This window comes from Pipra filicauda, unplaced genomic scaffold (assembly GCF_003945595.2).
Source record: "Pipra filicauda isolate LSUMZ 115617 unplaced genomic scaffold, ASM394559v2 scaffold1_size10287979_pilon, whole genome shotgun sequence".
NCBI classification, from domain to species: Eukaryota; Metazoa; Chordata; class Aves; order Passeriformes; family Pipridae; genus Pipra; species Pipra filicauda.
Genome location: NW_024104310.1, coordinates 4,831,153 through 5,094,432, shown reverse-complemented (window position 1 = coordinate 5,094,432; position 263,280 = coordinate 4,831,153). Strand labels below are relative to the sequence as shown.

Sequence of the window (263,280 nt, the reverse complement as noted above, 5' to 3'; positions counted from 1 at the left end):
GTTTGGGTTGCTACTCCAGATAAGTCTGTCTATATTAAATTTGGGAGATTGAGAATTAAGCTGTATTAATAGTGATACTAATGAGAGTTGGCAAGCAGGATATTAATAAAATGCAGAGTTCCTTAGGTAAGCCCCTACTACTCAGTGAAATTCGTGACAGTTCTGAATGAAATTTTTAGACCGCAAGATTATCAGTGTTATTTTCTTTAATAACTTCGGATAAAAATAGAATTGTTTCCTGTTTTAAGTCTACAGACCCCATAAGCTACCTCAGGAATTCATATCCAACAGGCAAATGATAAATGGTAGGGTTATGATATAGTATAAGTGCCTCCATATCTCACTCTGTCCTTTTACCTTCAACACAAATGAGCTGTGATACTGCTTACTACAAAAGTGTTTTCCCCTCTTAAACAAACCGAGATCTGTCTATTTACATCTCACATTTACTAAAATTTCAATGGATGTCAGTAGTTGAAAGAAATAATCACATTAAAGTGAAATACAAAATACAAATGATTAATGGTTGTGCTCAAAATTGTCAGTTGATATGTTCACTTTACTTAGGGCCTTGTTTGTGCATATTACAGTTCATTTTACACTGATTCATTTCTCCCTTTGCCATTTCTCTTAATTCACAGTGTCATGTTTTTATGAGCTGGTGTTGTAGAAAAATCTACAAGCAGATCATGTGTTGTTGACATGACACTAGCAACCCAAGAGGTATGCAGAGATCACCTCACCCCTTTGCCATTGGTTCTGAAACAGCCCACTTTTTATTTACTGCTATGATAGACTTTGTCTTCCATAGATGACAATTGGCAATCATTTTTGTCCTTTTCTTCAGCTAGTTCAGCTACAGTCATTATGAAAAAAGAGATAAAAATAATCGAACTCAAAAAACCTTCCAGTGATTGGAGCTGATTGCAGATGCCTCAATTGCAATGCAGCTGAAATTACTCATGTATTACAGTGCTTGAAAGCAATTTTCTTGCAGTAACTCTTAAATAAATTGTAGCTATTGATCACTAGCCTTCATATTTTCTGCACAGAAAGCCTCCTCTTTGTTTACATTGTAGGCAGTCCCGCTTGCTCCCAGGCTTGTTTTTAGAGTGAACCAACTAAACCACTTCTAGAGGAAACTGGACACATTTGACAGGATAGGTCGCCACAGAGTCTGATCCAAGCAGACAGCACAGATACAGACTGCACCAAGGTTGACTTCTGCATCACACAGGACGTTGCAATTTAGAAAATACTCTTGCTCTCTCTCAGGTACACAAAAAAATACGCTGGTGTCATGCATAGAGACATTTTGCAGACTGCAGCAGAGTCTCTCAGAACTCATAGAATCATACAATCGCTTTGGTTGAAAAAGACCCTGAAGATCACTTAGTCCTACTGTTAACCTAACACTGCCAAGGTCACCACTAAACCATGACCCTAAGTGCCATATTTACACCACTGTTGACTGTGTTGTCCATCATCCTTTGCTGTATTACTACACTGAACATGAACTAACTCAAAGCTGACTCTCATGAAGGATTGCCACAGGAAGAGTAACAAACAGCAGACAAAATAGGCTGAAGATCAAGAAAGGTTCTCCTCTCTTGTTCAGTGTTTTGTCGTTGAGACGTTAAAAAATGACACTGTGAGGTCTCAGATCCAAACTCTGATTTTGTCTAATGAGATCTGAATCCACACCACCACACTGCAATAAAGTGATTGTTGGTGTGTATAGGGGCAAGAAATGCTCTCAAATCCCTTCTGTGGACATGTAGTCTGGGTGAAGCTGTGACAGGGTTGGTACAGAAGTGGTTAATAAATGTGTCCAGAGAGTTTTTTGTAGGTGGCACAGAGAATGGCTCTGCATAAGTCTGTCCCAGACTTGATTTTGTTCAACTTCTCACTAACGACTCAGACAGTGAAATACAGACTATGCCTATCAAGTGCCTAGATGGTGCGGTGCAAGGATGGGCAGAAGTCTGGGAAGAACAGGGGAAGGGCAACAGCTGAATTCAAATCAATCTTGACAACCTGGAAAAATAGTCTGAAAAAATAGGTTAAAGTTCAGTAAACGCAAGTGAAGGGTGTTACTTCAAGCAGGACTGTGGTGGGTAGACCTGGGCTGGACACTAGGTGCCCATCTATCACTGCCCTCCTCAGCAGTGCAGGGATAAGAAAATATAAAAAAGGCTCATGGGTTTAGATAAAGATGGGGACAGATCACTCACCAGTTACCTTCATGGGCAAAACAGACTCACCTTGGGGAAATTATCTTAATTTATTACCAATCAAATCAGAGCTGGATAATGACAAAATAAATCTAAATCTTAATACACCTTCTCTCACCCCTCCTTTCTTCCTGGGCTTAACTTCACCCCAGATTTTCTCTACCTACGCCCCTGCAGTAGCACAGGAGGATGGGGAACTTTGGTCAGTTCATCACACATTGTCTCTGCCATTCCTTCCTCCTCAGGGGGTTAACTTTTCACACTCTTCCACTGCTCCAGTATGGGGTTGCACCCACAGGAGACAGTTGTCCATGAACTTCTCCAGCATGAGTCCTTCCCACACACTACATTTCTTCATTAACTGCTCCGATGTGGGTCCCTTCCATGAGGTGCAGTCCTTCAGGAATAGACTGCTCCAGAGTGGGTGTCCCACAGTCACAGGTCCTGCCAGGAGCCTGATCCAGTGTAGGTTTCCCACAGGGTCAGAGCCTCCTTTGGTTGCATCCTCCTGCTCTGGAATGGAGTTCTTCAGGGGCTGCAGATGGATCTCTGCTCCACTGTGGACCTCCATGGGCTGCAAAGGCACAGCCTTCTTCACCGTGGTCTTCACCGTGGGCTGCAGGGAAATCTCTATTTGGCGCCTGGAGTTCCTCTCCCACCTCCTTCTTCACTGACTTCGGTATTGGCAGAGTTCTTGCTCTCACATATTCTCATTCCTCTCTCCACTGCTGTTTTTCCCCTTCGTAAATATGTTATCCCAGAGGCTCTACCACCATCACTGACGGACTTGGCCTTGGACAGCAGTGGGTCCATCTTAAAGCCAGCTGATATTGGCTCTGCCAGACGTGGAGGAAGCTTCTGGTTATCTTCTCACAGAAGCCACCCCTGTAGCCCCCTGCTACCAAAACCTTGCCACTAACCACAGTCACAGACTGAAGGTGCGTTATGTAACAGCCTTTCAAAGAAGGGTCTCAATTACTGCTGAAAAATGTTTTACCAGTGAGAACAATTACGTAGTCAGTTTGGAATATATGAGTGGGAAAATGGCTTACACTACAGACTGAGTCATCCCTCGGATCTAGTCACCGGAGATGATTGGTGCAGCCTCCATGAGGACATAATACTCAGTTTTAGGCATCACACTTCCAGGAAGACATTAAAAAGACAGCAATAATTATTAGCAATCTAAAAACATACAATCTTCAAGGAAATACTAAAAGTTGAACTGTCTGTGTAAAAACATGTAAAAAATTATGATGAAAGTCCAGTAATATCTAGAATTTTGCTATAGAGAGGAAGAGATTTTTTTTCCTGTGGTCATGAAGGCTCAGACAAGAAATAATGTCTTCAAACTCCAGCAGAAAAGATTCAATTCAATATTACAAATAGCTTCCAGTGATAAAGGTAATAAAACCTCAAAACAGATTACCTTGGAAGACCATGGGATGCTTGAAATCTTCAGAACAGAATGGATGAATGTTAAGCAAGAAACAGCTGATCCCACTTTGAGCAGAGGGACGGACCAGGGACCCTCCTTAAGTCCCTCTTGCTGTATTTTTCTGTGCCTCAAGGCAACAGCCCTGGGTTAATCTGTGACTACCTGTAACTGCTTTCAGTGACTCTTTTCAAGAGCATGTCAGTGCTGTGGACCAGCATGAAGTTAATTTCTAGGAAATCCAGTGCAGAAAGAAAGCTGTAGAGATCTCAGGCAATCAGTGTCATAACAGATGTAATAAACTGTACTGATTTCCCTCCTTCAGCAAAGGCCTTCTGACCTGCCAGGTCCCCAGACTGCTGCTACCCTGATTTAACCATGCAGTTGGTTGTCTCCTAAATCATTAACTATTCCAAAATGCAGATGAAAATTCCTAAAAAAAAAAAAAAAATTCTTAAATCTAAATACCATGAGATAGGCCAGAACCAGAAATCTGGATTACACTTGTGACTGAGTTTTGAAGGTTACAAGGAAGAGAGAGAGAAGGGGGTGACTTTGGTGGAGGAGCAGCCCAAGTGCTCATCTTGACTCCATAAAACAAGGACTAGGGAAACAAACTCAGTCTTCTGCATTCCTTTCAAATTTATCCTTTTTTTTTGCCTGTATATTCTCACCACATTATGCACTGGCTCATTAATCATTTTTTTATATAGATGTTACAAGATTTTAAGTAGATAAAACAGGTCATAGAGCTGGCTGTGCCTTCAGGGCATGGGGAGGGAGAAGGGAAGAATGGGTGCAAGACCAAGGTAGCTGGACAGCTGGTTACTATTTCCCTTGGGTTCAGAGAAATGGGACAGGTACTGATGCTGCATCACGGGACAGTCCTGGTCTAGTCTTGGATGAAATACAGAAGCCAAGTCTGGCTTTGGTGGCTCTTACCAGTCATCTTTCCAGCTGGGTGATTTTGGATTATCTCTCACCCTGACTTGCCTTTAAAATTAACCCCACACACTGGTGAATAAGTGATAAAATATCCCTGTAGCCTTAGTTACTGACAGATAGGTGTTGAAGGAAGGTGCCCGTAAATCTTGCTCCTCTACACCCACACAAGTTGAGTTTGATCAAGCCCTGCTCGAGTCTGTGATAAAATTCCCACAGATTGCAAATGGACTTGGACTGAGTTTATGAGTGACATAATTTAAAGGATGTCCTGGCTGCCTGAACTAATGTCCATCTGTTTCAATGCCATTTCAACACCTAAAAAATCGGCTGATCCTGTGGGCTAGGCACAGACTGACAGGCAAATGCCAGATGGAAACCTGGGCTGTCACTGCTGCTGCAAAGCAGCTCTTCAGATGTGGCCATTTCTCAGGGACCCTACCCCAGAGCAGTGCTCATGCATCCACTCTTCACCTTCCAGTCAAGTGGTTTCCCAAGCAGAGGGGTCTCTTTAGGGTCAGCTGGAGTGGGTGGAAGCAGCTGATTGCCCATCCTCATGTCATCCTGCCAGGTCCTCATGCCCCGTGGCAGGCAGTGGACAGTGTGTTTTTCTGCTTTCTAGACAGAGAAGGTGCTGCCAAGACGTTACAAATGTCTACAGGACTGAAAAAAAAAGGGTTCCTGACCTGCATATATTTTTTGAAGTAAATATTCAATTTGTATACATGAGGGAATTAAAAGATGCACCATAAACTGAGTAACGGCTACTATATTCTGGCAGTCCAAATAAGAAAGCCTATTTACCTCAAAAAATGAGGAGGAAAAAATTAAGAAATAAAAATGAAGAGACTTGGAATAGGAATAATGCTTTTTCAGTTCAAGAGACAGGTAAGAGAAAGCTTTTCTAAAAATCTATTCAAGTTGTACTGAAATGAATTTGTATTGAGGAAACAAAAACTATATATGTGTCGCTCCACAATTTAATGTCTGGTCAACCAAATTATGTCAAATCTAATGTTATGCTTTCTTTGGGAATTACTTAGTCTATTAAACTTGATATTTTTTAATACAAGTAAGGTTTTCAAAAGAAACTCTAATTCCAAAATTAATGTCACATCTTCAGCTTAGCAATGCAGAAATTACATATCTCAAACATGCCTAGACTGTAACCACACTTCTGTCCAGCATAGCTAGGAGATCGATCAAAGCTCGTTTGACCCAAGTTACAATTGGAGCCCACATGGCCCATTTCTTCTCCCATACTTCGCTTCATTTCTAGCAGAGTTCTTTTTTCCCACATATTTGCCTCCCCGGCTATGGGGAGGGATCTTGCAGTCCAGCTGCTAGATGAAACCCCAGCCTTGCAGCAGTCAGCAGTAAAACTCTCATCTACCAGATCACAGGATTTCACTGATGTCCTTGCAGTGTTCTGAACTTGATGGGTTTTTCTTCATGAAAAGGAAGATGTTCCTGGACTAGGTAGTGGGTGTTTTCTACATCACATAGAAGGTCTTCCTCTCACAAGAAGACCTCCAGAGAGTGGTAGGTTTGACTGCTTAATAGAAACCAGAATTTGACAGGGGAAGGGACAGAAAGCTGCTACAAGCATCAGGCATCAATAACACAGAGCTCCACTGTCCTAGAAGACTTGAAGGATTTACCTAACACATTGGTACCCATGCAGGAGGGGCACTAAATGTGCCATCATTTAGAAGATGGATTTCTTTGTTAGTCTTTCCTGTCATTTCTCTGTATTTCAGTCATATTTGGAAGACCTTACAGTTTTTGTGCTGGTGACTCATTTAGCAACATGAAATGTTTTGTTTTATTCTCATCTTCAATATCATCATTTTTAAAAGAGAGAAGTTGATGCAGGACTGTGCAATCAAATTGTTACATTTGTAAACAGACTAATAATACATTGGTAGCAGATGGGATATGCTCTACCCTTCATTGCTAGCTATCTGGAGAAAACTGTTGATAAAATTAAACACCATTTTATATATGATTACAGTGATTCCTATTTTTTTCCTAGTCATATACTTTCATCTAAGCATTTTAATGACCAACATTTATAAATTCATTAAGTAAAACTGTTCCTTTCGTCTTGTTTTCTTGTTTCTAATGCATAAATACGTCTCTCCTCAGTACCTCATTTTCTTGTATTTTTTCCTCTGATGTTTATACTTATATCATGCTTTGTCTTCATCCAAATTTTACTGCCATATGTCTATAAAGATAATGTTTTTATCAATGATGCACACAACAGAGGTGAATAACAACGTGGAATTAAACCTAGTAAGCTGTTAATATAAGACACTTTAGTTGCACTTTCTGCCCAGAAACATTTACTTTTCTGTAGAGGGTATTTTACATAATGTAGCTTAAAAAAGAAAAACTCAAAGCATAGGTACATGGAGTGGTTTGGGGAAAAGTGAGTCAGAGAGATTATGGCAGGGCATGAAGTCAAGCTTTCACATTTTAGGAATTAATTGGCTGCTAAGAAGGAGTGGCTGAAGCGTAGGAGGAAAGTTAATTTTAGTGGGCACCAACAAAGAGCAGAGGGATTCCTGATGCTTTTATTTCTCAATCCTGCTCCAGTAAAAATTAAGCCTGTGAAAAGGCTTTTTAGAAGTCAAGGCAAGCTGATGTGAGGATGCTGTGCTGAAAAGATGATGTCTGCTTTCAGGCTCACCACCTCCAGCCGAGACTTCTGCTGCAAGTAGCACATGAAGTGAAGTGGGGCTGGGCTGCAGCCCATCTGAGCATCCTGGCACACCAGAGAGCTGGCTGTTGGGGTAATTCTTTCTCTAGATCAAGCAAGTGTATGTCAGAAGATGATGTTAAAATAAAGAGTTGCAAGTATTGGAGATACTTCAAAGCTAACCCCAGTTACTACAACTCGTCTAATGTGGTTGGTGGCTGAAATCCTGACCACGCCGAAGTCAGAGATAGAAGTGCTGTAAACTCCAGAAGTCCCCACATCCCAGTGGCCATCTCTGCTGCTTGCTGCCACCAAAGCTGATTGGGTTTGGTGGTGGGTTTTTGCATCCTGACAAGCCGCAGAGACAGAGGGGGCTGCATTTTGGCAGTGGGTAAGACAGTATCCTCCACAGATCCTGGACTTCTCAAGAGGACAGGCTTGACACAGGTTGACAATTAGGTCTCTTTAGAACTAAACCATAAAGCCACCCTGACCACACACAGAGGAGAGAAATCACCCGAGGCTGTAAAATTAACTGCTTCCTACCTGCTGCCCCAAGGCAGAGTGATGGGCAGAAACTTGCAGGAATGAACAGATTGGAGGTCCATCCCCTAGGGCTAGGGGTAAGAGAGAACTGCCAGTCACCCTACAAAAAGATGGATGCTGATTTACTCCACAAGGAAGGCAGAGAGAAAGAAATTAAACTGTGTAAGTTTGTCCAGCTCCTGGACAGCACAGCAAGCCATTGCCCCTTATTCTGGGTGGACTGTAGTGTGGCAAAGTAATTCTTCACCAAAAATTAAACAAAGAGCTTGTGTTTCTGAATATGAGCAGAATGAATGAAAAGGCTTTAAAATACTTATAAAATGATGACTATATAATGTTTTAAAAAGCATTTGGAAAACTTAGTAAATAGAGTATACAGAAGCACTGCGCTACTATCTAAATAAATAGAAACTGGAGCATTCAAAGGAGAGTATGGGGTCCTGCCTGTATTTTTTGAAGCATTCTACAGACCCCTGTAACAGGGATTACATTCTCTGTTAATTCTGCAGGGAAATTAAGTCATTAATTCCTGCAAAATTCCATAACGCAAGGATAACAAAAGTGCTTTGAAAATATATCATGAATAGGTAACGGTTCTGCTCAGAGTCTAAGATATACATGCACAACAAATATATGGAATCAAGTATTTGTCAAAAGTAAATGAAAGTAAAGTAACTCTAGCAGGGTCAAGAGACATTGTCTTTCATTCACTATCCTAAGCTGATGTTTTCTTTTAGAAGAGCTTTAGGTGGAATGTGCCTGAGATGTTTTAAGCAGAAGGACAGGGATCAAGATAAGATTATCTAGGATGATGAAAACCTTGAAGTATACATTAGTCCATGTGCTTTTTTGTATAGAAAAAAGTGGATTATTCATGTAGGACCTATTGTTCAACAGGCATTAATGATTGTTAGCATTCACACAAACTCCATTAAGTCAGTTGCATTTCATGGCTAGTGACTGATCTGCTACTTTTCTATGTCTTTACAGAAATAACTTGAAAAATACTTAAAAGTATCCTATAGATTTCTTCCTCTTTATGAGCTGCTAAGACTACAAAGAAATCACTACATTTTTCTAAGCGTGAATTAAGAGAGAACAAGGATTTTTTGTCTAATGAAAGAGTTTTATATGTTCTTTGTCTAGCTGCTACTGTGAGAGTTGTAGTTTAAAAACAGAAATAAACACAGCTGTCTTCAGTCATAATGTTTAGTAAGCAAGTGGCATTACTACAAAGAGATGAAAAGGGGGGGGGGAAACGCCAAGACCTGTAGTTTTAACAACCTCTCAATTCTAAAATTCTGGAAAAAAGACCAAAAACATCTGGTTCAGTTTTTAAACAGTGGTTTTAAACTCATAGTTTTTTGTAAACCCAGTGAAGACAAGGATATTTGTGGAGTGATTATGAGTTAGTTTGCAGAATTCTATGAAAATTACAAGGATTTGGCTGCATATGTAGTTGTAAATGGAAACTATTTTGTTAGTATGATTCTAGTATGGGAAATTACTTTCTCAGACATATGCTTGTTATTTTTTAATAGATTTCAGTTTGTTTAATCTGCTTTGTAAACAAAACTATTGTGAAATGGTGCGAGAGAAATATTTCTTTTCAGATTCATGCCCTATTTTACAACATCCTCTACTGTATTTTTCTTCCTACATCTTATTTGGATAAAGTGCCAGAGGCAAAATCTGCTTGCTAAACTCAACACAGGAGTAATCATGTGGCCATCAGGGTATTCAGATGGACACTTATTAACCACAATTATCTAATGAGAATAAATACTCTGTGCATGTAATGGAAACCCACAGAAAATATGGTGGCACATTATGTATAGCAATTTGCTGGATAATGCTTAGTGTGTTAGGAGCACTCACCAATCCTCATTTTCTATCTGGTGCTTCGTAATCTTTAATATTCTTTTACAAATGGGAAGCAGTCTGCTTTCCTCACAGTACAAGTGGCTGTTTAAATGACATCAGTAACATACCCCAACTTACAGCAAAACACTGTTGATGCTTTTCCCAACTTTTCTTTGCCAAGCCCTAAAATGACAACACATTAAACATTAAATGAAGTGGGACATTCTAATATGCGGCATGAAATTGTCCAGCATTAACTCAGCTCACTAATTACTTCTGAGTATCCTGGAGCTTATTCTGAGTACTGCAGTATCTGTGGATGCTCTAGATGATGTTGTGGTCCAGGCTCAGGTGTGCATTTCCTCTCTCAGCCGGCACCACCACCAGCACTGTTGCCCATTTCAGGATACCACTCAGAGAAGCTATTTCTCCTCCCAAGAACAGGCTTTCCTGTTGAAACAAATGTTGATAATTTCAAAGCTATTAGGCAGTTACTGAAATCTGCCTGAAAAATGCCACATCAGCTAAAACACAGTGCAGTGACAGATGTGAAGCTCAAAACACCAGTTTGACAACTTTCTGAAAAGTCAGGCCCCACTCAGAGATGTATTGGAGGTTCAGTCCCTGGAGATCTGGGCAGAGACGTGGGTCAGTGAGCAAGAAAAGCAATATGTGAGAACAGCCAAAAGCTGGACCAAGGCCAGGCTGGACCATCTCACTCCTCCCTGGAATACAACCCTGCTGAGGTTGAAGTGCTGTGGGGTTTGAGCAGCCCTGTTGTCCCTGCCATGATGCAGCAGGGTATCACCTTGTTTTATCCTCTATGCTGAAGGTTTGGGTCCCTGTTTCCTGAGGATCACCTTGTGGAGGGATGAACTGCTACTGTGCACTTAAGAGGCCACAAGAGATTCAGCACAAAGTGAGACAGTTCTAGCGTCCATCACTTGTACCCATGGCAGGCTAGAAGGTATGTTTCCATCATATGTGCAATATAAAACCATGGGCACTCTGCCCCTGGCTCCTGAGTTACGATATTACTTCATTACAAATATTTTCCTAAGGGGCTTATCTTCTGTTTCTGCCTCTGAAATACCCCCTTTCATTACACATCTCTCTCAACCACTGTCTGACCCCTCCTTACAGTTTTACCCCTACTGTGATTCTCACTCACGTATCTTTCCTGCAAATCAATGTGACAAATTGCTGTGACTAGACATCAGCTTTTTTCCACTGAAAAAATTTACGCTTTTTTAGTTTCAATATTTTATTATTCTGTTTTAAACAATGGTCAAACCTCTACTTTCTACCCAAACCATGCAAAATTTATTTCTTGTGTTTCTTTGTTTCTTTTTTCCCTTGTATAGATCCTTAAAAGTGCTGGAGCTTGAATCCCATAGTAGTACATTTTCAGATTTTCAGTGTCTTTCCAGAAAGGTGTGATTAAAAATCGACAAAGGAATTGCTTTGCAGACTTCAGCATCTTCAGACTATTTTCTCCCACTAATTGCTGAAGCTGACCACTAAAGCCAGGTTTACTGTGTGATGGGCCATTTCAGTGTTTGAAAAAAAGACACTTAGAAAAATGCAGTGGCCGGCTTTACTGATTCATTCTGTCAGACCTATATAAAGTCACCCTAGCAATAAATTTAATGAGAATGGACTCAATATCTTTCTACTGATGTAAAAGGCTTGTATTCCCAGACAGAGAAAGAGACTTTGTTATAACACACTACTGGCAAGTGTCTGCTATTGTCTGTCATTTTCCTTCTCCAGACTCTGATTTTATTATCATATTGCTGTAATGAAAAGCACAAATCATCTGGACAGCAATGGCAAGCAGCTGTATCTCACTGCTGTGATGTCACCAAATGACTATATTTCAAGGTTTTGTCATTAAATAATTTTTGTGAAAAATACAGACTAGTTTGAAGGCTAGCATGCAAATAAACAGGAGCTGGCTACACGGGTTTCCTCTGAGTCATGTCACACAGATATTTCAGCCCTGTCTTTGCCTGTGCCCTTCAACCCTGACTGGCTGCAGCAGCTCCCTGTGCAGCAGCTCCCTATGCAGCCTTCTGTGATCCTCCACGAGGACCAGGGCCCAGGGCTTGGGATTTCCCCAAGGGAAAAATCAAACATTACAGCACAGCAGGGAAGGTTCTGTTTTCCCCGTAGCTTCACACGCTGTGAACAAGTGTTTCTTTGCTATTGCTCTATTCGTAATTCAATTACTTCGTGCATTAATCTCTCACCTGCGAGCAGGAAAATATGCTCTCTGAATTGCACACATTTATTATAACTTGTATGCAAAATTTCCACGGTAAAAATAGCCCTGTGATATTGTAGCTTTTTTTCAGGTTCGATACCCTCTTCTTGAAATTAAGAAGACACTGGACTGGAGCACTAATTCGGCATTGTTTCCACTTCCTGTTGATATTCAAATTGCATCCCAACAAACTAAGCCCACTCATGTGCTAAGAAACAGCTGTGAGAAAATCTTTTTTGGGTCTTTGTGTAAAATGTCACAGGATGGAGACCGAATCTGGAGAAACTGAGTGACCTAGCTTTAAAAGGCAGCCAAACTTATTAATGTCTTCAGATGAAACATTCCAGAAAGAGCTAGTGATTGAGCTATGTAACGTCATATCTGGAAAACTGACCCCAATTTCTGGTTACTGACCCTCATCTTACCTGCTACTGCTGCAGAAAGCTCAAGTAGCTGCGCAAAGGCAAGTGTGAACACACAGACTCTGCCAAAGGTAATGATACATTTCTACCAACAAAAAGAATTACGTGAGAAAAACCTGATGGGCTTTGTTTTGGAAAATTTTGCAAGTAATTGTTTCATTAAAAAAAATCAATCCAAAGCTATACAAAAAAGTCAAGGTGATTATTCACTGCGAATCCTTCCAAATTACACTATTATGAAAATGTTTAGGATGAGATTTTTCCTCTTCTAAGTTGTTATTGGTGCCTGTAAGAAGGACATTACTGCTTGTGTTCCTGTGCTACCTCAACAGCAAGATGGAGTCAGAGGGACACAAAGAAATTCTTTCCAGTGAAAAGAATGTAGGGCAAGAAATAATAAAAAAGGGCAATATAAAACACTCTATTTTCTCACTAGAAGGTGTATTAAGCTTATTTCAGGGTCTCTATGTGTCCACAAGGTAGGTACAAGCCTGACAGCAACAGCTGCTTGAACTATGCTTTCCTTCAAGGAGGTATCTTGGGTAATCATTGCAAAACTATATTGTTCTTATGGTTTATAATGCAAAAACCTCTCATAACCAGATACTTATGACATGGTAGGAAGTCTAAGTGGTGTTTTTTGTGAAAAAGTGACAGTTATATTTGCACATTTAATGGTTGTAAAACAATTAACAGTTGAAATCTGTGTATCTCAGAACGCCGGTATGACTCTCGATGTGTCAATAGGTAAACAGAAATACTACTTACATACTACTTACATACAAAAGTCAGACAGGATTCAGCACATACTCATGGAAACACTGCTCTGTCTTCTATTCAGGCATTCACAGTCAGAGATGGGGCAATCACATTTCATTCTCTCCTCTGCTTCAATGGATTTAACCTCATACCTCAAGGGAAAACACCTTACACTATAATATTTTTAGGTGCTTGTTGTTGGACCCTGCTTCTTTTATTTTTTTTTCCCTGAAAAAAATACGGGGGGTTTGAGTGAAAGGTGGTTAGTGGAGCTCACTCCAGAAAAGTATATTTATCCTAGGAGGAGATATGCTTTCTTCTAGCTCAGAGTGACTGCTATGACTGTGCACATTTCCTAAAAATAATTAGCAAATACTTATAAAACTAAGGCTTTGTCTTTTCATTCACATGTTATTTTAATGTATATGTATATACACACATACACCACTTGTTACATATGTACAGCTTGCACTGTATTGAATATATACATGTATTGACAGCCTCCTCACATTTGCATACCCATGTACCCATGTCACCTTTGGAGTACAACAAATAGAAATAGTAGCAGTATTGATTATAGAGCAGTACTACACACTTGATTCTAACCAATATAAACATGTTACATGTGAACAGTGTTACCTGAGAGGCAGCTGCTACACCATGATATCAGCAGCGTTCCTGCTAAATTCCAAAGCTGTTCCAGGGTTGGTGTGCTCCAAGGGGAGGCATTAAATTAAAAAAAAAAAAAATTAATTAAAAAAAAAAGTTTTGCATTAAATACAGATCATTAATGTTTAAAATTTCATTGAATATTTAAGTCATTATTTCAAAAAAACTTTGAGAAAATGCAATTAAATCTGATTCCATTTTGAGCAGAGCAAATGACATGTAATTTTTTCTTGTTGGTTCTTATCTAAGTACAAAGAGTATTGAGTTTCTGAGTTCCTGAATGTTGTACAGCTATTTTAGCAGCTATTTGTGCATCCATCATATTCACTGCAAAACTTCTTGCCTTTAGAAGACAGAAGATCAAGTATCCAATGCTAGATTCTACCCCAGTTGGGTTAGTGGGAACTTTGCCATTGGTTTAGTTGGAAGCAGAATTAAACTGTTATGTGTTGCTCTACCTTGTTCGTTAATGACTAATTATCGATTTGCTTTAGCAACTCTTTCAAAGTTTGTTGAAGACAATTAAAATCTTTTTTAATGAAAACAAATCTTTCATCATGATATTTTAAAAGTCTATGAAACTATCACCATCCTGAATATCACCAGTACTTTATAAAGATCCTCTGAGAAAGCTTTGGGAAGCAGAAAATGCAAGTGTGAAGAGAATGGCAGGCAAACACAGCTGTGTCTCTGAGATGTGTGTATCTCCTGAAGGTTTGACTGAAAAGGATCAGTTGGAAACAAAGACAGATGGAAACACAAGACTAGTCCACAATACAAGTCTTCAGACTCAAAGATTTCAATAGTTCATTTATGTATCATCTGTGCCCTAAAGCAGTTGCTTTTTAGGCGACTGAAGACTGTTGTCGCTATCTGAATTCAAGAAGAATTAGATTACAGAGTATAAGCACAAATCCATAAAACAAACAAAAAAAAGTAACTTCTGTGATTGATTAATAAATAAATAAGTAAATAAAAAGTTACAATAGTATTCTGTTTTCTGTGTATTCCTGTAGTACCACAGAATCTGAACATCTTCCAGTGGTGCACTGAGTGATACAGCTAATATTTGTTGTGCATGTTTTGCTTTCTCCCCTGTTACCACTCAAGGGCTCTGTGTGTTTACCTGTGAAATGTTGTGTTCTGTATTGGCAGGGACTCTACCTGACTCCTTACCACTCTATGCCAAATTTAGACAAATTAATTGAAGAAATACCCTAACTGAAATTCTTCATAACTGTATATTTTTAGACTTGTCCACAGGAAAGCTCAGTCTTGAGCTTTAAAGTAAGAAATGAAGATTTATGCCCCCCCCCCCCATTGAGTTTTTACGGTACCCCTTCAGAGACAGTTTCAAACAGTGCAAATACTATGAATATTTTTGGGTTTTGGCTCCGGTGAAGCATAAAGCATCATTTATGTGTTAAACACATACAGACACTGCAATTCTGCCCAAGAAAGTTCCTGTTACACTTAGTTTGTTTCAAACAAAATTTTAGTGTCCTCTCTGATGCCTGATGGTCTCAGCTCAAAAAACTAAAGTGTCTGTTTTTAATATCTTTAAAGGCAGAAAAGAACTGTCCTTTAGTGAAAGCAGATGAGAAAGCCTGGGATTCCAGGCAATTACACACACATAGTGATCCAGTAATAGAGCAGCTGATGATTTTAAGCTCTTTCAGCCTGCTGGAATGGATGAATCCTCTTTAAGGTTAGACTCAGAGGAGTAATATTTTTCAAATTGATGGACTATAACCCTTGACAGTCACTTAAAAAGAATACAAACTTCTGGAAAACATAGTATGAAGGCAATACCTCATGGTACATCATTAATTTTCTATTCACAATGTGCCTGTGATGACCCAACATTGTAATTGGGCACACTCACAGAGTACAGACCCAAACAGCCCATATCTTGCCTCCATCACACCCACTGAAATCTCTTTGATACACGAAGTGATTTGCAGCCCCACCAGCAGCAAATGACTTGTGTTACCATTGTACGATTGCGTCTATTAAAAGTAATTATAATCATTAACCACCAAGCACAGCAGGCAAGAAAGGGGAAAATACTGTGAAGCACAATAGATGTGAGATCCAAGTCTCCTTTGCAGTCTTCTAACACAAAGTTGTCATGGACTGTATAGTTTGTTTATATTACAGCAGACCAGGAGTCCTCTGAGGTGTAGAGTGCTGTGGACTGCTCGTGAGCAGCACAGAGTTCCTGTGTTCTTCATATCAAGCAGCCCATTCTGGTCCAAGGTAATGTCCATACACAGAGATCCAACCTCATGTCTTATGGCATATACCCACTATATGTGGGTTTGTACTAAGTGACTTTTGTTTTGAAGGAGGATAGAGATATTTTACTTTTGTGCTCCAGATCTGCTTGTATGGGAAGAAACTCAAGTGAGAGTGTTCCAAAGCTGATTTCAGTGTACATTTCTAGGAGCTTGGCAGAGTTGCCTGCAAAATCAGAGGTCTAGGCACTATGACTACATTCCTTAATTCTACAGAAGCATTTGAGGGCTGCCAACAAAAAGGTTGCTATTTTAGACTATTATTCAGAAGATGCTGAAATCATAGGTCAGAAGTATAAGTCAATGTATCAACAATGGAGTTGCAAGAAGGCTGTTTCCTGAAAGAAGGATCGTTGGTTTCCATACAAGATTTTAGATCTGTTTTTATGCCCCTCCTTCTCCAAACAGTTGCCAAAGTCTATCAGCAATAGGGTGAGGATGAGCTGGGATGAAATGAAACAACTTTTTAGATGTAAGGGCATTTTAAGGTTTCTGGTTCTTCTTAATTTTAAATAAATTGAAAAAAAGCCAATTCAATAAAAAGTAATCATTTCATTCAGGAATAGCCAGGAAAGAACATCCTGAGGATAAATCACATAAGGGTTTTTCCCACCAACAGCTCTAAAAGTCAAGATGAAATTCTGAAACAACAGCAGGTTGTTAGCAAATCTGTAGCTGACAGTAACGTGGTATGAACAGATGTGGTGTATATATCTGAACCTAAATCTAAGATCTGAATGTTGCTCCATTTCCTCTTTGCAGCTGTGGTCAGTAGCTGTTTACCGTATAGCTGGAAGGCAAGGGTAGACTGCGTTCTTCGTTCTTGAGTCTTCATTCTTCATGTTCTTTCATGGATTTCCATGTTTCCATGGACTTGCACTCAGCTATGACATTTACTGTGCACTTATGCAGTGGTGGCAAAGCTGTTTTCAGAAGTATCTGCCATAGAGCCCCTGGTGACTATTTTAAACATATCAGTGACCTGGTTTACAGAACGGCCTCAAAGCCAGCCATAACTTCATAACTTGGAGATGATAAACTTTAGCATTGCAACTCTTGTTCATTGCAACTCTGTTATGAAGAAAGGAGCTCCTTAAACCGGCTTTCCCACTGAAGCCAGCACATAGGCTTGACTTGATTCCCTACAGAAATGCAGTCCGTTAGGCACTGTACAATGGAGAGTCCTGGGCTTTTTATTGATTGGAAGCAATCTAGAAGTCCAGGCAATGTGAAATGTGGTGCACAGCTACAGCAAACCATAATATGAAAGAGTGTGCTTCTTTGCTTCTCACAGTTTTGCTATGACCTAAATATAACGGAGTAACTGCTTTGTACTGTGTGTAGGGTTCTGTTTCTTGTTAGAGGCAAGTCTACATTTGCTTTGTTAATCCCTTGCAGAAGTGCCTACTGAATCCAGAAGTTTATTTTCACTGAGGTCTCCGTCACACTTTAGTCTTTTCCCAGTACAGGGAATAGTTGTGTTTCCCCATATGGTTCCCATATTTCTGGAGTATATTTTTGTCTGTAGATATATAAATATATATGTTCTCTTACCCTGCCCCTCATAAAGTAAACATGTGTACCATAAATTCTCTTTGTCACGTAGCCAAAGCTTTCTCGGTACCTATGTCAAATGCAAAGAACATTCTGCTGTTCTCTGAACACTTCCTATAGTGCAGCTCTGCTGCTGTGTCCACACTCAGCTGTTTAAAATACCTGCTGGGAAAATGTTCATGTCCCTTAATAATTTTCAGAGAAATTGAACATCCTAACAGAAGTCAGTACACCTGATTGCATGAAACAGTCATTAAGAAGCAAAGAGAAGTTCCATTTCTTCCAGGAGTTTTAAGTCCAACGTGAAAGCTGCAGAAAGTGACTATTGTGCTATAATTAGACATCTGTGTCAGTGCTTTCTCACAAACACACATAAGACTTCTCCTTTTTCCCAACAGCCTACTTAGAATGTTTTAGATTTGGTTTCAGAGGGTTTCTATACCTAAGGGGAATTTCAACCCACATCTGGCCAAAAAAGCTAAATCCCCATTTTTACCCCTTCTTCATGTGTAAATACTATAGGGGAGGTGTGGGGGGTGTTTATGTTTATGTAAAAACCAAGGCACTTAATTAATTAACTTGCACAAAATACACTGGGGGAAGATCTCATTAGAATCAAGCAAATGATGTTTTGTGAGGTATTGGCAGCCTGTAAATTTGGAAGTGATTTATGTTAACATTAAAGTAAGTACATTTAATTAGCATTGATTTTAAAATGGAAAATGGTCTCCCAGGATACTGTAGGGCAATTCTTTATGTCTTAATTTGTAACAGATATTTCTCCAAGAAACAGATTTTAGAAGGGACCATCCTATTTCAGGCAAAAGGAGATGTATAAACATGAAAGAGGTAGAACATATCCTGTAAGGAGGCACTGTTAGGATAATCTTCCTAGATCTCACAGAGAAGTCTCTTTGACTTGCCTGCTTGCTGAAAATAAGCAAGGCTCTCCTTTCTTTTATATCTATTCACATTCCAGCTTTTAGATAATAGATGAAGGTCTCACTCACACTAAAGATATAATTGTGGTAATATCATGCTCGGATAAGCACTGAACGACTGGGTAGATATACAGAACAGACTATGTGGCCCACATTCCATGCTTCATTTTCCTTTTAATCTTAAAACAATTCTTAACCCAGAAATTGATTTTCATGTTCAGTTTTGCAACACCTTAACCCTTCTTTTTGGCACTTTTTTCTGGGACATCACCCGGTGGAAACGCACAGAGCTGCAAACCTCATGAACAGAGGTGTAAGAAGTGAAGTAGTGCTCAGTACAACAAACACCAGAGAAATCAAGCTGAAGAGACACAGGTGCTGGGAATAAGGAGAGCATCAGCGTTTGAACTTAGGTGCATTTACAACACTTTTTTTTTAAACGGTTATTGGGCTAGACTGACAATGAGAACTAACCTCTCGAAAACCAAAGTTTTTATTTTGAATTGGTGACAACTATTTAAACAAGACATATTTACTTTCTCCATATGTAGGATTGATCTTTGGCAACCACCAATCCTCTTAATACATGGGAGTTCAAAGGAGGGCACAGACACTGGCTGCATTAGGAAGACAAGGCTGTACAAAGTTTCCAGGCTGTGGTGAGCAGTTTGTCACGTGAGCAGTCCTTGGGCTTCCATGGGATATAAACTTGCTGGTCTAGAAACAGTGACCACATATGGCTCAGAGCTGGAGATCTCTGATATTTGTTTTATGTAAAAGCACTCATACAACCATGACACATGTCAGGATAAAGCTGTTAGATAGCATCACATATCTCTACATTGCTAAAAGGAAAAGATTTTATGGATAACAGAAGTGAAATACACACAGTTCTTTCCAAGGAAGTGAACACAAGGTTATCACATGCATCTGCTGACAGTAACAGATGGCAGCACTAATTGTTCAGAAAGTTCACGTTGTTTTGATTTCCTCAAGGGCAGTGCATGGGCATGGACATAATGTGTTTCTATATTACCACATTTGTGCACTGCTTAGGGAAGTGTTGCTGCTTCCCACCAAAGGTGGAGTGACCTCGAGGCTTCTGCTGTAAGGGAGAAGAGGGCTAAGCTGAGAAAAAGGGGGACTGCACCTCTGGGGAGACAGGGAGGAAGAGAAAGGAACAGTCCTGCACCATTCAGAGTAGTACACTGTCGGTGTAACAAAGAGAATTCTTTTAATAGCAGAATATGAATGGAGCAAAATGTGAGCAAGATTCAGTAATGATGCTTGATGGTTCCACGTCCGGTGGAGAGCAGCTACAATGGTACAGATGCAAAGGGGTTGTCAAGGAAACAGACGTGTTTTGCTTCAGATGCGCAGTGAAGCACATACTCCAGACACCCGCATAGCCTCATTACCACTGCATCTGAATACCTCACAGTCATTAGTCATGAATTTTACCTTCATAACACCCCTGTAGTGTAGTGGCCCTTTATAGACTGAGCCACCTGCCCAGTCATACCAGCACTCCATAGTCAGACCCTGAAATCTAAACAAGAACACAGCATCTGTACCCATCATCCAGCCAGTGCCGTGACTTTGACATGGGTCAACAATAAACTACTAGGGAGTCATGTAAATATAACAAAACTCCAGCTTCTGATACTGGCCACCAGACCATTGCCAGGGAATGGTTCCAAGTTCATTTCCAAGGATATGAGACACTTTCTTCCCTGAATGTAACACAGAAACATTGATGTAGTCTGGGACTCTGTACTTCAGAACTGAATAAAGGTATAGTAAATATCTCTTTTCATAAGCTGGTAATTTTATTAAAAATTCAGTGGAAAGCTGGACATAAGAAAATGAGCAGACATTACCCATAAAAATCCAACATTTTATTAAACTCTGTTCATTTCTGCCTTCAAACCAGCACAGGTCCTTGTAAGCTTGGAAGAGAAGAAAGGGGGATAGTCTTCTCAATTTAAAAAAGATGAAGGAATGGCTCAATTATAGGGAAACAGGCCATCTGATATGTCACCCACTGCTCAGGCGGTATTTTCCTTGCTCTGTATTTCAATTTTCTTTTCTAGTCTATCACATAACCAGCAAACTTTGTTCTCTTTAGAACAAAGAAAGAATTAGAACAATCATTAATTCTCATTACTCTTATAGTAGAAATTGCTATGCTGAGACATGAATTTTTAGATTCCTAGTGAAGAGGAAAGAGCACAGGGCTCTCACGGTATTCTGTGGATGACAGGAAATGCACTGAAAACACATGCCATGGTAATAGGCTTTCAGTCCTTTTTAAGAAATCTGGAAATAAGTAGAAAGAGTACCAGAAAAAGCTAAATAATCATCCACAGTGGATAGAGTAGTCCACAGTGGTTTCAGGCTGTACAATGGCTCATTCTGATCTCTGAGCATCAGAGCCTGTTCTGAAAACCTGCTCCAAAAGCTTGGTAACAGCCTTCCTTCAAAACAGGGTCATTCTCTAAGCTGTGGCTTAATTGCACAAGGTGAGCTGTGGCAAGGAGGAATGGTGTGTCCTGTCCTGCTGGTCTGTAGCTGGTTTATGCAAGGTACTGCTTCCTTTTAGACTATCTGGTCTGGGAAAATAGGTAACTGAGCATTGATTCACCTAGATGGTTGAAGATGACACTTCTGTCATTATTAATATAGACCTGGCTTCAATAGTCCTCAAAAAGGGAAATTCTGAAGATCTCTACTGCCTGCTTTTGTTTAAGGAACTTCTTCATATGCTCATGAGAAATATTTTTCTCATTTTTTTTCTCAAATTTAAAATACAAACAAGCTGCAAAAAGACAAATCAAAATAAGTAAGTGTCAAGAGTACAGAATCCTATCCAATTTGCCTTAAGAAACACTCTTAAGTATTTCTGCCAATAAAGTCGAAGCCCAAAAACATTTTCGAGGTCTATGATGTAGGAATTCCCAGATTTCTTCCCACACACCCTTTTTCTTTCTAATGAAGCAACCAGCACATCCCATTGAATCAAATAAAATTGAGGGTTTAGCTGGAATCTGCAGAAAATGAGGGGAGTGACTGTGACCTTCTCTGTTTTTGTTCTTACATCCTCTGCTCTGAGTATTTTCTTCTGTCAGATTAATTCAGCCTTTGAAGACTTCTGTGTTGACCTCAGGGCACATAAGGCATATCAACATGGATGAAATAGACTCAAGCCCCCAAAAAATGCACTTGAAACATAACACTCATGTTTACAATGATTTGTTCATTCAGAAATATGACAGGAGAAATACAAAAAATCTGTGTTGCTCAAAACATTGTACAAGGCAAGTTGCAGACTGTGTATTTCTCTCCTTTTGAAAAGCAGTGTATGGGGGTTTAACATTCAGTTACCACTTATCTAAATCTGTACAGAAATTTCTAACAAAAAGTTACAGTGAATATCAACTGATACCTATTGTGATACACTTTAGGAAATAGAAATGACAAAAATTTGTAAAAGTAAGGACTGAAATGAAAATCTATCATTAACTGATTGCAAATCAGAAGCCCATGTAACTTGTAACAAAACAATTTGTGGCAAAGATTTGTCACAAACACAGCTGTTTAATGCATAGCACCAAAATCAAAAGACATCCTTTTCTTTGTGCCCGAAGAGCTCACTCACCCCTCCCTCCCTGTTTTGTTTTTTTTTTCAAAGAAAAATGAGTTAACTATGAAGGCAAAAGATGACAACAGTAGATAAAGAGATTGTTGTACCTACCTCAACTACGCCTACAGTAATTTCTCTCATTTACCTGTGGCATGACCTGCATACAACTGATGAGCCCATCTATCTCCAAGCCAACAACGCCTCCAATCTGGTGAGAAGTCATTTGTCAAAACTTTCCCCAGGGCTGGAGACCTGCCTTTTTCCTGCCCTTATCAACTACCTATTATTACCACTTTTATGACTGCTCAGCCGAGGCAGAGATAAATAAGACCTTGCCCTGCTCAGAGTTTTTCCCAGGAAAAAAAAAAAGCCCTCTCTAGCAGACAAACCTGCTGCTGGAAGCCTTGATGGGCACAGAAACATCTCTGCAGTAACATGAACACAGTCAGCATTTAGTGGCCCTGAAAACAGAAAAGTTTTTTCCTGGCTCTATTTCTCAACAGGCTGCTGCAGCCCCACATCCACAGCCTTCCCTGACTATAGGGAACCCCACTGCCTGGCCACACGCTGTGTCAAGTGCCTGGCTTGGCTTTTCTCTCCCCTGGCAGGATGCAAGGATGAGAAGTCTGGGGGAGATGTTCCTGCACGTGAGCTGGGGCTGCTGAGGCAGAGGAAACATCCGTGTCAGGTGAGAGTTTCTGCCTTTAAATGGGAGCACCAGGTGTTTCGGTGCAGGGATTGGGGGAGAGTTAATTTTTATGGGATCCCACACCCATCCTCCTGATGTAGAGACAGTCACTGCCACTGCCCAACTCGGAAGACACTGCTGCTTGCAGGGCTAAAGTGCTGCTTTGTTGCTGGGTAAGAGTATCTTAGTTTTGAAGACTGGACTGAGAGCTTGAATACAGATTGAGTATCTGTCCTTTGAAGCAAGGATCCAGACCTCAGTGATGTGGCTTGTCAATAACAATAGCACTACTGCAGTAAGGAGTTTCGATTTACCAAAAATATTGTAATTCAAATACAAATATTTTGTATTGGTTTCAAAGTGGTTATTTATTAGAAGAGAGCAGATCCATGTGGATCTTTTAGATAGCTGGAAAGAATGACTGCAGAAGAGGTTTCACATTTCACTCCATAAATCTAAGTGCATGTGACTAAGAGCCCTCAACACTTTGCCATCAGTGTCAAGTCCAGTGAATTTGTATCTGCTGGTTTCTTGAGAGGCACTGTGGTATGCAGCACATGCTACAGATGAGGTGAACTACAGCACAGACAAAATGAAGTCTTCTTTGACTTATGTCAGTGTTACAACCTGCCCCTCAAGGCAGAAGTAACTTTTGTTTTTTGCTAATAAATCCTTTGGGATGAATTAAAGCAAATCAAAACTTAGATGATCAGTGTTTACAGATATACACATATAGGGTTTATTTTAGAACAATTTGGTTGCAAAGGAAAACAGGTATGTAGCAGTTTGGGTATTATTATCTATAGTAATATGCAGAGATATCACCCAAAAAAATGTGTAAGAGAAAAGAAAGAAAGAAAGAAAGAAAAGAATAAGTGTTAAAATGTGTAAGAAAAAAGAAAGAAAGAAAGAGAGAGAAAAAGTAAGAGTTTATAGTCACCACCCAGAGGTCTCTGACGTGCTTGGTTGTCGTCACTGTCGTTGCTGGTGTCTTGGTCCATTGGAGAGTGGTGGGGAAAAGAAGCCCATGAAACATGAAGTCCAGTGGGTTTATATACCTTCAGAAACCCTCCTGGTGCTTCCCCCGTGTGTGGGGGGAAGTGCTGTTTTTTGCACAGTCATCCTGTTTTTCAGAGGCTGGAGGTGATGTCTTTTGTATAGTCATTTAGGCTTGGAGAGGGGAGTGCTTTGGAGGCAGCCCTGCTACAAGTGAGGCCTTCTCAGGGTAGTAGTGAGTGTGTGCAGAGAGGGCCTCTTTTAACATATCCTGGCTCATAGGAGATAAGCATCACACACTCAGAGAGTTGCCACTGTTCTCCTTTAGATTAGCATCACGCACATAGAGACTCACCCCCAGGCCTCCACAAAGTTCACAGTTGTAGGTTATGGCCTCCTCCCCTTAGCCTGTATCTTCACTCTCCTGGCTTCCTTGCACAGGTCGCTATAGTAGCAATGTTTTAAGGCAATTAGAAAAGTTCAGTTCCTCACAATAGGAAACAGTTTTTATTTATCAGCCGAGGACTACACACAAGAATACCTCCATCCCTAATACAGACCTTAGCCTGGATGCTTACGTTGGCTTTAGCATGCCACGTTGAAAACACCACAGTAGTGTTTTTACAGTCAAAAATTAAGGGTATGTGTAACAGTTCCAGCCTATGTCTCTCTGCTGCCAAATGACGTCCTGTGCTCCTACTGACTTGTGAAAACTCATCCCACTTCGGGAAAATCTCCATGCTACAGAATCTGCAATTTCTAGGCATTTTGTTCAGATATGCAAACTAGTTTGGGCTCCTGAAGCAAATTTCCCTTAAATTGCTGTTAGATACAGCATGGAATACAGGCAAACTTCCAAGCAAAGCATTACTCACCCTTAGGAGTACAGCAATGAGCAAAAAAAGTCTGCAACAGCAAAATAGCCTCAACACACACCAGCCATTCCTAAAGCTAAGCATGTCCTGGGGACTGGTCAGATCCCACAAACTCCCCCTTCTGCAAGGGCCAGGCTGCAGCAGGACTCTCAGTCATGTCAACTCCTGAGCTCCAGCAAGGGTCCCTCTCACAGGGCTAGCCTGGCCTGTTCCATCAGTGTTCCCACATGCTCTCTAATCTGTTTCTTATCAAAGAATATTGTGCCCAGCTTGGACAGAAACAAAACTCCAAAGACTTTGATACCTGCATTGTGATTTAAATATGCCTGCAGAGCTGGCCAAATTCAGAGATTATCAATTCTGAAATATATTTTACTAGTAGCACACCAATAATACCGTAGGTATCTATTATCTTATATGCAGGGTAGGAAACATATGGCTTTGTGTTCTGGCCCCTGGAAACTGAGTGCCAGGAAGACTGGATGAAAACAGATCTTCCCTATATAATTGACTTTGGGAACAATTGAAAAATTAAGAAAAGAGAGGTATTCCCTCTTCTCCCAGGAAATAAGTGAATTCCCAAGTGCATGTGCATACACACAATCTGAAAGAAGTTTTCAAGAACATCAGCATTTCCAGAGCAAGGGGTGGTACCAAGAGGTGTGAAATGCTGCAGGAGCACTGTCATGGAAACAGGTCATCTATGAAAATGCCACTATTCTGGTCTCCTAAGGCTGTAGGCAGACCCAAAAAGGACAAATCACCTTTGGTTATGCACATGTCTAAGCTTTCAGAGGTATGCGATGTTTATGTGGTGCTTCACAGATGAGTATGAAGGGGAAGCTTACCGCCAGCAAACCAACAACTGAAACCCCAATCACATCCATGAGAGAGCAGAAGTAAAGGTGCACATCAAGGGTGGAGATGTGGGAACAGTGGATTTTTGGCCTCATGCCTAACCATGAAAGCAGGGTGAAAGGCAGAATGGCCAAAATCAGAAGATATAAAACATTCATGGCTGATTAAAACCAAGTATTTGCAGTTTCCCAGCCAAGACAGCTGTCACTGCACACCTTTAGCGAGGCCAAAAGGTAGAGGAAAGCTTGACCACCCTGGGACAAGGGCTTCAGGAGGCTGAAGCAGCTGAGGATAACAACTGCTACCTCAGACAGAATCACGGGGCTCTCACCTCTTGGGTGTCTTACGGTATTGGACACTATTTTCCAAGGATTGATCAAATGTGTTTGAAATGTATTATGTTTGTCTGGCATATGGTGGGAAAATCATCCCCAAAGGTTTTTGGCACGAATGAAGCCTGTGTTAAAGTTACTGATATGGTAGTAGTTTGAAGCAAAAGTTTAAACAAATCTAGGTAGATGTTCAAGAAGAAATGAAATACAGAGCATTTTCAGGCATTAAGGCATCTTAGGCAATTTTTCTTATTTACTTGGTATAAAGCACACTTTTTCATTCTCCTCTCCTAATAAAACCAACAAATGTACTTCTCCTTCAACAAACAGTGTATTTTACAGTGTATACTAAATCTCTTTTACGTTTTTGACCTTCTGAGTAAAGTATGAGGCTTTTATTTGAGTTTGGTGCAAAGCATCTCCAGCTCTTTACTTGAGACACCTGCATTTAATCTATGAATATTCTCAGAAGTTTTTTATACTCTGCAAGAGAAGGCCGTAATCATGCAACTCAGATGTGATTACCAGTCTAAATCACTTACCAGGTCAAACTTGCTTTGAAAGCTCGTATCTATCATGTGGACTCCTGAACTGAATTCAACTTCTGATTTAAAACAATGAAGCAAATCAGGAGAAAGACAACAGTGACCAGAACACTCTGTTGACATTCCATATGCACAGAGGTCCCGAAGACACTTAGTACTTGTCTACATTATTGACTGCAATATAACAGAAAAATACTCAAAGGAGAATTAAAGGTACCATTAGCAGTCAAGTGATGATAACGTGGAGCTCAGAAAAGGCTCATTTATCTAATGAGAAGCAGTTCCCAATATAAACATAGTTAAGAGGTAATGATGAAAACTAAGGTTTGCATGCCAAAACCCACAAGTATATCCAGAGGTTCCCCAGTATAAGTTGGCATTTAATTAAGCCAATTACCCAACTTAATGTTCCAGCTGAGCAAAATACTTAAGGATATTTAGGATACTCTAATGTTACTGAAGTTTACAAAAGTTGGTGGATGGAAAGTGCTTTAATGAAGAGACAGAAATGAAACCAAATGTGATCAACATAATTTTCAGTTGAACAAATTTCCAGTTACAACTGGTTGAAAAACCCAGGAATTTCTTTCACAAAGTTCTGATGAAAACTAGTTTAAATTCTTATACATGAAATTACCTAAAGACTGGAGATTGCTTTTTCCTTCTCCCACTTTTCTCCCCTTCTCTCCATTCCCCCTACCTTCACTCTCTTATTTCCCTTTCTTTCTTCTTACCTTTCCAGTGGAAAAATGCAAAGGGGAAAGTTGAAGACATTGATTTTATGAAAAGATGCAGGAACTTCTTTAAATCCTTTTTCTATAGTTCTTTTTTTAGAGAAAATGCTATTTAACCAAGGAGATTATACACACACACACATATATATATAAACATGACAGGCTTTTACTTCAAGGTTCTGCTAAAAACAGGCATTAACACCCTTCTAGCGAGGAAATTACATCCAGCCTTTTGAGGCTACTTTCAAGAGATGCCATTTAACTGGATTGCACTAGACTGTCTGGAGAGCAGTTAGTTTCCCTTTGAAGAGCCTATGAACAAAAGATGCAATCCTGCAGGTCACAATGTGCCTGCAGAGCTCCAAGGAAGGACTGAAGGAAGCTACACAAACTGCAGCTGGCCAAGAAACTCTGGTTTAGTAATAACAATTCAATTATTTAACACAAACAAGAGTTTCTTGGATCCCTCTTTTGCGGTCATTTGACTTTTATATGTCCAGACCCAGAAGTGAAAGACATGAAGATACAGAGATGATGAAGTCCAGCATATGGGAACTCAGGTATTTTGAGGCCCACTCGCTACCTATTTCTGTCACGCAGCACAGGCACTGCCACTAATACAGCTAACATCTTCTGAGCCTTATTTTAAGGCAAACCCTCCAAGCAGAGGAAGGGGCACCAGGCTTGGTCGCACAGTGTGCTTTTAGACATGTGCATAAGGATGTTTGTCCTGGGTTAAAAAGGGTTTTCCCCTGGAACTGGAAAGTGGTTAACTCCAGGGGGGTGGTGTTTCTTGGTGTTGACCCATCAGTGCCCCTGAAACATATCACACCAGACTGGAAAAGAAGAAGATGAGGTAGTTGGAAGAGAAGTAGCCACGTTGTGAAGCCACGAGGAGCTGAGGGGCCAGGGAGCCCTGCTGGGGGCTAGGCCCCCCCAGCCCCTGGCTGCGGCTGCGGAAGCCCGGAACAGTGTTAAAACTGGATTGAGTGCCATAGTCAAAGGCTGGGGGAGTTTCTCCACTGTGAGTGGGCAGCAGAAGACACTGAAAGTGGCGGCAGAGCAGCACCAAACAGAGAACTGTGGCCGAGAGCCAAAAGAGATAACAAGCAGCAGAGATGGCACGTAGCCAGCTGAGAGACGCAGAGATGTCCTGCAGGAGGGAGAGCTGGCAACAGAGCAGAGAAAACTCAGCAGAGACTGTTTTTTAGGGTAAGACTGAATTACTTTCCTAAAAACCCTTGGAGACCCCTCTTAAAAGGAGGGGGTGGCCTTCCATTTGAAGGGCGTCCTGAAATGCAGCAGCACTGGAGAGAGGAGCTGAGAAGCTCAGAGACGTCCTGGAAGCTGGATGGGGATGGCCGGCCGGCCGGAATGCGGGGCAAGTGGCCTTGCCCCTCCACCTGCTGCCACGCTGGCAGTTTGAGACAGAGCAAAGGAGCTCTGGAAGGACGCTTGGGGCAAAGACTGAACTGAGAGCTGCCCTACACGTTCTGACTCAGGGAACTCGACCCCTCGAGGAAGGGACTTTCATGGGATGTCTTGCATTCCATGATATGACCGTGGTAAAGTGAGTTTTGTCCCTGCTAGCAGTCCACAGGTGAGTGTGAAGGAGCAAGATTCAGGATGGGAACAGTTCCAGGTGTGGAGAAAAACATATAGCAATTGACAGGACTTTATTATATGGACTTTATTGTTGTTATGTGGTTTCATTGTATTCACACTACACAGCGCACAGTCTGGACATGCCTGGGCTTGCCACGAGTTTGCCTGCTCCCTGCTCCCCCCGCTCCCCTCTCTGATAGGCTGAAGAAGTTGCAGAGAGGAGACATTTACCATTTGCCCTTTCCTTCCGTGGTTCCTCCCCCTTTTTGCCTGCGCCCCTATCCTGATTTGCTCCCCCGTTTGTCTGTCTCATGCCCCATCCCATGTTCTGGCCCTTTCCCCACCTGAGCTGATAAAGAATCCCGTGCACGCTTCAATAAAGCATTCTACCTGCACCCTACCTTGGCTCCCCAACCCATGCTGTGCCACGGCCCCATTCCCCCTTCGGACCGCGGCAGGCGAGACTTCGGTTGGAGCCGAAGGGCCGAGAGGGGTGAGAGGAGACCCCCTGGTGTGTAATAGAGAGAGATTCCAGCTACAACTCCAGCTATGACTGCTGCTTTGAAGAGGAGAGACACTGCTGCCCTGAAAGTGGAAAGGCTCTTTCCTTCTTCCCTTCTGAACTTTATTGACGGGACGGGCTGGGCCTGATCTACTGACCGTATTGCTTTTGCTTCCCCTCGGAGAGCTCGTTACAATTGTGCTCTATCATGTATTCTAGTATTTATTTGTGTACTAATGGTAATATAATTCCCTTCCCCCCATATTGAGTCTTGTGTTATGTCGGGAAAACCCCTCTCACCCTGAAGTGAATTCTGGGAGGTGGGCTTGGGCTTGGAAATTGAATTTTTGGGGGTCTCAAACCACTACAATGTTGTACAAGTTAATGTTGTGCCCCTTAAGAGAAAGGTAAGTCGCATCGAGAGCGCCCTTGGGCAAAGTGGCCAAACATGGTTTGGGCTATTAGAGAAATGGCCTAAACAGTTTTGGCTGCTGAAGGCCAGAAGAGAAGGGGCAGTTTTTGATCCAGCCTGGAGGAGGGTGGTTCTATTTTCAACAGCATTTCACAAATACATCTTTTCTCCTTCCTCTTAATTTTATCCTTGGTTAATTTAGGCTACGTTAGCAATGTCTGTAATCTCCTGGTTATAGCAATTATTCCTTTCAGTCCTTCAAATCAGTACAAATGCAACTGGTGAAATGATCACATAAAATATCTCATTTTTTGCTTTTTTAATGGAAAAGGCTGAAATAAATTTTTGGTGAAGTATCTTTCAAAATTATTTCTAAACGAAGGTCATTTGACAGCACCTCTCTTTCATTCATATCTAATAAACAATACCATCTCCAAAAAGAAGAAACAGATGTACAATTTAAAGAAATTGTAAAGTTTCTGCTGAGAACACGTGAGTTTTAACTTGCCCAGACCCTGACAGAAGCATAGCTGTGCTACTGCAACACTCTGATCTGGACCCCCCACAACACATATGACAGAGAGCCTATGAAGCACCCAGGCAGGACAAATTTCTTTCTTCTCTGTATTACTAGGGTGTTAGCCATGACCAGGATAAACTGTACTGCTCTTTTGACAGTATTTATCTCCTCAGATCTACAGTTACAGTTACAACCATGGGAACACAAGGCAGGCAGACAAGATGATCTCTACTACTACTATTCCTGTTTAGTGTCACTTCAGGAAGCACTTCAGGTGACTAATTCAGATAACATCTGTGAAATACTTACCCCAAAACAGTCACTGGTAAAAAATAATGATAGCTGCAATTAATCTTCCTCAGAACAGAACAAAACCACTCATGAAGCCTTATCATTTTATTTATTTCAGTAAAGTTCTCTTAAAACATGTTACAATATAGTATTAACTGAGGCAAGTATCTAAACAGTATTTTTAAAACAAGGCAATATTTCAAAGTAGAAAATTTCATAAAAAGCACCATTTGAAACTAGTATAGTTTTCACAGTGTACTGCAATCTGCAGAGAACAGAGGAACACCCAAAATACTGAAATAGACATAACATATTCTGCCCAGTTTTGACTTCACAGAAAGAATAAAAAAATTGTACAGGTAATAAAATATATTCAGGTAAAATCTTGGAACTTGCAAAGTGTTTCACAATACAAAACAAATCAGGTTTTTGTAAGCCAAATCCTTTTTCCTCTTGAATGAGCAGCACTATACAACCTAAATTATTTTCCTCCCGTAACGGTCAAGTTTCCTATAACAATAGCTTGCCCATTATATGCATAATGCAGTGAAATAACCACCTGCCTTCCTGGATGTATTAACTTCAACTACTTCTGTACAACTAGATTCTACCAGCCTCATACTTACTCTGTTACTTTATGAATACTTCCTCTGGAAACACTCTCTAGCAGAAAGGATTGGAGAGACTGTCTGCAGCTATTTTAACCTCATTTATGAATGTGGTTGGTATCAAAAGATGCAAAAGAAAAGTTTTTTAATGTATTCTATACTTCACAGTACTATATTGTGCTATTAACAGAAAGAAACCATATGGGAAAAATTAATTAAAAAGTTCAAAAGTTGTAAATATAATTAGTAAGATATACTTGTCAATAAGACATGCAATTTATTACAGCAAATGGGATAAGTGCCATAAAAGGAGCATTCATTGTGCATTGATTCCTCTTGAACTTTATCTTATTCAGGATCATAGTGCACCACTTAACCTTGCACGGTATGAGGCAATATATATCATTTTCATAGATGCAATGGCTATATACTATGCCGTTAACTAGGCTATCCTAAATCCACACTGATTCCAACACATTCACTTCAAATTTCTGTTGCTATAACCAAGGTCAGTGAGTGGCCTGAACTACAGATTCGGGCATTTCTCTTTTTTTGAAAGGGAGAGTGCAAAAGAGGCCTTTTCTTCTTGAAATAAGGCTAAGCAAATTGCTTGAAATAAGGCTAAGCAAATAAGGCAAATTGCAAATAATAATACATATTGGATAGGGCCTTTTTTCTGTCATTTGAGGGCCTTATCACAGATAACATGAGTAAAACATTATCAGATGCATTATCAGTACCAGATGGATACAAAATACTGTGTTTCTGCCACTGTGCATCTAAAAACCTACTCTGAATTTAAGGGCAATTCTGGGTGCTGCCAACAGAATCCTCCAAGAAGATTTACTACATTGACGAATTCATACTCTGGAACCTTTCTTAGCTGTAATAATGTTCACTTGTACCTTCCTCATAGTTTCTGCATTCTTTAATAATGGTGCATTTAAATGTAAGTACCACCACATGCATAACACAGGATTGGAGCATCGTTCTCTTCCCTGTTCAAGCAATTCCACTGATCTCACAATCTCACTCAAATAAAGCATGCTCATACAAATCATGTCATTAGATGTGCTATATGCTATAAATAGGCAAATGTTTATTATATTCAAGTAACATCTGCACTTTGCTAAAGATGTACCAGATTATGTATAGCACCAGATTCTAATTTGTGCTACACAGGTTTAAATCCAGAATGACTCTTAGGTTGTCATACTGGGGAGTGACAGCCTTCAACACAACTGTGTAGCACAAAACAGCAAAGGAAAATAAGGGTTTATGTTTGTAAGAAAGTGACTTTCTTAACTTCCTCTGAAACAAAAACATAAGCACATAATTTCTAGGTTTCTCTAACATTGTCTTCCCCGAACTCTTATCTTAGAAATATCCAGGTCTGCTCTCTGCAGAGTTCCTCTTACATCATGTACACCCTTCTACAGAAGCATATGGGTATGTCAGAAAACATTAACTCCTGTGCCATTTCATCTTTGTTTAGTCTCAGTAGGCTTCCAGAGCGAAGTACCCAGAAAAAACTGCTCTGCTCCTAGGTAATGCAGCTCTTCTGCACCCAACCGATACATGTTTTCATTCCTAAAGTCTGTCTCTATCATTACAAAATATAACAGTATCATTACAAATATCATTACAAATATCATTACAAATATAACAGTATTTTGCAAATGTTGAACACTTCTAATAGTAGTTTTAATTCATCCTTCCTTATGACCTCGTGAGAACAAATGAGATCCTGGCTACACACAGGCACTGAGATCTCTGTCACAGACAGACTTTGGGGACAACAGGATGACTGGTTTGTGTACTTGTGCTGGCTGCAACACAATGCCCAGTGAGGTGTCTTGTGATGGACTGCTTAGACTTGGCAGCTGAAAACAAGAAAAACCACTGTTCTTTATTTGGAGCAGGAAAGCAGTTTGTCCAAAGCTTGCATCCTTGAGTATACTCTTGAATAAAAAAAAAAAAAAAAAAAGATGACAGAAAGATAAATTCAGGTGTTAAGGGCACAGTTATAATGTTACAAGTAAAAACAACTGCCAGAAAGAGGTCTTGCAATTAGGTTCATTCTTTTATAGAAAACTATAGGAGGAGACTATAACAGCAAAAATAGTGTGACAAGCTCAAAAACAAACGAAGAGCACAGCAATGTATATATATTTTAGATATACATTCAGGCAGACACAAAGTTATATCATGCATAATATTCCTTTTCTGTAAGGTTGATTTAAGCAGCCTGCAAGTGCATTTTTAATGTCCCTCTTCTATAATTACGTCTGTAACACAAATATCTATCCTTTTGTAGGAATGCTGAAAGAAAGCTGGAAAAAAATGTGGCAAGGCATGCCATTTACTCCTAACAAAAGGAAAGAGAAAAAAGAGTGAAGCAGCATTTGTGGAGGAGAAAGGAGAAAATGGGACAAAAGACTCTACATAGATTAGGAAAAAATAAGAATAATTTGATGGAAAAGTTGGAAGAAGATAAAAATTAGTGTCAATGAATATACATTTTCTTTGAATTAACTGAGTGATTTAACAAAAAAAACCCCACCTTTTTAAATTCAGCACCTGTTCAGCAAAATAAATAGGCTTTGTGAACAGTGTTCCTTTTTGGTCAGAAAAATATTTTGTTATTTATAAGAAATTGAATAAAAATTTGCCTAATTTTCAAAAGTCTTATTTTCAAGACATTCCTTTAGTACGTGTTTATTTTTACCTATCCACTGTTACTTTTTAGGATAGACTTCCTTCTCTTCCTACAACTTTTCATGGACAAAAGTAAAAATGGGGAAAAGCCTTCCCAATAATTTAAATGCAGATTATTTCCAAATTAAATTAGAACAGTCACTAGTTCCACTGTTTTTGTTATAAAAACAATATTCTATTTTCAACCCAGTCCATTTCTACAATACTAAGAATGTACACTCCAGTGTTGCCATATCATCATCTCTAGTTTGAGGCATGTTCTCTCCATTTATAGAAAGCACATTTTGTAAAATGTAGAGAAATTAGACTCAAAGTGCATTTAGTCTTATTATTAGCCTGTTGAGAGAAGAAACTGAAAGCAGGTTTCCATTTGCTGTGCTGCTTTCGGTTACAGTACTAAAATGTATTTACCCTCCCCTGCAATTTTTTGTGGTCCAGAAATAACCAATTTTAAGGGACCGCTTTATTAAAAATAAGAGAGTTTGATCTGAATTCAAGGTTCCCCTGCCTGAAGATGTTAACAGAATTAAAATCTTGGAACACTGAAAGCTTTCATTTTCTTTAAACACTAACGATATTTAAATATTCCTAAAATTGAGAGTATTCTGGCGGGATGATCTGCTCATGTCAACACAGCATCAAATAGATATAGAATCAGAGTACAATACAAATACAATTTAAACCCCAATTCTGTGCTAACTTCACTGCACAGAAATTAAGATGAAATCCATAAAATAGATATACTGGTTCCATGTTCATGAGTGATCTGATTGATCCTTCCACGCACACAGTCAAGGGAAACTGATATCAGTGTTCCATTATGTACTCCAAAAGATGCACGGAGGGACACACTGGTCCATATGCTTCCCTCTGGCATCTGACCTCCAATCTGCTGAGCAATTGCTGTGGGTTGCATGTGATCCATGGTCAACTGATTGAGAGTCATTTTAAGCACATTGCATGAGTGGATTAGCTTTAAGTTAAATGCAAGGCTGGCAACTCCCTTTTCAGTAAAAATGAAATACTTCTGAGCGAGCTGCCCAGAAGAAACCAGCTGTATCTGTTTCTCATTGGATGAGACCTGGGTGAAATCCAGTAATTTGTTTCTCACAGCTCCCGTAGGCAGACCTGTAACAGAAACTGTGGCTGATATGGCACTAGAAACTGCTGAAGGGATCCAGATGAGGCTAAACATACTAATTCCGGAACTATCTCCAAAGTACCGAACATTACATTGTGCAGGAGAAAGTATCTCAAAGCTAATCAGATCTCCAGCACCAACTTTCGTGGCCCCAGAGGCAGATATTGACGTGTCTCTGTAATTTACCCCAGATTTAAATACATTCATTAGTTCTCTGTTCGTACCATTCCTATTGATATAAGAAATTAAGGAGAAGCCCTCCCGGACACATGTATGCCCCATGGAATACAAGGCTTGGTGAAAAACAAATTTGACAACACCAGTTTCAGTGAACTTTATAGCTCTGCCATCATGAGATAAACTTAGCATGTAAGGATCAGAAACAGAAATTATTTTAAAGGTAGGTCGATAATTTGTTTGGTAATGCATTGCTGTTGACATCTGTGCACTGAGTGCTACAGCACCTGTGTCGTGGGACAACCAAAACAAACTGAGTGGGGTAATAAGATCATAAATATTTAAGTCTTTGCTTTGATTGCAGAATTGATTTGGGCTTCTCAAATACACAGAAAGAGTTTGGCTGGGCTCCACTTCAGCAGCGCTGCTTAAACTAGTGCTCTGGAAATACTTTCCTTCTGGCTGTTCAATCCGAACACCACTCAGTTCATAGCCTTCCTCGCTGCCGTTAAGCTTTAGGGAAAGTTGCAAAAAATTCCTGCAGCTGTGCTTTACTGCAAAATTTAGGTCAGTCCACAACAGACCGTGTTGCCTGAATACCAGGCTGCTATCTTCAACAGATAGGATTTCACAGGGAAGCTTTCCCTTTATCTTCAAGTTCAAGCCAGAGTAGACCTGAGAGATGCCAGACTTCACAGAGGGTAGAATAATATTTGCAGCCCAAGACTCTGAGAGCTTGTTTTCACTGGTTGCTGAACAAACCGTATCACTGACAGTGGAACAAGGCATGGCCACCATTCCATCTTCACATTTTAAACACGCTTGGCATTCCTGCATTTCCTTATTAAAGAAATACTCTTCGCCACACATTCCCAAAGCTGCATCTTTCTCAGCAATTCCAAGGCATCGGAAACCACCTGTTCACAGGAAACAGACAATTTTTATTGTCATACCTTTAAAATAATAAAAATAAGAACTCTATAACTTCACATATCAAGTATCTTTGATAATATATCTAATCATAAGGGAGAAAACAGCAGACAGTTATGATGTTAGATCACTTTGTGCTATTAAAGGAAATTTGATAGCTAACAGAGAGGAAATATTAGGCATAACTCAGCTTGTCCAAGCCAAGTACAATGGTGAAAGAAGGGCTACAGAGGCTACAGAGGGGCAATTCTAACCAAAACCTGTAATGTATCAGATGCAATGACAATGCTCCAAAGACACTTCCTTCCCTGAAGTAAAAGGCATGGTGACTAACTGGTGCACTGAGCAGCTCAGATACTTTCAACTAATGCAGAGTTCCCTTATACATGGAGAAATGTGCACTGCCTTCCCAGCCACATCACGGGGTATCTCTGTGGTCGCTGTGATTGCTAAAGCAGTGCTTTGCAACCCAAGGAACAAGGATCCCCAGCATTCACTCTGGGCATAGTTTTTAAAGAACCTGCAAGAGACAAATAGGAAAACCAAAACTGCAAACAGCATGCATTTAAAAAGTGGAAAACCACTCTCCCAAGACACAGGATGCCAATGGTTGTGATAAAGCTAAAATAAAAAACTGCTGCAAACAGTAAAGAGAATATCTAGACACGCTGCTTGAAATTACTTTATTTGACATAAAGCAATTTTGTGCTTTATGACCTAAGTGGATGAAAGAATGCACACCCAAAGAGCAGGTTTTAAAAACAGACTGTAATTTTCTATGGCAATTTTCCAAGAGCACTGCCAGCTGCCAGTGCTTCCAGCTGGAGCAACCAGAATCCAAAACATTTATGTATGGAGCTTTCAGGATCTAAATCAACAGACAAAATCTGAGGCACCCTAAATAATAACCACCTGCAGTTTGTGCCTCAAAATGTAATCACTAATGCACCCGCTTATGCTTTTTGCTACCATAATTAAAACTCAGTAATCAGCTTTCTTGTAGCTGTTCTTAAATATCCTTTTACTATCTAAATCTTGTATCATAAATTTGCTTTATTCCTCAGATGGAAAGTTCCTGTATCTGGGCTGGTGTTTCCTCTAAGACTGGGACTACAAGCATTTGATATGGATCCCAACATGCCATATCTAAGAAGGAAATGATGCACTGGACTCCATTTTCATTGACTACATATCTCCAACTGTTATTGAAACTTGACGACTAGCATTTAATCAAATAACCTAACAACTCTCACCCCAGATAAAAGTGAGAAAAAGCAGCAGGGGAAGAAGATATGATGTAAAGGAAAGTGGAAGGGTGATGAAGGAGAGGCTCCTAGTTGCACTTCTCTTTATTGTTATTTGCTCTGTCTCCCCTCACACTGTACAGTGAAGATGAGTTGCTACAGATGCAACAACCTTTGCGTGCAGCTCAAGAAACCACAGTCAACATCTGGAACTCATATGTCAGATCACATCTCTATCTTCCCTACATTACCCAAGACAGACATTCAGTTTCAGCCTGCCTTTTAACATGTTAATCACACTTGCAGAAGATAATGAGCTACCATGGCCAGACAGGCTGAAAGTAGCAGTTGTCTCTAATAAAAAATAAAAAGAACACTCTCTCTTGCATGACAGATGGAAACAACATTGACAGGACATTGATTCCTGTTCAGGTGATGGGAAATAGTTTGCTTTCACATAGTTACAAGCCACCATTAAAACTGGGAGAAAATGAATCAAGGGAAGTGTCCTTCCCTTTCAAATACATTGCTACTGCCTTTCTGTAGTCTGACACGCCATCATTACTCATCTGTTTCTTGGCAGTATTTTGCCCTCACTTTCCTCCAGCGGTTGTACAGACCCTCTTGGTCCAGTTCCCCCCCTCCACAGAACCCACTGAATAAATTACTTACAGCCTTCCCTCTTCCAAGCCACAGACAAGAGCAACACCCAATGACTACCACATTGGTGGCTCTCCTTTCTTAGGACTGAGCCCTTGTGGGCTTCCATCCAAAAACCCACCAATTCAACCAAACCCGATGCCTTACTTAAGGAGACAAAGCTTTATACCTTTCCAATGCTCTGACTCAAATATTGGGCCCTAAGCTGTCTTCCCTCTAACTGTTCATCATTAAGACTGTCTAAAAGAGTCTTGCCTCTTCTTTTGTAAGACTGATGGTAAGTCCTCTACAGCATTTACCACATAAGGCAACACTAAGTGCTCTCTTGCTGTAGTCCATTTCCAGTTTCCTGTGGTGTTTTGTATGGACACAACCCAAACCAACACAGTTCCTGCCCAGAGGAAGTAAGTCCAATATAAGAGAACCCATGCTCTCTTTTCACCCTTTCCTAGAACCAATTCCCTCCCACATTTTACCTCCACCAGTGGCTGGGTAGGAAAGGTACAAAATCAGTCATAATCAGCTGAAAACAGCCTTTGCCCCTCAGAGAGGCCACACTCTTTTTACAAGTTAGAAGTCTAGAGGAGGAAACCCATAAAACCTAATGAAGCCCTCCTTCGGTTATTTGACTGTGAGACTTCAGGTACAGGTCACAACTGGTGAAATGCTCTGTTTGATCACGGACTTCCTTTCAAGATCTTTTGGCTGAGATAAACTTAGACAAATAGAAAGAAACTTAGTACCTGGATATAATTTGATCAGTATGTCTATTAATTTTGCTGGTTTTTTGTCTGACTGTCATGAGAATATAATGAAGTAATGTAGGCAAAGTCTGCAGTGCAAAACACCAGACAGATCTGTTCTTAAATGTCTGAAAAATTCCCCCAAGCCCATGCAAATGATGGAAACTGTTCATTGTTCCTCAGTATTTGACAATATTGTTGCTAAAGGAGAATATGATTGATGGAAGGAGGCTTTATAAGAGCCTTCATGAGATCAAATCAGGTATCTACACCAGCGCAGCAGAAGGAAAATGACAACTATTTTTCTCCATTAGGAATGATATCTTTGATTTTGACTCCATTTGCACCAGCATAAACAAGAAGAAAGTCAGGTCATAAGTGAAAATTAAAACAAAGCACATAAAACCCATGAAAATAAGGCAAAAAGGACCAACCAATGCTTCCTGTGGATATTAATGTCCTAAATAGCCCATTGTCCACAAAAACGGCTACCAGCTTACAGATGAGTGTTTTTCAACCCCTTTGATTCCAGCAAGCTGCACATGTCACTACTCACTAATATACAAACCTGAGTCCTTATCTATTTCTTTGACCAGTTCCTGAAGATCTAATTATCTTTATCAGAGAATATAACTTACCTGGAGTATTCAGGCATTTTATTCTCTCACCACAAATGCTCGGAGATTCAGTGCATTCATCTCTGTCCTGTAAATCACAAGAATCATATTGAAACACTCTAACATGACAAATTTGAAAGAGGATTTCTTCAGGCTCTATCACACCCGTCTGCCAGTAAGAGGCATAGGCAGGGATGGAGAACAGGCTGATCCCATAAGCATGTTGGAGCAAGAAAATTTTGATTTGGATATGTCAGCTGTTCTAAAAAGGTATACAAAAAGACTGTGCGGTATCCACAGAAAGCTAGCAGTGTGCAGATGATGAGCTGAATGGAGTGGTTGCACAAGTAAAGCTTGTTACAATGCACATCCTCCAGAGTGATGCATCACCCAGTTGATCTTAAAGACATTGTAACAATCGAGACAGTGCTAGGAAAGGCTTTTAAGGACATTTAGTCTGGCAGGAAGGTGCTAACCAAAAAACACACATGAAAAGTAAATGAGAAAGTATTATTTCTTGTCAACAAGCCCTCCTTTTACCCTACAGCAGGCAGAGAGGAAAGAATAAAAGGCTACGTTTGTATTTAAATGCTAGCACTAAAGAAAACTGAGACTAGCACTGGACAGACACTTTCAGGTTCTTTTCTCAGTATCTTGGGAGTAGGTCAGTGGCTAGTCAGGTCATGTTAAGCTAAGAATTAGGGGCAATACTTGGCAAACAAGATATTGCTTTAAATATCAAGTTCCCTGTATATATTAGGACTTCTAAATGACAGAAAATGAACAAAGAACCATCTTATTTTGCTAATTTGCTAGTTTTGTGTTGTATAATAAAATGTATTTTATAATAAAATGTGGTTAACAATAGAAGCATCCATGTTCTATATTTGTATATGTTTGCATGTTATGTTTAAGCAGGAACTAGTTCTTACATTTGTTTTACCTGACAACTTTTGTTTCCAAACTTATAAATAAATGTCTGACTTATAGTTTTGCTTAGTAAAGCTTTCCTTTGCTTTCCAGAGGTGTCTAAAAGTTTCTGTAGAATGGAGTGGGATTAAACAAACAAATTTAGCATGCAAAAGTATAAATGTTTTAGCATGTCTTTTCCCACCATGATGAAAATAATCAAAGTTCTGTCAGCTGTTACGTTTGGGAAAGTGTCACACCAAACAGACACAAACTAGTGCCTCATTTAGAGCAGTAAAAGCTAAAGAGAAAGCTCCGGAAAAAAAACTTCTGGCAGACTTCGAAGCGCCATAGACCTATTCAGTAAAACACATGCTCCAAACTGGATCTCTGTAGCTCTCCAAGTAGTTATTTCCAAAATGTTATCCCAGTACGTCAAACACAAAACTTCATAAGCAATAACTGAAAGATACAGAATTATGTTTCACCTGGCAAATCCGATCAGAGTTTGCAGAACACTCGGACATTTGGAAAAAACCAGCAGGGCACAACGTGCATTTCTCACATTGTGAAGGTGTCTTTTGGAAATTGCAAAATTCATCACTTTCACAAAGGCCACAGTCCAGCAAAGACTCCCCAGCATTAATCACTTTTGCATCCACTTCCACTTTATGCACAGAGTATGACTTCTGGAGATGATTTCTGACCTGGTTCTGAAGCCCTTGAAGATGACTTTCAAAATAATTTTGAATATCTTCTTGCAAACTCTGAAATGACATTTGTTTCACCGTATCAAAAAGCATGCCATACTGGACTTTGATCAGATCCATTTGCTCATACATTTTTCTCTGCTGTTCAAGAATCTCCTGTTGCTGGCTAACCAATACATGCTGCTGTTCAGCAAGTTTTTGCTGCAAATCAACAATGATCTGCTGTTGGCTTTTTAGCATTTCAATAAATTTCTCATGCCCTTTTGCAAGGTGCAGTTGTAGTATTAGGGCATCTTCAGATGGAACTTCATTTTCTCCTGAAATAAAAATGATTGATTATTGTCCAAGCTTGCTGTATTATCTCTTCAAAAGCATTCCAGTTTTAGTACATTAATGAAAAGTTGCACTAAATTCAAGTCATGATTACAAGGCCATTTCCTTTACTATCTTTGTAGCCACTTCATGGTTACAAAGACCACCACAAGGTCTTCCATTTCATAAGCAATAACATTTGCCCCTGCTTCAGGGAATAAATTAGCCATCACCATTCCTATGTACATGTTCAAATACAGTAAAGAATAAATGGCCAATTTTCACTGTAGAGGTCATAAAATGTGGTGATAAAACTTGCTGCAAATACTAAGCCATTAAGGGTAGTAAAAGTAAGGGTCAATTGCAAAAAGCTGCAAAAGCAGTCTACAATACTGAGCAGACACAATAAAATGGCAAAAAAGAAACATGAAGGAGATAAAGGTGAACGAGGTGCCCACTGAAAAAAAAAATTCTACGTTTTTTATATAAAATGTTGTACTCATAGATTATTATTACCCCTTGGAAACGATCTTGAAGTAACATATCCAGATATAGATGTTGGGATACAGAGCCAGGTAATCAGCAGTTCAGTGCCCAGCAGAGGTCAGAAAGGCAAATAAAATGCTAGGATTTATTAGAAGAAGAATACATAACAGAATATATCATTACGACATTACATTAATCAATAGAGCATCTTTAATACACCATGCAGTCCTGTTCCCCAACTCAAAAAGGAGTAAAAAAGAACTCAAAACATTCACAAAAAGGGCAGCAAGGAAAATCTAACGTATGATATTGCTACAATATGAAAAAGTAGGTAAGACTTTCCAAGATAAGCTAAAATAAAAAGAAACCAAACAACTGTGCTTTATTACTGGTAGTGTGTAAGCAAGCAAGTGGATATGGAAAGACTCTTCACTTTTTCTTCCAAAACAAGAATTAAGGGACATTAAATGAAGGCAGTAGCTTCCATACACGCTAAAACTTCAATCAGTTCCAGAAAGCTGCTGGCCCACTACATAAGATAAAAGCAATCTGGGGCTAAAAGATACACTTTTAGATTCAGGAAATCTAAACAACAAACTGTTGGAGCTGGGAAAATGATCGAGGAAAATATCATGCCATACATTCCACAGTATCTGCTGCTCGACACCACCTGAGAGACCATTCTGAATCCATATACTCATTCATCTGTTCTTAGGTAGCACTGATTTATCTTCTTATAAGTGCAGAATATCAAGGATGAGACAATGAAAAAAGACCATAACCAGTTCCTGTTTACAGTTCCTAAATTATTTTGCTGTTTTGTTGTTTTTATTCACAGCATAAGGCACACAATTTCTACTTCTCAGTATGAACTTAAACATTAAGGTAGTTTGCAGAGTACTGGATTTGAGAAAGCAAAGACCAGGATCCAGAAAGGCCACATTTCCCATCCAAGTTGGAAATTTTAAAATATCTGGTAAATTATAGCCCCGTATCTCTTTCTGTCTAAAATGAACAAGTAGTTCTGTGAAAAGCAGAACCACTGTCATTTGATTCTCTGTGAATTTGTGTCTTCCATTTGACTGGCTAAATAAGTAGCACTACCTTTGCTACCTTTCTTCTTCAGAATATGGAGCAACAACCAAGTCACTTGTCCTATTGACTAAAAGGATTAACAGCTAGAGGCAAACTTTCAAATGCTCATATTCCACTCTCTCTTTAATCACCTCTTACAAAGTTTATACAGCCTTGCCTACTTTTAATTCCTCTACTGTTGTCAAATTTGTCTGAAATCAGCCTACAGGTTTGACAGATAGTGAGCAGCAGGACAGTTACAAGGACATTGTGACTGCCTATCAAGACTTCTCATCAACCTACATGGGTTCCTTCTGTGCCTGAGGCTGGAAGGACATTAACAAATGCCTATTGACAAAACTTTTGCACTCAGAAATCTGGCCTGCAACTAAGAATACAGGCAGAAGAGCAGAGGTCTTTGCCAAATATTTTGGCTGTACAAGTGACAACACACTGCAAAAGGACTATACCATGTATCAGTAAAAGCTAAGTCTCTTCAAAGCAGACAGAAGTCTTCAAGGAAAAAGATGTCCCTTACCTAGACAAATAAAACATATGTACCTATTAAAATAGCTGATGAAAGCTGGCATATTGAGGCTTTAACTAAAATGGTGACTGCTGTTACATGTTTCTTCATAGATCTCCTTGTAATTTTTCTAAGAGGGACTTCATCCTCTTGTCCTGCATTAATATTTCTTACATGCTGGAATCACACGCAAGAACAGGGCTCCATGCTATTCCTGAAATACAGTTATTGCTAAATATAATATAAACATAGAAAATAATGAGCATCATATTCTTTTAATACCAGAAGACCTAAAATCTAAATGCACTCCTCTAGGAGACTGTTCCATAGCTCTAACAGCCACCTCATTCACTGTCAAATAAGCTGCGTACATGACTGCCTCTGTCAATAACTTCAGAAAGATACGATCTTTAAACTTGAAATTTTAACAAATCCAGGTTTGTAAGGAACTAATAGTAGTGAAAGTAACAACATAAACTCACCATTTCTAGGCTTTTTGACCCTCTTTCTCAACGAAAAAGGAAAACAGAGATAAGGAAAAGTCCAGCTGGACCACTCAAATGTCAGCCCGGGGACATGCCTCTGGAAAACTGCAAGAGGGAGTGAATCCTGTACTCAAGGATATATTACCAAACCACTTTTTCCAAGACCACTTTTCCTCCAGTTCTCAGTGGCTCAGTGGGATCAGTAACAATAGAATTTTGAATGATTAAGCCATCACAAATTTATCCACAGGGAGAAGAGAGGCAGGGTTATTGGGCTCTTCTCATTCTGGCAGTCTGGGCTTTTCTCACACACACAAGCAAAGCTATTAAAGCAACTAAAGGTTAACTAAAGCTTTGATTCAGTAAGAAACATAAAGTAGAGCTTTATTTTTAAGCACATACTTAAGGAGTGTTGTCTTCAGCCAGTAACTGTCTGACTTACTGGCATTAAGGAAAGCTATAATTTTAAGTACTGACTGCAGTGAAGCTTACTCACTTGATGGACCAGCTTTCTATTATCTCTGCCCTAAATGGCCTTCCACAACTTTGTAACAATGGACACATTCCAGTCAGTCAATTCAGCTTTACCCCTTTTGGCTGTCTAAAGCTCAGCTGGAGAGAATATGAGGCCTAAAAAATGCTTTGTGACTGGCTTTTTTCTCTCATTTTTATCCATTTTGCAGTATTACGACTAAACTTATACTCACCAGTACAAGAGGCCCTTCACTGCACAATACAGTCGGTGCTACTGGCAGTTCACAATGCCAGACCAACAGAGAGCATAATAAAGCTCTTGCACAGAAGGGAAGGCTTTACTGAAAATAAACTACGTTCAATTAAGCAGAAGGTTTATCTTGTTTGCCAAAATAATTCTGAAGTAGAAATCTAAAATAACTCAGATGCTGAGTGCCCTATTTTTCCTTATTAAGTATATAAAGTTAAGACATGCTGAACGTGTCAGATGGGGCTGTCCCTATCGCAGATGTCTAAAATTATGAGAAGAATTCCACTGCAAGTGATAGCAGATTCCAGTAATCCCATCTTTCCACATTTCCCCAACAGGTATACCCACTAGCAACACGCAGATGTTCCCAAGACCACAGATACAGTATTATTTTCCTTGCACACACACCACACAGCCATGGCAAGGCCTGTTTTGCAGACATTTGCTCCATACTTTCAAGATGAATCCATGCTGCAAACACAATATCACATATGAACCTCTGCTACATTTCCCTAGTATGTCTGGAAAGGACAGAACATCATGAGGGTGTGTTGTATGGACAAGGTAGCCCTCAGACAATCTGCCACTGCACAAGGGGTAGAGCCTAAAAGTACTGTGAGAAAGGGAAGGTGAGATTTTGGTTGGCACTCAAGAGCAGAGACATCTGACCTTGACAGTCACTCCTGGAAACCACAGGAGATGAGAGCAGTGGGCTGCAGGCACTGCTCAGTGCACAGACAGCAACAGCATGAGAACCTACAACCTTGTTCAGCCATGTTTGGCAGGTATGAGATATCATGGCTGCACATTATTTTGCCCAAATGTAGGGGTTTGCACCTGCAGAGAAGTCTGCACTAAAGAAAACAACAGAAAGATGGGTTTGATAGGAAAAAACGAAGGATTTAATGACAATTATTGAGTGAGGAGGAATACAAAACAGTAACTCAACAAAAACCAGTTCCTGCGCATTCCTTCTTTAGGGATGCCAGTCTTTCACCTGAAGTAAAGTGTACTCACGGTGCTTTTGAGAAAAAGCAGGGACAATCTTGCAGAGGAATGGGCTCATCTGATTTGAAATGGGAGTATGAGCCTGCACTCCAGCATCTTCACTTGGCCAAGGGAAGTGGTAGTTCAGCTGCAGCTGGCAGGAGTGTTCCAGATAGTAGCTGTGGTGCTGGTGACACTGGCTGAAAAGATGATGATGATATCTGTGTGACCCCCACAGATGGGCTGTGCTGGCTCTGTCAGGCAGCTGGTGGAGGGTAACAGTCACCTGCCTCCTGCAGATGAGCCTGCAAACACAGACACCACGCTGGGAATCAGTTTGAGCCCTGATACTGGCCTGTATCTTGGAGGTCTTCAGCAAGCTTTCGAGTAGACTACATCTCGTATGAGTGGGGCTATGTAACAGGTTGAACAACAGACCATTCAGTTCACCAAAACAGTTTTCTGCAGCAGGTTAACTAGAGCGAGGATATTTTAACTACTAAAGAATCAGTACAAATCTACTCATGAACTGTCACACAGCTGGCAGTCATAGGCTGGGGTGGGCCTCCAGGTCTCCAGCTGTGGACGGTGAACTAACACAGGTTGAAAAATGGCCTTGGAGTCACCTAGGTAGCATATTCCAGCTCCCTTCATGTCTGAGGAGAGGTTAGTGGCAAAGAAACACCCTTTTCAGCTGGTCTTAGTCATGTGCTGAAATAGTAACTTGACCAAAATGTTCCCCTAAAAACAGAGAAAGACAGCAAGTCACTAACCTGTCTCTTCCTGAATCATTGAATCATAGAATGGTTTGGGATGGAAAGGAACTCACAGTTCATCTTATTCCAACCACCCAGCCATGGGCAGGGACACCTTTCACTAGACCAGGTTGCTCAGAGCCCCATCCAACCTGGCCTTGAACACTGCTAGGAATGGGGCATCCACAAACTTCTCTGGACAACCTGTTCAGTGCCTCACCACTCTCACAGTGAAGAATTTCTTCCTTACATCTTATTTAACCCTACTCTGTTTCAGTTGGGAGCCATTCCCCCTTGTCATGAACATTACATGTTGTTTGGGTCACAGCTCTCCACAGACAACTGTAAATGCATTGCCCCTAATTAAAGATCTGATTATCACCTTTTTTTTTCTTTTTGTTTTAGTAGAAGTAGCTGGAATTGCTATACAAATCATGCTCATTTCCAAGACCTATGATTCCAGCTGCAAATGGGGATTGAACAAGGAATTCTCTACACTGCTGCAGGAAACCCAGTGACACGTGTTCAAAATAAGATCCCAGGCAAATGCAGAGAATGTTAGAGGTTGCTAGCAGAGCAGAATACTGGATGTTTGCCTGTACACTGACTTGAAGGAAACCAAAGACTGTCAACATGGCTTATTTTTTTGTTCCTGCTGCCAAATACATGGAATTTCTGCTAGATGTTGATGAATCCAGCATGCTGTTCTTCCACTTCTGGGAGACAAAGCTGCCTTGTGAAGGTCTCGTTCCAGTCTTTGGAATGGGCAAAACAAGCCTCTACATCCTTTGTCCAGTCTGGACAGAAGTACAGCAAGACTCATCCACACCAACTGCAGCAGGTGGCAACACAAGGTAACAACAGTGAGAGTGGAGAACTTGTGAGGGTGCAGCTGTCCTCATCTGAAAACTCACACATAGAAGCTCGTGTGTTACCACAGGTTTGCTCACTGTGTGCTTCCATGCCAACAGTGCCTTCCATGGGATTACATGGTTCAGTGGGCAGCACTGTACACTGCTTTCTCTCCAGTATCTAGGATGCTTCTCTCTGCCAAAGGAAGATGAATGCACAAATCTATGACTGCCACTGGCCATAATCCATTCTTGAAGCATTCAAGGACTTTTGTTAACGGAAACTTCTAAGCACACTTTTGTTCCTCCAAGACTTCACTCAGCAACAGGCCTACAAAAAATATAAAATGGAAAGAGTATAGTGAACTCTGTGCCAAGTCTCCAAAATCCCGAACATCTTCACACTCTGGCCCTTCAGCTTTAATATCCTCTGATCCACATCAGAAGGGACAGACGATCTAACCCTAAGACCTAGGGGATGAGAGGGTGCATGCAACTCACCATGTTAGCTGGAAGTGCTGGTGGTACTGGAGACTGGGAAGCACAGACTGATCCAAGTCTTCTAAAGACAGCCAAAGAATAAGAGGATGTTTGGAGAAAAAGGTCACGCTGAGCTGGGTGTTCTTTGTAAGACTTTCATGGAGATACAGCATGTCTGCTTTCAGCACCATCCAAAAGTATTACTCTTTTCTGTCTATTCAGAATCCCCTTATTATTTGACAAGGCTTGTATTATATAGAAAAGGATTTTGGTATGGACAAAGAAAATGCAAATATCCTGGATCCTGGGTCCATCTGCAAAATGGAGGCATGGCATTTATGATGATAGTACAAAGAGTATGCACAGAAGCAGAGAAAACGGAGGCTAACCATACTGACTTTTCTGGTTTTTGTCTGCCTTTGGTCATGGAGCATACAGAGGTTCTGTAAGACATTGGAGAATAATATCAGGCAAGATGCAGGTAGACAGTGTCCCTGCACTAGGCATGGGGGGGCTTAAATGTCAGCCTTGGGACTGGAATCAGCAAGCACAGGAGTTTCCTTTGGAGGAGATGTCCCTTCACTAAGCAGACCTTGGTAACTTGTAGAGGCTTGGCATATGTTCTAGTGTCGGAAGCAGCCTCAGCCCTCAGATTTGCCACACGGATGTGACAAGGCATAAATTACCTTCTCCATGCTTTCTATTAGCTTTTAACCTCAATGGGAAATAAATCACTCTTCCTCATATATTTTATACCTTTCAGACACAACATTGCACCAGAACCCGAACTGCTTTGAGGTTATGTAACACCTGCTGGTGCTCTTCTTGTGGGTAAATCCAAATATCTCAGGCAATTAGATACATCTTCCACTGATCTATGAATGTAACCATGGACATACTTGGCTTCCTACAAGGATACCAAATTCACCAAAACTGTGCTCATCAACAGACAGGTAAGTGTTCTGAATGATGCGCTGTAAGAGAGGCTCTGTATTTTTTAACCCCTGGCTATTGCAGCGAGACAGTTTGGCAGCAGCAAGTTTCTTAGAAATGGCAACAGTCCGTTCACCCTGGGTTTGGAACGTACACACCCCCCACTGAATGCTTTCACAATATTATATTGCTATAAACTAAAAAATCCCAGGAATACCAGACTGTGAAGAGAGACAGTTAGGTCTTACACATTTAAAAACACCACTAAAAAAAAGTTTTGCCATCAGCTCTAGGTCTACATGCACCTGTTCATGGAGGGGAGATGAAGGGGAGCAGAGAGGAGAGCCCGGGCAGCAATTCCCTCACACGTTGTGAAGACCAGTGCCAGATTTGCCTCCTAACTCTCCAAAAACAAGGAGGTTTGCTGCAGCCGCTCAGGCACCCCTGTGTCCGGGCTCCCAGAGGTGCTGTAGCCCCGCGGCTCAGCAGACACCTGCCCGGATCGAGAAGACCCAGCACCCAAGATCGCGGCTCTCGGCGACCACGCTGAGCCGCCGCGGGCTGCAGAAACCCTCCGTCCCAAAAGAAAGGGGTGTTGGTGTGGTGTGGGGGCTGTGTCCTCCCGCCCCCAGGCCCCCTCACACCGCCCCGCACCTGGCTTGATGTCGCAGGTGAGTTGCACCCCCAGGGCCCCCCCGCCCCGCTCGGGGGCGGCGTGGGCAAAGTCGTCCCCCGCGAACTGTGCGGCTCTGTCGGCGGCGCGCAGCAGGGCGGGCTCGGGGCAGCCCTCGGCGGGGGCGGCGCAGCCCGGGCCGCGGGGCCGCGGGCGCAGGCGGGGTGGCAGCAGGCGGCACTCCAGGCCCGGGCAGTCGCGGCGGGTGGCGTTGGCGGCGCAGTCCCCGCCGGGGCAGGCGGGCGGCGGGGCGGCGGGCGGTGCCTTGCCGTGCGGCGGCCGCAGCGGCGCGGCGGTGTGCAGGAAGGAGCGCGGCGGGCGGGCGGCCCGTCCTCCGCAGCGAGGTCCGCGGCACGGCGGCGGCGGTGCCTCGCCGCCCTCGCAGGACGGTCCGCGACAGGGCTCGGCCGTGCCGCCCCCCGCGCCCAGCAGCGACAGGCAGACGCCGAGCCAGCAGCGCGCCCACCACAGCCGTCTCCCCGGCATCTCCAGCCGCGCCTGAAAGAGAAGAGAGGCCGCGGCGGGTCAGGGCAGCTGCCCCTCTCTGCGGGGGCGGCCCGAGCTCGCTGCTCCCTCCGCCCTAGCCCGGGGCTCACAAAGCCGGGGACCCCCTATCCCTCTCCCCCCTCGTTCTGCAGGTACCGGCACAGCATCCCAAATCCAGGAAAAACTTCTCACAACTACCGATCTCCGTCCCGTCCCGTCCCTCCCCGGCGTGTCCCGGCGTAACCTGCGGGAAGGTGCGGGGCCGCTCCCGGAGCAAGTGCGGCCTCGGGGCTGGGCTCCTCAGAGCGTGCGCCCGCAGCTGGGACTGACCTCCTCCGAAAGCTGGAGGGGAATGGAAATGTGCAACATTCCTGGGGCTTCGTTAGCATCAGATTTCCAAAGCACCTCCCTTTAACTCCTTCGCTCCTCCAGCCCCTGCCCGCTGCCGAGGACGGCGGTGGGACGGAGGCGGAGGCTGCCCCGCGGCTCCCGACGGCTCCAGCCCTCCCTACGGCTTTTCTTGGCAGTGCCATCCTAAGGCGCCCGGACAGGGATATGTACACGTCTTAAAGGGTTACCTTTCATTCCGAGTGTTTTTATTGCACCTGAAAAATCCAAAACCAGCCAACCAACCAAAAACCCCAAACCGACAGGAGTAAAGTACACGCGCGACGCGGTTTTCAGTAGATAAAATTTCAGGCGGCTGAAAAAGTTATGGGTAGTTTGGATTTCTTAGTTCCCACTTCGATCGTCAGGAACTTACACCCAAGCCAACCATGATCGCAGCTGCCGTCTTCTCTGAGGCTACCGACGGCCGCAGCAGAACCTAAGCGAAGGACCGATTTTGGAGCGGTCAGCCATGCGGCTGTGGCAGGGTGTATTGCTTTCTGATAAAGCAGCTTTACCAGACCCTTTCTGGCAGCGCTCACACCGAGGTGTGAGAATTAGCATACCTTTCGAGAGTTCCAAGGCGTGAATAACTCCCCGCAGCAGAAGCCACCTCGCTTATCTAATCTCTTCCATACGGTACTGGGGGAAAGCGACACCAAGTAGGTGTCCACTTCAACACTGCGATGCCGCATTTTGCCCTTGGGAAGTTGGCCAGCACCGATACAATGGCTGTAGGCAGCGGATAAAAGAACAATTACAGAAAATACTATTTATTGATTAATTAGCTTCAGCTTCCTTTTATCCACGGGTTCACACACATGTAAAACTCCCTCAGAGCATCTTTGCAATGCTTTCACACAGTCTCTTTGCTATCACTTATACAGAAATGAGAAACAGTGCATTGTTTTGTTGGTTGGGTTTGGGGGGTTTTGTTTGTTCATTTGTTTGTCTGGTTTGTTTTGGTTTTAATTCAGATTGGTTCATTTACTGTTTCCCTTGCTACTGAAAAAGCATACCAAATACATCACTTGCAACTGGCTTGCCGTTTTTTGCCTAAGCATTACTTCTTTTGAAAATACCAGCTTATTGAAACTAAAATGCTCTGAAGCAGCAGCAGCGGCTTCAGACACACAGGGGTTGTACCCTCTGCTGAATTCTGCAGGGCTGGTGACCTGCCAGGTTGTAGAGCTCCTTCCTGCCTGGGACAGGAGTACCTGTAAGTTCTGCCAGACCAAATCCTACATGAAATGCCCAACAGTTCCTAGATTGTCTGCCCTGACCTTCAACTAAAGTAGAACTCCAGGGTCAACTACTCCTGAGAGATCCTAGGTTTCCCTATGGTTTTCAATATCTCTACAAAAAGGCATAAATGGAGATAAACTTCCAGGATCTGTCCCTGCAGGGAATCCACAGCCCAGCTGTGGTAGTATGGAGTTCTTCATGAGCTAATTTTTTTGCTGCTGGATTAATAATTCTGTATTTTCTCAAGTTTCTTGATAGGTTTTGCAGCCAATACAATGCTACCACAGCTGTATTATTTTGGGGATCCATGCCAGTGCATATAAAGCTACTTAAGATGCAAACTCATCTTCAGATCATCTTCAGAAATGACATAAAAAAAGCTATAGAGTCAGGGATGATTCCCAGAATAGCTACACCTGCAGGCTAATAATTCATGAAATTACATGAGACATGATGTTCTCAGACACCACACAAATCAAAAGCAAGTTTACTGAATTTGAGTTGATGGGAAAAATAAGAACAGATTTTACCTTCAAACCTGGATCTTAATAACAATGTTTTTGCAGGAAAAAAAAAAGCCTTTGTTTAGGCAAGTATCATAGCAGTGATAGTGCAAACAAGAGTACAGATTCACATATTTGATTTTGGAAATGTCTATAGCGCAGAATGCAGCAGTGAGAAATGCTGCTATCAGTTTGACAGGTAACATAAATATGTGTATGCCGTCCCTTATGACTGAGAAACTGTGCATCAATTAAATGAATGTTCTGCTGATGTATAGTATATCTATAAAAAAGAATGCTCTGCTGATATCTAGTATATGGCATATCAGCTATATGACACTATTTGTAGGTACCACAGAGTGACCCAGCAAACCTGCTGAAGATCCAAACTCAAGTCAGTGGCTTGTATGTCAATACACATGAAGCGGTACCTGTTGTACTCTTGCTGTCCTTCCCTGCACAGGCATTTTGTAAGCAGGGAGAGTCCCTACTTCTTGTGTTTGCAAGATGGTTTGGTGTAACACTTTTTCCTCTTCATGGCATTTTTCAGATTGGCTGTGTTCTCTAGCACAACAGGAGAGGCTGAGATCAAAGAAGTAAGGAGGCTCCTACATCTATGCTATGTGCAGTTTGGGGAGGGTTCTTCAGACCTCTCAATTATTAAAATTCATACAGAACTGGTCTGTACATCTACCTCCCCTGTCAGGCGCTGGTGCCTGCTTGGTGTCTGTCCAGAAAAGAGCTTATCCTGTTGGATTCCTCCAGAAGGGACCCTCTCTGCCAGCGCCACAACTGAATGCGATAGGTGATAAAGACTGGAACAATAGCTGCTAAACTGCCCTGCTGTTCTGAGCCAGCACCCAAACCCAGAGAGAGCCCCAAATCGACTTGCTTAGCCCCATCTTCAAGTAGAGGTAGCAGCGCTAGTGCTCCCCGCGCAGCGGGAGGTGGGCTTTGCCTGTCTCGAAATCCATCTCACCGAGGCCAAGTGAGACCCTTTACGGAGACTCAGCATCTCCTCGAGGCCTGCGGGAGTCCTTCGGGGGCTGAAGGGCCCTTGGCCCTCCCGGGGCGGGGCGGCCGCCAGCAGAGGGCGGCGGGGCCCCGTCCTCCTACTGTCCTGTCCCATCCCGTCCCCCTCCCCTCTCACTTCCCTCTCCCCCGCCTTTCCTCTCCGGTTTTACTCCCCGTGGCCGGTGGTTTGTGGTCTCTCGAGGCGGCACCGGCCGCGGAGGGGAGACCCAGGGAGGACGCACCGCATCCTTAAAGGCCATTTGACCAAACCTCAGCGGCGCATTTTTTCCTGCTTATTTCCTTGTTTCTAACCAGTTGAGGCAGCTGGATGAAGTAAAATATCTTTCTTGTGTGCTCTCTGCATGAGCCAGTAGGTTTTGGAAGTCTGGACAAACCTGCATTAGACATTTTTGAATAAGATTTGGAGTTGGATGATATTTTGCAATATGGATAACAAAAACCAACCAAAGCAGTCATATATACACTATTGCTCAATATGATTTATTTTTCTTAAATTTCTAGTTTAACCTGTTTCCCCACCTTTCACAATCTTCTACAATAGCAATGTATAACAATTATTTGATCCTGCAGGCTTTGCAGACATGCTTAACTTAGCAATCTGAATTACTGTTACATCCAGTAGCACTGCTCACAGTGCATACCTTTCAAGATACACATTTTTTTTTAACCAAAACCCAAACCAGAACAAAATAAATATTTTTGTCCAGTTGGTTTCAGTTATTTATTTTTTACAAGACTTGCTTTTTCAGGCTAAAATTCCACATATTACTGTCATTTTTAGTGAATGATGGTTTCCAAAGAAGACTGATGGTTAAATAAATAATTATGAACCAGATGAAAACCATGGGAGTTGTTTTGAGTTTTTCCATTAAAGCTATTGGAATGCATGATCATTAGCTATGAAAGAAAGAAAAAGAAACTAAGGAGAAACAAATCCTGCTAGAATGTATCTAAACTCACTATCATACAGCATTTGAAACACTCTAATTTTGCTCAATGCCTTGTATCCTTCATTGCTTTTCAAAACATTACCAAATTTAAATCTCAATATGTTTTCAGTATTTTCAAAACTGCTAAGTTTCCTGTTTAGAAGTTCTTTTTTTGTGCACTAACCTTCAGCCTTTATTTCTTGACTGGCTTTCAATAAATTAATTCTATACATTGTAAAAGGATCCCTAATCAAAGTATAGATGAACTGACAATAGTACACGGCAAGGGATTGACAAATCTTACCTAAAACATCCAATACCAACAGTTGCTGACACAGGATGGATAGACCTCAAATTTTTATTCCTTCTTTCTTTGAATGATTTTGTGTCATGCAAAATGGCATGCAATGATATCTGTGATGACTAATTTGCCTGTAACCATACCTTAGAGGACTGAAGAACTAGATAAACAGAGGAGAGAGCTGTGTCACTGAAGTAGTACTTCTCTCTGCTATGTCCTCCATAAAGAACTAGGATCAAATCTCACAAGATAGTCAGCCTCCCTTAGATGCCTAGACTGTCAGCCCTTTACAGGTAACAGTTTACCACCTAACTGGCATGGGAAAAGAATTGTAAACTCACACCTGTCCAAAAGAGGAAGATGTGGAAACCCCATTGAATAATGACAATAATAAAACAATAGCCCACCCAGAGATCCTAAGTTTTCATGAAAACAATGAAAAAGGGAAACAGCATAGTTCAAAGGATGTACTTTACTGTTGTTAAGTTACACACAAGAAGTTGTTACCTTGTCATATGGGTACTGAGATTTGGAAAAAACAAGAGTTATTCTCTGTAAGAAGATTAGTGCCATAGATCTCAGATGACCCATACTGCCAGTCCTCACCTGCACAGAAGCAATAGCAACAATTCTGCAGTGTAACTAGAAACAAAAGAAGAATCTCCTTTTCTAAGTAAATTTGAGAATGGCCTGATTATCCAAACAATTTTAAGGAATTACCTGAAATAACTTTTGTGTAAATTGATAAAAAAAGCAGGTCAAATTAGGGTGGTAGTACAAATTTAGTTTTTGTGAGTTATACTTCTGTGGTAAAAATAGTACAAAGATAGGAAATACAAATATTTTTTTTCCAGTTGCTGAGCAAAAACTAGATACTTTTCACAATGTAGTTCTTAACTGTACTATAGCTGAGCAGGAGAACGCATATACCACAGCTTCAAACTGTTTCTGCAACCTAGTGTAGTTTCTCTGCAAAAGAGTCTGCTGCCTCATACCAGTGTGCTAATGTGCTCTGCAGGGCTGCACACAGCTCTGCAGACATGCTCTATGTTGCAACTGCTTCCTCCAAGTGAGCTGTATCTGCCCTGTGGATAAGCCTTCAGGCTCTCAGACTTCTCGTAATCTAGGATTTTACAGCTGGAGCATACTACAAATACTTAGAATTGGTCAGGGCTCAGAGTTTGCATTTTCTGAGAAATCTTACCGGCTTGAAATCTTAATTTGTCCCAATTTAGAATGAAAACTGTTAAAGCATTTCCTAGGAAATAGACATTCCACTAACAACGTCGTTTGAGAAACAAAGATCCACAGCATTCCCAAAAGGCAATGATTTCTTCTAAGAGCAGTGGAGCCCTGAGTACCAGGAGGTCCTTGTGTACCTGGATCCCTGAGACAAGGAAGAGGCCATCACACAGGAGTAGATCTGACTGAATGGAAAACTGGCAGCTGACCTGCCTTGCAGTGAACTATCAGAAGTTATCTGTATTCCATTATGAGGCTCACTGAGATAAGCTTTCATGAAATGTTTCACTCTCAATGAACCAGCAACTTTTGACAGAAAGCATGCCAGCAGAATGGCGTTTCCAAGAGATGCATTCATAGCTGGATGACACAATGATAAAAATAGCTCAGTCTTGGCTACACTAGCTGGTCAGCATTAGTTCAGTGCTACAAGTCTCAGCCTCCTGAAGTAATAATCTTTTGAGTCACCTTCTGTTCTCCTAATTGCTGACTGCACTCCTGCAGTAATGCCACATAAGCATTAGAAGCGCAGCACAGAATCCTTGTTAATGTATTCATACTTGGATAGAGAGAATCTCTTGGACAGACATTTTTGCACGCTATTTTGTAGGCTTATAGTTAAATACAGATCACCAGGTTGCCCAGAAATTCTCCTGATGAAATGACCTTAACAAGGAGCTTGTCTTGTTCCTCAGGGTCCTTATATCATGGCAGTGGGAACAGCATGCAAATGATGAGGGAAGATTTCTCTTGAGCAGCTCCAAAGCTAAGTTTTGGAAGACCCTTTCGCATTCAGAAGCCTTCATACAGGTCTTCTACTAAGAGAAGAAGGTGTGCTTGAGGTACATCACACATATGTACTTTCAGGCTACCAAGAGCTGTGGAGCAGGGTCCCCTGCTGGACATATAATGTGTTTTAAATAAATGTCTTCTACAAGAGATATCTAACTGCTGTATTTCCTTCATTGTATTGTTTCTAATGGCCAGAGGACAACCTCAAATCTAACCTGTTGTCTCTCTTTTTCATTACAGGAGTAGCAGAAACTATCATTTACTAGTAAAACTGTCTCAGATTTTCCCATTATAAAATATGATTTGAGTTTTTTTATACTTCTGCCAGCTTTTAACTTTTTGGATTAATACATACTCAGAGAGGTGTTAGCCTCTGGCAGTGCTAAACAGAAAAAAGCATAGACGCCATATAAAAAGCCATATACTGCATGCAGAGAATGTGGCTGAAATTAATTTACATCAGCAGCCTTAATTCTGGCATTTCCTGAGTCATGAAAGTTTTATTTTACAGCCTTAATAAAAGCTTTGAGTTTGTATATACTTACGTGTTAAATATTTGGTATAAAATGAATCACTGGCAGGTTACTACCTATCAAAACTCCATGGCCCCTGCAAAAGTAAACATATGTAAGTATAGTATATGTTGGACTAAAATGTATCAACTACTCTCAGAACATCAAAGAACCCTATAGGGAAAAGAGATGGTGGTTAAAGAAAATATTTTTAAAAGCTAATATGAGTGAAAAATGAGGAAAAGGTCCTGGATTCACTAGAGTCAATGGTAAAGTGCCTGCAGCTAAAAATGGTGTCAGGATTTCATGCAGGAAACCAAAGCAGAAAAAAACCCCAAACCCTAGAAAATCTGGAGTTGTCTGGGTACAAGACTGGACTCATTATCTTTGAAATTCTTCAAATCAGAAAACAATGTTTCTCTAAAACAAAAAATATTTGGCTTAGTACAGACTGTATATGTAGAGGCTTTTGAATTATGTTATAAAAAAGAACAGACTAAGAGATCTAACATTCACTTCCAAAACTTCCGAACCAGGACTTGTCAATATGGAAGTAGAACTAGATGGTCCAGTTTATTTTTTGCTTTAGTTGATGGATTCTAACAAAATTAGTCTTCTTGAAACTTAAAACAAACAAACCAACCAACCAAAAGAAATCCCAACTGTGTTTGAAATTATATACCTAACATTTTGAAAACATTTTGGCAATGTTCCTTCTTATAAATTTGTGTCTAACAGTTAGAAACAATTACTATGTCAAGCACTGGCCAACAGTGAAGAAATGAAAACTATCCAAGGTAAGTATATCCATGAAATCTTCCAGTGGGCATTCCAGACCAGAGACACATCAGGTCGGAATCTCATAATGTTTCTACTTTTGTTTTAGATGAACATATAATGACTGTTAAAAATGAGGACTTGAATCTGGAATTCAAAATGACAAAATCAACTAATGTTGAAAAATATTACCATTCAGTCTTGAAGCTGCCAAAGAGAACAAGTAAGAAGACAGATAGATAATCTTTATGTACACAACTTACAACAGTGTAATTTCAAAAAAAAGCAAGGCTGCAGAGATACAAGAAAGATGGAAATGTATCTTGGTGCCTTTTGCCTTCAGGACAAAAACTGGGAGAAACCTTCAGTTGTAATAATTGCTAAGGCTGGTTTTTTCCTTTATTTTATTTCATGATAATTTCTAGTTTTCCAGATTAACAAGGGGAGAAGCAGCACAGTAGTGGTACCATGGAGCATTTATAGGTTTCCAGTTCCTTATTTTCATCTTCATTCATCCAAGAGTAACTAAGGTTTTTCATATAAAGGAAAAGGTTTTTCAGAAATACCCAAGAAAATGGCACAGCTGTGAATGGCTTCTGCAAAGATAGGCAGCATCATAGCAACTGCCAATTTCGACCTGTGCATTTCCATTTGCAAGCTTAGAATTTTAAGAAAAGGGGAGTTATTCTTGGGAAAATGACTAAATTAAGACTGTTTAATCTACTAAATACTCTAGACTTGATCCTCATTTACCTCACATGAAGGAGCTTTACTACAGATGTAAATCAGATGCTCTCTGTGTTTTCCAAGCTATTATAAAACTTCTTGCAACAAATATCCCATATTAGCTTCTCTTTGTGCCTTTCTATATAACTGAATCTAATAAGGATAAAGTTTTCTCCTTGAGAAAGGAACCACACTCTTTCCGTATAAGACCGAAGCAAATTAACTTTCTTGGTTCCTAGTGCAGAAATCTGCACAGTAACTAACAAAGTTCTTCTCAATAATGCTCCAGTGTCTGGTGGTCTCTCAAATACCCTTTGTAAACAGTTTACATTGATCTTTGCTCCAAGCTGTGAGATGTTTAGGGATCTTTTTTCACTGTGGCTATTTGCCCACCATCAAGACTCTATTTTGGTAATCCTAAAAACAGGCTAGGATCAATTACAAAGACTTTTCCTCAACAATGTAGTTCTAAAATAAATTTAAAGCCTAAGATTTTGGCAAAAAATCACATTAACAGTCAAACTGGAAATGTTTCAAACACTGATTGATCGAGACCCAGCTGAGTTTATTCTACTCAAGATAGATTTTCATTAGATAGTCCAAGAAGAGTGTTTGTTTTGGCCTCTGTTTCTAGAAATAATATTAACCTGGCAAAAATGTTGTTTCTGTAAAGAAAAAGGCTGTTGAGCAGGCTAAATACGTGTGTCTTTCTTCTCATGTACTACACTAGTTTCACTTACATCCTGTGTTTGTATTTTCAGGAGCTGCATTAGAGTTTCTGTGCTGTGGTTAAGTTAAATCACCTGTCCAGCTCTCGGAGGTACTTACCTGGCCAGAGATTGTGAGAAGGTCACAGTCTAATGCAGGTATGTTCAGAACACATCTGAGACCTATAGAAGTGCCCTCTCTCTATTCTTCACCCATAAGGATGTGATTCATAGACAGTTAAGGTACAGATTTCCAGACATTTAGGCACAGTCGCATAGCTAATGGAAGCCAAACACTTTATACAACTCGAGGCAAGTTAGCTCTCTTGACATTTTTAGGTAGCTTTAAATGCCGTTAGCAACCTGGCTACAAATGTCCTGGGGCAGATTTGAAAAACCAGCTTAGGTCTTCTGCACCCTTGTTTAGCTCCTTCATGTTACTATCCATTGTTTTGTTCTCAGTCTTTCGTCCTTTAAAGGAAAGAGCAGGTTTCCTTACCCTACAGAAATGTTTGATGCAGATACACTGGAAAATGTGAGACCCAGAGTTACTAGATGAAAAGAAGCTCATAAGAGAGATTAAACCTATGGAAATTTTCATTTTTAGTTGAAGAGGTTTATACTTTTAATTTCATATGACCCTTACAGAGGAAAAGTGGTATATAGTGTTGTATATAGTGTTGTCAAGCAAGACTATCTTCACTTCGTGAGACAAGAACATATTTGCAAATTTGTAAATGTTAAGACTTTTTTTCTGGAGTATGTTCACATAAATGAGATGTTCCTTTTGTATGTGTCTACATCATAAGGCATGGAATTCTTTCTGCATAGAAAAGGAAAAGAACTGAATCAAAGAAAAAAATTAAAGGTGCTGCACTGATCTCTGAAAATCCTATTATCTTTACAACAGTTCACCCAAAGGCAAAGTTTGTTTTACACAGTTTTCCAAGGAAACAAATCAAATGCATACCGTGTATGTGACAATACTGATCCCTTAAAAAAAACGAGTGCATGCCAGTTGCTGAAATTACTTGGAATGCACATTTATATGTTCCAGGTTCACTTAAAATGTATGATTTTCAACTTTTCTCTTTATTCAGCTGTCCACTCAAGTTCAAGTTGAGCCAATGAAGATTTAAAAAAATATTTGCTTCCACACGCTTTCCTTCCCTTCTGTAAACTGGGCATCATCTTTGTGCTAGATGTATACCCAGATCCTCTCAGGTCAGCTGTGTCTAGAGATTGCTGATTATTTTCTTGTGGCACCTCTAAAATAGGTGCTCTCTTTCCATACATCAAAGCTTGAAGCAAGACTCTCATTTCATATCCTTATTCTTGGTTTCCAGATGTGGTCTTTCCCTTCTCATTTATTCTTTCTTGCTCTGAAGATTATTTTCTAGGCCCAATGCTTTTATTGTATCAGCCTCTGCATTCCTTAGCTGGCACTGGCTTCCCACTTATATCAAACACAAGCTACTGATCTTTTTCAAGTCCCTCCATGGACTCTCCACATTCCACACTGCTTCACTTTCATTATAGACTCATAAGCTCTCATGTCTTCTTTGCCCATTTATTAAAATTTACAAGAGCCTTCACATTTTATTCTTCACATCTGAAACTTCTAAAAAGCCTCTGCAAAAGGTTTTTTTAAATTCAGGGACAATGTACTACACATACTTGCTACTCTACAACAGCTACCAGTACTTAGAAAGGTCTCTGTCACCTGGGGATAAACTTAAATGCTGCTGCAAAGGATTTTCATTTGAAAATGAGCAAAAATAATACTGAAGAGTAAAATATGAAGAGTACACAAACAATTTGAATTATGTCCAGAGATAATACAAGAGATGAGAATAGTGTTACTGAAGTAAACAGGAGTAGAAACAGAAACCTCAACATGAATAAGAAGCACAGAATATAAACACCAAACATGGTGGACTGAACATGGGTATGGGACAAGCACTTCCTCAGCTGCTTTGCTGAAATACAGCAATAAACTCCCCCTTTTCAAGGAAGTCCTGGACAAAACTGATTAAAAGCTTGAAGTTATTTGTTAAATCTATGTGAGAAAATAATCTTCTTACTAAAGAGGAACATTATCAGCCAAAGATCTTTCATGTTTATTGTATTTTTAGGGCAGAAGAAAAAGTTTTCTCAAAAGCAAGCTACATTATTTGAAATAGTTTCTGCAAAAATTTTACCCCAAAGCCACATCCTGCCTTAATGCGACCTGCAAGAAACTTAAAATTGCCACAGACATAGCTAGTACATAGGAATCCTCATCCTCAGGAACATGAAAGACTAGTAAAGTATATGATTCTATCTGGAATACTTAAGCTGTTGAATGATTTTAACTTCTCTTGCTGGGTCAAAGCTTGCTTTTCCTTATTCTCATACAAAGCTCTATTGTGGTCAGCAGATGGCTGTACTATTATGCAAGAGTTCAATTTTTTGTTGACAAACGGACACTCATATGAGGGAAATATGACAGTATTTAATATATTACTTATAACTATATTCTAAAAATAATACCAACCGTATATTGCAACTGTGCAACGTTGAATAAGAAACATAACTTATTCAATGGAAGGGGAAGTGAGAATTCACTTCCTCCTCCTAAAATTAAAAAAAAAGTTACCAAAGGAAGTACAATGTTATTATTGTCAAGTTCCTCTTTTACACATTATTGATTCTGTTAAATACAAATAGAGCTCATATTCAACTTGTATTTTATGGAAAAACTATATTGTCAACTCTATCTGGAAAACACAGACTACTAGATCTGTCTCAGTAAATCATTGTCTTATGCTCTTGTGAATCGTGTGAGATGCTACTCAAGTAAAAGTGACACATCTGGCCACAGGTGGGTTGATGTAATTTCTTGGTACAATGGGAGATAAGTCTCACCTTGACTCTTGTTTTACTCACAGACATGTGGTTGCAGACCAACACCAACTATAGGCCATGGAAAGCTGTAAAAGAAGAGAAGATAGAAAGGTCAAGGTCTCCAAATTCTTAAAAGTAATATTCAGAACTCAACTGTATGTTACCTGGGCAGGGTAAATACTACCCTTCAGATAATCTACAGTTTTATGTAGGCAAATTTTTATGGACAATATGGAAATAAAAAAGTTCCCTGGCAATCTTATAATTATTTATCAGCAGTCGTGTAAATCATGGATCATGAGCTGAGACCACAACTGCAGAGTATTAAGCTCTAGCAAGTAGCTTTTCTCTCAGCATTCACCATATAAGATTGTTGAAGGGTAGAAACTAATGAATATTTATTTGTTTAAAGACTGTCCTGTATCTCACACAAATTTAACATAATGTTCTGAGTTGGCCAAGACAGGTCAAAGCTGTTGTGGCATAACAAAGCTCTTAGTCTCAGAGTTTTGCATTACATGTACTTATTCTGTAGACTCAACTTGCACTGCTACGACATCACTTGATCTGGCTCACTGGGATCTACCAGAAAGGATTGACTGTGTATCCCAATTCCAGCTGTGAATTCCATATGCATGAGTTAATCTCATACACATCTCCCTTTGAGGTGGGGCTAGAAGATGAAACTCTAAGATAGTTTCCCTCAGCTGCTTCCATATTTAGTTGAAGGTCTTGAAGCAAGTACTGCTTTCTACTTTGGCCCCTTATGAGCTGTAAGGGCCACACACCTGAAACCTATTTTGCAGGAACTATCAGGAACTTCTACTGTAGAAAAAAAATAGGCCTGATGACTATTTCTGAAGGTTTCCACCATTTCCTTGCAGACAGTGTTTATGCTGATGGGAAACAAGTGATTATGCAAAACCTCTACTTTACTCTTCTTCACATTAGAAAAGATAATACAGGTAGTTTATAGTTCTGCTTTCCCCATGTTGTTCCTCACCCTGTATTGCCCATTATGTCTGGCCAAATGCTATACACTACACACATGCTCTAAGTGACAGACACATTTATTATAAACAGCAGAAAAGTTTGCAGCCTAATATTGACATTCAGCTACAGAAAATCAAATGCATGTGCAAAAAGATGTAATCTGGCATTTGTACTTGAACATTACCCGCTGAGACAGAAAGAAGAGTAAATACGTACTCAAATTTTGCTAATACTTTCTGACAAGCAAAAAAGTACCGACAATTATCTCCTTAGAGCTTTCTGTAATCACTGTGAAAATAATGAATGGCTGAGAAGTGGGTGGGGGGTGGTACAGGTTTATTTTTAACCACAAATAACAGAAAAAAAACTCAAAATAAAATGACAAAGCTGTTTGCAACTACCATTGTATAATCAAAATAAGACCATTAAGTGTTTCCCTTAAGCTTTCCTTGAACCTCTAGGTATTAGGGTAAATTTTATATTCATGCGAATGTAATGAAGCAGTTAACATGTAGCAAGTAAAGGAGAAAGTTCAAACTGGAATGACCAGAGGACCAATTTCAGTTCTTGTTCTCACACAAGTTAACACAGGTTGACCTTTGGATGGAAGAAACTTCAAATGAACATTCTACCTGTGTAAATCATAATTACAACATTTCAGCCATCAGGAAAGAAAAGTGCATAGGGAAATAACTCACAGAGGAAAAAAGTGAGTAAGGAAAAGGCTGAGCAGCCTTAAGTTAGTAAAATACACCATAAATTTGTTGCTTTTAATAAAGCCAGATAATTCCATCTTCTTTTGTCTTTGAATACCTTTTATATTCACTTCAGTAAGAAGCTTCAAAACCTTACTTATATCATGCTTAGTTTGTCATGCATGTGAAATCTATCACACAGCATTAATAAAATCAAATGTCCAGTTAAAATGATAGCTCTCACTAAGCTAACTTTTGCATACATTGCTCTGAGCAATACCTAAAAGCCTATCTTGTAAAGCTAAAGAAATTATGTTAATAATAAATGCTGACATTTTCAAACGAAGGCCTTCGGGTTACAATTTTCTAGTTAATAACAAGTAGCATTTTGAATAAGCTATGCGAGATTTCAATATTCCATTTCATGACATTTACAGGTTTCCTTTTAAGGGTGCAGACAGTTTCATTTTATCATAAGATTAATAAAGCTAGTAAACAAGAGGCATTAGTCAGGCTTTTCCTACCTCAGCTGCAATTTGTGTTAGATTCTCAGCTCTCAGGGTGAAGAAGTGGGCTGACTTGAACAGATGTTTGCAAGAAACAGAAAAGGATATATATCCTCTACATACAGTTAGAAAAAAATATGGATGTACACATGTACGGATATTTATATATGACAGCTGGAAAACTTAGGCTATGATCTAAAACTCATTGAACCCAATGAAAAAGTCTCCCTCAGGCAACTCTGACTTTTTAATCAAGACCTTTGAAATTTTAACAGTGTAAAGCCTGGACATCTAAATTGTTGCCTGAATATATTCTGTATGTAGAAATGGAAGCCATTGACTGACCTGAGGCCCTACCATACACAGACTAAAAAAAAGTGGAAATCCATTTCAAAACAATCATAGTGGACAGAATTTTAGTAACTAAGTTTTGATCATAGACTTTTTGGAAGTACTTCTGATTTTCTGCAGTTAAAAGTGTGAATTTGCTAGCTTCACTGCTAACATTTTTGGATTAAAACATCTTCAGCTTTTCATCCAGGTTGAAGTTTTGTTTTGCTTATGGTTTTCACTGTAAGAACCCGTGCATATAAGTTATGGAGAAATAATTCTATTCTCGGTTCTGAGTTGCTTAAAGATGCCTTCAAAAGGATGGAAGGACAGATGGGCAGAATGCTCTTTAGCACACTGAGTTTTAGCTTATTCATTTGCTCTAGTTTTAAAGAATTTTATGTGATGTACTTGTTAACTAGCTTTTGTATTCAATGCAGTTGTACTTCAATTTGGTTTACTGTGATTTTTCAAAAGCTGTTATTGGTAATTTCTTCCATATAAACTCTCAAATGAGAGCTTTCCATCTTTCTCATAGGAAGTTTTATAGTTTGCAGGTCTTCAGTAGTATTGCACAACCACAAATGGATTTAAAAAAACCCCAAACCACCCTTAAAGAGAATTAGTTCTTATTGGAAGAATGTAAAACCTATAGTTGCTACCTGCTTATCGCTATACATTTGCTTTTGGCCTTATCATCTAAGAAGATGCCAAACATTTTTCCAGAATGCCCTGACATTACAGTCTGATGTGGTGATGTGATTAACTTTACACTAATTGCAACCTCTTTAAGCTTTCTGGAAAAAACAGTGTCTTGGTGAAAGAAATTATCTGGTGTACCCAAGAGGATCGTCTGGGCACTGTACCAAAGATTTTCAGTATCTGCAGAGTACTACTTGAAAAGAGGATATTCCAGCCTTCAGATATCACTTGCCTTAAACTGATACTTTTTTATCCTATTTTGTAGCTTGTATATATACCTTTATCCTCTATGATCAAAACCTTCATTCTTCCATCTGAACATTACTTTGTTTGAATAAACAAAAAACAACTCAATTCTGTTCTATGTGTTTTGTTATGACAAAAGGTGTAATTAATACACTGATTGATATTTATTTTTCTTTTTTTTTTTTCAATGTTGGCCAGTGGCACAATGGCTTAGAAATATCTTACATATCTGCAGCCTTTCCATTCATAACACTGAGGGTTATGGGTTGATCTTGCATTACCCTGGGCAGGTAAGATCTTAGTCAGTGTAGTGTCTCATTTACCCTGTAGAGAAAATTAAGGTCAATCTCTATAAAGTCATGACATTATCAGTATACAAAGTGATTTCAATAAAATTTAAGGGAACACACTCATGGTTAAAAAAAAAAATAATTTTTTTTCCAATGAATGGCTGGTTTCCTGACACTAGAAATATATCTATCTGTTTCCTTTCAAAAACAGATGTTCTGCTTTAACTCTTAAATTATCTGCTGCTTTATAGAAACTTACATTATTAGTATATGCAATCCAAAAGGACTGTGGAGGTTAATAAAGCTCTTCCCCCTCCTTCCCTAGCTGAGGGTGTATAGTGACAGCATATCTGCACAGTGATCTACTCAGCCAGGATAAAAGGAAAAGAACCATTTCTGATTGCATGTGTTAGATCTTGAGTCATACAACTGTTGTGAAACTTGGGTGGGGTGCATGTCTCCTCTTTCCACTAGAAAATGAAAAGCTTTCAGAGAAGACCAAGCAGAATGGAGGGCTGGAATTCTGCTGCATATTCATTTTATCTGAGAGAAGATAAAACAATTTGGGAAGCTTTACTTATTTCCACCTCCTCTTCCCGCAAGCTTTGCCATTCTGTAACATTAGGACACACTGTTAATCAAGTTCATGTCTGCCATAGCATTTCCCTCACCACATTTCTTCCTTATGAACACACGATGGCCTCCACCCATCCCACAGGATCACAATCCTTGTGCTCCTGAATGCAGCCCAAAAGCTTCTCAGATAGCACTCAAGATTTTCTGGGATTTCTCTTATTTTTCTCTTTGCTTTCTAGAGGTGTGCTGTTCTCATCTGCAATGTTCCCCTTAGAGACAATGACACCTTTCTGTTACAGCCAGGTATAATGAGAGCTGAAAAATACTGCCATTCAACTTTCTCAGCCTTTTTCAGGATACTTGGAGAGGACCAGAAAAAGTCTAGAGACAGAGAAAACAAAAGCCCCTTCATACAAGCAGAATAGATGTTTTCTACATTATCATAACAAATACCTTGGTCATGTATTTAACAATAGCAAAATAAGTGTGAAACCACTGTAATCAGGGTGTGCCCATGTTACTGGTAGGTCACATATAGAAATGAAAATATACTTTTTGACAACAAAATGCACCATCAAATATTATTTTTTTAATACATGCACAGTGGTCAGTGCAAGGTACTGATTTAAAAATTGACTTTAGGATAATTAAAAAAAGATTAATTATCAATCAATCTTTTGAAATTACATCTTCCCTTGGCACCATGATGATACCAAAAGTCAAAGGGAGCAACTGCAAAGAAACTCAGCAAAGAGAATATGCGGTATCATGGAATGTCAGACTCCCAAGTCACTGAATTAATAACTGTTTGTTAACTATGTGCATGATTTTTCAAATGCTGTTTGCCAAATTTAGATGTGTTTTCACATGCCTGACCAAAGACACAGCTCTGACCTCAGCAAAGTCTCCGGTAAATTTAAGCCAGCTTCTCAATGAAATGATTTGGGTTTTCTTTAAATAACATGGGCAGAACAATGTACTATTCCCTAAATGCATTCTTAAATCTGGCTGAGCTGTCTCAGCTGGAATTTTTCAAAGCAATTACCCCTTAAAGCATTGAAACATATTTGCTGTGAAAAACATGGTGGTAATTTAAAATGCTACCATCCTTCTGTTATAATTATTTTATCTCTGGCAGTGTTGGAGGAACAAAACATGGGATTTCTTGGCTGATTTGGAAGGAAATCTGGAATTTTAATACAAATTCCCCATAAACACAAGACAAAGCCAAACTACCTGATGACTTCTCTGAACTGAAGTAACAGAAGCTGAAGATGGTGACATCTTCACCTTTTTTCACTTCACTTTACTGTCAGTGCATTAGATACATAAGAAAAAAATCTGCTAAAAGCATTGTTTTGGCTAAGTTATTGACATTGAAAATAGGATTTTAAATCAAGAGAGGGGTCTATTTGTATGTAGCCGGCAACACTTAAAATCTCATCTTTTTAGCTTGGTGATATGAACCCTTCCAAGGCTACACTGAATTTTGACACCTGCCTATTTAACATCAGATGGAAACCTCTGATTTCTTTTTTCTTCCCCATCTTTTTATGGAATTTTATGGAATCATTTCTACTCAGTGAATAAAATCTAAGCACACTTCAAACCAGTCCTTTCCAAAGTATGAAATTACATAAAAATGCTATGAAAGCAATTTGCTGCCTTGCCGGCAGCATCGTTTAGAGAAGACGTAGAGTCACTAAAGAGAGCGGGGAAAGAAACACATTTCTGTCTGAAAACCAGAGGGCACATGACAGCGATGCCCAGCCGACAGCGCCCGGCCCGGGGGAGGCTGCAGGGCTGGGCTGGTTTACGCTGGGATGCACAGGCCGGCCGGGTTTCCCCGGTGGGTACACGGCCACCAACCACCGCCTGTCCCGGGCCGAGGGCGGAGGGCGGCGCTGGGGCAGCGGGGCGGCTCCCGCCCCAGGGCTGAGGGAGCCCGCGGGGCGGCCCCATTTCCCGGCAGGCTGAGGGCGGGGGAGCTCCCGCTGTGCTGAGGTGCCGTCCAGCCGCCCCGCTGCCCCCGCGCCCCCTCACAGCGCCTCGGGAGCCGCCGGCCCCTGCCGCCCGCCCGCGAAGGTAAACTGGGCAGGGAGGGACCGGCTGGACCCCCGAGGGCTCCCGGCGCCAGCCCGGGACCCGGCGCGGCGGCCGCCGCGGGAAGGGAGAGGCGCCGGGCTGCGGCGGAGCGGGGGTGTGCGGTGTCCTGCTCGCCGTGGGGAGATGTCCGGCCCGCAGGCACCGGTGCTCGGGGTGGGGAGGTGCGGCAAACCCCGCTCTGGGCACGGCTTGTGGTGCCCCCGGAGGGCGTCGGTCCGCAGAGGGAACACACCGGCCTCGCCGCTCGGGACAGGGACCTTCCGACGGCACAGCGTGGCCTCGGTGGCCTGAAACGGGGTCGTCGGATTTCGTGCCGCGGTGCTGGGTCCCGGTGTTGGTTGTTCTCCTGGGTAGGGTTAATCCCAGTCAGACCTTCCCTTTGCCCAGACCCTGGGAGAGCGTCTGGGAGGTTGATCATTCGCATGGCAGGTTTGCCAAAGCTTCCCTGCAGCCTCATGAGGCTGGTGGGATCCCGAGGGACGCACAGTGCCCTGTTTCAGGTGGCAGCGTTAGGAAAGTGAAGGCAGGCGAGAGAAAACTGTAGACCAAACGACCAGAAAATACATCACGAGAATGTGATAACCTCTCAAACTAAGCATGTAAGACTGGTGTTATGGCAAAACAGCCAGTACAGATTTCCCAAGAACACAGTTTACATCTCTGCTGGCGGTATATTTAGCCACGTGGTTTAGGGAAGAACTAGAAATGTCGTCTGAGTTTGAGAAGGTCCATCCCGCATAATACCCTCAGCTGAACACCACAGAGAAGTAACTGAAATGCAGTCTCCACAAGCTGGGGGTGGTTTTTCAATCCTTTGTGCACCAAAAGAGAAGTTATTAAATCCATTCATTGTCACACTGGGAAGATGTATGCAGTAGTGTCTTTTAGGAAGCATATGATCCAACCTATCTGAACTGTCATTAAAAATTTCATGCAGGAATACAGCCTACAAAGAAAATAGGCAGGGTTCCGCCAAACTAGCAGCTTAACTTTTTGAAGTCACTTCCTGCCCCACATTACTCTGATTACTCTGGTTTGTTTGGCTCCAGCTCAACTCTGCCCCTCAGAACTTCTGTTCTCAGAATTTTGGCAGTCATTTTTCCTCTTTGGTTCTAGTTCTTTTTATGAATTACATGGCATGCATGGTTTGTCATCTCTTCCAAACCTGCATCCAGAAAATACTCATGTCACATATGACTCTATTGATGTTACTGTCAGTTAGTTACCCTGCTGCTGCTGCTCAACAGTGGTGTAAATGTAGTCAGGGCTTGATTTAATACATCAAATAGGTAAGCCCCAGTGCTCCAAAGGACTATGTTCCACCTGTGTAGATTACTAATCATTTCTTTTCACTAACTTCACTAACTTTACAATTTTTTTTTTCTGGTAACTTTGCAAAAAATGTGAATTTAGTTTAAAATTTTATGTCTAAACCAGAATATTTAACTTTTTGCTGAACTTCTTCAGTTCTGTTTTCCCCTGTGAGCTTTCTAAGGAAACTTGCATTTAATTGCACTTAATGCTTTGTGGAAGCATTGATTAAAAATGGAGATAATTTGTTTTGAAATGTGGCTTACAAATGTCTTTGGGAGGTTGAATCAATGGAGCATTACAGATAACTGAGTGATCCTTGTTTTATATCCCCAGAAAATTCTGATCAATCTGAGAACACACATAACTGGAAAAATGTATTGTCTCTGGAAGGATACTTTTAAACATTCTCTGCATCTTCTCTTTTTTTATTCAAATACCTCCTGTGGTTACTACAGACTGCTCTGGTGTTTGGAGGGAAAATGACTGAAGGTTCAAAGTAATTATTGAGTGAATTGTGTTTTAATTGTTCATGCTGGAATTCATGATTATCAGATGTGCAGTATCTTCAAGCAGGGTATAATGCCTTTGAAGTGCTGGTTTATGTTGTTATCAAATGTATTTATTACAGCTAAGTTTGATTTTTACAGATCAAAAGTCACTATACTTGGCCAGTGTCTACTAGATCACATGCCATAACTCAGCCTGTAAATCAGGCTCAAAATTTGATCTTTTTTGTAATTTGTAAAGAGAATAACATATTTGATAGGGTAACAGTTTGCACAGAAGGGGCAACAGTATGAGCAGAAGGGCTCATATGGATGTTGGAACAGTTTAACTCAGTACTGTGGCCCAAAATTTCTTAGGTAGTAAAAAAATTTACCCAACCCATTAAGATTTTGCTTTTGCTGTGTTGCTCCTTTCCTGTTAGAAGAAATGTCTTACAGCAATAAGAGGAAAAAGAGGCAGAAAGCTTTCCTTGTCATGCTTGCCATGAGTCGTGAAGGGAGAGGAAGGACTTGGGCAACCTGTGGATGGAGGGATGAGCTATTGCATGTTTTTGGCCCTGTAAAATGTCTGAGAAAACTACCAGCCCGGAGTATTGCCACAGCTGAGAGAAGGGGTTGCCTTGTTCAAGAGAGGACTTGTCTTTTTTGCAGATTCATGAATGTCTGACCATTGAGAAGATGATTTGGGAACGTGGATTTTCTTAAAAGCATGTTTCGGTTTCAGAGGTTGTTTTACAGGAATGTAGCTGAATTTGGATTTCCTACATATCATTCAGATATCAACGCCCTTATCCTTTCCTGCTTTTGCTGCAAACTACATGTATTTTTCTTTCCCACAGACCATTTTTTCATCTTTGGTTGCAATGTGTCTTGACTTGTTTTGTTGTAAGCCCATCTAACCTGTTGTAATGATGACTTCATGTGGTCAGGTGCTGATCTGGGGTGAAAGTGAAAATAAGACCTCTTATTTGCCTGCAGCAATATGGAAGCTTTAGTTTGTTCCCTTTGGGAGGTCTGTAGTGACAGTGATAACTTGCATCCATGTAGACCATCCAAAGCACTTCTTGGGCTTTATAGGCTCTCCTCATCCACCTTTAGACATTGGCATTTTAGTCACCTGAGGTTCTGAGTCACCTTTACAGTCTCTTTTAGAGAGAGATAGATACTGCTAAACCTTGGTTCAGCAGCCTGGTTTTAGACAGCTACCATGCTCTATAAAATTGCCTTTCTTTCCCTTCATTGTCTGAAAAGAGCCTGGGATGACCAGGTCAGATGCAGATGTCATAGAAACCCCACAGTATGTCTTTTCACAATTAGGAGTGATCCATGATACAGTAAAATGGCTCTCAGAAAAACAGGCATTTTAGGCAGCTTTCCTTATTGTCCAACCTATTGATCCATGGCTACCCGAGTTATTAACAATATAGCTGCCAGTGTAGAAGATGTATGTTGCACTTTGAAAGAAAGAAACTGGGTACCATGTGCTTCTCAAGGTTCTGTAGGAGACTTTTGAATGTCTACATCAGAATATACGAGCATGTGTTCCTCACCACCCCTCAATATTAATTTATAGTATTGCTCCTGGGCTTTGAATGGGAAGGAAGCACAGATGACTTTGATCTGACTTAAAACTTTACTGTGGGAATTCACAAACTAGTTTGGTAATGATTGTTTAAAAAGTTTAAGCCTGTCATTAGTTTCAAAGGCTTTCTTCCAATAAAGTGACCTTTCAGACCTGTGGCTAGCTAATTGCGCTCATATTTTTTTGCCACCAGGAGCTACACCAACCTGCACACAGCACTGTTGCGTCTTGTTGAACATTGATCCAGCATTCTATGAGTTTAGGCTCAAATAAGTTAGGGCTACAGTCATTAGAAGTACTAGGAGTATTTTGGGGAGTAGATGCGTTTTGAATCCTAGAAGAAAAAGAAGGTTCAGTATATACAAAACGAATTTTTCTGTGCTACTCTGTTTAGACATAGATACACAGGCATTTCCGATGGAAGTTTTGCATTGGATACATCTCAGTCGGTTTCCACTTTTACTTTCACTCTGTGTTTGCTTGTAATCTAAAGCAGCAGATGTAAAAGTGTGACATGTAACATTAATAATAAAGAATAAAACTGTGTATCTGCTGTCAGTGATGAGCAGACCCTCCATGGCTGATACCACCGCCAACGGAAGGTCCTCAGCTGTCCTCAGCCAGTCCAACTGATACAATAAAAATTTTGGTGAAAATCTTGTCATTGTACCTACACCCATCAGGGAGAGTGGGGATGTGTGTGGAGCAAATCTGCTTCTAGCAGCATTGCTAGTCAATCAAGTACAGAGAGAATAGCTAGGAGCCAAAATCACAGAGGCACTCACTGGATGCTTTTGCTGATAAAAATTGCAAATGACCTTCTGAGTCCCCAGTTTTAGGCAAAATAATGTGTCTGCCTCAAAGGTAACTCACCAGGAGAGCAGGGAAGTTCAAAAGAATTATCAAGTAACCTTTGGTATCAAGTCCATATTGGCAGCAAATGAGAACTTGTTCCTCAGTGGCCTTAGTTGATCCATTTTGATGCTCACTGCATCTTCAGGTAACCCAGACTGCAGACACATGGTTAGTTTTCTTCTGCCTCAGAGCAAGATTTTGATGTACTTTTGAAGATTTTTCTAGTACTTTCTAACAATACCAGAAGCCCCCATTCCCTCACTTGCTATGGGGATTTCATTGAAGCACAAAAATAAGAAGGATGTATCAGCCCAAAAAGCATTTTTGAAAGGTGATGTGTTTTTTCTCTCAATTGCAAATGAAAAAAAAATTCATGTTAGTCAAGTATACATTACTGGTCTCTGTGCTTTTTGATGAAATCTTTTATTTGAAAGGTCTGCTGTACATGTGGCTTGGAGGGCTTATTTCTGAGATAGCCTTGAGCAAGTGAGAATATGGGCCAAAAACATGAACACAGATAACATTCCCAAATACTTGTTGTAGTTACGGCTTAGTTTTGTATTTTGGTGACCACATCCTCATAACTGAGGGGAAGCTGGCAGACCTGATGTTTGAAAGAGCAAACACAAATGAGCAAACACAAACACAAGTGTTTTTGGATGCCAGTCTTAGAAAGGGATTCAGCATAAACTTAACTGCAGTTCTGTCCCATGGAGGCAATATTCTTACATGAAATGCAGCAAAGCCTTTCATATCTGTCACTAGATTGACCTCTTTTGTCTCCCCTGTGTCATGATGGAGCTGCTGTGACCAGATCAGTTGTTCCATTCTTCCTCCACTTTTAAGGAAGAAAAGAGAGGGACACAGTGACATTTCCTTCTTATGGAAAATCTAGAGAGATGGAAGAATGGAAATAGAAATGTCACAAGGTTCTTCTCCTCTTGCTGCATTTTCTTTTCATAACTATTTCCTTTGTGCTGTTCAGGACTTTCTGTGTTATGACAAAGCAACCACAGCTATACCATCTGTGGTGACTCCAGTCTTCCACTTTCCTTACAGATCTTCATCTGAAACCCATGGATTAAAGCTGCTTGTGATAACCGTTTGTTATATAGACTGAAAGAAACAGCTTTGCTAAGAGAAAAATTAATAGTGGACTTTGAAATTGTACCTGACTCTTCAGTCAGTAGTAAAGCTGAGAAAAAGGTTTATAAAAAAAAGTCTTCATTTAATTTTTCTACTGTTTCTACTGTTAGTTTTCCACTGTGGTAACTGAGCACTGTACTTTGATGAAATGTCTATAAATTCATATTAGAGCATTACTTGCTTTATTTGATTTTAATATATGAACTATTTATGAAACAAACAGGTGGCTTTCAAAAAATTTTTACAGATTTGCTTTCACCCTTTTGCTTCACTCTTAACCTGTTAGAGCATTTTATACTAATGTCTTTTCCTCTTTCAGTGTTCCGTTCCCATACTGTGTGTGCCCTCTCTTAGGCATTTCTGGCAGTAATAAGAACATGTGATAATAAGAGATGGTGATTAGAGCTTTTACCAGTGACTATAGCATAGGAATAAGTTATTTGTTTAGGGAGACAGTTGTGTCATGGACCCTTATAGGATATCTTGTGCTTATCTAGTGGCTTGTTGTGGAAGGGAGTGAATGTTGGAAAAGATGAGACGTTGACTATCCAATGTAGCAGTTCTGGCACTCAAATTTGGTACTGTAGCTTTTCTTTCCTTTTTGCCCACTCTTCCTAAGTTTGTTCTTTTATTTTCATTATTCCACACTCAAACATCTCTTGATTCTATAGGGAATTGAGGAGGGGAAGGATTTTCTTCCGTTTTATACCCCTGTATGCCTTCCTCTCTCATATGTGGGCTTCCTCGACTGCCATTTTATGCTTACTAGACAATCTAGTAATGTGGGATCAGCCTACTTCATGGATTGTGAAGCAAATGTCAAAATCTTCATTTAGTAGAGAGCCACAAGACACACTTCCTCTAGCTCAGTGACATAAGGATAAGGGAATGCAGGGAATAGTTCAAAGTAGCAAATGTGCAATTAATAATTAGACTATTGTCATTTGCTGGCAATTTTTTAAAGTACAAAACAGTCTCTTGTCATGCAAGTTCTGTATAGCAATGTTGGGTAACAGGAAAAAAGGAAGGAAAATATTACACCAACATCAACAAGCTACAGTTTATGGGAAGGAATGTGAAAACTGAATAAATTGCTAGTCAGACTTACATTACTCTTTTATTATTTTCCTCTGCCACCATGGCAGGGAATGGGAGGAACCTAGAACTGAGATTTGTATTTTCTGATAACTCATATGTCTGCAGTTGTTTATACCTGACTAGACCTGAAGCAGACACATTATCAACACAAGAGGAATGACCCTGGATAAGCTGGTTCGTGAGCTCAGGGTCCACACTTCTATCCGTCTTTCTGGCTTTCCCAGGAGAAGATAAGTTGGGGGAATGGAGATCTTGCTCCTGTGTGCCAGTAATCTGGCACAGAATAGGGAATTGTTTCTTCTGCCAATCTGTGTGAAGACATAGGACTGGAAATACATCTTCTCTTCATTCTACACAGTGTTTGTATTGCCTATATGGCTCATGTGGGGAAGGTCTCCAAAGTGGACCTTCTGCAGCAACTAATTGTATGACAAAAGAAAAAGAAGATGAGCAAGTCTGTAACTGTACCTTATTTCTATAGTGGTCTTAGACCCACAGGCTAGGCTGAAGCACATTGACTGATGGGAGGATACTATATAAAAATGAATAGAGGTGGCAGTGCTGTTGAGTTCCACAGAAAAAATACCCTTTGGGAACTGACAGGAAGGTACGAAGTGAAGTTCTGGTATCTAGAAATTGCTCCACAACTCTCTCCTCCTTGTGTCTGTGCTTTACACTGGGATTTTCTTTTTTCCCCTTGCATAAGTTGCTTTTAACTCACAGTCCCTGGCTGCTCACATACAATTGGGTTACATTTTCTGGAGCCCAGGATCCAGACTCTGTGTCTATGCCTGAGAGTTACTCTGGAGAGGAGTGAGCTGTCCACCCAGCCTGCATGCCATATCCCTCTACACCCTTTTACCATAGCCACAGCATATGCTGCCTGTCACTGGTTAAATGTTCTTCCTGTCCTCTCTCTATAGAGAGCCCTTTGCTAACCCCCTCCTCCTGACATACTGTGAGTAAGCTTTTAGGTAGTCCCTTGTGCCTTTTAGCTTCTCTTAAACGAGCCTCTATGACCCTTCATTAATCTTGCCATCTTGCCCCACCCTAAGAAAAGGACCCACAGTTGCTTCTCCGAAACACCACTCTTGGCAAGGAGGCTAAAGAAAAGAGTGTGTGTTTGGGACAGTGCATCAGGGAGATGAGAAGGCTGGGGAGCACAGAGGCAGCATCATCTGAAGGATAGCCTCACACTCAGTGTCTTGTGGTGCTTTACAAACATATTAAACCTCTCTTTCTTTCTCTCTCTCTTGCTTTCCAATGGAAAATGAAATACTCAAATATCACTGAAAAAAACGATGGTGTACTTGTGCATAGGGTTCCTGTGGTGTTTAAATTATTATTATCATCTTGGCGAAACAAGGGTAAAATACAACTGGTGTCATCATTAAAGTGGAACAGTGTAGCTTTCAGGTCTATGAAATCTGGGTTTGGGGACTAATAAAGGCTTTTTCCAAAATCAGTCCTTACTCCACATTTGTTCTTGTAATACGTGTGAGTTAACTGTGAAATTCCAGAACAGCAAGAAAGGCAACAAGCTCTCAAGAAACTTAAATGTATAAATGGCATACCTATGATTTCTGTGAAACAGAAGTAGGATCTGTGAGTTTGGAGTGCCCATATCTAAAGATGTTTGTGCTTACATCTGAGTGGAGGATTCTGCAGTTAGTAGAGTACGAGCTCTACTACCTCAGGCTAACATTAAAAAAAGATTCTCACCAGGTTGTATTTATCTGCCATTTTTATTTTAATTCAAAGCCAAATGTGACTCACTTTTAAACTAGTAAGGGTACTTTGCAGGTGTGCAGTTGTACAGACTTCCTGCAGCTACTGGTATTTTAGTGTGGCACTTCTATTCCATCATGAGCAGAGTTATAACATGTCAGATCCATCCCTGAGATAAATATGCAATGTATTCAGCTGCAGATTTCCCAGAAAAATAGGGAATAAGAAGCTGCTTTCAGAGTTACCAGTGTGTGCAAGCTTTTTCTTGGAAAATACCATGCTTATCAATGTTAGGTAAGAATAGTGCTGGAAGCAGTCTAATTGCTTTTGATCAATTCTTTTCAAAATATGAGTTAGTGTTGAAACAGAACAGAGTAACAGGGGCATGTTATGTAGGTAAGAGGAAAGGCAACATGCTATTTGCCAGTTGTGATTTTGAAAGCTTGATGTCAGCTACCATTTTGACTTCATCACTCCAAAACTTCTATTTCCTTTCTTAGTATCTACTAGAATTAATAACAAATTGGATTATATTCCTCTAGGCTCAATTCTGCAGATAGATGTTCTCTTTTACTCCATAAAAATGTACCTAAATGTCTGTTAAAGACTTTTTACTAGACATGATGAAGCAGCTGGTTAAGGAACTTCCATCCTACCTGACTTAGTTATATAGGAGACATGTGAGTAGTATGAGTTTTTCTTGACACCTAACTGTAAAGTCATTGTAAGAAACCTTGTTAGATCTATTTCAGACCTGCAGTCAATTTGGCCAGAAAGGTGTCTTACTCAGTGGTGAGTATCACGTGCTTCAGGAGGAGATATAAGAAATCTTGTGCTGGAAGGTATGGTATAACGTGTCTATCATGGAAGCTTTACTCTGATTCCAAATTGCTGGAGCCTTTATTTTAGGTCTTGAAACATGAGGTTCATCATCCTTGCCTGAAGCTCTCTGCAGTAGTAACACTTCTAGCTATAACTGCTTGTAGAGAAAACCAGCTTGCTTACTCACCAGTTTTGATGATGAGTTTCACAGTTACACTGTGCCCATTTCCCTGGAACAGTTGTGTAGACTTTCATTTACTATCCCATCGATTTTGTGTTATAAGTCAGGATGAAATGATGCCTCAGTGACTTTCCTCTAGGTTTTGATGCATTTTTTTATCGCCCTAGTTTCACATCTGTTTCCTGTGACAGTTGCCCTCTTTCCAGCTTTGCTCTTTATGGTGGGATTTCTGTCACTTTCGTCATGCTTCCCTAATTTTCTTCTTTTTCTCTGTCCTTGATATGGGCTTTTCTACATTGCATAGTCTGTAATATGTAAGGGTGAATCTCTGGTTTGAGCACTTTAATCACTGGGCTACTGATGGGTCTCTCTAAAACGTGAAAGATTTCATTCCACTACAGAAAGCCTTTCAGAATTAAGCAATAGCAGGAAGTTGCAACGCTGTTAGTGGTAACCTGAATAGTCAAACAGCAAGTGTTCATTTTGGTGGACTTGGTGCTTTGACACATGCTGTAGTGCAGGGACTAGGAGCTGAAGGTGTGCTTTTGGTCTTCCTGTGTGATTTGTCAAAATACACTTCATGTATTTTTATCTTTGCCATTTGCATATGAATTTAGTAAGTGTGTCTCTAACTGTTCACCACATCACTAAGTGGACTGTTCCTCATACTGTTCATAGCATGAATCTGCTGTAAGTATCCACTGATGCCAGGCCGTTCCTCATTCCTTTTTTTGTTTGTAGCCCTTAGGTTGTTTAAGCTTCATCCACTCGACTGAGACTGAGTTGCAAAGATGAGTATCTTCTGTGCAATACTGTTGGTGTTTCCTGTTCAGTATTTCACAAGGGCTTTGAGCTTGTTCTCTAACTGCAAGTGCAGAAGCCCTTTTACCATGTGACTTAGACCACTCTTCCGGTGAAAGGGACTAGCTTTCAGTATTTCTCAGAGCTATCAGGTATTAAGTGTTCAAACTCTGCCTAGTGTAGTACCATGCCTAGTTTTTTTTTATGTACACCATGTAATGACATTGTCAGATTTCACTATATTTTTAAATAGTTCCTTTTTTTTTTAAGCAGGGTGAATTTTGTGCCACTGTTTCATTCCTCATTCTGTTAGCTTCCTGTCAAGTGTTAAAGATTGTATCAAACAACTCAATTTCCCATGTATTGTTTATAGGCATAGTGCTATTGTCTTATGTAAGTGTGCAAATCACAAAAATTTCTTCACTCTTATAAAGCTGGTTTTATTATTCCCTCTAATATCTTAACAAATCAAAATGTATGCAACCATGCAGAAGTCATATCCCGATTATAATTATGGGGTTCATATTATAGACCTGAAAATGCAGCTCCTGCTCGACCTGTCAGTGCATGACACAACAATATAGGTGAGGTTCCAGTTAACCCAGCTAGAATTGTGCAGCTTGAGAGTGAGTACAAGGACTGCTTCTCCATTCTTGTGTCTGAGCAAGGAATTTCTCAGTGTTTTTCTTTGGTGCCCTTGAGTACTGGACCATCCCCATGGGAAGACACTGTTGTTCACTGTCAGTAAAGTATGTTGCTCATTGCAAGCACAGCGAGTTGGAGCGGGGAGTTTCTCATCCATCTCTTCCTGTGCATCTGCTAAAGTTCTTTGATGTTAGAAGTGAGAGAACTTAATTCCAGCTTCCTAGTCCATAGCTCAAAAAATTTAGAAATTTACATCTCAGTTTCAAAATAAGCGTATATAAGGAGTAGATATTCAGAAGAGAGAAGTTTTGTGGGGTTCTTTTGCCAAATTTAGAAATACAGTGCACAGGAGTTTTGCATTGTCATCCAGGGCAGGAAGGTTGGTTCTTGGGAAAAGCAAATGGCTGGGGCACCAAAATGGATGCAAGTAGGTCTTTGGAAAATGGCAGCAAAGCATGTGACAGAAAAAAGACAGACACTAAAGGCAAGGAGAAGTAGAAGCAAATACACATAAACCGTATTCTTTCTTAAGCTGAAATACAAAGATGCTGTAAGTACAAAAAGTACAACAAAATACAAGAATTCTGCTATTCGTGTCTCAATTTAGATTTAAATTCTTTTTATCAGTAAGGAGGCTGCTAAGTATGAAATTGGGAAGTTAAAAAATTAATAAATTTAGCATGTCTGGAGGACTTCTGGTAAATGGTGGGGTGAACTGATGAGTCAAAATAGAATGAGTCAATACTTATGTATTAAATAAACCTGTGAGGGTTTAATATATGTAAAGTAAATAGTGAGACTTGGTGGTTAGAATAGCAAGCTGAAGAGAAAATGTCCCAACCTGTTAGACATATACAGTATAAGAAAGGTGGGACTATTAAGTAAAAGAAATTTAAGAAAATGTTATGAGAGCTCAGTGAAAATTTGAGAATGTGAAAGTCTGGGGAAATAAAAGACAAGGGATACCTTTGACTGTATGCTTGGTGTGACTTCAAAGAGTGGTCTAGAAGACATCAGTCTGAAAATCAAACACTTTAAAAATAGGTTAGGTTTCACATACGTGCCTTTGCACAAGGCCCTCCTTAGCATGTATATTTGTGACAACCATAATTTCCTCATTGTATTTCAATTCTGATTTTTTTCTCTGCATACAATCTTATGTATAACCTTGAAAACTTGCTGTAAAAGTACTGTTCTGGGCGGTTTTTTTGTCTTCAGTTTATTGTAGTAGATAGTGATTTTAAGAGTTCCTGGTATTAGTACTAAATAGAGAAAAACCTGACAGAAAAGTTACTGTAGAGGAGGACTGAATATTGTGTGCAGTTTTGGTCACTTCAATATAAGAAAGACATTAAGCCATTAGGGAATGTCCAAAGGAGGGCAGTGAAGATGGTGAAGGGCCTTAAGAGGAAGCTGTATGAGGAGTGGCTGAGGTCGCTTGATTGGTTCTGCCTGGAGCAGACTGAGGGGAGACCTCATGAGGGGAAGAGGAGGGGCAGGCACTGATCTCTTCTCTGTGGTGACCAGTGACAGGACCTGGGGGAGTGGCCTGAAGTTGTGTCAGGGGAGGTGTAGGTTGGATAATAGAAAGCGGTTCTTCACCCAGAGAGTGGTTGGGCACTGGAACAGGCTCCCCAGGGAAGTGGTCACAGCACCAAGCCTGACAGAGTTTAAGAAATGTTTGGATGATACTCTCAGGCACATGATGTAACTCTTGGGGATGGTCCTATGCAGGGCTAAGAGTTAGACTTGATGATCCTTGTGGGTCCCGTTCAACTCAACTCAGCATATTCTGTGACTGAGCATGAAACTCGATATTCTTCTGAGCACTTTGGTAAATCTTTTCCCTTTTTTTTGTTAATAATAGCTCGTACATTTCACTTTGAATTTCTGGTCCAAAATGGAGCAACATCCAGTGGGATAGTTTCCAAATCTGCAGATTGTTTTGTCTGTTTGTTCCTGTTGTGGCAATCAAATAAACAAAATGGAAAGGAGTGGAGAGGAGTCAAAGAGGAGGAGAGTGGATGGACACTCTTTTGCAGTTCCATGCTATGGGAACTCATTTTATTGTCTTTTGTTTTTCTAGTTCTTGACAAAATCTCTGATGAATATGTAGAGTTCTCGTATCAGTTTAAGAGATCATTCAGTGTGTTTTAATATAAAAATATTTCTAGGGTATTCATTAATTATAATAGTAATTTTGTTTTCCTAAACCCAATCAGTAAAAATTCAAGAGAAGATAAAGACACCAGTAGAGGCAATGGCTTGGTGACATGACTTTATCTGTCTAGTGATGGTAGATGTCTGTTCATTAAAAATGACACTGGAAAGGGACACTGACACATTTCCTTCTCAAAATATATGTTCATGCCTTCTCCCTTCTACCACGTGCTTAAGGTTAAAAACCCCCAAGTATTAAATGTCATTTTGAAGACGTCAGTGAGGAAAAGTCATCAGTGACTAACTCAGCTCCAATTTAACACTGAAAATTCTTACAGACTTATTTGCACATTGATTTTTCATAGGATTACATTTTTCTTATGAATCAAATGTGTCTGAAGATTCAGAAAATCATATAATTGGAAAGAAGGAACTCCAAATTTACTGGAACCTCTACAAATCCTGTAATTTAGTGAAAAGTCTTGTATAGTCCAATATTCAGTTCTCTTGCCTTTTTGTTTAGGTTTTTTTTTTGTTAACTACTGAGGAGTGTTCTTAGGTTTGATTTTTTTTTTCTTTTTAAACAGTTCTTAATCCTTCTCTTGATAAGAGGTTGCAACTGGTTGCAACTCGAGTAATTTTTGTCATTTTTATATTCCTGTTCTGAAAAAATACAGCAAAGGAGAATTTCAGTTTGTCAAAAGAATTGTATGAAGACCTTTTCCCGAAAGTTGATCTAACTAGTGCTTAAAAAAAAACCCTCAAAAACATATAAATAGCTAGAACTGATGAGATTTCCTTAGAAGATATTTTGTTCTCCTAAATCAGAAAACAGGCAAACATAAAATTATTCACTATTATTTAAACACTGATGAGATACTTCTCAGTATGAACTGCAGCTCCATTTTTTGTCACATAACAAATGTATCTTCACTCTCCCTGATCAAATAAGTGCCATTTTATCTATCCTTTCTGTGAAAATTGATTCTCCAAGTACCAGGTGGGTAGGAAGCTGCACAGCTGTTGATTCAAATAAATGAATTAAGATTCAGTAATCATATGCCACCCAGCATACTGCTGAATCTACAGAAACAGAATTTTATGTGCAAAGCTCTGTGTAAGTGTGATACAGACAGAGAGAGGGAACCATCCAGTGTGGATTAGTCAGCTGGAAATAAAGCAAAAAGATGACTTTAACTCTCCATTTGCTCAGTGCTGTGTGATGTGTGTTCCCTGTTCCATGGGCATAGCTGTGCCATCTCCAGTGTTGGGATAGGGTTACCCTCAGTCCTGCCAACCACATCTTATTAAAATGTCTTTAACAGTATCCAGTTCTTAAATCTTTGATTTCTGGCATCTGAGAGAAATATGAAAGTTCAAAGTTCAGTTCCCAGTTGCCTGTGCCTTGTTTAGTTACACTGGCTACAAAAAAGGTCTAAAGGAGGTAGATTGTGCCCTGAGCCTGACTGATGAAAGCTGTACATGCTATGCCTAATGAGTTCTGGTGCCAGGAATAATACAGGTGGTAAGAGGACAAGTGGAAATTAAGCCGATCATGCTTACATAGATACTAGAAAGATGAAGTCCAAAGTAAGTAGAGTAGCTCAAATTGCTCCAGTATTGTCATGTTACAGATGTGTTACCGAAAAGATTTTCAAACATCAGATACTGACTTTAGTGATTCAGTGGCCTTTATAATTTAACTGTGAAATAGTCAAGTGGCTCAAGGTGCTCTATTAAAGGAAAAGCATTAAGATTGAAGAATAGTGTACTTGCTGGTCTTCTTTTGCTGCCAGTCTTTACTGTCATTAGAGTTGCTTCTGTCCTCAGTTGATTGCTTTCTTGCATCAGGTTGGTCCTCATCCTGTAAGGTGCTGCGGTCAGTTGACTTTGGCTGGCTACCAGCTGCTTGCCAGGCTGTTCTATGACTTTCCCTCCTCAGCAGAACATGGAGAGAAAATACAATGAAAAACTCATGTTTTGAGATAAGGACAGAGATCACTTGACAATTGCCTCTTCCCACTCAAGTGGCAAAGGGGAATGGGGAATGGGGATTGCTGTCAGTTCCTAATGCTTTGTCTCTGCTGCTCCTTCCTCCTCACATTGTTTCCCTGCTCTGGCATGGGGGCCCTCCATGGGAGACACTCTTTCATGAACTCCAATGTGGGACCTTCCCACAGGCTGCAATTCTTCAAGAACTGCTCCAACTTGGATGCTTTCCACAAGGTACAGTTTATGGATATCCGCTCCAGCAGGATCCTTTGTGGGCTGCGGGGAAACAGCATGGGCTGCTTCACCATGGGCTTCAGCATGGGCTGCCAAGGAGTCTTTGCTCTGGCACCTGGAACATGTCTCCCTCCTTCTACACTCACCTTGGTGTCTGCAGGGCTATTTCTCTCACATTTTCTCACTGCTCTCGTGCAGCTGCTGTGCAGCATTTTTTAGCTTTTCTTAAATATGTTGTCACAGAGATGCCACCAGCATCGCCAGTGAACTCCATCTCGGAGCCAACTTGAACCACTGTCCCTCTCTGACATGGGGGAGCTCCTGGTATCTTCTCACAGAAGCCACATAAACCCAACACAGGTGCACACAAACCCAGTGAACCAGTAGGGCTACTTAAATGTTTAAAGTTCGACCCTGGTGACACCTGGTTTTATGCAATCAATGCCACAGTTCTTGGTCCCTTGGAGGCTTGAGCCTCTTAAGAAAAATCATGTTTCTAATTCTTGTCTCTAGTAATGTTCCATGTCAGACACCCTTTTTACAGTGCTTCTTTCCCTGCAAAGGAACAAATTTAAAGAGGAAGAGGGTTATTACAGAAGCTGTGTCTCTGCTGTATCTCAGCACCACCAATGTGCAATCCTGTCCTCACCCTGCCCTCTTGCAACAAGCACAACCATTTACTGTCATGCAGCATGTACCCATTTCCCTTGTTTCAGTGCTGACCCTCAGGTATCTTCAGGTTAGGTAAGACTGGAGTTCTCTCAGTGCACTGATATTTGAAAAAAAAAAAGAAATATTGAGCCAAATGTTGGTCAAGTACCTAACCATAGCCAGGTCCTGCCCTGGATGACACCCAGTAAACTCCTGTAGTAATAGTTGTCTAAGCCAAAGAAAGAAGGGTTTCAAGATGAAACATGCAGAAATTTCTCAACCTTAAACTTTGTTTCCCTCTCCATCTCTCACAGGCTACATTTCTTTGATGTGTAAGATACAACCATGGTTTATTAGCTAGTGACTTCCTATGAAATATAGATTATATAAGGAGATTGTTGGAACTTCTGATGAGTGTAGATCCCAAGTGTGTGTTTAAGCATATTGAGAGTCTGATCTGTTAGTAGTTACTTCTAAGTTATGGATTCACGTTTTTGCAAGTCATGAACAATTGTTTTAAAGTTAATTGTGAACACAATATAAAAAAACATTGCCTGTCTTCTGGTTTTGACCATTGCTGGCCTTGAAAATGAACTTTTGATGACTTTCTGCCTGTGGATTTTTTTCTTTCAGATGGAGCAAACCTGTGATGATATAGATGAAATGTTCAGCAATTTGCTTGGGGAGATGGATATGCTGACCCAGGTAAATAATTTTTTTTTTTCCGTCAGAATTAGTGAAATAGCTATTATGTGTCAGGGAAAAGAAGTAAATTTTCTACATTTTTCATATACTTCCACTCTGAATAAATACAAATACATTATTTTGAAAAACCTTCAACTAAATTTTTCTAGTTGACAGTTAAAACAAGTGGCCTGAAGTAGAAGGTAATATCAGTGCAGGGTAGGTTCTTAAAGAGAGCTAATTGCTTACAAAAGACATTTTCTCAAAAAAACTCCAAGTCACGAATTTAAATTCCTCTGGACTTGGTCCAGAGAAATTGAAAGATTTTGTCATAACAGGAAGAGGCTGAGTCTGTATTTTCAGGCTTGAATGCTTTGCATACATGGGTAAATGGGATGTAGCCTGAGTATCAAATGTGAACTTTGGAAATGAAAGGAACATTTTGAATGTATACATAAAAATAATCTTTATATATGGCAAAATATTAAGTTACAACTAGGGTGGCATTCAAGAATTTACAGAGATATTATTGCCAGTGTAGAATACACTCTTGAGAGGAAAGTATAAAAGAACAAGAGCCTTTTTCTAAAGCTCTAGTCATTAAATACTTCCTGCATAACCTGATGAAAGGATAATTTTTATTCCTAGGAAAAAACCCTACAAAGACAATAATATTGTTGTATTTTAGTAAATACATGCTCAAAAACACTTAAGTTGTGATCTTGGATTCTGTGTGAGTCTGTTTACAGCCTCTGTTTTGAGGGGGTCTTTCTTCTTGGTGAATCTCAGTGCTTGACAAATTAGATACCAATAATTCTGAGCCTCATAATAGAAATTGTGTTTAAACTGTGTGAAAGCCAAGATTTCACATGACATTCTTAGCTGTCAAATCACAACATTTTGGCCCTTTGTACTCTTGAAGGGCTCTTTATAATAGTGTGTATTTTATTTATACATATATCTATATATATAAAGAGGAGGGGGTTTATGGTAATTTCATGTTGTTATTATGCCTTGAAAATTAACAAAAGACTGCTTATGATAAATTTTACCTCCTCAGATTGGACATAGCACTGTTACGAGTGCAGGTGATGCCAGCAGAGTGAGCCTCTTGTGTCTCTGCTCACCTGATGGAATAGAGTCTTCCTAAGATGGAGACTGACTCCTTCTTTCCAAAGTTCTGACATCACCTCTTACATCAGCATTATATGGGAGAAGGAGACAGGCCTGTCTGAAAGTCTGAAGACTTTCAGTTAACAGACTTGGATCTTAATTTCTTTAGACTCTTAAATTCCAAACCAAGAGTGGAGATAGTTTTCCACACTTTTTTACCAATCTGTGTGTTCCTAAAATATGTGTAAATGATAGAAGCACACAGAGATACCTTTACATTCCATAACAAGGCTGAAAAAGAAATGCAAGTTCAGATTTGGGCTTTTCTGCCAGAAACTAGGAATTCTCTATTTAACTAAGCACATTTACAGTTTACATTGCAACAGCGTGTCTTTTCATTTGTTTTATTTGGGTTTGGGGTTTTTTTCAAAGAGCAGAAGAAAGCAACAGCTAGGTTACATTTATATTAGTAAATAAAACACTCTGGAGAGAAAATGACACCGTAGCTTAAATATGTACATAGCTCTTTTCTCACCCTCCCCCAAAAAGCTAAAGAAAGCTAAAACTCAGTCTGGCTTTGTCCACTGTCTGGATTAGAAGCAGTCCTGTTTTCTGCTGTTCCCCGCACCAAGCCTAGGTGTTGCTGGTGTGGTGACAGGAGTTGCTGTTGTCATGGATCAACATGGGATTGAGAAGCATGCAAAACCCTTGACATGATTGTGAGACAGTGCTTGAACCCTCGTCTTGGCCCTAGTTAGTTTACCTGTTTAGGCATAATCCTAGAAACCAGTTTGTGTCATTCTGTTCCTTGAAGAAGAATTGATTTCATTAGATAAGTTCAGATAATTGATTTAGAAATGTTAATATCTGTAATAGTAATTATATCATCAGATACCTGGTTTTTTTCTTCTACCTTAACAGAGTTTAGGAGTGGAGACTGTACCACCTCCATCCCCCAAAGAGTCCAGCGATCAATTCAGCTTTACAGTTGGTTTTAAAGATTTAAATGGTAAGTAGCTGAATGGACTCTTTCATGCCTTTTATGCTTACTTAACATAGCTCACAGCAACAAATGAGAAGAAAATCTTTGCATACCCTTGATCAAAAAAATCCCAAAACAAACAAAAGAACCCTGTTTTGCTGGAGAGGGAGGTATATTTGTTTGTCTCAATTTAGGAAACTTGAAAGGGGCCAATTTTTTGGGGCGTTAGTCAGTCTAAACAAGAATCAGACTTTTAAAAAGGTGTGGGTGTAGAGGAAAACAAAAATGAGAAGTCTCCCAAATAACTTCCTAAAATGCAGCCTTTTTAATATAAAGATTTAACTTGATAGAAGACAAAGTTCCTCAGTGTGATGTCAGAACTGTGTAAGCATTTTTGTTCAGTGGAAGTTTCAGCTTCCACTGCTTCCACTTTACATTGCTTATTCTCATTTTGGTTTGCACTGCCACTTTTGCATGTACAGCTGCTCGTTGATGCTGTGTGACAAACCAAATGAGGGAATGTATCCGAGTTTAAAAAAAGAACACTCCCTATGATTTTGTACATGCTGGGTTTTTTTGGTTTTTTCCTTCTTTTTTTTACTGGGGGCTGGTTGTTTGCATTTGCCTGAGTTGGTGCTAACCTTTCGTTTTGTCCCGGGATCAGTTCTCTGTTAGGTTTCCTAATGACTCTACCAGCAAATTGGGTAGAACTATGTAAATACAGAGGACCATAAGCCATCTTTCCCACTGAAGAGAAAAACTTATTAAATACTCTGTTAACAGGTAAAGCAGGGTAAACTGAGATGGTCTAGTGGCATATTCACACTTAGTCTGATGAATAATCTATTGTTTATTGGAATATTTAAGCATTTGTCAGTATCCAGTTCAGCATTCTCCATCCCTTTTCAAAATCTCACTTAAAAGTTTTCTCAATTTGTGATTTATTTATTTTTTAACTACACTCTTTAAAGAAATTTAAACTGCAAAATCTGTTCGATCTTATAAAAACCTTCTCTTCTAGAAAGCTAAATCATCCTACAAGGGTTTTATTCTACAGTATCTCTTACATCACAGCTAGTTCAAACTACAAAAGAAATTACATAGTAAGTTCCAGTATAGGATTTTATCTTATACTCTGTCAGAGTAGAAAACAGAAGGGAAAAGTTACAATATTTCTATCTGATTTATAAGATGCTTTTAAAACGGATGGTCTTGTTTGCTTTTTGCTTAAAGGATCTTCAAAAACCTATGTGTGACATACCACCCATGTGGTATGTCACAAATGTTGATCACACAATTACTGATGTGCTACAAATGACACCATACAATTTCTTGTGTCTTAGAGCTTTTTGATTTTGCTTCATGCTAATTTTAGAGTTGTAGAATAGTAGTAATATATGAAGATATTCTTGATCTAGGCCTCAGTTACACATTTTGTTGCTATACCAAAACTCGCTAAGCATTTATGCATGCGCTTAAGTGAATAGCCTAATGGGAGCTAATGGAATGTCTTGCACCCATATCACTAAGCATGTACCCAGTGACCTTGCTGAATCAGGACCATGTTTTATAACATCATAAGGGCCTGAGACTGTATCACTGGAACTGAAGCTTCCTGTCTGATTTAGTTTATATTCATAGAGTTCCTTGTACTGTGAACTTCAGTATGAGCAGATTAATGGCTATTCCTAAAGCACATTTGTTTCCCGCCCCATGTAAAATGTTTCCTTTCCCATAACCCTTGTACCTTACAGTAACCATGCCTTCTGCAATTTAATCTCCATGGAACCGGAAACAGTGTTTTGCATTGCACTCACTCTGACACATTTTGTGTTTTTCTTTTCAGAATCCTTAAATGCCCTAGAGGACAAAGACCTGGATGCTTTAATGGCTGATCTTGTAGCAGACATAAATGAGGTTGAACAGAGAACTTTACAAGCACAGAAATCTTCTTGCAACCAGCAAAGTACAGTCGCTCAGCCTTCAACGGGCTTAGATAGTGACAGTTGTTCTAAATCAAGTCTCTATGTTACCATTACTGGACAGTCTGGGGATGACCTGCCCCCTCCACCTCCAGACCCTGGTTTAGACCTTCCACCACCACCTCCTCCACCTCCTTCTGAGCCACTTACCCAGGTAAGTCTGGGTGGAACCTTATTCTAAGCATTCACTTGTTCTTATAATTTTGCAAGTGATGTTTGGCACCGGAAAGCTTGTGGATATCCCAGGTAGATACATCATGGGAAAGCTCTGCAATGATGAGACATCCATGAACTTTGGAGTGAGATTTCTACTGTTGTGAGCAGTTTCTGCCTGTTCCTTGACCTATTGTCCACTCCTTCACCTTTCTAATCATCATTTTGATAGCCCAATACAGGCATAAAGCATCGCAAATGATTTATTGTAACAGAAAATTTATAACTGAACATTTTTAAGAATCACTGATCAGTTAATATCTTCTTATAGAGAACTTGGCTTTGGCATCAGTGCAAAACATGGCCAAAGATCCCTCCACTTTGTGAAGATGTCGCTGCGTTCGTTCAGAGCAGTCTGTGCTACTGGTACTGATAAGACAGTTCTGCAAATGTTTCCCAGATCCATCCCTGGCCTAAGTGATTTCTTGCAATAGGAAAAGCTGTTCAGTTATGTGATATTCAGCATTTGGTAGGAGATCAGGTGTAAGGCTGAGCACAAGAAGTATCTCTCCTAATCCTAACACAGAATCACTCTGCTCTTCTTGGTCTCGTCTTTGAAAGGAAGTAATGAAGACCATCTGCAATAGGGGACAAATGCCCTTTACTTAGGAGGTGCTAAAGTTATCAGCAGGTAACCCTAAACAATTGGCTTACCTGTGTCAAAGTTTTCAGATTTATCACAACCTCCTCCCTGTTTGTGTTTCTACAGAGCTGAACAACTGAAATCAAATGTGATATTTCTAGTAGAAGCTTTAGAAGTTAATTTCTTTGATGTGAGGTTGTGGAGAGGTAGGTAATGTAAGAATTCTGCCTTGTCACAGCCCTGTGAGGAGAGCGTGTGCATTAGAGTTAGAAGAGTGATGCAGCCCAAAAAACATGAAATCATCTTTTTCAGTGTTTATGTGTTTCATCAGTGTTTATGTGTGCGGTAACTATGACAGAGATGTTTGCATTTAGGGAATGGGAATATTTTGGGGAATGTGAAAAGTGCTCAGTCAGCCCACGTAGAACTGTACCAGTCAGTTTTGCTTAAAACCATGGTCAATTCATTACACGGACTGAATATGAGTCACCTCTACATCACTGCTTCCCCTGTGTTTGGCATCATACAGCAGACATTCAGCAAAAGGAACAGAAAATTGGGTGGGAAGAGGACATTTCTGATGATACAAAAACTGATTCACTGGGTAAAGCTTCATTTGATGCATAGGACCTTTCAGAGCTGTTTGAAGACTGAAAGTCTTCATGTGAGAGGAACTGTGCCATTTTTTTGCATCTCAAAGATAATAAACTTCCTGTCTCAAAGGAATATCAACATTTGAAAAAGCAGCAGCTAGACAGCTTTATAAGATGAAGTCTTTTATTTAACTAGTGTAATTGATGTAGAAGAGATGCTATTAAGCTCAGCTCTATCCATTGTCTCACGAATATGTCCCCATCTTGATTTATACCTTTAAGGAAGTACCAAGCTTCTTAATAGTCTGGTTTGGAAGCTGACAAGTATGGTCTGGAAGGGTAGCTGGTTAGATGGGCTTAGACTGGCCAAAATGCCAGACTCAAGGGCTGGTAGTCAGTGGTTTGCTGGCTGGTAGCAAGTGGGATCCGCACTGGGGTTTGTATACTTTAACATTTTTATCTGTGACCTGAGTGATGACATAAAAACCCACCTGCAGATGTGCTATAGATGCTTTTAGTTAAGGGCACTGATTGACAAGATGAATGGCAGATATTTCGTGCGAGAGGACCTTGAAAACATGAGGACTAGGCCGGCAAAACCCTCAGAAACCCAGCAAGGTACGAGGTCCTGTGCCTGGGCTGTAATGACCCCATACATTTGTACAGTTTAGGAGATGACAGGCTGAGCAGCAGCCCTAGTGAAGAGGAGACGGCATGCTAGTGGATCCCACAGTGAATAAGAACCATGAGTGCAAGTCATCTCAGTATGGGAAACTGGCCTCTGTTGGGAGGAGTATGGCCAGCAAACTAAGGGACCCATTATTCCTTTCTCTTGGCACTGACAGGCCCATACCTGGAATACTGCATTCCACTCTAGATGTGGAGATACTGGAGAGTGTCTAGCAGAGAGCTAATGGGATGGCCAAGGGCAGGGAGTGATCAGGGCTTGGCTGAGGGACAGGCTGAGGGAGCTGGGCTTGTTTAATCTGACAGAGGAGGCTGGGGAGTGATCTAATGACATCCTAAAAATACCTGAAGGGTAGATGCAAACTGGTGGAACCAAATTCTTCTATGATAATGTTAGGTAACAGGTACAAGTTGTAGCTTTGTAGTTTCAGACAGGACATTAGGAAAACCTTTTCCATTTCAGATGGTGGTGTAACGCTGTGATCTGGTGATCACAGATTCTCTGTCTTTCAAGTTTTTCCAAACTTTGCAAAGGAACATCATGGCTGACCTGATCTAGTGCTGCTTTGGGCAGGGAGACTGGCTGTGGGCCTTCAGACCTCTCTTCCAAACAGCGTTTTTATGATGCTGTGATCTAAAGCTCAGTGAAATTAACTGCAGTTCTTTCCCATTAGTGTTGCACTGAGCTAAATGTCTGTTAGCTGGCATCTTGTATTGCCTGAGGGTCAAACAAGATTTCAGAGTGAGAAGAGGATATACTTGCTAAACACAACTGGAATTCTATATGAAAAAACGTAGCCTAAAGTCACTTCTCCCTCAATTAAAATGTTCCTCTGAAACAGTGCCAAGTTAAATCTACTGGTATTGTCAGATCTCTTTGCAGATACAGGGAGTGGGGCAGAGAAGGATGGGAGCAGGTGGTAGAAGCATTTCTAAGGAATATGTCTGCAGTAGATGATTTTCTCATTAGGGCACTGATTCTGCTTTCTCCTGCAACCTTTGCCTCATTTTATGATACATGTTGTATTTAAATACTGATGACATACCCACTGTGGCATAGTGTCCACAGAATTGCCTACAGGGCTCTTACACAGGTTGCAGTGTGAATGATGGAGGTAATAACCATTTAAAATTAATATGGAAAGAATTGATCTCAAATTAATATTCACTGTCTTGGTTAGTATTTGCTTTGACATGACATTTCTGCTTAGTAAAATGAAACTCAGCTGTAAATGGAATCATCAAAACCATGTTCCTGTAAGGCAGGATTCTTGAAAAGTGATTCTTGAGCCAATCAAGGCTGAAGTTTTGTCTAACACTTCTGGTTGGTGTAGCCAAATAAGAATAGTGTTAGTTATTCCCAATGCAACTGTGATACTAAGTCTGTTCTCTAACCTTTAAGTGTGCCAAAATTAAGAAGTACAGCCTTTCTTTCAGGGAAGCATAGAGGTGTCTCATAAATTTCCATCAATTCTGACATTTCTTTTTACAACTGTCTTTAAGCTAAATAAGGCCTTCTACATTTTTTGTGGCATTATTTGTATGACTTTTATATGCTTCTGTTTAAAGATTCCAGAAAATGTGGTGATGATACTGTAGCAGGAAAAAAAAAACTTGTAGCTTGTCAAAGCATTTCTCTAACAGTGCTAAAATTTTGCATCTGATAACTTATTTTCTTTTTCTACATTTAGTCAGACAAAGCTTATGAAAACATGAAGGCTCTCAGGTGAGGGATCTGGTGCACAGATTTGTACAATGTGTGAACTCAGTTCAACACAGGTCACATGCAGGTGAAGCCTGAGTTATACCTGCCTAAAATTTTCATCAGAAAATCTGCCCATGCCCCACTCAACCACTTTGCTTAAGATGTTTTTTCTGCTTCCTGAAGAAGGGTGATAAAGGGAGGGCCACAGCGTGAGAGGCTCTTCCTTCCCTAGAACTTCTGTTCAACTACAAAAGATTATTTGGATTCTTTAAGTTAAGCATTGCTGAGCTGTAGCAATGTAAATTTCAATACCTGTGTAGAAAAAAACCCCAAATTTATTTTTAACTGATTGTCTGGTGTTGATAGTGGAGAATTTGACAACAAGAAGCATGTTTGAAATGGTGATAAAGCAAAAGATGTTTAATTCAGCAAAAGGGATATCAGTTAGGAGTACTTTAGTTTTGGTTGAACCTGCCTCAAAACTTGAGATGAATAAGTTAACCTTCTTAGCTCTTTCTTTGCTATTATTCTATGATATCTCTCTAACAGGGAAGTGATGGCAATGCTTAGTTAGGCCTAGTTTCTTGAAAATGCATCTTCCATGAGTTGCAATCAGTTCTCCTAGTGTGAAGACCAGTAAAATTATGACTGTAGTGTAGAAAATGGAGGCTGAAGATAACAGAGAAAAATCTTGTGTAGAAGCAGGGCAGGAACTTTCTTCCACAGTCATTGACTGGAAGTTGGGTGCCTGTCAGCACCATAGCTGGTCCTACCCCTTTAAACCAAAGGAGACTGTGAAAGTATGAGAGAGCAGCAGGGACAGTGAAAATTAGCAAAGAGGCAAGAAGACAAAGACGAGACAGTTTTCAGTTGAGGCAGCAGGGATGTAAAGTTGGAAAGGAACAGAGTCCTTCAGTAGTACCAAGAGTCCAAGGCAGCCTCAGGAGCCACAGTTACTTGCTGTCCAAAATGTGCTTTTCCAACTCTGTATGTTACTGGAGACTATTTCTGGAAGACAGATGGCAAAAAGAAATGGTCACAACCAATACAGTAGGCACAGAGGCAACAGTAGGCACGGGCATTTGGTATATATACCTAAAACTCTCAGCAGCTGGGGATCCAGAGTCTTCTTGGATCACAAACCTCACTGGTATTAAGAGAGAGGCATGGTACTGATAACAGCTTCTTTAAAAAAAAGAGCCGAGTGATACAGAGGTTTTTGGGAATCTTACTGTAGCATTCAGCAAAAGCTGGAATGAACTTGAGCACTATCTAGCTGTGTCTGTTAATACAAATAGGTCCATTAGTAGAATAAAAAGCCATGTCATCTAGTTGAAGGAGTTGTTCCTCTCAGTAAGTATCCATGCAGTAAGAGCTCGTAGCAAGTGAAATAATTCAAGTAAATTAATGTACTTAACAGAAAGTATAAAGTTATAAGTCGTATAATTCCAAGCCAAATTATTAGTAAGATCCTAAAAACTCTAGTTCTCTTAACCCTATTGAGAAGTGAGTTTTCTTCCAAGCAGCTGCTTCCACAGTGCTTTTTCATTTAGGCTGGGTCTTCCTTCACCTCCTGTTTTGTATCAGTTATACGTGCAGAAACATAGAAGAGTCCAGTTTTCAGGCATTCCTGTAGCTTTTGAGGGACAGATCATGTAAGAACTGTATGAGTGGGCAACAAAAGGAAGCACTGAACTTGTAAATCAAAGTTGGCTGGAGGATATTAGCTCAAGGAAAGCTGGGAATTCCCTGTATCTATGAAATTACCCATGGCAAGCCTTACCTTCTTGGTATAAATAACAAGAAACAACTCTTTTCAAGTAAACATAAATTGCTGCATTACTTAACAAGAAATACACCAAGTATCTTGTATCTTTTCAGGAAGAACGAGAGGCACGGGCCAAAGCTGACAAGATTAAACTTGCATTAGAGAAACTGAAGGAAGCCAAAGTTAAAAAGGTGAGCCTTAAAATAGTAAATGCTACCATAAGAGCTACTAGCTAAGTATCTATTATCATAATTTTTAATAATAAAGTTCTTATTCAAGTGACTAGGCTTTTTCATGTTCTGTCTGTAAAGATACTCTCTGGAACTGTCTTGTCATCCACCTGAGGGACTTATTTTTAGGATGATTTGGAAAGCTGTGCCTTTTTTTTTTTTTTTTTCTTTAATGCTGGGGCAAAGCACACTTCTGATAGGTTACTTTAGAGAAAGTGGAATGTACATTAAAATGTTGCTTACTTATGCTGTGCTAGTTTCAGAAGTATTAAACTTCTGTAGTGGATGTGGATTTAGCTAAACCCTATTAAATTAATGAGGGTCTTCTTGCTAAATCTTTTCACAGCAGTGTAGTTATGTACAAGGATAATAGAAATTATCTTAGACCAACAAATTAGAAAGCTTCCAGCCAGTGTCTGCACACTGCTGCAGTGTGTCATGTAATTATGCCCACTCATCCTAAACTAGTGTTCCAGCTGAACTCAGTAGGAGCTGCAGGTGTTCAGTAACCCTGAAAAATGGATGTGAAGAAAAAACAATCATGACCTTTCAGTCTTGCTCAAACAGAAGATGAGAAGTGCTGAAGATCAGAGTCTGCAGGGCTTCCAAGAATAATTGAAGCATCCAATAAATTTGGGGTTGTCAAGACTTGAGATGATTCCCACAGAACACTTCATGTTCATGTACAAATGCTACTTCTGAGAGAATGTACTGGGAGGATTTCACCAATTTTGGCTTTCTTGACCTTTGTTAAATATTAAGATTGCTCATTGGTCATCCCCTTTTCCTTGCAATGTTACCAATTCTCCTTTGGGAGATTCCCCTCCCCCCATTTTTTTTCCCACCCAGTAGGGCTCAATCTTATGGCTGTGTCACTATAATGACATTACTGTACCATTCCTGAATTCTAAATTGATTAAGTAATTGTCAAGAAAACTAATCTTCTCTCTTTTACCAAAAGTGGAGAGCAGAGGCCAGGGAGGATAGTGAAAAGCAAGCTCACAGCCCTGGACTTCAGGAGGGCAGACTTTGCTTCTTATGTGCACATTTTAAAATAAGGAGCTATTTAAACAGGAATATATGGAAAAGTCCTCCCAATTCACCAGTTTGGTTCCAGTTTCCATGTACAGACCCTGTAGAGAATTATTCTACTGTTTTCAATACTAATGGAGCATTTTAAGTACTTTCCTTATAATGTATTTGCAGTTTTTTCACATTTTTCATACTTCAACATTTTCTTGTGTTGTTCCTCTGAAAGAAGTGCACGCTCTTTTTCTCATTTAAAACTAAGCTTTCCACATTTCTAGCTTACATTAAGAATACTCCGTCCTTTTGTACTTGCTTTCCCTATCAAGCATTTTCCTTAATTGCACATGTAGTAGATGTAAAGAAGAGATTAGCTTCTGCTTTTTCTCCCTAGCAATTTCACCTTTCCTGAAGTCTTGCAGAGGAGAAGCTTCAATTTTCTTTTTTGAGAAAAGGTCTTTATTTTGGTGGCAATGTAATGTGAAAACTTCCAAGGTGTTCTATTCCCTAAGCTCGCTGTGGGACGCAGGGTGCCTTTGAATCAGTAATAACCTTCAGCCTTAATCTTTCTTATCTGTGTTAGCAGATTCAGACTAGCCTTTTTCTTGCTTCTGAAGTTAACTGACTCTTCTGTGACTCTACTCAGCTCGTTATCAAGGTGCACATGTACGATAACAGCACAAAGTCACTGATGGTGGATGAACGTCAGGTGACACGGGATGTTTTAGACAATCTCTTTGAGAAAACCCACTGCGACTGCAACGTTGACTGGTGTCTGTATGAAATGTACCCAGAGCTGCAGATTGGTAAGTGGTGTAGTGACATGGCATATAGCAAATAGATATGGTGCATACTATGCTGTTGGTAATCTTGAAAATGTAATAACATTTCTCCTACCTCTGTGTCCCCTGGAGTTGGAACATCACAGACTCGAAGCTGAGGGATGCTGCAGGAATATATAGAGCTGTTCTTGCTCTAGAAGTGAGTCCATTCAGCTGTGCTCTGAACTGCAGAAGGCTCCTTGCCCATCACCATTTCCACTATTCTATTTTACAAAAAATGAAGGGGCCATGTGAATTTCAAGGTGGTGGCAGGCCCAAACACACCAGTACTCAACTCTGCTCTTTGAAGAGAGGATGCAGTGCTTGAGTGCTGTCAGCAGGCTGTTACATACTGACCAAACAGATGTTGTAATTAAACAAGACTCTGTGAGAAGCATATCAGTAATTTCTAATGCTTTTCATTTGTGATAGTTGTTTTCTTAAAGTGTGGCTGTGAACAGGATATTGCTCTCTGATGGCTCTGCAGCTCTGCTGAGGCTAAGTTATTATTTAGGAAGTAATTAACCTGGCCTGTAGGTCCCTAGGAAACAGGTGTGCAAAACTTACATATTGTTTGGTGCAACATAATGAGTCTTGTTTGAAAAAGGCTTCAACGTTTGATTAAGATCGGAGTATTCTCTAATTGTGAACTATTTCAGAATATTTTTATTGTCCAGACTGCGTAGGTATTGACATCAAAAGGAAAAGGAAAATTGCCACAACTTTCTTTCAGGGTCACATTTGACCTAGAGAAATGGGAAATGGTCAAACAGCCTTTAATGTTCTTAGTTTACAGTCCCTTAGCAGAGATGTGAAAATGCACAAATAAAGTCAAATATCAATATTGCACTTTAAAAGAGCCCCAGCTGTAATCATGCTTTTTTAAAGAAATTTAAAAATAGCTGGAAAAGCCTGACTGGTCATGAGCAAGGAGACACTCATCTGCTTGTAAGATTGGCACAGGTATTTACTACTAATCTGTTCTTGCTACTTGATTAAGATAATGATGCTGCATTCTTTTGTACCTGCTTATCTTAACTAAGGAAAGACTGCAAATGTCATTTGACCCTAGAAATCTCATAAAAGTCACTGAATAATTTTGGTGTTTTCCTGTCTTAGAAAGTTGCTCCGTTTTGTCTAGTGTGACTTGGACAAACATCTCTGAGTGTTAGGATGACAGCACATAAACAGATTGTTTTCTGAATCTCCATAGTCATTAAAAAGAATGGACTTGTGTTTCTTCATAATCTGGATAGACATTTTAGATTTCCCATCATGCAGTTAAAACTGAAGGTATCGGTGAGATTATATGATACAAACATTGGGTTAATGGTGAGATTATTTTTTTTTTGGTAAATAAAAATTACTTGTGTTACTTTAGTCCCAGCTAGTGCTTCATGGTTTGGGTTAGTGTTAGGTATTGGTATAGTAAGAAATTACTCTCATAATGAATAAAAATCATTTTAAAAGTCAGGACAGAAGGAAAGTACTGAAGGAAATAAACCTGTAGCTGGTTCAGGAAAAAAAAAGAAAAATCTATTAACTCCTGATGCAGACATCTATTACCAGGTCCAAATCTGCTGGGAATGTAGCCTTTTTGTTTGCAGAAGGGAATTTCAGTATGAGTGGAATGGTACTATTCTTTCTTCTGCTTCCAGTGCACAGCAACATGTAGTTAATTTTGTTCAAAATCAAAACAATGTGAACTATTCTTTATTCTTGTCAGTATATTTCTAGGCTGTTTTAGATAGCTTTATTACTATCAGCATGAAGACAGACTTTTCTGCAGTTCATCTTTCTGCCTGCTTTTCAGGCATTTAAAAGAATAAAATTACATTTACGTTAAGAAGCAAATCTGAGCAGCAAGTATTTCATGCTAATCCGAAGGTCCAAGCTAATTTTATATCACAAGATCTTTGACAAGATGTCTTATATATACTGTTATTTTGAAAGACTATAATTGCAAATAAAATAAACTACGGTTTTAGATTAATTATGTTAAATATCGCAAATAATCTCAGTAGTGAGATGTCAATATAACACTGGCCTGTACATACCAGCATGTATTTTACAATAAAGACTCTTGCCTTATAATAGGCATCCAGATTTGACTTTTTTTTTCTTTTTTGGTAACAACAATTGTTAAAAAGACCCTCCTGAGGATGGTAAAATCACACCATTTATACAAGAAAATCCTGGTGCAGGAAATAAATAAACAAAAGTATATGTGGCAAAAATGTGTGTTATGATCTGAGAATTGTTTTATGGCTATCATGGGCTATAAGGTACTATTTACTCTTCAAACCATTACCTGGGTTTTATATGGTGCTTTTTATTTCTATTTTTAATTATGAGTTGCTAAATGAGTTGTGTTGTTTATGTTGTTAAAAGTTGCCATCTACTTGTGAACTGGTCCTGAAGTTAATCCCATTCTGTGAATTTAATTAATTCACAAAATTTAGTTTGGATGGGATGTACTGAACTCTTGTCAAAAGTAACAAGAAGTTTTAAAGAAAGCCTACAAAATGTATGCTGTGTTATCTCCTCTTATACTAGGCCAGCCTAGGCCATTGGAAGATGTCATCATCAGATCACTGAAATAGAAGTACAGCTGTTCCCAGGGAACTGTCAAAATCATACTGAAAATTGGAGCTGGGTGAATTCCCTATCCCAGTACTGAATTTGTAGAAGAGTACAGGCTGGGTCCTTCCAAAATGACCTGTCAAATAACACTCAATTCCTTTTCCTTTGAAAGGGGGTTTATATTACTGTTCAGCTACTTTATATAAGTGAAACTGCAGAAGAAGAGATCAGAACCACCTAACCTCAGCATACCCCTGTGGCTTTCCTGGGTGGAGGACCTGGGTTCAGAGCAGATCAGGAAGGGATAGAACTGACACTAGGTCTCCCACACCCCTGGTAAGGTTTTTAACTACAGCGATGGTGGGTGAACCAGTATATCTTCACATCAGCTCTCAGTCTGTCTTCCTATTTCCTCTCTTTTTCTATTTGTGTTTTTAAATACAGTTGCTTGAAACCAAACATTTTATTTTCAGTGCATAGAATTCTTCCCTGCTGACAAAAAGCAATTTTTCATTTGTTCCAATAAGTAAAAAGACAAGGAAATAAATTTTTACATTTGTTTCAGTTGATTCACCAAAGTGAATATGTACCTCCCTGATTATATTGCAAACCTTAAAAAGAAAGCAAACAAAAGCAGAGAGCTTGAAAAAAGTTGAAAGACATGAAAAAGTTGAAAAAAGTTGAAAGACATGAGTGTAACCATCTGCTGCTGCTGGGTCACTGTTTCCATCCTTTGTGATCTTGAAGCAACAGCATAGAGATGCAGGAGGAGTCCAGGAGCATGCCACAGCTACGTAAGACATCTTCTGTAGCTGCTTTGCACTTCCATATGCACAATTTCATGTGGTTTTACTCCTGTCTGTTTAGTGGAAAAGAGCTGGACAGTCCAACTCTGAGTGAACATCAGATAATGATTACATTCTTACACAGGAATTTCTGCAGCCTCAGGAGAGGGGAGAAAGAGTCTGAATGTCTGACATTACCTTTTCTATCTCTCCAGAAAGGTTTTTTGAAGACCATGAAAATGTTGTTGCAGTGTTATCAGACTGGACTCGAGACACTGAGAATAAGATTCTGTTTTTGGAGAAAAAGGAAAAATATGCTTTATTTAAAAATCCCCAGGTAAGCTAACATGGTATTTGGATTAGAGTCTAAACTTAGGTCATTTAGTCTGCATGCTGCCTATTGCATTAATAATTTGCTTTCAGCTCTGTCAGAGAAAGCAAAACTTGTATTTTCAACCAAAAAAACCCCAGAATGTTGAATGCAAGGATTTGAAAATTAGTGTTTTCTACTTTTTCCTGATGCTATTTTAGAGTCCCATCTATAGTGTTAAAAAACGAAGCCTAGAATTCACCTCCAGCACAAGCCTTTGCTTAGGCACAGCTCTTAGAACTGAGGTGAGATGGCACAGCCGTAAAAATCTGGCCGTTGTCATTATTACAGCTTCTCCACTATTTCTACTGATGAAAATCAGCCTTTCCTTTAAGGTCCGTTTTTTACCAGTTGTATGTGAAACTCATGAAGAGTATGCTGAGTTCTACAGAGAATTTATCTGGATTTCATTTATACTGGGAAGAAGCATTGGGTGAACAGTAACTCGTGTCTAGCTTTGTGGAGGGTCTGCACACTGAATTGCATTAAATTATTGAGGATAGGTGTGTATACAAATCGTGTATTTCTTGTGCTCTGTAGTCAAAACCATATTTACAAACACCCTAGCACATACGGTTGATGGATTCTGGGGCACAAGATCTTTTCCCCTTGTCAGTCTCCTGTTAGCTGACTGAGCATCTGGGTTCCTGAGAGCAGCTAGAGAAAAATCAGCAATTCAGTATTGCCAGAAATTGAGTCAAATATATAATTTGGCAGCAAATCTCACCAAGCTGCTCATTAGGAAGTTATTTTTTTATAGAATGAGCCAATGTTTCAAATAAAACCTGTGGAGAGGAAGTTTCCTTCATTGACACAAGTATCCACAGTCAGGCAAAGAAAACTTATCCTGCAGTGTACATGGAATGATGCTGATTTTTAATATGAAACAGCAAAGCCAAGTTTGTAATTAAAACATACATGATGGCTCAAGGTGTCATACTTTCTAATGCATATAGACATACCTAGCAGCAGGGGTTCAATGCATGTTTGATTTGTACACTAGTAATGTTATTTGGGCAAGGCTCTAAACCTCTCACAGGAGGTAAATCTTTGATGAGGATTCTGGTCGTTTTGATTGGAATGAAATTTAGAAATAAGCATGACCTAAACCAAAACCAGAACAAGAGTGTAACTCTGTTCTCCCATCCTAACTGGATATGGACCAGTCTGCAGTCACTGAGCTTTAGCCCCTCTTCTAAGCTCTAAAATGAACAGTCTAAGGGAACTGAGTAGTTGCAGCAGTCATACTGTTGAAATATTTTGCCAGTAATAAAGTCTAACCATCTCTCAGGTTTAGTAAATTCAAACACTGTGAGACAGGTAATATCAGCAAACTGTCTTTGTGGCAGAAAATAATCAGTATTGTACAGACAGAGCTCACACTAGATAGTAAAACATGGTAAAATACGTGATCTGGAGTAAGTCCTTGAAAAGGTAAACCAAGGGGAAATGCTGAGCTGGGGTGGGGTAGGGCAGGGTCTATTATTACCTAACTAACTACATGTGGAAATTGTAGTGTAACCAATGGGAAACTGAAATCTAGTGGTGTGATACTGTATTCTCAGTATTTTCAGCCTCCTCCTAGCTCAGTCAAGGCTGCCTCATAAACTCATTTTGGGAGTACAGAAATTGCAGAATGCGCTTTTTGACACACCAAGTGGTGCCAGTGCAGCAGCAGTTGAATTCTTTGTTGGTTGTATTTAGGGCTTGTTCTGTTGGAGGTTGTTTGTGGAGATCTCACGGTTTTATAACTCGCAGATACTTTTCTGGGAAAAAAAGAGGCAAATTCCAAAGGTGGACAGGTGCCTACAATTCATTCTTAGACAAACCAGTGATACAAAATTTTCATTACAGAGGTTTGACACAATTAAGTGCTTTAAAAAAATCTTATTATAAAGGTGTTCAGATGCCTTCCTGAAACAGGTGGTCCTCTGGAGAAGGTCTGTGACCTGTGCCAATGTTCATTGTTTCTTTCTGTGAAGTAGTTGTAGAGCTGATATAGATTAAACAACAATTAGTTAAATGCATTTCATTTTCTAAGAGGCAACTGAGGTTCTGAAAGGCAGGATTTATTCTCTGTGTCTATGCTAGGAACATGTTGCTCAGCTAATGCCAGTGGCTTTTTTTGAAGACTTATCATTATTGTCATGCAGTGTTCTCTAATGTTTCTCTTCAGCTTTGTTTCTAAAATATTTTTTAAAGTGTTTGGAATACATTGTAGAAAAAAACACAATCCTTAGGTGTCCCCCTCTTCCACGAAGACAGGCACACTTTTGCCCTTTCCTCACTGTGATATAACTTACCCAGCAGGGAACTTGGTCTCAGTGACTCATCCACAGAGATGGAGCATCACAAGTCTATGACTAGAGTGAAACAAAAATACGTACTGGTGCATGGGCAAATAAAGAAAACACATGGGAAAGGTGATGCTTTGCCATGTGGTTGAGTGATGCTGTGCTTTTGTCTTGAAAGGAGAGGTTGGCAGATTTAAAGACCTCTTTTCAAAAGCTCAAAGAATAATTCTCAGCTAAAAGATACTCTAAAAGAAAGGAAAATGGGGGAAACACAGCTATTTTTAAGGGGTAGCTGAATTTAAACTCCTGACTAAATTGCTGGTCTTAGAGCGTTGTATTTCACTTTTTCTTGCATGAACTTTGATTTCCTGTGTTTTTCTTTTGATAAAGTCAAACAGTGCAGTCAAACAGCATGTGCATGTGGGGTTTTTTGGTTTTGTTTTTTTTTTGTTATAATGGGACAGTATTTATGAAAATTATTGGAAGTCTATACAGTGAGTACTTTATGCTTCTGCTCCTTCATATGTGAGCCAGAAGTGAGAGCTACACCTTCCAATGGAGAACCCATGACTGAATTGACATTTTATTTCTTCTGAAAAGCAAGAGTTCTCAACAGCATCAGAAGGAGGTGGAGTAAGAACTCGTAATGTCTTTCATAACTGGACACCTATAGTGAGTTTCATGCTTGAATATTTATTTTAAAGTCAGTGAAATTGGGCTAGTATCCAGCAGGTGATACTTTTGTTTTTCACCAGTTTGGCCACTTCCTATGAGTCAAGGTTTTTATTTTGTCTCCACTGTTACCCAGTGAAGGAAACATAAAAGGGTAGCAGGGAACCTGATTATTGAGTATGCTGGCAAAAGTGCAAAGAAATAGAAGTGAGAACAGGGAAGTGTTTTTCGCTGTACTTCCATTGCTTAGTAATGTTAATCTCTATCTCTTTTTTGGGGTTTCAAAGAACTTGGCCTTTAGCTTCATATATTTATTTACATTTGTGATCTTCAGAGCAATTATACGTATCTTCTAATGTTTTTAGTGTGCACTTTTCGGGGGGACACATCATGATATGAGTTGCAGGTATGACCATGTTCTGGTTTATTTTTTTTCTGCACAAACCATACTGCATTCAGTACACAGTTGAAATTATCTGAAAGGGGATGTGAACTGGCCAGTTCTTGCCTCATTTTGGGTGCAGTTTGGATGAGTGTAAACAGGCAGCCCATTGCTCAAAGAAGGTAGTCACGAGTATGAAGCAGCTGCCTTGTTTGCTGCACAGTGTCTGATCTGTGCTGTTGTGGACCTTGCAGTAGCTTGAAAGCACAAATACAGCCTAAGCAGTAGGGGGTGCAGGGGGAGCATACTTTCTTGGAACACCTATTTTTTGCTATATACTGACAAGTAGTTGCTGCTGTATTCCCATTTGTATGAGGCTGTGTATGAAAAAGGGTGAAAGGTATGAGAGAGGTGCTGTTTCATTTAGGAAATGCTTTTTTATAAATATAGAGATGTGAACGATGATCAGCGCAGTAGTTAAGGCTACTGTTTCTACCATGATCCAAGTTTGGTTTGCTTACATGCCACCATAGATGTTTTTTGAAACTAATGAAAACACTTTCTTCTTCCACTGTTTGAGGGTTATACAGTGGAGAGAGATACAGCCTGATTTTTTTTACCTGCCTTTCCACACAAAAGGAGATGGCTGTAGCCTTAAGTGGAAAGATTTTATGCATAGACTCATCTTTTGAATGTAAGAAATAGTTAATTCTCAAATCTGTAGATATATGTGGAAAGCTGCCCTGTAGCCATATCTTTGTCCCATTAATGACCTGACATGGCAAACCAAACATGCATTTCACAGCGGTGTCCTCACACAGGAAAGAGCTTGCCTTTTATCATGACCTTTGACTACTGGACTTGAAATGACCTCTTCTGGACACATGTGGTTTGCTTCCTCTAGGATGAATGCTTCTCATCAAAAATAGGAGACCACACGGTGATAAAACAAGTACAGTGTACAGTCTGCTCCCCAGGTTTTTAGCCACTGACAAATAAGTACCATGTACTTCCAGATTTCAGGGCAAAGACGTAAAGGAGGTAATCAGTAACAAATGAAATGTGTGCTGACAGGTGAAAGATGACAGTGTACATCTGTGTAGCGTTGGGTTAGGTGACAGAGCCCTGTTTCCCTAATGAAAAAGCTGTGGTGTTAGAGATCCAGCGTGGATATTTTTGCAAACTTTCTCTTTACGATTGATTATGTCAGTACAGGGTGGTCTGTGCTTCTGCTAAATAAATGCCAGATGCCTGAATGTGAATCAGTTGTAGTCAGAGGAGCTTTGTTTTCTTATTATCAGTGCATGGAAGGCTGACTGAGCCAGATGAATGCTCTTCCACCGGTAGTAAAGCTGATGAACCAAGCCTTGTTCAGACAGTGATAAGGTGTACTTACCTTGATAAATCTTCATTGTGTATTTTAGGATTTGTACTATGCCTTTATAATGATCTATAGAATACTTACAGCTTGCATGTCCGTCTACTTTCCAAATCCATCCCAAAGTCTGGAGGTCCAACCCAGCCTAACAGTGCTCTCTGAGATTTCTCTTCATACCTTCATCAGTGCCAGAGTGGGTGTGTTAACATTAAGCCAGCAGGGTTGTGATAGTGCTGCCTGTCAAGAAGACCTGTTGCGTGTGCACAGAGGACTGGGCTGCAGCTGCTCAGAACAGCATCTTTTTTCCAGAGGGATGAGTGGAGCATTGTCACTCAGTCAGACCTACGATTTTGGACTGCATAGACAGGCATCACTAGGTTATACTGAGAACACACTTTTAAGTGGTGGGTTTTTTGAGCTGGCTTGGGATTTTTTCCACTGTGAATACTGTCTTCAGATGTAGTTGCAAAGCTGTGTCCTTAGTGTTTGCTTACCTTCGGCTGTGGACTAAAAATACATCCGGGCAGTCTGAAGCCAACTGCATTTCCTGGGATAACTGTCTATTGTACTGAACGTTCAAGTTTCTCATACCTTAGACATGGCATCAGCACATGCCAAATTGCAGGTGGCTGTGTTTCTGATATCCCGTCTGACTTAATGTGAACTTTTAAGAAAGCAGTTTTTAAAGAACTGTTTTTGAGATCCAGACCTCTTCCCCTTCCTCTCCTGGTGCCTCTCCAAAAACCATCTGCTATGAGGCTTGTGTTTTGGCAGACAGCTGTTCACAGCACTGCTTGAAAAAGAAGATGTGGTTGTGTGGAAGATCAGATAGACCTTGTTGCTGTAAATGTGGTATGCTGGCAGGGCAGATTTGCTGCTTGTTTGTTTCTTTCTTATATGGTGGCAATGGCATGTTCCTTCATTTACACACTTCTCACTTTTATTTTGGTAATGTTTGCATTTATGTTGCAGTTTACTTGTTGTGGAGTTCTAGGCATGTAAATGTATTGTCCCCTTCTCATAGTCTTGAGACGTGAAAAAATGGAGAGAGATAAAAAGTCAGATAAACTGAAAAATTATAGAACGTGAGAATTTTGAGTGTTATCATTTTGGCCTCAAGCCCATGGATCCAGATGCTGCTTGATGCATGGCATCCTTGTTCTACCTGCTTCCTTCACTTGCAGCTGCCTTACAATCTGCAGCCAGCCAGACTCTGCTTGTCTGGCCCCTCTTGCTGTTGAGCAAAGCCACTGCATGTGCTCCAGCACACAAGTCCTAGCATGCTCCTGAGCTACCTTCCCACTGCCAGAATTTGCAAGTATGTCCAAGTGCTGTCCGTTTGTCCACCTGTACAACAAAGATGGATGCAGAATTGTTGTTGCTGTTTAACAGTGGGTGAATTTATTTTTACTGCTAAGTATATGCATGAGGTGCTGTGCTTCCCTGTTTGCAGGGGGATAGGCACTGGGTCCTCTGAGGGTGGCTGAAGCTTCACAGCCCTCTGGCACAGAAATGAAGGAGGGTAGGCTTTTCTTTCAGTAGGCTGGAGCACATGTGCCAAGATATCATGGTGATAGTTTATTTGAATTTTTTCTAGATTTTTTAATATATAGTCATTTAATATATTTTAATATATAATAATGCATAAAAATACTTTGCAGAATATGAGCAGGGGTTTAAAAGCAGAAAGTAATAATTTTGGATAAATGTTTTAGCATATAAGCACTTTTAATAAAAATTAAGAGCTGAGTTATATCCAAACTGCAAGATTGGGTTGTTAGGAAAGGCTTTCTAGCTTTTCAATACTGCCTTACATTCACTGTGTATCAGCATGCAATCAAATGTTAGGTTCTCTACCACCTGTAATAGAAGCAGTGAAAATTGGAATGCTAAAACCGAACCCATTGATCCAGAAAAACAGGCAAAACTATAAGCCGCTGTTTTTAATTTTGGGAGGCTGTATACACATGGGTAAAAGTAATTTTGGATTACTTTTGAATTATATTCAAAATGAAGAATTAAAACTCGTGAGCAGGCAGGTGCGATTAAATTTTTCTATAAGAAGGGTCCATGAGCATCTGCCTCTTGCACCTGCTGACTCAGCTACTCAGTATTGAAAGACTCAGTAACTACTGAGTGGGTTTCTTGTAATTTAGTTACTTATATTGCTGACTTTATAGTCAACATCCATTTCTTTTGTGTCTTCATCAGAATTTCTACCTGGCAAACAAAGGGAAGAATGAAAGCAAAGAAATGAATGATAAAAACAAAGAGGCTTTACTGGAGGTAAGTCAATTTATTAGGTTGATGATGCAAATGTCACCAAAATCCTGCCACCATCTTCATTTGCTCTGCAATAACAGCACTTAGTTCTTTGTGGGCAAGTGTGTAATAACAGAGAGTTCTGTGTTCATTGGCATCTTTGTATCTCGAGTTTAATAGGTAAATTTTCCTCTGCATCTGCTGCCCCTCATTGAAAATGCAGATTGTGCACCCTTAGGCCAGCCCTTGGGACCTTTTATGGTTATTAAGGTTGACCAGTACCAAGCAATTATCTTTTGGGTTAGAAGTAGATGTCCTTCTCTAATTATTAGCTGTACTACAACAGAAAAAGAACCTTTCCACTTTTCCAGAAAGTCTGTTTAACCTCTTGCCTTTCCTGCTTAAGTTTGCTTCAGTGGCATGCCTGAGAAAAACCCAGAGCTATCTGAAAGAAAATATTGTCACAGTTCTCTAAGCAAGCATTTTGAGTTTAGTAAAAGTTCAGTAAGGAAATGCTTTTTCTCAGGTGACTGAGGACTCACATTTCAAAATTAGATCTCATGAAGGCATCAGATGTCACCCAGCAAAAGTCCTGGTGAATTCTAAATGTCAACTTTAAGTGATAAGTGTGTTGGCATTAAAAATTACCCAATAGTAATTTTTATATATTTTTATAATAGTAATTACCAATAGGTCCTTCAAGCAAACAGTGTATTTGTTTAAAGTGTTGTAAGTGCTAGCAGACATTTAAAGGTGAAAGCAGAGACTGAGAGGGAGTTTTTCTCTGGCTGTTCTTAGAGCTCTGAGGAGTCTCTAAAGAATCTCTCTGGAGAAGTATTTCTCTACAGAACCTATAAATACAGCAGTAGAGAAAAAAACGCAGCAACAGGACCAACCATTTTGTTCTGTTGCCTTCACTGAGCATATCTATGTCTAGTTAAAATCTCTTGTAGGTTTTTGCTTGACCTGTTAGGGAATGGAGGTTTTGAAAGCCTTCTTTTTCAGTGTGAGCACCCAACTTGGATGGCGGAGTTACCGCATTATCTTGGAAAAGTTTCCTTTGCCTGTCTAAGGTGTTCATCTCCTGCATTCCCCATATTCATATGTTCATTGTCACAGGAAATATCTTTGTTTTTCAAGGAAGCATTTTTCTGCTATTTATTTATAGGATTGTGCTTAAATTGATTTATTTTGTGCATTGTTGTTCTTGTTGCACAGGAAAGCTTCTGTGGGACATCTGTCATTGTGCCAGAGCTTGAAGGGGCCCTTTATTTGAAAGAAGATGGAAAAAAGTCCTGGAAGAGGCGTTATTTTCTTCTACGAGCTTCTGGAATTTATTATGTACCCAAAGGAAAAACCAAGGTCAGGAAGCCAAATAATCCTCTTAGCAATAAAACAATTCATGGAGGTGAAAGTGTAAAACTCCCAAGATGACATTTTAAGAGCACTGTTTGGTGCATCTGAGAGGTTGGGGTTTTTATGGTTCATCTTTGACTACACCACTTGTGCACATACTAGAATGTAGTCACTGAATCCTGTCACGTTTCTCTCCTTTTGATTTCTAGAGATAGATAAAAGCATTAAGGGAATAGCACTGCTGCGGAAGTCAGTAGGGGAAAGAAAACAGCAAAGCTCTTGTCAGCTGGTGTTATGTTGCCAAAATGCTTCACTATTATATGGGTTCCCTGCGAAAGAGTATTTTAAAAAGTTGTCAAGTCAACTTATTTCTTATCACAAAAAAGGTAGAATTTTACTTTGATATTTTCTGGACCAGTAACCAGCGTGCAGAAATGCTATACTTTTCTTCCTACAGTGATCTGTACCTAGAGAATGTGCTGTGCCTTTTAAGGCTTTTTAAGACTGCCCTCTGTGTAGAAAGAAGTGAGGCTGAAGCATCTACCTGTCTGAATCAAGTGCACTGACATTTAGTATTGCAAAATATTTAGAGTCTGAATTGCCAGTACTAAAAAAGCAAAGGGTCCTGGACATGTTGCACTTAAGGGTGGCTGGCTTTTCATTTCCACAGTGATGAGATAGAATGGTCAATTCTGGGACTGATGGTGTTTTATATCTTTTTTTGTATTCTGAAAACAACTTCTGTTACCACTTACAGCTCTGCTAGTGCTTCATATTTGGAAATTTTGGTGAAACTTTACTGTTAGGATTTGTGCTTTAAAACTTAACTGTTCTGCTATTTCCTGACTAAATTACAAAGGAAAAAAATTATATCTTGTAAAGGAATGCTGTTCTGCTGCTCCAGTGACCTGTGTTTATAACTAAATCGCAGTGAAACACAGGTTACCTTGCTGCTTTCACATCTATTTACTTTGACTTTGTCTGACCCTGAGATAACACCTTTCACTCCTCAAATCATGCTGCACACACAACATCCTATCAATTAGGATCTGGAATGCTATTTGGAAGGCACTTAAGGTGGAAAAAGTGTAAGAATAGTCCAATGCAGAGTCCATCTTGGACATTTCCTTGTAGCATGCCTCCAATGATGACCAGTAGTACAATGCCAAGACAGGGCAAGCATGTTGTGAAAGTTACTCAACCTTTTTTCATCATCCAATGATACCCATTTCAGTGACTTTTCATCATAATGCAAATGAGGAAGGTGTGGGGGGGTTTCAGGTGATAGCCTGCAAACATAGGGTCCACATAGTCACCTTGTAACTCTGTTTAACACTTTATTGCCTTTAGTTGTTACAGCCTATGTAACAGCCTGCATATCACCCTGCTTATAACTGAGCCATTTTTAGGAGCAGTGTGAGCACTTTAAAATCACTACATTACCGACTCAGCCACTCACAGGGATTGAGCACCTTAATCTAGTTCTTTGGTAGATAGTCATAGCTCTTTCAAATAGTACCAGTCAACTGTTTGCTCCTGCATCTGTAACAGCCTAGAGGAAAAGGATGCATATCCATGTCTTAGCCATTCCAGAGGAAGTCAAATCTCTGAGCTCAAATCTGTGTTTAGTGGTTATCTTAGTTACTGCACTCTGTATTGGAACAGCTGAGGCTCAGGTACACACACCTGTTATGAAGACAGTAATCTGTGGTAGATGAGTGGAGTGCAGTGAGAGTGTTAAACATCTTAAAGCACTGCAGCAGAATTCAGTAGAGCTCTTCAGTCGAAGCCCTTAAATTGTGAGAGTTCATCTCGTGTCAGGATGGCGTGAAGAGTGCACATGCACCTTGCACGTCATTCAGTTGTGGATAGAGTGATCTTTCTTCGAGGTACAGAAACAAAGAATTAGCATACAATAGTATCTTCAGCTGCTGCAGCTGTTTTAAATTCATTGTATATTCATGTTATCACTTGTTACAAGAGAGAAAGAAGTCTGGCATACCTTTGGCACTTTGTGTTGGCTGTAAAATACATGGTGAACATGAAAATACAGGGACATGTTCTGGTAATTTTACACGCATGCCTGTGGTGGTTTTTGTTGTTTTGGGTTTTTTGTTAACAAACCAGCACCAGTCAACACTGCTGTCTTAATTTCTTTCTTCAGCATTGCTCTTCTTATGCCCTATTCCAAAACGGGCTGTTAATTGACAGGGTCACAAAACAACAGCATCAGAATAGCAGATACAGTTTAAAAGTTGCTTTGTCCTGTTAACATTGCACAAATACTGACTATAAGTGCCCTAGTCCCTTGCTTAAAAATATGTTCCTGACTCCAAGAAAATATCAGCTACATTCATATTGGTCCTAGTCACCACTGTCTGGTACCTAAGGGAAAAGAACAACTCATTATATACTGAATGGATTTGAGCACATTCTGGAGCCTAGGTCCACACAGTCACTGATAAAATTTCTGGCATCAGCTGCAGCAGAGAAAGGGGAGAGGGAGAAGGCCTGTCTACATACGGTGTGGAGTGTTTCCTCTCCCCACAAATCTTAGTTGCAAACTCATTTTGTAGATAAAGCCAACTCAAGGGTGTATTGTAATGAAAGTATCAATGAGAACAGCATAGAAGAACCAATTATGCAGAAATATAACCTCATTCTTAGGGGTAGAGGGGGTTTGTGGTTTGTTGTTTTTTTTTTTTCCCCCTACAATTTCCTGGTTTAGCCAACACTGACCATGTGACATGGCTATTTTTGCATTTCCACCCGAAGGACTGCTAAAGTTATGCTTTGTATGCAAAATTCTTCACTGAGAAATATGCCAGCAGAAGAAACCTTGTTATTTTAGCAATATATTGTGAACAATACTATGATAAACAGAAAAGGAATGATGCCAGGAAATTCAAGAAAACTCAGAGCAAAACAGATGAGATGTGTGCGTATGTCCTGATGAGAGTTTGTGTGTTACATATACAAAAGAAAATCAAGCTCTTGAAGAAATTTAGAACCTCAAACCTTCTTTCTCTACTTAGAATTGTAACAGTGTGGTTTCTTACTATGGTATTCTCTTTGGTCTTATTATCCATAAGAAAAAAATCTCCAGACAAAGCAATGAAGCACAGCAAAACCAGAACAAGAGCGAACTGTTGCACTGTGTTATATATTATTTGTAATATGTACTTACCCTCTTCCACTTGTTAGTTTAAGAATGCACACTCTTAAAATTAGTCTTTTTTTTTTTCAGTCAGCCTCATGACAGTTTCAGGAACAATACACGTTGGCATTCATGCACTTTGAAAAGGTCCTATTAATGAGTTTCACATCAAAATTCAGTTTGTTCTAACAGTGATGTGCTTGCTTTTCATTTGTAGACATCACGAGATCTGGCATGCTTCCTTCAGTTTGAGAATGTGAATGTGTATTACGGTTATCAACACAAAGTGAAATACAAGGCGCCTACAGACCACTGCTTTGTCTTAAAGGTAATGTACAGGAAAAATAAGTTCTGCAAATGTCACACATTTTCTTTTATATGTAAACATGTTTAAATGTGAAGCTCCAAGAGACCCTGATGAGATAAAAAGCTCCTGCAACATCATGTGTAATTTCTTCTTTGCTTCATTATTGATCGGCAACATACATTTAGAACCTTAATTTTATTACTGATAGTTTTAAGATATGTGTCTACACTGCATCTATTAAGTTGTCTTTAAAACAGGAGTGAATATGCTGACTGTTCAGGTGACTGGACACATTTGGATAAATGGCACACAGGGCAGATGTATGATGAGACTGGCAGTCCCTAATGTTGATGTTATGAGCACCATGGATTAGATACTAAAAAGTATGTCTACATTTTTGCAGCATAGTCATACCTGTTGAGGGTTTGTTGAACTGAGACACAAAATCTTGCGGGAATAGACCTCTCGTTTGTCATATTTTATTGCACAACTATTTGTGGCAGGAGGGCAAAATACATTGTTCATCCACTCGTGAAAATCAATGCTTGCTATTGAATGAGTATCTCACTGCTGCCTTTCCAGGTAGTAGCACTGCAAGTAGGCTGGGAATTTTGCGTTCCTCTCAGAAAAGGAAAAGAAGCCTCTGCTTTTCACTTAAGTCAGAAAGAAATGAAGCTTTGAGGTTGCAGTAATTGGGCCTTGCTTGCTATCTGTCATTAATACAGATTTTAGAATACAGTGGGATTACTGTATACAAGGCAGAAGATTTGTTGCTGCTTTTCTTTTTAAAGACCTGCAGTGCAAACAAAGTATTAGAAAACACAGTATCTTGCTATCTCAGAAAAAAAAAGTAAAGGAAACATTCACATCAGAGGTCACTTATAATACCACATTTCTGGCTGTAGCTGCATACTTACAGCACTTTTTTTATTCTGTTCCAAAATGTCTGCTAGCCTAATTTACATATGGCCAAGCAGAAGTGGTTTATAGATACATACATATTTTCTGAAACAGATGTATCTAATTAACACAGATCAGCTGTTTTAATACTATAGTCCTCCACAAAATGCTCTGCAAGAAGCATTTTATCCTTTCTTGTAAAATAGGGGCGAGCCTTCTGAAGTTAACAGGTAAGTATTTCTTCTGAAAAATACAACCTCTAATGAAAAAAAAGAAAAGGGGAGCTGATGTAAAAAATAAGGGGAAATTGATTTTCTAAACAGATGACTGGTCAAGGAAGTATCTGACTAATTTAATGACAGTTATTCACATTCTGTTCAGATGAGAATAAAAGCATGATTTTTGAATGCATGTAGCAATGTGTTTAACTGTTCACAATAATTGCCGCCATCTTCTGTGAAAAGAGGTATGTTATTTTCACTAGCAGTAAGGCACAACTCAACTAAAATACTTCCTTTATTTCATGTGTGATGTTAGTGCCGTACCCTTAATGTGAAATGAGAAGAACAAGATTAAAAGCTCACTAGGGAAGGCTTATAAATGTATGAAACCTACTTAGCAAGACTGTTTGCTCTGATGCTTCTAAAATGCGTTTGCAGTAAACATCATATTGATCAGATCATTATTTTTGAGCAACACGACTTAGTGATGAGTAGATTATTTTATGGTGATTGTTCTTCATTTTAATTCCTACAAATCATCATTTGGTAAATTCCTTATGGGCTCAGTTTCAATCTTGGCTTCTTTTAATGATTGTCGCTTGCAGTGGTTGGAGTTGGTCAGGAAGTATGGGCAAGTACTGATATCTTCAAATCTGTTATTTCAGAAGTGGAAGTCTCTCACTTAGGGTGGCTTTCTGACGGTGGTACAATGGAGAGTTTAATATTTATTATAATTTCTGTATATTAATTTGAATTCTACATATACCTTTTTGAAGGCATGCTGCTGCAGTGAGTCATGTCATATCCTTCTCTTACTTTTGGAGGTTGGAGCTGAGGATGTCATACATCTTGAGATCTGTGGGCTGAGGGAAAGAGCAAAGTTAAAAGTCAGTCTCTCTGATTGGATGCTTGGTGACACAAAAGTGTATGGACAGTGACATAGAGCCATCTGTCACACTTAGTCACATTTTGTTCCTGTCTGTTTTTATATGGAAGTCTCCCAGAAGAAAATATCTCTCTTGTTGGGAGAAACTTGTCCTGACATGTCAAAGGAAAACAAACCATCATCCTTGATGATTTCTCATCCTGCCATATTTTGAGAATGAAGTCCTCAAGATGAAATGACAGCACTTTTGCAGAAAGGTGCAGTGAGCAACAGGTAATGGATTTAACGGGGAGACATTTGTCTTTATTATACTGGTAACCTAGAAATTTTGAAGGAATTTGGATGCCCAGTTTAGTCCAAGCCATTTGGTAATTTCTCCACAGCCAAGGCTTTGCTGTGTCTTCACAGCTCTTCCATTCCCTTGTGTGTCCCTCGGGACAGTGGGATTTGTGGAGGTTCTCTTCTGGTTAGTTGTTTATGTTGGCTGCAGGATGAGATTATCTGTCTTACAACAAATGGGGGAAAGTAACTGAGAGAGTAGCAGCCATAGCCCATGCTAACTGTTCACTGAGGTGGCTGTAAATCAAAGGAAATTTTCACATTTGGGGAAAAATTTTAGTCTGCAGCCCTTATTAGCTCCAGCAAGCTGTAATGCCACTTGGAATGTTTTTGAATAATAGCATACCACTGCATTTTTTTAAAGAATTGTTACTTTCTGAGGACCCTCTTAGGAACTGCTGTGTCAAAACAGTGAGCACTCATCAGCAAAGTTACTTGCTCTGCTGTCTCAAATGTAACAAAAGAAACTGCCCAGCTCACAGGCAAGAGACCAGATTATATTTTATGGTGCAGGAGAAACGCAAGGGTGCAGCAGCTTCAGCAGTACCTTGCTTCTGTGCTAGGCAGAATATCCTGCTGAATTCAGAACCAGACATAATTTCCCAGCCTTGAGCATTGAGTTGAAAAAAATACTGTATTTATTTCTGACCGGTTAAGCTAATTGGCATCCTTACTTCAAGAACAGGGAAATGCCCTTTGTTCATTGAAATGGCAGCAAATGGCCAGTGAGTGGGCTGGCTTGCAGTTGAATATGGCCTCATATTGGCCTTGAAGGAAACGTCCTTGCTTTTCTTCCAGTCCCCATTTGTATGATGAGCCTTCTACACAAATAACTAGGCTAAAACCAATAACATTTGTTCCTGCCTTTGAAGGGCTTGTCTCATATTAGCAGGGAGAAAAGATAAAGCATTTCCTTTTGCTGCCCCCCAACCTTGGTCATCTTTATATCTTTATGATGTGTCTTTAAGGAGGGAAGAGCACTCAAGAAATATTACAAGAATGAGCAGAATGAGAATGCATTTTTGTGTCTGTGTGCCAGGCATTGCCAAGAACTTAAAGGAAAGAGGAGCACTATAACTAATGTTAATCTCAACACTAGTGACTTGGTTTTAGTTAGAACAATGCAATTTCTCAGGTTGTCTGACACAGACATGAACAATATGGGTGTTGCCTCAAAGTCTTCATAACTCTGAACATTTGAATTTTCTTTGAATGTTGCTCCACCCTGGATCTCTCTAAATGGGATGTGGGCTTTTTCTCCAGTTCTTTCTCCTAGGCTCCAGTGAGGTGTGGAGCTTGCAGAGACAGTGAGTCTTTAATCCTAGTGCTGTCCCAGCTAACATGCATCAAATCCCCAGGAGCAATAGCTCCTGCTTGTCCTGTTTCTTCTTTAATCTAGCCATTTCAACTTCAGTGATCATACCTGGGATACTTAGCTGATGCTGGCTTGGGTACTGGTATTAGTGTAGCAACAGCAAGATCATGCACATCATGGGCAGGTTGCTTTGATACTTAGCCTGAAGCTGGGGTGGGTTTTGCAGTCTGTGATTTTGAAGCTGCACCTAGACTATCTCAAATATAAGTATTCTTGTCTGCAGATCCACCCTGTAGGATGTTCCTCTTACAGCTAGAGAAGCATAATGTGTTGTGAATGCTCCTTTCCTATAATTTCTTCCCATTATGTCAGCACCGCACTGTATCTACTACAGTTTACAACAAAAATGGGATGTTTTTTGCTTCTTTGTTAACTATCAAGACACTGAGGACATAATGGGCAAAAGGGTGGTGTGCCAGAAACTATTTAAAAGCACATCACAGTGTTTACTAGCAAAAGAGAGAGAGAGCACTTTGCTGAGCTTATTGAGGAGTTTCCTATCAGGATGATTCAGGACACAACTGCAGTAACGGAACAAAGCAGCTACTTCCTGGTATCAGCTACTCTCAGGCAGCAGAAAGCCCAGCTGGGACCAACCGCAAAGGGCACAGCTGGTAGTTGGTGACTGAGAGCAGGATCACCTGTAGCTGTCCCTGGCAGCAGCCCAGAACCAACATGGCTGGGTCCTGAGGAGGAGAGTGCACCCTGGCACAGATGCGCCAGTGGACCTGGCTTTCAGGAATTCTTAAGCCTTGGGGCAACTATAAAACTTGAAGAACTGTTTTATTTCCCAGTGGTTCCTGATCTGCACTGAGCTCTAACCTTCTTAAATGCAGTTGTTCTATACCACTGCTAAACAGGCCTTCCTCCCTCAAGGGAAGTCCCACATTTAAAAAACAACACAAAGAACCCTGAGCATATTAAAAATAGAGCCTCTGAATAAAATAAATACTTCCGAGACATCTGCTTCTCTAAACATGCAAATTCTTCCTATTTTCTACTCGGCCTAAATGTAATGCTTACATAAATTTCAAGATCACACCCTTTACTTTGACATCGGATAAAGCAAGTCTTTTCTTAACAGAGATCTCCATATGCAGAAAAGAAGAAAGGAAAGGGCAGCTAAGTGTGAAAGAAGACCCTCACTCAAACCTGCATCTGTCAAGGTCAGATCTGTCCCTCTGTTCCCAGCAAAGTAGGCAGGAGAAGGTCACAGCACAGCTCTCCCTGCCACCCTGTGGAGAGTGCTGGTCACTCCTGGGAGAGGAACAGTGAGGGAACAAAAATCTCTCTCCTTCACAGAAAAAACAATTTCACACACCTCACACAGCAAGTAGGAGTGGTTTGGTGCCTCAGTTACCTTTGCATTTACAAATGCAATATGCATAGATTCCCTGTGGATCTTCTCATTCATCATGTACTATGTTACATGGGAAATGCTGTGGAAATGGATGAGACCTTTTGTAATTCATTTCATATTCTGAAGCTGAAAGTCCTCAGAACCAAGAGATTCCACTGGGAAGGAATGAATCTGTTCATCGTGCTAGCAACAGCATCTATTGCATGGAGCAGAAATTGTGAACATAATGTTTATTTTGTGCATTGGATGTCTCTGTGTGTGCATCTGCACGCACACTAGTCCAGGAGCTGATTTTGTCACACCATGTTGAAAAATCTTTCAAAGCGACAAATAGCAAGGTAATCTATATGCAAATTTGCTGGTTTAGTCAGTCTGATGTGCCTGTGACAAAGAGAGGATTTAATTATAGTTTATTGGTGCTGGTTATGCTTGAGTAATCTGGAGGTAATGGTGCATAATGCTGAATTAATCTAGGATGAAAAAAATTGGTTTCCTGGGGATAAACTGAGACAAAGGCAAATCATCCTCTATTTCCACAGCTGGGTACATTTTCCTGTGCAGTCAAAACAGTTAAGTATTCCTGGCATCATTTGGAAAACAATTTTTTAAAAGAATTCCTAATGATCCAAAGAAATTTGGGATTAAATTTTCAAGAAGAATAGCTTGTTTGTAACAGCAGCATCACTCTAGCAGATAATTTGGTATTTAGCTGCTTAGCTCCTGATTCCCTCTTCCCTCACACCTGGTGTGCTCCATCGCAGACTGAGTCCTGTACATAATGCATTCCACACAGTGACAGTTAAGAAGGTAGAAGGTGAAAATTAGCAGTGTTTGAGACAGAAAACACTATGAAGAACAACTATGTAGAACAAAGGGCTAGTGCAGGAAACAAGGATAGAAAACAGGAGATTTTTTATTTCTTTATGTGAAAGATTTGGAAATTGAGTTAGCAGGAATGCTTCAGGTAAGTGTTTCAGAGTAAAATTCATTGCTAGATAAACTGAGAAATCAAAAGCAGAAATACTTTTTATTGCAGAACACTTTCAGATATGTGGGATTACAGTCATAATACGTGCATAGTTTTGCAAGATTAATGTATAAACAATGGGGAGAATAAGGACAGAGAATGAACAGTGAGGAGTGGAATATAATAGCTTCGGAAAATATTATTTCCTGCATAAAGCAGACCTCTTTGGTTACAATGGCTATTACATATATTTTTAATGATCTAAAAAATTTGCCTCAGTCGTTAGAGAAATGTAGGTCAAAAGAATAATTTCCTTATAATAGGACAGTTACTGTTTTATCTGTAGAGTTCACACGTCTTCAAAAGAGCATTTAAGCCTGATCATCTTCATGCAAGGAGTGCATGGCATCAGAATTTGACCGTTTTTAATAGTTAAATAGATTGCAAATTTGAACTACTTCAGTGTGATTTTTGAAAGGTGTTGAGTATTAATTCTACTTGCAGTCATGGGAACCAGAAGAGTCTCATCCTTTCTGGGAAGCTAGTTCAACACAGCACAAGTTTATCAGTAACAGTTAAGGTATCCAAAAATATTGACCATTTTGTGAAAATTCAGCTGAAAGCCAAAGCTTTTGATCCAAAGTTAGTCACTCTTTACGCTTCTGGCTATTGTTTCTGCCTCAGAAACTGAGCAATGATCCATATATTTCGGGGCAAGGAATCCAATGAGATGCCTGAATAACTTCAGTTTACTTTTCATCTTCAGTGTTGGAAGAAGGCAAAGAGAAAGAACATTTTATTGGGATAATCTCCAATTTCATGCACACATGGCCTTTAGTCATTTGTTTTGGCAGAGACCGCAGAAACCGCATCATTCAGTTCCCATTTCTTCAGGTTTTCAATGTGTTCTATCTTTTTTTCCTTAGGCAAAGAATTTATTTTATATCTGAAAATGTAATCTGTGGACAAATATTTTTTTAAATCTCCTCAGAAAATAACCTCTTTATATTCAAGTGCTTCTGCTTTCTTTATCTCTGGACAGTTGATGCTTATAGACAGTGGGTCATAAGAGAACACTAGATTCTGTTCCAAACCTCTTCAGTGCTTTTCTGGGTGAAACATGGCATGTCCTTTTGAGGTGCTCAGACCATAATACTTTCAAAATCAGGCTCAATGATGTGATTAATTCATCATTATTAGGAGTTTTGGCATCGACAGAAAAAAGTTCACTGTATTCTGTATTATTTCAAAGTGCTGTTACATTTTTTTAATGGGAGAAAAATTCTGAAGTCTCCTTCTACTTGCATATTCCCACTTTTCATTCAAACTATGTCTTCTAGAGTGGTTGCTTTTTAAGCAGTTGTCTTTTGTATTTCATTTTGGTGCTGCATGTTTCAGAAGCAAAGGTGCTTAACCTTTCCAGAGAAGATGTTTTCACTTTGCTGTCAGATGATTTTAATGATCCTCTCAGGACACGGTTTGCACCCTATAAAAAAATAAATTATCTGTCTCTATGTGTGAGATGCATAACATTAATTGAGGTTAGTGCCATTTTGCCTTAAAGTACAGTATTTCTCACGTGGCTGTCATGAGTGATATTGCTATGACCTCTGAATCTAGTTTAGCAAAACCAGGCTTGCATAGTCACTACAGCTCCTTACATCTGTGTGCTGTACTTAAGCGCTCTTCTGAGACACAGGAGTTGTGAAAGGAGGAAATTGGTCCACATAGAATCATAGGGATTTAGGGACTTTCATACCAAGTCAGCATTTCCAGGGACTTCCAGCTGCCTAGATTCTTCTTTGAATTGCTTACCCTGAGTCACTATGCACTATCTAATAGATTTTGCCTGAAGTTTTTAGTGGCAAGTCAAGCTTGTAAAGGTCAGTATCGACAGCAGAGACTTCTGCCATTTGTACTGCTGAAGCAATTTCATTATGGTGCAGTTCTTCCAAGAGAGCAACTGCTGGGGTGAGGTGTGACAATTCTTGGCTGAAACATTAGTAGCATAATTTTGTTATGCTGCTCTGTAGCATAACAAAGTAGCGTGCTTCATGGATCTAAACACAGGAAGCCAAATGCCTCCATCTGGGCCACTTAATAATAATCTTCTATAGATATAAACCTTCAGTTCTAAACTTGGTGCTGCTGGTGTTTGACTCCGTGGTCTGGCCTTGCAGACAACTGCTGTAGGCAGCCTCTGCACTGGCAGTATGTAACAGTCCTCCTTAGATGCAATCCAAAGCCCAGGAAAGGTGATGGGGATATTTCCAGTTGACTCTCAGTGGGCTATGGGTCCAGTACAAAGTTAAGCTTTATGTGTCATTGATGAATTTATATGTAAAAAGAGCCAGTGCCTCTGCTGCTTCTTGGAAAGTGAGAGAGGGTACAGTTCTCAGCTTTTACAAAGAGAAGATATAGAGTGTCTGAACAGCTCTGAGGTGTCTGACTTTCCTTCTGAGAGCTGAGGGTTCAGCAGCCTGCTAGTTTGGTCCCTAATTGACAGCACATTTTGACTCTGTGCTTAATCGTGGTTGCTGACTGGAGTAATTTAATCAAGGAATTGATTGGGGCAATTTGGAGTAGGCCCCACTGGTGAATATCGATAGTTAAGATGGATTGCCTAGTGGAGACAATGGACAGTAAAAAAATAGGCTAGAGGGTAGCTAGTAAGTTACTCCCATGATGTCCAGCAAGGGACACTCTCACCTTGTTCACTGACAGTTCCCTCTCAACTTCTCAGGATGGTGAGAACCCCAGAGTCTCAAAATAGTCATAGTCAGGATAAGCAGTGAGGTAAGGAAGTTTGCTGCTGATGTCATGTTATTCAGATCATCAAGGAAAGAGCAGATTGAAGAATTCTGGAAGGCCATTGTGAGGCTGAGGTTCGGTGCTTAGTGGTTGTCATATATAAATCAAGCATTAGGAATGATTAGGAAAGACACAGATGATAAAACAGTAAATGTTGCCTTACCATGGCACAAGTTCATGGTTTCTGCTTTCCTGTGCAGTTCTGGTTCTCTCATGTCAAAGAGGATGTATAATAAACTTGGAAAAGTATCAAGCAGGAGCAACAAGGATAAGCAAAGGTAAGGAATTACTTTAAATTGAAGGAATGACTGAAAAGACTAGAAGCCTATTGGCTAAAAAAGAGGTAAATTCCCTGGAATATGATTCAGATCTCTAGGCTCAGGGGTGGCATGGAAAGGTGTGGGTAGGGGTCAGGCATTCATGTCTCTTCCAAAACAAGAATGTTACACAAAGCTCTTGGCAGTCAGTTTAGAGAAGAAGGAGGTAGTTCTTCACAGAGTATGTGGCAGACTGTGGAAATTATTGCTAAAAGATGTTGTGGATGCCAGAACTCTTTGTGTTTAATAAAAAGCTGAAGAAGTATCTGGAGGAGAACCTAAATATGGAGAAATCCCATGTGCTTAGAAAATCGCCTGACCTGAAAATAGTTGTAGACAGTGAGAGTACAGAGAAGGAAGTATCATATCTGCTTATCTTGTTCTTTCTCTTCCCCCATTTGTGTCGAAGTCCAGATACTGGGTTCAGGGACCTTTGATCTTTCACAATAGGGATGTTCTTGTGAAACTAACACTTCCATAGAGTGCCCCAGAGGAGAGGTCTGCAGCAGCCCCTGTTGAGCACCCCCAAAAGCAGATAGCTATGACAGGGCTGTGTGTATGTGCAGCATCATTTACTTTGCTTGCTCTCTGCCACAGCCTCCTCTGCCTTGTTACACAGTGTGGACTCTCTTCCAGATATTTGCATGAATCATTTGTTAAAAGATAGAAGTCTTTTATTTTTTCTTGTGCTAAAAAACTGTTGGTAGGTGTGGTGTTTGAAAATGAGGGAAAGATGTAGATCCAGTGGACTTCCTTGTCATGAAAAAGGAGGAGGAAAAAAGATAAAGCTTGTCTTTTTCCTTTTTGAAAGCTTTGGGTGCCATCTGCTGGGTTCAGTAGGACCTTACACACTGGAGCAAAATTGCTAGTTGCTGATTGAAAAATGCCTGAAGAATTGAATTTACCCAGGGTTGCAGTGTCTTTGTTTGCACCTCCTGGTTCTTTTGTCTCCGTTGGTAATAATGTAACGCAGGGGTATGGGATGTACTCTGGCACACAAAAAAGTGCCTGCTTACAGTTGCCGTTCTAAGGTACCATTCAGACTGAATTCTCTAATGATTTTCACTGTGTTTGGTCACATAATGGAGAAATGGTGGAAGGTAATAAGGATTTTTAGGCATTGTGTCCTGGCCACGTACTGCAGTAGCGGAGCCCACTCTGAGCAGCATTCAGGCTGTCTGAGGCTGCAGGAGACGAGGGGCTGATGCTGGGAGCTGGAGAAAAAGCTGTTTGTCCAGGGGCCTTGTTACTGCCTCCATTTGATACATGACAGAGGTGTATAAGAGCAAGATACAGCCCTGTATGTTGAACTGTGTGAAGGGGTGGTGTGCGAGTGTACCAGCTGGGTGAGGGTCCTTGAGGTGGGCATGGTGCCTGCTCTGCAGTTAAGGCACCTGGAGACAGTGAGCTGGCATCTCTGGGCTTGCAGTGTGAGATGTCCCTAGCTCTCAGCTTTGGAGTGCTCCAGAGCAACATAATAGAATAGGATAGCCATGGGCCCTTCCAGAGGGCTGGAGCAGACTTCGCATATTTGTTGTCCAGGGGAGATGGTCAGCTGTGTGTTTGCAGAAAAATGGCCAACAGGGTGACCTGTGTGAGCAGGTGAGTGCAAACACGCAGGGACCTGTAACACAGGGACTGCCTTGGGACTCATCTGCCACTGAGACCTCTCAAGAGTAATATCCCTTTGGTTTTTATTTCCTCACAGTTATCTCCCTGGTGTGTTCACTCTTGCTCCGTAATTTGGTGATGCAGGGATTTGGCAGCAATACAGCCTTGTGCAGTCCCATCCTCTCATCCATCCCTTGCCACTCATTATCTCCCCAAGCTACAGTGGCCCTTATCCCCATGCCCTGTGTGAGGTCATGCTGTGTACTGCTGGGTTTAAAAAACCCCAGAAGTACAGCATGATGAAATGGGTTATATTTAATCAAGACCAGTTCCCTTTTTTTGGAATCAAAGTGTGGCCTCATGAACAGTTGGGTCAGCACAAGCAAGGGAAGCCTGATGTCTGCAGTGCTGAGGGGAGAGCAAGGGAAACATGGCTGAGGAGCAAGGCCTCTGTATTTGGCTCTGCTTTTGAACCCCTGGATCACCCAGCTGTGGACAGGGGTGTCCTCTGTGCCAGGATGTCCCAATCACCAGCAGGCATCTGTGGAGACATCTGGCACCTACAGAAGCCCAGGGCTGGCAGGCTGCTCACAGCACTCTGCACTGTGAGGGATCCTGCCATATTCTCCACCTCCAGCACTGCTCTGCTTTGAAAGGCACTTAATGATAGGTATAAACCCAGGGTCCTTGCTGCTAGGTGTAGGTATGCCTCGAGTTTTTAACTGCACTGGCTGAAAAGAGAGTGGTGTGACAACAGTGGATCCTTGGAGTGTATTTGGCTATTCTTTTGTGCATTCACGGTATTTCACTAAATGTGTACTTAACATTTCTAAGAATATAGATAGAAATGAACATGTAAATAAGGGATAATTAAGTCTTTTTCTTTGGGTTCATTCTTTTCCTTGCATATCAAGAGATCACAGTATGTTATTCCATCCAAGTTACTAAAGACTTACATCCTTCTCTGCTGTAGCAGGGAAACCAAATTCCTTCGGAGACTTTGGGAGAATTTTCAGTCTTAGGCAAGTAGGCAGCCCAGCATTTTGGTGGTCTTTGAGTTGGAAAAGTATGTCAGCACGTACCAGTACTACCTTGATCAGTAAGGGGAAGAGATCCTAACTTTTGTCCAAAATTAAAAAAAAAGGTTTAAAAATTGTATAGGTTTCTGATACAAACAAATGAAAAAGAATACTTCTGATGGAGTTGCACTTTGAATCATCTATCTAGAACATATCACAGTTTTACATAACTGTTGTAAACAACAGCAAGAGTAAAGCACAATCAAAATGTATCGTAAGAAAGCTAGAACCGAAGAAAGGCAGTCAGTTTGGAAGAAAAATCTGTTTCAGCTCAAAGTTTATGCTTAAACAAATTTAACATACTCTTTGAAAACTAATTATGTTCAGCATTCAGTCTGGGTGCCTTACATATGACAAACCACAATGAGAAACAGACTTCCTTCCAGTGTTTATACATTGAGTGTTAGTCCTTGAACCCCAGAGCATTTGTAGACTTCATTGAACTCTAGACCACTGTTACATTTCTGTAGCCCTTGAATTCATATTACAATGCATTAAAATTAATTGAAGCAAAAGCTGCCAGTGGCAACTTATGTATAGTTCATAATCACCATCTTTTTTATATTTTCTTATACTCTGTTTTTGCTGCGTTGTTTTTTTTTTTTTTTCAAGTCATCTTCATGTTGTTTTCCCGCAAGGTCACTGTGCAGTGCCTCAGACTTTTGTATAGTGATTTAATTTCTGTGTTTGTCTTATTTTGTGAATTAATATCTTTCAGCACCCCCAGATTCAGAAGGAGTCACAATATATCAAGTACTTGTGCTGTGATGATCGAGCAACCCTGCATCAGTGGGTAACAGGAATAAGAATTGCCAAGGTGAGATTAAAAGTAAATTTACTTAAGTATGTTTTCTGTTAAAATCTTGTCTTCCTCAGGTTGCTGACTGTCATCACCTCAACTGGAAATATTGTGACAAGAATGGACATTCACGCTAATTTTACCATAGAAAGATCAGAAGTGCATGATGAGGATGGATTTGCTCAATGTCCCTGTACTTTAGTTATCAGTGTATTTTTCTTATTAACACAAGAGTGAGTTCAGTTGCTATAAAACTCATGTACTCATAAAACTTAGTGCACAGCTATCTGGCTCAATAATAATACCCTCTTCAAGAAGATCCTAATTGACAGCCCATTTTGTTTTGCACAAAACATTAGAGATGGATTTATACATAGCCTTGGTACTGGCTGTACCTTCCTATACAGTCCTGCTTCTCTCAGCTGTTAGTTTGGGGTTTTTTTTTATTCCAGTTCTGCTGCAGGGTGACATCCAGCAAAGGTATGGGGTGAACATCAAATTATTTTGTGTCTTACACTGACAGAGCTGTTTGCTCTAGAGCCTGTGATTCAATGTCTCAGGTCTCCAGTTTGAAAATGTAATACTTGGAAAAAGATTGGAAAAAGATATTTACTGAGAACTGTTGGTTTTAAAGCCAAGTTTCAAGAATTTTACAAACACTGAAACATAAAATGTAAGAATGGTATCAGTAGGACTGTGTTAAGTCATGGGGAGTCATGTTTTACTGTGCCATTACAGAGATGCTTTCTACCTGGCCCTGTACAGAAAAGGGCACACCACTTGTAGAAGGTATTTTTTAACAAAACTGAGTAGGAAGAAACAGGGTCAGAAAAGTAGGCCAAGAGCAAAATGAATGCTTGGCCTATGTCATGCCTAACACATGCTCATTTTATTGTTTTGATTGTTTTGCAGTATGGCAGAACACTCTATGATAATTACAAATGTGCAGTGAAGAAAGCTGGCTTGTCCTCCCTGTGGGCAAATCAAGGAACAGTGGAACCAGCTGCCCCTGCGGGATCCTTGTCAGCAGGTACCGATGCTGTCACAGCAGCTGAAGTCACATTTATTGCCCTCTTCTGTTACCATCAGTGTTGCATATAGTCTTTGTTCAGAAAACTGTCCTACTGATTCAGCAAGATAATATCTTGTTGTAGACAGGCCAGTGGTCTGTCAGCAGCAGAGCTCTCACTTTAAAGTTAGAGTTTGGAAAGACAGTTCACTGAAGATCAGTTTAAATCTGCATAACTTAATAGGGTATTTTTCTGTTGGCATCTTTATCCTCTGTCTACATTTTACAGACTGATGGTCCATGTCTTGAAGCTTTCTGTTTGCCCTTCTCTACACTGGCTGTTCTGGAATTTTTCTTTCAATTAGTAAAAAGGTTTAGTGGGATATTCAGAGATTGATCACTTCAGAAAGTGATTATTACAGGATGAGCCACTCTCTTTCCTAGCCTTTCTCTCATTTGCATGGTAGCAATGTGGGTGTTAAGAGAAGGACACAAGAGTAAGAAAGGATTGGGTTATTTTCTAACCTTACTTTTCCAGTAGCTTCATCATGCTGCTGTTACCAGTCTTACTATGATACAAATACAACAGTGCATGATACTAGCTGTAACTTGCATGAATGTTTTTAGTTTACATGCTTAAGATATCCTTGCTTTGTTAGGAAGGGCATGCTGGCCAAGTACTTCCTGTTGTCATAAGACAGTCAAAGTCAAAATCAGTGTTTGCAGTTAATATTCTGACTTCTCATGTAGACAAGATCCTCCAGTCACGTTTCTAAGCTTTCAGTTCGCCTAGTCTTAGTACATGTGAGATACAGGGTGGTCGTCCTGCTGTCCCTTGGAATCAAATCATGTTAATAAATGGATTTCTGGGGTGGGAAGACCCAGTAACAGACTGTTTTGAGGTCAGGGGATTTTCTTATGGTTGGGCGAGGGGGTTTAGTGGAGTGGATGGGACAGTCGTGGAACATTTGTATTCTGGTGTTGATAGCAGTAGAGAGAGGGCTGGCCAGTGGGGCTCCAGGCTGATGCTGCAATCTGGAGAAGATATGGGCAGGACTGAGGCCTTATAAAGACTATATAGACATCTGTGTGACTTCAGCTCCTGACTGGAATCCATTAACACTGCATGTATTCAATAGAATATACTGCTAATTTTAACTAATGGATTGCATTAAATGGTTAAGTAGCCTAGAAAGATTTTAGTACTGTATATTGTCTCTCTGGAAATATCTCTGAAGGATCATTAGCCTTCTAATTGAGGCAAGTTGCTGTGATTCTGACAGTCTTACAGTTATCACTGCTGCTCTGTTTAAAACCTGGGGCCCAACTATAATACTAGAACCTGAACTGCCTGACTGTGAGCAGTTGTTTGCTCATGCTTTGGAAATGGAACAAAGCATGTTTTCTTTTGTTTTCAGATGGCCCTATAGCCATTTGTATGGACTGATTTCAGTATAGGCTAAAATCTGCTATAGAAAACTACAGTCCTGTGTGAGTTTAGCAGGGGCTGTACTCTGTTAACTTCAGTGGCTGCCAAAGGAAGGCAGCTGGGACTTCTGTTCTCACATACCATGTGGCCACTATTCCCTGGACACTCTGCTGTAGCCAGCATTTGTGTGTTCACATATACCGCAATCTGTGAAGTCTGTGGTTCTGAAGTGTCCCAAGTGCCAGGCACATCTCAGGCAAAATATGTTGTTTCCCTCTCTGCCTTACTGTCTTTGGATGCTAAAAAAAACAATGTATGTAGTGGTCCAGCACAATATCATGATGTTTGAAAGATTAAAGAAGTTGCTTTATTCAGATGTTCCTCATCACTACAAGGCTGAATATTTTGCATTTGGGTATCTATATTTTGCCTTCTATTTGGACTACTTTTTTTTTCTTAAAACAAATACTAATTTACCATAAAATTTTGGAGACGTTGACTTGCAAAGAATACTGTAACATTTTAATTAAAAATAAAAAAGCCCGTGTGGACTCACATATTATATTGGCTGGGAGTCCATTAGCTGGCTGACTTTGTATGTGATAGCATATGTGGAGGTATGTGCAGGAGATGATAGCTCAAGTGTTGCTTTCAAGTTTTGCATTAACAGAAGAAGAAACAGATTACTGTGTCCCAGCCTTCTGGTATATCATATTTGCCAAGTAGAACATTTTGCCTTGCACTAGATAGAGTGGATGTCTCTCTGCTCTCCTTCATTTAGTTAGATCTCAGTATGACTGAGGGCAGCAACATTTTGAGCAGTGTGAAGACCAGACTCTTGCTCTGCTATGGACAGCAGACAAAGGGAGGAGAGACAGTAACTTGTTCTACTTGTGGGCACAGCCACAGAACCCAGGGATTTACATTTCCTTCCACTGAGCACTTACAGCCACAAGGTTGGTTTTCTCTTCATTGACTTTTTTGTTAGTCCTTCAACAAACACAAGACTATAGTTTGAATGATCCAAATGGTACTTTGGATTAAATAATGCTGAACAACAATGCAGGCACAGGCACAAAATATAAGGACTTCAGACCACTTCCTGTCATTCCTGTGAAGCCTAAATAGCCCTAGTAAATTAGGTACATTGTAGAGTTTGTCTTACTTCTCTGCCAGTCATGTAATTTGCAGGCATGGCAATAAAATTAATTTATTCTATTTCTTACCACAGTCATGGAACCTCTTTGCTAATCAGTAAAGTACACTTCAAGATTAAAGCCATCACTGTTCTTAGATTTACACTGTAGACAGCTAAGGGTTCACTGGCATCTGAGAAATACATGAGTGGAACTTTAATGGATATCAGAACTGTAAATTATAATAGAGCTAAGGCAGTCATTAAGGTAAAGCATATCCCTAGGCACCAAAGCTGTACTTTGACATGTACAGCTTCCAAAAATCCTACACTAAACTGGAGGGTTTATTTAATCCTCATCAGACTATACAGGGGCCGAGGATTTTTCATAATTAAACTCATAAGTTTGTCCTTTGGTCTCACATTCACCTACTCCATTTGACAGTACCAGGTTATTTATGCATATCCCTTACACACGCAGGAATGGTGGGCAGATGTTTTGCAGAGCTTTAACTTAGACAGGCTGAAGATCTGCATTAATCCGAGAAGACAGTGAAGTTCACAAATCTTCCTGACTACAAATGGGGAGAAGTTTAAGCTGTTATCTCATTGACTAAAGAAAGTGGATCAGCCCCTCTGTAGGACTTCAGACCTTCAGCCCCCCATGACTGATTGATATGAAACTGTGGCACTTTTAGTCTTTAGTCTAAATTAAAGGAAAAAAAATGCCATAAAAACAGAGAATGTGGTAATACTACAGCACACTGCAAACTTCAAAATGCTGTTATGAATGACAGATATTCAAACCGCGGCAGGCCAGAGGGTGGACTTTAACTATGCCAGTTAGATTTCTGCTTAGCTTCCCTTCCAAAGCCAGCTTCCCATCTCTGTTCCTGCATCAGCCTTAATGGTCCCCTTCCATAATCACCATTTACAATAGTCAGACGAAAAAGCTCTTCATTTGTCAACACCCGTACACACTGATAATTTCTGTCACATCTTCTTAATTCTGCCACTTGTACTTCCTGTAGGATTGTCAGTCACAGCCATGGAGGCATGTGGACAGGTATAGGTTTTAATGTAAGGTACTTTGTTTATTTTCCTTAAGTAATTAACTGAATATGAAAAGTCACAAAATGAGCCTGAAGTAGAAAACAGGTATCTCTATGCATTTTAGTGAATTATATATAAAACCCCTATAACAAGTGGATCCTTGTGAAAATTGTAAAGACATTTTTATAGCCTTTTTCTTAGTTGGCTATTCCCTGATCTGGTTAATATCACAAAAATGTAACACTCTCTTCCCTTTCTCTCTTTCCCTCATCACAGGTACTGTTCAATCAAATGGACAGATTCCCCAAATTACTCGTCGTTTCAGTGCAGAATTTCCAGACACTCAGAAGAAAGTGGATACATCAGAGGCACAGGTGAGCAGTGCACTAGTTAAATGTCACCTGTGAACCACTTCTTCAAGTTTGATTTTTTTCACCCACTGTCTTCCCCCCTCAAAGTTCCACTGTACTTACTATGAAAAGGATTTGGCTCCTGGGAAAAGTGGCTGATTCCTTCTGCCCTTCCTTGTGCTTTGCACGCTGCAAACAGTGTGTGTGCTGCACAAGAAGCCAGGAACCACTGGTGGGAGGTGAAGGCACAGCCACCACCACTTCTGTTCTTCAGAACAAGCAGCCATGAGTTCACGTAGCAGGAACAGGAATGTGCCTATTGGGATTATCTCAAAGTGTCTTCTGTCTCTGCCAGAAAAAAAGGTCTTGCCTTAGAAACACAAAGTATACAAGTAGTGTTTTCAGCAGGGAACACTGCACAGCTGAAGAGGAGTGTGTAAGAAAGGAGAAAGTGTGAAGAAGGGAAAACATTACATATTTTCATTAGGCTTTAAATGCATTCCTTGGTTAAGCTCCAAATTTTGTGTGCTTGTACCGTTTCTGGCTATAAAAATATCATAGGGTACAGTATGACAACTTCAAAAACATCCTACAGAAAAAAGTGTGCATTTGTTTGCAGTTCATTATTCAATCTCTCCACCATGCAGGAAGTGCACAGGACAAATGAAATTCAATTCCTAGAATTTTTCTCTCACCTGCATTACATGTCCTATACTTCTTGTTTCTGTCTTTGAGTTCCTCCTTGTTTCTCTGTTCTGGACCCCACTTCCTCTGGAGTAGATCACATTCTCAGAACTCAGCCAGCGCTTCCCTCCTCTTGTGTCTGACTTAACTTCCATCTTTGTAGGCAAGGAGTGAGGTAGAGGAGGCATATGCATTATATTTAGCTAATGCCAGAATTAGTGCTGCTGACTGCAGGGGTGCAGAGCACTTTTCTCTAGAAGAAGCAAACAAACAAGAAGAACTATTGGATCTGTGGGCAGTCACAGGGCTTCGATCTCGCTGGATTACAAGAGATGTGGTGGGATAGCTCGCATGACTAGAATTGTCATGAACAGCTACATGCTGTTTAGGAGAGACAGACCAGGAAGGCACTGGGTGGAGTTGCCCTTTATGTGAAGCAACAGTTGGAATGTATCGAGCTCTGTCTCTGTGAGGATTATGAGTGAGTCAGGAGCTTATGGGTTGGGATATGGGCACATTAGTAAGGGCGACACTGTCGTGGGTGTGTGCTACAAGCTGCCTGATGAAGAGGAGGAAGTGGATGAGGCCTCCTCCAGGCAACTAAAAGCAGTCTCAAAGTCACAGGCCCTGGTTGTTGTGGGGGGCTTTAACTACCCTGACATCTGCTGGAGAAGCAACACAGCGAAGCACAAACAGTCCAGGAGGTTCCTAAAAAAACACTGATGACAACTTGCTGTCATAGGTAGTGGAGGATCCCACAAGGAATGTGCTGCTTGACCTTCTACTTAGAAACAGAGAAGGCCTTGTTGGACATGTGAAGGTTGGGGGCAGCCTTGGCTGTGGTGACCATGAGATTGTAGAGCTCAGTACTGAACAAAGAAGTAGCAGGACAGTGAGCAAGATTACAACCATGGACTTCGGGAGAACTACCTTTACCCTCTTGAGGGATCCTCTTGGAAGAATCCCATGGGAAAAGGCTCTGCAAGGAGGATGGGTTCAAGAGAGTTGGTCAGTATTCAAGGTTCACTTTCTCCAGGATGACCCTGCTTGAGCAGGGAGGTTGGACCAGAAGACCCACTGTAGTCCCTTCCAACCTGACCTGTTCTGTGATTCTGTGATTGGCCTCACAGCCCCTACAAGCCTGGGATGGAAGGATCGAGCTGAAGTCTTTCAGGGTGTACTGTGCTACAGTTAGAGCACTAAGCTCACTGGATCTCAACTGATAAAAGAGCATAGCTAGAAATGAAAGCTTTGTTTTCAGGACAGCAGACTTCTCCACATGTCTACAAGAAAAAATATTTGTGTAGTAACTGTCAACAGCTACCAGTTCCTACCTAAAAAAAAAAAAAAATTCAGATTATCACCAAATGGACTTTATTTATCTTCAGTGTCAACTAGCAAACACAATTTAAAAAGAAAATCCACCTAAAATTTTGTCAAAGTTAACATCTCCATAATGATTTGGTATCCTACATTTTATTTTTCTTAACTTTAAGAAATTAGTTAAGAAATTTTTAGTAATTTTTACTTCAAAAAAGTTGTCAAAGGGTTGGAATGTCTCATGTCCTTGGGTCACAAGTAGTCATGGGTAGAACTTGGTGGCTTCAGGGACCTGTTTGTTGCATTTTGAATTCAAAAGCAGAAGCAGTGTGCGCATGTGCCTCGTCCAGGAGGCAGAAGACACCTTCTCCAGGCTTGTCAGTGGCCCTTGCCAGGTTGCCTGTGGTGAATCTTTCCCTGCTGTGCTCCCTCTTGCACAGAGAGGCCCAGGCAGTACCCTGCGGGTCAGGGCATGTCACACCACGCTGCAGAGTGCCAGGGACAGTGAATCCAGGCACTTTAAATGCCCAAATCTCTTCACCTTCTTCTCCATTCACTGCTGTTGTGTCTAATGAATTTGGCAGAGAATTTTGACTTCATTAGTTTAGCTTTATCCAGAGATCCAGCCATCACAGATAAAAGGGGAGCTGGAGATACACAGTGAGGACAAGATCCAAAATTACATCTGCTTTTTATGTTCTTAAATCTTGCTCAGTATTTTGGGATGTAAAAACACAGCACAGGTTGGCAATTTTCCTTAAGTTCTGAGGGAATGAACAGCAGGATGGAACATCAAGAAAGTATCTTTACTTTCTTGTTGTAGTAAACGTCAGGTAGATAAAGATACTTACTTGATGTTAGTCTTACTAACTGCAATTATTTGAAATTTTAAAAGCACTCATCTTGTGCTTTTAAAAGCACTCATCTTGTGCTAAAGCACTTGAAGATGCATTATCCATACTGCCAACAGGGGGTTTTCCACTGTCAAAACTCTGTGGGCAGCTCAGAAAGAAAACAGAATACTATTTTCACTTTTCAGACAAAATATACTCTACTTTGTTTCACTCTCTACTACACTCTTCTTGTGTATGTTCACATCTTTTCACTGTTCTTAGGCAGTGGCATTAGTTTACACATTCGCTGACTGTGTCTGTCCTTTTATTTTTCTGCTTATTTAAGGCTAAGTCAAGTAACATCAGTGCACCTGGCATGGCACAGTCATTGCTGAGGCCACAGTCAGTCCTGATTAAGAGGAACTCACTGCAGCCTCCTCCTCCACCTGAAAGGCGATCATCTGCTATTTCTGCTTCACCAGTTCTACCCCCCAAAGTGAAACGAGACAGCGGCATTTTCCTAACAGATCCAGAGAGCTTTCCAGCCCCACCACCTACACTGATGATTGATTTTCCACCACCACCACCGTCTGATTTCTGTGACCCACCTCCTGATTTTGTGCCTCCACCACCACCAGTCTCCAGCAGCAGTAATGGAGACCTGCCAGTGCCCCCTCCACCTCCACCTGTCTCCAGTAAGCCGCCGCCACCACCTCCAGCAAAGAAACCTGTGCCTCTTCCTCCAAAAAGGCTAGAAAACACAGGAGCAGATGGAGAGCCAAGGTCAGCTGGGCCACCTCCCACTGGGGCTGGAGGCAGGCAAGCAGATTTCATGTCTGACCTAATGAAAGCTCTTGAGAAGAAGAGGGGCAACAACTCCTGAACTCTGGGAGCAGGTGGACTTTAAGACGTAGCTGGTTTTGTGAGGCATCATAGAAGTGCACGCTGGATCAGGCTCTTCCAGGAGGAATTCTCCTTCAGAGTTCCTTTTGGGGGTCTCAAGAAGGTGGGGTGCCCTTTGTCCCCCTCTTTGTCTCTAGAGCCTGCTCCTTCCCCCCCTACATCTCACCACCCCCTGTTCTTGACTCCCATTCCTGCACCAGGCCAAGGTAAGAATTGACTGGAGAGTCTTGCTTCACTCCACAAGGACAGCCAGGGATGGTGGAGCAGCACTCCAGAGCCAGCCAGCAAGTGAAATGCATCTTCTGTGGCTGCCTCTCTAGTGGAACTGGAGCTAAAGGAAAAATACAACAATGTTCTCATGTGAATTTTGAGAAGTGGGAAAATCCCTTTTCACAGAATTGCCCTTAAAGGTTCTTTATTGAAACCCCCCCCGCCTATGGGGATGTTTTTTCCAATAAAAAGACCCTCTTGAAAAATGTTTTAAATAGTCTGTCTTAAAAAGTAAAACCTCAGCTAGATTATTCTGAGATGCATGTCAGGGCCAGGACCATTTCCAGACAGTGTCACCCCAAATGTTACACACTCCTGTTTCTATATGTAACTCAGTCATACCTGTCAGCATTTTCAGCTGCTATCTTGAAATCTCATTTATTTGGTTAACCTTAGACAAATAAAAATGTTTATTTTGAAATCATGTATGCTTCCCTTGGTAAGCAGGATTTTTCTTCTGTTGGTTAACATTTGTCTTCAAACTGTACCTAGAAATAATCTGTCTTGTGAAAGACTTTGTAATTATCTTGTACCTGATAGGAATGTCTCCTCCTACAATTTTTTCATTTGTTCTCCCCATTTAATTGTCCATTGTTCATTTAGGAAGCATTCATTGTTAGTTCTCAAATAAAAATAGCTTCTATTTTACATCTGCACAAAGTGTCACAATTAATGAAGAGGCGTTTTACTGCCAGTTGGAATGACTTAAAATATTTTTAAAGAATTTTTGCCTATACCTTCTAGTCTTTTTTTTTATAATTCCAGTCTTTGCCTCTTCTCATGCACACTTGATCTTCTAAGATAATATAAATAATATATTTCTGTATTTTGAATTAGAAAAAAGCATAAAAAGCAAAATGTGTTTGTCAGAATGGATTCCTAGGTCCAGAAGTGGTGGTGGAGGCAAGAGAATGACAAGCTGGTGGCAGTGCCACAGCCTGTCAAAGTTTTGGGTCACCTCTAGTCTTATTTTTGGCTTAAGGTTGGTTTGTCAATACCCACATACATGTGTAACAAGCTTGGCAGAAATAAGAAGGCTGTAACCAGTGCTTGATGTTGAGGAGCCAGACCCCTGACAAGTTGGAGCAAGGCAAGGTAAAACATGCTCAGCTCCACTAGAAGGGGTGTGTGGTACCTGGTCAAAGCAGAAAGTACAGGCTCTTGGACAGAGCTGGAGTGGAGGGTGGTGTTGGATACAAGAGGAACTTGGGGATGCACTGAAGCTGTTGCAGAACTGAGATGCTTCAGCCAGGGAAGTGCCAGCTAAGTCACTAAAACAAGCTTCATGTGACTTCCCACAGCTGAATCTGTTCTCACTTGAGACAAGCTGAAGCTAAGGGATGCTTTTCCTGCAGGAATCACGCCCATCAACACAGTTACTCAAGTACAGCCATGGGACAACCACTCTGTTTCCTCCTTCCTTTCTTTGTCAGCAGTGTAAGCATTGCATATGGAGAGGGGAGATGTCTAATGACTGCTGGTAACCGTCTGTTGCTCTGCAGCCCGTGGCTGAGGAGCTGGCATTGGTGGCACGACACTACAGCTTGTACACCCCTGTCTCTACTGCTAAATAAAGAGGAGCAGGAGGATGCAAGCTTGAGTGCTGGCCCAGTGCTTTCCCACACCGCCCAAGTGGGCCTAAGCACAGTCCCAGACACAACTCAAGGAACTGCCCAGGACAGGCACATTCCCAGAAGACAACATGGACAAGTCTAAAGCAGTTATCGCTGCCCACGCAGAGATCCGCCATGGTGCAGCTGTGGCCAGTCAGGGCACCAGTTCATGGGCCAGGGGACTATTTCCTGGCCCTCTTACCAATACAGAGTCCATCCAGCTTTTACTGGTTTTCTAGCTCCCTTGCTTTTCCTGAACTCAGCAAAAAGTTCTCACGAGGAGAGTGGTGGGTTCTCACTGTGCCCACCACTAACACAAATGTTACCTGGAGGTTTTTAGTTGACATGCTGGGGCATTCGAAAGGTATCTTGGCACCTTCAAACAGCCAAACTGGGAAATGCTCTTGAGATCAGTGCAAGGGCTTAGTACGAGCCTTAAGTTAAAAATGCAGGGGGAAAATACTAACTAGCTAAAAGTAGGAGGGTTAAAACTAGGAGTTAAAAAAACCCAAAAAAACAAACCAGAAAAGAGGATTACTGTTTCCCAATCCCTTTCCATATATAACTGAGGTAAGTGTTACGTGGAATCATTCAAGAGCTAGGTTTCATTTTCTGACAAGGTGTTAGGAGTGCACATCTTCAACACAGGTGACAACAGCTGTCTGCTATCCAGCTATTTTTAAATCAAATTAATTTTATGAAATATACACACAGCATCAAAATAAAGTGGGACATGTCCTTAGAAAAATGTTGCACAATAAGCTAATTTCTCTGATTCAAAAAAGCACTGAGACTTCTACAAGGCTTTTCTAGCATTCACTCTTCTCATCAGAACGTTCAGCCTCTCACCCTATTTCCTCCCTTCTTTTTTGTTACAGCACAATAAACTCAATTTTATACAATTTACATCTGCAATTGTAACTCTTTCACTTAATCTTACACAAAAGAAATTGAACTTTCTTCAAAACAAAAAAGAATTAAGGCCTATAGAGAACTCCAGAAATCAAATAAAATGCTGTGATGATTAGACCTCTATCAACTACTTTGTGTATGTACATGGTAGCACTGAATTTCTGAAATGTAAGATTTAAACTCCATTCAAAGAACAAAGCTGCCATCTTAATGATACACAATTATTTAGCTTGATCTGGTACCAAAACATGCTGCAAAATACAAAAAGATCTTCCAATGGTGTAATTCAAAGCATTTGTAAAAATAGAAGTTAATCCTTCCACCTCTGTCTAACCTATTGCCATACAAATGGTCTGTAGATGATGGCTGTATGTATATCACTAGAGCTTACAGTATTTTGCAGCATGTTATTTTTAACCTTTCTCCATACCTCAAATGGAAGCAGTCTCAGCAGCTGCCATCTCCTTTGGGCTCTTACATCTCTAATCTGGAAGAAGGACCTCCTTCAAGACATCGCTTTTTCATCAGTCCTTAGGATTAGAAAGGTTAGAGTCATGTGGAAAAGTCCATATGTGGGGGATCAGCACTGCTGTCCCTTCAAAATTGTCCTCCAGTACAGAAAGAGCATAAGAGCACGGACTGAGCACACCTGTTTGATTACCAACCCCAGTATTGTTATTCCCCATCTGTTCTTGCATCACTGCTCTGTTCATGTAACATGAGGGAAGAAGCAGCTCCAGAAAGACAGGTGGTAGCCAAGGATTTGAGGGAATATATCATCAAACACAGTATTAATGTTTGCATTATCATAATAAACCATAATGATTAAAACCTGGAAGTGGAAAGGGACATGGTACCAAATGCTGAGCACAATGTGGGCTCATTTCTCTAATTCTACCAAACCTAGTTAAAAGGTAGTGTTGGGATAACCATCTGCTTTGTGTTTTTCATGCACTCTTTGCCAGGCACTTTGAGAGTGGAAAAGTAGAAACTTAAATGGATAGTGGCAAAACTACAGAACAGAACTATTATTTAGCAGTTATCCTTGACAGTCTCACAGGAACTGGGAAATATGCATATTCTGTTCGAGGGAAACACACAGAACAGATTAGGTATCATTAAGACTTAGGAATTCTCATGGTCTTGGGGAATATTCTAAGGCAGTGTGATCACCTTTAACAGTCAGTACTGACTATTATGAAATCAGAATAGTTACTAAAATCAGATTACGTAAACTCATGGTAAAACTAGGGGAAAGAAAATGGAGATTTGCCTTCACATAAATCCAGGAAAGAAGACATGACTGAGTCCATGAATGAACTCCTGGAGAAGAGAGAGAGCTGACCTACTCTCCGCAGCCACAGGAATACGTGAAACCAACTTTCAGGGCTTGCTTCATTCTCTCAGACATTTTTTTAAGAACCTGAGAAGCCTCACAGGGAGCAGTACATGCCACTGCTTGTAAAACAGCTCTCATTTGGGCTGCTCTGGTTTTACCAGATGTGGATGGTGATGCTGGAGGCTTTCTTTACCTGTACCTGTGGGTGATGCAGAGGCTGACTTGCCCCTAATAGGATTCAACATTTATAAAACACTTTGAAGAAAAATGCAATATAAAAATGCTCTGTATTTATGCAGTTAATCTATAAGATAAAGATGTACAGGCAGCCATGTTTGGCCCCCACAAAACAGAAACTTCCCAGACATTTGGTAAAACATGAATTGGAGATCTCCCCTTTCACCTAATTGGAAACCAGGGCTCAAGCTGCAGTGCTGCTGCATTTCCCCTGCAGACACAAAAACATTCTTTAAATCATCACTTACTTGAGTGCAACCCACTCCCCCTTAGGTGGTAATGCTGACGTTCACACGTTTCCTCACAACACCATTTTGCTTGGAATTGTCGAGAAGATGCATCAGTGCCAGGGTTTCAACTGGAACACAGTCCAGTGCTAAAGGGTTTCAACAGGCCCCCAGCAGCCCAAACCTTTGGTCTGGAGGTGGTGCCAGCTCAAACACTGATCCCAGTGATCCAAGGAGAGCACTTTCTACCTGCACAAGGAATGCTAACCCAGGCTGAACTTGCCTAAGTTGCTTAAACTTCAGACTGGAATTTCAGAAAACTGTAAATATCTGTTTTGTGCCTCCCATTATGATACTATTTACATTTGAACAACTGCATTTACATTTGAACAGCTGTATACCTGAGGGGAAACCACCCTGAGTAATCGTGTTGATTATAGCTAAGAAGTAAAGGCATTCAAATATTTTTTTAGTTCCTAAAAGATTTCTAATAAATTTTTTTTCCACACTAATTATATTTCTAGAAATAGATTTGTGAAATTTTAATTATACCACTAATAGATCCTAAAACAATCCATTTGGGATTTGGGAACAGACAAGGTAACATCAAGAAGTAACAAGCCCTCAGATAAGTGATTTTTTTCTGTAAATTTTCTAGCATAGTGTTAGACATGATTGCTGATGTATTAATTTTGCCTTAATTATACACTAAATTTTGTGGAACTAGAGTATCAAACAAGGATAAATAGCAAGACCTAGGGCTCAAAGACCTTTAAATACTTTCCCTGCAAGATTTTTGTAAGTCCCTTACAAAATAAGGTGGCTGAATAGAAAAGCTATATTTACCTGACTACATACATAGTGAGATATTTCCAAGACAATCCTTTTCCAGATCCAATTGGTAAAATTTTCCTGAGGCTTTTTATGCATGCACCAACAATCTTCTACTAGTATCAAAAGATACACTTTCAAAGAGCAGTGACCCATGCTTGATAGGCACCTGACACCAGCAAAGACACCAAAATTTATTCTGGGATAAGTCACTCCCAAGACAGACATCTTTGCTCACTATTTAACTGAATTTTCTTTAAATCTCTATTGTCAGTTTAATGGGACAAAAGAAGATCAGAAAGAGAAAAGATGTCAAGGTATAAGTGTAAGATGATCCCCTGTGCCAGCTCTGCAAAAGACTTAAGAAAATGTATGTCTGCAGAATGCAATGATATTTGACCAGTGCGTAACAGCAAGAAGAAAATTAATCAAAATACCACATTATTAAAACTAGCTTAGATGGATTTTAAATTGATCAGTCAGTAAAAGCTATTGAGACCCACCTGATCAGCTATGAATTCTGAGAGGTTAAGTGTGACAGCTTGGCAGAACTTAAATATTGTTACTCAAAGTAATGCACAGAAGAATGTGAAAGGCAGAGTTATCAACACCAATATAATTGGCTGATGCAACCACACATACTGATCCATTTCCTTAATCTTCAGACTTCAACAAAAATTGGTCAAGACCTTATCTTGCCTAACAAAGTAGCAGATTCCAGTCCACAAAGTATAAGGGAGAAGAGTTCTTGTGGCTTGGTCCATTAATCCTATTTGAAGGCCTGAGCTTCGACCTGAATCATTTTTCTTCCTTGTTCAAATTTCTCTCAGGATGAACAGCTTACTTTCAGGTCCTTGGCCCAAGCTGGGGGGCGCAGGGAGTAGCCTGCTCGCTCTGCAGCCTCCTGTCTCTGGAAGGGATGTTGTAAAACCTGCTCGAGGAGACGGACCTGGAAGCAATGAAGAATGGGTTATGTTTTTATACAAAATGTTTTTCTGCAAACAAGAAAAGTTTCTTCCACCACCCTCCTGGTTCCAGAAACTATCATATGAATTGCTTACTATTATTAGTACTACTATTAATATAGTCACTACTATTTATAACTAATGCTATTAATAATTTTGTTAATATTTTAAATAGTAATTGGTGTTAGATAGTACAATGTGGGTCAAAGTGTAGTACAGTTCAAAGTGTAAATGCAAAACTGTTCCATTAGCTATTATGCCAATTATTATTAAATATGTAAAGAAAAAAAGAAATAATTTTACCTCAGAGAAGTCATTCAAATTAGATTTTTGCACTGCTGATTCTGCCATCCAATTCCTAAGTATGTATCTCGGATTAACAGCTGAAACCAAGAGTAAATCATGTTAAATTTAGTTAGACATGTTCAACAAAAGGCAAATACAGTCATTGAAACATGTCACTGAAATCTTCAAGAAGGTTTAATTTGCAGATCAAGAAAAAAAGCATAAAAAGGAAAAGGAATTAATCAATCTATTTATTTTTATGAGTTGCTAAAAGGATTTTTTTGAATTTGTACAATCAGTAATGCCAAAGTGCCAAACAAAAATTAGAATGGTAAAGAACATGACATTGATATATAAAGAATTTCCCATTAAGAACACAGCAAACTTCTCAAGTGTGATGAGTTTACCATGGCCTAGGTTCCTGCTACATTGCTGGAAAGCATATTTCAATGTTGTCAATACCTTCCTGGAGATCATAAAAATGAATATTTTATTACTTATTTTAAAAAGTAATTATTAAGATATCCATTAAAGTATATGTACTTAGATACTCCTATATCATATAACAGAAGTTTAGCCATAAAGGCCTTTAATGTTGCATTTCAATTGTATTTTTTATAAACTACTTTTTCAACTTTCCTTTTAATCTCTCTTTTAATTTTTCTGGCCGAGTATTTGATTTAGTTCAATAAATAGATTTTCAATAGTAAAGTGTGTTAACTACTTAAAAAGACTATTTTAAAGGTGAAAAAGTTAACATATGACTCATATAAAAAATTATAATTTACATTAAAACCGTGAGTCATATTAGCAGGAGAATATTTGTCTCAGAAATATATTCTTAACCATTGCAAATTGACAAGTTTCACAGTAGAGTTAAAAATATCTGTAATTAACACAAGTGACAAGATAATTATGAAAGAGTAAGACAAGTGACATAAGAAAAGGACAAAGCAAAAGAAATTTTGTGGCCTTGTAAAGAAATGCAATTATAGACTTGGATTGTCAAAACTTTTTGATCAACTCCTTAGGAGTTGAATTTAGGCAGTATAAGATAAAGTACTACTAAGAACTGAAAACTAAATAAAGGGAGGAAAAAAATAAAAATAAGTGCTCAACTTCAAATGATTCAAGGCAATGTACTTTGAGAAGTGAGGTATCTTATGACACATACTAACAATTAGGGAAAGATAATGAATAACGAGGTGCTAACAGCAAAATATTCAAGGTCAGTCAAAGACAGCAATACACAATTTAGGTGTGACTTCCCAAACCATATAAAAATCTGAAGACTCACAACAGTTTTGTCTTTAAAGTGAAATGCTGGGTAAAAATGCAGAGTTGACTGTGTTGAGCCAGATTTCTGCTCAAAGTTGTACTGACAAGGGACAGCTGTTACAAGCAAATCCTTAAACAAACAAACATATGGAAAGAAAAACTGAACAATTTTAAAGAGACCACAGGGGCATCTAAGTGATCTATTTAAATGCATGGATGTAAAAATGCAGTACCTTTGCCATTCTGTGTTTAGAATGACTTGGAGCATCAAAGCATCTTCCTCTGCCTTCTATGACTAGACAGTCCTCTCACAAGGAGTTTTTTCTCCGGGTGAAGAAAAGAAAGTGGGTGCCTATCAGAAACCTGAATTCTGTATAACATGTTGAAAGGCTCTGGGCATATTTAAACATAAGACAAATCTTGGTCCATTGAGCCAGTACAGGGTGCCTACCAGAACCTTTCCTGTCACTGAAGGTTCATCACCAGACAAGACCAGTGTTCTGAGCAATGCAAACCAAGACATTCCCAGACTGCTGAAGGAAGGAAGTGCAGATCAAAATGATGTTACTTGCACTCAGGAAAAGCTGATACAGCCAAAGAGGAAGAGGAAGGGCATCTCTCACAAGGAAATCAAATCCCAGGGGCCCTTTCAGGAAGCACCCTACTTTACAACGAAGAGTTACAACTTGGGCAGCAGCCACAGCATTCTCACACACTTAGACTTCAAGCCACTGATCTGACTGTGACTGTATTCATAATGGAAGGGGTTTGTGTCTGACCAATTTCTATAAACACAGACAAATTAAGGATTTATTATTTTAAGGAGGGGAAAGGCAGGATACCTAAGGAGGAAGTGAGCCTCACTGTAGCCAAGGAATTTCTTGGTCATTTGGTTTATGTAAAAAGTACATACATATTCACAGGTGTAGCCATACACACATGGCTAAATTCTAATCACAAGAGTGGATGAAACCAGAGACAACCACAATGAATGTACAGTGTTACAAGACTCGCAGCAGTGTAATGAGAGTTTCTCCCATTTGGTAGAACAGTACATTTTAGTTCTTCCTGACAGGAAAAATAACTAACACTAAAGAAACCTTTGTAAAGAAGTATTTGTCATTTCCAATTATCCAATTCCTTTGGATCCTTTACTTACTTGTCATTCTTGTTCTTCTTTTGCTGTCTGAATCACCCTTGTTACTATACATGGAAAACAAACCAAAAGAAGAAAAACAGAAAGTGCTTTTAGCTAATGAGGATTATGCCGATTTATTTTTAGAAATATCTTATCTGACTTTCATTAAAATCATTAAGTGTTCTGCTTTTGTGTTCAGTGGAAGCAGGTGTGAATCTCTAAGAATGATTAGACTTGGAAAAGACTGTACCCCTTCTTGTAGGTTTTGTATCCTGTATTAATTTTTCCTAAGAACTGTATTTACCGAATAAAATTTCCAAGTACATGATATATGTGTCTTTTCACTACTATTAGCCATACATACCATATACGACTAAGAAAAACACATTACATTCTTTATTAAGACAAAAGAATCAGTGTTCCTATCTATGCAACATCAGCATTTTCCAAACACAGTCTGTGTATTCATGACTGTTCAGCTTCCATCTGCTGTCATCATAAAGCAATGTTATTACATAGTAAATATATATATATGTTACCAGTAATTAAACACTATTCATTCCTATGTATTTGCAAGGTCTGTTTGTGATTTTTGGACTGAATCTGTAGGACTGGTATTTTAACAAAAATTGTTAACCAAAAAATCTCATAAAAATACAGACCACTCCTCCCATTTAATTTTTATGTAGCTGTATGTCAAAACAGAACTACAAGAGTAATTATTATCAAATCCAGCACAATCTAGAACCAAAAAAGGCATATGAAACCATGATTGGGTGAGTTTATTAGACCCACCAAAGATTATGAAAAAGCACTGCAAATTATTAAATTTGCCTGATTCTGGCAAGTACACACTTGAAAATGCATCAGACTTACTGTTTTAATCTCAAGAGGTACATAGTAACCCATTCTGAAAATAATTTGTGTTTACTCAGATCCTGGAGAGTCCAGAACTCCTAAAGAGAAAGAAACAGTTAGAGGCAGGTAATCAGAATTTTCTTCCTGTTAAGCAAAATCCAAAGTAAGCAAAAGAAAACTGTGGTTTAACCCCAGCTGGCAACTAAGCCCCACATAAACACTCGCTCACTCTTCCCTTCAGTAGGATAGGGTAGAGAATCAGAAGGTTAAAAGTAAGAAAACTCACGGGTTGAGATAGTAAAAGTGTAATAATTGAAACAATTTAATAATAATAACAATAATAATAATAATAATAATAATAATAATAGTAATGAAAAGAAAAATAACAAAAGGAGAGACAAATAAAACTGAAGAAAAACAAGTGATGCAAATGAAAAACAACTGCTCATCAACCAATGCCCAGCCAGTTCCCAAACAGTGGCCCTCCACCAGTTTTCCCCTACTTTATTTGCCGAGCATGACACCATATGGTGTGGGATATCCCTATGGCCAGTTCAGGTCAGCTGTCCTGGCTCTGTGCCCTCCCAGCTTCCCGTGCACCCCCAGCCTCCTCACTAGCAGGGCACCCAATTATTACTCACCTAGCATTTCACTCCAATTCAAACATTTGAGCTATATTTCCACTTCTAAAGATTGCACTAAATCCAGGTAAAAATTTTATCTCTTTTAAATATTTTCATCTCTTTTAGGGTTGTATGTGGTCCTGAGGAATATGTTTAGGCTGAGCTAGCAGCAACACAGGATAGGATAGCAGGCTGAGCAGGAAACTATAGCAAAATGTGTTCTTATGCTTTAAGTTAAATTTAAAACCAATCCTGTGCTCAAGAAAGGGCAGAGGCCACTCTGAGCAAAGGGTTGTAGCAGGAGTTTATGACGAGATGGGATCTCACTTATCATTACATACTGTGACAAGCTGATGGGCCTGAGAGCAGAGGTTTAGGCCACCTTGTAAACCCATGTTAGGAATAATTCAGTTGACCTGAGTTTGAAATTTTCTTTATGAGCCCTGTCCAACTTCACTTGTTGGACAAAAGGTATTCTTAAGCAAAACAACAAAAAAAGAGAGGGGAGGGGGAGGAAAGGTCTTCATAGCAGATCCCCTTAAATGTGGAGAAAATCACATTCCCACCTGTGTATAAGAATTTATGACTACTCATATTGGACCTGTACCACAGGATGAAAATCTGACTTCATCACTCTTCATTAATGCACCTTCCATTAGCACTTCTCATTAACATATCCTTCATTACCAGACACAGGCTTAACAAGGGGTAGTAGCATGACACAGATGTATTAGACTTACTCTCCCTTAATAATGCTACAATGACGTATTTCCCAGATAAATCAGGCTTGAGACATCCTCTAGTATATCAGGGTAATGTCCAACTTGATTTACTCGTTCTATATTAAGTATTCTTAAAACTAGGTGCTTGTATTAATACCTCAGGAATATGGAGCTCCCTTAACTGGTCTTCAGTAATTTCACTCAGTTCTCGAAATGTCATTGTAAAATCAGCCTTGGTATCTTCCATAATCTAGTGAAATAAAGATCCTTCTATTAGTGCTTTTCAAGTATGGGCTATCAGTTCAGATGCTTGCCAACAAAATTAGCAAAGGAAACTCACTTTCAAGAGGAAAGCAATCAAATAGTTATCATTCTCATTCTCCCCAAGAAGACCCAATTTTGCTTTGAATAGTTCTGTGAAACTGAAAATAATAACCAAGTTAGGAAATTTTTGCATAATATAATTTATAGTACTGTGACTAGAAGGTTTGAGTTCTGAAACTGCATACCGGCTGTAATAGCGCTCACCATACCCCTCCAAAATCTGGGAAGCTCTGCAAAAACAAAAGAAATGTCAGGTTGTATTGAACAAAAATGCTACTGTGGGTAAAATCATACTGTGTACTAAACAAAGAAAACTACTTCTGACTGATATCTCAGAAACACTGACATTCTGAATCATCTGGGATCCATCCTTCATAGAAGAATCTTTACAACAGGCTATTAAAATACTACCTTGTTACTTCAGAAGGATGCATGGTCTTCATAAGTAAGCATCTTAAAGAATGAGCTAGACAAAACAGAAAACTAGAGGCAAAGGTCCTACCTTAGTGAAAGGAGAATGAATCACACAAGATCTAGTATCTCTTTGTGGTCCTATTTTGCTATTATTTATGACCAGTCAACACCTTTCTCCCCTCCCTCCAACCTTATTCCAGCCAATAATTAATCCAGAATCAATTTCCACTTTAAAAAAAAAAAGATTTTAAAAGCTAATATTTTTCTTTCCTATGCATATGGTGATTAGAGGGTCTCTCATCTCACTACTTCTTTTAAGCATTAAGATATTTTTAAAGATTACTTACAGATGCTTTTGCCTGGGATCCAATAAAGGTTTTAGGGCTTGTAAGAGCTTGCTCAGATTAAACAGCCCAACATTTGCCTGATTTCCTATTTTATATCTCCTTTCATCATCAGATGTGTTTGGAACAAAATCTGTTTCAAACAAAACACTACTTTTCCATAACAGAGCAATTACAATAAACAATCAATGTTAAAATATTGAGAGTGAACTCATAAAAGACCTAAAGCTACTAAATATTTAAAGTCAGATCACAAGGATACTTATTTACAGTGATTTAACTCAAGATCTGTTAGCTGCAAATCTAAGGAATACATCCTTTGCAGACAAGTTCTCATGTGTCACAAGTGACATTTTCCTACTTGAAGATACAAAATAAATTCAATGTTTAAACAGAAAAAGACTGTTTTCACATTAAAAACAATGTCTTTTACACTTAGAAACAATGTTTTTTCTACATATAGCACTACTATTTAGCAAACAGATTAAACAAACAAATGTTCAACTAGATTCAGGATTTATAAGTATTTCTGTAAAAGTCACATGTATAATAAACATGTATTTCATAGGACACCTAAGCAAGATTTTTTTCAGTTGTAGAAGCAACCTTTATGTATTCACATAAAAATTAGGGCTAATGTGTTCCAGTATGCAAATCCATTATTTGGGAGATAACAAATACCTGCTTTGCAAGTTATAAGTATCCAGAATTAAAACGTATGCCTATCTACACAGTCTGAGTGGATGTAGCATGAATTCCTTGCTCAGATCAAATGCAGGTAAGCTGATCAATGCACACAGCACTGCCTGAGTCCCCAGAGGACACTGACAATAAACAGAGCATTAAGGAGACCTGTGACACATCTGTCAGATCTGGTAAGTGGTTCAAATCTGAATTTTAACTCTAAAGACTTTCCTCTGGCTCTAGGGTGCACTGTCTGTGGCTGGGACGGAGTAAGTTTTCTTCTCAGCAGCATATAGGGCACAGTGTTTTAGACTTGTGACTGAAACGTTGATAACACACCAATGTTTTACACATTGCTGAGCACTGGCTGGCACAGCATCAAGGCCTTCTCACTCTGCAACCCCAGAAAGTTCGGGTAGGGGTGGCCAAGAGACTCAGAGAGGACACAGCTGGGACAGCTGACCCCAGCTGACCAAAGGGATATTCCATACCCTATAACATCATGCTCAGCAATTAAAACTGGGGGTAGTTTTTCAAAGGCAGCTGTCACTCAGGGACCAACTCAGCATCTGTGTAGTGGTGGGAGGTGGTGAGTAATTGCCTTTGCAACTTGTTGGTCGCCCCTGTCCCTTTTTTTTTGCTCTTTGCTTATTCAACTGTCTTTAACTTGACCCATAAGCTTTTTCTCATCCTTGCTTTTCCAATTCTCTCCCTCATTCTGCAGCAGGGGAGAGTGGACAAGTGGCTTGTGGTCCTTAATTACCAGCTGGGGTCAACCCACCAATAATAGAATATTCAATATATAATAATATATAATAATAATTCAGTACAGTAAAAACAATATGACATTTGTTCTCATGAGATTTCCTTAACTTGAGGCTGCAAGCTCATGAAAACACACGGTGAGATAATCACTGCTGGTTCTGAAGCTTACTCAGATACAACCTCTAAACAATAATCTAATAATATGCATTTATGTACATACTGGACCTATATATATCAATCCCAGACCGGGTTCATACTTTCAAAGAAAGGTTGTGTAGGTTTGATTAGTTTTTTTCAAACATATAATTAGCTGCTGTGACTATAAAACTAGAGCTTGATGCACACAAAATTACTGTATTACACTTTTGCTTTTGGCTACTTCCAGCAATATCTAACTTTTAGTTTTCTAAGGTTCTGTTGTAGCATCTATTCAACTGCTCAAGTGGAAACATTCTCATGAAAATTGATTTAACAGTAATATTTCATTATTGCAACCTGTATAGTCTATCACGAAACTGGCCACTGATACCATTTTTTCCCCTAAAGCTCTTCAAACAATACATATGCTTAGGATTTTTCTGCTAATAATGTTAGGAGTTTTCACGCACATTGAAACTGCATAATTTAATAAAAAGAATTTATTTTAAGTAAAAAAAAAAATTAAAACGAGGTGCTACACTCACTTGGGTCATAGGACTCCATAAATCCAAACGGACCATAATCTATTGTTATGGACAATAAACTGAAGTTATCTGTATTGCACACACCTACAATTAAACAGAAAGGAGAAACAAAAGTTAAAATTCCACCTGACCCCGTAGCCTGTAGGAAATCTGCTGTGAAACAGACCCACTGAATCTGAGAACCCTGGAGCGGCTACTTGTGAGAAACGAGGCTCCGGACAATCAGCTGCTTGAAGCAGGAGGAGGAAGCGCTGGGTGCGCTCCCCGCTCCCCGCGCCAGGTGGCGCCGCTCCCCCTCCGGGCCGCTCAGGGCGGAGCCGGATCGGAGCGCATCGCTGGACTCTATCTTTGGTAACAGAAACCTGGAGCAAAGGAGGGCAGCACTGTACCCTACGCACTACAAGAGGCCGGGTTTTTATGCGGATGGATCAAATTCAGAGCAGTTAAACCTGTACATGACATCGACACGTTGTCTTTATACACGGGACTGTTGCAGCAGTTCTGGGAATTCACGCTCCCACCAGGAGACAGCAGAAGAACTGAAGACAAAAGTGAAAAATAAACCCCATTTTTAAGCATATGATTACAAAAAGTCCCTCCTGTAAAGCCAGTGCAGCTTACCATGTGCAAACCCCACAGACATCCACAATGCAATCAGATTTGCAGTCTCTGATACGACTGTAGAGAAAAATTCCTAAAATCAAATACATCTTTTACTTCAAGTCCTCTGTATCAAAAATAGTAAATGACATAAACATTTTATTCACCTTAGAAATATGTAATATATTCTATTTTAAAAATTTATATCTCTCTCTGTCAGGACTTTTCATTCACATTCTAAATTATGTGAGTGCATAATAAACTTATCCAGCAAAGACTATAGTTAAGTAAGTATTTACAGATGTCCTAAAAGAAATTAAAAACTAAAATTAAAAAAAAAATACACTCTATATACTAGCCTGTATACTAGAATATATTGTATATACTACTTTTATACTAGAAAAACTTCATGACCACTGCTCACTCAAAATCTGAGCAGTAAGAGAACAAATAATAACAGAAAATGGAAGCTTCACAATAAACATTTCTGTAACGAAAAGTGGTGAAGAATGTTCACATTTGATTTTGAGAAAACAAAAAAATCAAGAAGCAGATTTTTACTGCATAGAATTAACAAACTTTTGCTAATAAAACCTGGAAGCTTACTTCAAAATTTAAAACCTTTTAAAAGTTGAAACTCTGAAGAGCGTTGTGTAATTTTTGCTCACATGCTTGTGGAAATTAAAAATAACTTTTAAAAAAGACTTACCAGATATCTATTTGAATCATTCATAGCTATTGATGGAAAATGTTCCTGGATGACAAAGTCCAGTAATCTTCTGTAATAGGAGAGGCAGAATTCTTTAAACAAAACTGGTACTTTTAGAACTCATCATTCAAAATTCTTGTTTTCCAACAGCAAACTGCTAATCAACACCTTGCCACAAATAGTTATTAGAAAACTTAGTCTATTTATTCCAATGAGTATGGGATTAAGCTCTTCCAAATGCTTAGAGATAAAACCTAACCCTAAGGTTCCAGTCATAAACACAGCTGGAGATTGCCACACAGAGTAAAAATTATTTCCACACATTAAACCTCCAGAGCAGAACAGGATCTGGTTTTGCATGCAGCAATATCCATTTTTCAGGAAAATAGAGTTTGCATATGCAAAAAAAAAATGTATACAATTACAAGGAATAATTCTTCACCAGGATTCTCAAAAAGTAAGTTTTATGGCTGAATTCTTCAACCAAAAAATACTTTAACCCAAAAAAATACCCCAAACCAAAACTTAAAAGCAGTTCCCTAATTCAGTCTTTCAGTTTTACAATAAAAATCTGCTGAGATTAAAAAATAAAAGAAAACAAAACAAAGAATAGTAGCTGTGTAGAGTGATGTGGGAAATTAAACTGAATTATCAGTTACTACAATGTACAACTGCTGTTATGAGTTATTCCTCATTTGTGAGCATCCCAGAACAACTTCTAGTGCTCCTTTTAAATATTTACGGTAGATCTAAAAATTTGTCACGCTGAGAGGTTTAAAACTGTGCAATGATTTCTTACCTAGCATACTTCTCTAATTCTGCCCGTTTCTGGAGAGCACACTTTATACAACATACTTATGCTAGTGATTTATTTCATATTTCTGTTAATTTAGCTGCACAGACAACTACGAAAAATGTAGGAACTTATACTTTCAATTTACAAATCTTTCCAAAGCAAACAACTCCTCCCTAGTGCTTAGTTACCAGAGTTATTTCAGCTACAAAACCTTTCTCATTTTGTAAGACCCAGGCTTTTTACCCTGGTGAGGTATCTTTTGAATGCTTGTATAAAAATAGCAGGTTACCTTTCTAAATTATGTAATCTTACTTTCTAATTAATTTATGTCTAAATTCCAAGTGTATACATGCATTCTAATATATATTCAATTTTGAGAAAACTACTACAGTTACTATGGAGATTAAATTCAAACCTTTGTAAGTCCAGTTCCCCCGAATGAGCTAAGATTTCTAAGGATCCTATACGAAACCATGACTTGGCAAGACGTAGCACTATTGCACCTTAAATATAGAGACATATGTGTTTAAATGTAAACAGATTATCAGCAAAATAAAACAGTTGCATAGTAAAAGCCATCATGTGTTGTTTCTATAGACACAGAATTTATATATGCACAGTTAAACTGGTATTTTTGTAAGTATGCTTAACACGTAACAGATGAATATGTGTAGTGTATAATATTACTTCACTACACATACACTTTTAATGATAAAGCTTAATTTGCTATACCAGTAACCATAAGCAAAATTCTGTTAGTGCATTAATACTAGAATTACTCCAGAGACGGTAGGAACAGTGAAAGAACCAACATCAACAGATTTTGCCCATATTGTGCCATCCCACTCTTTTTCAGAGCAGGTGTAGATAACGTAGCAATGGCACAGCCACTGTAGCATTCCCACCACCCTAGTACTGCTATCGAAACAATGGAAAATTTTCCTATATCATTTTTGTAATGGCAAGTGAAAATTATATTCCTGCAACACATATGCCACAATCATAGAAGACCTGTTCATAGGGCTTCATCTCTTCAACCAAGATATGTTTCAGGCTGATTTTCCCAGGACAAGTTTTATATCTCAGTAAATGAAATTAAACCTATTTAGTACTTTTTTTGCATGGAGAATGAAGTTACACCATTGTAACATATTATTTCAAAATATGTTCATTACCTCTTTCTTTCTTAATGTTTCCATTGTAAAACTGGTCTCTCCACACATCATCATCACTTACAACTAAGCTGTAATGCACAAGAAATGAACATTAAAAAGTTATCTCAGCAAAAATAATTTGCAATTAAGTCATATTTTATATAAATCCATTTTGTTCATAAAAAGAAATATCTTTTTGGTGGCATAGCTCTGTATTTTAAAATGACACAGGCAAAGAGTAAGCCAAGGCTTATCAAGGTTCATTAGCAAGGTGCATTTATTTTGCACTTAATATAATGTTGTCCAATTTTCATTATTCACACTGTTCATGGCAAGAGGGTTGCACTCAAAAAAAAAAATGCATTCACTTGGAACCTCAGTGACTGATTACTGTGATTATAACATTAAATGAGTCACAGTTTCCCTGAGGACAACAGTGAAATCCTGACAGAAAAACTAGACACCAAATTGTTGCATCAGATGGAGGTTGCCCTTTACATGAGACAAAACTGTTGTCTCAGGAACTCTGGGAACAGATCAAGGACGTTTAGCAATCAGGAACTTTTCAAGACACAAAAAAAGACATAATTCTAATGATACATTACAATTATCCCTTCTTCAGTGGTAGTAGTGCTTGGATTTTTAAAAACAATCTCTTCCTTTCATTTGCCTTGAAATTCTGCACATCCTGTACATTTTCATATTTACCCAAATACTGAGATTTGTGAGTGTTTGGAACAACTTGCTCTAAAATATTTCACAACTTACATTAATTTTATGAAACAAAATACGTAATTTCACTGTATTTTCTGTTAAACCATGAAAAATCAATCCTCACAAACTATGCAAGGGTATCATGTTCCTCTAAGGTTAACAAGTAGGATGTTTCCATTCCAAAGGAATTGGGATGACACTAACAATCCGGCAGAAGAAATGCTTGGTGCTATCTTCTGAAGGAGGTCTTATCCCTTCAATAGGTCAAGATGACTTCTTGTTCAAGAGTCTAGCAGCAGGATAATTTAACTAATTTTGTATAATTTATCTTTGCTTGTTGAACTGGAAAATATTCTTTTATTCAGGAGTGACATGGACCTGCTGGAATGGGTCCAGAGGAGGGCCACAAAACTGATCAGAGGGGTGGAGCACCTCTCCAGTGAGGACAGGCTGAGAGAGTTTGGGTTGTTCAGCCTGGAGAACAGAAGGCTCTGGGGAGGAGACCTTACAGCACCTTCAAGTACCTAAAGAGGGCCCACAGGAAAGCTGGAAAGGGACTTTTTGCAAGGGCTGTTAGTGATAGGATGAGGGAAATGGCTTTATACTGAAAGGGGTCAGGTTTAGATTACATGTTAGGAAGAAGTTCTTTACTCAAAGGGTGGTGAGACACTGCCCAGAAAGGTGGTAGATGCCCCATCCTTGGAAACATTCAAGGTCAGGTTGGATGGGGCTCTGGACAACCTGATCTAGTTGAAGGTGTCCCTGCTCATTGCAGGGAGGGCTGGACTAGATGACAATTAAAGGTCCCTTCCAACCCAAACAATGATTCCATGATTCAAAATAGTTGGGTGGCACGCTATTTAATATTTAATGCAGCCACTTGTATATGCTGACTATTAGGGAGTTGAAGACAGCACAGAAGACAGAATCAAACTTTTCTGGAGGTACACAGCAAAGATCAAGAAGCAAACCTAATATTCCATTCATAAACATGACTGAAGACAGTCACAGTGTTAAAATAACTCCCAAGAGTTAAATTTTGAGAGTACACTAGATTCAAGGTCTACATACTTAAGCATAAAATTTTAGAAAGAATTCAGTTGGACCAAAAATGTGGGGTATGCATACATAAATATGTACCAAAAAAATAATGAAATTTTCTGAATTCTTACACAGTGCAGTTGCTTGCAACAGCAACTGTGGCTTTGAAACTAAATTACTGTTATTACATTCAGTATTTTTGAAGATATCTAGTAGATATTCAAATTGCATGTTCTGTTAACTGCAAAAAAACAGGCAGTGAATTGTTCCAGAAGGTGGGAAAATGTATCTAGAAATCAATCTGCTCCCATTACTGTAGCTGTACTGATACAAGTAGCATTAGGATTTTTTTTTTTTAATTACTCATTTGAAACCAATTGGTATGTCTGTAGGATTGACATAAGTGAGGTGGAAGAAGAAAATCTTAACCCTTTAAAAGAAAATAAAAAAATTCAAATACAGGGAATGAATCTCAGATACTTACAAAATATTGTGTGTATCAGAGCACCAGGGGACAGGAGTCAGAATAATAATGCTAATAATAATGCTACTAAATTTTCCTATTTTTAACAGACCTCTGCCAGAAGGGTTGTTTCTTTTGACTCTGTAACTCTTAGCAGGCTCTCTGCAAAGTTTCTGTAGAATACCAGCACTTCTTTTATTGCTGACAAAAAATCCATAGGGGCATCAACATTTAGTTACCAATACAAGTTAATGGACATGCAACACTTAAGGGCTGGCCAGGTAGCTGAGCAGCCACAGAAAGATACATTCCCACTATAAAAGTAGTTTTCAAATCGTCCCTTAGTTAGTAAGTACCATTACTGGAGAGAAGGCAGCAGCAGACCAGGTGTACACTCAACCACAGGAAATGGAGCACCAAAATTGCTCTTACACCAAAGAAGCTTGGAACAGCACTCACAGAAGGATGGATGGATTATATCTCTCCCTACCCAGCTCTCACTTAAGGGCCGGACTTTACACTCCAAAATGCTCTGCCTGCTTTTTTGCATGAACATCAAGCCTTATGCAAGTAAAGACCACTCTGAAAACTATGCATATTAGCTCACTTTTTTGACCTAATGCATGACAGTGCTCACTGCTAGTCCCAGTATGTGACTGAAATTGTACTGTATGAAGTGTTCTTTGTCTGGCAGCACAGTCATAAACTGTAGCACCCCATTGGGAACACAGTACTTAACATTAATAGAGCAAACCAACCTGCTGGGTGTTCTGGGATAAGCTGTAAGGCTTTTCCTTCCACTTCTGCCAAGATGTGACAAGACCTCTGTAAGTGCATCCCACCAGCCTCAGTACAACAGCTCCCCATTGGGAAGAATATGGATGTCAGCTGGGGTTTTTCCAAATTAGGTCTTGCAAACAGTCTGGAGATCTTGTACAGCAGTTAAGAGAGCCAGGCATTTAACCAATCTGCCAGCAGAGAACTAAAGCACGCTGTGTGCTCAGTAGAATTTGCGCAGAGTTAAAGAGTACTTTCATACTAGTTTGGCACTGAACAATTTGTTGAGACGACAGAAAAGAGAGGCTATAACCTGCCTGATGCTTTCCTGCTGATATTCAGACAGATTTAAAGTTCTGCATTAACAGCCAACAGCAAAGGGTCTCAGGATGAAGTCAGTGAATAAACCATCAAAAATGTCTTTTACAAGCACTGCATTTCAACAGAGCAAATGTGATAGAACTAATGCTAGAGAGATTTGCAGACACTTTGCAAATACATGTGGCAGCTGAATACAGGCCTTTTCTGCAGAACACTTACTTTCTCTGAAGCCTTAAACGTTGGAGTACAGACTTGAGACTACTTAGAACACAAAATCAACTTGACATGTTAAACACGATAATCAGTTACTTGATTCTGAGAAAATCATCCAAATGAGTGAAGTATTAAGTCTCCTTTGATTCAAAGAGAATTAGTTTTGGAATTTTTTTTATAAAATCTCTTTGCTCAAGGAGTGTTTGCATAAATAAAGAATTGAGAGCAATTGCCTACATTCAGTACTACCTCCAGTATTAACATCTGTTCACTGACAATTTTTCCCACCAATCTTAAAATGTGCAACTGACTGACTATAACTACAAAAATAGCCATTTTCAACATTTTCCTAGTTGGCTGGATTCTAGGAAAATTTATTCAAATGTTTAACTTTAGTGTAATAAAAGACTCATTTATTAACCATGAAAAATGTCATTGATTATCCCCATACACTAAAGGTATTATTACTGCTTACAGGGCAGGAATCCAGCCCTGCTGGTTTTGCAAGTCAGTGGTAAGAGAACAATTTCTTTGTATTTTAAAGAGATGAAACTCTTGATTGAAATATCATAAACTATGGAGAGGCAAGTTAGTGCCAGATATAATCACTCAATCTAAGTTCCACTTTTTACTTTCTTTACAAGATGAGCCACATTTCAAACTAAGGTAATTCTGTTAAGACAGTCTTACTAGTGAACAACAGCTGCTTACCACTAGACACAGATAGTACACAATATTGTTTTCAAATGAAGTAGTATTTCAAAGCGTAGCAGAGACAAAAGCAATGTGATTAATTGCTGGAGCTTATTATTATTGGAAAGTTTTATCCAAAAATCTATGGAACTGGAGGGATATATTTTGTTCTGATAGCACCCATATGAAAAGACCTATTGACTTGGAAACTAACTGTCCTGCATTATTGATGCTCAGTGAAACTCAGTCACAAAATTACCTGTAAATGAAGATACTGTGAAAAAGAAAAGAAAAATACCTAGCAGCTCTGCTTGTAGGAATTCCAAGATAGTGCATGGCCTCACTACATAAAAACTCTCTAACAGAAGAGCGAAGCACAGCTCTTCCATCCCCATTCCTACAAAGAACAGAGAAATAAGGAATAGGTCATAAAATCAAAGCAAATTTCAAAAAGAAAACATTCAATTTTGGTGTACACAGAACAACTGCAACTTACCTGGAGTATGGGGTCTTTCCTGACCCTTTCAACTGCAGTTCCCACCTCTCACCATGCCTGCAAAAATACCATTAGCATTTTTAACAGTACACCTTGAGCTATCCATCAATCAACTAAATTGAACACAGAGTTGAATCAGTCATTTAAAAAAAAGTCACACCTGTTTGTATATACTCCAACCAAGTGGGCTCTTCCATCCCCCAGCTGACCTGCCCAGGTACCAAACTGACAAAAATGAAAATCAAGTTATTTTCTTCTACCATTTATAACAGTTATACTTGAAACAATGCAAATTACATGTAGGTTCTCTGTGTTCTACACAATATAATGACACATTTTCTCATACAGTCATTATGAGGTTGATCCCTAAAGCTGTTATTTCCACACTCACACCAATAATTAATCAGAAAACCACAGAAAAAGAATAATGGCAGTAATCCCCACTTTTTTTCACCTTCCAGCTATGATGTACAGGTACAGACCTGCCTCGCTTGTATAATGAGCCTTTAAACTCACATGGCTTGTTTTGGTATTTTTAATTGGAAATTACAAACCAAATTCTACCATTCTTCTCCATTAATAATCACATCAATTGCAATAAAGCTTAACTCTTATTAATCATGGTATTGCAGTGAGGCTCTGCCCTTCTTCACTCCTCTGAGCTGATAATACCTGTCACGAATCAGAGCTGGCTAAGCTGCAGGGGTGCTAAGCAGAGTCAGCAGCTAATGGAAGTCAAAAAGACAATTTGCTTCAGGAATAAACAGAAGCAGAGGAAGTAAACATGGTACTGAGAAAGAATATTACAGTTTTCTTCCACCTGCAGCCCCTTATGAAAATCAAATCTGCAATCAAAATGTTAATAAGTGTTCATGTACTTACAGGTATTATCAAGGTATAATTCACATGAAAATGCTACATAATTCAACTTGGAAGAAATGAGTGCCACAGTTACCTGGTGACCCCCATATCTATGGGCCAATGGAACAGACCCAAGTATCACTTTCCCACCACTGACGAACTCAAGAAAATCAGATGTTCCTTTGACAGATATATCAAGATCCAAAATATTTTCAATAACTTCCTGGAGAAAAAAAGAATACAGTTAGTACTTGAAAATGATCGAATTGTCAGTGGTAATGAACATGTTTTCTCTACAGATTTAGTTACTAAAAGACAGTTCACAATGTATTTTATATATGCTTAAGTATGTTTTAAATATGTTTAAAGTATATAGTGATGAGATGCTTTTACAATAAATAGCATATGAATATTAAAATATACTTGAAAATATACTTTAGTACACATATTAACAATCTCTACTAATAGAGAGGAATAAAAAACAACAACCAACCTTTGAAACAGCTACAAGACGAACTCTAGATTTAAAAGGTGTAGGATAAACAATTGAAAAAATGCAGTTTCTCACATTACGGACATAATTTTCCTGGATCACATCAACTGGAAAAGGATCTGTAAACATGAAAGAGAGAAAAAATGTCTTTAAAAATTAATCATATCTTTCTAATGCCTTTCATCTTAAATCAAATAAAAATAATTCAGAAACAACTAAAACTCAAGTACTTACCACAATCTATATTAAGCCTGCATGAAAAGCAAGCCCAAATAAATTTAGGTTTTTATTCTGTTTGGAATTTTTGAAAAGAAAGACTGAATTCTGCAGTTAAAAGAATCTAGCAGGGCATGCTATGTTTAAGATCTAAACCATATCTAAGCAGTTTCATATTGCACTACATTATATACAACCCTAAAAGATATCTATATGAGACAGAGTTCAGCTATTCCCACAGCTGAATGTAGTTCAGTGCTGCACAATGTAGTGCAACAGACTTAAGTCACTGTGCACCATTAACTGCTGTATATAGTCCATATGCAGCAATGATCACCATGTAACCTAAGAAACCCTATGAAGTCTTTTCTGAGCAATGTAAACAGTGAATGAAAGGCTCAGAAGATGTAGTTCTCGCTGTAGCATAACATATGTACTCAGAAGATGTGCTTCATTCTTCCTTCGGACTTATTCTGTGCCCCAATTCATGGTAAGAGAGGACAAATATTGCTTTAAAGCACTTTATTAATACTGTGTGGTTTACCATCTTTATGAATTTTTGCTTGCAACAATCTTACAATTCCACATTAATTATACAATCCTAATACTTTATAGACACTGTTTTGTAAAAATTTTGAGTTAGCATCTCTGGACCCTTACTGTTAACCATGTTTGTCAATACCTCTACTAACAAATCCTCTTATAGCCAGCTGACACAAGATTTATCACTGACTATTATTTCTTAAAGCTCACAAGGAATTCTGTCACCTGATGAAATTAGTTCTGTAATGTTATAATATAAATTACCATAATGATTACAGGCAATTCTGTGTGCCTGAGAGCTACAACGTTTTGTGTACTGCCAGTCAGGTGTCAGGTTATCAATTCTGCATTAACTGGGACTCGGAAAAGAAAACACCAACCAAACAACCAAAAAAGCTCCTTACGGCCAGTCTGGTTTTAATTTTAGAAGTAGTATTTGTGTATATCAGGTCTTCACTTAGTTTCTGCTTGAGTAGCTGCCACAACCCACCAAGCAAGAGCCTCGGGGCGGGGCAGGGCAGGCGCACACAGCCGGGGCAGGGCAGGCCGTACCTAGGAGGCTGTCGGAGGACAAGGCCCAGGCGCAGAGATCCGCCGCCCCCCGGCGCCGCGGGCACTGCCCCGGCTCGGGGCGGGAGGCGTTCGGGGCCAGGCAGAGCCCGCGGGAGCCGCACAGCGCGGCCACACAGCCCCACGCCAGACAGGCGGCCAGCCAGGGGGGCCACCACATGTCCCCAAACCTTCAGCGAGTCCCCAAAGACACTGGCCCTGAGGTCTCCCTCCTTCTAAGAGAAGGCGGCGAGAGGCACAAGCAGCGCGCGGTGCCCGCTGCCCGGGCGTCCCCGTCGGCGCCCGGCCGGAGGGCGGTGGCGGTGCCCGCTGCCCTCCCCGCCCGCCCACGTGTTCTGCCGGCACCCCGCTGTAGGGCGGGGCTTCCGCGTCCGGGTCGCGGCGGTGCCGAGAGGCGGTGCCGGCGCGGCGGGGCTGGGGGACACCATGGCCTTGCGGTGGTGGTGGTGGTGGCGGCGGTGCGGCGCCTCGTCCCGCCGGGCGCCGCCGCTCGGCTCCGTGCCGCGCCCCGGCCCCCGCGCCCCGCCGGCCCCCAGCGCGGTGAGTGCGGCGGGCGCCGGGAGGTCACGGAATGAATGGGGCAGGGGGCCCGGGCGGGGCGCGGGGCCGGGCGGTCACCCCGCGGCCGCCGCGCCTTCGCCGTTCCGCAGCCTCCCGACCGGGAAGGGCGAAGGCCCGGAGGCGATTCCCTGCCAGGGGGTCCATGCTAGGGGCAGGAGCGCGCTCGGTGCAAGGTTAAACACTGGGTTAAGGGTTTTCGGGGCAGCGTTGGTTAGTGTGGTGAACCTCGCAGAGCCTTCTCTAGGTGGGAGCAGGGAAAACGGTTCTCATTAGTGTGAGATTTTGAACGCGTTTGTGTGTGAGGCGTAGTGGGAGCAGTTCTCTCGCTGCGTTCGTTTACAGCTTCTTCACAAGGCCAGAGGGCTGTTCTGACCCGCGGTAAAGGGCTCTGGCTGATGTGTCCAGCATCTCGTATGAGCCAGCCATACAGTGTTAAGCAGCGGTGTAAAGGAGGGAGTCTGTGTGTGCCCTCGTCGAAGGAAGATTAGCAAGAGATCAGCTATTTTTTTAACAACAGAACACGGTGAGATGTACGAGAGAGCAACTTACAAAGGTCTCAGCCGTTGGGCTGGACGCTGAAGTCACAGCAGTGAGCTGCAGAGTGTTAGGGTTTCTGTACTTCCCTTGTGTCCTTGCATGGCCTTTTTTCATACGCAAGGAGGATGAAAGGGTGTCCTTGAGCCATTACAGTGCTTTTGTTTCGCTCCCTTTGTCCAAGGAGAGACTTAAATCTACAAACAAGGAGACACTGAGGCCTGAGAAGCAGGTTCTCTAGTCCTAGGTCTTCTTGAGTATTCTTTTGCAGGCTTTTCCGGAGACAGTTTGGTGAACACGTGGATTGCAGTGATTTCAGGCTGGCTCAGCCCAGCACGGCCCCTGAGTCAGCCTGCGTTGGAGGACAGGGCTGGGTCGTCCTGGCCCGACTGCCAGGAGCAGAGCAAAAGCTGTACTCCCTTTCTCAGCTGGACATCATGTACTTGGGACTGTGCCTTCCCTCAGGCTCCTGGGCTATGTCTGCAGGCAGAGATCATTGGAGACATTGCTAGGTTTGGAAGTTAGATTCTGGACATCTAGCAGGGAGATAGGCAGGTGTAGATTATCATAAGCAACAAGCTGAATTGAAATTGCTTCAGGGAAAAACAAGGACATGTTCTTCTGTTAGTGTACTGGTTTACTGAAATAGCTCTTGCCCTTTTCTCTGTGCCTTGACTAGTGCAGTCCAGATTTATCTGCAAGACAGGGAACACTGGAAGATTACACCTTGCACAAGTGCAAAAGCAAGGTTTCGTTAGAGCAGTTTTGGTAATTTAACTGATAAGGCTCCTGGGTTGGTCCTGCAAGGGGAGAAAGTCCAACACTCCTGAGCGGAAGAGTCAGTTTAATGTGTCTGTTGGCACATTCTCTCGTTATCACTCATGTGATATGGAAGGAGATTATGAGACTCCCTTTGATGCAGGGTTGTTAAAATGGAGAAATAGAGTAGTGCTGATGAACAGATACATGTTTTTTATAGTGAATGTTTTCTGTCAGTTTAAAGCTCTAATAAATTAACCCTGGTTTTATTTTGTACAGATGTGTCACTTTACCCAAAGAAGTTCAGCTTTGTCGTTTCCAAAAATATGTAATGTATTTTGGCGGTAAGTTGGAGAGTCATATTGTTATGTAATGGGTAAAGACACCGTTGTTGGGTGAACTGAGTAGTTATACCTGTGAGCTATAAACTTTGCTCGCTCTAATACGTAGTTGGATAATTCTGTGTAGACTGTTGCTGTGGTGCTGAGTCTGAATCCAAGTCCTCTGTCCTTGAGAGTAGCAGGCAAAGCAGGTATGCTGCAAGAGAATATACATGGTTCACTTTGGAAAAGGAAATATAATAAGAAACATAAACTTCAGCTCCAGGAAACAAAAAAAGTAAATCAGGCGTACGCTTGATGCATACAGGTAGAGCTTCCCCCCTTTCCTGATGAACATTCATAGCATCCTCATGCTACATGGAAGTATTGATTTAATTTATAATGTAACTGGGTGTGCAAATGAGAAAATTTCAAATCCAGTTCAGGAATATTTTTCCAGGAGTTTACAAGAGAGGGAAGAAATTAACAGAATACTTATATTACGGGAAGATAAAGGCTTTATCTCCAATCATAGGCTATACTATATGTAGTGTCTTCAAAAGGAGTACATTGAGAGAAATGTAGTTCTATGTGTCTCAGAAGACTTCTGTAATCTGTTAAGGCTGGGGGGGAGGGTGTTCCTGTTTGCCAAAGGCGCTTTGCCAGCTCCTAAAAATTTATGATCACCAGTATGTAGCTGTGCTGTGCTTACACCTTACTATCTGGCTGAAAAGAATGTATTGATGCCGTCATCTATTTTAACCCTTTGGTTACATCTTGTGTGAGGAAAGAGGAGGAGGAGGAAATGCTTTCAAATGTTTCCGTTTGAGGAATCAGGGAAAGTTTGCTTTTAACAACACTATTGTCTTAAAAAACACTATCACCAGGTTTCATCATACAAGTACATCCCACTTGTGCAGCTGCAGTAAGACAGTTAGTGATGAAAATTACCAAGACCCTTTTCAACTTGGTAGAAAAGACTTGAAGAATCTCTATGAAGATATTAAAAAGGTAAGGGATTTTGGTGACTATTCTGGGATGTTGCAATGATTGTTTTTAATACCAACCATCAACTTGGATGACACTTATTGAAAGAATATTATTTATGTTTATGAACAAATGTCTGAAGCTTAAACTGAAGGCAAAAGGAGCATTTCTGATATTTTATAGAACCAGAATGCAATTTTTTTTCTCCTGATTTGCAGTGATGAAATACCTTTATGTTTCAGATTGCTCATAGTAATTTTAAAAACAATTTCAGCTTACACTGGGTGGAATGAACGCAGGCAATAACCTTTTACACGCATATTGTTTTACTTACACTAAACAGATTGACTTTGTGACTTCTATGCTGAAACGTTCTTGTCCTTTATGTAGGAATTACTTGTTTCTGCAGCAGAACTTAAGGAAATGTGTGATTATTACTTTGATGGGAAAGGAAAGGCTTTTCGACCCATGATTGTGGTGCTAATGGCTCGGGCTTGCAACATTCACCATAATAATTCCAAGTGAGTTGGTCACTTTTAGATATATTAATCATACTTGAAAGTTATAATTCTTGTGTTTCTAAAAAATATGTCTAGTAACTTTATGAAAATAAAACGCTCCTCAGTAAAACCTGAATTTAAGTTCCATCTTGAAGCTATATTTTTGTAGTTACCAGTGCAAAAGGAACTGCTGGATTTATTACATTTTTCCATGTATAAAATTGTGGACTGCACTTGTAACTGGTAATGGATAAATAATGTTGCCAAATTACGATATTTGTAAGGCTTTTAGTCAGTTCTAGCTTCTTGCGTAAATGCTTTATTAGAAACTAAATGAACTTCCTTAAAAGTATTTTCATTTGTAACCATTCCTGTTCCTATTAAGCTCTTGTTACAGGTAAGAACTTTGCTGCGAGAACAGACTCTCATAGGCTTTTTCAGTAATTATGCAGAAAAGCCATTAAGCAATTGGTATGATTATATTCAAAGCTGTGAGACGTTCAAAACAGTCAGGAGGGTTTTTTCACCCTCTAGGAGCAAGTTTCTATACTATAATGTAAGATTCTAAGCTTAGAGCTGGTGTAATCCTTATGAGCTTGTCTTTTGAAAGCAGTTTTAACTGAGCAGAACATCGTGCTCGCCTATACTCTCTGTCACTCCTTGCTCTGGCTCACAGCAAATGCTTCTCTCCGCACGTTCCTATCAGTTGCTGTGTTTGCATTTTGAGGAAAGACGTTGGCTGGAGTGTTCTCTGCTACACTGTTCCAGCTACACTTCCAGTCTTGCCTTGTATAGAATTTCAGATAACAAATCTTTGGTCCCTTTCCAGAAGTATTTCTAGACTAATTCGTCACTGTTACAGGGGATTTCTCTGAGCTCTTGTATCAACTTTCCAGTAGTAGTAGTTTAATGCCTTGTTGGACTTGATTACTACCTCAGAGCATGGCATATATTTTGCTGTTTTATGGTACCTCTCCCTGAATACCCCCTCCTATGTGAATATAGTTTCAAAGGAGAAAGCAAAACCTAGTTGGCAGTGTCCTGTCCTGTGTGTGCCAATTCCCCCTGTTTTGCAAAAACGTTGTCCAGGATTAGTGAACTTTGCTTCAGTTTGATTCTGTTCTCCATTCAGGACTGCTCTATATCATTGTCTTAGAGATAGCAAACAGAATAATGTTGGTTGTGAAACTCCTCAGGGATGTCCTTTGTCACAGCACTGATTGGCTTAATATTTTCGTGAGTGATCTTGACCTGAAAAACAGGAGCATAATGATGGCACTTTCTGATGACAAAACCATTCTTGATGATCAGCCATCCATGCTGAAATGTAAGGAAGCACAATAAACCAAAAATTTCTGCTTGAGCTTGCAGGCTTATGTGTGTCCCATTAGGGCATAACTCCATTGTGGTTTGCAGTCACCTTCTCTATGAAAAATCTTAAAGTTATCCTAGCGTGTGTCAACCCTAGTATATCCAGTATAAAACACTTTCTAAAATCATCAGATTCAGTGTCAGATCCCTGTGTTCAGAAGAAGTCCAGTTAGCTTCAGGCATGAACTGCAGAGATAATTAGGGAGAATGAAGACTTGTGGTCTGCAAATATATCAGGAACGGGGTGAAAGAGCTATTAAGACAAAGACTTCTATTGCTAAGAGGATGGAAACTTAGGAGACTTTTAACAGCTGGGGCAGTGAGTTTTTAGAGCATCTTTCTAGTCAGAATAACAGTAAAAAAATAGTTTTATCTCATTCTAGTGTGTAGCATGAGGAGCTTATGAACGAAATTATGCTTGCAATACTGAGAAGGCTGGAACTGATGTCATATAGCGTGGGAGTTGAAGAGTGAATCAAAGAGAAATAGTGGTAGAAAGACTGAATTTGCCTTTGTGCTCAAAACATATTTGCTGTTTTCTGGCATATGTATATGTTCAAGGACATATTTTTGTCCACGTGTCTCGAAACCGTCAAGACCAGTTTTGAGACCTGCCCTATGCCAGTGAGAAAGTGTGATCTCTGAGTTCAAGTGACACATATGCCTGGGGCAGGTGTTTGCTTTGCGGTAGCCAGCCCTCAGCATAAGTCCTCTGATTTATACGTGCTTGTGTCATTTGGCAGCTTTTGTACATCTGTTGCAGTTCGGTGTTTTAAAAGCCTCCTCGATAATCTGAATGTTCCTTGTATAAACCAGACTGAGTCACTATCCCTGATATGTTGCTTCTAAAATGAAAGTCTGAGTGGGGAGAACAAATGTTTCACCAAAGAAATATAATGAAATCTCAGGGTATTTACCTTCCTCTTCTTTGCCTCTTGCCAATTTCTCTAAGCCTGTGATTGTAATTAAATATCACATATGTTGGTACAAGTCTTCACTGTACTGCTCTTTGGTTCATGCATGATGACCGATGTTTTTTGAGAGTTGGCTGGGCCATGCCCAAAGAATGTACGTTCATACTGTGGATACCCACTTCCTGTGAGCTAATGAAGTTTTATGGGCATTTTCTTCTCTTTTGCTTTCAAGCTTCTCGAAGCAGGCTGTGTTACACCTGCTCTGTATACATATATACTTCCAGTTCACACTGATACTGGTTTCATTATTGTTGTTTCTTAAAGCAGCATTGTTTCCAGGTGATGAATTGTTCTTCCAACTTATTAATGTTTGTAAGGAAAATTGTATATGTAGAGAAGGAAACACTGTGTATTTGTAAGTCTGCTACTCTCTCTGTACACCCTAGGGGAAAAATACTTGCCTTTCATTCTGCTTCTCACAACACTTTTTTAAGATGTTTTTCCTCTTTCAACTTGTCGTTTCCCTTAAAGTATTTTGTCATTCTGTTCCTCAGTTAATATTGATTCTTCTCCCAGACTTGTTTTATTTTGTTGAAGCTTTGGTTCCCACACATGTAGTCAAAGACACTGACTGCAGTGTCTGTAGACTTGCAGAGTGAACCAATATCCTGTGCTGTTCATCCCTAGCATTTTTCTTTTTTTTATCCCGCTTCTGGGGTTTGTGTTACTGATGTTGAGCTTCTGCTTCATCTTGGTGCCATTCTGAACTGTCATATAACTTGCTAGACCCAGCATGCTTTTGCCTGCTCTTTCATTTGTTGGGGTTATTTTTTTTCTTCTTTTGTGCTATACTTGTATAAAAGGAATACTTTGCTTTGTTTGGCTGTTACAATAAAAGGACTCAACTTAGTAAGGTTATAGGTCCTGATCTTAGGAGGCAGTGCAGAGAGACCTCTTTGTCTTCACAGAGTCCCACCAGAGTAACTGAGATTTCTCAGGAGAATGGAGTGGAATGCCCAGATATCTCTGCTTACAGGTTAGGTGACATGATCATTTCTGTTGAGATTTGAGGCAGGCGAAGTAATTAGAATACCCTCAGCAAGTTAACTGTTTTTCTAGAGTGAGGTCACTTTATTGTAGTCATAATAAGGAAAATGACAGTTTTAATAAAGAATTATCTGAACTATTATCAAAAATATAAGTGGCTGAAGCACTCAGATAGTTCTGTGTTGGTATGTTGTTTGTTTTCTCTTGAAGTTCTAAGTGCCAGAAGTCCAAGTCCCTTGGGCAGTGGCTTTTTGCTTATTGATAGCAACTAAGCTATGTGTGAGTGAGAATTGTTGTAAATAGTTTAAGCTGAGGTCATACAAACCCTCAATTTCACGCATCCGCTGGCATTTCTTCACATACCTGTGTGCAGAATTTCACAGAATTACCACTTAGCTTGACAGGAGCTGTTTCTGTTTAGAGTGTATTCTCCAAAGGTGTTTGCAAATAAGAGTTTTTATTTCTATTTCTGCAACCAAAATGAGAGAGACAAAAAAGAAAGGACCAAAGAAGTACAGAGACATCTCAAGAGAGAAAATAGGAGGGGGAAAGGGAAGTAAATTCATTAGAATAGTGTGAGAAACATTTCTATATAATGACCTGGCTAAACTCGATAGAATAATATTTCCTAAAGATATGAGGACCTGCCAGCAACCCTAGTCCTCTTTCACTCCCCCAGATGGTGGTTGTCAGAAGCCTGTACTCTGCTGGTTTTCAGCTGCTGTGCAACTTGCTGCCATACTAACACATACATTATTTGTGCTTCTCCTAGTTTGTAGTGCCCTCCATGTCACAGACTGTGTTTCTGTAATGGTTGTTTCAGCCACAGGGGCTTAACAGCAGAAATGTACTTGGAGATATGTGGTTATAACACAGAAATTTTGCAAGTTCTCTTGCAATTTCCTATCTTTAAACTGGCAAAATATTTACTTACTAGCAAACACATTGCAAAGCTCTTTGTTTCAGAGTGTGAATACTGGTTTGCATCATTTTGAGTTCCCCCCTCACTGTCTGGGGGGGGGTTGTCTTTTTTGAAGAGGGATATTTGTAGGGAAAGATGTGTTTGGATTTTTTTTAACCTATAAGTTGAGCCTTGGTCTTGTTCAGTATACATGAAATAAGTCCTGTAATGAAAAACACCTCAAGGTACTGTAAGTCTATAGAACCTTATCACAGAATCAAGCAGGGGAGGTCCTCCTGAAAAACAGAACATGCTCAAGGACTTAAAATTTAATATATTGCATGTGTAAAAAGATAAACTTACAGTTGTACAAAAAAAATTATATGAGTACGTATCATCTTGGGGTGTCTTTACTTTGAGAATGACCTAAAAATGGCATCTTTCCACTTACTGGGTAAGTGCGGGCCCAGTTATCTATTGACTTGAGTTACTGCCACTTTTTGCTTTTGTCTTGCAGGCAAAGCTGAATGAAAAATGGCAGGGAATGAGAAGGATCCTCTTTCTTGTGTGTTTTCCCCTAAAATAGGCATGCTCTGATTCAGAATTACTCTCACAAGATGCTCGTAGGAAACTATTGCAGATTTTTTTTGCCAGCAACGGAAAGAATCTTGGTTGAGACGTTATGGAAATAGTAGTTTAAAAAAAGCTTTCAGATTAAATTATCACATTTGATATAACATTCTGGAAACCAGACACACGAACCATTAGCATTCCTGTGCCATTTTTAGTCATTGTCAGAGATGACATGCACTAAAATGCAGAACTTTTCAAAACCTGCTTTTGAAATATCTGGTTTTGTACTGTCTTCATACTACTGAAAGATTTTGGTGTGTCGGTTGAGTGTTGCCATTTACTGCTGCTTCCCAGCAGGAAGTCCAGTCTGCTGACATTATTAATGAAAAAGGGAATCCCCAAAAGGAGACCAGTGCATGAAAGAGGCTGGAGACCTTTACAGTTTTTTGAAGGTAAGTTTTCTCCTACTTAGTAAGAATAGTTTATTTTGGAAAACTATTTACACTGAACTAGCATTTGACTAAATTATTACTCCACAGTAAAACTTGCCTTCAAACCACCATGAAGGTTTCCAGCTCTTATTTTCTGTTGTGTAAAAGCCACATTTTCAGAGCCTGGGAGCTATGCATTCATCCTGCTATTGTTCAGGATGTAAAACTCCCACTGAGAGCAATGCAGAATTCTGTGTAGAGGTAGGTGTCAGCACACTGCAAGATGTTCTTCCCTTTTGTGATTAATCACTACATTTTAATAGACATAGGCAGTGCAGGAAGGTTTTAAATTCCCTACAGCTGAGCTGGAATTATTGTCTTTTGTTTCAGTTCTTTTTCTGTTCTGCTGGAAAATAGTGTGATTTTCTGTGTTGTCTGTATACCAGAAGTAGGGTATCTATATATCAGAAGTAATTTTTTCTTTTGTTGATTTTTTTGGTTTTTGGGTTTTTGTTGGTGTTTTATGTCCATGTGGACTTGTTACAGCTATGAGACAAAGCTGGCTGGGATAGCCATTTCTGGGATTCTGCATGTAACCCGTGATGAAAAGAGGTAGAAAAAAAGATGGTACAGAACAAGATAGTGGCAGTTGGATACTGGGGTAGATGGTCCTTGATGAGAGCTAGGTAGGCTCTTTTATGCTAATTTTGCCAGTCTTGTTCCCTAGATATTTGCTTCTATATTGTTCCATTACCTTCTTTTCACTTAGTTTAAAAAATAAAGTAGGTGTGAACTACTGAGAGTTGACTCATCAGTGTTAGATTATCCCAAAGGCTGAATTCCAGTAAGTGTTAGGTAGTTGGTGTTTACAGTCCTAAAGTGATTGCGGTATAATTCCAGTTAAGTCCTTAGGCTTTTGAAGAACCTCTGAGGTTTTAAGGTAATCAGATAACATAAAGGATAAGATCCATGAGTTATGTCTTTCAGATGTAGAATACAGGTTTCTGTGCCTTCTGATCTCTCCAGCTTGCTGGTTAGTAGAGTTATCTAGCTTTGGAGTTTGTGATGCTGGTTAATAGGTAGAGCAATACAGAGATAAGGAAAACTTTAAACTCATCTACAAAGATACCTGGCATTCTTTTCTCTGCTGTTTTCCATCTCCTTGAAACCAAGCGTCCTTGATGCTGTGCTATTTATCGCAATCTGGATTTAGAGGGATTAGAGTCAATAATGAAGGAGTTTTGCTGTACTGTTAATGCAGCAAGGTAGAAATAGGCCTTTAATAAGGATGGAAACATCCTATTGCACTTACTGTATTAATGTGATGTTAACTTCTCTTGTCTTCCCAATTCCAGGTTTGAAAATGGGGTTCAGACCACAGAAAAGCTGCGACAGCTGTTTTCAGAAAAACATTTTTTAGTTTTAGTAGGGATTTCTTTTAGTGTATTGCACGATATGTAACTGATTTAATTGTTTGACAGTTCTTGTTTTTTATTTTAGGGAGGTGCAAGCAAGCCAGCGCTCTGTGGCCATAATTGCTGAGATGATCCACACAGCCAGTCTAGTTCATGATGATGTTATTGATGATGCAAATTCTCGCAGAGGAAAAAGGACACTTAATCAAATCTGGGGAGAGAGGAAGGTGAGTTTGCTAATAAGTGCAAGACTTGCCTTTGAATTTCAGCAAAGCACAAACACCTAGAGTTTTGTAAAGTTACTATCCCTAGGTCTTGGGATATGCTGGAAAAAGTATGAAAAGGTGTACACAGTTTGTGGGTGAGACAAATGTGTGTTCCTTTTCTGAACTGTTGAAAACATTAGATAATGAGTGATTGTAGTGTGTAGTGTTGAGCCTGTTCAGCCTCGAGAAGAGATGACTGAGAGGGGACCTCATCAGTGTCTATAAGTATCGGAAGGGAGGGTGTCCAGAGGACGGAGCCAGGCTCTGCTCAGTGGTGCCAAGCAATGGGACAAGAGCCACAGGGCAGAAACACGCACAGGAAGTTCCACCTGAACATGAGGAAGAACTTCTTTACCGTGCAGTGACTTCTTTACCACACTGGAACAGGTTGCCCAGAGAGGTTGTAAAGTCTCCCTCGCTGGAGAGATTCAGGAACTGTCTGGACACAGTTCTGTGCCATGTGCTCTAGGATGACCCTGCTTGAGCAGGGAGGTTGGACCAGATGACCGTGTAGTCCCTTCTGGCCTGACCCATTCTGTGATTCTTACTGGTTTTACATTCCCTATGCCATTGTCTGCAGTGCTATTGGAACACCTTGAACTTGTACCTCATCTTGAACACTGTATATTAGTCTGATCAGTAGTGAAAACAAAAGTGTTTTCAGTCAGCAGGAAATTTTTTTTGAGAGTGGTGTTTCTTCATAGCACATTACAAGGAAGGTCTTAATCAGAAAATGCAAGGAAGGAAATACACTGCTGACGCACCAGAACTTACGGCAATTCAGAGTTCACGTGGTGTGGCAGTCACAACAGAATGGTCAAATAGAGAATTAATGTTCAAAAAAAACTTCATAGGCAAACAAATGTTCAGGTATTGCATACAGGGAGGACAGAGCTTATATAGAAAAATACAAACAACACTATAAGATTCAAAAATTATTCGGACTTCAATATTTGGTGATCTTCTGGTTTTTCTGTTACAATGAGATATTTGTGCTTTATGCAGGAAAGTTACGTGATGTGAGTAGATTTGCCAAATAAAGGAAATTGTATCATCTCTGCTAACACTGGAAAAGACTTAAGAGTTTGTTTTGTTTTTTTTATTCTTAGGCTGTTCTAGCTGGTGACTTCATCCTCTCAGCTGCTTCTGTAGCTTTAGCCCGAATTGGAAATACTACTATCGTCTCTGTTCTAACTCAGGTGATTGAAGATCTGGTGCGTGGTAAGGTCTTTTTCTATTTATTCTTCAGATTTGCTTGCCTAAGCAGTAAACCCATAAATAAAACCACCCATCTGTGCATCTTTTTAGGTGAATTCCTCCAGTTGGGTTCCAAGGAAAACGAGAATGAGAGATTTGCTCACTACCTCGAGAAGACTTTTAAGAAGACTGCGAGTCTTATAGCAAACAGTTGTAAAGCAGTATGTACGTCTGTCTCTTCTCAAGTTAACACACCATACTGTGAGCTTCACAGTTAAACTCCCAGTTATTGCTGTTTTCTCTGGAGACCCTCCAAAGCAAACCCTTTAAATGGTATTCAGCCGGAATGTGAATGGGTTTGAGACTGTGAATATTATCACAATTCAGCTGTGTAGCCTCCAATATCGTTTTGCACTTTTTCTTTTCTGTTTTTTATTCATACACGGATTTATTGTTATCCTCACTTGACTCAAAATAAGGATCACAGTGGCAGCCTTTAATTTATGAAATTCTCCAACCTTGAGGCAGTAGTTTTCGTCTCAGTTGATCATTCTTGAGCCTATAATTTGATTTTAAGTCATCTTTGGCATCTGTCCCTACTCATTGGTAGTGAGACCTTAAATGATAACAGTGGGAAGAAACAATTAATTGTTTATACTGTAGACCATATTGTGAAAGAACAGAAGCATGTACATGATTTGTCTGTGGGTTTTAATTATCAATTGCTATATCCAATTCTATCTGTAATTCAGTTCTGTTACTTGATTACAAAAAGATCCAACTCAAGATTATGTTCTTATTCAGAAATACATGTTTAGTTTTAGTGCAGAAAATGGAGAAGGTGGGCAGTAATCTTACCCCAAGAGAGTTTTTTTTTTTTTTAATTAAAGGCAGTAGATTGGTGTATTCTGGTGTATTCCATAGCAAGAGGGAGTTCTAAGAGAATTAGACTAAAAATCTGTGCTGATGTTAATCATCTTGTTTTGTTCTCAGAGAACTGGTACATTTGTGCAACAGACAGCAGTGGAAAATTGCTTCTATCAAAAGGATCACACAGAATGAGAGACATGGATTTTATAGGGAGGGAAAATGTCTTTCATTCTAGTTGGAGGAAAGAAATTAAATCTTTTGGATTGTTCATATTAATGGCAGTATGGCCCTGGCAAGAATTTTCTTTGCAAGTCTTTTATATCAGTGGGCACCTGGACTTGTAAAGAGCATCACATTATTCTGCTATCCTAGTAAAAACATACATGTTTTTCTGTTCACTTTGACAGTCTCTCTAAAATCATCTTTGCAGATAGAAGAAATCACCTTCCCGCTGAGTGAATTCTCCTTATAAATGTGCTAATTTGAGCTTTTTCCTTTTCCTGACTAGCAAGAGTTAAGGCTTTAAGCACTCCTCTCAAGATAGAGACTGTAATGCTGGAGGGTGGTGTTTGGCTGCTTTTCTTCTAGTGGCTGGTCTGAGTTGTTCCATTGCTGAATTGCTGGAATTTTATATGCTGTAAGATTTGTGTTATAAAGGAAAGCCGAGTGAGAGGACTGTCTTCACGGCAAAACCATACTTACTGCACAGAGCAGTAATGAGTTGTATGTGTATGTCTCCCTCAGTTTCTTTCTGCATGGATTAGGAGAGGTCCATTGATAGCAGTGAAAAGGGAACTTTTTTTGTTTGAGATTTGGAGGTTTTTTGGTGTGTTTGGGTTTTGACACATTTTTGTTCAGATGACTTTGACTACTAAGGAAATGGATGGAATCAGAATGGAGATCTGTTTTCTGTAGTGAAAATTATCCAGATCATCAGTTCTAGCTTGAAATTCAGTTAGGGAATCAAGAGTATTCATATTTTGTTTTTAGGGACAAAGCTAAGGAAAGAGATTATTGGTTTTCAGAACATCAGTTACAACCAGGCTAGTGTGCCATTAAAAGCAGTTCAGTTCCTGTTAATGATATGGAAAAACTGATTTGTTGCTGTGCATAAATAAAATAAAAGTATTAACTGGAAAGAAGATGTCAAACAAGTTCAGATGGCATCTTAGCATTCTACATTCTTAGAGACGGAAGAGTAGAGTATTCCTGGAAAAATGTCTAAGCAAGATTATAGAGTCTGTCAACACCAGTCTAGTTCACTGTATTAGATACCTTCTGCACTGCCAAAGCATTACTGCATTTAAATCAAAGTCCTTTAAGTTAGCAAAATACTTTTTTTATAGACAGAATAGTCTGTTCAAGATGTTAGAGCCATCCCAGTCTCCAGTTTATTTCTGCATGGCAGAATGTTACAAAGTTTCAGTCAAAGTAATAAATTGCAAAAGGAAATGGTGGCAGATGGCCCAGACGGTCATTGAAGCCTTAGTTACTGAAAGGCATTTTTCAAAGAAACACGAGAGGTGACTTTGGTTCAAGAATTCAGAAACAATAAAGCTGAAGTGGAATTTCTGTTTAGTCATCAGGCAAGCTGGAGATGGCAAAATAACTTAAGCAGGTTCTCTTTCTTTTTTTACCCTGCTATAATGTGAATTCCTAAGACCGTTTATATTTTGCACAGCATACTTTCAGAAGAGGGATTAAATCATGCTTGCTTTGAGATAAGTGGAAAGTTGCACTTGACGTTCTTGATTTCTGTATTAGGAGAAAGCATGCAGCCTCCTTGTGTGAGGCAAGGCTGTGTGTGGAAGGTCTGCCTTAGGGACCGAAGAAAACAAATAGTCTGCAGCTCTGGATCTACCTGTGAGCTCCTGCTGTAACTAGTTCATCGTTTAGTGTGTGCACAGGGCTCCATCAGAAAACCTAAAACAGTGTGGAACTGGTGTCTAAGAAAATAAGACCTCTGATCCCCACCAGCAGAATTGGTCCCCCTAGCCCAGTTAAGCACACAGACTGCAATAATGGCCAATGACAGATTTCTGTAAAAGTACAATTCTTCATAAACAGGTATTTGGTTAGCATGTTAAAATGTTAGTTACTTGAGAAAAGGTCAAATGCATGAAAATGCAGGTTCAGGACAAGATAGTTGTCTGCAGTGTGGGGGGGGTTCTGCTGGGTAGTCATCTCCCTCTCCCAGGAGGCCCTCACCACCCCCTTGGCAGGAGCAGTTACAAAAAGGGATTTGAAGATCCTGGAGGAAGTAAGGATGTACCCGCAGCAGGGAGGGACAGGCACACTGGGTGCATCGCTGCCAGCATGGCCAGCACATCCAGGGCAGGGACTGTTCTCTGTCCAGCATGTGTGAGACCACAGGGCTGGGCTCCCTCTTCCAGGACAGACATGGACACTGTGGAGTGAGTTCAGCAAAGGGCCACTGTGATGGCAGGGACTGGAGCAGATGATATGCCAAGAGCTGGTTTTAGTCTGGAGCAGAGAAGGAAAGAAGAAGGAAAATTGGAGGGCGCAGAGAGGATGGAGAGATGTGCAGTGAAAGGACAAGTTCATGGAAAAATTCAGTTGGCTCTTAGGAAAAATTTCTCTATGAGGTTGGTCAAACGCTGCAACAGGTCGCCCAGACAGAGTGTGGGATTTTTCATCCTTGGAGTTGCTCAGAAGTCAACTGGGCACAGCCCTGAGAAACCTGATCTAACTGTGAAGTAGAGTGCTTTGAGCAGACGACTGGACCAAATAACTTTCAGAGTTCCCCTCCAGCCTAAACTATTCTGTGATTCTACTGGAAAGAAGGAACAGCTCTCTTGTCTAGAAGAACAGCAGTGGATGAGCCATGAATGAGAAGGCAGGAACCTGACTGCTTCTAGTGATGGGCACGGAGGAGAAAGTCTCGAAAAGGGGAAGATTTTAGAGGCTTTTCCTTTTCAGAAATCTAGGAGTGCAAGAACAAACATCTCTTGTACTGTTTATACAAGCATATCCTGGCACAGCAGCAGGTTTTCCTCTGTGACCTGCAGGGCACCGGTAGAAATGTGCAAGTGCTTTCAACACCAGCTGCCATATTGTCACATATTAAATATCAGAGCGGGACCTATCTACCCAGAGCTGATTATATATTTTACAGATGTAAAATTCAGTAAAGAGGCAAGATTGATTCACAGTCTCTCATATAACATACTAGAAACAACTTTTTATTGCAAAAAGTGTGTTTGAAATAATACCGAGCAGATTTGACTTGCTTTATTGAATTTAGAGGACATTTCTAAAGAATTTGTTCCACCTGGTATTAGGATTTTTCATCATGATTTAGTGGAGAACAGGTCTGAATTCTTACAAGATTAAATTTGTCATCAACAAGTCATATCTATTAGGGGAGCTACAGAATGTTTTTAAGGGATGAGCTTTATAATTTAAACATGTCATTGCATTGACTTGGTTCCCTGATTTGTATTTGCAAATGCATGCTATTATCCCAGTATGGCTTCAGTTAAACTTCATCTGGGATTGACAAGCTGCCTGGCTGCATCCTGGTGAGTGTCCAGGTGGGGGCAATAATCTACAAGAGCATTTTGAGAAATTGCATCCTGAAGGAACTCCCTGGTAGACATGACCCAGCCATGTTGCAGGTTTATGGTCATGGTTAGAGGGTTGCTCACTTGAGGATGACTGGCAAATCAATCTCCTGGATTTTGTCTTTTTGTTTGTCTTTCTTTTTGTATATGAACAAGAAATGTTCATAACCTGAACAGGAGCTATGGCAGTCTTCTCTTGCAAAGATGCAAGAGTTAATTGTGCATTGATGAATATTTCTTGTGTTATATTCTGTACCTAAGAGTTGTTTTTTGCATGTACATACACTGGTGGGATTCTTTGTATAGGTGATATCTGTGTCCCTTGAAAACTGTCCACCAACAGGAGTAGCTCTGTTCTTTCTGACTTTTCAAATTAAATGAGGAAGCTCCTCTCTTTACACGGCACTTCCTCTCCACCTCTGCCAACTAGTGCCCGTTCTGATCCTTTGCCATTCATTCACCAGGATTTTGTTCTACTGAAATCCATATTTTACTCCTCCACATGACATGAAATGTGGTGGTAGGTAAAGATTTTATTGAAACAGGGTAGATGCAGTCCCCCTGCCTTGCGGATATGATGTGATTTATATTCCAGAAGCAACCAGAAGTTTGCTAGGCATGGTACAGCAGTATATGTTAGATCTCTGGGGCAAATACCACCATTTAAGAGACAAGTACCAAAAGGAGGATAAAAGGGCAAAATACTCTAGTATGATAGTCTCTAGCAACATCTATTTAAATATCTCATATTTGCAGTTCACTGTTTAATAGCCTTCAGGATTTTGTATGATTATTAGACATAAGTAGTACTATTTTCCTGCTATACTGTCCTCCTCTTTTAAATAAAATTGGGAAATGTGAGATGCTGTTAATGCCTTAGGCATCCAGATTCCTCTGGGTTTTAGTTATTATCCATAGATTCTGATGCTCAGTTATGAAGTGCACTGATGCATGAAATAATCTCTAATCTTGTGCCATCACATTTATTAGAATATAATGTTGTTTCTTATTTCCCTCCTCATGTTCACCTTCTAAGCTACTACTGGACTTCCTTCTAATTTGGGGTTGGTTTGGGTGTTGGGGTTTTTTTTATGATCTTTTTTTTTACATAGTCTTAAAGAGGAATTGATATATAAATATATTTGGGTTTTATATATATATATATATTTATACTGTGTGGCTTTCCCAGCATATATTTTTAGTCTTACGTTAAATAAAATGTATTTTCACTCCTTCCATTAGTCACAGCAGATTTGGAATGCCTGCAATAAACCAGGATGGATTTTTGCCCCCTGTTCCTAATTGCTTTATTGAAGGATGAAACAAATCTGAGTATTTAAATATAACCAACTTGATTTTGTGAAGTGTATACTCAATGCTTAAATGCAAAAGCATAAGTGGCCTTACTTTGAGGCAAGATATTAATTCTCAAACCTTAATTTATGTCCTGTATTTTAGTTTTGTGGAGTTTATTCAGTTTATTTCTGTCTCTCAGATAGCTGATTTCTTTATCTGTACTCAATTAAAATGTTTCGTCTCAGTTTAGTGATACTTTTGCCAGCTTGGTATGCTGTCTTTTCTTTCCACTAATTATCCCTCAGTACCTTTGCCTGCAAACTAATTAACTCATCTTCCTGAGCAAGTCAGTTACAGTTAACATAACCTTAAAAATAATCTTCCTTATCTCAACTGCCCCTGTACTAGGTTCAACACGTCCAGCTTTGTGATCTTTTATGAGACATGTAATGTCCATTTATCTGTTGTCTGACCTCCAATTGTCCCCTAGCTGATTTATGTATGTAATAAATTTAATTTCCCCATCACTGGACTGTGTACAACCACTAGCCTGCATGTGCAGTGCATCCACATCTCCTCTCTTTATCCCTGCATTATAATTTTTAAGTATAATAAATATTTAATAAAGCTAATCTCTTTCCAGACCAGACTTGAATATAGTTTTAATATCACACTGCTTTTCAGCCTTGTTTCCTAGTAAGCTTGGTTCATTGTGTGTCTCCATGAACAGAGATAAGCAAGAATGTGCCCCTGAGTCAGCTTTTTTTTTTTTTGCCTTTCCCAGATCCCTCCTGCCTGTGCTGGCTATGTCACACCTATGGTGAGGGACTAAAAGTGGATGCTAACTAAAGCTTTCTATTTACTTGGGTTTTTTTGTCTTTTCAGGTTTCAATACTAGGCTGCCCTGATCCCAAAGTTCATGAGATTGCATATCAGTATGGAAAAAATGTTGGCATAGCTTTTCAGGTAGTGCTTTTATTGAACTAAAAGGAATCTAAAGTCTAAAATTCTCCAAACTGCTTTAGAAATCAAAGTGGGCTGTCTTAATCCTTTCTGCAAATCTTCTCTTTAACAAGTATTATTCTGTATTTAGTTCTCATTTTTAAAAAGAAAGTTTCTAAATAATCTGCATATTTATTTTTTTCCCAGCTAATAGATGACGTGCTGGATTTTACATCATGTGCCGACCGTCTGGGGAAACCAACAGCAGCAGATCTCAAGCTTGGATTGGCCACAGGCCCCGTCTTGTTTGCTTGTCGACAGGTAAGTCAACAGGTATCTGCTTCCTCAAAACAGAAAGTGTAAACTGCTCCTCACAGCACACACCCAGGTCCAGCTCAAACACATAAGGCTACAGCATCTGCATCAAGCGGGGCCTGGGCCCATGTGAAAAATCTGTGCATTCAGGATCAGATGGATTCTATGTGCACACACATGTTCTGACAGACTGAGAATCACCTTCCTGCACAGCTCCTCTTTCTATTAGGCCCTTGTAGGTACTCACAGAGTATCTGCATGTTTTATTTAGGTTATTCCTAAGTAGCTTCTTGCTTATGTTCTCTCCTGAGACATCTTGTTCTTCCCAGGCTTGACTGTGTATGTAGGCTTTTTTGCCGGGTTCTGGGCTTTGTATCCATCCTGGGGCCAAGAACTGAAATCCCTGCCTAGCTTTTAGGTGGGTACCTCTATTTACTGGATTTGATATCTTCATCTCTTTGTCTTCAAGTATTATCCAGTTACAAATGTGGGGAAGCTTTCCCTTCTGACAGCTGGATAAGAGAAGGAGTGTCATAAATAAAACAAGTTTAAAATGGGTCAAGATTTTTAGTGCCTTAAAAATTATTTGGAGTTCAAGGAAAACAGGAGTGCAAGCAGCACCAAAAGAAACATTAAAATTGGTGCTAATCCATAAATGGGGAAGAAACTGATTTAATGTGCCTTGCTCAAGTTTCTGGTTCACCAGAGGAAAGAAGATTTGAGACTTAAAAAGTGGTCCCTCCTACCAAACTTCACAGCATCATACAAAAACTGGCACATCTAATTCCAGCAGAGCTCTAGTCAATGATCTCTCAGTGGAACTGCTGAGAGCTTGACATGGGAAAAGTTTTAAATCATTTAAAAAAAACACAAATCCTCAACAACTTTGACATTTACTTCCCCCTCTTTCTTAAAAGAGCCTGGAGTGGGGCGAGGTGGAACATAAGAACGTGTTTGCTTCCTTATACTTAGGGCATTTACGAAGATCCATAACTCAGAAAAGACAGGAAAGCACAGAGTTTGGGCCAATTAACAATGCAGACGAATGCACATTGAGAACAATTTTCTCCATATTCTCAGTCCCTCCCCACGTAATCATCTGGGGGATTCACAAGCATGTTCTTGAATCATTATTTCAGAACTGTTAGTCATCAGCAACTGCAGTCATCTAAAGAACAGTGAGAGACTCAAGCAGAGAAAGAGGATGCAATTGTGAAACAGTTTGGTTTTGTGTGTGCTAAAGTTACAGAGAGAAATGACATACTGCAAATACTCTTGATTTTGGCAGAGAATGGGTAACACTGATTGTCTTGTGGGTGTTGAATATTCCAATTTTTTAAATTAAAACTATTATTAATTTGTTTGGGTTTTCTGTCTCTGACTTTCAAATTCACCTATCTTTTAATTAGCTTTATAAGATAAATTAGTTCATAATATAAAAATAGAAGAAAAGAAAATCTGTCAGTTCTGTTTTAAAATCTTGCTCTTTGTAGGTCAATTTTAAATGTTTTTTCTCATATTTTTCATAGATGGGAAGCATATATTTTTGCATTGAAAGATAACTCAACCATCTTACAAAGTTTTCCACATTAACTTAATTTTCTCTGCTGAAAATTTTTTGCTGTTTTCAAGAAACTGGAAGAACAGCACTACAGACTTAACAGATACATAAACAAGGCATAAGCGCTAAAAAAATGTGGAGCTTTAACAGACACTTGTCTTTGCTGCTTCTGAAAGATGTTTCACCTATTTGTATCTGAGAATAAAAATTCCTGAGCCAGGACTTGAAGACAGTCCAAAATGTAATTGTTAATTATAGGCTGTCTTTTCTCTTCAAATTAATATTACTACTATCCTGCAGACCCCTTCATATAGCTGGTTATCCCTGAGTTGTCTTCTGAAAAACATTCTTTAGTTTTTAACATGCTCTGGGGATCTTTAGTGACAGCTGCCTTTTCTTCTCATTCTCTCCCCTCCCTCTGAAATACATCTTTGTGCATTAGAGTATTAAGGAGAGGCCTTTACAGAAAATAAAAATGTTTATAGCTTGATGTGATACCTATTTATTCAGTATTTAAAGTTAGTTCACTCGGTTAAAAAAAACCCCACCCCATTTATTTCTTAATGAAATACACTAGTATATGCTAATTCTGAAGCCCTTAAACTAGTACAGCTGAAGAATGAGGGTTTATTTTTATTATAAGCATTCCTGTCCAGTGCTTATACACTGCCTGCTAAATCTGCAGAGTGGCTAATAACAGCTTTGCCTTAAAGGTTTGGGGATTTTCTTATCCTTTAGTGCTTAAATATAAAAAGTGATCCTGTATACGTGTGTGAGTCACCAATAAACTTCTAAATGCATCTCCAAGAAGACTTCATGAGTAGTAAGGAAATGTAACAACATTTAGGGATGCTACGTTTCTACCTGAACAAGGTTGTGGAGCTGCAGTTTCAGGACCAAAGGTGTGCTAGGAAAGTGGATCATTGTTTACAAGTGTACGGCAATAAAATCATCTTTCTTTGACTCTAATCCTTTCAAACAAGATGAACCAAGACCTCTTTCCTTTAAAAAGAATTTTTCTGCAGAGTAGGTGTCTTGAATTGTGACCTTACTTTTAGTGAGCACCAGGTTTTTCTGTTTCTAGGCTATCTGAAGAAAGAGCCTGCGTGTTTAGATAAGTAATGCGATTTTGTCACACAACTGACTTGAGTTACCTACTTGATTTGCAGGGAATTGAGCATGGACTGCTAACTACAAATGCTGTGTGACTGAAAACAAAATACCTTATAGTTGCCATTTCTTTCTTATTAAAAAAAAAAAAAAATCAGTCCTGAGCTTTCCACAGGGCAGAGCCTGTGTATATAAAATACCAGCACAACAGAAACTATAAGTGGATATAACAGCTAAACAACAAACCTCTTTTGTTCACTGTTGTACATGGAGGGGGAAGAGGTGCTTCTTTGAGCTGTGCCAACACTAAGCATCATTTGTGATAAAAAAATACCTGAAGCAGATTATACTCCAGGGAGTAGCCACATCAGAAATTACCACAGTAGATTATCTGCTCAACATGATGAAATGGCAGATGCTACCTTTTGCTACCAACTGGCTACAGCCAGCAGAGCCAGACAGTTTAAGTTTAAATGCTTGGGCTGTGCTGTACTGCAGTCCTATGCAGACTGCAAGTATGAACCTAAAGCTATACCCGTAATAACAAGAGTGGCAGGGGAAGAGCTCTGTACTTTGGTGTTGTTTTGACCTTAGCATGGCAGGCAGCTACATGGAAAACAAAAACAGTACAAAAACCTTCTCCCTTTGTGCTTAGTTTCCAGAAATGAATGCTATGATAATGAGGAGATTCAGTAGGCCAGGAGATGTTGAACGTGCTTGGAAATATGTGTTGCAGGTAAGACTGATACCAAATATTTCTGCTTTCCCTACTGAAGTTGGTCTGAAATTCATTGTTTCCGAAGTAAAATAGCAGGGCTGCATTGTCATTTACCTGCTAAGTAGCATGCAATGTACAGTGCCAAGTTAGAACTCTTCAGCTGTCTTACTGGCATAGTGTTTTAGAAGAAATGATAGGTACTGAAGAGCTTTTTTTTCTTTTTTTCCCTCCCATAGCATAAAATCCACATAATAAAAGTAAAAAGCTCATGCATGAACTCAGTTCCTTCAGCTGAGGAGTAGCTGTATCCAACAACTGGTGTAAGTGGCACATCCTTACCAGTCAGTCTTGTAACTGCAGTGCACACCCCCTGAGTTTTAATTGACGCTAGTCTGAAAAGACTGAATAATGATCTGTGCAAAATTAATACCTATTTTTCCAGAATAGCACATTCTTTTGCACATCCCTACTTAGGGCAGGAGGGGAGGGGTTAAACCATTAGTTTCCAATATATTATTAATACCAGTGCTGGTTTTTAAGTATACTTAAATTTAGCGTGGATGAGTTTTAGTATTTTGACACTTTGGGGAAGGTATGTAGGATTCCATGAATATAGAACGAATCCTCTTCCTTTCCCCTGCACAATATAATTAAGCGTTCAGGGTACTGACTGACCTTAAAACCCCTGTACAGTGGGAGAGGCAAAAGGCAGGAGGGAGGCTGATCATTTACCCATTTCCTCTCACTGTCTTTGCACCTCAGAGTGATGGTGTGCAGCAGACAACCTACCTCGCCCAGCGCTACTGCCACGCGGCCACGCGAGAGATCCGCAAACTGCGGCCGTCCCCGGAGAGGGAAGCCCTCGTCCACCTGACAGAAATGGTTCTCATGCGAGACAAGTGAGACAACTCCTTCCACTCGTCCTGGCAGCTACTTACCAGACTGTGCCTACATTTATTTCAAAAGTTATTTGCTTCCAACACAGGCTACCAAAAATTATTTTTTTAAAAAAACCTTTTTTTTTTTTTTTAAAAACAAAAGTTTAAAGTGTTTTACTGCAGGAAGCAATGCAATTCAGAGCAAATCAAACTGTGCTGTAGAATTGTTTTAGTGGGGGGCTGTTGATTGTGGGGGATGGGGAAGATGTTTACATGTCGATGCACAAAGGCCACAATGAGAATAAATATAAATCAGTGTATAAGAACTGAAGTTGTTCCAAATTTCACTTGTTTACACTAATAAACAGAGCATGCATGCACAGGGGCTGGTAAACTCCTGTGAAGAGAGATGGTTTGAATGCTTCCCTGGCTGTTTAACAACAGAAGCAACTGGAATTCTACATATGACACCAGTTTACTATAAGAGACTATATGTAGATTTTAATTGGTTATATACATCAGTGAGTTCCAGTTTGTAATGAAATACAGGTACACTATTGGTGGCTACTTGCTAGCAGTTAACAAGATGCAGAATTTGAGATTGCTGCAGTTCAGATAATGAAAGGCTCAGTATTTCTAACTCACACTAAAACTAAATGATTCACCAGCCAGTCAAACCTGCAACTCCATCCCCCTTCCATCGCTCGTTTATAGAGTATATTCAGTACCCTTCTAGAAGCCTGCTTTGAAGTCCCAGACACATTCCTCTCACAGTAATTATCCAGTACTACCACATTCCTTTTCAGGTTATTTCAGCCACAGAATTTGTAGAACAGGGAGGCACACAATCTCTATCTCTGCCTGTGATGTCTTAACACAATGGCCAAGTTCCTGTTGTGTGTGTTCCCCCTGGGTGCTCTCTGGAGGACACCTCGCTGTCTCTCCTCAGCAGGGCACATCACCAAGCCACACAGAGTTTCCTCAGAGAACTGTAAGTTACAGATGGTGTCCAAGTTTTACTGCATCTAGCTAACTAGATTAAATCAAGAATCCTTGCTGTAATTAAATGTTGGAAGAAAAGAACCTTTAAGAGTATGTGTAAGTGTGTAATTCAGGGTTTCAGATCTAATTTATTTTCCCTCTGTCAGTGATAAATTCATGTTACAAACATTTGCTTTTCAGTACATTGCCTGGGATAACACAGCCATGATTTTGCTACCTTAGTATTCCAGCCTTCTTTACCAAGCCAACCAACAAAGTAATGGACAAGACCTTTGGTTCACTTATATATTTATGAATGGAAAAAGTCATAATGTAAATTTACTCATTAAAAAAACTTGGGTACAAATTACACATACATAAGACCACCCATTTTTTGATTCACATGGACACCTTAGACCCAAACAACTCATTGTAATAGACTTTAGTGAGAATACTCCAGGTAAAGATTACAACAATTGGAAGCATCTTGGATTTTTAAAAAAGTATATTTCAATACATAAGTTTGTATGCATGCTTTAAACAAATATAGTTCAAGAATGAGCAAAGAGTCTAAACAAAAAGTAATATGACCAGCACTAACATTAAACTTCTCATCCAGATTTTAATATGTTAGTCTAACGTAGTGTTAGTTACCATGCTGTACTGAAAAATGTAATGGCACAATCTGATCATGGTTCATTAAATATTATACCCTACTTCCCCATAATATTTAGGCTGGTCATAAAATTAACAATGCATAAGTAAATAAGTATAACCAGTTATAGACAGTTGTTTGTTTTACAAATTGCCATCAGGTAAGACATACTGTCCCCAGAGACTCAGAGATGGACATTCAATCATACCATTAAAACAGTATGGCCTGAAGAAATGGGCACAATTTTTTTGAAAGTATATTAAGACAATCCTGTTAGCTTTTAGTTACCCCTTGTAAATAATCATGGTATGACTGAATACAAGACCAAACTTTGAAAAGCAAAGGATTTTAATCGGCATAGTGCATGATTGATTCAACGTAATTCCCAGGAAACAAGCCAGTTACTCGATTGCAAACTCCTTCATACCAGCCGTCATCGTTCTTCTTTATCACATAAATGATTGCACCCTCCATAAATGACAGCTCATCGTCTTTGTCCTTTGTATAGTCATATATAGCAACAACTGTGGATTGGAAAGGGACACGTTTAGCATTTTATTAATAGCACCAGTATTAAAAAACAATTGTACTTCAAAAAATATTAAAAGACTAGTTTGCTATCCTGGGATTTTCCATAATGAATCCACATGCTTTCCCTGTTGAACGTTAAGTCCAGAAAATGAAATTTTACTTTCCTTGCAACATTAGCCACCAATAAGAAGTGGGTGGTGACTACACTGAACGCTCAGTTAAGCTGCTGACAGAGAGGTACATCTGACTGCGACACAGTAAAGCAGTGCATATGGACACTTAAAGCTGAAGTATGAAATAACTGACTCCTTAAGTGTGGCAGCCATTTCTGGTCTGAGTACCTCAAAATAAATTTTTTTTTTTAAATAATTTCACTAGGGTCCCTGGATATATATATATATATACACACACACTGTATTCAGTGTGGGATCTACACATCACTGTGTTAAGCTACTCCAACAAATGGATGGTCTTTCCTACAGAGCTTCTGTATGATAGGAAGTTCTGGTATCAATTTTCAAGAAGCTGCAATGTGTGCAAGTAGAAACGCTACTGTAGGAGAAAGCAGAAGCAAATTTACAGCAACATCCGCTATTTTTCAGTACGTGCTTGGTGAACACTCTTACCAATCTCCAACTCACTGTGTGCCACTAACGAAGCAGAGATCACCTTAAGGAAAGTAAGTCTTGCCACCAACAATAGTGGAGTTAGAAACTACCACTATGAATATACAGAGTTAGACATCATAGCCTTACCATTCAAAACAGTTAACATGGATTTATGCAGTTGATCAGCTTTAGGAATTCCAAGAATCTACTACTTTACACATATATATATATTCTCAGAAATCTGATGTCTTAGGCAGGAAATCAGCATCTCTATTATTCATGGGAAGAGACATTTACTACATTAGTTTGTAGTTTGCTGATGGGGGAGTCACTGATAAATTTCCTCAACACATTCTATAGGTGGAAGTCTAATGATCTGCTCTAGCTATCTAGTTCAGTGCAATAAATAAAGCTCAATTTCTGACCTTTTTGCAACAGTTTCTAGATGACTGCCTAGCAATCCTGAGGTAGCTAAAGACACAGTCCAGAAAAGATGAAAGCCACACAATTTACATCTGCATCTCATAAAGAAGCTTTTTGGTTTTCATCTGTCCCAGAATGCTTGACGGTATTTTATAATTTGTCCAAAAAAGGATTGTATCTTATAACATTAGGTGTAGCCACAAACAAACTAAGGACAGCATGGATCGAGTTCTGACTTAGGAGGGACAATGATTGTTCTCATCAGACCCACATTAAGTCCTTCATTCCCTTCAGATACCATTAATCCTCTGATATTGCACTAAGGCAGCTGTAACGCCTCTCTTACCTTTCTCTATATAGTTTTTAGGTGCCCAAGCAGGATCTCCATCTGCATAGGGATCGCTGTACTGCACAACAGCAGCCTCCTCATCCTCATAATCCACGGGAGGTGGGGGTGGAGGAGGAGGAGAGTCATCAAACATCGGCATCTCATCGGGGGGTGGAGGTGGGGGAGGAGTCGGGCTATCAGCAACTAGAAACGTTTGGAGATTATTTTTTTTTCTTAAATCAAAAACAGTGTGGAGATGCAAACAAACCTGAGGCTGTACACTGTAAATAAAAGGGGTGGGGGGACAACACACATAGCATGCACTATAATTCCATGCACTGATTAGAAACAAGAGGCTTTGTATTAAACAGCTACAACACACAACTATATTTGTTATTAGTGGTCAAATCTACGTATAAATGCTACTAAAGCACATGCTGCGGGGCATAAGCTGAACATCAGCAGAGAGGAAAGCTTCCTGCTCCGACGTCCATGCGCTGCAGCGTTAGCTATGGGAGGACTCCGAGTGGCACCCTCTGAGCCAGGCAGCAACAGGCCTCTGGACTGGGCCAGCAGCTTCATCTTTTTTTAACAAATCCTTTGTCTGTAACCATCACTTTAATTTATATCTGAACACTGCTTCCTTGGATTCCTTCTCTCTCAGAGCTAGCATTAAGGGGACAAAAAGATCTGGTGTGGATCATAAAAAAGGGAAGAGACTAGTATTTAAGATTTAAACAGGTAAGAGAAAGCCAAGTAATCCTTCTGCAGAAGAAAAGCTTTGTACAGATCCTTATCTTGCAGACTAGCTTGTGTGTGTGTGCACACATTCAGGATTTAATTAACAAATGGAAAACTACAACAGGCAGCTGCTCCTCTTAGGGAAAAAGTGCTCAAGGAATTAAGTGTATAATCCAAAATGTCAAATTCCTGCCCTGAGATTCTCCAATCATCACAATTACAAGTTGCTTTGGGAAAAGGAAAAAAGAGAAAGGCATTATGGTACAATCACTTTTAAAATCAGTTCATCAAATTAGATTCCAGTGATGTTCACAGCAGCTGGCAGCAAAGGAGAGAGATGGCATGCTCAGAGGCAAGACATCAAGTCACTTATCCTATTCCTTGGGAGCTGTGGTCCACTACACACAGACCTAGGTGTAAGCACTAAGAAGCCAGAAGTTACTGAAAGGAAGCTACTGTCGCTAAAATCAACTTTGTTACATAGCAATACAGGTTCATTTTCAAGTGATTTGGGATTCTGCACATTGAAAACAGGCTGAAAACCACTGCTCTAGGCAAGGTTTGATAGAATGAGCTATCAGGCTCCAGGATGTGCAGGTCCAGCACACAAATTTTGAGAAGAAAGCCAAGCTACAGAGTAAGGGAATATTGCATTGAGCGAAGCTTTAGCTACCGCTAATTAAAATGGCACAGGAGATTAGAAACAGGATTTCTGTTTGCTTGAACACCCTTTACTTTCACCTGGTTGCTACTCCAGTGGTGACAAACCTTTCCTCTTCATCCCCATGCTCCTGACACGGGGCTTGAGCACAGCTCCCATGTCCTTGCTGGGTCAGACTGGCTGTGCTGGTACAGGGGAAGCCAGATCTGCTGCCAGGGGGCAGAAGCTGGTAGGAGCTGCTGGGGCAGAGGCTGCCTCAGAACTGGCATCCAGCCTGCTCCCTACACTTCAAGAGTCAATGCTCTGCTCCACCTGCAAGCCCAGCTCCTCTTCAACTTGATCAGCTGAGCTGCACACCCCACAGCTCTCTCCATTAGTAAGACTGGCTGCCACTGTATTAAGGATTCCTCTCCCATACAGAAGCCCATTTATGTCACTTGGAGACAGACTAACAAAGTCTTTGGTGGAGTGAGCACTATGTCTTGCCCCTGTTACTGAATAGCACTCACAGGCAGGATTCATTAATCCACCACAGGCACATGACAACACTGTTTATGAATGGACTGATTTTGTGCAGTAGTTTCAGCACATCTTTCACAAAAAGTATTTCTCCCCTTAATTTCTGTCTGCAGCCAGGAAAAAAAGTATTGAAACAACAATCCTTTGTGATCTTGAGAAATCCTTACCTTAAGAAATGCAAAAATTTTTTTAAATGCAAAGAAAGGTTATATTTATTGAACAATGAAATTGCATATTTAAAAAGAAGAAAAGAGGGCAGGAAATGCAAGTGTAAAAGTGCCAACACATACTCTAACTGAGATGCAGTGCAGAAACTGCAAGCTTTATGGGAAACATTTAAAACAATTGAACTTCACATTTAAACGAGGGCAGAGAATGGAACAGAAAATTAGACAAGTGCCACCCCATCGAAGTATCCCCTCGCCTCTTGGACTTTAACCTAGACTCTTCGTGGTTCTAAACTTAAGCAGATTCTAGGGTAGCATCACTTCTCCTAGAGGAGGGGGAAAAAGCATACAAAAAGCCAGACTAAATGAAAAAGGGTAAAAGGATGAGTATTTATACAGCTCCAAGTTGAGATATCTTTTCTTATGCATTCCCATCCCTGTTCTTTAAATGGGGACCAACATACTCCTTTTGAAAGGACTGGGTGTGACAGTACAGCAATTTACATCCAATCAGTTGTCCCCGGGCACCAGACACACTGGAAAACCTCTCTGAGGCAATACCCACAGTTTGGGCTCAGGGCGCAGGAAAAAAGGTGTTGCATCATTTCTAAGCCCTCTATCCTTGTCCTCTGAAAGAAGTCCACAGAGCAGAGGATGTTGCTTTCATCCACAGATCTCTATGATAAGGAAAAGACAAGTCCACCCACGTCCCCCTAACTCCACTCCCCCAGAGACTTCTTGCAGAGAACAAGGCAGATGAAAGTCTAGCACACAATGCCAAAACTCAACAACAGCCTCTACAGCCAGTTTTGCTGAGCCTATGCGCAGACTGCCACACACCCCCCTGCCTCCAAAATGAGGCAGCAGCAGCTCAAAGCCATACTTGTTATATAACTTTCAAACCCAAGGGACTATTAAGAGGAAGAAAATAAAAAGAACAATTCTTAAGACCAGATTTCAAGCTTCAGCTATTTTGCTGCAATCTCATTCACAAGTCAGCTTGCATTTTGTCGTTGCACACACGAATAAGTCTGTCCCTTTCACCTCTGCTCTCCCAAGGGCTGTGTTATCTCCAGGAGGACAATACTTGGAACAATTCAGAAGCAGGTGTCAATTTTCTCAAGTTTATCTGCAAGTGAAGACATTCTGTAACCTTCATCTTCAGCAGGTTTCTCTCTACACTTTGAATTTTGGAAAGGTTTGTCAACGCAATTCTGTGGCATAGTATTCTACATCAACATGATTCTTACTATATACCAAGCACAACACCAAAATACCTTCATTTTGAATGAGAATGAGGGAGATGTCTCCTAGATGTCTCTCTAGGGGAATGCTCAGAACATGACCACTTAAATGCTCTAATGGGAGCTCAGACCTAGAGGGCCCTAAATGGATGCGGGAACTACATAGCCAACGGCGTAGCAGGAGCCCCTGAGATCCTAGCAAACCTTGCAATGGTTCCCGAACACTTAAAAAATTTTTTTATTTATTTCACGCCCTATCTACATTGCTTTCAGTCTGTTACCAAAAGAACTGCAAGGTATTCCTACGGAAAAGATATCCTCAGATCAAGAACATGCCTTTACATCTGCACTAGCACAGTGACACTCACCTGAAAGGAATCAGGCAGTAATGGTAAAAGCAGTATAGAACACCTTGCAGCACAGGTCATAGCTAGGGAGCATTTCTCTCACAAACCTAACAAGCAGAGCTATGCTGCAAGAAGCTCAGCAGGGAAATCGGACTAGAGAGTACAAAGAAATGGAGAATGAAAGGCTGCCGAGAGGAGAGATGCCTTACAAGCTCCTTTGCAATGGCATTAGATCTTAAGACTGCACATTTTCAATTGACTGTACAGCTTCCTGAAAAGTACTACAGTATTGGAATCAATGGTTACACAGCACGTATTTTGACATTCTACATAAGCTTTTCTAATTAAAACTAATCAATTATCCCTAGTGGAAAAGGCAGAATGATTCAACATGAAATTAATATTTTCAATTAAGATACATTTTTATATTCACACCAAACATATGCCACATTTCACACTGTATTTCTGTAATAAATTTGCAGTTCAGAACTTAAATGGGTCAGTAATAATCATGCACATGTTATAAAATATTGAAGAGTGTGCCCTTCAGCTCCAATAGCATATTGACACTAGAATGCAAGATGGTATTAGCTTCTGGAAAAGGAAACAAAATAGAGTCTGACTTGCCAGCCATGCATGCTAGAAGAGAGTAGGCTCTACCCTTTAACAGCTCAGCTTGTCCAAACTTACTGTTTTCCTGCACCCTGGCCACGAAGCCTGTGAGAGGTATCTGTGGAGTCAACTGAGGCATAGGGGGAGGGGGTGGAGCAATAGAAACTGGTAGCAACACACACGCACACACACATACACCATATCGGGGAAAGTCAAACGGACAAAGGAAAAAAAAAAAGAAACAAACAAAAGCAGCCGTCAGTAACCAGGACCACAAAACAAAGTATGTAAAGAACAACAAGAACACACACACAAGAACCTTCTTCAAGCTTGTGTTTCCAACAAGGCTGAATTCATGCTTAGCCAATCAAGGTTTAAAAAGAACAGCATGCCCGTGTTTAGCCAGATAACAGCCGAGCGCAGGCTGCGTGTCTGGAAGTTCACAGGGTGTGCGTGTGAAGGTTCTTGCTCTTTCACACGTTTTGTGTGCTTCACCTGGGGAGCACGTAAAACTGAGCTTTTGTCTTGCTGCTAAATAAGGATTACTCAAATTTAGTAGTTATCTTTTCAAAGTGCACTACTAGTAGTAGAGGTGATATTTCGCATGATTCTGGACTCCTTCTCTAAAATCAAAGTAGAGCGCTGCATCAAGTGCAGAAAAGCAGCACTGACACAAAGCAAATATGATGACTTTGCAAGGAGAACAGTGTTCCAACATCAGTACCTCACATTCACATAGAGAGCACTTCCCATCATTTTGTTCTGGTGGGATGGGAGCAATGGGCTAGCTTACTATGCCTTTGGGTTTCATAGAAAAAGGGATCTTGTTACTTGCTGATAGAAAAAACAGGTGGATTTAGAGCAGAATGGAGCTTTACTAAGTCTCCTGTGGTTAGAGGGCACTCAGCAACCTAATGCGCTGCCAAAGGCTTCCACAGCTACAAGTGGCTACTTCAGTGCACAGAGCTCCTCAGGAAGCACTTGCAAGCACGTCTTTGAATATGCATCTATCTGATGAGCAATGAGACTTGTGACACACAGCACCAGTTCTCAGAGATGCTGTGCTGACAGCCCAGATGTTCAAGTCTTCCCTGCACAGGTAGGAAAGACAAATGGGAGCAGTAGGGCAAGCCAGTTGTCCTCTGGCAGGATGCCTCCCCATGAAGTGCAGGGAATGAAAAATAAAACAAAACCCCACCCAGAAACCTACAAAACTTCAACTCATTTGTTTATACTGTGTCCCTTCTCAGTGGAATTTCTCTTGCACTGAAACAGAGAAATTCCTGTGAAGGTGGGAATTCAGCAGGGTAATCCAGTTGGAATCAAATTTGAAAGAGGTTCCGTACTTCCAAGTAAGCAACAGTTTTAAATAAAGCCATAACTAAGATTAATGTTTGATGAATTAAAATGAAGCATTTAGTTCATTACAAAACCAATAATCAAATAAACTGTATGCGATAAATGATCAATAAAAGAGAGAGAACAAACAGGTGTCTCACAAAATTGAAGTAAACATCTAAGAAAAAACAGAGTATTTGTTAGCATGAAAAGTAAAACCTTAAGGAAACGTGGGACCTGGATTTAATGTCAAGACAGTAGCATTAAAAAAATAACCATCAGTTACAGAAACAGAGGAAAACAGTTTCACATAGAAAAACACACCCGTCAAAATACTGTTTAAAAAATGTTAACAATCAGTATTTTGAAAAGACCGGAGAGGCTAGATTAAGAGACAGCACCTGCATTTGAGCAAAAAATTGCTTTGGACAAATGTAAACATTCAGAAACAGTGGTGTGCACAGCATTTAAGACAACTGAACTATTCCCAGAAGTAAAATCCTCTTTATTCAACAGAACACAACTGTTCAAGCAGGAGGGAGTTTCTGTTGTTATGGTGAATTAATTTGGGGGAACAAGAGTGTGGAGGAAAATGAAGGGCTAATATGGGTGAGTGAGCAGGAGGAAAATCAGGATTGGAAAAAAGAAAAGATAGGTACTGTGTCTACATATGAAAATACTTTCTGATAAATGTAATACCTCTAAACCACTCAGAAAACTCTTCACCTCAGCATCTCAAATATTTTATATGCATTCTTTCCTTAAGAGTAAGTACACAACAGCAAACACTGGTCCAAAGAGATCTTCAATCCAAACATCAACATTTCTTTTTAAAAGAAATATCCCTGTGCAGTTTAAAGAGTTGGCATGCTGAACACTACCAGGGGAAACCACTATATCACTATCTCTCCTCTATGTGTATTTATAGTCAAAATTTATGGAAACAGCAAGGAAGAAGCTTTTTGATAGAGCTTTCTACCAACACTCAAGTGGATCCTTCTTTTGCACACCTTTCTGCAGCAAACCTCATTTGCCCTGTTGGGTCGGTAGGCAGGAGGCTGCCGACTAAAATCTGCTCACTTGCCCATGGCATCCATCCCTTCCCTCATTCATTTCCTCCTATACTCCTACTAGTGTGAAAGCACAGAGGAGCCATCAACTAAAAGACAGAAAGGCTTGAGCTCTTTAACAGTCAGGCTTAAAACTAGGAACAAAGGAGAAACTTTGAATCATGAAAGGATTTAAGAAAGAGACAGAGGCAGGGAGGAACTGTGTAATGGGAATGTGAGCATTGTGCTCTGACAGTACTCTCTTGCCACTAGCCCAGTAGTGGGGGGAGTGTACTACAACCATATTAGGTCTCCTGCAAAAAACACTGGTTTTAGTTTGTGTTCTCCAAGCAAACCTGAAATGCCAAGTATAATTTGCCTATAATTAGACAGGCAATCATAATAATTTCTTGTCATGAGTAACAGCAAACAAGTTAGAAGGGAAAACAGTATAATTGCATATACTGCAATTACTGTACAACTTCAATATGGTTTTTCTTGTTTGTTTTTCCTTCTATTTTAGGAAAGAAAGCAGTAATCTCATTGACGCTCTTCATAAATTAATTAAAATGCCATGCATGCTTTTACAATAATTTTGCTCAAAACAGTTTGTGATTTCAGAGCTCAGCAGCTTACTTGAATTTTGAGAATAAAGAGGCCCGCCATTAACATGAGGTTGAGCAGAAAATGGGGCAGTCACAGAAGGATTCCGTCTGTATCCACCAGAAGATGCTGAAGAAGTGGTAGAGTTGTGTCGCGAGATTTGCCTGGTCATTGTGCCATACTGGGAACCAGGAGCTGAACCAGGAGCAGCTGAAAAGCATTAGCCAGAGGAACCAAGGAAAAGACTTAAGCAGAACATTACTTGTGATAGAATGCAGAAAACAGAAAAAGTCCAGAACATGGGAAATACTTGATTACAGTTCTTCAATAATTTAAGGTCTGTAACAGGAGATTAACAGAGAAAACAAACATTCCTGTTACAATCAATAATAAGAAAAACACACAGGACATAAACCAACATAAAGGGCATTGAGAAATGTTGAGAACTACTTTGAGAGACTAGATTGGACTGGAAAATTGAATCAGCTTCCCACTCCTAAGTATCTCAATTACACAATACCCTTTATTAAAATGCACACGGAAAAATAATCCACATTCTGCTCAAAACAAATGTTTTCCATCGTGAACCCAAATTTGTCTCCAATCTAATATACGACACTCTAACAAAACAGTAAAATAAATGTCATGAGCTTCAGACACTTGGCACATTTATCAATCATATTTGCTAGTTGTGCTTTTATATTGATGGAATTTACACTAACAAATCAGAATCACCAATGCCAGCTGACAGAAAGGTATGTCACTCATTCTTCAGGATAAACACCCATATTTACCTTCCACATGCTTGCTGCACAAACTTCAAGGTTAATAAAACAATTTAAGTTCTCTTTAGAATTAACCTCTGACTGATAAAAGAATCACACCTTGCAAACTAATTTCTCTCACAGATTTGTGGTCACATGAGTCAATGCAATTCCTAAATGCAAAAACTGTTTTGCAATAAAATGTTCTGTGCTTATATACATGTATGATATAAATATATTTAAAAATGCACACACACACACAAACTGCAAGTGATCAGAAGTTTGCAGTCCTGTAATGCTATCCAAAGTCACTTTCACTTAAGATTTCAGTAAGGGAAAGTGCAAAAGGTTATGTGGGTCAAGGCCTCCAAAGCTAATTTCATAACTCAATCAATTTTGTCATCAGCCTGTGACAGGAAAGGGTGGGGTATCTTTTCCTGTCTGTTTTGAAAAGTACTACTTTTAGATCCCACCCTAACTGCTATATGTAATATTTGAAGCAATTTTTCAAGAACTGTGAGTTTATATCCTCAAGTCTTCCAGTTTGACACCTGCCTGCAACATTACAGAATCAAACCCAAGCCACTTACAGACACTTTGTGGTTTCCAGTCCCCTTAAGCCCACAGAGTAGGAGACACACATCGCCCTACACGTAAATTACCATTTTAAGCCAGAGTGCAACTGTTGTGCCTTAGTTCCAGCTAAGTGCTGGAGTGAACCAGCAGCAGGGACACAGCCAAATACCAGCTGATTCTGAGATCTTACAGATCAGATTAATTGGATCTTAGCTTTACTGGGAACATATTTCAAGCAAATAGCAGCCTTTTGCCCATACCTTGTGCGTTTAGCTTTAGAGGCTTTAACCACAGGAAATTAGTGGAGATTAGATTTGTTTAAAAACAAACAAAAAAATCCCAGAGCTGATTTTTATATTAAAATCATGTAGGTCCCACCACAGAAGAAAAAACACCCTCACTAAGTCCATTAGGAAGAGTTGATTATTGATTATGCAGCATGACTGCAATCACTTCAGCACTGACAAGTCTCACCTATCAGACTGCCCATCGGGAGAGGTGGTGGCAGTGGTGGTGCCGGCAGGGCTCCAAGAGGAACAGAAATGTGTGCTAGTAAAATAGTTTATATTCCCAATTAGGTCATATTATTTAAAAAAGGGGAAAAAAAAAAAAGAAAGCAAGCAGTGGCACTTGATAGGCCTCTCGAACAAACAGGAAAACTCAAGTTCAGTTAACTGATACAAACTCAAGCCCTGATTGTATCCAGGGTTCTGTACCTGCCAATCCTTATTCCCATTGATTTTTACGGGTTGCCAGATGATAGTAAGATTTCATGCCTATTTGTACCACTGCAGGATCAGAAAAACCTGGGAAAGGAAAGCCTACATGCGTATAAGGAACTGAAGACTTATCTGAGGAACAGAGAAATCTCTGCAATTACAAAATTACATTACACCAAAACTCCACTATTTTCTTGTGCAAATTAGCTTTCTGGACTTGCAATATACAGAGTAAACAAGTGATTGAGTTGGTTTATTACCAAGATAATAATCCTACCATCTTATAATAAAGAAGGTTCCTACCCATTCTCACTATTCATCATTCTTAAAGACATGGAAGTATGCTTTCAATGCTGAGAGATCCTGCATGGTTCTCTTTCACTGCAGATGGTAAAGTCAGAAGACAACATTTCCCATTAAATAGGAAATAAATAGCTGCTGCTGCTGCTTATCAGGGCATCCAGAAATGTCAAATTGTAGACAGGCACTTAAAAATACATTTACATTTTAAAAGGACACACTTGTCTTCTGCTCCCCCTGCACTCCCTCAATTGTCTTGTAAAAACATGGGTCAACAAAGGTGTTTTAGCCACCCAGCCATTCTGTGATTGTCCTGCAAGTACTTTTGGTAAAGAATTAAAACTAGATGTCCCTCAGCACTCCTAAGAGATTTCCTGAGCAGACTGTGCTTCAGGACAGATTCTACCACATCTCATTCAGTCAAAATCCCTCTGCAAACACAAGCAAGTAACAAGCAGCCTTAATTTACCATGGGAAGAGTCCCACATACCTGGCCCGATGGTTGGCGGAGAAGGGGTAGGCACGGCAATGGGAATGCCAATACTGCTGCTTCCACTGTTCTCTCGACTGCCACTTCCCCCACTACTACCACTGCAAAAGAAAGGCACAAGCATTAGCACAGCATTTCCTACAAAAGCTTATCAACAGTCAACTTTTTGTGCGAGCTCTGCTACCCTAACTCAATTACAGACTGTTGAAAAATCCCTGTAAAATGCCTGTCTTTACCTACAATTGCATGCAGCTAATCAAGTCTGGATACATTACAATACTAATAAATGGAATCAGATAAGCTGATAAACACCACTATGAATAAAATGTGTAATTAAACGCTTCAAAAAGTAAAAAGGTAATCAACCATACAAGTTCTAGGCAATGGAGTAACAACTGCAGGAGTAGTTCAGGGGCCTTGTAATAATTGAAAGTAGTATGCTGGGGCTGAAAGAGTTCATGCCTAAACTCAAAATAGTTATTTAAGATTATTTATGCTGTCAGCTGAAGGAACATTTCCTCTGCTCAGAACAGAGTTTAGATTGGTAAGTTTTTAACTGAGAACAGACAGGATAAACCATTTGGGATGGGGTGTGGGGTATCGTGTACATAATTTTCAGTATATTTAACACTCCCCCCTACCCATGCACATACTTTTTGCATATGAGAAATTTGTTTCTAAGACAATCTGAAAGGTAACAGCACAGCCAGCTCATATTTTGTCTAACTAATATTATAAGATATATAAGTCAGAGGCCAGAAATGCAGAACATACTTATGGTGAACTAACATTTCTACACATGCCTTTGGAGGCCATAAGACTTATTTTCCTTGAGGGAGCTGAAAAAGAATCAAAATTCAGACAGAATCTATCCTTATTCTTATCTAAGAGCGCTCCTTAGTTCAAGTCTGGAATTTACATGGATTAAATTAATAATGTAAAGGAAACCAAATAGGCAAGATGTTTTGAAGCCAAAACATCACTTTCACTCATCCATGGTAATTAAAGAGTACTCCGTAATGTTACAGTTTATTTACCATTCCCAGAGAGTTACAAGTCAGTCAAGAGTCAAGCGCAAATCATTGAAATATATCTTAAGAAAATAACACTGTTAAAAAAAGAAAATCAGTAATCTGAAATGGAAGGCAAGGTAATTCCTTCAGAATTAGCGTTCTGTCTGCTGAAGACCTTGATCTTGTAACCATGGTTGCAGCTGAATTTCTAACTGCAGTCTACATAAAAGAAGATCTTGTGAGACAGGAGTATGGAGCATTCACAGTAGCCAGCTAACAAGATGTTCGATGCAGCAACATTTAGAAGTTATTTAATTCTGACAGTATTTCTTCATCAACTGCGTCCAAAATATTCTCTCAGTCCCTGTTAGTGACCTACCATGTTTAACTGCCTGCTGGGAGTTAACAAAAAAAAAAGAAAAATAGTAAGAAAGAAGCTCTCTAAAAAAGTAAGCTAACCTTTTGCTTCTAACTAAATTGAATTCTTCTGTCTTTTTTCCCCACAGTTTGAGGCCTATGATAAAAATCAAATTGATAAAACCTGAACTCAGTCAAGAGGCTCAGAGAGAGATCTAGTCTTGCAATTCAAGAAAAAAATTACATTTTAAAAAAGGTACACTCAGAACATGTAGTATGAAGAAACTTCTTTGTATTATGGAAGTCAACAGTGCAGTGAAGTTCTGTTGATGCAGTGGCAGAATAACTCACCTTTTCACCTTTCAACAAAAAGCCAACAGGCCCAAAGATTCAAAGCTTTTCTGTGACTTTAGTAAGCATCAGCTTGCCAGGCAGGAAAGAGTTACTGTGAGAAAACCCTCTACCTGTGTGTTCGTGGTCTCTGGTTCAAGGAAGCTGTTCTTCCTGGACTGTGCTGACTGCCCAGCCTGGCAGGACTGGTCATGTAATCATTGGGGACTGTTGGTGGTTTCACTGGCTCCAGGGTTTTGTAAGGAGTATTTCGTCTGGTAAAGGAAAAAAAGATTTGAAGACAGAAAGATAAAGGATCAGAAGATCAAAAGGATAAATAAATGAAGTAGTAAAGCCATTTGTTTTCTTAAGTTTTCATGAGAGATCACTGCACAGTGACCCACATTACAGTATATTAAAGAAATTCCACTGGGCCGTAGACAGGTCACAGTCAACTGTCTAAAGCAGTCTTACATAGACAGATGTATGCAAGTTGGCCTACAGCACAAAAAGTGGTCAAAAAAGCCTAAACTAAATATACCACCCAAAATGCATTCCTTGAACTACATAACATACAATAGCTACATCCACATAATGTTCTGGGTTTACCTGTCACTACACCACACACAATAAACTTTCACTGTAACAATTTCCTCTTCCTTTCCTTCCAAATGCTTTCCAGAGATATTCTTGGCTAAAAGTATTCATCAAGATTCACAGAACAAGCGACATTTGCAATCACCAGTGCTTTTCCTAGGAGCACTGTTTCACACAGTAATCAAGCAATCTCATCTCACATAAGCAGATCTAAAAGTGCCTCACAGAAGAGCTTCATTGCCTCCATTTTGCAGCCCAAGAAAGCAAAGCCCAGAGATCTCCAAAGTCACCTATCAGACTGCATTGAGTCAGAAACATAACACGGATCTTTCAAGATCTGTTTTCCAGACCCCTTACTGCCTTAAGAACAGTGTGTTTATTGTACTGAATTGCAGAGCTCTTTGGTTCTCACCAGTAACTAAGAGATCCCTTGCAAAACACGGAATTTGGCAATGCACCAGCTAAGCAAAAACAAAAACACTTAACTACTGGTATTTAATCATTTGTTCGATTACTGGTTATAACTGAGTTGGTAAGTTATACAGTTTCCTGGTATTTCAAGAAACTTATTGACTTCCTTTTCACAATATGAAATGCAACAGTACTAAACTTAAACTGTAACAATTTATTATTAAAACCTCTCAAAGGAAAAAGTGGAAATACTATACTTGTTTTCATGTACTGTGGTGTTTGTAAATTAGTTTGCCTATATAAAGAACTCTAGATGATTTTAATGTGCAAGCTGCCACCACTTATATATCTGCCAAAAGAGATCAGTTGTGGAAAAAGTAAAGAAATTTTGTATTCCAGTTGTAAGAGAGAGATCTAAAGACTACCAAATAAAATTATAAGCAAGGAAGACAATGTGCTTCCAACAGAAATTACCTTGAAAAGTACTGTTTTAAAGTACGCTACCTTGAAATGCACTGGCAATAGGAACTACTGTTCAGCTCTGCAGTACCAACTATTTTGCCTATACAATTAAAAAATATTGTCAAAAGCAAAACCCCACTGCATCCTCAGGTTCAGCAATGCCTCACCTTCTCCTTTGTCCTTCTCAGCTTCATTGAAGAACTCAAACTCCTAAGCACCAAAGCTGCCAAACCCAGTTTCTTTCCATCACTCAAATCCAAACCTTCCCTTTGCTTTTCTGCCAGCCTTACAGAGGATGAAAGCACTCTTTCCTGACACTCCCCAGAGCTCCCCACCTCACTGTCCTCTATGTTTCACTGTGATCCGATAACCCTTGCCAAGAGGGAGAGCTACAGGGAGTCCAAGGCCTTGCTCTGCTCCAGGACCCTCGAGGAACAACTTCAACTACTCCCACCATCCAGCTCCACCAATTCACTTGTTCTTACATGGTACTTCCAACCTGAGCATCTAAGGGTTTCCACAGTCTCTCCCTTCAAGAGACCCCTGCTCGCTTCAGCCCTTTCCCTTTTCACTCCATGCCGTTTCTGTGCAGGACTCCCTCCCCACCATACTCCTTTGTATAGTCCTGCCTTGGAAGGACAAGCTGCACAACAGGCAGCACGTACTTAAAGGCCCCTGTTACACACTTCGCTCATTCTGATTTAGGCGCTTATCTCTGCCTTCTGGATCAAAGGGAGAAGAGTAGTATCCCTGTGGTTTCTAGCGATTTTTTCTGCATAAATTAGGGTAAGTCATGCCTATGATATTTCATGCTTTGGCAGAATGTGGCTGCTCAAGACAAGAACTGTACTTCCTGAACAAGAAGGGCAGATAGAAATCTCTCTTACAAACCCACATAATTCCTCCCCCTCAGCCAACTGCTGCCTCTTGTCAAGCTCATCTGGAAATGACATTCAGCTGATTAATCTTTATCAGGCATCAGCTAAGGCAACCAAACAGCTCTGGTTTGTTCAGGGGGGAGCATTAGAGAGGCAGCTCACCAGTACATCAATGCTGCTGTTTCACTAGCAAGCATCCAAGAGGACATGAAAGAGCTACCCAGGTTCCCAGGACTGATAAACAACTCCTTCTCAGCTGGGATAAGAGACACAATTGGAATACTGATTTCATGCCCTTGAGCAATGGGAATTTTCACAAAACAAGCTGAAGAAACCTCTAGGGTAATTTCTCAGTGGAATAGCAACAAACAGTACCATCAAAGCATCGAATCTGGATTAAAAAAAAATCACTAAGTCTTCAACAAAAGCAGTTGCTCCTTCTAATTTTCCTTGACCATTGCTCCTGATCCCCATTTTGTTCTGTCTCATTATTCTTCATTTTATCCAGCCTCCTGCCCCTCCCAGACAACGTACCTGGAGCTAACACAACCACACCAGCCAGTCAGCTTTACAATGCCTCAGTCCCCCATAGCATAAAGGAAAGGCTGAGTGTGACGAATAGGTAGAAGGTCGTTTAGGATGCCTTTTGGAAGCTGTTACACAGTTGGACGGACAAAACCATATGGCACGTGCACTGAGCTTCTTAAGTATTAATGTTTTGGTCTCTAGCAACAACTACTTGCTGGCACATCAAGATAAGCAGATTTCACTCCCCACAGGTCCACAGCAGCAAAATAGATGCAGGGAACTGTGCTCACAGTGGGACTTGGGAATAGCAAAATCCTTCCTCATTTCAGCATAAAACTAAAAATGCACAAGCCTGCAAGAATCAATGTTGCCACTGTATTCACAATGCCACAAATTGTGCTTAGATAACGCAACAAATACAGCACCGACATCCATTTCATAGCTCATCTAATATTGAGAAATGAGTAGATAAAAACTTTACCAATGAGGTCTTTCCCCCACTGAAGTTAAAACCTAATTGAGATTCTTTTGTGTCACTAAGGATTTCTCCCCAAAAACAACAGGCTCCTCATTTACTCATATCTATAATAAACCTTTCAAATGGTCATCAGGAAAATAAGAGCCAATGCAGCTGAAAGGGTTTATACAGAAAAGGTAATTGTGATTTTTTTGCTAAAGGCAATCAGAATTGTCATCTACCCATGAATTTAAGAAGCACCAACACAAGCACAATTAAAAGTCTCTATTACACGGTCAGGACCAAGCAGTCCATTCTTACCCCAGAGTTCCCCGGCCTGACATGGGAGGACTTGGTGGTTTTTGTGTAGGCGGATTTGTTCTTGACAAGGTGCCAGTTCTTGCAGGCTGGTTATTTCCATGCTGAAATAAGGGAAAACATGATTTTATTTTTGTAACAGAGCAGCCCTATTACTGACAGCTTTTTTTTTTTTTAAGTGTAAGAATATGAAGTGAGAATTCCCAGACAGCTTTCAAACAGCAAGTTTTCAGCTACACACAAGACAGACACCAGTAAATACAAAGAGTCTAAATACAAGCTTAATATTTTTGCTATCAATTTACAACAGACATCAGAAAGGTAGGCAATTGACAGGTTCACGCACAAATCTCTTATATAATTTTTTTCTTTAAAGGGAAGCCACATTTGTATTCATAGCCATTCAGGTGTTAATAATTTAAATCAAACTTTAACACTGACAGTACAATACAGCCAGCATGGCCCAGAATTTCTCAATTTGCCCTGCTATTTGACTAGCAGAGTCATTCAGGTTGTCTGGGAAATCTCCTGCAAAAAATGTAAGTGAAGGGATCAAGGCATCTACTAAATTCAGAGCAAAGCACTATATGTGTTAGAGAAATTAATGTATCTATGTATAAATGCAGATGTCAATGTATCACAGATATATTGACAAACGCTAAATGCTGTAAATAAAAAAAAGTATAGCATGTTTAATCTAAATATCCTATGGAAAGCAGAGGAGAGTGTAAGAGAGCGCTAGTTTTCAGTTTTAATGGCTCTGCAGCCTCTACTATCAGTCACATGAGGCACTGTGGGTCAAAGGAGAAATAATACTTCTTACCTTGGCTTTTAGCCACTTAACGTTGGCAAGAAAAGGGGGGGAAAAAGGTAGAAATTAATGGCAGATCCATCACAACTGATAGGACAGCTTAAACTACAGATAATCACATTTTTTAAAAAATCGTTTGTGTCTACAGATAATTAGCTCATCCCAGTACACTAATAGAGATTTTACTGTCTCAGTCATTGAAAGTTCTATGTCTGACAAAGTGACCAGAGGAAAAGCACTTGTGTCAAAATTAAGTTTAGCTAAGCTTTGCCAGATATGTTTGCCAGGCTCCTCATGGGCAGTAAAGGTGTGGAAAGTGCTTTGCTGACCATTCAAGTACAAATTCAAATGAATGCTATTTCAATGGCAACGTGCATTTAAGAATTCATTCACAGAACACAGTTTCAGCTATATGTGTAGAAGAAACGTGCCTGTTATTCTGACACTTAACCTTCACGTGTTTTGAAGAAATCCTAGCTGCTGCATTGAATGGCAAATAAAGAAAAGGGAATTTTCAAACAGGATGAGCAGCAGCGCCTTTCACCTCTGGTTTATTGACTGAAATCTGATTCAAGCCAGCACAACACTGGCTGCTCAAAACTGTGTTGGCACGGCTCTAATGATTGTTATTCTGAAATTCTAGCTCTTAGAATCAAGTCATTATGTGACTCCACTGTATCATTTTAACAGCCTTTGTGATTGCAGAGGAAAAAAATATAAAAACTTCACCTCATGATGAAAGCCTGTAAAATTCTAAATAAATTCAAGTCAAATTCTCTGATTTTTTTCGGCAGGGGGACCTGGGGGGTGGAGGAATGGGATGCAGGGATAGACATTCATGTTTTTGAATGGGAAAAAGATTGGTTTCATCAATTTGGGGAGGGGGGGAAGCAAACACAAACACCCAAGACATTAAATAATCCTGATGCTTTCTTTTTAGGTTGTTTGGAAATAAACTGTCACTTCCAGAAGAAGCCTCCTAAGGCACAGCACTTAGAACTGTGGTTTGCACTTTCTCTTCCTTCTCCAAGAAACACAGATCAGTTTAAAGGCATCCACGAACTCAGTAAAAAAAGTAAATAAAACATGCTATACAGCAATGTGCATTTGAGATTACCAACAGGGTCTGCAAAACCACTGAAAAACAGTTGGCGTTTACAAATCAAAAGAGGTTGAAAGCCACTGCCCTAAAGTTATTCATATTGTAGAACAGAAACACAAAACCTGTTCCAAAATTCAAATGAAAAAGTTTAGCTCTGGTAAGTAAATTTTAAGGTCAACCCATTTACTCCCAGTCAGGGCAGAGGTTCATCACCAGAGTGGCAGGCACTTAAACCACTTCTGTCCCCACATACTTATTTCATGGATAAACATGAAGGCTCAGTTTCCAAGATGCCAGAGTAGTCTCCAAGGTATTATATTTTTAAAACAGGCCTTTAGCACTGAAATTTGCTTTCTCCTCTCACAGGAATATGTGACTCTTCCCCTTCCTTCACCAGTTGCCAGGGGCAATGGCATAATACAAGGAATTTGTTAAAGGAGACCAAAAAGTGAAAAACTCTTGGTCCTGTCTCTCACCAGCAGCCATAGCTAGAAACTTTTTAAAGGTTTAAAAGGAAGGGTGGCATGGTTTCTTATCCAGCCTCTACTACTAAATTTGCCTGCCTCAAAGATATAAACCCAAAATGCTTCCTTTCTCTCCTTCGCTTATGCAGTGTCACTCAGCATTTATGGTGAGTATCTCCACCCCCTTTTTAATCCCTGTTACATTCTGCCTCCACTGCAGTGACAATGAGTATCAACATCTAGCAATGATTCAGTTATCTTCATCTTATTTCAAGCCTTTCTACTGCTAAGTACTGTTTAACACACTGAACATTTATCTCAAGTCCAACAGCACTTAACCTTTATTTCTATCTCTAGCACTACATCAGGTGAGCGTTATCTCTTTTGCTATGAGTTAAACAATATACAGATACACACTCGACTGTGCAGAAGAATTAGAAACTGTTGTCATACTGCTTTCTATAAGTAAAAAGATCCTCTCTGTTGCTGTCAATATAAACAAGAACTGGGATTCACATGGGAGAGGAACTCCTGATCCAAAAGACCTAAGTAAGGGAGGAAAGCAAATGAATCAAAGCGAGATGAACCATATGGCTATTTAATCATGGTTAACAAGCTAATTAATTAGGAGGAGACTTTTTTTTTAATTTATTGGCTGAGCTTATGAGGTTAACATTGCTGCATTTCTTGGTCTGAAAACAAAATGTAATGCTTTCTAAGCAACTAAAGAAAACTGCTTGGAATCGGGAACAGTTTATGCAGCAGAGTCTAGACTCACCATGATTTTAAGGAAAAGGTGAAAAAAAGATAGCAGAAAACCAAAAGGAAAAGTGGGCAACATGTTTAATGTACATTCAAGCATCTCTCTACAAATGCCTCTAGGCCAGCTAGCCAGTTGGCAGAACATGACCATCACCAACTTGCCTGATTAGTACCGAGAAGGTCAGAGCCAGGAAGGAAGGAAATGCAGGGCATGAAGAGAAGCAGCAGCATGCATAAGGTTCACAGCTTGAAGAGGGAAGAGACTGTTCTGAGAGGGTATAAAATAAGAGATGGGAGATGCAAAAGGAAAATGGCTTAGTCAAATAAAAAGCATCATTGAGAACTCCTGCAGAAGCCATGAGGAGCATGAGTTGCTTCTCCTGCTACTTGTAGTACTGTACACACAGGAGACAGTTGTCAGCCAGATACTGGCATCCAGGATGACACACAGATTAGAACAAAAACACAGCGTGTAGGCTTGCTGGGAATGCTTGTGATGCTGAGGCAGACATCTAGATAGAACAGGATGTTCCCAGAAACAAGACAGCAGGGTAAGCAGCAGTACTGGTTGGGCTTTCTTGCAACCATCATAACAGAGAGATGTTTTAAAGAAGCAAGCAGAACAATTTTGCCTTTTCAGGGAAAACCCAAAAGGCATGTGGCAGTCCTGGATAAAGCTTTAAGGGCTGTCACAAAACTAAGAAACCACAGTCTCGGGTTCAAGAAATAGGAGTCAACCTTTTTGCATTTCCAAAATATCACAGCTAGGGCAGTGACACATCTGCAGGGTTTCAACAGCATGGAAGAGCAGGTTGACCAAAGACTGAGAGCCAACAGTGGACTGGAAAGCAGTAATGCAATGGGCAAAACAGGTGTTTGCAACAGCCATGCAAGGCATTTATCAAAGCCAAAAGTGAGGCTGCTCCCATAACTGATGCCAGGAATTTAGAACACCTGGACTGAAGAATTTTAGCTGTGAATTTGGAAGGACAAGAAATGATTGCTCATACCAGGAGGCTTACTTGCTTAAGGCAACTATTTTGGCAATTCCAGCATACTCAGTTCTGGTAGCCTAAACAGTACAAAAACACCTGCAAATAAAGGCAGTACTGCAGGTTGCTGTAACTGAGGGCAAAGGGAACAAGACCAAGAATTGTATGAATGGATAGGGTGTGAGACAATCAGAAGTACCTGCTGGTAGCTAAAGGATGTCCAGAACATTGAGGGACTTCAATGGCTGGCCTCAGGAGGAGCCATTTAACTGTTTTTAATAGTTTTCATGCAAAGTAACAAGTTGTGGGGGAACATTAGTCATGATTCAGAGAACTATAAAGCTATCATTTGAGCTACAAACTGTGCTTGGAAACCTAGGGGTAGGGATGTTGCACACAACTCATTAATGTGAGCAACTGTATCTATAAACATACAAAAGGCCACTTGCACACAGAAGCAAAATTCTCATCACAGTGATGTCCAGCAAGTTTCTCCTGCACATGTCAGCTATGAACTCTCCAATTTCAGATTGCAGGAACTTCAAATCTCTATGCAGGCTGCTTGTACTTCCCCTTGTCGCTCACTATTTCTCCAACTCCTGAATTTAAAGAGCCAATTTCTCTATATCCTGCCATATTTAGAATCACTGAAAGTCATCATTAAAGATCATGCAATATAAGTGCTGATCAATGGAAACAAAAGTTTACAAAGTGTGCCACTCCAATCTCCATTAATAGTAAGTATCTCCATTAATACTAAGTTACAAGTAATATACTTGTAACTTTAATATTTATGGTCTGCAAAAGCAATAATCGGCCTAAGATCAGTCAACCTTTGACCAGTAATCACAGTCATCAACTGCAATAGAAAAAAAAACAAAACATGATTGCTCTTGACTCTTTAGTCAACCTCCCCTTTTACTTAAAAAAGGTATTTCCTTTATTAGTCAAGGAAGACAGTCCCTACAGAAAGGTAGCTGGCCAGTAAACCTTTTGAAGTGCTATTATATGTGTGCAGCTTGGCAATTTTGCTCAAGATTGCCTCCTGCCTCACCAGTGCAGGAGTTTTGGAATACCACCAGGTGACACAGAGCAAGAAAAGCAGCAGCTGGAAAGGTGCTTGTATATGAAGGTATGGGATGGCTGAGGAAAAGAAAGAGTAAAGCCCCAAGTCTAGAATATGGTTTCCTTACAGAAATCAAGATATGGAGAATATATAATCAAAGATGCCTTTCAGCAGGCAGGCTGTATGTGGGTGTCAGACACCCAGGGTAACACACTTCTGCCACTAGTTTTGTGCAGTTTTCACGACATGATTCCTGTGTCTCAATTTTCTTACCAGAATGTGTCAGAAGCCTCTTTTGTTCTTTATCTCTTTATAGTCCATGTTAAAGCAGATTTTTTGGAGAAAATTTAGGGTTCAAATCAATATTTCTTTCAAAATTGAACATATGTAGGTAAGTCTCTCTTCAGTGATATTTTACCTTTATCTTTTAACTATAACCTCTCTCTGTATTATCTGCAACATAATAATTAGCCTTCTGTTACAGCAAACAGATGTAGCTTGTCAGTATTGCTTCTCTCCTTTATTTTTGTTTGTTTCCAATTAAAAGGCAAAAATTTTCACGTCAAATGTGACCTTACAATGTTTTTTACATTTTAAACTTCTATTAACATACTCATAACATTAACCTGCTCATGGATCATAGACGAACCTTATATTCTTCCCTCAGCACTCAGTAGTCTTGTTCAGACAAAGATACCAAGATTCCTGCCTTTAAAGACTTCAAGCTTTTTCAATTGAGTTGGTAGCTTTGCATCTAACTACAATAAAAAAGGTTAACGCAAAAAAAAGTATTTTCAAAATTAGAAAATAAAGAGACCTCAAAGTTTTGAGTTTTCTTTGCAAGCTGAAAGGCTTGAGACCTACATTGTATCAGATGACACTAGGCACGCTTCTGATTTCTAGTAGCAAGTGCCCTACGGAAAGCACGCAGTGTTAACACTCACAACAGAGTCATTAGAGTTGGCAACAGGAAGTCACTATTTCTCCCAGAGAAGCATTCTTTACCCTACAGCAGTATTTACTGTTGGGCCGTGACCCCAGAGGGATGATGTGACATTAATGGAATTGGCAACATGACATCCTTTGAAGCGTAAATGTCTGATAGAGGCTGGTAAGGGGACAAAGGCAGCAGCGGCTCAGGTTCAGGATCCCTATCTCACTTTGGTTTTATTACAGTGAATTATTTAAAAGTTAATACTCCAGTGGCTAACACATAAACAGTGTTACCCTAAAGGGTAAGTAGGCACGATTAGGTAGCCTTCCACCCTCACATCAGCATCTCATCTGCATGTTTCTTTTGCACTGACACAGATGAAAGCATGAGGACTGCAGGCGAGTAGGACAGGCTGAGAAGGGTGGGTGAGAGCAAGACACCCTTCTCTAAGCTTGGTGTTTGCTAAGTTCTGGCCCAATCCCTACTTTAAGGGAGTCCGTCCAACTTCTATTTGCTTGAGAAAGATTTCTGAATGCTTAACTCCTGTTTGACTTCCTGGGCTCAAAATCTTCTTATAGTTTTAATGTGCTGAAATGCAAATTTTTTTATGGTGACAAAATTATTATTTTTTTTTAAATAAAGCTGAAAAGCAATAATCTTCACATACAATTTAAGTTTGGTTTTGAAGAACTATTAGTTCCATAAAATGAACTTGATCCCATTACAGCTATTAGGCATTTCAATTAGGCATGTATTCAACATTTTATCTGCCTGTACCATAAGGCATCATTTCAATTTCCTACTTAGCTGCCATTTTACAAATTGCTGCAATTCCACTTGCCTCCTAATCGAAAAAGATTATAATAAATTCAAAGGCCCCTCTGAATTTGGTTTTTAAGGGCAAATTCTAGGGCTTTTAAGACAGCTTCCAAGCTTCCTCCTTCTTCTCCCCACTCTTAAACTAAGGATTTTCTGTATGAGTAATTGTGTTTGACTTATTTATTTGCTGGCACAGTATATTTTTTCTTTCCTTTCACAAAAAAAAGGAGAAAAAGAGGAAGAAAATGTAAAGTAGCCTCTGCCTAATAATTTTAAACCAAGCTCCACACAGGAAGGTAGACACTCATATCACGACAGTTGCTCTTGTTTACCAAGAACAACTTCAGCTACACTCCCCTATGCCCAGAGGGTGACAGCTGAGCAACTATTTAACAGACCAGCAGAAATGCCTGCCTGTGTGTTTCTCGGAGCCATCCTCACAAAACTGTGTTGCAAGGCAAAGCCTTCTTGCTAGCAAATCAACTTTAAAAGCCCTCCTAATTTTGACTGATGCTAGCCTCGGCTTTATAGGGACATATATAAAAAACAGCAACTTTCCTCCTTTTGGAGACATTGTCTATAACTGTCCCTGCAACTCTGTCATCCTAGGGTGCTCTACAAAAGCTTTTCAACCAAGAAGCTGCTGGGGGAGGAAAAAGCACTGCCTTCCGAGGAAATGTCTCCCATCAGTGAGGAAACCTGCTATAGAGAGCAGCTGCTTACATCACTGCCACCTCCACCCTCACCTGCCCCCACAAAAATTGCTGCATGTTATGTGAGACAGAAGGAAGCAGGTTCTTCCTGCCCCAAGTGCAGGCACCTGCTTTTGCATCCCTTCTACACAGCCATAAGAAGCAGAGACAAAGAAAATGAGCTGTGAGTATATATAGGAGGTGTTCCTGCATTTGCTCAGATGGAAAATGTATGGCGAAGATAGCATTTACCCTGAAGATTACACCTTTCTGTTTTTTTAACTCTGAGAGACATTATTTTTATGTACACTTTTTATAAAAAATAATTCAGGATCACCATGAAAAATATACTGCATATTTAAATCACATTTTTCTTAGTATCAATATTTAATGAAATCAATAAAAGCAGAAACAGAGTATAATCCAGTCTGTATTTTTGATTTCTCTTCCTTGTGTTTTTCCTTTCTGTTTCTTTATCAAAGCCTGCACCAGAACACAACAGAGTCCCACTAACAGCAATATTGTCATCTGCAGATTTCAAAGTGTTACATAAATTTTATTTAATACTTAAATGCCAATGTATGTGTTGTACTTTATTTTACTGATAGTGGCTACAGCAGAAGACATTTAAGGACCCACAAGTTAGCCAAACTGACAATTATTCTAGGCAAAACTCAAACTTCTTTTCCTCTGGAAAAACATGGTTTATAAGGCCTTGTTGGACATGTTGCTGTCCAACTTAGGGTGAAGTTTTTGCTCAAGAAAATAACACTTAACAGAATCTAAAGCATCTTCTAAGACCATTCTGGACAAGATAAAGTTTGTAATTCAATATGCTTCCCCCTGATTTGCATGTCCAAGCGGCAACTCAGGTTCTCAGCATCATCTGTTATTTGTGCTGACTTCCAACAGGACCTGATCTGGTTTCTGAAGTTGTTTTGGTTTGATTTTCTTATAACAGCACCAGCTACATCTAGGTTTGCAGACAAAGTAAGCTACTTCCTTCAGAGCTTTGATCTGTGTCACTCTTGGAACCCAATTAATATGATGGCTAAAACATTTAATTATATCATTACTTAATGACATAATGACATAATGAGTGTGTCCAGCAGTGTGTCCAGTGAATGTCAACACTAATGAAGGTGTCAAATGCATGACAGCCACCTTGAACTATATACCTGAGGTCTGGTTGGCAGCTTATTTCATTTGTGTAACGAGTCTACATAGAAAATACCAGCTAAGTGTTTCATGCCTTTCACAGTTGTAAAAATAACTTAGGCAAACCACTCAATGAAGAAACAATAGCAAGATATAATTTGCAGCTGACTTCTAATGAGTTGGTAAATTTGGTTACTACTAGAAGCTTTTTTTTACCTCTGAAAAGACCAAGTTTTTAATATAGAATAAACCACTAACATTTAAAAAAACCCGTTACCAGAAAAATAGTATAAGAGCTGCCTAGAAATAGGTAAACAGCACTTTATTTCCACCCCCTAAACAAAGAGGGTCACGTGAATAAAGACACTGGCATTCCCAAAAGCAAATAGCCATATTGGAAAATGCAACTGCTATGCCTTAACAACTTTAGCCTTCATGGATCAAACCACCTGTTTTGAGCCTGCACAATGCAAGTAGTTCAGCAAAGCATCAATTTCAGGGACTAACAGTAATTATTCTACTTTTTAAAAGTCTTCTACAGCACTTGATCCCTGGAGCACTTAAATGCAGAAACCAATAACCTGACACTGAATTCCTGTGTTCTCTATTCATAGAGCGCTCAAATGCAGACTGTACTGAAAAATCACCAATTTCTCTGACTCCAGTGTTTCTATTTTATAGAAATTCAGACCACGTCTTTCAGACTTCTACACAAGACTGTTTTTCATCCAGTCTGGCTTCAATTATTAGTGTAAAAAACCAGGTTTAATACAGGTTTAGTTACAAACAAAAGAAAAAGATCAGGTAGCCTAAAGTCACTACATTAATTCATAGGCTAGAGCTGTCAGGGTATAGAACTGCTTTTCAACTTGTGTTGGAATTAGACTCCTCTGGCGACTGGGAGGGTTACTACAGAGCAGGAGGGACACTGGTACTCTTTTGTGTCAAGTAATTCTGAAAGATCTGCTCCTCAAGAGCTCAGCCATTCAAAGGGCACACGACAGGCTGATGTAGCTGCACAAGTGACTGACCAGAGCACATCAAGCTTTAGAGGATACTGGGGTGTTGAATAAATGCCATCCAAAGGAAGATTATTGCAAACTGAATATACCTGGAAGGCCTGCTCTAGAGGGATACAAAGGTATATTATTACAAAAAGATATCCAGGGAGCAAATGGTGTTATACTAATTCACTTCAATTATGACCACTTCAAGGGAGGTAGACATAAATTTATGAAGGTTTTTATTTAGAGAAAAGGAAAACAAGGCTGTCCCAAAAGCATGGGAGTGAGACATCAAAAATCACTGAGATTTAAATGCAAACTAGCTGACCCCCTTTCTCCTGTCCACCCTCCAAAACACCCCACCCCCAGCTAGTTTCCCCATAGGAAAGGACTTAATTTTTCTCAATAACTAAAGAAGTAAAGGGAGTGGCAGAGACAATTTAATCAAAAGGAGGAAGGAGCAATCCTAAGTCAGGCTGATGACTTGTCAAAAAAAGCCACGGCTAAGATTATGAGCCATTATTTCCTGACAGTATGACTACCACTGACAGTCACAAGGTTATGGCAAACATTGCTCAAAAAACCCTCACTGTAAAACAATCCATTTTGTTATTGTAATGTTTGTATGTGGGAGCATATTAAACCCATAATCCTTCCTATCATAAAGGAACTAATCATTTTAATATCAGTAGCATTCTGCCCTGACCCTATCTCCTGGTCTGTGTTACTTGGAGTCCTCAAGTATCCGGGTATTCTTACCTTTACGCCATGGCCAACATCATCCAGCACCGTGTAGTCTATAGGTTTTCGAATATACCTTACAGGACGTTCCATGTTCGCTGGTGCTATAATTTTGTGAGTTCTTGATGTGTTCTTATTGGTCGTCAAAATGCCTATCTCTCTGCGAGCGACCTTTTCTTTATGGATGTCCACAGTCTAGATTGAAAACAAGAAAGTATGGGTTTCTTTAGGCATTTGCTGGTTTTTTTTTATAGAGCTAGCTACATGTTTAGGCTTCACTGTTAGATGAAGAGTCTGAACTAAGTTAATGTGGCTGGAAGGATGCCAATTTATTGATGAAATGAGTTTAATCTACACAAATGTTGTTAGAAAATTACACCTTAATGAAATAACCAATATTAATAATAAAATTACAATTATACATTACTGGTTTGACACTCTAAAGACACTATGCAGACACAGTCCTTGCAGATTAACCCTCAGTGTTCTTATGACTGGCACTAGTAATAAATTATTCCGACTCCACAGCTGGGAAACCAGGACAGACAAGCTAAGCAATTTGCCCACAGCCCAGAGGGGGACTAAGCTTGGGAAGTCTGTGCAGTAATTTCTTTCAGCAAAGCCATCAGTGCATGTCAGAGTAAGAGTCTGCACGGAGAAGGACTAATTTCAGCACTGAGGCTAGTTTCAATCATAGTGTTCATAGCAGCTTTACTAAAAAGAATAAAACAAAGCCTTAAAGATGCAAGTAAAGGAATATAAAATATGCTGAGTACCATAATTTTATTAGAAAAATACCTAAAGAGACAAAGAAAAGCCAGTCCAGCAGTCCGTGAAAAATCAAACTAAGCTTCACATAACAGACACTTTTCTACATGCAATATAACCACTGCTTAAACCCTAGCTGAAGAAGAACAAGTCCAAATCAAGCATCAGATGTCACAGGAACTCCCACCTCTAGAAAGCCTATTTCAAGCTTCAGGGATTGAATTTACTGGTTTAAGTACCTACTAGAACTTCAGGATCTCGAAGCAGGAGATGGTGTCTGACAAAAAACACCACTTGGAGCAAAACCTATCAAGTCACCACTTTTTCCACTAAAGAAACTAATTCTTAGTCTGTAAGTATCAATTCCTCCTAGAGAGACTGTCATAGGAGAAAAAAAAAAGAGTGAAGGTTCAAAAAGAAGGAAAAATCCTTGTCCATCAGTATTTGTTTAGGTATGTCTCTAGAAATAGTCTTATCTAAAATGAATGTTGTGCTGTGCAAAGTTTTGTTTAGTGAAGCAGAGTCAAAGATGAAGCACAGAATTAGTTTTCACTCTACTTCTGTATGAGGCAAGAGGAAAAAAAACAAGGTCAGTATCCAGGAAATGACCATTTCTAGGAAAGCCAGCGTTCAGTGTTCACTGTGAAATGTCTTCAGCAGAACTGCTTTTTTCAGTAACTGGTACACATGCTCAAGTAATCTTAAATTCTCCTGACTACAGAAACACATAAACCCCTCCTTAATAGGTTTGTTAGATACCATTGCAGATTATAAGTGGAAACACAAGTGGAGAAGCACCTAAAGCAGGAATACCAAGCAAGCTTGTTTTCACAGCTTAGAGCTAAATAACAGACTACTTGTAACATTGCAAAAGGTTCTTTTACTTTGGAAGCACAGAGAATCTTAACAGAAGTAAGAGTTGTGATTTTCCAGAGCAATGCAGGACATTAAAAATGCATGTCTGCATTAGCTTACTTGAAATAAATTAATTAAATATTCCAATAAAACTTTAGAGAAAGCTTTATTGTTCCAAATGCTCATGCTCTGAAGAATCCCCAAGTCAGGAATTTAAAAAATACCTTTTCAAGAGACAATCCTATATATCAAGAATTTACCACTACATCAGTATCAGATATCACCCACTGCAGCCACATTTGCTCTGATGGCAAATTTCACAGATGATAGCATGAGGACTAAAGAATAAGACTACTCATTTTTTCAAATCCAGCTATTATTTGTTCTTTTCCTTTTAGAGAGTAAAACATACATGTTAGTTCTGCCTTTAGTTTGTTTCTTGATCTTGTTGAAAAGGATTATGAGTGTTGTGCTACACGTTCTTAGATCATCTCTCTTCCAATTTCTCCATACAACCCGAGCCTTTCTGTTCAATAACAGCAACTCTCAAACTACCTTTTAAAACTCTTTAATAATAAGCAACTCTTCATATTTTCTAATACATGAGCACTGCATAGGTGAGAAAAAGAACCAACCTTAGAGCAACCTTAGAACAACATAGCAACATAGGAGGCTGAGAACCCCAGTCTAAGAAACACACTACAATGTTTCAAAATCGGATATTTTAAAATACTGCTATGTCTCTTGAAATAAATCATGCTTCTACTTCATTCTCACAAAACAAATCTGTTATTACCAATAAATTCATTTTTTGTTCAGTGGATGGACAAAAATGCATCTTCATACTAAGCATTCTCTTAACGTTCATAGTAAAAGAAAAGAGAAATGAAACAAAACAAAGCCCTTCACAGTACAAAAAGATGCATCTTCTCCTAGCAGGTAGTCCACAAAGTCTGATTTTTCCTCCCTAAAACAATGAAAATTCCATAAGTTACTGCAGCAGAGGGTAAGAAATTCCAGGAAAAGATGCTGTACCGTATCTGTTTTGGAAACTAAAGTAATACTGCAACACGTTGTTAATGGAAAAAACTCTTAGAACAAGAAAAGAGCATATATTAATTTTATTAGACAGCTTATCCAAAATGTAGTAGTGATCCGTAAAGCCTTTGCATGGATTTCACTAAGGTAAACAAAGCAAAGAGGAGACTGACTGTATCAGAGAGCAAAGAGGAGACTGTATCATAGCACAGGGCCAGCAACGGGGCACATATGTAAGCCTTGAACAGCATTCAGGCATGTCTGTGCAAGAGACTAATTTGCTGTTCAAAGCAAACGAGACTGCAACTCCCACCACATCTGGTGCACCGGAAAAGCATGGCGGGATTTTACCCCTATGCAAAGAAAAGGCTCACAGCATATGCTTTGCCCAGAGCAATAGGCTGCCCATCAGAGCTACTAGACAGCATCTTACTTCAAGAAATTACCTTTTTTTTTTTTAGATCTGCATATTAGTAACTCTGATGTGAACATTATGCAAAACAAAGCACACAACAATTGTTCATTTTTCTATTTTTATTTGTATCTATTTGCTTGACATTCGTGTGGAAGTTTATTCTTTAGTCATAGGCAATGTTTTTCACTTCCAAAAGAGGAAATACTCGACACACAAACAATTTTTAGTAGGACAGCATAGTTATCCAGCCAGATGAGTTAATGTGCAAGAGACACATGCCACACATACCAGGTAACAGCCAAAACAGACAATTCTCAAAAAACTCTGGTCACATTTGACATCTGTAGCTATGAGTAAGTGTTTGGTCTGATATGGTAACAAGACAGCTAAACAGTAGCTGGTTTGTGATTTCATGCATAAAACCTAAACATCAAAGACAGTGGAGCAAAGTATGGCAAGCCGACTTGGGTTAACACAGGTTAATAAGCATTAGCAAAGAGTCAGACCAGCTTCAAGTATGTATGTTTGGCCTGGGCTGAAACATAAATATGTAGCATAACTTAGAATCAGGGGTATTGGGATGGGATTCTCACTCCTAGACAACATAATCCAGTGACAAAAAGTCCAGCATTATATTGATTTGGAGAAGAGGGAAAAGCACAACATGTTTCCTTTGGGAAGCAAAATTTAACTCAAACCCCTTTGCCATTATAACTGGGTGCTAGGGACTATGTCAGCTAATCCAGAAGCAAAATTAAGCTTGGAGGTTGAAGGAACTGTTAATTATTAGCTGCCTCCACTATCTTTCTTCTTCAAGTCATATGAAAAACCCAGTTGAACAACATGATGTAGAGTTAAATTTTAACTGTTTGCTTCCTCAGAAGTAGCATCAAGGCCAAGTGGAGCACAGCAATGATACAGCAAATAGTCATTCTTTTATTATTCTGTGCTGTAGATAGCACTCTACCCATGTGCTAGAGTGTGCAAGCCCAGAACAAACAATTTACAAAAAATAGAGAATGCAGTACATCTGGCCAAGCTAATTTGAGGATATCTTTAATATTTTAATACAGCTCACACATCTAGGGATCTAGGGATATGGAGGGGGAAGGGAAAAAGAAAACCAATTCAAGCTTCTACAACCTTTTTTAATCCTGAACCACTGCAACTCAAATTTATGAGCCAGATACTCACACAGCCACCACTTCTCTCACCAAATGGACGCACAGCTGGTAAAGAACAGGGAATAAAAGAAAAAGAATAATCTCTATCAAATCAATTCCACTAACAAGGTACTGCCAACCTCATGCTGTCCTGAAGGACAGGATAACTCATTACACTAATACCACAAATTTACACCAAGCAAATACCCTTTGGACTTGTACTCCAGAAGTGTTGTGCAGGAAAACTCCAAGTTTCCTACTCTGCTCCTCCCCAGTTCCTCACAAATGAAGCTGTAACAGCACACACACTCACCTGTGTGGTGGAGCTGGAAAAAGCTGCCAGGCTTTTGGGAAGTGTGTAGTAATGGTTAGGGGAGAGAACAACTCCCCAGGTCTTTAACAGTGAAAGTGGTGGCTACCAGGTTAAAGGAGTGGACAAACAAAACTCCCAAAAAGAGAGACTAAGATACAGTGTAGAAAGTTACAAATTAACCAAACCACCAAAAAAAAAAAAAAACCACTTAGGAAACACGCCCCCTTCCCACCCCCAAAAGCCCCAAAACTCAAATCACCACATGAGTTTGAGGAAGAGCACAAAGTCACTTCAAGGACATTTCCTTCATTTAAAAAAAACCCTAACATCCAAACACATAAGAGAAAAAAAATCCTAAAATTTTTACTGACAGATTTTTCACCATTTTTCACCATTTTTACTGACAGCTTTTCAGGCCATTTCATGCAATGGTTTTAAGAACTTTTATTTTCACATCATGAACGGCCTTAAAACAAATGTCCTGTGCTGCACACTGCTACAAGCCAGTAACTTTTCAATTTGTCCCTAAGCCACTCAGACAAAAAGAAATGTAGGCTCAAAATCTACAGGCTTCCTTAAGCCGCTACTTTCTCTAAAGTGAGGAGACAAGGAAGGCCGGGCAGCTTTACTGGCAGCAGTTTTCTGTAATTTTGACATTGTATCCCTTTCTTGATTTTTCAGTTCGTGTTGAATATAGAGTTGGGTCTGTTACTAACATTGTATTTCAAGTAAGTAAAGCCCCGGTTACAGGGTAATCAGTGTTATATACACACCTAAACGTTAACAGTATATTAGAATTACTTTATACAAACAAAACCACAGACTTATAAAAGAATGACATTAAAAAAAGAGCCCTAAAACCTCTAATCAAAGACAAGCCAATCGGAACAGTAGATTTGACATACCCCATCAGGCTGGCAATCCATCAAATATAGCATCTTACTTCAGCAAAAACTGTGCCTGATGTGACACAAAATACTGGGCAAAGACACAGGTTTCACAGTGAATCTTGTCAATAAAACTAGAATATGTGGGATAGACAGTGACGCAGAGAAAGTTTAGTGTCCAACCTCGGCCTCTGGGACAACTGTCTGGATTCTAAGCTTACTACTTTACATTTGCATATGAAAAGTAAGTTCTGTTCTACTACCTGTAAAAATGAGCCACAGCTTCAGATTTAGGTGGTAATAGCAGTAAAATACATATAGTTGAATGCTAAACACATTCTAACACCAAAAATATTTTCTACAAGTTCACACACCCAGACTATAAATAGTAGTGTTAACCAAAGGAAAGATAATTTAAGAAACAAACACTAAGGTGCTTTCAGCATCCTTTAAATAAATAAAAATTACCCAAACCCTCAATCTTTGCAATCTGTTCCTAGACCCAGCTTTAATATTAACCCTCATTGTCATTCTCCAAAATTACAGATTTCGTTGTCTTGCTCTATAGTTCATATAATAAGCTTCCCTGAAATGAAAATAAACTGATGAGACTAAGAACATAAGCCTGTTTCTGTTTTAGAAATACAGATTTATTCCACTGCTACTTCCACAAAGAAATTGTATTTAATAAGACTCTAATAGATGAGTTATGGATAATAGAGTAATGGCATTGAAGAGACTCTGGACAAGGCAGGCCCTACAGGCCACTTGCAAGAAGTCAGTTTGACCTACAAAAAGAACAATAAAATCCCCAGCTTTAATGAGCTCAGACAGACAGCTAACTTCTTCAGCGAGAGCACCATTTTATGCTGTTATTTTGTGAAGAAAATTCAACAGAAAACTCAGTATTATTCAACACAGGAAGTGTCAACATATCTAAACTGCAAGAGGAATATTCTACAGAAAAGATCAATTATAGGTATAAAGCACATCAGGCAAGTGAGTAGTTTGTGGGTTTATGACACATACAGTCACATACCTGCACAATGTTACAAAGTACACATTTCATTAACTCATGATTAAAGTGCTAGTAATTCAAGCATTTGACTTGATGACTAGTATATATATATTGTATGATCCCCACCAAGATACTGTTCGAGAAACTTAAGAATTTACCTGTGGAACTAAAATAATTTATTTCCATCTCTTATCCAGGAGAGCCTGAGACTAAGCAAGCCTGGCCTCACGGGAGACACAAAGAGCAGAGTGTCAGCACAACTGGCATTGGTCACCCTTGTTATCGCTATGCACGCACTCATTTAGTCCATGGGGATCTTCTCCCAAGTATGAGGCTGTACTGGCACTGGGAATTAGAACTGTCAATTCCATTGACTAGAAATTGTTTGAATACCCAAATTGTGACTGCACCAACTCAATTATAGACCAAAACTGGGCAGTTTGGTGAGCATTTTCTCTTCCCAGTTCTTCAGCACAGACATCTGGTTAAGTTAACCAACACCAGAGAAGCATATAAAAAAACTGAATGAAACATTGACAGAAGTACTGTTATTAGTAACTAGTGGGACCAATCCTGTCTCTGAGGCAGAAGACTTGATGCAACCTTTTATCATGTCCAGTTAGCCATTAACTGTGTGAAATTCAAGTCCCTAATTAGCTTTGAACACATCTTCATCTCAAGTTACCATACTAGAGGCTTTTTACTGGTTTTTACTGGCTTTTTTCACTTTCACAACAAAAAGAGAAAAGGTCTTCCTTAGCATCTCCCCCTTCAAGAGGTGAATTCAAGACATCTTTAACAGCCCCTTGGACAGTCACCAGAGTCAAGTCTCCTGAAGTACTGTCAACTTATCAGTCAATCCACAGAAGAAAGTCAGTGCCAGCAACAAGCAAGTTAGCAGAGACGAGAAACAGAGATGCTCTTTTCAGTTCCCCAAATTCTTTTCAGAATATAAGGATTTCAAGGCTTTATTATTTCACATACACAATCCATCACTATGGCTAATAGTTGCCTGAACCCCACTGTCTAAATGTCATTTGAGAATCCTCAGAATATCCTGCCATGCCTTCTGAAGCTGCACCATGAAAGACAGGTCTCCTATCACCTCTGAAGCATTTAGACATCTGAGTTTCACCTTGTTTGTTTGCTTTGTATGTGGTGCTGGCAATGTAGGAGGCAACTGAAATAGATTTAAGAGCTGCAAATGCAGCAATGTTTTCTGGTAAGTTTATAGATAGAAGTTTCTCACACATTCCCTTCAGCATGCAGACAAGTGACAATAGTAGGACAGGCTCTCCAGAAAGCTTCATCTCCTGAAGTCCTGGTAAATCCAGGCCTCTTAAGGTAAAAGGCTAGAGGAGCCAGATAAGCTGTGCCTCATAATCTGATATGTCACCATCCTTTTCCTGAAAAGAGGGCTCACATTCAAGAGCTTTTACAGATTAACACAATGAACTAAGGCCATCAACACAGATATATACAGCAACTTTCACAGTCCATATTAAAGTGTTCACCATCAGCAGAGCAGGGGAAAGGCACTAGACAGATCAAAGGAAAAATAACAACAGAAATATTAAGTCCTATTTCCAGAAGTAATTCATATGTAAATCTAATTAAAATATATTTATACACAAAATATATTTATATACATAAACTATATACATATATATAATCACAATGCTAACAATGCGTCTTACAAATATCATCCGTAATATCTGGGAAGGAAGGTTTATAAAGTGTTGGTTGTGGCCTTTATTTTGATAGTTTATCACTGTATTTCTTAATTATTTCTGAACACAGATTATATGTCAGTTTAATCCTATGGAGCTAGCCCCTGACGTAAGAATTAAAACCTTTTCCTTTATATACACTAGCAGATTTTGTCTGATTCTCCAAGCAATTGACACCACCATAAAGCAGACAAGATTTCAGCAAAGTTAAGATCTTTTATACCTTCATAGACATATTTTTTCTGGGATATCAGGACAGTTGTGGAGGGGAAATGGTCAGAGAGGGAAGTATACCATAGATATCTCATTTATTCAGGACAGTTTGCTTTCTGTATGGTTTTAGAATTCAGAAGCGCTGAATGTAAAACAATAATGCACATAGTTCCATAGCATGTTTCTTAAACCACACTGATTTCAAGACATACTTTAAAAAAAAAATTGATTCCTGACTGACAGAACATATGCTTGCAAGTGTTTAAAAAAAAAGTCTCATTAAAATCAAGAAGCTGAAAACAAAAGCCAGAGAAACAGGCTTAAAGACTATTGGGCATAGACAGATACCCTCAGCTTTAGCCTTTCTTCCAAAAGGAAGACTAGGATTCACCGAGAAGTGGACCCCAACTGGACCCCAATTTCCAAAACACAACCTGTGGAGTGGCACATACACCTACACAATAGCAATGAAAAGGAAAAAGAGAGGCCTGTTTAGCTAAAGGATTATTTATATAGATGCTTTTCAGAGTACCCTATTGGCAAATCTAGTCATAGGTTCTGCTGGGGAAACTGAGCAGAAAGGGGATGCGGGGCAAGGACAGAGCAGAGGGGCCGGCAGCGGGTACATGACATTCTAGGACAAGAATCAGAGCAAAGAAACCAGGCCACTTGTCCAAGAGCCAGACTTGAGTTCATGCCTGATTTTTCTTTCCTGGTGCCAAGTGCAAATAGAACTGCTACGGAGGACACATTCATCCTCCAGACAGGACAGAAGGAAAGAAGCTTCTCATGTTATTCTCACTTATTCTCTTCAGAGCACGGTCACGGAAGACGCTGAGAATGTAAAATGGGGCAGCTGACAGAAAATAGTAGGTCTCACCTGTGAAATGCCACCTCAGAGAATAAGGGTCTATAAATGAGAAATATCTGTGGAGAGACACAAGAGTGTCTCATCACACCTTCAACCCCTGCTCCCCACATTCCCCAACTGAAAGGAAGATGATGCCAACACAGAGCATAAGGAGGGGAGGTTTGCAGGAGTGTCTTTGGAAATAGGGAGAGGGATGTGGGAAGTAAGACTGGCAGATGGTAACTGAAGGCAAATGCAGTTTAAGTCCTACAGAGGAAGAGATTTTTAGCAGCTGTACAGAGGCCTGCATTACAGAAAGAAAAAAATAAAGACAACAGTCCTCCCTCCTCCCTGTTGCATTGGAGAAATGCCAGAAGCATTTTGCTAAAGTTCACATAAGCATGGGGGAAATGGAACTTCAAACATCTGGAGTATGGAGGTCAGACAGCGCTGCAGAAGCAGCTGGCCCTGCACGCAGGAGGCAGCTGTCTGCCAGGACATCAGTCGAGTGAAGGGAAGAGGTGGGATGGGTCTGTGGCTAGAAGCAAGAGCCTGGAAAACAGCAGATTGAAGTTCTATTCCTGGCTCTGCCAGACTTCCTGTGCTACGCCAAGCAAGTAACTTTGCTGCTTGGGCCAGCTTCTTGGAGCTGTGCACCTGCAGCAGCACTGAGAATAGACACAGACAGAGTGTAGGTGGGCACAGGTACAGGCACTGCTGCCACAGCTGCCTGCTCTGACCACAGTGAAACAGAGAAAGTTACCCCAGATTTCTCTGCAAAACACCTTCCATCTGTGCTTTTAATTGCTAATGAAAATGCACAAGTGAGTTACGGGTCACACTTCCTGTGCTTTGGCAAACTCTACTTGAAGATTTTAACCATCTGAGCAAACCAAACAGACACATGGTGCAGTTTGGTTTGTGCATTATGAACATTATTCTTTAAAAAAAAAAAAGCCCTCTAATGATCTCTGATACATGTTCATGGGGAGCACAACAAATTTTTGTATTCTAGATAACTTTTTATTTATTTCAAATTTAACTGCTAGTTCAACACTTTCTTCAAGAGGTTGAGTACAATACACAGGTAGAAAAAAAAAAGCATCATTAATGCAGATCTCTGTGAGAAGACACAGAGAAGGGGAGATGGAGAGATTATTTGCATTTATCTCTACCTGCCTTCTAAAATCTATGGTTTTTGAGCATCACATGTTGGGAATAGAGAGAGAGAAAAGTAGCTTTCATGGTGCTATTCCCTGTTCTGAACACAAAATCCCTGATCACTCTAGAATATGCTTTCCAGTATTTGCAGGAGATTCAGCTGTGGCTGAACCCCACCCCCCACCACTTCATAACCACTGCACGACAGGAAATACAGACCCAGCTCTACATAGATCAAAAACACAGCATATGGCAAATTAACAACTGGTAACCATCTACTTGAGTTTCACACTGTACAACAAACACTTTTTTGAAAGTCAGTTCTCTTACTCAGTCCTCCCTCTGACCCACCATCTCCCCTTCACCAAGACAGGGTTCCAATAAAAGAACCAACAAGATACATCCCCTCTCCTCTACTGTTCTACACAGGGAACCAATCAGACACTTCAGTGATTAACTAACACCAGTTGCTAATTAAAACCAGTCTTTAAAGCGGAAGACACTGCAAAAGAGAAGTGTTTCAACTGTAGAATCCTACTGATACATTTTTGACAAAACAACATTTGGGATGTGCAGTCATAACGTGTTACGTTTGTATTCAGTCTTAAAAAGCAGATAAATGCTTTTGATTATGTGAAGTCAAAATCCGAACTGCATGCGGGAGTGTATTTCAGTACATGAAATTAGATTTTAGTAACTTTTTTTTAAATGGGTATTCCTGAAGATATGCACACATGAGGAGGCTCCTTTAAAAAAAAAAAAGAAGCGGCAAAATATGCTTATGCACGCTCCTACATAAGAGTTGCAGCATTTTAAAGTGGTTGAATGAGTCCCTCTTTTCCTTACGGGAAGCAATGCACTTGTCTAGAATTAAACAAAACATACAAACCTAAATATATTTTTGACTGAAGGAAAGCACACGGACAGAAAGGAAAAATGAAAACGGCTTCTTCAGTAGTTTGGACTCACTAAAGAACCACCATGGGAGTAGAACAAAATTGTATGTCAAACGAAAAGCATTTTGTGTGCCAAAAAAAGCAGTGTCGTAGGAGATGAACATGTGCAATTGCAAAGAGCACTGCAGGTGGCTGAAAAGGAAACCATCTAAAAAAAGCTTATAAAAAAATAAACTCAACAGAACAAGCTGGAATTTTCTGAAAGTTTGTCTAAGGTAAGGAGCCGTAACAATGACAAGTCAGGATGCTCATGCCTGAACAAAAAACAGCCCAAAGCCAAATCCCTCACATTCAGTTGTAACTCGGCAAGTCAAACTGGGGAGGGGATGAGACACAACCTTCACCAAGAGAAAGGGAGGTAATATTGCCTTAGCTCTAATTTATCACCTCTTTAGTGTCTTATTTTATCATCTCTACTAGCAAAATAAAATACTTTCCAAAAATAAAGTTTATGTTAAATGCATTATTCTCATTTGTCACATGTATTTGCTTGAATGTTTTCTGCATTAATTTTCACATACTTTCCTTAAAACAAAAAAAACTGCCAACCACCAAACAACCAAAACCAACAAAACTCGCATATTACACAAAAATGCCTCTCCCAGGCACCCCACTTCTCCATGTGAATTCAGGGCCTACGAAGTGTCTAAGATTGACAGTCCTAGGACAGACCACTTCCCTAAGACATAAAGCAGAGACAACATATGTTGGAATGATGCTGGGTATCTTCTAACCACCTACCGACATAGTTATGATTACAAATCAACCAGGGCACAATGTTATTTCTATACCTCTTTGACCATATGCCATCTGATGGCAGTGATATAAGCTAGTGGGAGATGTGCTAGTTTTCAGCTGGGTCAGCACTGCACCAAGGCTAACTTGTAGGTATTCATTAAACAGACATCACATGGCTGAAGGCTATACTATCTGCACCACAAAACATCTTGGCTTAGTGCCACGAACACAGCTTACCATACATCAAACGTCTTTTTATCTTCTTTTGTTTCCTAAATGTTCAAAGGCTGAAGATTGCAGCTTGTTCAGAAGAGAATTACTAAAGTTCCAGATTTTTTCAAGATTTTTTACAGAAACGTAAGCAAGCCTCTATGGCAAACAACACTATGAGGTGCTACTCCAGTGGAGGGATACCCAGCAATGGCCATTTTTTTCCTCTTGTCCCCATTGCAAGAGACTCATTCTCACTCCCCACTGCAAGATGAGACTCACTGCCTGTGAGTCTTATCGGTAAAATAAGGTGGCAGGAACAACCCTCAGCCACTACAGATTCCACTTACAAGTTTTCAGTATACTTATTCCACTTTATAGTTAACTTAGTATCTATACTACTACCGTCAGCATATTATTGCAGTAAAGAGTTCTTCCATGTCACTTAAATATTAAAACAACAAGGATCTGACAAGCTCATCACTTTTGTTTTCAAAAGACAAATATAGACCAAGACAGTTCAACTTTCTGATGCAGCCTCTCCTTTCTCAAATCCCCTTCAGTAAGCAGCTATCCTTTCTGAAAGTACATCAACACAGGACAAGCTTAGAAGCATCATGAACTTCCCTCAGCCCAAACTTCTTCTGAAAGCCCAGTTTCCACAGTATTGCACATGGAAACCTATTAAGATACTCTAACAAAAAAGAAGAGTTAACAAAAATTCCCTCACATATTTCCTAAGACTGCGCTACTATTTTGGACTGAGTCATACAGACTTCTTGTAATTTGGGATATATTAAGTAAAAGCAGAAGACAGACAATCAAATCACAAGTATGTATGACGTTTACCAGTCTAACAGGGTGGGGAGGAAGGGCCAGGGCAGAGATGGAATTGCTAAGACTGCTCTACTTCTCCATTGCCATTTTTATTTCCACACACAACTCAAACAGGAAGTTGCACATTGTTTCTGTAAATGGATTTCCCTTAGCTTCCTACTCTTGGCCACGACTGATATGAAATACTGCAATTACATCTGTTGGTAACATCCAGATGGCCTCAACAGTCCCAGCAGCGCTTAGCCCATAACGAGCCAGCAAAATCTTACCCAGCAAAATGTTTTCTGACTACGGCAGGGCACTATGGCAGAGGACCTTGGCCCAAGAAAAAACCGTGCCATCAGTCAACCCCTCCACCAGGACCACATCTCAGACTTGCACATGCATGCACTCAGAATGAGATCTTTGCTGGGTCCTGTGCAAGTGCACATGAACACAAACACTGCACCTTGATGGTAGGTTGAAAGACAATACAAGTCTTGAACAGAAAGTCTTGTGTGTAGACACAGAGAGGAGTACACTACTATGTTCCTGCTGCTGAATGTGCTATCCTGCTATCGCTACAGTAAATTCATTAGTTACACTGACCATGTGCTCAGAAATTAGCCATTTCCACTGTGCAGTTATTAGTATAATGATTAAATCTGATTGCAAAGGCTTGGAGAGAAGATCATCAGCCATTGGAGATGATACACAGAAAGAAGCCAGTTGAAGGAAGCAGCCAGTAGTCTGCAGTTTTCAAGGCCTTGCCTCCAGGATAATTGAGCCCACAATTCAGGGCGTAAGGGGCAGAGAACAAAACACTGTCTGGAACAAGAGAACGTCAGGAAAAAAGGGACTGGACATCTCCTACTGTCACTTTAGACAAAAGTTAGAGATACACTACAGAAATACTGACCAATTAAGTGTTTACACATGAGGAAGGTAGACTAGTGCCCTGGTAAAGGTGCTCCAAACACTGTGGTGGGTTACAAGCCTCTGAACGGCACCACAGTGTTTCAAGAGGCAGCCTTAGCACTCACTCCACAATAACAACCACCATGGACACTGACCTGTGCAGTACTGGACAGCTAAACACACACTGAAGAGTCACTGAATGTCTGCAAGAAAACTAATTGCACAAGAAAGTGATAGAGATCAATATACTGCTACAGCTACCTTAATCAGGGAGGGAGGTGTTGGTGAGGAGACAAATATCTCCCTGAGAGATGAAGGGGTACATGACAACACAGTTCAATGGACTACAAAAAAGACAGCTGTGCAAACTTCTGTGGCCTGTCTCCTCCCCACTGCTTTGGTAAAGTCTGGTTTTCCTAAGCGAGGTCAATGAACTTTTTGAATTTAAACTGCGTATATCCATTCAGCAGTATAGAGTGCGTTTACTCACAGAAGTATATAGCTAATATAAACAACAACCATGCATTTGTTTTAAGAACAATGAAGAAATCTAGGCAAATGGGCAGAAGGGGAAGAGTACACAGTAAAGTTATCTTTATCTGAGTAAGATCTGCAGACTGTTCACAGTCTTTTTTCCCAGGATGTTTTGCTTAAATCACATAATTATATGCAGAACCTCTGATTTCTAAAAATGCATTTGGAAAAATTCACACCACATTTTCTTTATTCAGTTTCAACTCATTAGATGATGCTTTTCAATATTCTCAAAGTAGTTGGCCAGTCAGTAGCATTCTCTTAAATGTACTCTAGGCAAACACTTCACATGGAAATCAATATTTAAAAAGTTTTTCAAATAGTTTCCAAAATACTAAATATGTTAGATACACTTATCCCAAGCAATTCAGCCAGCTCTAGTATGGAGAACCTCTGAAGAATTTCTGCATTGACTAAAGGTCTACACATTTAATGCAGCCCAAGGAAATACAGTCTCATAAAGATGTTGAGTTGAAAATAAAATGCCAGCAACTTAGAGTTGTGGTCCCCTCAATCTCCTTTTGCTCCCCTGTCTAGAGGTCTAGAAATAAGAAGCAAGTTAACTGGGATTGAAGCTTGATATTCTCTGCCAGCTCAGGGGCACGGCACACTGCAGTGCAGGAGGAATGCTTCAAGCAGCAAAATCCCCAGTGACTGAACTTGAATTTCTCTCAGTGAGAGCTTACGGAAACCATCCCCCGCTTCCTGAGCTTTTTGTTATTTGTTAATGTGCCACAGCCTGTATTCAGAAGAGGGAAAAACTCGTTATATAAACCAAAACACCATGGACACCCCCAGAAGTTCTCTCCTCCAGTTTTAGCATCCAGATGCCAAGAGTACTGTCAAATGCTACCACTACATCAGGAGTGTTTAAAAGTTGTAATATACTGAGAACTTCTGTTGCCAGCTGTCATGCTACAGTCAAAATAAGGCACTAATGGACATGTCTACAGGTCACAAGGATGAACACCATTCATAACACAGCATGTTAATGTTGTGATATGCTTAATAATACACCAGTTTAGGAGGAGGCTAAAACAGTAATACATGAGTGGCAAGCAGACCATCCTCAGTGTGCAGAGTGGAACTAATAAAATAAAGGATTTCTAGTTCCTATCAGCTTACAGGCTTATAACTCTGTCAGTGCTGTCCCTTACCATGAGATTTAGGCTGTCTGAAGAAACTAAACCAAAATTCAGTGACATAGGTAAGAGATTAGACAGTTACAAAAGTCTAACTTGTTTCAGGCCTTTTGACTGGACCCATCTCTTTATCGTAATGATCCATAATGACGTGAAGTTAGCACATTTTTGTTAGGACTTAGAGGTTTCTCCATTTCCCAAATGGAGATTGTTCTCAGTTACTTCCGCATCTCACTCATCACCACAGCAGGCAAAAAGTGCCTGGAGATGGAACACTGGAATAACAAATATTTCTACTATCCTTCCACTCTCAAATGACATGTTTCATTTGCCAACACACACACACACACAGATCAACTGCATAATTTCAAGTTAAGTTTCTTTTTTTTTATCTAAGTTTTAATTAGAAGCTCAAGAACTATTTAGAAAAATAAACAAATTGCTAGTCCACACAAGCTGGCATGTTATTAGCTTACCACACACTGCCTATGAACTGTTAGAGAGAAAAATATGTACACTGCTCAAAAACTTCAGTTAACACCTTTTTCAGCCTAGCTTAGGAAACAAACCTTATCCACTGTACAACTCATGTCTTTTAGTCCTGTTGTACATCTGGTCATTGCTGTAACTTGCTCAATACTTGACTTAACAACACACATAAGAAAATCCTATAAATGGACAAAGAAGGATCAGCTTCCCAAAGACGACGTTTATCTCCTTTCCAGTCAGATAAAGGTTGATTTGTGGTTTGAAGGCTTATCCTACAACCTTATACAGCCTAGTTCAAAACTATAACTTAAAATGAAGAAAAAAGCAATCCTATAAGACACTGAGTTCAACAAGGAAGCAGAATTTCCTACATGCAAATCAAGCCTTTCAGTTGTTATTCAATTTCCTTGTTCTTGTATTTTCAAACGATGGCCCAGCTGACCTTTCCTGAAGCAATGATTTGGTTTACTATTTCCATCACGATCCCAGTTAACTCTAAGGTCCCCATCCTACTTGTTCTTACTTTGTATAGAAGCCTAATAGCTTTTAATCACACCCTTGTTGCTCCTGGTTTTGCCATATACAGGAATTTGAGATAGCATTACAAGATCAGGTTGACAAGACATTATTTCTCTCTTGCAAGCAAAGACAGAGAAGCCGGTCAGAGAAATAGCAAGGTATGCTTCGATCCTGGTGTGAGATCACACTGAATTGTACTGATGGACCCACTGTAAATAATCACCCTAGGACAACATGCAAGGGGAAAAAGCAAGTGCTTTTAGGCATGAACAACTAAAGCTACAAAACCACAGCACATGAGCACTCACACCAGGATACATTCAGCAAAAAGTCATAGTTATTCAGCAGATTCTCAAAGAGGAAGCAAACAACATACAAGACCTATGATTCTATGGTCAGATACTACTTACATTTTTGTGCCCAGAGGATATAATTAGGCACACTATTAGGCAAAATCATTAAATAATGTAATTATTTGTTGGAACCAGAAAGTAATGCTAGAAAGGACAATGACAGCTTTAGTAATCTATTTTTTGAAATTAAGGAAGAGGCAGACCTATTTTATGGTGGTCATTTCTACATCTGTAGTGAGTATTCCAAATGGAAATTATAATAAAAGTGTTCTCTGCATGTATATGACCTGTAAGCTTTTACAAGACATGCACTACAGGTATCAATAAGTCCCAGAAGAGGACCCTGCCAATAAAGAGAATAAAGTCAAACCCAGCAGCATCATAAAAAGTGGCAGAGCATTTGTGCTGACTTGTAAAACACGCATGTAAACCATTACTTGGTTTTCCATCTGCAGATCAACATTAACTAAGCACTTACGTGCCCCAGCAGAAAGCACCAAGCAATTCCCCAATTCCCTTCTGAAAGGCACAAGAAGTCCAGCCACAAGCACCCAGCAGGTTATGTTCATTTGCTTGAGTGGTAGACTATGAAGAGGGGCAGCTTCAATGATGCAGTACAACCAAGACTCATCTGTTCCTCAATAAGTGTCTTGTACTTGTTTTTCCCCTCCTTTCCCCCAAATACAGTCAGCTCAAGCATAACACTGTACAGCTGCCATGAAAACCAATGTCCCACATGGCTGTGTTGGATGGTACGGGCATGGCAACTGACTAAATGCTTCGGTAGCTGATCGCCTTCTGCTGTATTAGCACAATGTTCTTATCATCACCTCATACTCTGCATTTATGCAACTAAAACACTGTCAGACATAACAAAACTTTCATTCAATGTAAACCAGGAGCTATTCACATGTGAAGAATGCTGGTTTACCAAGACTTGAAATAGAAGGAAAATTAATTTCAGGTAACAACCTAACCAGAAGCATCTGAAGAAAAAAGACTCCTTGAAAATCCAATATGTGACTTAATAGCAGGTTAGTGACGTGATTCATCTACGTGGTATAACTTCTAGATATGAGGGGTTTTCATTAAAAAGACTGCACAAACACCAATGACTCCTTTGATGCACAAAATTATCAAAAAGGCCTTTCAGAGTAATGTTCACAGCCCTGGGATTTTTTGCTTTGATTTCAGAAAACAAGAGGCTGCATCGGGCCTCTTAATTTAGTACTTAAAGAGGTATCTAGAGCTTACAGCCAAATACTCACTGAGCAGTAAGGAGGCTTTAATGGTCTAAAACACATTGAAAACTATGCATTCGGACTGTCCTTTCACCGGACTTTGGAACGGGAATAAGCGTATGAAGGAATTCATTACAGTCAATGGCTATTAAAGTTAGCAATTTCTCCCATTCCCCAAAAATATGTTCAAAACCCTGCATTCCAGTTTTCTTCTTCAAAACAGCTGCTCTGCCCCCATCACAGAAAGGCCCTCATAGGTGTATGTAACTATCATGGGCAGGTTTGTTTTGATTTTTTTGTTGGTCATGTGCTGGGGATTTTTTTGAGTGCATCAGCTGAACTGCACAGAAATCAGATCCTGTGTGAATTCATTCGTGGACATGAAGGGAATTTCTCAACAGAACAGCTGACAAGGTAACCCTTACACATTATACTACATTCTGAGCAATTTATATATATCATGTAGAAGCTGATATGCACAAAGTTAACAACAATTTTCATAAGCAGACAGATAACCAGAGCAAGCACAGTGCAACTTCTCGAGCCTTGGCCTCTATCACAGAGAGAACAGGAAGAACAGGATGTGAAGCAAAGGCCACAGAGATAACTGTCAGTACTTTATTAGGAGAGGGAACGTCACCCAAGGCAAGGTTAATCTAAACAAAAGGTACAAGCTTATTTGCCATATTTAGAATATTTGTGTCTGTGACAAGCACAAGCAATTCAAGGGAACCAGATAGAAGATCCTTTCTTTCTACTGTATACAACATAAGATGATGCTCTAGTTCCTGCAGATACTTTTGGTCTCTTCATGTACTTTTGGATGTGTGGAAGTGGAGCTTATAAGAATTTGTAGCCATGTGGTGGCAGTTTCTCCCCTGACTTCATAATTGTCTGCCCCACTGACCAATTACTTCCTATAACTTAGAATGTGCCTTGCAAGGATACCAAGTCAACTTTTAGGATATACCTAGCTAGTGCAGTGTAACACTGAAAAGAGTCAAGGCAGAGGGTAACCTGTTCCAGTGCTCCAAGATAAAAACAATTTTCCCAACTCCATGTACTAACCTGCTGAGCTTCAACTTGTGGCTAACTGTTCAACATTACACTGTCACTACCAAGTAAAAGACTAACTGCAGAGACAGACAGGCTCACGTATTCATAAGCTACTGCTTTCTCTTTGTCAGATCAAACAAACACAACTCCTTCGACCTCTCCTTGTAGGCTGCATGCTCCATGCCCCTGACCATCTCAGCATCCCTCTCTCCTGAACTATCTCCACTTTCCTAAATCACTCCTGAGCAAGGCAGGGGTGACAAAAAAAAACAACCAAACAACCAAAAAAAAAAAACCCAGGGACACAGTGCTCCAGATGAAGTCTCATCACTGTAGAGCAGATAATAATCACTGCTTTTCATCTGCCAGCCACACTCTTCCCAAGGCAGCCCTGCCACGCTGCTTCACTTATTCAGATGGCCTCGTGTTGTTGGCTCATGCCCAGCACAGCACCCATCAGCACACCAGCTTCTTTCCAGCACATGGTTACTCAGAGTCACCTCCCACCAGGGTTATTCCACGTAAGGTGGAGGGCCTTGCACCTTACCCAGTTTCCCAAGGATTTTGCTGGTTCAATAACGCTCCTCTGTACTGAAGCTCTGCCATTCAGCATATGAATCACCTTTCCTAATTTAGAGTTATTCCCCAATTTGTTGAGGACATGTTTTATGTTCTGAATGGTCTCCAAAGAATGTTCTGAATAGTGTGGGCTCCAGTACTGACCCTGCTTGTTAACAGCAATCAACCATTTGCTAGTTCTGGTTAATTTGCTTTCCAGTTAACAATTTTTTTCATCCAGCCCATATGTTCTTCAGGTGAGAGAGAAAGGTCAGGGTTTTAAACATTTTCTTTTTAAAGAGGTAACTTCAGGGTAAAAGTACCTGGACAGCTGTACTTTCGAAGCACAGTCACCACTAAGAGGATCTGGAAAGGTCTTTTGTTCCCATCTGTAAGTGTACTGAAGTACTTCACATAATTGCTTGTTCCTAGGCATGACCACCCACATTTGTTAGCACGATTTGTTACATTTTCTATCCTCTTTCTACTTCTTAGCTTTCAAACATGAAGTTAAACTGTGTTGTGATCATACACCACAATCTGTAAATGCAGTATCACATTAATCCAAAGTACATGCACACTCTGAAAGTTCTTTCCCACAAACTCAAACATCAAAAATCCCCACTGCACATGCATTGCCTTATGCCTCTTCAAGCATCAGAGACCCGCTGAGAGTTTAACAGCTCTTGTGCTCCCCTTCCCTGTCATCAGATACCAACTTGCTACCACTTAGGAGCTCACTCCTTCAAACCCCAGAACATCTTCAGCAGAGCTTCTCTGAAACCTCATCCACACCAGTCCTGACTGGTTGCTCACTCAACGGAAAAGGCCTTCGTATTTGGGGGTGGTGTCTATGTGGGGTTCAACACAGGCTGCAGCAGTAAGTTTCAGAAGGCCTACAAGAAGACATCTGCATACCTGCACTGTTGCCCTGACTTTAGCTAGACAACCACACAACAGAAACATTTGGCTTTCTGCTTCCATGCAACACTTGAATTACGCGTGCAATTAATTAGACATGGATTGTAACAGGCAAGATTCTTCTGAACTAATTCAGCGTTTTTGGGGTTTTTTTATTCTAAAAGCTTCTAACTTTTAATGGTAACAAAAGATGTGCATGTGTCTCTCCATTTTTTTTCCTGAGAGTTAAGCTTTCAGAACATATTGTTTTTCAATAGGCCCTATTTTGCATTAGAGGAGAGCTTCAGATGCAGAAGAAAATCTTAACACTGAATGTTTGAGGGAGGCAGTGTTTCCCTGGTGAAAATTATCATTTCTTAAAAAGGAGTCTATTGCTTTCTTCATGCTTGGATTTAAATACTGAGCTATTTAAAAACTGTTTATGTAGACAAAAAAAAAAAAAAGGAATAGTTGCTACACCCAGTACTGCTGCTGCTCTGACATAAATGTGAGCGCTGATCTGTTACATTTTTCAGTTTTGACAAAGTAAACAAGGATGTCCCTGTCAACCTCTCTCCTCTGACGAATTTGGCTGTCCCATCTTCATTCTCTTGAACTTTGTGGAAATGAAGCAGCAAAAAAATTTATCTTAAAGTACGTGTTTAAGTCAGCTCTCATTTCCAAGAGGAGGTGGGGAAGAGGGGAGTACACCCAAGAAACAGTGCCAAGTACAGAGGAGATGATGACTTCCCTAGTCCTGCTGGCCACACTATTTCTGATATAAACCAGGAGGCCACTGGCCTTCTTGGCCCCCTGAGAACACTGATGGATAATGTTCAGTCACTCTCTACCAGTACCCCCAGGTCCTTTTTTGCCAAGCAGCTTTCCAGACACTTCTCCAAGCCTGTAGTGCCGCATGGGGCTGTTGTGACCCAACCGCAAGAGCAAGCACTTCACCCGGTTGAACCTCATACCATTGGCCTCAGCCCATCAATCCAGCCTGTCTTGATCCCACTGCAGAGCTTTCCTACCCTCCAGCACATCAACACTCACGTTCCACCTGGTGTGTCTGCAAACTGACTGAGGGTGCCCTTGATCCTCTTGTCCATATCATTGATAAAGATATTAAACAGAACTGGCCCCAACTGAGCCCCAGGGAACACCACCGGTGACCAGCTGCCAGCTGGATGTAGCTCCATTCACCAACACTCTCTGGGCTTGGCCATCCAGACAGTTTTCTTCTCAGCAAAGAGCACTCCTGGCCAAGCCATGAGCAGCCAGTTTCTCCAGGAGAATGCTGTGGGAAACTGTGTCAAAGGCTTTACTAAAGTCCAGGCAGACACATCCACAGCCTTTCCTCCATGTAAGTAAGCAAGTCCCCTTGTCACAGAAGGAGATCAGGCTGGTCAAGAAGGACCTGCCTTTCACAAACCCAAGCTGGCTGGGCCTGATCCCCTGGTTGCACGTGCCGCACGATGGCACTCAAGAATATCTGTTCCATGACCTTCCCTGGCACCGAAGTCAGGTTGACAGGTTTGTAGTTCCCTGGATTCTCCTTCCAGCCCTTCTTGTAGGTTGGTGTCACATTTGCTGAACTTAATACCTTTAATGAAGTCTTGATTCTCATATTGGTCCAAAGTATACACTTACTATCTTTTCCCCCCAAATGTCACCTAACAGGATGAGTAGGATTCCTTACACTAGAAGGGTTTGCGAACTTTCTTCAGAACAGTGAAGTCTCTGCTCTGCCGTATTAAAGCAGCTTGGAAAGGTCAAATCAGCTTGGCAATGCTCAAAGTCAATATGAAGGATTTAAACCTTCGTAGGTTAGCTGAGCTGTGTGTGCATAGCTTTATACATTGGGTGTAGTAAATCGTTACATGGCAGGTCACTCCAGAACCTGCTGAAAGACATCTAGGCAGAAAAATACAGACACAGCTGGGCAGGCTTTTGCTGTTGCTCTGGCTGCTATGTGAAAGCCACTCCTGGAGCTGTTCACTGCCTCCGTGTGCTCAGAACAGCACTCCCTCACCACACTGTGATTACTCATGAGAAGCCTCTCTGTGTTTGTGCTCAACAAGAAACCAAAGCTGAGTAATTTATTTGCTATAGAACCAGGCACACTTTCCACCTGTAAAATTAGGTTCCAGTAAGAATATAACACACTAATCTATCACCTCACTCATGAGTGCTTTTTCCAGTGAAGATACACACCCAGAAAAAATACTGAGTGGCTACTAATCAGGATTAACTACCCAGTCATTTAGTCAAGAGTCATTCTGGAAAGCATGCATAGGGAACTGAAAAACATTATGAGCACAGAAACTACCTGTAGGTCAGAAGAGCCACAGGATTTTCTTCCTTAGAAAGAACTATCAAATTGTACCTTATTTCACAGATAGATGCTCTTTTTTGCAAACTCCAGAATTGAGTAATTGATTCAGATTTGTGTTTCTAGGCAATACGTCTTTCTTAGAAAAGAATGCCATTTTGAGAATTTGTTCGTCCCCATGCTTTAGTGACATGAAAATATTCACAATTGATACAGGCACAGGGAAAGACACTCTGGAGATCTTGAAACATTTAAAAACAGTCTATCACAGCAAGTGCACAGCAGATTTAAGAAACGCAGTTGAAGCATTTGAGCAGAAACATTTCAAAGCAAATAGCTGAGCTGGTATGTGTGCATTATCTGTATCCAGTTTAATTCTACAAAATTAGTCTGCAGAGGTTCATTTATAAGCAAGGATTAGTTTCAGGAAAGGCCAACCAAGACAGAAACTACCAAGCAAGTGACCTTGCTAAACACTCCTCAAAAGCTCTACAAAGCACTGATTGTTCACAGTCTTTAGCAAACAGTTCATGTATCAGGTGACTCAACAGCTTCCAGCATAGCGCCTTCAATTCAAGCAGCAAATAGTACGGAGGGTTAACACCTTTTGTGCTAGTATCAAACATTTTGGCTTTTTCCATGGTTAGTCATATTAGTGGGCCAATGAGAATTTAACAATAATTGCTTAACACACACTGCAGCTCCGAAACACGTAAAAAAGATGTGCTTAGTATAAAGGGGCATCCAGTGCTTGGGAAAATCTGTACATTCAGTCCTGTATCCAGTCATTTCTTCAGAGTTAATCATAATCCCAGCATCAAGAACTCTGAATATTTAACAGAACAAGAAACTTATCTACAGCAATTGCATTTCCTCTTACTTTCCTTTTTCAGTGGCAGGTACTTTTTTAAAATACTACACACAGCTTTTAACACTGTCTAGTTCTCAGCACATATTAACTTGACAAGCCTTTTCGACAGGTTTATTAATAGGAGGGCCCTTTCATGTGCACTGGAATCTTCTCTCTGCTGACATGTTTCAGCGAACCACTGTGCTCCCATTTCAAAGAAAGAGGTTTAGAAACCACAACTCCAAAAGAACAGTAAGGAGAGGTTAGCAGGGCCTTTGGGGAGGCAGACAGCAGGGACCATGAGCAGCATTTTCTTTCAAGTATTTGGTCTAAGATGTACCACTAACAGGATACTGGTTGACCAACTAAGGTTTTTAGTTCACTGGCTGCACCGAAGAACATGCTAGGTTGAATGCTCTGAGACTTGTTTATGAAACATCTTACGCAGACATAGGACTATCAAAGCCCAACAATGATCTGACTGAATTTCAAGAAGAGCATATGACAGAACGACACTGGGCTTTTAACAACTCACTCAAGCCCATTTCAGAACAGCACTGTCATCATCATCATCATCATGATGGCTAGGCTTCGGGAAGGAAGAAAACAGCACCGTAAGGGTGAAATAATTGACTCCTGTCCCTGCCTTCACTGGCACTAGTATGACACACACCTGGTTATGCAACAAGCCACTTCTAGATTAAACACAGCAGACATTTTTTGGCTGAGTTAGCATGCAATCAGACAAATGATCAGGTACAAGGCAGGCAGCAGCAGCAACTCTTTCCCCCCAGAAGCAGACAGCCAGGGAGAAGCTTCAGCCACAGGGATACAGGCTGGCACTGACAGGGATAGGCCTGTTCTTCCCTGTCATCTATTTCCATGTTCTCACTGCAACAACTCCAGCAATACTGCAGTCACAGTACAAGTTAGGTCTGCTCACTCATGCTTGGCAGGGAAGGAGTTTGGCTTGAGCAGGTAATGGGCAATATGTGAATCCTTCTGCCCCTCAACAGAGCACATGAAATTACATCCTGCAAGGGTATGAAAACAAATGAACTTAGCGCATATGTTGCAATGTTAAGTAAAATACCACCACTCACATGGCTCTTCTAACTGGATTTACTTCAGAAATAGAATCCTTCCCTCTAACCCTCCCTCAACTGCGGCTTCAGATCTTGGAATCTTAAAAATTAATTCCTGCTTTAAACCAAATATGACTCCAGAATTTCTTGATACAGGAGCTATTTTATTTTGGATATGACCTTCATCACAAAGTGGCTTTCATAAATATCGGAAGAAAAAAGCCTTACCATTTTCTATCTTAATACTCAGAGAATTCAAAGAAATCAACATAAACTATCCAGCTCAATAATACAAGAGACACAATAACGCCTCCTCCAACACTGTCAGCCTTCTATTAAAAAAAAAAAAAGATTACCTGGGAGATATGGTTGATGGAGGACTCCATCCTCCGTAGCTGGGATGCTTGGATGTCCAGCAGTTGTAATACATTGTTGGCCAGTGCATTGATCTGATAAGCAACACTAGCTAGAGACTGAGTTGTGTAGGCTTTGGTCTCTTCTAATGCTTTCCTTTTATCTGGAGCCTGTAAAGCAAAAGAACAAGACATCTGGTTTAGGCCAGGAAAAGGGTGGGGGCAAAGGACAGGAACAAAAAATACAACCTATATTTAGAAGAATCTGTAATCAAGAAGATCTGACTGTGCAGTCAAAGTATTTAATCTGCATGTACATTTTAAAAATTCTCAGTCATACGGAGAAGATAACAAATTTGAAAAATATTGAACTATAATAAAATTACATACCAAGAAACAATTGGTTTCTTTCTTTCAGTAGGGAAAACAACACTATCGTGATTTGTTGGAGTTGAGTTTCTACAGCCTGTCCAATCCTCCATTTCTCAAAAAGCCTCCAATTCCCAATGAAAATACACTAAAATGCACCTTTTGCCTTCTCTTATGAAGTCATGCAGCCCAGGCCAATTGAGACCAAAAAATATTTTCCCACAGTTGGGTGCCCCTACTACACATGTCATCTACAAAGCAAACCCGCCAGTTATGCTGGCTACTACTCCTACAATCCAAGAGAAGGTACGTAGAGCATCAGGATAGCATGGACAGAGGCCTCCTGCATGCTGGAATATTTGTGAAATTATCCCTCCTCACACAAAACCTTAATAAAAACTTTCCTTGACAGCTGAGAAGATTCATCATTGACTGCAAAGACACACATATTTTGAGGTATCAGAAAGGAGCATAAGCTTCTCCCTAAAGGGCAAAAATACATGGAAAGGATCACTTTCCCACTGAAATCACACCTTGTTAAGGTAAAGTCCTCAATTTGTCCTGTGGCATTGCTCTCTAGTCAGAGGACAGCTTACTGTCCAAGATCAGCAACTGCTTACATAACTTGAATTGCATGGCCCAAGCAAGTCCCTTCTCTCTGGCAGGATGGGAGATACCAACAGCACCTCCACATACACACAAAACACACTCTGAAGTGCTCCCTGTATCACACCTGGGGAGCTGGCAGTGGAGGCCAGCTCTTTATCTGTTACCTAACCTGCAAACTGCAGCTATCCAGAATTCTCTTTTCTTCCATTTGTAGGAGAGGTACACTGCACAAAGAAGAGTTTGCAGTATGTAATGACTCAATGCTAGCATAGTTTCATCCCAATTTTATTTATTTGTGGAATAGACAGTTGATCTTAGCAACCAAAAGAAAAGATTCATAATAATAGTCCCTTCCAACTAGACTTCTATTTTTATTGTTGATTTCTCTGAATAACACTCTACACACATTGTATGCAAGAGTTCAATCTTAAGCACAAAGTAAGGAAACAAAGACATTCCATTAGCATTCAAGCGAGCCCTATGTTTTCCACTTTCCAGGCACTCATTCATTTTTAAATCCTGCCTCTCATTTTTAAGAAGAAAACCAGAAGGCAAGTTGTTCATATACATTATAAAAGTTGCATTGTGACCTAAATACTGCAACACATGCTGTGCTAGGCTACCTTTTAATTACAGAGTTTTTAAAACATGGGTGAATTCTTCCCCAATCATGGAATTTTGTTCATATTCATGACTAACATTCCTAGCAATGTTCTGACACTTATTAGAACACTTGGTTAATGCCACCCTTCAAACGGATTCATACACAGATGCCTTCCTACAATGTGAAGCAGCAAGAACAGTTCAATGCAATCTGTTGTCAAAAGGCAGAACAGTTATTGCATGTACTAAGGACATAGTACATAAAACTCTATTTTTTAGTATTTCCAAATGCAAGCAAATACCTTTCACCTAAAAAAGAGTATTGGTATTTCTAGCTGCCAGAAAACATTAGTAAAAGTCATTTTTCTTTTCTAGAAAAAAAATTTTGCTGGTGAAGAATCTGCAAGACAACTACTACTACAGGTTCAAGAAACAAATTTCCAAAAGCACCTTTCCAAAGAGGCGTTTTAAACTTCAAAACACCACTAGCAATGACTTCTCAAAAATGCTGTCCTACTGAACTACAGACTAAAGAAAACAACTGATAATTTATAGTTCCGTCACTACGGACAATGGTGAAAATGCAGGTAGCAGCCTCAGTGGTACCTGAAATAAAACGTTTACTGAACAAGACACAGCCAATAAAGCAGCAGTCAACACGAGTGTAACTTCACATAAACTCAAGTGTAGCTCAAGTAAGCAGTATTCTTATTACAAAGTTTCAACTAAATACTGTTAGACTAAACACTAACAGGTGACAAAGTCACAGCACCCAATTAATGAGTGTTGTCAAATGACAAGACTTCAACAAGTTTCTTTTAGTCTTTAATGATTCGTTGATCAAGTGCCTTGTCCTCATTTGCCTAAGCACCAAATGGTTTAGTTATTTGCTCAAAGTACTAGTTTGGCAGCAGGATTAAATTAACATAGTTATGATGTGGAATGCATTTCACATCCCATAAGAACTAGTTTAGAAACATTTTCAAACCTTGCAGATAATTCAGGCGATTTCAGTTTGCAGATTAACTGTTTAGATTAGAACTAACTTGACATATAGTCTTTTACATTTTTTAATTAGAACTGCAGGCATCCACAAGATATAAGCTAAAAGCTTCACAGAGAGCAAAGGGGGGAGGGTAGAGGGAGAAGCCAAAAACTAAGTGATAGCAACAGAAAGAAGATGGGAGTTCCAGTGTTCTTAAATTGTTACTTTCACCTCCCTTTTAAAGTAAAAACTAAGAGCAGTATAGAAGAAAATGCAGATGTTTACATTCCCTTAGATACTTTAGCTGTCATACATAAGCACCAGTTAGCTATTCAAATTTTAAGAGAATGTGATACAAAGACTGTCAACTGACTTGTTTTCCTGATGGTTCAGAATTACTTTAAGATCTTGTACCAGAAGTTTCAAATATACTGTTTTTTCTCTGGTTGTCCTTGATATAAATGGAAGTTTAAATGTCCTATAGTAGCAAAGTGGATGTTCTTATGTTCTTTAAATACAGATCACAACTTTTCAAGTTTCCCTCCTGAAAGCTCTCACCTGTATCCTCAGTTGACCTCTAACAGTCATGTTACTATGGCAAAATTGCTGTTTGAAATTGCTTTCACATAACTAGGTTTAATACTGAGAAAAAAAAAAGAAAACCTCTCCTATAATTCAAGCGGATACATAAAGAGACAGTTAAACTTGCATGGCATTCCGCACTGCTTATCATGTATTTTTGTCAAATGCAAACTAAAATTATAAAGCTTCCTTAAAAAGTTCTGCACCCAAGCAACTGCCACAGTAAAAGGAATGAAGAAGCTCTTTTACTGAGTCTTCAGTTCAGTGACATGTCAAGGTCAAATGATCAAGGAACCTGTCCATCTGCAGCTGATCTTTACAAGTCGCATTTTCTTCCCCTCTCTAAACTACCACCCACACAGGCACATTCCCACAACATTGTCTGTGCAGTGTTCAAGCCATCTCTCCTCCCAGCTTTCTCTCTCAGCTAATTCCCACCACCTTCCAGTTCATACAGGCTTCCTCCAAAAACTTCATCAGCTCACACTGCAAATCATCTTCAGAAGTCAAACTTTCTACTGCAAATGGACCAGCCCATACCCTCATTCCTGTTGTCCAACCTCTGTCTTCCCTTTTTGAACTTTCAGTTCAATTCACCGTGCTTGAAACTCCCTTTAAGACAAATTCCCCACCAGAAGAACTGACTCCATTTGATAAAGGTGAAAAAGAAGCTCATCAGGTCACACCAAGGCTGGCTGCCACAGCAGAAACAAATAAAAATAATGTCTCTTTAATATGTGGCATGTGTTGTTCTACATTTTTCTTCTTCAGCTGTTGGAATATGTACAAATTCAAGCACAGAAAAACTCATCCAGGTTGAACTACTAACAGAGAACTGCCCTAAAGCAGTCTAAAAATCCCTAAGCTAAACAGAGCTGTTAAGTATACCTCTTCAGATGTGCAGCAATCAAGCTACAGGGACAGCTTTACACTCAGTTTTATATGCCTTTGCTCATGCACATTTAACAAATCCAACAGTGCAGTGCATCTGTGTTTGCTTCACAAGTAAACACAAGATAATTGTTCAGTTTTACATCTTGGTTCTCTTTTTAAAAAAAGAATTCCACCTATCATTAACTGACTAAAGAGAAAATCAGGATTACTACAATCAGTTGCAGATTTAGCAATCTGTCATGTATCAGCATTCACAGACTGCAACTATGCAAAAGTCATCAATACTTTCATCAGTATTCTCTTCTGTCATTTTTAGAATGTATACTTCCCGATAAGACAAATACTACAGCTGAGGTTTCAAAGATCTGCTTCCTTCACTAAAGTCTTGCCATTTTAGCTCAGATATCCAAATCAAGCCATGCAGCCAAAATTTTTAGCTTATGGGCTTACATTAGCTACAATCTACAGCACCTCATTTTCAAGTCAATTGGAAATACTTCTATAGAACTTCTATAGGTGAAGACATACATTCAGGCAGTGGCTTGGAGACTCCTAGACGAGTATTTTAATCTCCCTGAGAACTAGCTGGGGACACTCCAAGATAGAAGGAATGGATTTCTGAAAAGTGGTTTCCCCGCTCAGAAAACAGGAGCTAACTTCCCTTAAGAAAGAGCTTGTAACATTATGTGGAACTTCCAGATGCATCTATGAGTTTGAAGACACTGCTTCACTGATCTGATAAGGCTTTTAATAACTCCTAGCTAGTCTTAAGGGTTTATTTGTTAGTTCTGACTCCTAACGGCAAAAGGCTTGGGCATTTCTATACTATTCACAATGTATGTTCAGCTTAGACCAAGTATTCCACATCCAAGCTGCATTAATGTGTTTCAAAGGCTTAAATATGCCATACACACTAGATTAGACTTTTAGCTCAGTAGGCAAAGTTAATTTAAGTTGAATATCATGACCTGTAAATCCAGAGATCACTGTAAATAATCAAGGAGCTATGTACAGAAATAAGTGGGTAGCCCACGGACACAGGTTCCCCCATATCTGTAGTTCATACAGCTTGTTAGACTGCTTTGTAAACACACTGCACCATGGTAGACTTTTTGCCTGTTACCAATAGTTATTACATCAGAGTATCAGTTATAAACGAAAGAAGAGAATCACACAGGCAAGTCACAGCAGCAAGTGCCACAAGTTTCTATATTCTGAAGAACTTTAAGGAGCAAACTATCTACCTGGAAGTCATCCAAGTAGATCTAAACAGACTGTGGTTATTACTAGCAGGTGCTCAGCACGGAGCATTCAGGATTTCTCTCATCACAGATAGAGCCTTAAGGGATGTATCATTCCAAAGTGGCAAGGGAAACTAAGGCTTCAAAATTTACAAATAGGGGTTGCTTACACTACATATGCCATGCAGGTAAAAAGAGAATATCAATCAGATGTGTCAATTGTCTCCTGGAACAGGTTTACTGTGCTCATCCCGTCAAAGAAATTCTCTCTGCAATGCATTAGACTAACATTTACTTCAAGGGGATGATGCACTGAGTACTTCCCAACATTCACAGAGCTATATTTGGCCTGGAATTTACCTGCCTACAAGTTATAGACTATTCCTCACTGATCAGCACCTCAGTTCCCCTGTTGGAAAGTGAAGTAAGCCATCAGGAGAGTTAGCTCAGAAGTTTAAACTCAACCTTTGCCCAACATACTAGGACAAGAGACATCCTCCCACAGCACAACAGATAAGACTTCAGAGGGCCACCAGACACTTCATCTACTGTCTTTCTTCAACATCAGCAGATCGGCCACTATCCCTATTCATGTTACTGGAACCACCTGCTCTGCCATTCATATCATCATTATTATTGTCAATAAACACAACTGTGGGAAATTTAAAAAGCAAGCATTTATGTGGGGACAAAGAACAGGAAGGGACTTAGTCCAAGTACAGCCTGATAAAATGACACGACCAACCAAGCCTCCATGTGAAAGGGAACTAAAGCCAAAAAACCACATGTTCCAGATCACTGGCAAATCTCAACTAAAATTCTGCATCACAAAGATCAGTGCTACAATATGTGTAGTAGCAAAATGCTCCAGCATTTTACTGAAGTGATTTTTGCCATAACTTGTCGTTTTGTTGTACTTTTCTACCATTCCTGAATTTGTGAGTGAAAGCTCAAGACTTTAATTACCCAATAGCTTGCAAGCTGTTAATAGCAACATATTGCAGTCACTGAACATGACCACCTCCTGTCCAAGGCCTTCTCTCCAGGGGTCTGGCAGTGAAAACAAGAAATAGAACAGACTATTCAACACACCTCTCTACACATAGTGATAGGTAGTGTCAAATAGAAATATCAAACCTCTCAACCACTTAAATAACATTGTTGCAGGAGCATGAAGGAATTTAAAGACAGAGGAGGCATAGAAGGACGCCTAACCATTCAGAGCAGTTCTTAACCACAAGATCCCTCTCACTAGGGTAACCCCAAAATTAAAATGAGGATGATTAAATTCTTTCAAGTTCATTCAGTAAACAGTAATTCTTCCCATCTACTAAGGCAGAAATCCTCAATAAACACAGCCAGGCTAGCATTTACAACTCAACTCAAGTAAATTTCCTTCCAGCATCCACAACAAAAACCCCATTGGTATGAAATAATACCATGTCTGTTGAGTTTCTCCAAGATAAGATGCTGTAACTCAGCTATACAAAACGCAGAGGAACTGGCAGAACTTGAAATCTCTTCTCCCGAGGTAAAGACCGTACACAATAAAGCTGGCATTCATTCAAGGCACCAGAAGATGAGGTGATCACCACCATTACTACTTGCAGCCCACAAGCAAGATTTCAGCCTGTTTCTTTTCAGAAACACTATCTTGACAAAAATCATTGACTAGTCAGCTTTATCTCAAGGGTCAAGACACATACCGAATTACTGTAGTTCAACAAACACATAGGGCAGTGCAACCAGCACTGCCTGTAATTCGCAAACTCTGTTTCAGACAGGCCCTTCCCCCAAATCCAGTACATGCCAGACAATCAGCTAGAAGCAAATCCTTCATTTCCATCAATAATATTCCCCTGACCAGTCCTAAATAGTCCTGATAGCAAATTAGCATTTCTATGGGCCGAGACCAATTTAGTCAACCTCACTGTGTCCTTGCAGATTTTCTTTTACTTGAAAGTTGCTTTTCATTCTGTTGAGTAACTGTAAACAGAAAAGTCTCAATTTTTTAATCATTATCTCTTTTGGGGAAGGTAGAGGGAGAAAAGCTTTTCCATTAAGGAGAGAAGTTTATTCCCAAGGATAGTTTAAGCGACACGTATATATCCTATATATATACACATACATACATATATATATATACACACACATGAATATATGTGCTTTAAACAATAACTAGCTTTAAAAAAAAAAAAAAATCAACTTAGGAATTCCATTTTAATCCAGGCTGCAAACAGTATAGGAAGAAACAAATCTATCCAATAGGAATGTGATTTCCAAAGCAATGCAGACTCTGACAGATGGAGCCTGGGAAGGTACACGCCAGCTGCTCTGTTAGGAGCATTTTCTGCCCAATGCAGCAAACAGTGTTCGTGTTGGCTTTGGACTAAACCACTCTCCTTATTAAAAAAACCAAGAAATTTACATATATATTGTTGAAAACACAATTTCCAGTTCTTTTGCCAAATCAAATAAAGGAGATGTCACAATAAACATATATGTTGGCACAATACATTGTTACTGCCTGTTGTTTTAGTCTGTGCATACAATCATATTGGCATGCCACACTGAACTCAAATGACAGAAACAGACATGTCCATGTGCCATTTTCACACAATCTTGTACACACAAGGCCATAGATGCAGCAAGCATAAGAAATTTGGTCCAAGTCTTATTTGCTGTGTTTTACATGATGTAGACAATACAAGCTTCAGGACAGAAACCTTCTTACTGTAATGACAGTATGCCTTATGACATCAAACACAAATTTCTTCAGAGCTGACAAAAAGCAGGCTCTGACATCAGAGATACCAACCAGAGCTCCAAAGTAGTGGAGTCACCATCCCTGGAGGTATTTAAAGGACGTGTTGGATGTGGCCCTTCACACATGATTTAGTGGTGAACTTGGCACTGCTGGGGTAATGGTTGGACTTGATGATCTTAAAAGTCTTCTCCAACCTAAACAATTCTGTGAATCTGTGGCTCTAATGCCACCCTCAGACTGTCAGACAGAAAAAGAAAACCTGGGCACTTCCATAGCAGCCTTCCTCCTTCAACACTAAGAAAGCCACCCAAGGCTTTGGAGCGTATGATTATCTTGGCACGCTAGACAGCAGATAATAGAACGTAAGTTCTCTAACTCCCTATTAGTTTCTTTATACACTGTCTCTCAAATATTGATTTTTTGTTTTCTGTTTGTAATAGGGCTTGAAATTAAAATGGCTTTCTGTTTACTTTCTTAAGTGACAGCACCACACAAATTTTAGCTCATCTAGCAAGACATGCTCCCTGATACATCAGAGTTATTTTTCACTTCTTTTTTGGTGGGAGTAGGAAGGAGTCCCTTTAACATATATTAGTTACCTTAATATCCTCCTTGAAATATAGTGGCAGCAATACAGAACCAAACTTGAGTTTCTCTAAGTGGAGAGAAAAATTTGAACCGGGCAGATTTTCATGTCATACAAACCTTTGAATCAAGGCAGCTCAGAGTAACCTGCTTTGGAGCAAAGCTTTTCAGCTCATACTGTGTGAAAAACTTTAATTTCATTATGTTGATAACAATGGTTATGTTGATAACAATGGTTATCAACATAACATAGTTGATACCTATGGATTTTGTTTACCTCTTCAGTTTACTCTCAAGGACTCATGAGTGCTCACATATAAGTTTTTTATTTCTGTTTTGGCAAATCAAACAGAAGGTCTAAGCCCAGAATTCTAAAACAAATCTGTATGTGAAGACAAGCAACATGCTAAAATTCAATAACCTTTCATAGGCAAGCTTCCAAGATTACCTTTTTCTTTTCAGATCCTCACTCTAGTCCTCCCTACCCTCTAGGCAGGCCTGAAATCATATCAGACAGCACTGAGCAAGCAAGGTTAAGACAACAAGACTTAGCATAAAGGATCAAATTACAGTGTCATCTCAGCATGTCCTGGTATCACAGGTTATCACCACAGATGTTTTAGTATTTAAAGGGTGGATACAAAGAAGATGGAGACTCCCTTTTTATAAGTTATTTCTGGGTAGATTCCGATTAGACACAATAGGAACATTTTTCACAATGAGCACAAACAGTCAGTCACTGGAATTATCTCCTCAGGGAAGTGCTAGACCATCTTGCCTAGATAATGCTTTTGCTAAGAAAGGGTGGAGGAGATGGTCCTTAAGGTCCCCTTCCAACCTGGTATTTTATGAATCCGTGTCAACAGTGCTCTGAACGCAGACAATAGGGTAACCTCAACGGCTCTGTGCAAAACAGCCACATGGTGAACCTCAGCATCCAAAAAGGGGTTTGTCCAAAAGTAAGCAAGTTCAAAGGTACACTCTGCACGGCAACAGGTTTCTCCACATGGAGATGTCAGAGATGTGACAGGACCAGGACAACAAAGCAGGGAGGCAAGTGGGGAAAGAGAGCATAGAATGTCATTAACAGGCATGTCCAGCTCCAAAAGAATCTCAAGACACTAAAATGCAGAGCCAAGAGTTACACAGGCCTTCTGACATCCAGCAAATGTCTGGACTGCAAGTGTTCCTAATTCAGGAAGAGTACTCACATTTAAGAAAGTCACTTTCGACACACAGCTGCTACCCAGATTTTACAGTTCAGGCGGTTCCCAAACATCACAGTATTCTTAAAACAAAGAAGAAAACAATGGCCATTATAGGGTCAAATTCTCCACACAGCTGACTATTTAGTGTCTCAAAGATGAATACACTCACTCCAGCAGGAAACCATCACACATCTCACAACACTGGTGCAACGTACTTAAGACCAGAAACCAGTGGATCTCCACAGTTTTGTAGTAGCTTGTTTGCCAGCACAAGACATACTCTCACATAGCACACAGGCTATACAGTGATCTCATGGTAATAAAGCAATGGACTGCAATACAAGGAGTGATTGTTTTTACAAGAACTTGCATGTAAGTGGAGAAAAATCAACCTAGTTTCTGTTTCTATCTGATCCCATAAACAGCTGCTAATATTGCTCAGACTTTTATATGCTCCTGGACCTGACTACAATTTTTATCTGATAGTGGCTGCAAGCACACTACATTCAGTTTATTTTTGAATAATTACTTTTTATTATGTTAAAATTTGATCTTATGGTTAGCAACAACTTTCCAAAACCTTATATGCAGAAGCTTATTTGAATACTGGGTTATTTCAATTGCAACAAGTAGGAAGTTAGCTTCTCTAAAAACTACACACAACAGAACAGATGGCTCAGGAGAATGGAGAAGACAAGGAGACAGAGTAGGGATGGTAGTCAGTAATACCTCATTGTTTCTTCAACCCCTGCGCCCCCCAAAAAACGAACAGAAGAGTAGATTACCATAATACCACAGTGTTTTAAAATCATTTAGTTCTGGTTATTTCCACATCCAGCAACAGGTAAAAACTTAACTTACAGAAACCAACAGAAGAAAGCAAGAAAGTTCTTCAATTGAAGACCAAGTTCAGGAGTGAGGGAATTGCTTTGTTTTGGTGAGACTTTGTCTCACCAAAGTCCTTGGTGAGACAATTGTTGTGGTGTCAGTACAGCAGTACTTCAAGTGAGCAACTTTTCCTAGAAATACAGCTGCAATGCCTCTGGCAGACACAATTACAGTTAAGTTCTAATCAGTGTTGAAGTTCCACTGGTGTTTTTATGATGCCCTTTCCCATGATTTTAAAGACTGCTTCCCCTTCATGTACAGTGTAGAAGAGGGCAGATTTAGGCAAATGCAGGAAGTGTAAAGAGTCGTGCAGATGACAGCAGAGCTTGCATTTCCATGCAACCAGATGCATAAGAATAGTCATACCCACATCACACCCTGTCTCCCCCTCCAGTAGTAAAACACCTGAACTATTCCGTTTCAGCACCTGTCATAGAGCCACCAGGACAGCTTGCTATCTCGTCTGTAATCAGCTTGACAGATGATGGCCTTATTACAGCTACAGAGGAGCTGTGTTTGGAGAAACAGTCCTTCCACAAGAGGAACACATCAGCCACAGCTGTGACCCACCCATACCCACACTGCCTCCGCATCTGCACGCCCAGGAGGAGCTGGGTTAAAACACAGGGGAGGCCAAGGGAGGACACCTACAATCATGTAGCAGCATGTGGGACAGTGTATCTGTCATATTCAACTGCTTCAAAGCTTGGGATGGCCTCCCTAGACTGCAAGAGGCAGAAGTAGTAGTCCAAGCAAAATTTAAGCCCATTAAGTCTGCTGGCAAGGCTTAGCTACCAGAGATAAGATTCCTACTACAATGTGAGCATCTGCAAGCAAGTCCAGGACTGGAACAATTACATTTCATAAGCTCTGTTGAAAACTCTTTAATTTAAAACAGCAAAAAGTGGCTGTGTCAGGGGAGAAAAAAAAAAAAAAGCGGCTATATCCTAAAAACATGCTCTCAGTTTTACCAAAGAATACACAGTATTTACATGTAAATTAACTCCTGCATGAATAGGGAGATAGAAATGGAAAAACTTTTTATACAAATCCAGTCTAAACACTGAAGATATATTCAAAGCAAAACTGAAGATCGGTCTTTTCGCCACCTCCCTTCTTAAACAGCTCTTAGGTTAGGATACTGCTTTTCACTTTCCTGCCTTGTTGTTTTTCAAAGGAAATCGGAAAGCAAAAAACCCAAACAAACCAACAGCAAATATGTTTCCAGTTCAGCAACTACAGAAATTAATTTTGCTAGTCACAAAAGGTGAATTTTCTTATCATCAAGGATGGCCACATTTTTACACCCATTCCACTTAATGATGATGTATTTTTCTTAACTTTCACAGTAGCTGTTTGCATTTAGTAATTTTCTGAGAAGGCAAGAAGCTTAAATGAGTGTCTTTGCTCATTATTTATGTTCTCCATTTGCATAACTCCTTCACAACTGCTCCATTAAACACCTCTTCCCCTCCAAGGCCAATTTTAAAAAGCCTCCTGCTTTATGAGACTGACGAGTATGACTCACAGTATTCCCCACGTTCATTCCCCCAGGCATCGTGGGATGTTATTCAGCCAGTAAGTACCTGTTCCAGTTCATACTCCCCCACTCACTGCTGCTGCAGTAACCCCTTACAGCAATCTGGGAAAAAAACTAAAGGTACCTCTCCAGCTCTCTGCTGTAGGTAAGAAACAAACAGTAAAAGTATTTGCTTTTAATGTTGTCCTTCTCAGCATCAGAGGTAGCAAGAGAGTGGCTGAAGACAGTGAAGGAGGGTTACACAGTCCCTCTCCCACTCCTCCTGTGCTTTTACTCCTACCAGAAACCTGGGAGTTTCTTAAGACCCCCAAATTGCTTTCCAATCATCCTTCAAAACATTTCAATTTTCTGTCAGGAAGGCAGAAAGTTATTCAACATAGATAATGCTTTATGTGCTCTTAAGCCCCTTCCATGCCCAAGGAACACACTCAAATCCCCCACATATTCCACATTCAGGACCAAAACCAGCAACATTTCTCCCCTCAACAGAGAAGTAGAAAACCAACAGGTATCATATCCCTGCATACTTGGCTTCTATCCTCAGTAAACAAGCTTCTCTCACAATTACAAAAATACCTCCCTCCGTCTCCAAATAGTCAATATTCATTCACCGCAGAGTACTGACAGGAGCTGAGTTCTTGTTCCTGGACAGTAGGTTTTCAAAGAGGGAATGTATGCTAGAAAGTTTTCCACTGGCTGTTACCCTTCTCCACTAGTTAAAGGACAGACTGCTAAAGAGGAATGAAATCCAATACATCTTCTTCAAAACATTTCAATTTACAAGTCAGGAAGGCAGAAAGTTATTCAACATCAAGATAATGCTTTATGTGCTCTTAAGCCCCTTCCATGCCCAAGGAACACACTCAAATCCCCCACATATTCCACATTCAGGACCAAAACCAGCAACATTTCTCCCCTCAACAGAGAAGTAGAAAACCAACAGGTACCATATCCCTGCATACTTGGCTTCTATCCTCAGTAAACAAGCTTCTCTCACAATTACAAAAATACCTCCCTCCGTCTCCAAATAATCAATATTCATTCACCGCAGAGTACTGACAGGAGCTGATTTTACAGGTCTTGTTCCTGGACAGTAGGTTTTCAAAGAGGGAATGTATGCTAGAAAGTTTTCCACTGGCTGTTACCCTTCTCCACTAGTTAAAGGACAGACTGCTAAAGAGGAATGAAATGACACACCCACTACTGAAGTGATACAAGACTTCTTCCACAGTAAGCAGCAGTTGTATGAGCTCAAGCTTCAATTACATCTATGGCAACAACAATTTTCTCTAACATTCAAAGCTAAGGATACCTTATAAATTAGATTCAAGACCTGTAGCCAATTAAGACAAATCTCAGGACTACTGCAGCGACCAGACCATTTCAATGCTGGGTGAACATATGGTATGCTGCAGCAGGAAACACACCCACGGTATTTGAAGAGAGCCCTTGTAGAGCCAAGCACTTCCAAACCAGATGCACATTTTATCTAAGGCAGCTAAAGCCAGGAGTTTGAATCATAGAAACAATAGCTCCTCCCAGAGATTTAGAAATCCTGCGAGTCAGCCAGCAAATCAAAAGCTGAACAATCCCCAGTCAGATCTCCGAAGATCTTGCCAATGTTAAGTGCACTGATCCAGCATTTCTTTACTTGTTAGTCTGATACTCTTTAGATCTTGACTAAAACATCATCCAGGCCACCTGCCATGAGGCTTCTAGTGGGAACCCTGGAGGCTACAATCGTATTTTATAAAAATCTTCCAAGATCAGGTCCAGCTCTACTTCATTAATGCATACCTGTGTCTTCACAGGTATGTTAAGAGAACACCATTCCTCCCTTCCTCCCAACACATACACTTTCCCAAAGACCTTCAAGCAGAGAAGTTTTATTAAGCCCTTTCCACTCCTTGGTCTCAGAGCAACAAAAGGACCAGCTTCCCGAACAAGACAAATTTCTTATAAAGGAAAGGCCTGGCTGCATTTATCAGAGGCCTCCTAAGAGTTCTACTATTAGGGAGAATCATGTCAGTCCCATTCCACATCACGTCTTCCCAGCTGCCTTCTATTTCCTCTGTATCCTGCTCATCCTGGCTTTCTCAGGTAGTTACAGACCACGATAGAGCCAAGGCTTTAGTCTCAACTTTGTGCCAATAAAGATAATCTAAAAAAGAAATGCATATAAACGTTTCCAGTAGCAACAAGTTTCAAATTATTCAAACCCATGCTAGTAGAAGCTGTTTGTCTGAAAGACATCATGAAAAAAAGCTGCATAATTTAAGCTGCAAGGCAGTAAAACATGCAGCTAAATAATAGAAAGATATTAATTAAAAGAAACAGGCAGGGGACGATAGGTTTTCAGAGGAGATCTGAAATGAGACTGAAAGTAAACAATGTAGAGAGAAAGCAGGTGAGAGTTTCAGAGGCAGAAGCTGTGATGAGAACGCTCTTGCGTCAACGGCAGCAGAACCAAAAGTCCACAGTATTTGGCAGCAGGAGAAGAGTAAATGAGACAACAGGTCTAACAAGTAATCTCAGCAAGCAGAAAGGAGACTTGAGCTGTGAGAGGGAAATCAGCAAATTCACATTAAGATCACAGGCTAAGAGAAGCTCATGGAAAGAGAGAAATGTCACTAGGAACATTTAGTGACATCAGAGTGACTAACATTACTAGGTATATGAATGTGAAAAGACAAGCCATGGCATAGCATTCTGCAGCTACTTAGATGTTCATGCATTCATCTGATGCACCTGCCTGGACACCTTGTTCTTCTCTTGTCTCTTTGTTCTATGCAGACCTTTTCTTATCATAGGCTCCAGAAAACACACAATCACTGCATAGGGACCACAACTCAAGTATTAACTTGTAGCACACCTGCTACAATAAAGTCAAATAAGATGCTCAGCTGACAATGATTGCCGCGGGACAAATACTGGTTGGTGGATTAACTGATCGCAAAGTACAACATGGAGATCAGAGAATGAAGGTAAAGATAAGCATCTGGTGAAAGATTAGCTGGGAAAAAAAAGCCAACAAAAAACTCCACGCTTGGCTGATAAAGTATAGCTCTGAAAAAGTATAATCATGTGAAACACTTCTGTGAGAGTAGCCAGCAGAGTCTACACTTCAATTCTTTTCCAAGGATTGTTATGCTTCAAGCGGTAAACAAACAATGTTTTTTCTTGAACTATTTATAGCCTTAAGACCACCCAGTAAAAACATTACACTCAACTCTAAGGATGTCAAACCAACATTTGTTTTAGCAAGACTCCTCTGCACGAGTTCTGAGAGGCGTTCCTGCTTTCTTAACAAAACTAAGAACAGTACCACATTTTACTCCTATTTCTCTTGGACGCTACAATAAAATTAGGATAGTGAGGCAGAATATCTTCCCCATGAGTTCTTGAACTGTACATCACTGCAGTATCTGAGCTCCCTCACACATGGAGCAGAATGCTTGCACTTTAACTTTTGCCATATAAAGAATACACAGAATATATTACTTTGGGCTCTTCAAAGAGAGGAGGAAAAAGAAAGAGGGAGGGATGACCTATCACAAATATATCTGCTATCTTAACATAAGGAACATTAGGAACATAAGAAAGATGTATTTCATCGCACAAGAGACAACTTTAGTGTTCTTTTAGAATATTCTGTGATGTCGAAAGATAAAGTATGGCGCACGTTACCTGTGGAGGTTATGAAGAGACCTTACCATAGGAGAGGCCCAGTACAAGAGAAGTTTTGATTTTCAGATACTTTTTCAGTTTGCCAAACTCAGTACCTACTAAACGTATTAGATCTGGAATCTTCAACAAGACTATTATTAAAAATAAAGTCTCCTGGTAAGCAGTCAATCTTTTTCAGAATTAAACTCACTTGCTTTGTCAGTTTAGCAGGCAGGTTACCTACCAATACAGGTAGCCTTAATACAGGCTGCTGATTTTTACAAGTTGTACCTAAAAATGCTACACCCATATTTCACTCCAAGTTGAAATTCTCACGCAGGGTTCCCCGTCCCCCCTTTTCTAAAATATCAGCATCACAGTAACAAATATATGCTCTGCAAAGCATGCATGGCTCCTGTTAACAGCATTAAGGGCTTGCATAAGTAATGAGCAACGCTATTTGCATAGTCTCAAGCAAAGGTGGCACCTACACTCCTGTTAATTAACCCAAGGAAAATAACACATTCCCTCTAATACCAAGAAAGGGAGTTTAGTTCTGCTTTCATCTGCTATACAATAAACTGATTCCTCAAAGAGCCCACCTGTTAGAAATGCTCTATCTTCTATTTCAATACCTGGCACTAAATCTATGAAACACTTGACTGAGCACCTCCAGTGCTGTCAGAAGAACACACTGACAGGCTAAAGGCGCAGGAGGAAAGGCACTTGCAGATACCATCTTGCTCTGTTCAGGAGCACATCATGACCTGTTCTTTGCAGCACCCTGGACTTGGCCCTTGAGAGCTCTGCACAAAGCTGCAAAAGGCTATTTCTGCAACCCACAGGAGACCTGAAGCCTCTGCAGCAGCTGCCTCACCAGGAAGGTCAGGAAAAGGGAGGAACCACGCTGAGGCACAGTATCTACTATCACAAATTCAGCAGTTACTTCCCTTTACTTAGGGGTGGAGGGAAGGGAAGATCTCTGTGACCAAGCCCACCCCTGCTATCACCAGTGCTCAGAATCAGGATGGGGTGGAAGGAATAGCATGAGAGGAAGACCACTCCAGGTAACACAAATACTAAAGAGAGCAAGAACGCTTGGGTAATTATGAACAAGCCTGGACACCGAGTAACTGACAGCCCGCAAGTCATTTCCTACCACGCAACAACAAATAAAAACCACACTATGCCTCCTTAGACTCCAAGTCACTAAAAAGGAACTGAACACAGGCACGGAAGAGAGCAAGATACCCTCTTACCCCTTAAGGACGCCTTGCTATACCAGAACTGACACTGTCCACACAGATGCCACCCCACTGTTCTGTAGATAAGCAAGATTTCAGTCATCAGAAATGTCAAACACAGACTGCTTTCAATAATGAGAAATAGAGCGGCATCTTCTAGTGCCTCTGCCAAGACCCACCAACACACACACAAACAGCACTGTGAGCATTATGTAACTCCAGAAGTTCGCAAAGCCAAAAATTAGAACCTCAAGGTTCTTATGAGAGGAGATACATAAAATTCTTGAAAAGCAACTGCTGCTAATGAGTTCAGTGATGGTTTCAGGTGCATATTTTCTCAAGGGATTCATTGCACTGCCTCTGTGGACACTGTCTCCATGTTTCTGTGGATACGCACTTCTTGCTCTGTTGTAGCATAACAGAGGCAATTTGGAGAGGGGTGGGGTGGCATAGGGAACCCTTGTGAACAGCACTGAAGTCCACACAATCAGGTTCTGTTCCCAAATCTGACAGCATGTCCCTATATGACCTTCCGAGTCAGTTATAAATTCCATTACTCCATTTATGCTTCTACAAGACAAAGCCAGTTCAAAATGCTAAGAAAAGATATTGGGAAGTTGCATCAGTTCTTTTGTTCCAGAGTTAGGGTTTGGGGTTTTTTTCCTGTTAAACTTAGATCAGATAGTTACTGGAACTTTGCCCTCAGAGGTACAAGACTTTCTACTTGTACTCAGCCTGTTCCTGTACTCTTACCTTCATTACAATGGGATTCTCTTTATGAGATCTTCCCAAAGCCAATCTGTTTTCTCTTTACCATAAGAGCTACTTACTGCATCAACTCCCAGAGAATCAGAGGGAAATAAGTATTAGACTGTTGCCTCTCTTATTCATGCTTCTTTCTTCCTTCCAACTATTCCACAGGGCTGGGCACAGCAAGTGCAGCACAGGGAACAAAGATCACACTTAGCATACACTGACCACAGACAACCTGCAAGCTTCTTCCTTCCGACATGTGCACAAACAGAACGGAGCGGACAGTGCTTCCCTTGTGGAAGAAAGAATACACACCTGTAAAAGCTTATCCCAATCCACTTTACTCCGCCTGATTAAGGTAACACAGTGCTGACATAATCTGCTGTAATACTAGTGAAAAATGGAACAGAAATAGTAGCCAACATCTTGCTGGCTTCTTAAACCAAATGTAACAAAAATAATGGAAACATTTCAAATTCGGAAAAGCTCATCTCATGTCATCTACCTCCTTTGGACACAAACCAGACATACAACACTCTAGGATCCATTTCCTGCATATGCAGGGTAATCACTCGCTGATTCAGTGAAGTTGCACTATTGCCTTATTGCTCCTTATGAGCTAAATATAAAGTTGTATTTTCCAAAATACAGACAATGCCTACACTTGCACAGGCACAGAAGACCTACACAAGGCACAGAAAAGCTACAAGCCTAACCCACCAGCCTAACCCTGTACCTGTACTATCATTTTTAGAAAAAGTTACACATAAAACAGCCAGTGCCTTTTATACTGCTGGCAAAAATTTGTTTAAACTACCTTAAAAAAGAACAGCATTTGAAAGTATAGCCTAACATCTTTTCTTAAAGAATATTACTTAAACCTAACAAAGCATAATGGATGACATGCTCATATTTTATGCCATCGCTCTGAAGTTCTCTAATTTTGAACTATATTTGGTGTTACAGCAAGTGAACTAGCTTAATTTGCTTTTTTTGTAAAATGTTCCAAATTGAGCAACAAAACCAGGGGAAGAGAAAAAAATCACTGTATTTACTCTCAATACAAACTAATTAACCTATGAACATAAAAGCATGCAAGTTCTCACAGCACATAAAGGATTTGTATTAGTGACAATTTAAGAAGTTTATCCTTTTAGAGCAGGTCATTTCCTGAATTAGACATTCTGAGTGAACTTCTTTGTACTGAACTAATCTAAGCCACTTTCCAGGCACCAGGCAATGAAATCAAGTGTCAGACCAGTTACCAACATTTGAAGAAATGCCACAGAAAAACATGCTATCTACTGTATAGGAAGTGTAGGATATTCAATTTTTCAAACAAAGAATTCCTCCATGCGTCTTGAAATATAAGTTATTTATGAAACTTCTTGCATGCAACACTTCTGCTCAACCCCCTACATTTATTTCTCTACTGACTGGAAAGATACTTCAAATTTTTTGCAATAGCAGCCAAACAAATCTGTCCCTGGATTTGTCCATTTTACCCAGGACAGCTTGTTAATTCACCCTTGAGTTTCCACATATCAGTCGGAAGCTACAGAAGGAAATACCATGACAACAAAAAACCACACATTTAGGCAACACAGCACTTACTTCCTTAAAAGGTCTTTTATTTATGTATTTTCATAAAGCTGCTAAATGTACCCACTTGAGACCATCAAGCTCAGAATTTACACAAGTAGTGTAAGCTATTCACTTAAAGGTTCTCACAATCATATTAAAATTATACTTGATCTTAAAAACAAAAAATTGCAAATGGATCTTCAAGTGGTCTAGAAGCAAAGAGACTGACGAAAATCATATATCTGCATATGCATAAACAAGGATAAAGAAACACCTAATTTAGACAGTAGGAGAGAGTTGTAAGCAGCATTTTTTTCCAACAGAGAGGCCGCTCTGGGCTACACCAGTCAACTGTAGTTATTCCAAAGAAAGTCATCAGTGCAATAACATTGCAGATGCTGGTTTCCTGCATCATTCTAATGCTTCACAAGCTAATTATTGTAAATAAGTTTGTTAAAACATGAAAATAATTCAATATAGCCGGAAAACTGACTGGAGAATCTCTATGGAAGTTAATACCTTTCAGCTGATCATAACTAGAACTGCAAGTGTTTTAACTTCTTGTTATTCCTGTATTAGTTCTGATCTAGTTCATTCAGTCTAGGATACTGATGAAACTCCACACTAGTACCTTCAACTTTATGTTACAGATTTTCAGATAACCTTTCAGTTACAAGCACACCAAAAGGGACTAGTCCAAGGATCTGGGGAAGGCATTAGCTATGGGAACTTACATTTTGAAAATATTAAAAAAATTCATTATATCTATATTTAAGGAAAATTACTTCAGGAGACAAAATGCTTCCAGTTAAAGATTCAAGGTTCAAAACTTCCTCTTCAAACTGTTCAGAGTTTAAATCTCTGATCTAAAAGAAAGTAGGAATCTAATTTTCTATCTGATTGTTACTGAAGCTTCCAACCAGAAACATTGTAGATTTTAAATCTTGTCACAGATTAGATACTTAATGCCTTTTTCCTTCTATTCAAAGCCAAAATCACCACCAAAAAAAGCTATCACAACGTACTTCAATTACTACTTCTATATTTGGTTTCCTTTCCTTTTTTTCTCCTCTCTCTCTCCCCCACCCCCCCCAGACTGCCACCATCCTCTACTGTACTTTTAGCACTGCAGCTTTTCCTTAGAAACTTATTTGCTCTGTTTCTCCCAAATTGTTTTCCCTTCCTAACAGATAAACATTCTAGATAACCAAAATACACACGATTTGAATGGCAAACTGTGTTACTGGCTGGCATTCTGATATTGTCCCAATGTGCCTTAGCAAGAAACTGCTTCCTGCTTTTCTAAGAACAGCAGTTTTCCACTTGAGAGTCCCAAATGCTGTCATCTTTCCTAAATGCTTCAGTAAAGGCATGCTTTCTGTCCCTAAATCTACATTCACCATTTGTGAGCCAAGTTCCCACCAGGTGCGTTTTCCCCCCCTTCTTCCTCTTTTTTTTTTTTTTTGAGGAATCTTTAAAGACATTGAAGGAAAACTTCCTTCAAAAAATCAGCATGACTGGAATTTTACCAGAATAATTCTCAGATTGAGTAAAAGAGACAAAATTCCTATATTTTTAAATAAAAAAAAATACATCTATAGCTTGAATACAGCAATATTTGGGGTGGTAAATTACTTTCCTCCTTAAGTCAGCAAAGAATATAAACCATAAGGCTGAGAACATCGTTCTGTCTGCTATAACAATTACTACAAATTGTTAGTGCCAGCACTCAGAATAGTCAGACAAACCTGTTCCACCTCAATGTCACAATGCAGAGTGAGTGACAGCACACAGTAATTTTTCCTACTACGGAGCACATAGCCTTACCCACAGAAAAAAAGAGAAAGCGCTCTAAATTCCAAGCTACCCAATTTCAAAGAGGCTGAAGTGATTCAGTGAAACGCTACTAGATAAGTTACAATATGTAGCCACTTGTGAAGTATTTTAACATTCACTTCAGGGCCAGGTTCTTAGTTCTGGTCTGTCTTTTTTATAAAATGCTGAATTACATTAAACACATACATTTTATATTATGTGCATGTTAAGCCTCTTCCTCTCCTTTTCTCCCTTGCCATCCCACAATACACATACTCCCAAATCTCATAACCCAGTGCCCTGTGTCATACTGCCTAATCCGGCAGTGGCCCCACCACAGGCACTGGCAGTATAATCTGTTCAGTAGTCCAACTGGACAGCAGATGGCTTTGCATCAAGTGCTGATTAAAAAACCCACCTCCATCAAACATCAAAAAATATGTAATTCTATCAATATATTTACCATTTTAACTGAGCAAATGTACAATACGTGTAAAACACAAGTGAGGTATGCATTTTCCAAAGCCACTGCGCAAGTCTTCATTAGGAATTTTAGAATTCCAGCTTCCTTTCAAGAAGGGTAAACACAGCTGTACACAGATAAAACAGACCACATCAATCCCACATCCAGCTGACCTTGATACTTGAGGTGAAAATGAGCTACCAAATTAAATAAAAAAAAAAAAAGGGAAAAAGAAAAGCCTCCCCAAATGACCGGATGGGAACTTGCTCAAGTGGTGGGGTATTTTGGTTTATTTTCTGGAAGAAAGAAAAGTTTTATGACTGAAGAAAATGATGTAACTGAAGATTCTCCGTAACTTTCTGACACAGGGAAAAAGTCAGGAGCAGGAGACAGGTCAAAACTTGTGCCGCAATTACCATAGCCATGTATTTGTCATATTTCCCATGAGTAAAACCAAATGAACCTCGCCTCTAAGAAGCATTTATATCAGCAGCTTTCTTTGGGTGGAGCAAACAACTCGGAAGCATAAATAGACATTAACTCATACTACCTCATATACCACAAAAAAAAAAACCCAAAAATTGAAAATATGGTTTGTTAGAACAGTTTTAATCCAAATATCTCTTTTTAAAAAAAAAAATAACTTCATATTATTAAAACTGTGTTTCCATTTTTGCTGCTCCATTTAACAGTAAAATAGTTCACCAGCAATGATGGATAACAGAGACTTTAATAACCTATACTAAATACTCATCACAGGTGATCTAGTATTAAATTCAAAAACTTCACTTTACAAGCTGTCTAGTAAGTCAAGTCGTGTTTATTTGCCTTTCGTCTTCAATTTTTTTACTGAAAAAAGTTGCATTTCAGCCTCTCTGGATGGGTCTGTATCCACATCAGTATGACCAAATATGCAGACTTACAGAGTCATGTGATGTAAATCCTGAAAAAATAATAATAGTAAATTGTGCTTAAAGTAGCTTCATAAAAATAGACTCAAAGCAAGGCCAAGAACCACTGGCAATATAGGGGAGGGGAAAAAAAATCCACACCGACCGGTTGAGAGACGCTACAACCAATAGAGCCTCTCCAGCACCAGAGCCCCGGTCTGCAATCACTGTTGAAGGGTGTTTGAGTCGGGCAGCCTGCGAGAGGCACAGATTGCCATTTTGAAACACCGCCTCACGCTCACACGGCAGTGCCAGCGCACGGGCAGCCTCCTGCCCCCGCACGCCGCTGCCGGCCGCGATGCGGACCCGCAGCACCGCGGCTCCCTCGGCCCCGCCGGGACCCGCACGCCGAGGAGGACCCGGCGCGGCTCCCACCGCGGATCGCCCCGCGGCCGAGCTCCGTGATGTCACCCGTGTGCGGGGCCCCTTCCGCGCCCCCGAGCCGCTGCGGTGGCGGCCCCGCGGTGGCGGCCCCGCGCTGCCGGCGCGGCCCCGGCGGAGCGCGGTGCGGGGCCGCCCGGCACCCGCGCCCCACGTGCGGCGCACCCGCCCCGGCCGCCGCCCCGGGGCCCGCCGGCTCCCCAGGAGGGAGCCCCGCCGCCGGGAAGCCGGGGGGAAACCCGGGATACCGGGGCTGAGCCGCCCAGACAGAGAGGCTCGGGGGCCCCCGCGCCTCACTCACTCCCCACCCCAGCCCTGGGAGGTCTCCGGGATGTGACTCATGATAAACAAATACAGAGGGGGAAGGAAGAAAAAAAAAAAGGAGGGGGGGGGAAAGACACACCCTCGGAGTCGGACTGACATAATAACCCCCTCCCTTCCCCTCTGGAGCGGGGGGAGGGAAGCCTGGTCCTTCAGCTGGGAAAGTTGAAAGAAAAGGCAAACGCTGGGGACCGGCTGCGGGGCGGGAGCCGCGGCGGGGGCAGCCAAGCGCCGCTGCCCCTCGGGCGGCTCCGGCCCCGCCGCCCGCTCCGGAGAGCCGAGCCCAGCCGAGCCCTGCCGGCGGCCCCCGGTGCGCTGCCCCGCCGCCCCTCACCTGGATGTAGTTGTTTTCGCAGTAGTCGGCGACTCGAGTGAGGTTCTGGTAGCTCTCGAGCAGAGCCCGCTTGCCAGAAGGGATTTCCTCCTCTAGCAACATCTGCAACTCTGCCATTTTCCACCCCTCCGCATCGCTTCCTCTTGCATTAAAGAGACAGCGGCAGCGCCGGGCTCGCAACCCGCCTGGTATTGTGGGATTCCTCCTCGCCTCGCTTTCGTGAACGCTCTCTTTCCCCACCCATCCTTCCCCCTCCGAGGGGAGTGGAAAGAAAAAAAAAGGAAGAGGGAAAAACCCGCCCCCGCTGTGCAGAGGCAGTCGGGAGCTGTAGGCAGAGCCGACCGCATGCGCGGGCATCGCTCATGGCCACCGCCCGCGGAGATGGCGGAGCCGAGATCGGAACTCACCGGCCAGCCTGGCCTTTGGGGTGGGAGGGCGGTAGCGGGGCTGGCGGGCTGTTCCTCTGGGTACCCAGAGACCAGGGGAGACCGTGGTGTCCCTCTGGTTGCCCAGAGACGAGCGGAGACTCTGGTGTCCTTCCCTCAACCCCCTCAGAAAAGCCCCAGCCCCAAGCATCTCTCTGCAGGAGAGACCAAAAGAGTCTGTTTATCCGGCCACCTGACAAGCTAGGAATTTGAAAGGTCATTGAATCATTTAGGTTGGAAAAGACCTTTGAGATAATCCAGTCCAACCTATGTCCTAACACCACCATGTCAAGTAGAGCATAGCACTGAGTGTCATGTCCAGTCTTTCCTTAAACACTTCCAGGGAAGGGTGACTCCACCCCCTCCCCGGGCAGCCCATTCCAGAGATGACAACAAAATTGGTAAAAAAGATGCAGGGATCATGATTTGAGGCAACTAGTCCCTTCCGGTGGTTATTATTCCCCAAGGGGATGGGAGAAATAATGAATCCAGCTTGTGTAGATCTTTGCGAAGACCTGCCCAGGATAACTACTGACAATTAGCCATTTCCTGGATCTAGTTTTATAAGAAGAGTGTAAATATTTGACTGGAGTAAATACATTAATCCTGCAACTCATTTACCTCAGTTGTTAATCATTGTTCAGGTCCTCCTCTGGCTGTTGCAAAGGTACGGAAGACGAGGGTCTGGTCATTATTTAGCATAATCTTTCTTGTGTATGTGTTTTTTGTAACCAAAATCCTGAATCTGCCGGAAGAAAAGCCAATAACAGCAGGTGACTGCTTTGCTGGGATGGCCAAGCCTGCCTTTGCAATGAGTAACATGGCCCGCTGTTCATGCCATGTGCTGTGTGCCCACAGTTACGAATGCAACCGGTGTTAGTCCTTGCATTTTAGAAGTTGTCCCGGAGAAATCCACACAGCAGTGAAAAGTCAGCATGCTTAGGATGTATCAGAAAAAAATACTCTCAAGTACATTATAGTAAGACCAGATTATGGTCACTGGATAGTCATGTGGTATTTTACATGTCTTCTGGAGTCTGTCTTCTGTTTGCAGTCCTGAAAACTGTTCTGGTTGGGATAGCTGCTGCTGTCTCTAAATCAAATTGGAAAGAAGAAAACATGGATCTCCGTTCCCCTCTGAGGTCAGCAAAGTCCAGCAACTCAGCCTAGAACTGTGGAGGTAAGGATGAAGAGTAGGGAGCCTGGGAAGGACCAGTGGGCCTGGGAAGGTTTTGCAGCTGGAGTTACAAAAAACCAGCCCCTACCTGGGAACAGCTAGAGAGGTGCCAAGAAAGGGCTCTTTGGGGAGAGGAAGGAGCTGGTACATTTGTAGCACTTTCTGTGGGATAGATATTCATCAACATAGCTATCTTCTGGAAATTTATTTGGCAGCTTAGCAAAATTGTTTCAAAGTGGCTTCAATAACTCTCTTTAGGACAGCATGTAATTTCCAACAAAACATTTTATTTTGGATTTCAGGTATCCTTTTAATGTAAAATAGTGTTCTGAAACTGTATTGAGATATAGACAAGCTTTAAATGTGTCCCAGGGCAACTGTGCTGCCTTGGGCACTGGCTTCTCCTTGTTTTCAGCTAGCATAATACAGTGACAAATTTGAATTCTCTGTTCAGGCTGGCTGCAAACTGCTTAACATACATTGCCTTGGATCTGTAATTGCCTACAGATCACAGACTGGCTTCGTGGAAGCTGTTAACATCCTCAAATGTAGCACAACTGTTGTTGGCGCTTCTTAATATGTTATGGCTGCCCCTGTACCAAAAAACGGCAGATGTTTGGGGCCTTGCACATCAACTTCCTTCAATATGAGAGAAATCAGTGGCGTGTGTTTTTGCCATATATGTTGTGCTTCACTTTGGTGGGCAACCTTGTCTTATAAGCAGATGGCAAGACAGCTGCTGAGCAGGGCAGTGGTGGCTCCCGAGAAATGCATCCCCGTCAAGCAGTAGAGCAGAGGCTCCAGGAGGGATTTCAGCCTCATTCCCTCCAGTGAATCTCAACCCAAAAGGCCTTGCATAAACAAAAAACCCCCTACCAACTCCATGTCAAAATGTGTTCTCAACTCAAGAAGACCTTGGAAGAGCACATCAAAGATCGCCACCTTGTGACAGCTGCGTTGTGGCTTTTCTGCAGCCTCCGGGGCACAGCTGGGTGTTATCCCCACAGCTGGGGGATACACCTGGGGTAGATACAGAAACACCCAAACTGGCTCCAGGTCAACTCCAGCAGGACTTTTTAACTGAGTGCCATACAACCATGACAGTACTGCTGTGAGGGCCATCCAATATAAGAGGTACTGGGAATTCTAATGTGGACATGCTCTACTGATTCGATCAGCAGGCCTTATTAACTTCTGTCCTATGCAGGCCCTCCTGCTTTCAAAATGACTCTCTGCAGGCTCACTTGAGTGTCTTTGCAGTGTGTTCCTCGTATCTGAGGTTCT

At 40.1% G+C, this 263,280-nt stretch overlaps 5 protein-coding genes across 11 annotated transcripts; 2 read left to right on the top strand and 3 right to left on the bottom strand.

Moving 5' to 3' along the window:
- Nucleotides 1–33,781: 33,781 nt before the first annotated feature.
- On the bottom strand, nucleotides 33,782–49,520 carry LOC113986005. The gene is made up of 4 exons (XM_027717302.2): nucleotides 49,358–49,520; nucleotides 40,869–41,407; nucleotides 39,493–39,559; nucleotides 33,782–36,194 (listed from the first exon to the last, which is right to left on the bottom strand). The coding sequence occupies exons 2-4, from the start codon at nucleotides 41,328–41,330 to the stop codon at nucleotides 34,675–34,677; spliced, it is 2,049 nt and encodes a 682-aa protein (XP_027573103.2). The 5' UTR covers nucleotides 41,331–41,407; nucleotides 49,358–49,520; the 3' UTR covers nucleotides 33,782–34,674.
- An 18,613-nt stretch (nucleotides 49,521–68,133) lies between these two features.
- LOC113986036 (amyloid beta precursor protein binding family B member 1 interacting protein) lies at nucleotides 68,134–134,295 on the top strand. Its single transcript, XM_027717408.2, has 14 exons — nucleotides 68,134–68,327; nucleotides 84,697–84,768; nucleotides 86,782–86,869; nucleotides 88,689–88,978; nucleotides 94,487–94,564; nucleotides 96,276–96,435; nucleotides 100,034–100,155; nucleotides 107,126–107,200; nucleotides 108,395–108,538; nucleotides 111,907–112,017; nucleotides 124,581–124,679; nucleotides 125,574–125,691; nucleotides 129,564–129,661; nucleotides 132,821–134,295. The coding sequence occupies exons 2-14, from the start codon at nucleotides 84,697–84,699 to the stop codon at nucleotides 133,355–133,357; spliced, it is 1,992 nt and encodes a 663-aa protein (XP_027573209.2). The 5' UTR covers nucleotides 68,134–68,327; the 3' UTR covers nucleotides 133,358–134,295.
- Nucleotides 134,296–135,934: 1,639 nt separating this feature from the next.
- Nucleotides 135,935–158,837, bottom strand: SELENOO (selenoprotein O). The gene is made up of 19 exons (XM_027717409.2): nucleotides 158,532–158,837; nucleotides 157,221–157,339; nucleotides 156,822–156,950; nucleotides 156,027–156,091; nucleotides 155,867–155,923; nucleotides 155,669–155,767; nucleotides 151,170–151,237; nucleotides 150,410–150,497; nucleotides 149,199–149,268; nucleotides 148,511–148,583; nucleotides 147,890–147,973; nucleotides 145,761–145,890; nucleotides 145,185–145,229; nucleotides 145,016–145,097; nucleotides 144,833–144,925; nucleotides 143,349–143,428; nucleotides 142,494–142,537; nucleotides 140,075–140,154; nucleotides 135,935–139,755 (listed from the first exon to the last, which is right to left on the bottom strand). The coding sequence occupies exons 1-19, from the start codon at nucleotides 158,707–158,709 to the stop codon at nucleotides 139,633–139,635; spliced, it is 1,707 nt and encodes a 568-aa protein (XP_027573210.2). The 5' UTR covers nucleotides 158,710–158,837; the 3' UTR covers nucleotides 135,935–139,632.
- Nucleotides 158,838–158,975: 138 nt separating this feature from the next.
- On the top strand, nucleotides 158,976–181,979 carry PDSS1 (decaprenyl diphosphate synthase subunit 1). 3 transcript variants are annotated; one of them, XM_039380728.1, is made up of 12 exons: nucleotides 158,976–159,089; nucleotides 160,683–160,747; nucleotides 161,611–161,734; nucleotides 162,101–162,231; nucleotides 168,948–169,089; nucleotides 170,238–170,349; nucleotides 170,437–170,546; nucleotides 176,961–177,041; nucleotides 177,225–177,338; nucleotides 180,659–180,739; nucleotides 180,958–181,041; nucleotides 181,484–181,569. In XM_039380728.1, the coding sequence occupies exons 1-11, from the start codon at nucleotides 158,976–158,978 to the stop codon at nucleotides 181,021–181,023; spliced, it is 1,140 nt and encodes a 379-aa protein (XP_039236662.1). In that variant the 3' UTR covers nucleotides 181,024–181,041; nucleotides 181,484–181,569. The 3 variants fall into 3 exon arrangements, with proteins under 3 accessions (XP_039236662.1, XP_027573256.1, XP_027573258.1); XM_027717455.2 differs by lacking the exon at nucleotides 180,958–181,041 and having other exon boundaries at nucleotides 181,484–181,979; XM_027717457.2 differs by lacking the exons at nucleotides 158,976–159,089; nucleotides 160,683–160,747; nucleotides 161,611–161,734; nucleotides 162,101–162,231; nucleotides 180,958–181,041 and adding an exon at nucleotides 167,386–167,468 and having other exon boundaries at nucleotides 181,484–181,749.
- Nucleotides 181,980–182,698: 719 nt separating this feature from the next.
- Nucleotides 182,699–260,631, bottom strand: ABI1 (abl interactor 1). 5 transcript variants are annotated; one of them, XM_027717453.2, is made up of 12 exons: nucleotides 260,395–260,631; nucleotides 236,616–236,783; nucleotides 211,170–211,346; nucleotides 201,430–201,444; nucleotides 200,610–200,710; nucleotides 197,090–197,230; nucleotides 195,256–195,356; nucleotides 194,221–194,295; nucleotides 192,440–192,616; nucleotides 189,495–189,581; nucleotides 185,144–185,329; nucleotides 182,699–183,759 (listed from the first exon to the last, which is right to left on the bottom strand). In XM_027717453.2, the coding sequence occupies exons 1-12, from the start codon at nucleotides 260,509–260,511 to the stop codon at nucleotides 183,584–183,586; spliced, it is 1,521 nt and encodes a 506-aa protein (XP_027573254.1). In that variant the 5' UTR covers nucleotides 260,512–260,631; the 3' UTR covers nucleotides 182,699–183,583. The 5 variants fall into 5 exon arrangements, with proteins under 5 accessions (XP_027573254.1, XP_027573246.1, XP_027573245.1 ...); XM_027717445.2 differs by lacking the exon at nucleotides 189,495–189,581 and having other exon boundaries at nucleotides 260,395–260,593; XM_027717444.2 differs by lacking the exon at nucleotides 194,221–194,295 and having other exon boundaries at nucleotides 260,395–260,593.
- Between the last annotated feature and the right edge of the window lie 2,649 nt (nucleotides 260,632–263,280).

Excerpts from the sequence above, each read along its gene's own strand:
- LOC113986005 (XM_027717302.2), bottom strand. The coding sequence starts at position 41,330 with ATGCTAAAAAGCCAACAGCAGATCATTGTTGATTTGCAGCAAAAACTT. Across the intron at positions 39,560-40,868 it reads ACTCTGATCGGATTTGCCAG|GACAGAGATGAATGCACTGA; the intron begins GTGAAACATAAT and ends TGTGATTTACAG. Across the intron at positions 36,195-39,492 it reads AAAATGCCTGAATACTCCAG|GTGGTTTCCGATGCCTTGGA; the intron begins GTAAGTTATATT and ends TCCTGTGAACAG.
- LOC113986036 (XM_027717408.2), top strand. The coding sequence starts at position 84,697 with ATGGAGCAAACCTGTGATGATATAGATGAAATGTTCAGCAATTTGCTT. Across the intron at positions 86,870-88,688 it reads TGGTTTTAAAGATTTAAATG|AATCCTTAAATGCCCTAGAG; the intron begins GTAAGTAGCTGA and ends TTTTCTTTTCAG. Across the intron at positions 88,979-94,486 it reads CTTCTGAGCCACTTACCCAG|GAAGAACGAGAGGCACGGGC; the intron begins GTAAGTCTGGGT and ends GTATCTTTTCAG.
- SELENOO (XM_027717409.2), bottom strand. The coding sequence starts at position 158,709 with ATGTGGTGGCCCCCCTGGCTGGCCGCCTGTCTGGCGTGGGGCTGTGTG. Across the intron at positions 147,974-148,510 it reads GTCTGTGGGGTTTGCACATG|GTGTGTGCAATACAGATAAC; the intron begins GTAAGCTGCACT and ends GTTTAATTGTAG. Across the intron at positions 143,429-144,832 it reads GGGAGCTCCATATTCCTGAG|GAGTTCTGGACTCTCCAGGA; the intron begins GTATTAATACAA and ends CTTTCTCTTTAG.
- PDSS1 (XM_027717455.2), top strand. The coding sequence starts at position 158,976 with ATGGCCTTGCGGTGGTGGTGGTGGTGGCGGCGGTGCGGCGCCTCGTCC. Across the intron at positions 160,748-161,610 it reads ATATGTAATGTATTTTGGCG|GTTTCATCATACAAGTACAT; the intron begins GTAAGTTGGAGA and ends CACTATCACCAG. Across the intron at positions 180,740-181,483 it reads CTTGGAAATATGTGTTGCAG|AGTGATGGTGTGCAGCAGAC; the intron begins GTAAGACTGATA and ends TTTGCACCTCAG.
- ABI1 (XM_027717453.2), bottom strand. The coding sequence starts at position 260,511 with ATGGCAGAGTTGCAGATGTTGCTAGAGGAGGAAATCCCTTCTGGCAAG. Across the intron at positions 211,347-236,615 it reads CCATCAACCATATCTCCCAG|ACTGTGGACATCCATAAAGA; the intron begins GTAATCTTTTTT and ends TTTTCAATCTAG. Across the intron at positions 185,330-189,494 it reads GGCCAGGGTGCAGGAAAACA|TTGCTGATAGCCCGACTCCT; the intron begins GTAAGTTTGGAC and ends AAACGTTTCTAG.